Source organism: Artemia franciscana, chromosome 11 (genome assembly GCF_032884065.1).
Source record: "Artemia franciscana chromosome 11, ASM3288406v1, whole genome shotgun sequence".
NCBI lineage: Eukaryota > Metazoa > Arthropoda > Branchiopoda > Anostraca > Artemiidae > Artemia > Artemia franciscana.
Genome location: NC_088873.1, coordinates 11399848 through 11688205, shown reverse-complemented (window position 1 = coordinate 11688205; position 288358 = coordinate 11399848). Strand labels below are relative to the sequence as shown.

The window sequence follows — 288358 nt, the reverse complement described above, 5'->3', positions numbered from 1 at the left end:
TATGCCAACCAACACCTACACAATGACAAACCACCCTTCTTTCATTATAGCTGACGCGCAATTATACATCGCTGAAAATAATTTCAAGAAAAAAAATTGAACCCGCTTATCTAAATCAAGGATTAAGATAAATATAAGGTAGGTAGGTAGATTTTTATTTGAAACCTTTATATCACATACAAACCAATTAGTCGCATGAATATTAACCATTTGGGCATGGACTAAGTGACATTACAGAGCCGGATGCGCCACCATACGGTATTATGCCCTCTGCAACTGGGAAGCTCAATAGATCATTTTGATATTTTAAATTGATTGTATATATCAGGATTTCCAACTGATAGCAACTTGATCCTCCAATCAAAATCGTAGTTTGATGCCACAAAATGCCACTTTCCCGTGGCATTATAGCAGTGACTTGTCTATGGATTCTACAGCCCCCATAGGGATGTACCTGAAGTTACTAATCCCTCAAGGCGTTAGTATTGTTGATTATTGATCTATTATGTACATCTAGTTGTTACGTAATACTCCAGGGAGTGTTTTTTCGCCTAGATTTGTTTTCTTCAAGATTGTTACGTAAAAGTTAATAGTTTACTTATCCAAATGTTTGAAAACTATTCAAGATTTCTTCAAAACCTATTTTTTTAGGGCCCGCTAATCAAGTGAGGATCCCCCGAATGTAAAAAAAATGATCTTAGTCCAATATTTACTTATGTAGATAACGTTAGTTTTTGGTGAGACTTTCACAATCCTTTGTTTGGATTCTCAATTTTATTTTCATTATTGCTAGCATACAAAGGCGTCCCATTGTGTGATCTTGTACTGATTTTCAATGTTTCCAACAGCAACGGCAAAGGAGCCCTGTTACACTGTTTTTGTTCATTTTCATGCCGGGTAATGGACCTGGTAGTTCCTTTTGTTCCTCCTGGCTATAAAATGCGTATGCAAACATGCAAATTCATCAGTCTAGCTTTCAAGATGAATATGAAAGATATTATCCGAGCCTACGAAAACAGGTAAGATTCTAAGTACACTATGGATGGCCATCTCCCCCCCCCAAAAAAAAAATAAGGTAAGCATGCTCAAATTAGAGCTGATATAATTCTCTATGTAGAATCAACCAGTAAAAACCTGACACCCGCTATTGTCTTTTAATTTGACGCATTCAAATCCAAAATACATTAAGTTATTTGGTACTATTAAGCACTGCAAACGATTCACGATAAAGAAACATGTTTCTGATCAAATTGACTAGTTATATTTACATTACATCTTTGATTTGTGAGAGGAGCGGAGGAGGCTATGATTACTATTTTCATATGGAAAATGTAGCTACCTATAATTGGAGCAGTCAATACTTATTTTGGGGAGGGAAGGTGGAGACCGAACGTAAGTTATAAGGAAAACTAAAACATTTGATTTTTTATAAAGCGCCTGGGGTATTAAAAGCGAATTTAATGGGGGTACACATTGAAACTATGATTTTTGAGGGCAATTATTTGGAAAAATAAAACAGTAATTCGAGTTAAATTTGAGGGGAACACAATACATATTGAAACTATGATTTTGAAGAGAATTATTTAGAAAGCTAAAACAGTTCTTTGAGTTCAATTCAAGGGTACATATTGAAACTATTGGCTTTGCGTAGGTTATTAAAGGCAAATTCAAGGGGGAGTATAATTCATATTGAAACTATAACCTCTAAGGGCAATGATTTGGAAAACTAAAACTGTTATTCGAGTTAAATTTAAGGAGAACATTATACATATTGAAACTATGATTCTGTCCTACAAAGCCTGGTGACAATGCATTTCGCCCTTCCTCTGCAAGACGGTGAAGTCACGAGAGTTTCACTGTCAACCGTATAAGGCCACATCAGTATTGGCAATCCGTCGGTACGTGCAATTATTTGACAATCATAGATAAGGAAACGATATTTTTTTGAAAAGCTTGACGGTTGATTAGATGTTTTATCAAGTGAAAGGAGCAAGAAAAAGTAAAGAATTTGTCAAGGTAATAGGATATCGAGAGAGCCCTGGTTGGCTGCCTCTGGGGGAGGGGTTTTTGGGCATTGCCCGTCCTAAAATGGGTTTAGCGGTTATCTATAACTTTTTGAAATGAGATTATTTTCGCTGAAGGATGTATTTCAACTCAAGGATGAGAGCCCTAAGCCCTCGGCTTATTAATAATATTCTTTTTAAGGATGAGAGCCCTAAGCCCTCGGCTTATTAATAATATTCTTTTTAAGGATGAAATCATCAGTGTTTCAAGGGAAAATAAGTTGTTATTCTTATTCCAAGTTCTCAAAAATAGTTTTGGCTGGATTGAGAATTTGCAGACCAGTTTCTTTGGGGAAGAAGCGACGAATACCTCACCGATGGACACTGGCAATCTTTATCTCTAGTAGCCCTCCTGTAAGTGAAATTATTTAAGACTTATAACGAAATTTCAAGGGGAAAATGGGCAAAACACAATTGCCTTTTAAGCACAATTCTTTATCACAGTTTCTTTATCCTTGACAATTGACCGTTGTAAAATTTTCAGCACTAGACAGATATAAATTGAACTAGCCATGTACATAATATAATATCTTCTCCCAAAAGTTGACGCGATGCGCAGTCAATAATCATAGTCCATACAACACAAAAGTTCGTTAGTAAGCACACAGGTAAGCGGTAGATCAAGTTTGTCCAAAAACAAGGGAAGTGTAGGGACCCAATCTCTTCTGCTTGTTGCCTGAGATACCTGCAAAGCACTGAAAATGCACCTAAATTGTTCTTTCACTGACGAGTCACCTTAAGTATTTGGAATATGGATGGCATTGTAGAATTGTAATTTGAATAGTGTTAGTGAGTAAAGAAGTGGAAATATCACTGCAATTCCTCGCACCACAGCACCTTGTTTGAGTGAGCAAAACTATCAAATGGTAGTTCAGTCCATAAATACCAATTAGTTATTTCACTTACTACGAAACTTTTATCGTTACTGAGGGTCACTGTACTCCACTGTAATGTATTTCAAAGTTAATCCAGCTTAAACTCATGCAAAATGTACACAGGTCAAATGCCAAACCAGAAATGAGAACATTTAAGCAGAAAATCCTCAATCGAACAACTTCATAGTGGAAAATAACCTTTTCCACCTGTATAATACTGATTGCAGTGCCCTTTTTAGGACTGTTTGTGAATTTGTTTATTAATAAAACATATATAAGTAAAATAGAAGTTTTCATCCTTTAGATTTCTTCTTCCACGTATAGGTAACCATCAACAACAATTAGTGGCGGCAGCTCATCATGATTCAACTTGTACTCATCTTGGCATGCAAAGTCAGCATCACATTTTCTACAATACAATGTAGTTCAACTTTTATTATATACTAGCTGTTGGGGTGGCGCTTCGCGCCACCCCAACACCTAGTTGGTGGGGGCGCTTCGCGCCCCCCCCCAAGCCCCCCCGCGCGCGTAAGTCGTTACGCGCCATAATAGTTACGCGCCATTGTAGTTGTGTCCCTATGTCCCACCTGTGAATATAGATATATATCTATATATATAAAAATAAGTTGTCTGTGTGTGGATCTGTGGATGGATAAGGTGACGTCACCTGAAAAAACTGGATCAGGTGACGTCAAAACTGAAAAAACTAAAAAAAAAGGCAAAAACTACAAAAAAAACTAAAAACTAATAAAAAAAATAAAAAAGCTAAAAAACTAAAAAAACTAAAAAAAGGCAAAAACTACAAAAAAAACTAAAAACTAATAAAAAAGCTAAAAAACTAAAAAAAAACTAAAAAAGGCAAAAACTACAAAAAAAACTAAAAACTAATAAAAAAAATAAAAAAGCTAAAAAACTAAAAAAACTAAAAAAAGGTAAAAAACTAAAAAAACTAAAAGCTAAAAAAAAACTAAAAAAAGGAAAAAACTGAAAAATAAGCTAAAATAAAGGTAAAAACCAATAAAAAACTAAAAAAAAAACTGAAAAAACTAAAAAAGGCAAAAACTACAAAAAAACTAAAAACTAATAAAAAAAGTAAAAAAGCTAAGAAACTAAAAAAAAACTAAAAAAACTAAAAAAAGGTAAAAAACTAAAAAAAATAAAAAATAAAAAAAACTAAAAAAAAGGAAAAAACTGAAAAATAAGCTAAAATAAAGGTAAAAACCAATAAAAAACTAAAAAGAAAAAAAGGAAAAAACTAAAAAAAATTTTCATCTAAAAAACTAAAAAAAACTAAAAAAGGTAAAAACTAAAAGAACTAAAAAAGAAAAAAATAAATGACGACACTCAAAGAGAAAGCGACCAGGACAAAAGGAATGTTCGATTAGCAATCAACAAAGCACCGGGACACAGGGAGTATAAATGACGACCAGGACATAAGTAAAAAAAAAAACTAACAAAACTAAAAAGAAGGTAAAAACTACAAAAAAACTAAAAAGAAAAAAACTAAAAAAAGGCAAAAACTACAAAAAAAACTAAAAACTAATAAAAAAGCTAAAAAACTAAAAAACTAAAAAAAGGCAAAAACTACAAAAAAAACTAAAAACTAATAAAAAAAATAAAAAAGCTAAAAAACTAAAAAAACTAAAAAAAACTAAAAAAAGGTAAAAAACTAAAAAAACTAAAAACTAAAAAAAACTAAAAAAAAAGGAAAAAAACTGAAAAATAAGCTAAAATAAAGGTAAAAACCAATAAAAAACTAAAAAAAAAACTGAAAAAACTAAAAAAAGGCAAAAACTACAAAAAAAACTAAAAACTAATAAAAAAAGTAAAAAAGCTAAAAAACTAAAAAAACTAAAAAAAACTAAAAAAAGGTAAAAAACTAAAAAAAAATAAAAAATAAAAAAAAACTAAAAAAAAGGAAAAAACTGAAAAATAAGCTAAAATAAAGGTAAAAACCAATAAAAAACTAAAAAGAAAAAAAGGAAAAAACTAAAAAAAATTTTCATCTAAAAAACTAAAAAAAACTAAAAAAGGTAAAAACTAAAAGAACTAAAAAAGAAAAAAATAAATGACGACACTCAAAGAGAAAGCGACCAGGACAAAAGGAATGTTCGATTAGCAATCAACAAAGCACCGGGACACAGGGAGTATAAATGACGACCAGGACATAAGTAAAAAAAAAAACTAACAAAACTAAAAAGAAGGTAAAAACTACAAAAAAACTAAAAAGAAAAAAAAACTAAAAACTAATAAAAAAACTAAAAAATCTAAAAATCTAAATAAACTAAAAAAGAAAAAAAAAGGAAAAAAATAAAGGAGAAAAACAAAACTAAAAAACGAATGTATATACAGACCGGGACACAGGGAATATAAATGACGACCGGGACACAGGGACACAACTACAACGGGGACACCGGGGGAAACAGGGGGATATAAATGACGACCGGGACACCGGGACAGGGAATGGTCGATTAGCAATCACCATCAACAAAGCTCAAGGGCAATCATTAGAATCATGAGGTATAGATCTGAATACAGATTGTTTTCCCATGGACCATTATATGTTGCATGTTCAAGAGTCGGTAAACCTGACAATCTATTTATATGCAAAGACAATGGGACAGCAAAGAATGTTGTATATTCGCAAGTTTTACGTAGTTAAAACCATATATATATATATACTAGCTGTTGGGGTGGCGCTTCGCGCCACCCCAACACCTAGTTGGTGGGGGCGCTTCGCGCCCCCCCCAAGCCCCCCCCGCGCGCCTAAGTCGTTACGCGCCATATTAGTTACGCGCCATTGTAGTTGTGTCCCTATGTCCCACCTGTGAATATAGATATATATATATATATATATATATATATATATATATATATATATATATATATATATATATATATATATATATATATATATATATATATATATATATATATATATATATATATATATATATATATATATATATATATATATATATGTTTTTAACTACGTAAAACTTGCGAATATACAACATTCTTTGCTGTCCCATTGTCTGTGCATATAAATAGATTGTCAGGTTTACCGACTCTTGAACATGCAACATATAATGGTCCATGGGAAAACAATCCGTATTCAGATCTATACCTCATGATTCTAATGATTGCCCTTGAGCTTTGTTGATGGTGATTGCTAATCGACCATTCCCTGAGTCGCCATCGTCATTTATATATCCCCCTGTGCACCCCGGCGTCCCCTTTGTAGTTATGTCCCTGTGTCCCGGTCGTCATTTATATTCCCTGTGTCCCGGTGTTCCAGTCTGTGATTTCTCTTTGAGTGTCCCGGGCGTCATTTATATTCCTTGTGTCCCGGTGTCCCGGTCGTCATTTATATCCCCCTGTGCCCCCCGGCGTCCCCATTGTAGTTGTGTCCCTGTGTCCCGGTCGTCATTTATATTCCCTGTGTCCCGGTCGTCATTTGTATCCCGGTGTCCCGGTCTGTATATACATTCGTTTTTTAGTTTTGTTTTTCTCCTTTATTCTTTTCCTTTTTTCTTTTTTTTCTTTTTTTTTTACTTATGTCCTGGTCGTCATTTGTGTCTCGGTGCTTTGTTGATTGCTAATTTATATTATATTTATATTTATATTTTTTATATTTATTAATATTTTTTTAGTTTTCTTTTTCTCTTATTTTTCAGTTTTTTCTTTTTTTTAGTTTTTTCTTTTTTAGTTTTTAGTTTTTTTTTTGTTTTTTACCTTTTTTTTAGTTTTTTTAGTTTTTTTAGTTTTTTTAGTTTTTTAGCTTTTTTAGTTTTTTTTATTAGTTTTTAGTTTTTTTTTAGTTTTTGCCTTTTTTTAGTTTTTTCAGTTTTTTTTAGTTTTTAGTTTTTTACCTTTTTTAGTTTTTTTTAGTTTTTTAGCTTTTTTGGGTTTTTTTCTTTTTAGTTTTTTTGTAGTTTTTACCTTTTTTAGTTTTTTTTCTTCTTTTGTATTAGTGTGAAATAATTCAGACGTCATATGCGGACAAACACGACGTCACTCGACAGACAGACAGACAGACATAACCCACAAACAACTTATTTTTATATATATTTATTCATATTTTTTTAGTTTTCTTTTTCTCTTTTATTTTTCAGTTTTTTCCTTTTTTTTAGTTTTTTTCTTTTTTAGTTTTTAGTTTTTTTTAGTTTTTTACCTTTTTTTAGTTTTTTTTAGTTTTTTTAGTTTTTTAGCTTTTTTAGTTTTTTTATTAGTTTTTATTTTTTTGTAGTTTTTGCCTTTTTTTATTTTTTTCAGTTTTTTTTAGTTATTAGATTTTTACCTTTTTTTAGTTTTTTTTAGTTTTTTAGCTTTTTTAGTTTTTTTTCTTTTTAGTTTTTTTTTGTAGTTTTTACCTTTTTTAGTTTTTTTCTTCTTTTGTATTAGTGTGAAATAATTCAGACGTCATATGCGAACAAACATGACGTCACCTGATCCACCCACAGATCCACACACAGACAACTTATTTTTATATATATAGATATACTAGCTGTTGGGGTGGCGCTTCGCGCCACCCCAACACCTAGCTGGTGGGGCGCTTCGCGCCCCCCCAAGCCCCCCCGCGCGCGTAAGTCGTTACGCGCCATATTAGTTACGCGCCATTGTAGTTGTGTCCCTGTGTCCCACCTGTGAATATAGATAGATTTATATATGTGTTTCAAACTACGTAAAAATTGCGAATATACAACATTCTTGGCTTTCCCATTGTCTGTCCATATACAAAGCCGTATGTACTAATAATGACATCATATGCAAACGCTCTTTTTACAAACAAACAAACATGCATACACACAACTCGTTTTTATATAGATAGATAGATAGATAGATAGATACAATACAAATTAACTACGTAAAACTTGTGAATATACAACAGTCTTCGCTGTCCCATTGTCTGTGCGTATAAATAGATTGTCAGGTTTACCGACCCTCAAAGATGCAACATACAATTGTACATTGGTAAAGCAATCTGTATTAAGATCTATACCGCATTTTTCTAGTGATTGCCCTTGAGCTTTGTTGATGGTGGTTGCAAATGCTAATCGAATTGGGAATTGCAATCTTTTAAATTGAAAAAGCAGATCCGTTGGAATCATGGGAATGCGAGGAATAAGAACAGCCTCACCCTCATAAGGCCCTGTCAAGATTGTGGCCTCTATTAGGTTTTCCATTGTTTTTTTTACGGCAAGTCGCGTGCCATTGCAAAGCTTTGGTGGGTTGATATTTCTTAAAAGTATTATTGGTACGCCTATTTTTAGTTGTAGCACGTGTGGTGGAAACCCTGAAGGATCTATGGAATTTAAAAATTCAGATGGATAATTAACCGCTTCATTTGGTTCCAAAACTGTGTCGACTGACTTGTAAAAGACTGCCTGGTCTTGAATCTTGGTCAAAACAATATTGTTGATTTCGTGGACGTCTATATTTTTGGGTGCGAGAATCGCTCTTTCACTTATCCATTTATTATTTTTATAATTTTTTAGAATATTCGGAAATACTTTTTCAATCAATTCATTTTTGGACGTCACTAAATTACAGAAATCAGCAGGTAGTTGTATACGTCCTGAAATTGAGTCTACTGGGAGCTTTCCGTTTCCCATTGCCAGCAATTGATCTGAAAATGTTTGACCAGAGTCATCGTTTTGCAATCGGACACGCATATTTGTAGTTAATTTTAATGTTTTTACGTGTGCCCATAAATTAGAATTTTTCAGGCAAGCATTCATTTCGTCTGCAGGAGTTGATCTAGGTATTATAGGTAATGTTTGCCTGAAATCTCCCGCAAGCAATATTAAGGTGCTGCCAAAGGGTTTCGACTTCCCTCGCAAATCTTTCAAGCATTGATCCAGAGCCTCGAGCGATTTTTTGTGTGCCATTGTGCACTCATCCCAAATAATAAGTTTGCATTGCTGCAATACTTTACCCATCCCAGATGATTTGGAAATATTGCACGTGGGAGTTTCTGTAGAATGCAAGTTCAGAGGCAATTTCAAAGCGGAATGAGCAGTTCTTCCACCAGTCAGCAATGTTGCGGCTATTCCGGACGACGCAATTGCCAACGCTATATCATTTTTTGATCGAATTGATGCCAGAATCAGTTTTATCACAAACGTTTTACCAGCACCTCCTGGCGCATCCAAAAAGAAAATTTCTCCAACGTTGTTATCGACACAATGCATTATCGTATCATAAATGTCTTTTTGTTCCAACGTTAACTTGGAAATGTTATTTTGTACATACGACAATAGATCACTCGTACTGTAACTTTGTTCACGATCCAATTCTACACATGTCGAAACAGCAGCGATACGGTTAGGTGAAGGCATTCCCAAATCCTGAAGAGGTTTGTTTGCCATACTTACGCACAAATCTTCTATAACAACTAAAGTGTAGTTATAAATTTCTGATGTAAAATCAGAAGTCATATCTGACGTCTCTAACTGTTTTCGATGAAGTATATCTTCGGACATTTTTGACTTATATTTTTCCCATAACTCTGTAGGAGCTGATGGAGAGCAAGTTGTTAAAATGATGCCAAACAATGCACGAATTTGACTTGGGGTTGACGTTTCGCACGCGTCATTGATGCAGTTATCCCAGTGTTGGTCATTCTCCAATAAATTCAGAGCTTGGCATGCACTACGGTAAGTGTCATGTATAGTACCGTTTACAGTTCTCAAATACTCAAAGGATGTCGGACCGGGTACATTCACCAAAAGCAGGCGTAGAAAGAAGCATTCATGTTGATTGGGGTGAACGGTGTAGAGTCTTCCTATCGTGGTATCTTTGAAGATGGTAGGTTGGCCGTCGACTGACTTACCCTGTTTTCGACGTTCAAATACTTTATTTTTAGTATTCCACGTGTAATACGAAGGCACTTCAGTATACAGCAGTTTTTTTGCAAAAGAATCATTTTTGCAAAGCGAAAAAAAAGCTGTTAATGTTGTATCCGGTGGATTCAGGACTCTTTGTTGCACGTTGGTTTCCGTGAAATAAACACGTTGACCATTCTGTAAATGTACCGCTAAGTGAACAACAGCTGGCACAGAAACATGACGTCACCTGACAACTAATTTCATGACGTCAGCCGACACAGAAACATGACGTCACCTGATCCACAGATCCACAGACAGACAACTAATTTTTATATATATAGATAGATAGATAGTTTCTGTTTCAGTTTTTCTTTTTTTTTTAGTTTTGCAGCTTTTTTAGTTTTTTTAGCTTTTTCTCTTTTTTGCTTTTTTCTTTTTAGTTTTTTACATTTTTATGGCACTTGGTATTAACCAAGTGACATATAGCAATCGCAAATTCTGTCGGTCTGTCGGTCAATGTTTATTCTAACATCGATAGTTGGAAAAATCTTCACGTGCCAAGTATACTAAAGCTCAACAATTTATAATAAACCTCAAATTTTAAGTATCTGTTTTAAGGTTTTCGAATTACTTTAATCTATTGTCAAAATATTTTAAAATATTTATGCAATTCCCAGTTTTTACATTTTTAGTTTCAGTTTTCTTTTTCTTCTTTATTTTTCAGACGTAAATACACATCGCCGAACCTTTGTTTTTTTAAGTAAAATCTGGTAGGCATTGATAACCTTATCCAAGTCAAAATCCCAAACCCAATCATCATCGCTATCATTTTCAGTTTTGATACGTTTTGACTCTCGCTGTCCAGGTTGATCTTCTTCTAATTGGGCGGTTTTGCGTTCTTTAGCCGCAAGCCTTTTGGCATTAACTCTCTGAGCAGGTTCCTCGACTGTTTCTTCTGTTGTAGGATTTGGTAACATTCTATCTTTTTCAATGTTTTTCAATTTGTCAGTGTTCATTCTAACATTGACTGTTAGAAAAAATTTTACGTGCCAAGCATGCTAATACTCAACAATTTATAATAAACCTCAAAATTATAAATATCTGTTATAAGGTTTTCGAATTAATTTAATCTATTGTCAAAATATATAGAAATATTTATGCAATTCCCAGTTTCTACATTTTTAGTTTCAGTTTGCTTTTCAGTTTAGTTTCATTTTTATATATAGATAAGATATAATCTGGCGTAACGGACAGACAACTTATTTTTATATATATAGATTTATGTAAAGTCAACAATACTATTCCGAACCATATTATAAAATTTACGCGTTTCAATTTGCTTATTTGAAACAACGTAGTACACACTGTTCTCATTTGAAGTATAGTAGCCATTGTCTTCAAAGTGATGTCATAAAAACCAGACTATCTTATTATTCCAACAATTGAAGTGTAGACGAGGTTCTTCCCCAAAAAACAATTTAAAACCAAGACGATATCAGCCTCGTAAAAATAAGCTAAAATCACAATTAGGGTTCCTTCCAATCATACCAGGGTAAGTATTTTCCCACTGATCACATTTCTCATAGAGACAATTGGAGCATAGGAAGCCTCTAGTTTGACAGTCGCAAACATCTTCAAGATAGGAATTACAGTCTTTAATTTGCACTGCATATCCTCTATGAAATTTACATGGATTGCACAATCAACAGTTTTGTCATTGTCATCAACAATAGAGCAATCCTCACAGGATAACCAGCTACCCAATGTATATAACCTACTGGACATGTGTATAACATTTTTTCCCTGTTGACTATCTTACTTCCAAAAAGAAACTGACTTGTGATGATTAAAGTGAATGTTCTTTTTACTTCTAGAGAGAGGAGTAGTCGAGTGACATCACAAAACCTTTTTGGCTATGATTTTATTTGGTCAGAACTTATTTGTTCTTGCCATGTAAAAAGAGTTGTTCGTCTTGAAGAATTTTTAAGTAGTGTTCAAAAGCAAATCCACATTATTATTTTGTTTTGTTTCAATTAATATGACAATAAATTGAGTAAATGAATCTGGACCGCGACAGGTAAATTTCATACAGCAGCCCAAAGATGGAAATGTATCTTTCATTATGTTGTCAAGCATTCTTTGAGATAATATTTTTTTGAAGTGATAACTCTTGGAAATGGTAATTTAGAATCAAACTTTTTTCCACAGTCACAAGATTCCACATGATTTTTTGTTTCTCAAATCCATCCATGTACAATCCTGACACTCTCACTACTGATTATAGACTAGCAAAGCCAAAGAATAAAAATTCTTTCTACCTTCTCGTCAACAGTAAAATATCCAACAAGAAAACATTTTCAAAAATGGAATAGTAACAATGTCTCTCTATTTTTACATACTGAATCAAATCGTTGTCTTCAATATATTTCATTAATGCACTAAATCCATCTTTTAGTCTCTGTATATGCATTTTATTCACTTTTCCTGCAAAACATAAATGTTCTTCCAACTTGGATTTGGTTAATTATGCCACAAATCTTGCAAACATCTCATCTCATTTAAGGGTTAGCCAACAAACCCTTGTAATTTCTACTGCATCATTGGGTACTTTTGGTTTCGTTTTACTTCTGCCACCACCTTCAACTTTCAATTGAGTAAAACCATCAATTACTAAAATATACGCAAAACAAATACCATAATGTTGACGCTCTGAACTCTTTTCCAATACTGAGGCAAGTGGACCAAATCTTGCATGAGCTCTAAGAAAAACAAGTCACGCGAAATTACATCATCCTCAACAAACTTGCACATATAACCAATAACATCTCCTAGGTAACAATCAGGTATACATAATAGATTAATAATCAATAATACTGGCATCTTGAAGGATTAGCAACTTCAGGTATACACCCTATGGGCATTATAGAACCCATAGATAGATCACTATCCATAACATTTTTGGTGACTTCAAACAGCAATATGTCTTTAATTACCACTCGAACTCGATCTTCTAGGACCATCGATTTGATAACATCACCTCTGGGGAAAAAACATGAATACATCATCTTTCCTCTGTGGAAAATGCGAAATCCTGCATTTTTTAGAAAAGAGCTTGAAACATCTGTTGTGTTGTCATGCTATCACAATAGCATATATGTAAAATCTTGAAAACTAAATTTGGGGTTACATTGAGCTTTCAGAGGGCGTTGGAGGGGAGAGAGGGGGCAAAAACACTTCAATGTTTGATGCGTGGAGGAGGCAGAGGAAGAAGGAGGCTGAACATTTTTGCCACCAGTTCACATACAAGTTTTGACACTATAAATCATCATGAGAATAAATATATTCCTGGTGAAATATTGGTGCAAATCGAAGACACTATGTGTACCTTGATCATTAAAATGACGTATCTGCATTATCTCCAGAGCATCTTTTGGAAAACAAGGTGAAACTTGGCAGGGGTGTTGGGGCCAAGTAGACAGAAAATTTCGACTTGGGGAGAGGCCAGCAGTAAATCTAAAGAAACTACTTTATCCAGGTTATCAAAATACTATATCTTCAATATTTCTGAAACAGTTTCGAGATTTGAGTTCAAGCTTTAAGAATGATGGAAGGAGGGCCACAAAAGTGGACATTTCTTATCCATCTACTAGCTTGTGCACCATTAAAATCCTGTACTTAAAACTTATTCGCATTTATTCAAGATGCAATAATAAGGTAACCCATAAAGTCAGTATATGAACCCAGGCTATAAAAATAGCATATCAGCAATGTCTTGGAAACGTCTTTCGCATTTGATTCAGAACTTTCAGAGAGCGTTAAGAAACCAAGAAGAAATTGAATTTTAACAAGGGTAAGGGATTTGATGCCAATCAAAAAATATTATAGGAATCCAGGTCATTGAAACACCATACCTGCAATATCTTGAGGGTGGCTCATGGGATGAAGTTGAAACTTTCACAGTATTGCATAAGGATAGGGCAAGATGACTTAAAATTTGATGTTTAAGATAGGGAATGAGAGAGAGAGAAACATTTTTGTCCCCAAAATACTGATTTGAACAAAAAGGTCCCTATGTTGAAAGCTCGAAACAGACAATCCATAAGTTACAGGGTTAAGGGGACTCCTAGACACAGCAAAAGTAAATCAAAGTTTGTCTGACCTCCAAATGGGTCAACAACTTGTTCTCAAATTGGCCAGGACATTTTTGTACAGTCGTTACCAAAAAGATGCTCAAAAATGGGACAATAGATTTTTTGGCGGCATTTGGCTTTAACATTTTATATAATATTTTCCAAGTCTGTTGATTTTGAATTGAAGCAACTTGGTGGAAGTGAATAAGAACTTGAGAGCTAATACAGCAAAACCAAGACAAATGGTCTCTGTGAGAGGCAAAGCTGGCATAATTTTTCAGAATTGTATAAAATGATTCATTTCCCTTGTTGATAGATAGTCTATCATCCATCCTAATGCAGAACTAAGGTAGATAGACATAGTGTAAGTATAATTCAAATAGTATATGAGTTATGTGAGCCATTTGAAGCTTGGACCATTTACATTGCTGGACCAGGTGAACTCCTATGCCGAAACCATTTTAAAACTAATTTTGGTTTCATTGGGCAATGACACCAAACAATGGACCCAATTTTTTCTCGTCTCTGATAGATTTTAAATTTGAGGAGTTGCACACAGGGGCAGATAGACTTCAAATGAAAAAAAAGCGTTTAAAGTTTGGTTTTAATAGACACAAAATGTATTTAAACATTTTCTCTTTTATTACTTTTTTGAATTTCTTTTAGATTTGGAAAATGTTCTTTTGTAAACCAGGGGGAAAATTTTGTTGCTTTTCAATTTTTTCAATGAAAATACTGAAAAAAAGTACAGTATATAATGAAAAAAAAATAAATATACTTAAAATGAAATCAAAACATGTAAAGTTTGGCTTTAGTAGATACAAAATGTATTTCAACAATTTCTTTTTAATTACTTTTTTGAATTCCTTTTAGATTTGGAAAATGTTCTTTCCTAAACTAGCGGGGAAAATTTGCTCCTTTTCAATTGTTTTCAGTTGAAATACAGAGAAAAAGTACAGTATAATAGTGAAAAAAAAGACTTAATATGAAAACAAAACATGTAAAAAAAAGTTTTAACAGATACAAAATATAGTTCAACATTTCCTTTTTTATTAGTTTTTAATTTCTTTTAGTCTTGAAAAAAGGACATATTATTCATAATCTATGGGGCAGGTAGTAATTTTGTTTCCTTTCAATTTTTTCAACAAAAACACCAAAAAAAAGCAAGGTATAACACTGAAAAAAATATATAGATTTAAATGAAAATAAAACATGCAAAGTTTGGTTTCAACAGAAATATATTTAAACATTTTCTGTTTTGTTAGTTTTTAATTTCTTTTAGACTTAAATAATATATTATTCATAATCTAGTGACAGAGAGTAATTTTGCTGCTTTTCAATTTTTTCAATGAAAATATTAAAAAAAAGGTATGCCACTGAAAATTAAAATTGCTGAAACTTCCAGGAAATAATATTATTAGTTTAAAAAAAGCTTTTCCAAGGGAAGTAAAGAGCAAAGTTTAACTCAAAACAAAACAAAGTTATTACTCCACTGTCTGTGTAAAATATGTCAACAAAATTAGTACAAATAAATAAACTGGTGATATTTTCCTATGTTTGTAGGACTAAAGGAAACTAGCGCTTTACTGAAAACACAAAACAATGTAGGAGTTTTGCTACAGTAAATGAGATATGAAATATATATTTATTAAAAAAAGAAAACAAACACTATTTGCCATTTGCCTGCCAAGAAAGGCAATAAGCTTGGAAGGACAAGCAAGGTTATCACCCTCAGCTAATTAAAATCATGCTACTCAATACAAAAGAAACTCAATTCATGAAGGAAGAAAGAAAAAAAAACATAAAGAAGAAAAGACAAGAAAAAGACTGAAAACAAAAAAAATTAACAGCAAAATAAATCAGGGAAATGCCTTGAATAGAATGACAACCTAGAACAGGTTGTGCTTACTTTGTTGGATGTAAATAAATCTGCAGGGCCAGATGGCCTCCACCCCTGTCTCTTGCATGAGTGCAGAACAGAAATAGTATACCCACTCTCAAAACTCTTTAGACTATCTCTGGATAGCTCAATGCTTCCTGCTGAGTGGAAAGTGGCATATATTACCCCCATTCACAAAAAGGGAAGGAAAGATTCTGTGGAAAATTACCGGCCTATTAGTATTACCTCTGTTGTTGTTAAGCTTCTTGAACGTATTGTCAATAAAGCAGTTATTGAGCATCTTGATCAGAATCATCTTCTTAACAGCTCTCAACATGGTTTCTGATGCAACAGATCAGTTGACACTAATCTGCTTGAGTCATATGACTATATTACAAAACTACTGGAGTTGGGAATCCCTGTTGACATGATCCTCCTTGATTTTTCAAAAGCATTTGACAAAGTTTGTCATAGGAGACTTGAGCTTAAGCTACAATCTATTCGTTTGGAGGAAAAAATTCTTCAATGGATTCTAGATTTCTTGAGGAATCATGTTCAGTGTGTAAGACTGTTTGATGCAGATGGCAATCTTATTCTATCCTCCTCTCAGAATGTTATCAGTGGGGTTCCACAGGGTAGTGTTCTTGGCCTCACCATGTTCAATCTATATATATATAAATAAGTTGTCTGTCTGCGTGTCTGTCTGTCAGGTGACGTCATGTTTCTGTGTCAACTGACGTCATGAAGTTAGTTGTCATCATTTTTGCTATGACGGTGACGTCATTAACGGTATTTAAGACATTTGTTCACAGAAAAATGTTTAATTGTAAAATGACTGAAGAACCTACAATGGCAACAGCCGAGGAAGCTGCTCAAAGAGCTTATGCCAAAAAACTTGCTGCTGATAGAGAAAGTAAGAAAAGAAAGCGTTCTGAGGAATCACAAGAACAGCAAGAAAACAGGCCTGCAGCTGATAGAGAGAGTAAGAAAAGAAAGTGTGCCGGGGAATCACAAGAACAGCAAGAAAACAGGCTTGCAGCTAAAGAACGCAAAACCACGCAGTTAGATGAAAATCCACCTGGACAGCAAGAGTCAAAACATATCAAAACTGAAAATGATAGCAATGATGATTGGGTTTGGGATTTTGACTTGGATAAGGTCATCAATGCCTACCAGATTTAAGTTAAAAAAACAAAGGTTCATCGATATGTACTTCATAGTGATGCTGAAAAATAAAGAAGAAAAAGAAAACTGAAAAAAGGTAAAAAACTAAAAAGAAAAAACACTCAAAGAGAAATTACAGACCAGGACACAAATGATGACCGGGACAGAGGGAATATAAGTGACGACCGGGAACCTCAAAGAGAAATTACAGACTGGGACACCTGGACACAAATCACAACCAGGACACAGGGAATATAAATGACGACTGGGACACAGGGACACAACTACAACAGGGACGCCGGGGGCACAGGTGGGATATATAAATGACGACCGGGACACAGGGATTGTTTGAATAGAAATTACAGACCGGGACACTGGGACACAAATGACGACTGGGACACCGGGACACAGGAAATATAAATGACGACTGGGACACTCAAAGAGAAATTACAAACTGGGACACCAGGACACAAAGGACGACTGGGACACAATGGGACAGCAAAGAATGTTGTATATTCGCATGTTTTATGTAGTTAAAAACATATATTTATATCTATCTCTATTCACAGGTGGGACACAGGGACACAACTACAATGGTGCATAACTAATATGGCGTGTAACAACTTACGCGCGCGGGGGGGCTTGGGGGGGCGCGAAGCGCCCCACCAACTAGGTGTTGGGGTGGCGTGAAGTGCCACCCCAACAGCTAGTATTTTCATAAATGATGCTCCTCTAGCGCTTAAAAGCAGGATGACGTTATATGCTGATGATTCCAAGGTAATTGGTCCAGCTAGCACTCTTGAAGATACTTCCCAACTTCAAAATGACCTTGATCTCCTTAGCGTGTGGGCAAAATCTTGGCTGCTCACTTTCAATGTGTCAAAATGTCATGTTTTACACTTTGGGCACAAGAATATCAACACAACTTACTCTCTTTATGGTCAGCTCCTTTCTCCAGTATTTGAGGAACGTGACCTAGGAGTAATTGTTGACAGTGATTTTAAATTTAGCACTCACACAAAGAAGGCAGCAGCATCAGCTAGCTCATTACTAGGGCTCATAAAAAGAACAATTTCCTCCTGTTCTCCTAAAATTCTGAGCCTTTTGTATAAAGGACTTGTTCAGCTGAGGCTTGAGACAGGCATGGTCCTTGCATCCCCCTTTTTCAAGAAAGATGCTAAAATTCTTGAAGATGTCCAGAGAAGAGCTACTAAGATGGTGAGTGGACTGCATGAGCTCCTTTACCCTACAAGGCTCTGCAAGCTGAAACTCCCAACTCTTGTTTATAGAAGAAGATGGGGTGATGCCATTCTGGTTCATAAACTTATTAATACAAAGGCAGTTCCTGGTCTTCTTCTTTTGCCTCTCAGGATTCTCATACAAGGGGATATAACTTCAAGTTATCCAGGCATTTCTCCTCAAAGTGGCAATGCACCCATTTTCTTACCAACTGTGTTGCCAACCTCTGGAACAAATTACTGCCAGATACCATTGCTCCCCAAACCACAGACAGCTTTAAGAACCATCTTGACAATGAATGGTCAAAACAAGAATGGAAGTATAACTGGGAAGCACTTGATTTGGAATCAGCAACATCAAACCACTAGTCAATGTGTATTTATTCAACTATGTGTCATGTGTTATCAAATCTGGAGTTTCTACAAGGAAAAATCCTTATATTGCTCTAAGCTGCAATTTTAAGGTAATTTTTAAGGTAATTACAACCAAAGTGATGTATTTTGTACCTTGGACCCAACAACCCAATGGCAATCTACTCAGTTTTCAGTTATGTCACTAAAACAAGGAAATATCTAGAAAATAGAGAAGAAGAAGGAGACCTTGCTGTCATTGTCAAAAACAAGTTGAGGTTCAACAGCTATATTCAGCATGTTGTTTCCAAAGCAGATTCCATCCTTGGCCTATTGGAACAGACTATCAGTAGCAAAGATGGATAATCCTTATATTGCTCCAAGCTACAATTTAAGGTAAAGAGGCAACAATATTCACAAAACTTTTTCAAGCTCTTATTAGACCCTATCCAGATTTTGGTATGAGCCTTGGTGGTCCCTCTTATTTGCAAGATGTAAGGCTTGTCAAAAATGTTAAAGATAAGCAACAAACTGCATGAAAAGCCTAAAATCAGCTTCACATAAGGACCACCTTAAGCAGACCAAGCTACCTACCCTCATTTACAGATATACATGATATTACATTTACAGATATGCATGTACAGCAATATGATGCTGACTTACAAACTTCAGAAGAAAATTTCAGTAAAATTCTAGTTGATTGACTTCTTACTATCTCAGAAAGGGGTTAGGTTAGGAAAAGAAAACTTTCAGGGATGGGTCTACAGGCTAAAGTACATCCCAGGAAGGTATTTTGAAGTACCTACCTCTATTCCTTCTCTCTCTAGAGGGCTTTGACCTTTGATGACCTTCAAAAATATGTGTGTTATAAAAGTGAAACCTTGCAAAATAGATCTTCTGCTTGAATGAAGTACAACAAAACTGTTTTCAGCTTCACAACTTTGCTCAATCCCAACTTATAAGGTTTTAAAGATATGTAAATACATTTCCTAAATTTTGGAAAAGAAAAACATTGATATGGCTCAGAATTCTACTCAAATAACAGGAATTACATTTTCAGAACTAAAGGCAGAGAAAAAGCAACTGGTAACTGAAAATTAAGGTAAAATGTTGCTTTGCCAAAATTTCAATAGGTATAGACCTGTCATGTAGGCAAATCTCTGGGTTCACTAGAGGGAGAAGGAGTGGATGTGGATACTTTGAAATACCTTCCTAAGATATACTTTAGCATGTAAACCCATCCTTGAAAGTCTCATTTTCCTAGCTTAACCCCTTTCTGAGATAGCAATAAGTCACTCAACTAGGCTTTTACTGAAATTTCTACTAGCCTATCTTCATTGGCAGCCATAGCACCAGCAATCATCAAACAAGAGGAAATGCAAAGAAGCTGCCAAATTTTAGCTCCCAATTAGAAATTTGGCAAATTCTCATCAAGAGTCATAAACCACAGGAATGAATTGAAGAACTCAGCTGCCTGCACTTTTTCTATCCAGTCTTTCAAATAGTGGAGGTTTGACTGGGACTTATTGATTCAAGAGCAATACATGCCTGGAGGACCTTAAAACTCTCAAATGGATTAGGCTAGTGTAAGGTTATAACATATAGGCTAAATGCCATACACAACTGATGAGCTAATTACAATACCTATGCTCTATTATAGAAATAGATAAATAGGCCTGTATTAGGCTACTAAAAGGTTAACAAGATGGTTGACTTCTTTTTTTCACCTATTTAAAAGAAAATGTTGCCTTAGTCTAACAGCATTGGCCCTTACCCTACAACGAATTGTACCTGAACAGCTTTACCAGACTTCAGGAGCAATTAGAAAGATACTGCACGTGATTACTACACGTGTCACTACTTGAACTGATACAATTTAGTTTCAATTCTTCCCATTAGCTTTTTCGGAGCATGTTTCAGGGAGATTTGATTTCATTGCGTTTTACTGATTAAAATCAGTAAATTTCCTTTGTTCTTCTGATTATTACAAATGAGCCAAAATGCCTTGACTTAATCCTCATGCCTCGTTGAGAGCGTCTTCAGCCTTCTCCACGAGGGGCGGTCTGCTGAAAAGGCCTCTGCGTCTGAAAAGGAAATTTCAGATTGGTCCAGGAAATTCCGAAGACTATCACTGTACCGGAACTTGGGCCTTCCTTTCGGACGCTTCCAGTCACTACTGGTTGGTTCAAATTTGTAAAGAACCCGAGCCAAAGTGTCGGCACGTAATCACTAAAGATGTACAAACCAATGAAGTGTCCAACCATCAACCAGGTGTGAAAACGGTGACTGGGAAGTCATACTTCATAGGCGGTCATTGCTGACAAAGTCTATCCATCGAATTCCCTTGATTGTCTGATGTCATTTATATTGAAGAGTGTAGAGACAGCGTTGGCCAGCTCAAGTTGCAAGCCATATTCCAGTTCCATATCGCAGGATCGAATAGACTGACATTCAGAGGATCTTGGTTTTGGTTGCTCTTTGATCATTGGCTTCTTCCAAACATGCTTCAGTCAACCCAAAGACGGCAGAGACCTTGATTGCACGGGCAGTAACTTCAGGGTCGACGTAGCCACCTGATGATATAATAGAACCAAGTCAAGTGTTTTTTTCCAGTCAAGTGAATTCCCTTGATTGTCTGATGCCATTTAAATTGAAGAGTGTAGAGACAGCGTTGGCCAGCTCAAGTTGCAAGCCATATTCCAGTTCCATATCGCAGCATCGAATAGACTGACATTCAGAGGATCTTGGTTTTGGTTACTCTTTGATCATTGGCTTCTTCCAAACATGGCTCAGTCAACCAAAAGACGGCAGAGACCTTGATTGCACGGGCAGTAACTTCAGGGTCGATGTAGCCACCCGATGATATAATAGAACCAATTCAAGTGTTTTTTTCCAGTTAATAAGTAGTCTTATCCTGACTTTTGGTATTTTAAACGTAGGAAAAATTAGAGATTGCCAGATTGGAACGTGTGTATATCAGTGTTTGAATAATATTGTCCCAAAGGTGTTTTCTGACTTATTTAAAAGGAATACTTTTTATCACGAGTATGATACAAGAAATGCGGAAATGTTGGCAAGCCAAGAGCGAAATACTGCACGTTCAGGTTTTACAATAAAGCATATGGGTCCTAGTGTTTGGAATTCGATTCCTGGGGGATTCAAAGTGCGATAAGTCTAACCCAATTTAAAGCACGCCTGGAGAAACATTTCTTGACAGACCAGCGTTGAAAAAAAATGTGTTTGTTATAGTAGTTGGAAGTTGTGAGGCGACAGCATGTTTTGTTTTTCCCTCTTTCCGTGTTTTTTTCTCTCTCTCTCTCTTTTTTTTTTAGTAGTATAGATGAAGTTGATTTGAAGTAAGAAATCACTTTGACTGCCTTTACAAGCCCATTTGGGCTTTCCTGCAGTCGAAGGTAATGTGGGATTTATAGCCTTGTTTTTTTAATAAATTATTTTTAATCAAACAGCTCGTGGTATTCATTCGTGGCCATTTTAGATTCATTACGTTTAAATACAGTAGAATTGAACATTAAAGAATTTTGCTGAACGTTTTCAAGCTTTGTCTGCCTGAGCAGGATTCAAGGGGTTGTTTACCATCCCTCAATGTTGACAATTATGTTGAAATATCTTAAATTTTGAACGCGAATTCTTCGTCAGCCGTAGTTTGTTTGATTGTTTAGTATTCCCGGAAGTGAAAAAAATATTTGGAAAACGTCATGAGTGATAAGAGTGAGTTTAAAAAAATAGCACTTAGGACGCCCTAGAAATGAAATTAAAATACCTTTTTTTTTCACATAGTTCGTGGTAACGAACTGTAGTAAGGAGCGACCCGGCTCAATAGTAACCAAAACTCTAAAAAATTTAATTTTGGTATCAATAGCTACATCAAAAGAATTGCATTTGCTGATTTTAAATATATAAGTTTCATCAAGTTTAGTCTTACCCATCAAAAGTTACGAGCCTGAGAAAATTTGCCTTATTTAGGAAAATAGGGGGAAACACCCCCTAAAAGTCGTAGGATCTTAACGAAAATGACACCATCAGATTCAGCGTATCAGAGAACCCTACTGTAGAAGTTTCAAGCTCCTATCTACAAAAATGTGGAATTTTGTATTTTTTGCCAGAAGATAAATCACGGGTGCGTGTTTATTTGTTTGTTTTTTTCCCCAGGGTCATCGTATTGACCAAGTGGTCCTAGAATGTCGCAAGAGGGCTCATTCTAACGGAAATGAAAAGTTCTAGTGCCCTTTTTAAGTGACCAAAAAAATTGGAGGCCATCTAGGCCCCCTCCCACGCTCATTTTTTCCCAAAGTCAACGGATCAAAATTTTGAGATAGCCATTTTATTCAGCATAGTCGAAAACCATAATAACTATGTCTTTGGGGATGACTTACTCCCCCACAACCCCTGGGGGAGGGGCTGCAAGTTACAAACTTTGACCAGTGTTTACACATAGTAATGGTTATTGGGAAGTGTACAGACGTTTTCAGGGGGATTTTATTTTCTTTTGGGGTGGGGCTGAGGAGAGGGGGCTATGTTGGAGGATATTTCCTTGGAGGAATCTGTCATGGGGGAAGAAAAATTCAATGACAAGGGCGCAGGATTCTCTAGCATTACTATAAGAAAACAATGAAAAATAAACATGAAAACGTTTTTTCAAATGAAAGGAAGAAGTAGCATTGAAACTTAAAACGAACAGAGATTATTGCGCATATGAGGGGTTCTAAAAATACTTTAGCATAAAGAGCGAGGTATTTAGGAGGAGATAAATACCTTGCTCTTTATGCTTAAGTGTTTTTAGTAATTTCAACTATTTATTCTACGGCATTTCTGATTCAGGGGTCATTCTTAAAGAATTGGGACAAAACTTAGGATTTAGTGTAAAGAGCGAGGTATTAACGAGGGTACAAACCCCCTCGTATACATAATAAAAATATAAGGTTATGAAAGTTTGTTACGTAAGTTAATTCTTAAGTTACGTATATTTTTTACGAATAAAAACGTTCGTTAAAAATTAAAAGTTCTAGTTGCCTTTTTAAGTAACCGAAAAATTGGAGGGCAACTAGGCCTCCTTCTCCACCCTCCATTTCTCAATTTCGTCTGATCAAAACTAAGAGAAAACCAAACATGCATTAATTCAAAAACGTTCAGAAATTAAATAAAAAAAAACTAATTTTTTTAGCTGAAAGTAAGGAGCGACATTAAAACGAACAGAAATTAATCCGTATATGAAATGAGTTGTCCCCTCAGCAATCCCTCGCTCTTTACGCTAAAGTTTGACTCTTTGCCACAATTCTACTTTTTAAAACAATTAAAAGCTTTAGCGTAAAGAGCGAGGGATTGCGGAGGGGACAACTCATTTCATATACGGATTAATTTCTGTTCGTTTTAAGTTTTAATGTCGCTCCTTACTTTCGGCTAAAAAAATTAGTCTTTTTTTATTTAATTAAACTTGAATAGCTCAGGAGCAACTGAACAACCTTGCCTGATTTCTGTTTTTACTGGAAAGAGCACACTAAGTCTACCATTTATTGTAAACACTTTTAGTCTCTTGATACATGACCCTGAGTAGGCGGACATACTTTGACATGAGGCCGGTATTAGAAATGGCCTTGAGGAATCATCAATTCCTAACGCAACAAGAAACTAGCCCCTTGTCCAAAAGTGCATGCTGCATTAATTATTTGTTATTTTGGGTTTTGATAAGCAATTTAGATTTTTAGATTTATGTCGCAGAGCACTGACTGCAACTTATTTCAGGTACTATTTTCCCCATTGTGCTTCAGAACTCAATAAGCAGTAATTCCGCCTCTTTACAGGTGATGGTACCTATACAGCAGGTGCTTTCAAGAAATTCACGGCTATCAAACTTATTCTAAACGATACTAATATCAAATTTGAAGGATTTAATTGAGATGTTAAAGTCTATAGTCGTGAAGTCAGCACATCACTTAAACAAGCCAGATTATAAATTACTCTTCTACAATTAACTTATACCTCAAACCATTCTGCTGTAGAAATACGAATGGTGTTTTGTGACATACCAGTCAATTATAATTTATATCCCGATTCTACTGAGATCAGGAACGGCCAAACGATCAATTTAATCAAAATGCACAGATCCCTTTTCATTTTTGAGATATTCTCAATTTTATGATCCTCTCAAAACGCATTATGGAAAAAATTCCGACCAGTTTTGCAGACCAAAAGTGGACACTTCTTCCACAGTCACGAATATTGTGACATAATCGGCTAATCGTGAAGAGCTTGAGTCGCGTATTATTCAATAAAGCACCGCATCACCTAAAATATTCTGGAAATGTATAAATAGGAATAAGCCTAACCTTGCATCATCTACATCTACGTTCACACATCAGGATACACACCAAAAGATTGATAGTGATTCTGAGAAGGCTCTTATTTTTAACCAAATTTTTTCTTCAGTTTTTGTTAAAATACAGCCAATTCATTCAAATGAAGCTAATTTTGCATCTCAAGTAGAGTCGATTGCGTCGTCGGACATTCTTGTTCCATTTGATGATTCAGATTTCTCATTGACTGAAGTTTATACTATTCTTATAAAATTGGATACGTCTAAAGCGCCGGATTTAGACGGTTTCCCGAACATAATAATAAGACAAATTGCTCATGATATGCAGAACCACTTACCTATATATTTAATTTATCTTCGGCGCATGGACTGTGTCCGTCAAGGTGGAAGAAGGCCTTGGTAGAGCCACTTCACAAAAGTGGCTCCAGGTCGGATTTTAAAAACTATCGGCCAATTTTAATTACGTCTATTTTTTGCCGACTGATGGAAAAGTTGATCGTTTCACGCGTTCAAAAGTATTTTGACGGAAATCATCTTTGGAATCCTGCTCAGCATGGTTTTCAAAAAAATAGGTCTTGTAATACTCAGCTTCTTGAGGTTATTTTGGACTTTCAACGTTTGCCGATTTAGCTATACCCTTTGACTGCATTTACATCGACTTCTCGAAGGCATTCGACAAAGTCTCAATACCCACCCTTCTTAAAAAAGTGCAGCTTATAAATTGGGTAAAAAAACAATTGCATTTACTGCTGATTATCTAAATGGACGAACTCAGCATGTTGTTATTGGTGAAGCTATGTCATCCTCAATTGATGTGTTAAGCGGAGTCTCCCAGGGTAGCTGCCTGGGTCCAATTTTATTTTGTTTATTTATTAATGATCTGCCTTCCTTTGTTCAGCATTCTACTGTCAAGATGTTCGCGGATGATGTAAAACTTTATCTACCAGTACGGGACCAAAATGATGTGCAACTTCTACAGGAGGATCTTGACTCTCTAACTTATTGGTGCGAATCTAATTCCATGTTCATAAACCCTTCTAAGTGTGTTGTTCTACACTATGCTCGTAAACTCCCACCTGTGCATACTTACCAGCTGTCTGGCATACGAATCCCTTATAACGAAATAGTGCGTGACCTTGGCGTTTACTTTGATACCCAATTGAAATTTGATAAGCATGTTTCGGGAATTGTGAAGAATGCAAATTATTGTTTATCGTCTATAAGGAGAAGCTTTAGTAGGTTTAACCTTCGTAATTTCTTACTACTATACAAATCAATGGTCCGCCCTCTTCTTGAGTATAATACTTCTGTTTGATTTCCATTAAGTATAACGGATGAGCATAGGATAGAAAAGGTTCAGAGAAGGGCCACTAGATTGGTCCTTTACCTTCAGCGCCTTTCCTATCCGCAGAGACTTTCTAGGCTTCAACTCCCGTCGTTGAAATTTCGTAGACGTCGCAATGACGTTGTAAATGTGTTTCGTATAATTAAAGGAGTGGTTGATGTTGATCCAAACTAATTTTTTAAATTTAGCCATTATCACTCTACTCGTCAGCATGATTATAAATTATATCCCCTAAAACCACTGAAAAAATTGGTCAATTATCTTTCGTTAGTAGAGTTGCCAGACCATGGAGTGCTTTGCCTTTGGAGGTTGTCGAGGCAGAGAGTGTTCGAATTTTTAAGCGCGAATTAGTAGATACGCCTTTTTATTTAGACAATTTTGTTGTGTAGTGTCGTGTTATTTAGAAGTTTTTGCTGTTTAGTTTGTCGTTGCCAATTTACTTTAGATTAGTATTATGATTTTGTGTTTTTGCGACAAGCATTGATGCTTATCACTATTCATAATAATAAATAAATAAATAAATAAAACCCACTATCTAAGGCTAATATAAGCTAGTCCTTTGAAATTTTTAATGGTGTCGTCGCATGTCCTATCAAAAAAGGAATTGGAGCTTCTCTGTAGCCTGATGTGTAAGGAAGGACGTACCAAAATGAGGAATCATTTCAAGTTTGAAAATGCTGTTACAGAACGCAATAAATTCAAAATTTGAACACATTGTTTTGTAGCCTAGCTAGTCTTTTACAATTGTTGTAATATCCATTTGAGCTTTCGACTACATTTTTGATGCCTTAAAATTATGTGACTAGTTAACTGATAAGAGCAAAGAGTTGATAACATGTGTGGCATTGGTTTCATATTGAGTCCCAAAAATATCTCCAAAAATCCTCAAAAGGTAAGATGGATTCCAGCCTAAATCTTTAGATAAGGTGGTAAATAATGTAGATTTATTGGTTTTAGCCTCCCCATTTTTTTAATATCCTACATGACCTACCTCGTCCCTCTAAGTGCATCACTTTGTGATACCCTCACTTCCAAATGGTCAAATATAAAGCTTAAATGTAGATTGTCCATGGATTTTTCCAATATACATGCTTTATATGCAAGCCAGGTTATAGGCTACCTAGGCTATAATTTAAGGATAGGCTATAGGCTATTTGTGGAATACTTGTTGACCCATTTTTCTGTGCTTGGCCTCAAGATATTGGGTAAAATTCTAGACAAGTTACTTTTTTCTACCTTGGAAAGCAGTTGAGTTTGAAATACAGAACTTTCAGGGAACAATCTACAGACTAAAGTAGGGATAGGCTTAATAGGTTAGGAAGGTATTTTGAAGTCCCTACCTCTACTCCTTCTCCCTCCAGATGGCACTGACTTTTAATAATCTTTGTGTTAAGCTATAAAAGTGAAACCTTTGAAAATAGATATTCTGCTTAAGTAAAGTATGCTACAAGGAAAGTATTTTTAGCTTCATTGAATCCCAATTTATAGGACATCCACCATATGGCTAATATGGGGGTAAAGCTTTTGTGATGAAAAAGAATGTTATAATTTAGATTCAGGATTCAATTCTAGGTATATATTTGCACATTAGGGATGTGGGAGTATATACTCCCACATCCCTACTGTAAATATATTGGTTCCAAGAAATTCATGAATTTATTAGAGAAACTAGAAAAAAGCAAGGAAAGAAGTGAAGATAAATGTACTCAACCTGCAAAATGTGTTAACTGTGATTATTCTACATATTGTAGAGTAAGAATTGTTTTCTTAACATGTTTCCTTATGTCCAGCTAGGCTCCTAGACTTATAATACTGGTTGGCTTGTTGGCTAATTTAAAGATTTGTATATGTAGACACTGTCAAATCAGCCATCTGGTGGTATCTCAATCTGTGAGGTTTCAAAGATCTGCAAATACATTTCCTAAATTAAAAAAAAGGCAAAACAACAATCTGGCCTAAAATTGTACTCCAATAACAAGAATTGCATTTCTAAAACAAAAACCAGAAAATGAAACTGAAAACTGAATAATATTGTTTTATCAAAATCCAATAGGTAATAGACCTGTCAAGAAGACAAATTTCTAAGACTTAGAAATAAGAAGAAGGTTAACATAGTAACTTGGTAATACCTTCTGAGAGCATGTTTTTGGCCCTGGATTCATTATTGAGAGTTTAATTTTCCTTACCTAACCCCTTTCCACAGCATGTCTAGAATTTTACCAAATGTTTAGTTTGTATAGTGCTTGGGGCACTGAGGCTTTCCCAGTTATGGTTGATAAGGCACTCACATGAAAAACTATCTAGATATCTTAGTATCCAAAATGGGCTTTTAGAAAATAGAGACATGCTGATTAAAAACATAAAAACTGTTTGTCTCTATCACCTACCCTTTTTGAAATATCTGACATTAACAGTTTATATATTTAAACACTGTATTAAGGCAAACAACTTGCAGTCAAGTTACAGTAGATCACAAGTTGCTCAGTATAATTCTAATTAACACTTATCTATAGGCCCTATAAAATCATCTAGTTTTAAGCATAATTATGAATATAAAATGTGTATATATAATGTAAAGTTCTGTAATTTAAAGTTAGTTTAGTTTGAATTTCTTGGCTGTAGAGTTGTGTTGAGCATTTACCATGTTGCATGAAGCATCCAGCAGTAGTCAGCCAACATTGTAGCACTCTCACCAAGATGCCCTGTGGAAAATGTTACACCATGTTCATTACTAACAGAACCTAGGTTCTTACAGAAAAAAGTCAAGATACAGATTGATAGGATAGATCTTGCAGGACATGTTACATCAAGCTGTATGTACTAATGCCTTTCTGCAAAATATTTATATAGTTAGGAATTTCTTATATCCAAGGAAGTCAGCTACAACAGAAAATCAGGTAACATAATCAATCAAATATGGCATTATACCTTAGAGAAGAAACTTTTCAAAAATATGTTTGCTATATGATCTTATACATAAAGATACAGTTTTGTCACTGTATCATGTACATTTATTTAATATTACCTTTGAAATGCTGTCCTTTGTTACCTTTTGAAGGCATATATCATTGATGTCAAATGGAAACCACATATCTCCCTTTTTCAAAATTTTTCAGGAGGTGAAAAAAACATAATAAATTTTTCTTGCTAGTAGTTGGGCTGTTGGAATGGTTACATTAGATAGCCAACTTTTTATGGTGGATCTCATGGGAAGAATTAAAACAACCTCAACTAAAGCAGTTCTGACAGAAACACTGACACATGGTTTCTGCTTGACAAAATTTCTAATAGCCTTATCACAGAGTGTCAAGCAGAAAATGCATATCTCAGGAAACCATGCAATTCTGCTAAACTGTTTTTATCCTTAACTCAAATACAAAAAGTATAGATTGTAAATCACTCAGAAATTGGCTATTATTCCAACAATTTTTCTTCTTCTCCTGCTTCTTCATCTTCATCAGTCTCAAGAAGGACCTCTTTCACACCCTTCAAAGTTTTCAAACTTTTGTATTCACGATGGAATGGCTGTGGGATCACCTTCTGCCAAGGGCCACAAGGTCTCTCTTTTTCACTTCTGAAACAAGGATTTCCTTAGTGTAAGCTGCCTTTAGCACTTGCTTCTTACAGCCAAATTCAGCTTGCCTTTCATCTATTTCTTTGAAGCTAATGTGAAACTTTATAACTGATGAGTTTCTTGTGAACTTTACTGACCTTAGTTTACTCCACAGAATTTTACATTTGTTTGTTTCTCACATGGTAGATGGGATGATGGCATCTTGACCTGCCTTCCAGTCTACAAAGTTTTTGAACATCAATACCTCAACAATATAGGGAGCTGGATTTTTCCTTGGAGTTTGAAGCAGAGTCATCCATTGACTCGTTGTGTACACTATGATTCCTCTTGCATTGTTTTCAATCAGAGAATGCATGCTGTCTACAGTCATTAGCGATTGACCTGAAAGAAGGAAATTCAGCTCAATTATCTGTATGCTTTTACACTACTGAAGAGTTGAAAAGAGCATTGCAAGTATTTGGCAGTTTCTGTTTTGACCACCACAGCAGTCACAGGACAGGCTTACTGTCTTGTCAGTACCTCTACTATCAACTTCTCTAATCCACCACAAAAGACAAGTTGCGTTTCTGTGGTTAGCTCAAGTTGTGTGAATTTCCACTTTTTATCAACATTTTATTAGTAAATGTTTGAAAAAAAGATTGATGCCATTCCACCAATTCAAACTGAGAATGCAGAGACCCATCTATACCAGCTAGATAAAAAAAATAAAAACATAATTATTTGCCTTCTTTTATAAACAATTTTTCGAAAATTTATTTTTCTTAAATGAATATTCCAACCTTGGAAGGAGTATTTCGACTCGTATGCTTAGTTTTAAGTATATACTTATACAAACTTTTATCAAAGTTATAAAGAGTTTGGCCTTTATTTTAGTGTTTTAGAATGAACAGAGGAGGTCATATGTCAAATAATGCAGAGCTTTAATTAGACAGAAATAGGCAGTAAAGTGGCCACCACCAAATCCAAAACTTAAAATAATAATTTTTTGCACTTCTCATACATTTACTTTCTATCATACAAATCCCCTAAAAAACAACAATTTTGTAATAGCCACCCTGCTTTGCAAAAAACAAAAACAAAAAACCCAAACAGACAGCCATAAAAAGTAATAATATCAATTTCTTCACCTCAGTGCCATAGCAAGACTAGAAAGCAAATTTTTGATAGTAAAAATAGTAAACATTTTGCTTTTCAGCCCTGTTGAGACAGCACAATCATGAAGTATCGTTTTGACATTGCCATTTACCTTGTACCTCCAAAACTATTTGTGTTTTTTGGGGGGATTTGATAACCTCATTCTGGATAAAATTTCAACATAGTTAATTTTTTTTAAATATTTGAATCAGTGCAGCAATGGTTTCTTGCAAAGTTATCCAAAGAGGCACAGGAAGTATATAATTAGGGGGGCTTCACTGACCTATCACCAGCATCTACAGTGTCTCAGTCACTGCTAAATATGTTGATGCCAAGAGGATGGCAGCTGTTTTCAACATAACTTTTTCATATTTTTTTGTAAATCTTGCTTCCTATATGAAATCTAATTCCTTGCTGGTACCTTCTTTACTGCAAAATGAGTCTCAGCATAGCAACTCACATGTAAATCCTGAGCATGTAAAAAAAACATTTGTTTTTATTGAACACATTTTTTAGTTTTCACTTACTAAGCCAAGAGGGAGGGAGAATTCAAGACAGGGAGGAATTTTATACACCCAGTTAAGAGTTTTTGGCCATGAATATTTTTAATCATACACATCTTATGTTTTCCAGATTTTCCAACCCAATATTTCGCCAAAAAGTACCATTTGTGGTGCTGTATTGATTTGCTGATGGCTGATAGAGACAAATCTATAAGAATCGATTAGATATCAATACAAGCCTCCAAATGAGCCCTCAAACAGCTCTACAATGTTCCAATGCCCTGCTAGTGCTGGCCAAAAAAAAGAAGGGAAGAAGACACATTGGTGATGTGTAGGCTAAAATATGACCTTCTCAGGTTTTAAAAGGGGAGGGGCTGAAAGCTTCGAAACAAGGATTTTATCTTCTATGGATTTTATCACTATGGTGATTCCAAAGGCACAATCTTCATTTTGATCTTTCACCAGTTTTGAGGGATTTATAGCTCTCTCGGAATGCCAGAAAGTTTCTTTAGAATAAATTTCTGCTATTTAAATGGACCCAAATAATAGTCGCCTTTCTTCGATCAGCATTAAACGATAACGTTCTGTCACTGGTTAGATTTTTAAAACGTGTTATTAAACTTATGATCTGCAGCTTGCCCTTTACTAGGCTGCAGCTGTTGCTACAACCATGCTTTTTTTCTACATTTATAATCAACTAAATTTGATTTGAGTTTATTGTGATTTTAGACTCCACTTTCAATAGACCTACTTGAAAGAAGAGGCCCAAACTGGTCAAAAACAGTTGTAGTCAAGGACGAAAATTGGTCAATGGAATTTTTTGGATCTGTTCTCTGGCTCCAAGGGAGTAAAATCACCCTACAACCAGTTCAAGGGGACAATGGTGATGTCTTTTTATGGAATGGTGATGCATACAATATTGGGGAGCTATCAAGTGAGGTATGATGCTTTAGTGTTGTAGCTACTGGGATTTCTGACAAAATGCACACACATATATATATATATATATATACTTGCTGTTGGGGTGGCGCTTCGCGCCACCCCAACAGCTTCGCGCCCCCCCCAAGCCCCCCCGCGCGCGTAAGTCGTTACGCGCCATAATAGTTACGCGCCATTGTAGTTGTGTCCCTATGTCCCACCTGTGAATATAGATATATATATATATATATTATATATATATATAGTATATATATATATATATATATATATATATGGTTTTAACTACGTAAAACTTGCGAATATACAACATTCTTTGCTGTCCCATTGTCTTTGCATATAAATAGATTGTCAGGTTTACCGACTCTTGAACATGCAACATATAATGGTCCATGGGAAAACAATCTGTATTCAGATCTATACCTCATGATTCTAATGATTGCCCTTGAGCTTTGTTGATGGTGATTGCTAATCGACCATTCCCTGTCCGGTGTCCCGGTCGTCATTTACATCCCCCTGTTTCCCCCGGTGTCCCCGTTGTAGTTGTGTCCCTGTGTCCCCGGTCGTCATTTATATTCCCTGTGTCCCGGTCGTCATTTGTATCCCGGTGTCCCCGGTCTGTATATACATACGTTTTTTAGTTTTGTTTTTCTCCTTTATTTTTTTCCTTTTTTTTCTTTTTTAGCTTATTTAGATTTTTAGGTTTTTTAGTTTTTTATAAAGTTTTTAGTTTTTTTTTTCTTTTTAGTTTTTTTGTCCCGGTCGTCATTTATATCCCCCTGTTTCCCCCGTTGTCCCCGTTGTAGTTGTGTCCCTGTGTCCCGGTCGTCATTTATATTCCCTGTGTCCCGGTCGTCATTTGTATCCCCGGTGTACCGGTCTGTATATACATTCGTTTTTTAGTTTTGTTTTTCTCCTTTATTTTTTTCCTTTTTTTTCTTTTTTAGTTTATTTAGATTTTTAGATTTTTTAGTTTTTTTTATTAGTTTTTAGTTTTTTTCTTTTTAGTTTTTTTGTAGTTTTTACCTTCTTTTTAGTTTTCTTAATTTTTTTTTTTACTTATGTCCTGGTCGTCATTTATACTCCCTGTGTCCCGGTGCTTTGTTGATTGCTAATCGAACATTCCTTTTGTCCTGGTCGCTTTCTCTTTGAGTGTCGTCATTTATTTTTTTCTTTTTTAGTTCTTTTAGTTTTTACCTTTTTTTAGTTTTTTTTTAGTTTTTTAGATGAAAATTTTTTTTAGTTTTTTCCTTTTTTTCTTTTTAGTTTTTTATTGGTTTTTACCTTTATGTTAGCTTATTTTTCAGTTTTTTCCTTTTTTTTTAGTTTTTTTTTTATTTATTTATTTTTTTAGTTTTTTACCTTTTTTTAGTTTTTTTAGTTTTTTAGTTTTTTTAGTTTTTTAGCTTTTTTACTTTTTTTATTAGTTTTTAGTTTTTTTGTAGTTTTTTGCCTTTTTTTAGTTTTTCAGTTTTTTTTTTTAGTTTTTTATTGGTTTTTACCTTTATTTTAGCTTATTTTTCAGTTTTTTCCTTTTTTTTAGTTTTTTTTAGTTTTTAGTTTTTTTAGTTTTTTACCTTTTTTTAGTTTTTTTAGTTTTTTTAGTTTTTTAGCTTTTTTATTTTTTTTATTAGTTTTTAGTTTTTTTGTAGTTTTTGCCTTTTTTTTAGTTTTTTAGTTTTTTAGCTTTTTTATTAGTTTTTAGTTTTTTTTGTAGTTTTTGCCTTTTTTTAGTTTTTTTAGTTTTTTAGCTTTTTTATTTTTTTTATTAGTTTTTAGTTTTTTTTTTGTAGTTTTGCCTTTTTTTAGTTTTTTCAGTTTTGACGTCACCTGATCCAGTTTTTTTCAGGTGACGTCACCTGATCCACGCTCCACAGATCCACAGACAACTTATTTTTATATATATAGATAGTTTTTTTTTTTACTTATGTCCTGGTCGTCATTTATACTCCCTGTGTCCCGGTGCTTTGTTGATTGCTAATCGAACATTCCTTTTGTCCTGGTCGCTTTCTCTTTGATTTTCGTCATTTATTTTTTTCTTTTTTAGTTCTTTTAGTTTTTACCTTTTTTAGTTTTTTTTAGTTTTTTAGATGAAAATTTTTTTAGTTTTTTCCTTTTTTTCTTTTTAGTTTTTTATTGGTTTTTACCTTTATTTTAGCTTATTTTTCAGTTTTTTCCTTTTTTTTAGTTTTTTTTTATTTTTTATTTTTTTTAAGTTTTTTACCTTTTTTTAGTTTTTTTAGTTTTTTTAGTTTTTTAGCTTTTTTACTTTTTTTATTAGTTTTTAGTTTTTTTTTGTAGTTTTTGCCTTTTTTTAGTTTTTTCAGTTTTGACGTCACCTGATCCAGTTTTTTCAGGTGACGTCACCTGATCCACGATCCACAGATCCACAGACAACTTATTTTTATATATATAGATAGTTTTTTTTTTACTTATGTCCTGGTCGTCATTTATACTCCCTGTGTCCCGGTGCTTTGTTGATTGCTAATCGAACATTCCTTTTGTCCTGGTCGCTTTCTCTTTGAGTTTCGTCATTTATTTTTTTCTTTTTTAGTTCTTTTAGTTTTTACCTTTTTTAGTTTTTTTTAGTTTTTTAGATGAAAATTTTTTTTAGTTTTTTCCTTTTTTTCTTTTTAGTTTTTTATTGGTTTTTACCTTTATTTTAGCTTATTTTTCAGTTTTTTCTTTTTTTTTAGTTTTTTTTTATTTTTTATTTTTTTTAAGTTTTTTACCTTTTTTTAGTTTTTTTAGTTTTTTTAGTTTTTTAGCTTTTTTACTTTTTTTATTAGTTTTTAGTTTTTTTTGTAGTTTTTGCCTTTTTTTAGTTTTTTCAGTTTTGACGTCACCTGATCCAGTTTTTTCAGGTGACGTCACCTGATCCATCCACAGACAGACAGACAACTTATTTTTATATAGATAGATATATCTATATATATAAAAATAAGTTGTCTGTGTGTGGATCTGTGGATCAGGTGATGTCACCTGAAAAAACTGGATCAGGTGACAAAACTGAAAACTGAAAAAACTAAAAAAAGGCAAAAACTACAAAAAACACTAAAAACTAATAAAAAAAATAAAAAAGCTAAAAAACTAAAAAAACTAAAAAAAGGCAAAAACTACAAAAAAAAAAACTAAAAACTAATAAAAAAAATAAAAAAGCTAAAAAACTAAAAAAACTAAAAAAACTAAAAAAGGTAAAAAACTAAAAAAACTAAAAACTAAAAAAAACAAAAAAAAAAGGAAAAAACTGAAAAATAAGCTAAAATAAAGGTAAAAACCAATAAAAAACTAAAAAAAAACTGAAAAAACTAAAAAAAGGCAAAAACTACAAAAAAACTAAAAACTAATAAAAAAAGTAAAAAAGCTAAAAAACTAAAAAAACTAAAAAAACTAAAAAAAGGTAAAAAACTAAAAAAATAAAAAATAAAAAAAACTAAAAAAAAGGAAAAAACTGAAAAATAAGCTAAAATAAAGGTAAAAACCAATAAAAAACTAAAAAGAAAAAAAGGAAAAAACTAAAAAAAATTTTCATCTAAAAAACTAAAAAAAACTAAAAAAGGTAAAAACTAAAAGAACTAAAAAAGAAAAAAATAAATGACGACACTCAAAGAGAAAGCGACCAGGACAAAAGGAATGTTCGATTAGCAATCAATAAAGCACCGGGACACAGGGAGTATAAATGACGACCAGGACATAAGTAAAAAAAAAAACTAACAAAACTAAAAAGAAGGTAAAAACTACAAAAAAACTAAAAAAAAAAACTAAAAAAAGGCAAAAACTACAAAAAAAACTAAAAACTAATAAAAAAGCTAAAAAACTAAAAAACTAAAAAAAAGGCAAAAACTACAAAAAAAACTAAAAACTAATAAAAAAAATAAAAAAGCTAAAAAACTAAAAAAACTAAAAAACTAAAAAAAGGTAAAAAACTAAAAAAAAACTAACAACTAAAAAAAAACTAAAAAAAGGAAAAAACTGAAAAATAAGCTAAAATAAAGGTAAAAAACGAATAAAAAACTAAAAAAAAACTGAAAAAAACTAAAAAAAGGCAAAAACTACAAAAAAACTAAAAACTAAAAAAAAGGAAAAAACTGAAAAATAAGCTAAAATAAAGGTAAAAACCAATAAAAAACTAAAAAGGAAAAAAGGAAAAAACTAAAAAAAATTTTCATCTAAAAAACTAAAAAAAAACTAAAAGAACTAAAAAAGAAAAAAATAAATGACGACACTCAAAGAGAAAGCGACCAGGACAAAAGGAATGTTCGATTAGCAATCAACAAAGCACCGGGACACAGGGAGTATAAATGACGACCAGGACATAAGTAAAAAAAAAAACTAACAAAACTAAAAAGAAGGTAAAAACTACAAAAAAAAATAAAAAGAAAAAAAAACTAAAAACTAATAAAAAAACTAAAAAATCTAAAAATCTAAATAAACTAAAAAGAAAAAAAAAAGGAAAAAAATAAAGGAGAAAAATAAAACTAAAAAACGAATGTATATACAGACCGGGACACCGGGATACAAATGACGACCGGGACACAGGGAATATAAATGACGACCGGGACACAGGGACACAACTACAACGGGGACTCCGGGGGAAACAGGGGGATATAAATGACGACCGGGACACCGGGACAGGGAATGGTCGATTAGCAATCACCATCAACAAAGCTCAAGGGCAATCATTAGAATCATGAGGTATAGATCTGAATACAGATTGTTTTCCCATGGACCATTATATGTTGCATGTTCAAGAGTCGGTAAACCTGACAATCTATTTATATGCAAAGACAATGGGACAGCAAAGAATGTTGTATATTCGCAAGTTTTACGTAGTTAAAACCATATATATATATATATATATATATATATATATATATATATATATATATATATATATATATATATATATATAAATATATATATATATATATATATATATATATATATATATATATATATATATCTATATTCACAGGTGGGACATAGGGACACAACTACAATGGCGCGTAACTATTATGGCGCGTAACGACTTACGCGCGCGGGGGGGCTTGGGGGGGGGCGCGAAGCGTCCCCACCAACTAGGTGTTGGGGTGGCGCGAAGCGCCACCCCAACAGCTAGTATATATATATATATATATATATATATATATATATATATATATATATATATATATACGTATATGTATATATAGGGTGAGGCATTTTTATGTATTATAATGTGTCTTAAAATATGTTTCAGTTGCTCGGTCTTTTTAAGAAGCGGCAGAACTGTTGTCCAGCCTTGCGGTAGCAGAAATTGAACCCTAAGCTTAATTTTACCAATCAGAGTTTCAGTCCAATTTGATACCAAATGTTACGATTTGTCTTTATTAGATCAAAACATCTTCTCTGATTTTACTGTGTATGAAACACTAACTTTACCATCCTTCCTCTATAGACTTTTGAGAAGCATATGCTACAAGATTGTGGACTCTCATGGGATTTCCTTTTTATAAGTAATGCAAAAATGTTTTTTTTGTATAGATATGCAGGTTTTGGCTATGGGTTATGCCCGAGCCATATCATAGTCACATCTGTCGAAAAAAGCCAAATTTCATGAAATGCATAGCGTTTTTCTTGATTTTAGCGTCACACTTGTATATAAAAAGCGAATAATTAAAATTGAAAGAAATTAATTTAAAGAGTTTGCACCAACACTAAAACCTTGAGTCTGATTGGTCAGTCAAGGATATTATGCTTGAAAGTTATACAATGTTCGACTTGAGAAATTACAAATGGTAATCATAATTGGCGCTTTAGTCGTGCGTAACTTTGATTTTATTGACAGATGTGACTATGATGCGGCTCGGCCATCGACCATTCTGAACATAGAGTGCTCTGATCAGGTAGGGATATGGGCATGTATGCAGAAGATAGAATAGAAGTGGAAGACAGAAGAAGGAACTGCTTGATTTGGTAGGCTGAATGACTCCAGCAATACTATTAATGTCAATATTGGTAACTTAATTAAACATTTTATTACGCGATTACACAGTAAGTGTAAACTGTTTTCAAAAGTATAAAACTGTTTTCAGCCAAACCTATGAAGGTTAGACTGTCGTTTTTTACGGCACTTGGTATCTACCAAGTGATATATAGCGATCGCAAATTCTGTCGGCCTGTGGGTCTGTCTGTCTGTCCCGGTTTTGCTACTTAAGGCACTTCCAGGTAAGCTAGGACGGTGAAATTTGGCAGGCGTATCAGGAACCAGACCAGATTAAATTAAAAGTTGTCGTTTCGCCGATTCGACCATCTGAGGGGAAGTGGAGGGGCGGTTAAATCGGAAAAATTAGAAAAATTGAGGTATTTTTGCTTACGAACGGGTGATCAGATCTTAGTGAAATTTGATATTTAGAAGGATTTTGTGCTTCAGAACTCTCATTTTAAATCCCGACCAGATACGGTGACATTAGGGGAAGTTGGAGGGGGAAACCCGAATTCTTGGAAAACGTGGAAATTGGGGTATTCTTATCTTACGATTAGGAGATCGGATCTTAATGAAACTTGATATATATAGAAGGATCTTATGTCTCTGATGCTTCATTTTCAATTCAAATCGGATCCGGGGACATAGAGGGTTGGGGGGGGGGAGAACCAGAAATCTTGGAAGCCGGAAATCTTAGAAAACTCTTAGAGTAGAGAGATTGGGATGAAAATTGATGGTAAGAATAAGCACAAATTATAGATACGAAATTGACATAATCAGAACGGATCTGTTCTCTTTGGGGGAGTTTGGGGTTGTTAATTTGGAAAAATTAGAAAATTTGAGGTATTTTAACTTAAGAACGCGTGACCGAATCTTAGTGAAATTTGATATTTAGAAGGAACTCATGTCTCAGAGCTCTTATTTCAAATCCCGACCAGATCTGTTGACATTGGGGAGAGTTGGAGGGGGGAACTAGAAATCTTGGAGAACGCTTATAAATGTCGTAGATACGTGATTGAAATAACCGGACTGGATCCGCTCTCTTTGGTGGAGTTAGGGGGCGGGGTTCAGTGCTTTGGCGAGTTTGGTGCTTCTGGATAAGCTAGGACGATGAAAATTGGTAGGCGTGTCAGGGAGCTGCACAAATTGACTTGATAAAGTCGTTCTCCTCGGTTCGACCACCTGAGTGGCTGAAGGGAGATTCAGGGGGCGGGGTTCAGTGCTTTGGCGAGTTTGGTGCTTCTGGATGTGCTAGGGCGATGAAAATTGGTAGGCGTGTCAGGGAGCTGCACAAATTGACTTGATAAAGTCGTTCTCCTCGGTTCGACCACCTGAGTGGCTGAAGGGAGATTTGGGGGGTGGGGTTCAGTGCTTTGGCGAGTTTGGTGCTTCTGGATGTGCTAGGACAATGAAAATTGGTAGGCGTGTCAGGGAGCTGCACAAATTGGCTTGATAAAGTCGTTCTCCTCGATTCGACCACCTGAGTGGCTGAAGGGAGAGGAAAAATTATTAAAATTGAGGTATTTTTAACTTAGGAGTGGGTGATCGGATCTTAATGAATTTTGATATTTAGAAGGACCTCGTGACTCAGAGTTCTTATTTTAAATCCCGCCCGGCATTAAGCTTCTGATTTTCCTTTTAAAGCAATCTATTTATTCTTAGAATTTTGCTAGAGCTCATACCATATGAGCTCTTAGCTCTTGGCTCTTCCGACCTCGTCACAAGTACCATATGAGCTCTTAGGTCTTGTTGTTAATATTAAAGAAGAAAGCCCTGATCTAGGTGAATAAGAATTTCCGAGGTATTCAGTAACTGATTTTTGCGCTGATTTCTGCAAGAACATTTTGCATAACTTGGCTGCTTTCTTTAAAATGTTAAAGAAATTCCAGAAAGCAATTGTTTATGCAATTGTATGTTACAATTTCGAATTAACTCACTATATCTATGTATTCAATATTCAAAACTGAAAAAAATGTATGTAATTATTTAGAAGAGTATGGTAAAGAATTTCAGTGCCAACTTTCCTGTATTTAAAGCGTAGTTGAGCTATGTAAATGTCGTTCTGTCTAAAAGGGGTCTCCGTTGAAAACTCTTAAGAACTGGCAGGAAAGTAACAAAGTTTATGTTTATCCACCCCCAAAAGTCTAAATCTAAATTTGTTCTGAATTTCAAATTTGCTGGTCCAGTTTCTCAAACTAGTGGTCCCAGTCCCTTTGTTTGGGGGGGGGGGCGAAACTGGTATGTTATACTTTGAAAATTGCCGATTGTATAGTGGAGCATATTCGTCACCCTCATTTATGTCTTTGGTGCTGTCATTATAGTCTGTTAATGAATTTCATCGGAAATATTTGTTCATCTAGTATTTAAGTTTCCAACTAACTTTTTATTCAATAGATATTTTGGTAAATTACTTTTTGACTCTCTAATTTCAAGAATAATCTTTGTCTGCATACACTGTGAAAGAAGCATTGCTCGCGTGCTTTGATTCAGAACTTTTTGTATTTTAGGATTTAAATGTGAAAAATTAGATAATTTGTAGCAAACTAGATAATTATAAATTATATCAAAGAAAAAGTTACGAAAAATATTGATATGGTCAAAAGCTCCTGTTTTATAAAGTATTAGAGGATGCTGTCCCCCAGCAGGACGGTGTCAACTATGAATTTTCCAATACCATCCAATGAAATATTAAATACGTGGAATTGTATTGTAATACATGAATTGTATAAAAAAAATTATATATAATGATTATGCTGATGTTGACGGCAAAAAAAGAGCCCTTTTGTTTATATGATGGCTGTATTGATTTTCGATGCAATAATTGTGTATTTACAAGAAACCTCCTAGAAGCCGAAAGGAGTCTATTATAGATTTCAGATGTTGTTTTTCGGAAGAAGAAGAAGGAACCTGAAAGGAAGAAGAAGAAGAACGGAACCTTGAAGGCGAGTACTGACAAAAATGACGAAAAGAAGAGTTCTGAACATATAGATAGATTATAGTGGAAATTGAAACTTCGTCCCATTGTTGCCTGGAGGGGAGGGCATTGTGCCCCTTATCCACTGAAAATCAGAAAGATTTTTGGTACTTTTCCATTATTCAGAAAACACCCAAGTTGATTCAATTTACAGATACATTGGTTGAAGCGACTTACATACTTGGGAGATAGAAAGGATATATATAATTTGGGTTGCATGTTTGCACATTAGGGGGGACGGGCCTGTATGCAAAGTGTAACCTAGCCTAACCAAAATACCAACTAAAAATTTAATTAAAATATAACTACAGTGTAATTTTTGATTCGGGCACCTGCATCGAATGCCACCAGATCTACCCGCAAAGACGATCTACGACTTCGACCCTATCAAAGTCGGTTGGAAGCGACCTCGCGGCCGACCGAAGAAACGTTGGTCCGACAGCCTGTCCGAGTTCTTGACGATGGCAAACATCAGACAGGGCGAAGAGGAAATTCTCGCCATGGACCGATGTGGATGGAGGAGGCCGACGTCACTCTCTACGCCGAGCAGTGCCCAGCAGGAGACTTAAGTCAAAGTAAGTAAGCACAGTGTAATTTTCCACTGAACCGAAGCAAATTCTCTCTGAGTACAGACTGCAATAAACCGGTTATTGTCTGATATTGCAGATCCAAATTTGTGGTGTTTTATGAATAATTGACAAGTAACATTGTTTTTATTATGTAAAACGTTTTAAGTAGCAATATATTAGTGAATGAATGTTTAACCTACTTGCTCTTGTTTCATCCCCAAGTCCTAATTTGAATACAAATAATCTTTGATTGGTCATTTTACAACGAAGAAACATTATATTGAAGTTGTTAAATGACATTTTAGCATTTTCCCCCAATGTCTCCTTAAAGGTGGTATGAATCCCTAACAAAAAGTGTCACTCTCTTTTCCTTAAACAAATATCAATTGTAAGTTTGAAGTCCCTCTTAGGATGGCTGAGGCGCCCTGAATCCGTGACATTTTTGGATTATATACTAAGTTTCAGAGATGATTTTTTATTTAATGGATATTTAACCTTCTTTTGACTTCTAAAACCTTTAGCTTTTGTTCCTTTTCTTGAAGTATACAAAATTGTGTTTTATACTAAGTGGATTTGTGGAAATTTCTATGCCATTCTCATTTCTATATTAAAAGGAAATTTTTCTGTCAAATTCAGTGTCACATTTCTTTTCAAAAGTTTAGGGGACAACCGGGTTTGAACCGGTGACCTCTCGATCTGCAGTCGAATGCTCTACCACTGAGCTATGTCCCCTTGTAATAGTTAAAGAATAAAATACATATTATTGAATATTGTACAACTCATGTAGGATAAAAGCCCAGTGACGACTTCTCTTATGCTAATCGACAAAGCAAGAGAGTAAATTCGCGGTTTACAACATGGTAAAATTTTAGTTTAGCTGCTTTTGGCAATCTTGTAATGGGGATAGGTTAGGAAAATAGAACTTTCAGGGATGGATCTACACGCTAAAGTATATCCCGGGAAGGTATTTGAAGTACCTATCTCCACCCCTTCTCCCTCTAGAGGGTCCTGACCTAGAGGGCTCATCCCGAGAAGATTTTTTTGCGAAAAATCAGATTTGACAAATTATACCCCAAACACTACCAAAAAAAAATCCTAGAATGGTTTTTAAAAATATCCCTAGGACAAATGAAAAAGAACACCTACGAGAATCCCTTTTGAATCACAATTTAGATGTGTCAAAATTAGCAGTTAAAGGAGAAGCATTCAAAATAGTGACAATTATTCACAAAGGAGAAAATAAAACTCATACTGTTGTTGAAGTCTCCCCAAAGATGCGTAAATGTATTATTGACCACCGTGGTCTGAAATTAGGGCTCATGTTGCACAAATGTGAAGATTTTATCTACCTATTAAGATGCAACAAATGCTTTTTGTACGGACACAAAAGCAGTGATTGCAGAGGAGTTACCCTTTGTCCGTATTGCTCTGGAGAACATGAATAATATGTCTTGCACATCTTCTCGACCCTCCTGCCGACCATGTCAGTCAAAAGGACTTACAGGAACTGGACATACCTCGTACGACATAAATAAATGCCCTACCGCAAGAAAAATAAAGGATTTAATGCAAAATCGTATTGAATATTCTTATGAATAATTTTATTCAAAGAGTGGTTTAAAGTTCCTTCAAGTCAACTTGCAACATTCTTATAGTGCAATGGCAACATTAGAAAAGACCCTAGATGATTATATACCTGATGTAGTACTTCTACAAGAACCCTATGTGAGTAAATCCGCAAGTATTTAAAGCTATCAAAGTAGCTTTTCTAAATTTGATCCTGACAAGAGGTTTTATAGTGCAGCAATAAAAAAAGCTGATATTCATCATGAAGATTCTAGAAATGAGTTGGTTATTGTGTCTCTGTACCTCAAGAGTAGAACAATTACAGTGTCCTCTTTATATTGCCCTCCGTCAGTGAGTTCCTTAGCTTACCAGTTGAATATCCTAGACAATGTGAAAAATATATCTCGCTTAGTTATAGGTGGTGATTTTAATGCTAGAAGCCCATTATGGTCCCAAAGAACAGTTACAGACATGCGTGGTAAAGAATTAGTGGATTTTTTAGCTAGTAAAAACCTAGTAGTGTTAAATAACCCCAGTAAAAGTACATGTGGCATAAGTGGCAACCCTAGCCCCGACGTTACCGCAGGCAGTGCTTCCTTATTATCATTCGTTGAAGATTGGGACGTCCTTTCTGATCATCTATCAATGTCTGATCACTTATATGTTTTGTTTAAACTAAAGTTTGAAATAGGTTGTGATACTTGTTATAACCATAATGATTGTAAATTTGACTACAGGAAGGCAAATTGGGATAAATTTAGTTCATTCTCTTGAATAGAATAGTGTATATACTATGCCGCTTTTTGCTAAAAATGAAATTGATTTAGCTTTAGATAATTTTGCGGATTTAATAACACAAGCAATGTTAGAATCAATACCAACACGAAAACATGGTCTTAATTCCAAAAAATATGCAAGATGGTGGAATCCAGATTTATCTGCAAAAAGGAAAGTCTATAGACATGCCTTACGAATTCATAAAATATTGAGAACACGGGGAAGTGACCAAAACATGAAGTACACAAGGAATCGTTATAAAAAAATCAATTTTAAAAGCGAAACCTTGGTGACTGGAGGAAATTTTGTGAGAATAGAGGAACATTGGACCCTTGGAATACTATTCATAAAATAATAAAATCAAATAAACCTCCGATTAGGCCTATTCATGTCACTAAAGATGATGACTCAATAACAACGTCGACTAAAGAGGCAGCCGAAGTACTTTTCTATAAGTGGTTTAGAAAAGATGATGTAAGTATTGATACCGAATATCACACAAAATTAAGAAGCGTAGTTACAGACGTCTTGACAATGATGAAATTACCATCACGGAAGAAGAATTAAGCGAAGTGATTAATCGCATGCGTCCTTTAAAAGTCCCCAGTCCAGATTTTATTGTTAGCCTAATTTTAAAATGAATATAAATGTTATAACACCATCACTATTAAAAATTTTAAACGCATTTCCCGTCAGCCCGGAAAAGGGCGAATGTCATATTAATTCTAAAGACCGGTAAAAATAATAATGGCAATCCCCAGTCGTACCGTCCAATTAGCTTGTTATCAAATGTAGGGAAAGTCTTAGAACGTTTGATCATGTATAAACTTGATGACTTGGGCTTCAAGAACTGGATCTCGAGAAATCAGTTTGGGTTCATGAAAGGCCGTAGTATTTTGGATGCTATAGATAATCTTGTTACAAATATTGAAAAAAAAAACAAGCAACGTGAACAACGCTTGGCACTGTGAATAAATTAAAGGATCTCGGATGCCCAATTTGGATGATTAAGCTGTTGCATAGCTATCTATCAGACAGAATTGTATCATATAATAATGAGTTTTCTTTGAATATTGAGAAATCCTGTCCACAAGTTGGAATATTACCACCATTTTTATGGAATATTAATATTAATGACTTATTAGATTTAAATTTGCCCAATAGTTCTCACGTACAAGCTTATGCTGATGATCTATGTGTTATTATTGCGGACAAGACTAAAATTGATTTAGAGTTTACAACATCTAAGGTTTTTCGAATCTTTGATCGTTGGGCGAGTAATAATAAATTAGTTTTTGATTCAAAGAAAACAGAAGCAGGTATTTTCACTAGTAAACGAATATTTCCTAAACCTGACCACGTTTTCAATGGTAATTAAATAAAAAAAGAAGTTTTTTTTAATGAAAGTAAGGAGCGACATTAAAACTTTAAACGAACAGAAATTACTCCGTATATGAAAGGGGCTTTTCCTCCTCAATGCCTCGCTCTTTGCGCTAAAGTTTGACTCTTTCTCTTAACTCTACTTTTTAAAACAGTAAAAAACTTTAGCGTAAAGAGCGGGGCGTTCACTTCCCAGTAACCATTACTATATGTAAATACATAAACACAGGTCAAAGTTTGTGACTTGCAGCCCCTCCCACGGGGACTGCGGGAGAGTAAGTAGTCTCCAAAGACATAGTTTTAGGTTTTTCGACTATGGTGAATAAAATGGCTATCTCAGAATTTTGATCCGGTGAATTTGGGGGAAAATGAGCGTGGGAAGGGGCCTAGGTGACCTCCAGTTTTTTGTGTCACTTAAAAAGGGCACTAGAACTTTTAATTTCCGTTAGAATGAGCCCTCTTGAGACATTCTAGGATCACTGAGTCGATACGATCACCCCTGAAAAAAAAAAACAAATAAATACGCATCCGTGAATTGTCTTCTGGCAAAAAAAATGCGAAATTCTACATTTTTGTAGAAAGGAGCTTGAAACTTCTCCAATAAGGTTCTCTGATACGCAGAATCTGATGGTGTGATTTTCGTTAAGATTGCATGACTTTTACTTTTGATGGGTAAGACTAATCTGGATGAAATTTATATATTTAAAATCAGCATTAAAATTCAATTCTTTTGATTTATCTATTGGTATCAAAATTCCATTTTTTAGAGTTTCGATTACTATTGAGCCGGGTCGCTCCTTATTACAGTTCGTTACCACGAACTGTTTGATGGAATGGAAATAAAAGAAAAAGCTAAATATTTGGGAGTTACCTTAGACAGGAAGTTATTAAGGACGGAACATATTAGAAACCGAATAAATTCTGCAAATCAATATTCTAAAAAATTGATGTGTGCAGCTAAATGTACTTGGGGGCTAAAACCTCGTGCTCTTAAATTACCTCTCGGTTATAGAAAGAATGATTTTATATGCAGTCCCGGTATGGATTGCAGCATTAAACAAACAAGAGCTAAGAGCTCATATGGTATGAGCTCTAGAAAATTCCAAGAATCAATAGATTGATTTAAAAGGAAAATCAGAGGCTTAATGCCGGTCAGGATTTAAAATAAGAGCTCTAAGTCACGATGTCCTTCTAAATATCAAAATTCATTAAGATCCGATCACGCACTCGTAAGTTATAAATACCTTATTTTTTCTAATTTTTCCTCTCCCTTTAGCCCCCCAGATGGTCGAATTTGGGAAAACGACTTTATCAAGTCAATTTGTGCAGCTCCCTGACACGCCTACCAATTTTCATCGTCCTAGCACGTCCAGAAGTACCAAACTCGCCAAATCACTGAACCCCTCCCCCCAACTCCCCCAAAGAGAGCGAATCCAGTACGGTTACGTCAATCACGTGTCAAGGACATTTGCTTATTCCATCCACCTAACTTCATCCCGATTCCTCCACTCCAAGCGTTTTCCAAGAATTCCGCCTCTAAATCCCCCCCCAATGTCAACAGATCTGGTCGGGATTTGAAATAAGAGCTCTGAGATATGAATTCCTTCTAAATATCAAATTTCAATAAGATCCGGTCTCCCGTTCTTAAGTTAAAAATACCTCAGTTTTTCTAATTTTTTCAAATTAACACCCCCCAGCTCCTCCAAAGAGAACGGATCCGTTCCAATTATGTCAGTCACGTACCTAGAACTTCTGTTTATTCTTCCCATCAAGTTTCATCCCGATCTCTCCACTCTAAGCGTTTTCCAAGATTTCTGTTTCCCTCCTCCAGCCCCCTATGTCCCCGGATCCAATTCGAGTCGAAAATGGAGTATCAGAGACATAAGATCCTTCTATATATATCAAGTTTCATTAAGATCCGATCACCTAATCGTAAGATAAGAATACCCCAATTTCCACGTTTTCCAAGAATTCGGGTTTCCCCCTCCAACTCCTCCCAATGTCACAGGATCTGGTCGGAATCTAAAATTAGAGCTTTAAAGCACAAGATCCTTCTAAATATCAAATTTCATTAAGATCTGATTACCCTTTTGTAAGTTACAAATACCTTATTTTTCCAAATTACCCCCCCCCCCCAGCTCCACCAAAGAGAGCAGATCCGGTCCGGTTATGTCAGTCACGTATCTTAGACAGGTTTTTATTCTTCCCATCCAGTTTCATCCTGATCTCTCCTCTCTAAGTATTTTCTAAGATTTCCAGTCCCCCAACTGCCCCCCCCCCCCAATAACGCTGGATCCAGTTGAGATTTGAAAAAAGAGATCTGAGTTACGAGATCCTTCTAAATATGAAGTTTCATGAAGATCCGATCACTCCTTCGTAAGTTAAAAATACGTCATTTTTTTACCCGATCCCTCCAATATAAGCGTTTTCATGATTTTAGGTTCCTCTCCCCAAACTCCCCCAATGTCACCAGATCCGGTCGGGATTTTAAATAAGAGCTTTGAGACACAATAACCTTCTAAATATCAAATTTCATTGAGATCCGATCACCCGTTCGTAAGTTAAAAATACCTCATTTTTTCTAATTTTTCAGAATTACCCCCCCCCCCCCCTAACTACCCCAAAGAGAGCGGATCTGTTCCGGTTAGGTCAATCATGTATCTAGGGCTTGTGCTTATTTTTCCCACCAAGTTTCATCCTGATCCCTTCACTCTAAGTGTTTTCCAAGATTTTAGGTTTCCCCTCTCCAACTCCCCCCCAATGTCACTAAATCTGGTCAGGATTAAAATAATAGCTCTGAGACACGGTATCCTGCCAAACATCAAATTTCATTAAGGTCTGATCTGCCGTTCGTAAGTTAGAAATTATTCATTTTTTCTATTTTTTCCGAATTAACTGACCCCCCACTCCCCCCTAGATGGTCAAATCGGGAAAACGACTATTTCTAATTTAATATGGTCCAGTCCCTGATACGCCTGCCAAAATTTTGGATGTTCAATCAGATGATAGCTCACCTCTTTTTCCCTTAGATAGATGTAAACTGAGAATTTCTCTTTTGTGAAAAGTGGTATCAAGGTTTCACTATTAGAGTGAGTTTATGGTCAATGCAATTCTTTCCATCAAAAGACCATTTAATAGCTGCTTCTAAAATGAATATTACACACCAGCTAACGCAAATTATAACAGGACATTGTCGGTTAAATTATTTCTTAAATAAAATCCGAAAAGCTAGAAGCGGAGAGTGCATTTGTGGTGAAAGTAAAACTTATAGCCACTTCCTGTTTGCTTGTCCTGTTTATTTCTTACACGTTTTGGTATGGAACTAGAACTCCTTTCTTTAGGGATTAATTTCTTATTTTGTCCTAGTTCAGTAATTTCTGATATAGTATTAAGGAAATGTTTGAACAGGTTTTTTTATTCAACTATAAGACTGGTTTGATAATATTTGATATTTATACCTGATTGTAGCATTTTTTTAGTGTCATTTATTCTAGTTTTTTCTCCTTTTCTTTCTTTGTAGTGTTAGTTTGTAGACATTTAGCTGTGAAATAGTTGTAAGGTTTAATCACTTAATAAAAATTATCAATCATCATCATGGTCTGAAAAACCGGTTATTTCATAAGCATTAACCAAGCATCAATTCTCGACAGAACTTGAGTGTGGTGGCTATAAGACACACGTGCCAGTGAATGTATCATTTGTGAATGTATCATTTGTTCACCAACAAGAGATTGGTTTTCAAGCCGTCCCTATTTCACAATAAATCTTGGTAAATTTGGAGACGGTTCGGTATAGATTATTAGAAAATAATTCCTAATACCACAAATTGTCAGAATCTGAAAAATGGAATCGCGATTTATTTTTTTTTTCAAACAACTATCCTGTTTCACGTAACCCAAATTTCGGATTTTTGTGATTAATGACAGTTTAATCCAAACTGAGTGCTAAATGTTTTGTCAACTATTATTGAATTCAACTGTGTTTTAGTTCGGTAAAATTGTAGGATATGAACATTAGGACCCTTTAGTCGCCACTAGAGGCAATAGTGTTGAGAGGTATTGGTACTCTTTATGAATATAATAATCGCTTCTACCGGAAATTCAGATTTAAGCACTTTTTAACCTAACCTAACCTAAACTAACCGTGTTATAAATAATTTTAGCACTGAGAAAATGTAGCATTATTTTTTCGATGGAGAAGATGGCGCTGAGAAAACGTAGTATTATTTTAAGGAAAGTGAGCGATAAGCGATAAGAAAATGAGCTAAAAAAGTGTTTAAATCTGAATTTCTGGTAGAAGCGATTATTATATTTGTAAAGAGCATAAAAAAAGGCGTCGAGTGGTGTATTCACTTTATACGAAAGCCAGTTATACTGTTTGCTGTAAATTTACCCAGGACCCTCTAGAGGGAGAAGGTAGGTGCTTCAAAATACCTTCCCAGGATATACTTTAGGATGTAGACCCATCCCTGAAAGTTCCATTTTCCTAGCCTATCCCTACTACAAGATTGCCAAAAGTAGCTAAAGTAAAATTTTACCATGTTTTCAACTGCAATTTTACTCTCTTGTTTTGTTTTTTAGAATAAGAGAAGTCGTCATTTCTAGTCACTGGGCTTTTATTCTACACGAGTTGTATATACAATAACACGTGTATTTTTCTTTAATTATAACATGGGGACATAGCTCAGTGGTAGAGCATTCGACTGCAGATCGAGAGGTCACCGGTTCAAACCCGGTTGTCCCCTAAAATTTTTAAAAGAAGTTTGATGCTGAATTCTATCATGGAAGAACTCAGATTTCTATTTAATTTTTTTCGTAATTATGGTAATTATGTAATTATGTTTTTTTGTAATTATGAGCTTTGACCCAAATCGGCTCCACTTTTGTTATCTATAGCCTTTGCCCTTCTCTATCCCTTGAAATCCATAGGAACTAAACGATTATTAGCTTATCCTTTTGAAATTAAATGAAAAAAACAAGTTTCTTAAATGAAAGTAAGGAGCGACATTAAAACTTAAAACGAACAGAAATTACTCCGTATATGAAAGGGGCTTTTCCTCCTCAACGCCTCGCTCTTTACGCTAAAACTTTTTACTGTTTTAAGAAGAGAAAGAGTCAAACTTTGGCGTAAAGAGCGAGGCGTTGAGGAGGAAAAGCCCCTTTCATATACGGAGTAATTTCTGTTCGTTTTAAGTTTTAATGTCGCTCCTTACTTTCATTTAAAATACTTATTTTTTTATTTAATTTATGGACGTTTTTAATTAGTGCATGTTTTGATCTTGGCTCTCTGCACATAAATAATTAAAACGAGATTTGTATATTATTTTTTTTTTGGCTAAATGGCTTTCTCGTAGTTTTAATCGGAATATTTTGAGAAAAAAGGAGCGAGGGAGGAAGCCTAGTTGCCCTCCAATTTTCTGATTACTTAAAAAGGCAACTAGAACTTTTAATTTTTTTACGAACATTTTCATTAGTAAAAAATATACGTAATTTGCGAATCAACTTACGTAACGAACTTCTATATTCGTATGTTTTTATTGTGTATATGAGAAGATTCACCCCTCGTCAATACCTCACTCTTTACACTAAAGCTTAAATTCTGTCCCAATTCCTTAAGAATGACCCTTGAATCACAAAGGCCGTAGAATAAATAGTTGAAATTACTAAAAATACTTTAGTGTAAAGATCGAGATATTATGAGGAGGTAAACCCCTCATATGGGTAATAATTTCTACTCGTTTTAAGTTTTAATGCTGCTCCTCATTTTCAGTAGAAAAAAACTTTTCATATTTATTTTTTCATTTTTTTAAATAATGCTAAAAAATCCTGCGTCCCCTTCACTGAAAGTCTCTTCGCCCATGAAAATTGTTTCCATGAAAAGATCCTCCCACGTAACCCCCCCCCCCAACCTCAACTCTACCTCTCAAACAAACAAACAAAAATCCGCCTGAAAACGTCCGTACACATCCCAGTAACCATTACTATATGTAAACACAGGTCAAAGTTTGTAAATTGCAACCCCTCCCACGGGGACTGCGGGGGAGTAAGTTGTCCCCAAAGACATAGTTATTAGGTTTTTCGACTATGGTGAATAAAATGGCTTTCTCAGAATTTTGATCCTATGACTTTGGGGAAAAAATAAGCGTGAGAGGGGGTCTAGGTGCCCTCCAATTTTTTTGGTCACTTAAAAAGGGCACTAGAACTTTTAATTTCCGTTAGAATGAGCCCTCTCGCGACATTCTAGTACCACTGGGTCGATACGATCACCCCAGGGGAAAAAAACAAAAAAACAAATAAACACGCTTCCGTGATTTGTGTTCTGGCAAAAATGCGAAATTCCACATTTTTGGGTTGTTTTTCCCTTTTTTTCTAAAATGAGGCAAATTTTCTCAGGCTCGTAGCTAATATTGATGAAAGTTATATATTTAAAATCAGCATTAAAATGCAATTTTTTTGATGTAACTATTGGTATCAAAATTCTATTTTTTAGAGTTTCGGTTACTAGTGAGCCGGGTTGCTCCTTACTACAGTTTGTTACCACAAACCGTTTGATTTATTTTGAATCTCTTTTTAGGAAGGTATCAGTGATACAAAATGGATCTCAGATAACATTTTTGAAAATGATAGTGATTTTCTATTGGATCTAATTAGTAAAGTAAAAGGCCCCTGGTGCTTTGTTTACTACAAGAAATCCGCCCAGAAGGTTTATTTTGGTAAAGATCATTTTGGACGTCACAGTCTACTGTGGACCTTAGATGAGGTTTCTATTGAAAAAGGGTGTACAATCTGTTCCTGCGGAGCTGAGCGTTATTTGACAGAAGTACCATCTTTTGGAGTATTTGAACTGGACTTGCTAAAGTTCGAAGTATCCCTACATCCATGGAGCACCTTGAATACTGAAGCATTAGGTAAATTGAAAATATGTGATCAAATTCACTTTTCTTTAAATCAGTTGAACATGACCTTGCCAATCCATATTCAGTCTATTAACTCTATAGAAGACTATGTCAAATTGAATTACGGGATAATTGATGACCTTGAAACCCTTTTGTTGAAATCTGTAAAAAGGCGTGTGACAAATCTACCTCGGTTCTGCCGTACATGTGTCGCACAAGCAGTGGAAGTAAATTGCAACCATGCAAAGATTGCCATTTTATTTTCTGGAGGTTTAGATTCCACTATTCTGGCTGCTTTAGTCCATAGGTGCTTACCTCAAGACGAATCAGTTGATTTGATAAATGTGGCATTTGAGCTGGAGGGAAAAAACAAGAGATTTGGATTTGAATACAATGTTCCGGATAGAATAAGCGGAATTGATGCATATGAGGAAATCAGAACTTTGTATCACAGAGAATGGAATCTAGTCAATGTAAGTTTTTTTTCATTGCAGTTACTCTAATTTTGAAAATGACTTACTGTTGATAGGAAAAATAGGAATAAACTAATGACCCAAAATGAGATTAATAATAGTGAAAACTTACCGAATAAACGTGTACCTAGTCGTGTCCGGCATAAGAAGAAAATGGAATAACAAACGGAAAACCAACAGCTACCCTCTGTAACAGATCAGAGACGGTTTTTGGGGGAGGGCAAAGGAGGCACTTGCCCCGGGCAGAGAGAATTTAGGGTGCAAAATCTCAAATAATACATCTAACATTTATAGCCAATTTGTAATTTTGAAATTTTTTGTTACTAAAGTAAAGTAGAGAGCGGAGATGTCAGTAAGTATAAGCAAATTGTATCCGAAATTTTCATTTTTCCTATATATTTTTCCAAATAAAATATAAAACATCAGAATTAAATTAATAAATTTTTTTAACGAATACATTTTTGTTTAATAATTGAAATTTTGTTAAGATGCGGCCTGAAAATTTTCGAGAGACAGGGGGGTGCTAATAAAGATTTTGCCCCGGGCGCAAGAGAGACCAGAACTGCCACTATACGAGATACCTGCGGGCCCACCTCTGTTTCCGCTATGAGTGCTACAATACAGTTTACCATATATTTAAACCTACTATATTTAAGTTTGGTTAAAGCTCTAAGAACAAATGTAATCCCCTTGATGTTTTAGTCCTGATCGACCTTCTTTTGTTTGGTATGGATGGGGGAATGATCCTGGGGTACTTCTTTGAATATTGCAGGCCCATTGATAACCCTGTATACTTGACTGTGTGTCCAAAAGTCTATTAACCAAATTTCATTTGCAATTTGTCTGATGAGAATGAAGACCATCTTGACTAATATGTTGCATAAATATGAACCCGGATCGTTAAAATAATTTAAAAAAAGAAAGATTCTTGTGGCACCTGGGACATGTCAAATATCTATTAGCTAATGTATGTAATAGTATGTAATTTAATGTTAAAAAATTAATCTTTTCATCATATTTTGTGTTTAATATCTAAATAGTGACATTTTCCTTTTTTTTTTTTGGGGGGGGGGAGGGTATCACTCAGAAATATACTGTTGAAGAACAATGAGTTGTTACCGAGGTACTTAATTTTTAAATAAAATTCATGTTTTGCTGTTCTGAAGAACTATAAATGTTTTCAATTTAAGTGTTATATTTGTATTTCTGTATTAAAGTGATTAATGCTATGTAAGAGAATAATACTGCTGCTGTTAAGGTAGGAAATGAGGTTAGCAGCTGGTTTTGTATTAAATCAGGAGTTAAGCAGGGCTGTGTTCTATCCCCCTTTATATGGATTATTTTGATGGACTTTGTCTTAAGGAGCACAGGAAAGGCAATGGGAGACCACAGAATCAAATGGAGAGGAAAAACTCCCTGGTCTTAGACTATGCTAACGACTTAAGCATATTAGAAGAAAGTGTGAGCAAAATGAATGAACTTTTAGAGGTTTTGTGAGTTCAGGGTGCTAGAATAGGTTTGAAAATTAATGTTAGGAAGACTAAGTCACTAAGGCTAGGAATAAGTGAAGACGAAAAGATGACGTTGGGAAACGAAAAGATTGATCAGATGGGCAGCTTCACTTGACTTGATAGAATTATTATTAAAGACGGTGGGAGCAGTGAAGATGTTAAAAGTAGAATAGCCATGGCTAAGGGTGCTTTTTCACAGTTAAAAAAAAGTTCGGAAGAATAGGAAGATAAGTCTGCAAACCAAGATTAGAATATTGGAAGGTACAGTGATGATAGTGGCCAAATATGGCTCTGAAGCATGACTCCTCCGAAAAGTGGATGAAAATTTACTAGATTCTTGCCAGACAAACTGCCTACGGATTGTTCTGGGTACCCGGCTGACTGACTGTATTTCAAACAGTAGGCTGTACGAAAAATGTAGTTCAATCCCACTTTCTAGGGCTATAATGAAAGAAAGGTTGAGATGGCTAGGCCACGTTCTGCGGATCAAGGATAACAGATTGCCGAAGATTGTCTTTTTCGGTCAATCATCTAGGGCTAAATGGAAAGCAGGTCGTTCTCGTCAGGGGTGGGAGAGTGTCATAAATAAAGATTTAAAGGAAATAGGAACTTCCTCGGAGGATGCAAAGAGGGAGGCTTTGAATAGATCGGGTTCGAGGAGGAGCGTGCGTAGCTGTGTTGGCCTCAGGTGGCTTTATGCTGCAGTGAGTTATCCGTAGTATTAGTAGTATTACCGCCGTTTTTTTCTTTAGGTTGAAGCTGGTATTTCGATCAATTTTCACACACCTTCCACAGACCAGCTGTTCCACCGTTTAAGGGAAGGATCGGACAATTTTGCAAAAAATGGCATATTTTCTGTAGGTTAAGCCACTACATTTCTTACTGTTTTTTTTTTTTTTTTGTGTTTACATGCTGCGTTATCTTATCGTATTGACTTTAGCTACATATTTATGTAGGTCAGGTAGCTCAGTATTTGGCTTTTATGTTTTAGTATAAATAATGTTTTAATATGTTAATATGTTTTAGTATAAATATTTTAATTTAAGAACATTATTTAGTATTTTATTCTTTGACATGTTTTTTTGACATGTTTATTCATTTTATTCTTTATTGTTTTATATCTCATCGTATTGGCTTTGGTTGTGTATTTATGTAGGTCATTATTTGGCTTCTATGTTTCACATAAGTATATTGTCTTTTTATCAATTTGGAAAAAAATGGAATCAATTAGATGCTAAAGTAAAAAAAAAAAAAATGTCATTTGTTTACGTGAGATAGGGAGAGTGCGAAAAATGAAAAGAAAACGCAAATAAAATAATATTTTGAAAGTTCTTCAGGCCGACATCACAAGAGAAAAGTTCGCTCAAAGACTTTACTTCTAATATTTAAAGAACATTTTTGGATAGTTTGGGAGTATTGAATAGTTTAAGATACCATTTGACTTCTGATAGTTTTGGGTACCTGTTTGACTGACTGTATTTCAAACACTAAGCTGTATAAACAAGAGCTGAGAGCTCAGCTCATATGGCACTTGTGCCGAGGCCGGAAGAGCCAAGAGCTCATATGGTATGAGCTCTAGCAAAATTCTAGGAATCAATAGATTGATTTAATAGGAAAACCAGAGGCTTAATGCCGATCGGGATTTAAAATAAGAGCTCTGAGTCACGAGGTCCTTCAAAATATAAAAATTCATTAAGATCCGATCACCCACTCGTAAGTTATAAATACCTCATTTTTTCTAATTTTTTCTTTCCCTTCAGCCCCCCATACGGTCGAATCGGGGAAAACGACTTTATCAAGTCAATTTGTGCAGCTCCCTTACACGCCTACCAATTTCATCGTCCTAGCACTTCCAGAAGCACTAAACTCGCCAAAGCACTGAACCCCACCCCCTAACTCCCCCAAAGAGAGCGGATCCAGTACGGTTACGTCAGTCACGTATCTATGACATTTGCTTATTCTACCCACCAAGTTCCATCCCGATTTCTACCCTCTAAACGTTTTCCAAGATTTCCGGTTTCCCCCTCCAATTCCCCCCAGTGTCAACAGATCTGGTCGGGATTTGAAATAAGAGCTCTGAAACATGAGTTTCCTTTAAATATCAAATTTCATTAAGATCCGGTCACCCGTTCTTAAGTTAAAAATACCTCAATTTTTCTATTTTTTCCAAATGAACACCCCGCCAGCTCCCCCAAAGAGAACGGGTCCGTTCCAATTATGTCAAGCACGTATCTATAACTTGTGCTTATTCTTTCCATAAGTTTCATCCCGACCTCTCCACTCTAAGAGTTTTCCAAGATTTCCGGTTTCCAAGATTTCTTGTTCCCTCCCCAGCCCCTTATGTCCCTGAATCCGATTCGAATTGAGAATTGAGCGTCTGAGATATAAGATCCTTCCATATATCAAGTTTCATTAAGATCTGATTACCCATTCGTAATATAACGATACGACAATTTTCACGTTTTCCAAGAATTCCGGTTTCCCCTTCCTACTCCCCCCAATGTCACCGGATCTAGTCGGGCTTTAAAATGAGAGCTCTAAAGCACAAGACCCCTCTAAATATAAAATTTCATTAAGATCTGATCACCCGTTCGTAAGTTACAAATACCTTATTTTTTCTAATTTTTCCGAATTACTCCCCCCCCCCCAACTCCACCAAAGAGAGTGGAACCGGTCTGGCTATGTCACTCACGTATCTTGGACTTGTGCTTATTTTTCCCACCAAGTTTCATCCTGATCTCTCCGCTTTAAACGTTTTCCAAGATTTCCGGCTCCCCGGTTCCCCGTTTTCCAAGATTTTAAATCCCCCCCGTAACTCCCCCAATGTCACCAGATCCGTTCGAGGTTTAAAAAGAGAGCTCTGAGACACGATATCCTTCTAAATATCAAATTTCATTAAGATCCGATCACCCGTTCGTAAGTTAAAAATACCTCATTTTTTCTAATATTTCCGATTCGATCGTCCCCCCACTCCCTCCCAGAAGGTCGAATCAGGGAAACAACAATTTCTAATTTAATCTGGTCTGGTTCCTGATACGCCTGCCAAATTTCATCGTCCTAGCTTACCTGGAAGTGCCTTAACTAGCAAACCCGGGACAGACAGACAGACCGACCGACAGAATTTGTGATCGCTATATGTCACTTGGTAGATAACAAGTGCCATAAAAACTGGTTCTGTTTATATTTATGGTGCGTTCTGGCTCTATCTGGCACTTTCTAAGGCTGTAGTTAGAGAAGGGTTGATATAGTTAGAAAACGTTTGGCTGATGAAGGATGAAAGATTGCCGAAGATCTTTCTTATTGGCCATCTATCTAGAGCCCAACGAAATGCAGGTCGACCCCAAAATTGATGGGAAAAGGTAGCAAGAAAGGATTTCAAGGAAATTGGAACTTTTTGGGAGGGGGTAAATAGGGAAACTTTGAATCGATTGGGTTGGAGGAGGAGTATGCGCTTCTCTTGTTGGCCTCAGGTGGCTTGACACTCTATTGAGGTGTCAATTTTGCTTTAGAGAAAGCTAAAAACATTACTTAAATGTAAGTTTGTTTACGCAAAAAATTTTCATATATAATTGTAATAAATAAAACAGTAACTGAAATAAGGTCATTTTAAAACAGAAATCAAGTTAATCATCGTAATTTTTTTGCATCGAGAAAATGTGATCCATCGCGTCGATGTGAAAATGTAATTTTCCATATAATAAAAAAACGACAATAATATTTTTCGGAAGTCTTCCAGGTTAACATAACAAGAGAAGAGTTAACCAAGTACCGGTCTTCTCATATTTCAAGATTAGTGTACCCTCTCTGCTCCATTCTTGACGAAAGCCTTGGATGTGTTATATGGTTTGCTGCCAGAGGAAAGGGTGTGTTGGAATCGCAAAACCATGCTGTGTATACCAGTGAAGCAAGGGTAAGCGTTATCTCATATAGTAATGAAAATGACGGCAGGTTTGACCAGCGGCGTCAATTCGCAGAAACGTAAGGGGGGTTATGTCTTTCAAGATCTAGCGGAAGGGGGGGGGGGGTAATTTGCTGCTTTTTGATTAGAATACAAAAAAGGAATTTTTTAATGAAAATACCCCCAAAAGATGTTTTAAAATTTATGTGGGGAAAGAACCCCCCTCCCCCATCGACGCTCCTTAGTTTTACTAAGATGTTTCACTTCGTATAGTAAAAACAGAACCATTTTAGCTTCAATTGTCTTTGTCTAAAAAATGAGTAGAGTGCGTTTTTTTCTCATTGTTTATTGTTATTATTCATGCATATGGAGTTATATATATTTACTAATCCTGTGACTGCGAAAAAAAAAATTGGTTTTGGAAGCAATTTACTGGTCAAAGCACCTTGGAAACTGTTCCCGACTCATCGTATTTTTGATTGTATTTCTTATGATTGATTGTACAGGCGTCTTTTTTCACTTTCTTATTTTCAGTTGATTACTCGTCAGTATTGTCATTTTTATTTGTGATGGGCATCAATTCTATGCTGTTACTACTACTAACAACTCACTGCAACAACATGCCGCCCAAGGCCAACACAGCTAGGCACGATCCTTTTTCACTACAATCTATTCAAAGCCTCTCTCTTTACATCCTCCCAAGAAGTTTGCACTTCCCTTAAATCTTTCGTTATAAAGTCCTCCCACCCCATTTGGGGGCGACCTACTTTTAGTTTGACCCTAGACGGTTGCCCGACAAAGACGATCTTGGGCAATTTGTCATCCTTCATCCTCAAAACGTGTGGCGTCTTAACCTTTCTCTCATTATAGCCCTAGAAAGTGGGATTGACCCACATTTTTCGTATAGCTTTATGTTTGAGATACTCTCAGTCAGTCAGGTACCCAAACCAATTCTCTGGAAAACATGTAGCAAATCTTCCTCTGTTTTCGTTGCGCTCACGCTTCAAAACCATGTTTGACCACTCTCACCACAGTAGCTTTCAATGTTTTAATCTTGGTGCGCAGGGCTATCTTCCTAATCTTTCAAACTTTTTTCAACTGTGAAAAAATCCCTGGACTCTGGCTATTCTACTTTAAAAATCTTTACTGCACTCACCGTCTTTACTATACAACCGAGGTAAATTATATTGTCCACCTGATCGATCTTCTCCTTACCCAATATTACCTCTCCACCTTCACTTATTCCTAATCTTGGTGACTGAGTCTTCTTAACATTAATCTCCAATCCTAGTCTTGCACCCTGAATTCGCGAAACTTCTAAAAGTTTGCTCGTTTGGTAATATTTTCATCTAGGATGCTTCAATTATCAGCATAATCTATGTTTAGTAGAGAATTGCTTCCCATTTTATTCCGTGTTCCCCCATTGCCTTTGCTGTGCTCAATTGGACAAAGTCTATCAAGATGATCATATAAAAGGGGATAGGACGCAATCCTGCTTAATTCCTGATTTAATACGAAACAAGCTACTTACCTCATTTCCTACCTCTCTTATAGAGGGGTTTAATTAGAGCTTTCTAAAACCGCTAGGTACTTCCCCTTTTTCAAAAATTTTTTCGTGGTCTTCAGTAACTTATCTCTAACTTCATAACCACCATATAAAAGAAAAAAAAAATCATTTACCCCACTATCAGCACCTGGAACCTTATCATTTTCTATTCCTTTTAGTATTGTCACTGATTCTCCCTCGCAAAAACAAATCTTTCTTCGCATCCAGAGTTTCACAAACTCTTTCATTCTTCTCTATATCTTTTCCTATAACTGTATCACGGTTTAGCTCATTATCCAAATGTTCAGCCCCCTTTAACTCGTTCCTTAGTAATAATTGTAGTCCCATTCCTGTATTTAACTGGTGCAAGTCAAGACTGACTGATCCCTCTGGGTTTATTACTATACCAGTAGAATAGTTTACTATTATGACGCCTTGCTGCATCTTCCAAATTTGCAGCAATTTTTTCCATGGAGTCCACTTCACACCTCATCACTCACACCTCTTCACACCACTTCATCCACTCCACATCATGTTATATTCTCAAAAAATGTTTTAAAACTGAAAAATGAACAACTTCGCTCAATTTCGAAAAAAAATTATTTTTAAATAAAATCGTTGATTGTAATGAGGGACCAGTATCTACGGGAAAAATAGGCTGGTTGTTTGATATATAATGAATAATAAAAAAAAAACAGATTCTGTCGCTGCTTGTCTAACTTGTTCAATTCCCTAACTTTAAAATAATCATCTGTGTAATTTCTCAGTGACTCAGAAGCTCTAAATTGGTCCAATTACCAGAAGGCAAGGGCATCACATATAAAAATGATGCACAACTAAACCTATGGTTAGAAGACAACCGATAAAGATGCTAGGGCTGTTATAAATTTTTTTTTTTTTTAAACATTATCAGTTTTAATTCTCACATTTTAATGTAAGTTTATTATATATATATATATATATATATATATATATATATATATATATATATATATATATATATACATACCTAATAATATATTAGGTTTTAAAATGTATAATAAAACGGATGATTTCGGTTTTGAAATGATTAATTTCCCGTTCCCTGAGTCCCTGACTTCCGTTCCGCGTTCCCGTTCTCGTCCCCATTTCCTCCCTTCAGGCTAACGCGATTACGGTTCAAGCTTTTCAGACAAAGACTGAAGTTCTTGTTAAGGCCTTTGCCGAGTATTCAAGTCTTGATGACCATGGCAAGGAAGTCCCTGACTTTTCTTATCAAACAGATACCGCCCTAGATCGCGTCAACTACTCTTCAAGGAAATTCCAGCAGGCTTTTCAGTGCCGTAATGTAACCGAATCATCCGGTCAAGATAATATAGCAAACGTTCTCAAGCACTGTTGTACTGAACTAGCTAGTTCTCGTTCATCATTCCTACGGCTCTTTTTGGCTCCGGATCCTTCCCAAGGGTGTGGAAGTCTAGCATGTCATCCCGTTTCCCAAGACAGATCATCTTAGCACCCTACCCCTTTCGGCTAGTACGAGCTGAGAAGCCTGCTCTCTTGTATTGGTAAGGTCTCTGAGGGTATTTTCAACTAAACCCTTTACTTTTGCCTAGAGTCAAATAACCTCTGTAAAGGTAAGCAGTATGGGTTCCACCGGAAATGCACGACACTTTACTTGCCGATTATCCAGCATCAGGAGTGGGCTGAACTCCGGACCTGGGGTACAATATTGGGTCACAGACTCTTAGGTACATGACTGCCTAGTAGCATATTATACCCAAAGTCTTTAGTAGGCTGGTGCCATCTATTCCGTCAAAAAAAAGGTTTTTGAACAAAAAATTACAGGCTTCTTCAGCATATCCATTGTTGAATCCTTCTGAAGTATCATCTTTTTGTTGTTTTTTTCAGGGAAAAGATTTTGAGACAGACTTGATCCTTCTTGGTAATTGTAAGATAATTTTTTAAACTTTGCGATGCTATTTATCACCCAGGTTTTTCTTCTTTAGTAAGTTTTACAGGTTTTTACAAATTTTTATAGGTTATAATTGTGGGCAGTGGTGCAGATGAACAGCTTGGAGGATATAGCCGTCATGCAGCCAAATTTCGTACTGATGGCTGGCCTGGACTTATCAATGAAATTGCCTTGGATATATCAAGAATATCAAGTAGAAATTTGGGGAGAGACGATCGAGTTATCAGTGACCATGGTCGTTCTGGGCGCATACCGTTTTTGGATGAAGACGTGGTTAATTTATTAAATTCTGTGCCTATAGAAAAGAAAATGGATTTGAGGCTTCCAAGAGGAATTGGTGATAAAATTTTGTTGCGTGGTCTGGCGTGGAAGCTTGGTCTGATAAAAACGGCAAGTCGACCAAAGAGAGCTATGCAGTTTGGGACGAGGATAGCCAATCCTAAAGAAAAGGGATCTGATGTATCTAAAAGATTAATGGTTTCAGAATGATGATCAAGTTTTTAAATAAACTTTAAAAAAATGATTTTTAACAAAGTTTAAGTTCTTTTTTTATTTAGTCGCAAATAAAGAAAAAAAATACTTTCGTGCTGGAGAAAAACCTACGAGGGTTTGCGGTGCCGCGAAAATCTACATGACTAATTTCCTAACTAATCGAATAAATAGATAAATCTTACGAAAAAAATTATAACAAATCCAGTGTCCATCACTCATTCATAACTTCCCACGCCTGCGACTTAACCCAACTTAACCTCTCTTAGCCTCCCTTCTTCACCTATCCACCATACCAACCATAAAAAGATTTAATAATCATACCCCTCCCCCAAAAAAAAATATTCTTTCAATTTCTTTTTAAATTGAGGTACGTGTTCCGCCGCTCTAATGCTCACTAGTAGAGCATTTTATACTGATGAACCCTAGTGTTTCATTGAAAATGAAACACTAGGTAACCATGAAATAAAATAGGTACCATGAGATAAAAACAAATATGTTAGCGCTATGCCTAGTTCCATATTTATGCAGGTCACTAATAATTTTAAAAAACTTAAAAACATCAGAAGGTAAACTACTAATACACGAAAATACAAATACTATATCTTGTGCTTTCGCTGCTAATGAAATTAAATAGCAGTATTAAGTGCTGTCAAAATCCGGATGAGGAATAATAAATCGCGTTTCAAACGATCTCACAAATAGCAATTGCAAAAAAAGCAAAATTTACCCAAGTATGAAAAAAGAAAGTTCGTAACCATCTATTGATAATATGAGTTAAAAAAAAGGAGATTAAGTTAATTCTAAAGTTTGTGTTCAAATGACAAGAAATAAAAACGTTCATAACAGTAGTTTGACTTATGTCCAAAATGATTTTAAAAAGGCAGACTATTTTAATGGAAGTGGAGAGGGAAATTGAATCTGAAAAAAAGCAAAATTATGGCTTTGCAGCCAATGCAACACGATGGTGATTGCTAATCGAACATTCCCTGTGTCCCCGTCGTCATTTATATATCCCCCTGTGCCCCCCGGCGTCCCCCTTGTAGTTATGTCCCTGTGTCCCGGTCGTCATTTATGTGTCCGGGTCGTGATTTGTGTCCCGGTGTCCCAGTCTGTAATTTCTCTTTGAGCGTCCCGGTCGTCATTTATATTCACTGTGCCCCGGTTTCCCGGTCGTCATTTGTGTCCCGGTCTGTAATTTCATCAGTTGACAAACATGACGTTAGTCGACAAACAACTTCATGACGACATACAGCTCAATCCTTTTAATGACATCAGTCGACAAACATGACGTCAGTTGACACACAAACATGACGTCAGTCGACAGACACACAAACAAACAACTATATATATATATATATATATATATATATATATATATATATATATATATATATATATATATATATATATATATATACTAGCTGTTGGGGTGGCGCTCCGCGCCACCCCAACACCTAGTTGGTGGGGGCGCTTCGTGCCCCCCAAGCCCCACCGCGCGCGTAAGTCGTTACGCACCATATTAGTTACGCGCCATTGTAGTTGTGTCCCTATGTCCCACCTGTGAATATAGATATATATATATATATATATATATATATATATATATATATATATATATATATATATATATATATATATATATATGTGTTTTTAACTACGTAAAACTTGCGAATATACAACATTCTTTGCTGTCCCATTGTCTGTGCATATAAATAGATTGTCAGGTTTACCGACTCTTGAACATGCAACATATAATGGTCCATGGGAAAACAATCCGTATTCAGATCTATACCTCATGATTCTAATGATTGCCCTTGAGCTTTGTTGATGGTGATTGCTAATCGACGATTCCCTGTGTCACCGTCGTCATTTATATATCCCCCTGTGCCCCCCCCCGGCGTCCCCGTTGTAGTTGTGTCCCTGTGTCCCGGTCGTCATTTATATTCCCTGTGTCCCGGTCGTCATTTGTGTCCCGGTGTCCCAGTCTGTGATTTCTCTTTGAGGGTCCTGGGCGTCATTTATATTCCTTGTGTCCCGGTCGTCATTTGTGTCCAGGTGTCCCGGTCTGTATATACATTTGTTTTTGAATTGGTCTTTTTTTTAGGTTTTAGTTTTTTACCTTTTTTTAGTTTTTTTAGTTATACCTCATGATTCTAATGATTGCCCTTGAGCTTTGTTGATGGTGATTGCTAATTGAACATTCCCTGTGTCCCCGTCGTCATTTATATATCCCCCTGTGCCCCCGGCGTCCCCGTTGTAGTTGTGTCCCTGTGTCCCGGTCGTCATTTATATTCCCTGTGTCCCGGTCGTCATTTGTATCCCGATGTCCCGGTCTGTATATACATTCGTTTTTGAAATGGTATATCTATCTATATATATAAAAATAAGTTGTCTGTCTGTGTGTCTGTCTGTGGATCAGGTGACGTCATGTTTCTGTGTCGGCTGAGGTCATGAAGTTAGTTGTCGTCATTTTTGCTATGACGGTGACGTCATTAAAGATATTTAAGACATATATGTTCACGTAGAAATCTATTAATGTTTAAGTTTAAAATGACTGATGAACTTACAATGGCAAAAGCCGATGAAGATGCTCAAAGAGTCTATGCCAAAAAACTTGCTGCTGATAGAGAAAGTCAGAAAAGAAAGCGTGCCGAGGAATCAAAAGAACAGCAAGGAAACAGGCTTGAGGCTAAAGAACGCAAAACCGCGCAGTTAGATGAAGATCCACCTGGACAGCGAGAGTCAAAACATATCAAAACTGAAAATGATAGCGATGATGATTGGGTTTGGGATTTTGACTTGGATAAGGTCATCAATGCCTACCAGATTTTAGTTAAAAAAACAAAGGTTCGGCGATATGTATTTCATAGTGAAGCTGAAAAATAAAGAAGAAAAAGAAAACTGAAAAAAGAAAAAATGTAAAAAACTAAAAAATACTAAAAAGAAAAAACACTCAAAGAGAAATTACAGACCGGGACACAAATGACGACCGGGATAGAGGGAATATAAATAACGACCGGGACACTCAAAGAGAAATTACAGACTGGGATACCGGGACACAAATGACGACCGGGACACAGGGAATATAAATGACGACCAGGACACAGGTATTTAAGAATATCGTTCAAAGACAAATTTTTAATTGTAAGAAGACCGTTGAAAGAGAAATTTCTAATTGTAAAATGACTGAAGAACCTACAATGGCAACGGTACCACCATCGAAGTAGATAACCAGTGGGTTGTTCCATATTCCCCATTAGTGCGAAACGTCAACCCCAAGTCAAATTCGTGCATTGTTTGGCATCATTTTAACAACTTGCTCTCCATCAGCTCCTACAGAGTTATGGGAAAAATATAAGTCAAAAATGTCCGAAGATATACTCCATCGAAAACAGTTAGAGACGTCAGATATGACTTGATTTTACATCAGAAATTTATAACTACACTTTAGTTATTATAGAAGATTTGTGCGTACGTATGGCAAACAAACCTCTTCAGGATTTGGGAATGCCTTCACCTAACCGTATCGCTGCTGTTTCGACATGTGTAGAATTGGATCGTGAAAAAAGTTACAGTACGAATGATCTATTGTCGTATGTACAAAATAACATTTCCAAGTTAACGTCGGAACAAAAAGACATTTATGATACGATAGACTCAATTTCAGGACGTATACAACTACCTGCTGATTTCTGTAATTTAGTGACGTCCAAAAATGAATTGATTGAAAAAGTATTTCCGAATATTCTAAAAAATTATAATAATATATCAACCCACCAAAGCGCCCCACCAACTAGGTGTTGGGCGCTTCGCGCCACCCCAACAGCTAGTGATGAAATAAATTTTTGTATTTTTCCCCTTTTTTTCTTTTTAGTTTTTTTTTGGTTTTTACCTTTTTTTTAGTTTTTTTAGTTTTTTTTCTTTTTTCTTTTTAGTTTTTTTTTTATTTTTATTTATTTTAGTTTTGTTTTTCTCCTTTATTTTTCATTTTTTTCCTTTTTTTCTTTTTTTTTCTTTTTTAGTTTTTTTAGTTTTTTAGCTTTTTTAGTTTTTTTTATTATTTTTTAGTTTTTTTTTTCTTTTTAGTTGTTTTGTAGTTTTTACCTTTTTTTATTTTTTTTAGTTTTTTTTACTTATGTCCTGGTCGTCATTTATACTCCCTGTGTTCCGGTCGTCATTTGTGTCCCGGTGCTTTGTTGATGGTGATTGCTAATCGAACATTCCTTGTGTCCCGGTCGCTTTCTCTTTGAGTGACCCGGTCGTCATTTATATTCTCTATGTGCCGGTGTCCCGGTCGTCATTTGTGTCCCGATGTCCCGGTCTGTAATTTCGTCAGTCGAAAACATGACGTCAGTCGACACACAAACATGACTTCACTCGACAGACACACACACACACACAGACAACTTATTTTTATATATATAGATTAGCCGATAGAAAATAGATGAAACAGAAAACAGATAGATAGTTGATATGAAACTTCTTGTAGTTTTTCAGAAGCTAGGCCGGGAATTCTTTGCCCGAGGGGTATGGGTGCGATTCCTGGCGTGGCTAGTTATTTGGTTTGAGACGCGGGTCAGTGGCGTGACTCTGTAAGCTCGGCCATAGTCGTTCCAGCTCTAAATGGGTACTTGGAAAAATATGGGGAAGGGTAGCAGGAAGGGTGTGCGAAAGCACAGGATGGCTAGCCCACAACCCCTAATTGCAAAATAGCTGAAAGGCTTCGAAATGGAGATTATAACCACCGGTTTGGACCTTAAGGGTCTAGTGCCGTCATGCTTACTTAGTTAGCCATTTTGTCGATAACTTGGTATGTAAGTTAAATTCTCTTAAAAACCAGATTTAAAAAATAATATTTTAGCATTTTGGAAATCATAAAAGAGCATAAAAAATAACAAACTGATTTATAAGGTAATTCGTTTGTCTTACTAGCTATTATATCAATAGAGGGTAATATAAGATTTAAATTTTAGAAATACAATTTAGTATCACTTGAAATAGAAACTAATTAATCATGATGTAAACCCCAGAAATACATTTATTACTTTTTGTTGAACAGAGATTGTCAGCCTACGATGCGAATTCTAAAGTTAATTCTACAGTCCTAACACCACCGAGACATCTTTGCTTTGGACTTGCAAAGGAAATAACCATGAAATATTTATTTCAGAACTGAAAAGAGAGCTTTAGACTGGCTTTTTTTTATTGAACTGGCCTTATTTGTAGAAGTTGCACCAAAATAAGCAAATTCAAATCATATAGAAACATCCTAAAATTATTTGCTTAATACCCTAAAAACATCCTAGTAGGCCATATATTTCTACTGTACAAAAATTCCTGTATTGCATTTTCAATAAAGCGCTAATTTAGTATAATCCCGCTGCAATATATATTGTATAGGCTGTGAATCAATAATTATTTTGAGTTTCAACTTCGTCTTTACATCTATCTGAAACAAATTGTTTTTAATTAGTTTTTCCTTATTTTACCTTTAAAAAATTATATAAAACTTGAATACAAAATTTGGATATAGCAAATTTCAATAGCTTTACTAAAATGAGAACGGACAACTCAAAACTTGTCTCCATGCTGAAGGTCGGGGATGTTATATACTATTGTTAGATAAACATAAGATGTCCTGTGAATATCGCCAACTAATGATTTTCTTTTGTTCTCTTGAAATAAGTGTTAGCTCAAAATTTCCAGAAACGCATTAATTGGCCAGGAGATACAAAATTTTATACACAGCTTTTGAACAATCTGCATTTAGTTGGCTGTCTTAGAATTTTCACTAGCAGTATTTCGGCAATCCCAAAATCTTTTTTTTATTAGTCTCGTGTATGACTTTAAAAGGATGCTAGATCTTCTAATTTTTGTTTAAAGCAACCGTATCGTGATATTCCACTGTCTCTGGTTTGATACGAACATTCCTGAAAAAAAAATAAAAAAAAATACAGGCATGTACAACCGTGATGCCATCTATGTTAAAATGCGATTTTCGTCAGTTTCTAAGACAGAGACAGAGAATGCAAACATCTGTATTGGTTTTCCGATCATGCTATTTCAATTGGCTATAGCTGATATATATCAGGGTGTTTCCATCCGTTTTCTATTCTTATTTTGGCGAGAATATTCTACCAATATTCTACGACCCCTAAATGAATACGATCACCTCAGTTAAAAAAGAGATAATCACTGTTGCCCCTGAAAAAATATCATTTTCCTTTTTTCAAGATGAAGGACTGTAAGTCTGTAGTTGGAAGTTTTTGACGTTGGCTATTTGCATAATCTACTTCTTATTCCAGTTTGGGAGTTTCAGGCCTGTTTTGAAGTTCTGGCAAATTTATTTTAATAATTAATAGTCAATGTTTTACTAAATCCATATAATAGTTGCTATTTATGAGAAAGTGTCAATTTGGAAATTACTTTCACCCGCCAGTTTCTTTGGAAATGTAATTTTTAAGACTTAGGCTAGTTTTGGCCGTGAATCTCTTGTTCCTAGGCTACAGCTACCGCTGCAACCATGATGGGAGACTGTAAATCTGCAGCTGAAGTTTTCAGAGATGGTGACCTCAAGCTCAAGACTTTCGGTGTTTTCTTATAAAATACCTGCTAACTTATGGAAATCTTTTCAGCATTCGTTTCAGTTCAATTGCACCGGTAACCCTGAATCCACACGTTAAAATTCTGTTGACGTAAAATCAATTTGACTTTTCCGAAGTCAATAAATTTTTATGAAGTTTTTGGATTTCACGTCATGACTAAAAGATGAAACACTGTGGCCCTGAAAAGCATGCTCCATGTAATCAAACAGTTCGTGGTAACGAACTGTAATAAGGAGCGACCCGGCTCAATAGTAACCAAAACTCTAAAAAATTGAATTTTGATATCAATAGCTACATCAAAAGAATCGCATTTTAATGCTGATTTTAAATATATAAGTTTCATCAAGTTTAGTCTTACCCATCAAAAGTTACGAGCCTGAGAAAATTTACCTTATTTAGGAAAATAGGGGGAAACACCCCTAAAAGTCGTAGGATCTTAACGAAAATGACACCATCCGATTCAGCGTATCAGAGAACCCTACTGTAGAAGTTTCAAGCTCCTATCTACAAAAATGTGGAATTTTGTATTTTTTGCCAGAAGACAAATCACGGGTGCGTGTTTATTTGTTTGTTTTTTTGTTGTTTTTTTTCCAGGGGTCATCGTATCGAGCAAGTGGTCCTAGAATGTCGCAAGAGGGCTCATTCTAACGGAAATGAAAAGTTCTAGTGCCCTTTTTAAGTGACCAAAAAAATTGGAGGGCATCTAGGCCCCCTCCCACGCTCATTTTTTTCCCAAAGTCAACGGATCAAAATTTTGAGATAGCCATTTTGTTCAGCATAGTCGAAAACCATAATAACTATGTCTTTGGGGATGACTTACTCCCCCACAATCCCTGGGGGAGGGGCTGCAAGTTACAAACTTTGACCAGTGTTTACATATAGTAATGGTTATTGGGAAGTGTACAGACGTTTTCAGGGGGATTTTATCTTGTTTGGGGGTGGGGCTGAGGAGAGGGGGCTATGTTGGAGGATCTTTCCTTGGAAGAATCTGTCATGAGGGAAGAAAAATTCAATGAAAAGGGCGCAGGATTCTCTAGCATTACTATAAGAAAACAATTAAAAATAAACATGAAAACGTTTTTTCAAATGAAAGGAAGAAGTAGCATTGAAACTTAAAACGAACAGAGATTATTACGCATATGAGGGGTTCTAAAAATACTTTAGCATAAAGAGCGAGGTATTTAGGAGGAGATAAATACCTTGCTCTTTATGCTAAAGTATTTTTAGTAATTTCAACTATTTATTCTACGGCCTTTCTGATTCAGGGGTCATTCTTAAAGAATTGGGACAAAACTTACGATTTAGTGTAAAGAGCGAGGTATTAACGAGGGTACAAACCCCCTCGTATACATAATAAAAATATAAGGTTATGAAAGTTTGTTACGTAAGTTAATTCTTAAGTTACGCATATTTTTTACTAATAAAAACGTTCGTTAAAATTAAAAGTTCTAGTTACCTTTTTAAGTAACCGAAAAATTACAGGGCAACTAGGCCTCCTTCCTCACCCCTTATTTCTCAAAATCGTCTGATCAAAACTAAGAGAAAGCCATTTAGCCAAAAAAGGAATTAATATGCAAATTTCATTTTAATAATTTATGTGCAGAGAGCCAAAACCAAACATGCATTAATTCAAAAACGTTCAGAAATTAAATAAAAAAAACTAATTTTTTTAGCTGAAAGTAAGGAGCGACATTAAAACTTAAAACGAACAGAAATTACTCCGTATATGAAATGGGTCGTCCCCTCCGCAATACCTCGCTCTTTACGGTAAAGTTTGACTCTTTGCCACAATTCTGCTTTTTAAAACAATTAAAAGCTTTAGCGTAAAGAGCGAGGGATTGCAGAGGGGACAACCCATTTCATATACGGAGTAATTTCTGTTCGTTTTAAGTTTTAATGTCGCTCCTTACTTTCAGCTAAAAAAAATTAGTTTTTTTTTATTTAATTTTACAAAGACTTGATCTGCGCGAAATTAAACCTTCTTAACATGAGTTTTTAGGAGGTTATAGTGCTTGTGAATAATGGGGTTGTCATCTAGACGCTTTATATCATGAAAAGAGAAATCACAACTGCAACAGCACAAACACATAAAAAAAAAAAAAAAAAAAAAAAAAAAAAAAAAAAAAAAAAAAAAAAAAAAAAAAAAAAAAAACATGGAAGAGACAGAAGGAGAAAAGGAAGACTGTTTTCCTAAATTAGTGACTAATATAGACACTAATATAGTGACTAATATATTATTTTTTGACGTATCCAAGCTTGCCTTTAAACATATATACCTCAACAATAAGGCCAAGACATCTAAATAACAAAAACTGTGACCAAAGAAGCAGGGCCGAATCCACTAAGTGCGGGGCCCGATTGGAATTTTTTGCGGGGCCCCCTCTATATATTAAATATTTAAGCAAAATTCAAATCCAGGTCATTCTCTGGATCTTGTCTCATTTGATGGTCCAGTTTGTTCATTTTGATCTTCTGGTTTTGTCCTCTTTTCTCCTTTTAAGGCTCATTTTGTGCTTAGTTTATCCTAGTTGTGTTGCGAGAGCAACACTTTGATTTTGTCGTTTTTTTGTGTTTTTTTTAGCACCTTGATTTAGCTTATTCCTAGGAAGTGGTAAGGGTCTAACCTCTGTAGTTTTTATGAAAAGTGTGGACCTTAGGCCGGATTGCTGAACATGACTTTGCATTTTGGAAAACTTCGTAGAACTCTTGCCTTGGGCCAAAAATCTATTGTTTCTACCCATTTCTGTCCGTGATTTCAGCTGAGTTTATCATTCGGTTTTTATGGCACTTGGTATTAACCAAGTGACATGTAGCAATCGCAAATTCTGTCGGTCTGTCTGTCGGTCCCGGTTTTGCTACTTTAGGCACTCCCAGGTAAGCTAGGACGATGAAATTTGGCAGGCGTATCAGGGACCAGAACAGATTAAATTAGAAATAGTCGTTTTCCCGATTTGACCATCTGAGGGGGAGTGGGAGGCCCGTTAATTTGGAAAAAATAGAAAAAAGTGAAGTATTTTTAACTTACGAACGGTTGATCAGATCTTAATGAAATTTAATGTTTGGAAGGATATCGTGTCTCAGAGCTATTATTTTAAATCCCGACCGGATCTGGTGACATGGGGGGGGGGGAGTTGGGAGGGGCAAACCTAAAATCTTGGAAAACACTTAGAGTGGAGGGATCGGGATGAAACTTGGTGGGAAAAATAAGCACAAGTCCTAGATACATGATTGACATAGCTGGAACGGATCCGCTCTCTTTGGGGTATTTGGGGGGGGCCTGGTTAATTCCAAAAATTAGAAAAAATGAGGTATTTTTAACTTACGAACGGGTGATCGGATCTCAATGAAATTTGATATTTAGAAGGATATCGTGTCTCAAAGCTCTTATTTTAAATCCCAACCGGATCTGGTGACATTGGGGGGAGGGACCTGAAATCATGGAAAACGCTTAGATTGGAGGGATCAGGATGAAACTTGGTGGGAAAAATAAGCAGAAGTCTTAGATACGTGATTTGCATAATTGAAATGGATCTGCTCTATTGGGGGGGGGGGGGGTTAATTCCGAAAAATTAGAAAAAAATACGTATTTTTAACTTACGAAGGAGTGATCGGATCTTCATGAAACTTCATATTTAGAAAGATCTCGTAACTTAGATCTCTTATTTTAAATCTCAACCGGATCCAGCGTCATTGGGGGGGGGAGTTGGGGGGGACCGGAAATCTTAGAAAATACTTAAAGCGGAGAGATCAGGATGAAACTGGATGGGAAGAATAAAAACCTGTCTAAGATACGTGGCTGACATAATCGGACCGGATCTGCTCTCTTTGGTGGAGTTGGGGGGGGGGGTAATTTGGGAAAATAAGGCATTTGTAACTAACGAAAGGGTGACCAGATATTAATGAAATTTGATATTTAGAAGGATCTTGTGCTTTAAAGCTCTAATTTTAAATTCCGACCAAATCTTTTGACATTGGGGGGAGTTGGAGGGGGAAATCTTGGAAAACACTTGGAGTGGAGGAATCGGGATGAAGCTTGTTGGTAGAATAAGCAAATATCCTTGAAACGTGATTGACGTAACCGTACTGGATTCGCTCTCTTTGGGGGTCGTTGGGGGGAGGAGTTTAGTGATTTGGCGAGTTTGGTGCTTCTGGACGTGCTAGGACGATGAAAATTGGTAGGCGTGTCAGGGAGCTGCACAAATTGACTTGATAAAGTCGTTTTCCCAGATTAGACCGTCTGGGGGGCTAAAGGGAGAGGAAAATTAAGAAAAAATGAGGTATTTTTAACTTACGAGTGGGTGATCGGATCTTAATGAATTTTGATATTTAGAAGGACATCGTGACTCCGAGCTCTTATTTTAAATCCTGACCGTCATTAAGCCTCTGATTTTCCTTTTAAATCAATCTATTGATTCTTAGAATTTTGTTAGAGCTCATACCATTTGAGCTCTTGGCTCTTAGCTCTTCTTGCCTCGTCACAAGTGCCATATGAGCTCTTACCTCTTCTTTGCACTTGGGATTGCGGTTGAGACATTGGTATTAGATGTGCCTCTTAAACTTTAAAAGTTCTCTCATTGCTAAAGAAATTAGAGTTTATCCTTTGTTTCTTTCTAAGTGATGACGTTAGAAACTTGGCCTACGGCAAAAAAGTTAACTTTTGAAGTAAGACATAATTTTTCTTTGACGGAAGCTGATAGCTCTTAATGAGAACTTTTATCATCCCAGATATTTTAGAAGCAGAGAACTGATATAAAGAAGGAAGAACTGATATTTATGAAACGAAATAATAAAATTATCCATACTGAAACACAGAAGCAAAGACCGAAATCCTATTATGTATTTCCACTGTACGGTCTGCTCCCTTTTTGTTAATCCACTATCTCTCCTTTCAGTATAAAAATCCTTTCCTATGATTCGTGCAGTTTTAATCAGTAATCTTCTTTTCGGGTTTCTCTTGTTGTTTCTTTTGTGAGGTTGCTTAAAAATCTAGTACAACAATTAGAAACAAAACTTAATAGATTAGCTGTGAGTCATAATTTTTTGTCTTATTCAGGGTGGATCTTCTTCTTTTTCAGGGTGCAAGAATGTTGAGAGAGCTTTTTGAGATGGCAAGAACAGAGAAGCATGTTTGATTTTCTTTGATGAAATTGATGCCATTGGTGGAGCCAGAAGTGCTGATGATGGCGCCGGCAGAGATAATGAAGTCCAGACAACAATGTTAGAGCTTATTAATCAATTCGATGGGTTTGATCCCAGAGGCAACATTAAGGTATGTTAACCTATTAAGATTTAGTCTTCAAATTAGTTGAAACGAAACTTGGTGCATAAATTTTCAGACCCAAACTATTTTTTCCTCTATTTTTTTATCTTTTTCTTTGTATGTCTTTTTTCTTTCACTGTCTCTATATTTTTTAAGTATTGGTTTATCTGAGATGATTCCATGGATTTTAATTTATTAGCATGCTATTAGTAGTCACTTGCTTACTCCTTATACCAGGACCTCGGGGTCCTGCCTCGCGTTTTCCACCTGGTCAGATCCCCTCAAATTCAAATGTCTCATGGGAATTAGTGTGATCGTAAGCTTCCCAGAACGGGGGGCTGGTCTCCCTAACCCCCACTCCAAGCCAAAAAATTGGCAACGCCGTAGGATTGCAACTCCAGCGTGCCATCAACTCGGCTATGATGGCTCCTATAAACGGTATTATATTTTTCTTATGTTTTAATTCAAACTTAGCAGACTTATTTTAGGTCATTCGCTTATGATATTAGAGCTGATCAAAGTATATGTCATCCAGTTTTTGGTAGAAAAATTCCTTCATGAGATATATCAGTTTGAAAGTTTAAAGGGTTTGACAACTTCAGTAGTAAGGTACGCACTGAAACTAAAAATTGGTCGATATAGAAATGGTATCAGATTTGCCTATTAAACTTTAAAAGTTCACTCGTTGCTAAAGAAATTAAAGTTTATCCTTTGCTCCTTTCTAAGTGATGACGTTAGAAACTTGGCCTACGGCAAAAAAGTCAACTTTTGAACTAAGACATATAGATTTTTTTCGACGGAAGTCGATAGCTCTTAATGAGCTGATCAAAGTACATGCCATCTATTTTTTGGTAGAAAAATTCCTTCATGAGATATACCAGTATGAAAGTCTAAAGGGGTTGACAACTTCAATAGTAAGGTACACACTGAATCCAAAAATAGGTCGATACCAATTGTGACACATATAGGAGAGTTTTAAGCAACAGTCGGCTGTTAGCTCATAATCACCACATTTTAATTCTGATTTTAAATATACAATTTTCATCAAGATCAGTTATACCCATCAAAAGTTACAAGCCTGAGAAAATTTGCCTCATTTTAGAATCTAGGGGGATTCACCTCCTAAAAGTCTTACAATCTTAACGAAAATCACACAATCAGATTCAGCATATCAGAGAACCTTATTGTAGAAGTTTCAAGCTCCTGTCTACAAAAATGTTGAATTTCGCATTTTTTGCCAGAAGACAGATCACGGATACGTGTTTATTTGTTTGTTTTTTTGTTTGTTTTTTCCCTCAGGGGTGATCGTATCGACTTATTGGTCCTAGAATCTTGCAAAAGGGCTCATTCTAACGGAAATTAAAAGTTCTAATGCCCTTTTTAAGTGACCCAAAAAATTGGAGGGCACCTAGGCCCCCTAGTACGCTCATTTTTCCCCCTAAGTCGCCAGATCAAAATTCTGAGATAGCCATTTTATTCATCATAGTCGAAAAACCTAATAACTATGTCTTTAGGGACGACTTACTCCCCCACAGTCTCCGTGGGAGGGGCTGCAAGTTGAAACCTTTGACCTGTGATTACATATAGTAATGGTTAGTGGGAAGTGTACAGACGTTTTCAGGAGGATTTTTTTGGTTTATGGGGGAGATTTAAGGGGGGGGTATTACGTGGGAGGATATTTCCACGGAGAGACTTCTCATGGGGGAAGAGAATTTCAATGAAGGGGGCGCAGGATTTTCTAGCTTTATTTGAAAAAACAATGAAAAATAAATATGAAAAGTTTTTTCTACTGAAAGTAAGGAGCAGCATTAAATCTTAAAACGAACAAAAAGTATTACGCATATGAGGGGTTTACCTCCTCGTTATACCTCACTCTTTACGCTAAAGTATTTTTAGTAATTTCAACTATTTATTCTACGGCCTTTGTGATTCAGAGGTCATTCTTAAGGAAATGGGACACAATCTAAGCTTTAGTGTAAAGAGCGAGGTATCGACGAGGGTTGAACCCCCTCATATACGCAATAAAAACATACGAATATAGAAGTTCGTTACGTAAGTTAATTCGTAAGTTACGATATTTTTTGCCAATGAAAACATTTGTAAAAAATTAAAAGTTCTAGTTGCTTTTTCTTGGAGGGCAGCTAGACCTCCTCCTTCGCTTGTTTTTTCTCAAAATCTTCCGATTAATTGTAATTAATTAATATGCAAAATTCGTTTTAATTATTTATGTGCGGAGGGATCAAAACATGCATTAATTCAAAAACATCCAGAAATTAAATAAAAAAAATAAGTTTTTGTAACGGAAAGTAAGGAGCGATATTAAAACTTAAAACGAACAGAAATTACTCCGTATATGAAAGGGGCTTTTCCTCCTCAACGCCTCGCTCTTTACGCTAAAGTTTGACCCTTTCTCTTAACTCTACTTTTTAAAACAGTAAGAAACTTTAGCGTAAAGAGCGGGACGTTGAGAAGGAAAAGCCCCTTTCATATACGGAGTAATTTCTGTTCGTTTTAAGTTTTAATGTCGCTCCTTACTTTCCGTTACAAAAACTTGTTTTTTTATTTAATTTGATGGTAAGACCAATTTGGTTCCAGTGTTAAGACATGTAGGGGACATGCAAGTAATAATCGGCTGTTAGGCTACAATCATCATCAGCAATGAGGGGTTTGCAACTTTTACTAGTTGCAATGAGGGGTTTGCAACTTTTGCGAGTTGGTGTACCTAATATTTATTTTAAGATCCTTACAGATTAACAACTTCAGCGTTTAATCGAAGCGAGGAAATAAAACCGAAGTGTTGCTCACGCAACACTTTACTCGGTGAAGCTGAACAAAGGTTGCCGCAACACGTCACGTTGCCCATGCAATGTAGATCTAATTATTGTTGATATCAGGTAGTTTTTTCATTGGTTTGAGCCTGGAAAATTATCTCTAGGGGCGGTCCTACTCATGAAGGCACGCATTCCTTGGTGACCGTTTTTAACATTACTTGGCCAACTTTCTTTCAAAAAGATGAAAGAATACATGGCTTTAGAACTTAAACTTATCTTCCAACCCTAGCTTTGGTGGAATTTTGAAAACACCTCGAAACCTTTTGGTAGACTTTTGGATGCATGGCTGAATAGTTCCAAATATCCTCTTTGGCTGTGTTTAATTAAAAATATTATGTAAATGTGACATGCTTGTGTTTGTAAAATTGTCAGCTTATTGAATATCCTAAATTTTATGAAGCGTGTGTGGTAGTTTAATTTTGGATAAATGGATTTAGTGGTTGCTTCTTTAGGAAATTAAATAGAAAAAGTTTTTCATCTGCATGTAAGCATTAACATCACAACTTAAATGAACAGAACTTATTATGTATATGAGGGTGTTCGTACCCTTGTCAATACCTCACTCTTTACGCTAAAGTTCGAATTTTGTTCTAATTCTTTAAGAATGACCCTTGACTCACAAAGGCCGTTTAATTAGAACAAACAGCTCTTTTGAAAGTACTAATAGTTCTTTATAGTACTAATAGTTCTTTAATAGTACTAATAGTACTAAGTTCTTTAGCATAAAGAGCGAGGTATTGACGAAGGGGAAAACCCCCTCATATCCGTGATAATTTCTTAAACCACATTGACTTGTCATAACATAAAGAAAGAAAACGATTTTCTTAGTTTTCTTCAGTATTTTCGTTTGGCCTTAAAAACCCCGTTTTGACCTTTTTCTTTCCTCATGCAATAGTTTCTGTTCGTTTTAAGTTTTAATTTTGCTCCTTACTTTTAGCTGAAAAAACTTGTTTTCTTTTTATTTAATCTCTGATCGTTTTTTTAAATAATGCTGGGAATCTGGCGCCCCTTCATGGAAAATTTTCTTCCCCCATGAAAAATTCTAATTCCACCTGAAAACGTCTGCATACTTCCAAATAACCAATATTATATGTAAACAATAAGCAAAGCTCATAAATTTCAGTCCCTCGACCGGGGACTGGGGGGGGGGATTAAGTCGTCCTAAAAAATATAGTTGTTAGATTTGTCGACTATGCTGAACAAAATCGCTATCTCAAAATTTTAATCCGGTGACTTCGGAAAAATTAGCGTGGGAGGGAGCCTATTTGCCCTCCTGTAATTTGGTGACCGATAGAACTTTTAATTTCCGTTCGAATGAGGCTTCTCACGACATTCTAGGACCACTGGGTTGATACGCTAACTTCTGGAAAAAAACAACAAATTAAAATGCATCCGTGATTTTTCTTCCGGCAAAAATATAAAATTCCACGTTTTTGCATATAGGAGCTTGAAACCTCTAGAGTAGGGTTCTCCGATACGCTGAATCTGATGGCATGATTTTGATTAATATTATGACTTTTAAGGGGCGCTTCCCCTTTTTATCGAAAATAAGGCAAATTTTCTGAGGCTCGTAGCTTTTGAAGGGTATAACTAAACTTGGTGAAACTTGTATATTTAAAATCAGCATAAAAATCCAATTCTTTTGGTGTATCTATTGGTATCAAAATTTCATTTTATACAGTTTTGGTTACTATTGAGCCTGGCCACTCCTTACTTACAGTTCGTTACCATAAACTGTTTGATTGAAGTATACAAAACTTTAAGGGGAGAAAAATTTATTTTCGAAATCAAGGGAGAGAGGTAATCCTGTGGCTTTTTATCTATTGTTTTGAAACGAAATGACCTAAAAATGATATTCTCTAAATCAAGGGGAGAGGGATTATAAATTGGCCCCTTCTCCCCCCCCCTAAGTGACGCACCTGTTATAGAGCAAAATTATCCTCCTTAGAATCAAAATAATAACAGCAGAATGTTGCAAGATGCAAAATTATAATATAGCAAATAGAGCAAAATATAATATAGAGCAAATAGAGCAAAATATAATATAGCAAAATAGAGCAAAATTATCCTCCTTTAGAATCAAAATAATAACAGCAGAATGTTGCAAGATGCAAAATTATAATATAGCAAATAGAGCAAAATATAATATAGAGCAAATAGAGCAAAATATAATATAATATAATATAGCAAAATAGAGCAAAATTATCCTCCTTTAGAATCAAAATAATAACAGCAGAATGTTGCAAGATGCAAAATTATAATATAGCAAATAGAGCAAAATATAATATAGAGCAAATAGAGCAAAATATAATATAATATAATATAGCAAAATAGAGCAAAATTATCCTCCTTTAGAATCAAAATAATAACAGCAGAATGTTGCAAGATGACCAGCGAATTAAGGTCCTTTATGCATCAGAAGACTTTCTAGTTACAGAAATACCTGAACAGTTTTGTGAAACGCTACTTATCGTCTCCCCGTGTTCCATTCATGCTGTTTTTATGCATTTCTTTGCCTTTTAGATAGCAATTTTGCACCTTTTAAGTACAAATTGAATACCTGTTGTATTTATAGTAATTTGACAAATAATAGCAACAAAAACTAAGCTGCCCACTGCTACAAAATTAATCAAATCAGCAAGCATAACAGAAAGAAAGTAACACAGTCGCGAATTCTTACAATTAAACTAAAAATGAGTCGTGATTAATGATTGCACGCTTCTTTTATAACTAAATCAGCGCAATTAAAGGCGAATAAAAACAACACAAACATGCTCTGACTTCTCACACGTTTCTGCTAATTACACATTAAGAACTTTTAGCCTTGATTTTGACAGGATGTATTGTCTAAGGTTAAGCTATTTCAACTTTGTTATTTCACTTTCAAACCTCAAAGCTCCCGTGTCTTTGAAAAGGAAAGTAATATATTTATAAACTATGTATTAGTTTTATGTGGTATATACGTGATTTTCAGATTTATAGCTTTTTGATTTGGGAATAGGTGTAATCGGTGTCAATTATCGCCTCCTGTACTAGGTAAGTCGAAAAAAAAATCTTGAAAATTATTTGGTGAGGCTGTATCCGAAGGCTTCATCAGTGTCTGTCCTTTTTTTCTAGAAAAAAAGAATATATATAGAAACCACCTTAAAATACCTTGGAAGGGCGTTTTGGGAATGAAAAATGGTATCATAAAACAGAAAATTGTTTAGCTGCAGGTAGAACTGAAAAACTGTAGATAAAAAACAAAAACAGATCCACTTTTTTTTTGGGGGGGGGGGGGTCATACCCCTATATTTTGAAAAAACATTTTCTGGAATTCTCATTCAAAAAATTGCTACGGGAAAACATTGAATCACATGGGAAGGCAAAACTCTCCCAGATATAGAATAAACCGATGGTTTAAGCTCCCTACATGAAAATGTTAGCAAATGAATGAGCTTTTGGAAGTTTTGCGAGTTATTGGTGCAAGAATAGGTTTGAAAATTAATGATAAGAAGACTAAGTCGCTTAGACTGGGAATAAATGAAGCTAAAGAGGTGATGTTGGGTAAGGAAAAGATTGATCAAGTGGATAGCTTCTCTTACCATAGTAGTATTATTAGTAAAGATCGTGGGCGCAGTGAAGAAGTTAGAAGTAGAATAGCCAAGGAATAGGGTATGTTTCACAGTTTAAAAAAGTTCGAAAGAATAGAAAGATAAGACTGCGAACCAAGATTAGAATATTAGAAGCTACAGTAATGGCAATAGCCAAGTATGGTTCTGAAACGTGGGTGTTTTGGAAGACGAAAGAGGATTTACTAGATATTTTCCAGAGGTTGGGTATCCATTGACTCACTGTATTACGAACACTAAGCTGTACGAAAAATGTGGTCCTATCCTGTATTCTAGGGCTGTAATAAAAATTTGAGATGGTTAGGAGACGGTTTGTGAATGAGGGAGAAGAGATTGCAAAAGATTGTTCTTTTCGGCCATCCATTTAAGGCCCAACGAAAAGAAGATCTTCCCCAAATAGGGCGGGACGACGTCATTAGGAACGGATTCAAAGGAACTGGGAATATTTTGGGGCAGTGAAACAAGGGAAATTTTGAACAGATTGGGGTGGAGGAGGGCCGTGCAAAGCTGTGTTGGCCTCAGGCGGTTTAGTGCCACAGTGAGTTGTTAGTATCAGCAGAAGTTAATCCTGTGAATATATCTCGGATTTTTTTTTTTTTCAATTTCAGAATATTTTCCCCAGGCTGTTGCGAGACTGAGAACCCTGTTACAGATGTTTTTTGGGGTAAGCTGAAGAAAACTTGAGTAGGCTACACAGGATGAAATCAATAGATTTTTCCGAATTTTCCATAATTCTCTCGTATTTTTGGCTGCTCTTTTGCCCTCGCAAAACGCTCCCCAAAATAAATGCTCACTTACCGGCCTGTAAAAATTATGAATGAATAACAACAAATTTTCTATTTGTTTATTTATTTGATAGATTGTAATCAATCTTCGAACAGGAATAAAGGTAGGGAACAAGTTTGAATAAGATTATCTAAGTAAATGTTCATTTTATATACATCACAACAACGTTCTTGACACAAGTAGTCAAAGGCTAGTTAAAAAAAAGGTGGCTTCTATTTCCATAAAATGTTCTTTCCAGATTTTATAAGCCTACATAAAATCTCGGATTCTATGAGAAGAATTATAAGATCTGGATATATCAGGGGACGTCAGACCCGAAGGATTTCCTTGCGCTTGAGCCTTGTTATACTGTGCTGTGTATCCTTTCAGTATTTAAATCTTTGAGAAATTCGACTGGGAGACAATCAGTATAAAACCACAAGCATTTTTTTGCTGTTTTAGCTAAGTGCATTAAAGTAGATCTCTTACGGAGTCAATAAAGCTACTAAACCGTTACCCTCCCATGAACTTGTCCATTTTCTCATGTTTTGAAAGAAGTGAGACCTTCGTTCAACTTTTCCAAAAAAGTCAGCTAAGTTTAGCCAATAACAAAACAATTCTAAGACGTCAGTCGAGGAATGAATGAAAGGTGATAATTTGGTAAAGATTAAAACAAAAAAAATCACAGGAGGATTCTTTATAGCAAAGTAATTTTTTTTTAACTTAGCTACTTCATAGCTCCACGTCTCAACAATTCAAATTATTTGCTTGAAAAAATATTTGAAAAGAGCTAATTGTTTTGTGAGCGGGATGAACATTGCGGTAGGAAATGTTTATTAGCTTTACTGACACCGTAAAAGGCCATCATTACTGTTTTATTTAATTCTTTTATGGTTCTACTTTTAGTCGCAGACAAATATTTTTTTTTCTAATACCAGGCGGATTCGAACTATGTAAAAGTAAAATGCCATAAAAATGTCGGATCTTTGGCTAAAATTACAATTATTTTTTTCGCTAAAATTAATGCTCTTGAAGGAATTAATTATTATTTGTAGTTTTTTTGCGGAAATTACATCAAGTAAAATTATAAAAAAGAGTCCTAATTGGTTTAGTTTTCTCCATATGACTGAAAAAAAGGAACTGTTTCAATAAAATTAGTGTTAGGCATCTATAGGTTTTCTTTTTAGTTGAAAATTGGAAATAGTAGCGCTCTGGCGAATAAAAATGAGGCGTTCAAAATCTACAAAAATATTGGAAAAAATGGCTATCTTCGAGGATGTTCAATGTAAGTAATGCTTTCATTCAACGATGGATGGGATTCTCCCCTTGTTGAAAACATGGCGGAAATATTGTTTTAAAAGAAAAATTCATCGTTTGTCGACAAGGGTTTCTTTTAAAATCGAACACGGTTAAGATACACTATATTAAAATTTAAACAAAATATATATTTAATTCACATGAATTGAACCCACTTCCCAGTGTCCAAGCCAATTTCAGTTTGAGCACACTAGCTCAAGTTAAATAACAACCATGACTACCCATAGAAGGGGATTGGAAGTGGAAAAGAAATTCTCCCCCCCCCCAATATGCAAAAAAAAACGTAAATACTCAGACAATACCATGATATGTTCTTTGGCAGAGGAAATCCTTCTTAAAATTATTTTTCTGCCCTCTGGAAAACATTTCGCAAGTTTGTTTTTTTTTGAAAAATTGTGCCCATGAATTTTTAAAATTTGAAAAAAAATCTATTGAAATGGGCTTTGCTGACAATCAAACCCTTAAAAGGAAGCAACTCAAAATTTAAACTCGCGTCATGCTCGCAAGGATTGAAAAAACTAAGTTCTACAGGTATACGTTAAAAGAAACGATAATACGGCTGATGCCATATTTAACTCCATAGTAAGGCAAGATACATTTTTCATTCCCTGGATAATAACGGTAAAGCTTGATTGAATAGTAAAAAGCAAAACTTAAAATAATTTGATTATCCTTTTTGCTGAAATCTGCCTTGAAACAAATTCCACGGTTTTCCCTTTTGAACATAGTCATGGTTGCAACGGTAGCTGAAATTTAGTAATATAATAACGTCCACGGCCCATAATAACTGGATTCATTTAATAGCACTGGATTAGAGTTTCATCGTAGGGCGGATTTAAAGCTTTGACGCTTCTAGGCCCATGTATTTTCGCCGCTCCGTTTTTGAGAGATTTTCGAGGAAACCCCCGAAAATTCAGGAATAGCTGAAGCACTGAACAGAACGCAATTCATGAACCAAAAGTAATGAAAGAGAGGTGATACCAAACGCTCAGCTGCAATTTTCGATGACATCTGACAATTTATAAGTGGCCATGGAATTTCTGTATTGTTTTAAAATAAATTTTCTGTGAGTAGGCAGCGCGGCGGTTTAGTGCATCTGGCACTCCGCCGATTTTTTTGGGAAATTCCTGAAAATTCAAGAATAGCTGAAGCACTAAACAGAACGCAATTCATGAACCAGAAGTAATAAAAGAGAGGTGATACCGGACGCTCAACTGCAATTTTCGGGTGGCATCTGACAGTTTATAAGTGGCCATGGAATTTCTGTATTGTTTTAAAATAAATTTTCTGTGAGTAGGCAGCGCGGCGGTGGAGTGCATCTGGCACTCCGCCGATTTTTTTGGGAAATTCCTGAAAATTCAAGAATAGCTGAAGCACTAAACAGAACGCAATTCATGAACCAGAAGTAATAAAAGAGAGGTGATACCGGACGCTCAACTGCAATTTTCGGGTGGCATCTGACAGTTTATAAGTGGCCATGGAATTTCTGTATTGTTTTAAAATAAATTTTCTGTGAGTAGGCAGCGCGGCGGTGGAGTGCATCTGGCACTCCGCCGATTTTTTTGGGAAATTCCTGAAAATTCAAGAATAGCTGAAGCACTGAACAGAACGCAATTCATGAACCAGAAGTAATAAAAGAGAGGTGATACCGGACGCTCAACTGCAATTTTCGGGTGGCATCTGACAGTTTATAAGTGGCCATGGAATTTCTGTATTGTTTTAAAATAAATTTTCTGTGAGTAGGCAGCGCGGCGGTTTAGTGCATCTGGCACTCCGCCGATTTTTTTGGGAAATTCCTGAAAATTCAAGAATAGCTGAAGCACTGAACAGAACGCAATTCATGAACCAGAAGTAATAAAAGAGAGGTGATACCGGACGCTCAACTGCAATTTTCGGGTGGCATCTGACAGTTTATAAGTGGCCATGGAATTTCTGTATTGTTTTAAAATAAATTTTCTGTGAGTAGGCAGCGCGGCGGTTTAGTGCATCTGGCACTCCGCCGATTTTTTTGGGAAATTCCTGAAAATTCAAGAATAGCTGAAGCACTGAACAGAACGCAATTCATGAACCAGAAGTAATAAAAGAGAGGTGATACCGGACGCTCAACTGCAATTTTCGGGTGGCATCTGACAGTTATAAGTGGCCATGGAATTTCTGTATTGTTTTAAAATAAATTTTCTGTGAGTAGGCAGCACGGCGGCTGACTGCATCTGGCACTTTGACGATAAATCACAGCAGTCCAGTTTCTGTTAAGTGATAATTTATTGTGCCTCTAGGCCCAGGCCAAGTGAGCCAGTTGGTAAGTCCTCGCCTGGTCAGAGGGTACATAAGCTGATACTGAAATGCGTTGCCACGGTTGAAAGTTTACTCTGTTAGTTCGGTGGTAAGACCAATGAATTCCTTTGTAAAATTTGTGTCTTGTTGTTGAATGATATAAAATAAGATTTATTCATGATTTAATAGACATACAATAAAACACTATACTATTCCCATAAAGGCTCCTTAGCTTGTAAAAAGGGGGAAGACATACGAGTCCCTTAATCAATGAAAAAAATCTTTTACTAATTTACAGAGAGAGAAAAAAATGTAGAATGCAAAAGTTAAACAGATTAGGTAGATTATATAGTATCTAATAAATCCTGCGCAAAAGTTAATATAGAAAAAAAACTTCTAAGAAGCCAAAAACTTCAAACAAAAAAGTTGGGATAACCTGTAAGAGTGACACATTCGAGCTTATTCAGGCATCTTATTTCCTACAATATGACTTGCCATTACAGGATGAATTTTGACCTTGCAGAAGGAAAAAAAGGAATTTGAATATGATTTTTCCGTATCAGAGGTAAAAGAAGACAGAAAACTTTTGGGCCGGGGGAGGTCACAAGGAAGCTGAGAAAAAGTAAAATATACACACGAAAAAATATACAATGATTCAAAATTGAGTAAAGTGGTAACTCATGAACGATTAGTTTCCTCAATGAGGCTCCTAGCTTAATTGTAAACCTTAGAAAATGGTTTTAAAAGCGAATGAAAAGTTAACATCCACACAATAGGACAACAAAAAGCATATGATTGGACCAAGCAGTGAAAAAAGACTTTCAAAATTGATCCAGTAAAACTATGGGATGCTTTGAATTGCTTAGAGTAAAAGATGATCCCGAGTGTTTGTGTTGGCCTCGCGCGGCTTGGTGCTTCAGTGAGTTGTTAGTAGTAGTAGTAGTAGTAGTAGTAGTCGGCGTATTGCCGTACGCAAGCAGGGAAATAGCCATCACGGGTCTAATTCCTTATGGCTTTCAAACCTTGTTGAAAAACCGATAATGATTTGCTAGGATTCATTTTTAAATACTCAAGTCAACTCTAGCAATTTTCATGGCTCTGACTTCTCGCCTCTCCTCATATCGAGTTAATTTTTTGCCTTCTATTAAAGATTACAGTGGGTAGGGGCCATAAATACCGATGGCGGAGGAAATAGGCCCCTCAAATGTACCCAGTGTATTCATACGTCCGTGAGTTACAAACCTTCTCCCAGTAATGGGTTAAACTGCATGGTGATGCCGAACACCATCGCGGGGGGATCCTCTATAGGAGGAAAAGTGCGACTGGGCGTAAGATTTATATCCATGGACAACGGCCTCTTCAAAGGGCTTCCTCGACCCCTTCAGGGTACCTGCGAGACTGAGGACCTTGCGGTCAACTCTGTTCCCCCTTGAGGAGTGGTGCCCCTGAGGTAAATTATAGCCTAGTATACAACACAGCATTCGCACGGAATCCTGATTAATGGATGATTCTTCTGGACTTGGTCTGTTTTAACGGGTGTTTTCGGGCTAAGAAATCTCTTCCTAGCTTATTTATCTACTCTGGGTTGCCTCCCCGTATTAGCGTAACATTTGTAGGCATGGATATATAATGAGTCGGATGTAATACGCTTGAGACTGTCTGTGCAGGATTTTGACTCCTGTTGATAGAAGAGCATCGCCAAGTGATAAAAATCATGTTCTGACCTCAACGAGCCCAGGATTGCACAAAGCTTCCATTCATACTGGAGGTTCCAAGGACTTCTTGCTGTCCAGTTCTAAGCGCTTCGGTGTAGACTTGAGAAGATATGATGATCTCCGTCCTACCTTGGTATCCAGGATCATTGCTTTTTCTCAGGCCAAAATAATATAAATGATTTAAAGAACATGAAAATTGGAATTTGGAATGACGTTAAAAAATGACTATCGTATCGACATTTTACCTGACGCATTCTGACGATTCGAGCCGGACTTATTAGGAGTTTCAGAAACTTATATTCCAGGGGTAGGAAGCATGAAATTAAATGATATAGAATTTATTGCTCAAGTAGGAAGGATGGGGTACATAGACATGGAGTGGAGCTCATGATGAATGAGGAAACTGCAAAGTCTTGTTTAGGTTGGTAAGGTATTAATAATAGAATAGTAATTGCTCATTTTATGACTAAAGAGCTCAGGATATCAGTTATAGTAGTATATGGCCCTGTAGAACCGACTGACGGAGATACTAGTGACTCAGATGAATTTTAATTACAGTTACTGGAGCAAATAGACAGGGTTAGTCAAATAGATCAGCTCGGGAAAACACATGCTAGGTGCGGTCTGTTACCAATTAGTACGTCCATATTTTTCACTCCAGTGTGCGAAGGAAACTTTCGCTGGTGACATGAAAAAAAGGCACGAGCAGCTCGGGAAAACACATGCTAGGTGCGGTCTGTTACCAATTAGTACGTCCATATTTTTCACTCCAGTGTGCGAAGGAAACTTTTGCTGGTGACATGAAAAAAAGGCACGAGCAGCTCGGGAAAACACATGCTAGGTGGAGTCTGTTACCAATTAGTACGTCCATAGTGTTCACTCCAGTGTGCGAAGGAAACCTTCGCTGGTGGCATGAAAAAAAAAGGCACGAGCAGCTCGGGAAAACACATGCTAGGTGGAGTCTGTTACCAATTAGTACGTCCATAGTGTTCACTCCAGTGTGCGAAGGAAACCTTCGCTGGTGGCATGAAAAAAAAAGGCACGAGCAGCTCGGGAAAACACATGCTAGGTGGAGTCTGTTACCAATTAGTACGTCCATAGTGTTCACTCCAGTGTGCGAAGGAAACCTTCGCTGGTGGCATGAAAAAAAAAGGCACGAGCAGCTCGGGAAAACACATGCTATGTGCAGTTTATTCCTAATTAGTGCGCCCATAGTGTTCACTTCAGTATGCAAAGGAAGCCTTTGGTGGTGGCATAAAGAAAAGGCACGAGGAGCTCGCGAAAAAAAAAGAAATGCTATCTGCAGTCTTCTGCCAAGTAATTTGTCCATAGTCTTCGCTTCATATGTGATATCAGCATAGCTAAACTCATCCCACTTTTCCCTATTAGTAAACACAGAAACCATTGAAACGCAATGGATTTTCAGTGTGAATGTCATAAATATATCCTAAATTCATCAATGAATTAGATTTTCATGCTACGATCTCCTTCAATGCCAATTGCGAAACTCTAGGAAAGTAGCTTAAAAAAAATCCAAAAAGATATTTGATATTTCAAACTTCGGATTATGTAATAAAAAGTGAGAAAAAAGATCGATTAATGAAGCCGTTGTTGTGTCAGACCAATAAGTCACGAATAAGTGAATTTGTGGTTTATACTCGTTTTAAGTTCACTTATCTGGAGGTTATATGAAACAGACAAATCTTTGAAAAATAGGCGCTTTAACCTTGAAAATAGATACCTATTCATTTGTGTCTCTAAAGCTGTGTATAGGTGAAGCCGGCTGAGTGATGTTAAATCCGGTTTTGCCTAACTACGACGGCTTTTGGAAGTGTCAAATGGCACCAAAAGTCAGTGCTTCAACTTAAACTCTCCTTTTCAAGAAACTGAATGTTGCTCTGCGGAATCCTCTAGTTCCTTGTTAAGAAAAAAGTATTTGAGATAAAAATAGGTCTAATCACGGTTGTTGTAGCGGCTGTAATATAGTAAATGGTGGACCAGGGCCCATAGTAACCGAAATTTAAATATAAGTTGTAGTGAAAAATTTTCTCAATTAACGCTAATCCAGAAACAATAATTGTTATTCGGATATAACACAAAAATACATTGTTGTTACAGAATAAATTTTTGAAGAATTTCGAAGAAGAGCTTTCGAATTGAAGCTACTATCGTCAAAAACCCTGAACTGTATGCTTACTTTCCTGCATCTTGAAAAACAACCAAATCTTGTTTTGCATGGTTAGCACTGATGTTTCCCCTTTTTGAAATTTCTACGAGAGACATTTAGATTGTGGGTACAGTTATTCCTTATCTCGGCGTTACCTTCACTTGCGCATGATAGATATTCCATTTTTGCTTAATCTGCAAATCTATACGTTGCATCTCACTATTACTGCTACTACTACTATCAGCTCGCTGCAGAACCAACGCGTCTGAGACCAACACAGTCCGCATGCTCCTTCTCCACTCTATTCTATCCAAAGCTTCACTTATTTCCCTTCCCATGGAGTCCCAATCTCCTTAGATCCTTTTGTGTGACCTCTTACTACCCCGTTAGGAGGCGACCTGCTTTTCCTTTGGCCGAAGATGGGTTGTCAAAAACATAATGTTTGACAATCCTTCATCCATAAGACATGGCCTAGCTACACTTAGATTTTAGCATAAAACGAACAGAAATTATTCTAAATTTGAATTCCTCCCCCCTTTCTCACGACGTCTAATAGATGTGAAGTTCAGTAACTAGACCTCCTAAGATTTATTTCTTTTGGGAATAATTTTGTTAAGTATTTAGGTCGTTTTATTGAAGTAGGCTATCTAGGACTAAAAAAAGCTTTTTGTCACGACCCATCTTACGTCTATTCATGCCTGAAACCATAAATTTCTAAGAATTTTCTCACTGTGTTTTAGAAATTAGGAATTTTTTAGTGCACTACTACATTTTCTTCGGTTTTACCACTTTGACCCGTAAAAATAAATAAGTAAATTTAATTAGTTAAAATTGGCAAGGCTTTCCACTTGTAGAAAGTAAACGTTAACAATCTGTTGATTTACAAAGATAACTACACCTTCAAAGGAAATATGCACCCTATTTTGTGCCATTAGCTTATTTTTCACCCTTTTTTCTTCTTTTTTCTTATTTGGTGCCTGCTACTACCAAAAACTGTGTTTCCGTATTGCGAGGTATTATTCATTAAAGATTGAATTTTCTATTTTTCTCATTTTTTTAAGATTCATCGATCCATCTATTCAAAAAATCAGATTTCATTTCCACTGTCCTTGGTACTTTAAAAAACATAGCCAATCAAGACTTGGGGTAATTGTTGAGGTAAATCATCATTAAACGGAAGGGGCAGATATCAATTTTTTTGTATTATTTAATAAAACTTTTTTCACACAACAAGTTTTTTGAAGAAAAGTAAAGAGCTCCGTTAAGCCAAGAATGAGCAAAAATAAAGTCAAGTAATCTTCCAAGCGTAACACTATCACAAACCACTACCAATAAATAAATGAATCTCAAAACGAACAGAAATTGCAATAAATAGCCAAGTCCAACCAAAACGAGCAAAAATTAACATGACTAAGGCTGACAACCCCTATGCCTTCTCAAGACCAGAAAACAATTTGCGATTTTCTGAAAACAGAATACGTTTGAAATTTTTTCAATTTTCTCACTTTCATAAATAGAAAATTATCTTTTAAAGAATAAATATCAGTATATGTCTATTAAACTAAAATAAAACAATTCACGGTCATTTGTTTTGTTGTTTTTTTTTTCAGTAAAGCGCAAATTGTGTTTTGGTCCTGAGAAGGCATGGGGGTTATCAGCCCTACTCATGTTAATTTTTGCTCATTTGAGCATGCATATCGTTCCTTCTGGCTTGGTCAAAATCCCCCACAACTTACCTTAAAGGTCTAAACTAGTAATGTAATTTGTTCTTCAGATATTGCTTTGTCACCTTTTTGAAAGTTCAAAGTCCACATGCTCATATATTTTTTTTTATTTAATTCTACATCCACCTAAACATTCCTCAAAAGATGCACCTTAATACCCTTAGTTTGTGCAGTAGCAAAAGTTGTAGCAGCGTTAGTAGCAGTATGGGCATAGCACCTTTGGTTTCTTCAACATCCCTTCAGCACACACTGAAAGTTTCAGCTTAATGCATACCATCAACCATTCCTGAAGCATTTCTGATGCGTTTACTTGACAGCCTGTGTGGGCATAGTGTGTTTCGATTTAGGTCCATACAGCTTCCATATATCCCAAATTTATCGTCTTAATGTCCTTAGTTTTAATAGCAGCAGTAGTAGTAGTAGTAGTAGCTGTAGAATTAATTGTTGTAGCCAAAGCTTTGGTGGCAGTAGCAGTAATAGAGGGAATAATAATAGTAACGGTAATAACAGTATGAGTAGAAGCAGAAGCATTAGGATGCGAATATTTTCTTTTGGTTAGTTCAACATCCATCCCAACAAGCCCTGTTAATTTCAATTTCACGCACCTAAGTGTTCTTAAGATATTGCTGTTACACCCTTTTGACAACCTGCATACATAGCGCCTATTCTAATTCAGTTCATCTTTCCCCCTCAAAATTTCCTGAAAAGTTCCCCTTCATGCCCTTAGGCATAGTTGTAATAGTTGTCACAGTAGTAGTATTGATGTTGCTGAATTGTATTGAATAGCGGTAGTACTACTAGCAGCAGTAGTATTAACCTTTTGTTTTTTGGTCAGTTGAACATCCCTCTCACCAAGTCCTGGAAGTTGCAACTTAATACAATTAGCCATTGCTATGACATTGCTTATATGTCATTTTGATAACCTGCATGTTTATATACTTCTTGATCGTTTCATCTCATTCCTCTTAGCCCTACAATTCGTTGCAATAGAAGTAATAGTAGTAGTAGTAAATGTAGCAGTAACAGTCAAATATGCTACAGTTGTGTGCACATATTGCCTTTTGGTGACATGATCTTCCCGTTTCAGTATTATCTGAAAGCTTCAACTTTATACCTAAGCCAACTCTTGAGATACGCTATTTTGACAATGTGCATACACATAGCGTCTTTTGATTTAGTTTAAGTTTCCCCTTTATACTGTAAATGGAGTAGTGGGGCAGTAGTAAGGGTGGTATTTGTAGTAGTATTGATAGCTTAAAAATTTTGCCTTTTTGATTACCTCCGTTATGATTACCTTAATTTTGCAAATTAACATACTCAGTTATTCCTGTGTTATACCCTTTTGACAATCAGTATACACATATCGTGTTTCGATTTAGTTCAACACTCCCCTCAACATCTCTGAAAGGCTCACCTGAATACCCTTCATCTTCTTGGAAAGTAAAGTTAATGCATACCTTTCTCAATAACATATACTATGTATAAACCATGAACGAATTACCTAACTTACAGCCCTTGTCCTGAGGACTGTGGAGAGGTTGACATTCCCAATACTGGGCATTTCAACAATGCTGAACAAAATAGCTCTCTTAAAATTTCAATCGGATATGTTTTGGGGAATGGTCTGCTTGGGGCGGACGCTGACGTCTCTCGATTCACTTTTGACTCTTGAAAGTTGACTCTTAATTACGTTTAAAATGTTTTAACTTTAATAAATAAAAGAATTATTTAAATTTTAAGGAATAAATATCAGTGTGTGTATACTAAACTGAGAATCCACAGCCATTTTTTTCAGTAAAGTGCAAATTATGTTCATGTCTTGAGATGGTATGGGGGTTGTCAAAGACATAATTTCTTAACCTTTTAACTACACTGAACGAAATGGCTATTTCAAAATTTTGATGGGTGTGTTTAGGGAAATTGTGGGCATGGGAGGGGGATTATTTGCCCTCCAATCACTTCCGACTATTAAAAAAGGCATAAGCCCTTCCAATTTCCAATCAAATGAGTCCTTTTCGAAGTTTCTACGACGACTCCTTTGATACGAAGTGCCCTGGTCTATAGGCAGCGCTATTGCGCTGTCTATGATTGTTCCCGTGCCATGGATTAGTAATCAGGGGGGGGGGGGCTGGTGATCAAAATTTCTTATTTGCCAATATATTTATCAACACAAGTAGTAAAGAAAAAAGTAGACGTATTATGGAATCTAGAAAAATAAAAGGAAGACTTAATCAATAAGAACTAAAACATTCCAATGACAGCAAAGAAGAAAATAAGGTAAGAACGAAGAAAGAAAATTCACCACAAAGCAGGAAAGTTTATCTCAATAGTTTATCTTAATAATAAAAATTCAGTTTATCTTAATAATAAAAGTTTACTTCGAAAATAAATGTATGAGAATTTTAAAAGAGCCTTAAAACCCCTTGAAAACGACGGGGAATCGAATCAAAAGTGCACCACTGGACACTGGAATCGACATGGTTGAATACATTTTTTTTTCCTTCGGAGGATAATGACTTTTTCTTTTATCACTGATGGGAAACACTGATATGCTTTCTCTTTTTTCCTTTTCTTTTTTACAAAGCCTAGCAGGCTACTGCAACATTATAGAGAAATGCATAATGGCTCACTTAAAAGCTCCTATTCATATCTACATGTTGTTTTCTTTATAAATTCAGCTTGATATTGCCATCTATGTGTGCCTTATGACACTAAAATGTCACTTTTTCGGTGCCTTCTTTCGAGTGGAGATGCTGGTAAGCATAAAATTGGTACCATTAGATCCTTCATATCCTGTTGATGCTCTGATTGGTAATACGAGGCCTTGGTAATGATCCCTGCTGCGGCAAGGTTGTGTGCCTGTAATTAGGAGCCAGCATCTGAAACATCGATAAGACGTCCTTCGCACCAAAAATGGCTCTTGGGTTTCTTTTTTTTATATAACCTTCATGGTCGAATATGCTAAACTGGGATTTACAATGAACCCTCGTATATACTCAGTCTACTCACCCTCCCCAGATCCTTTTATAAGTTTTATGAATCGTCTGCTGCATAGCGGAACTAGCAGGCTACTGCAACATCTTAGAGATCTGCTTAATGGCTTATTTTGAAACTCTTGATCTTATTTGATCTCCATTATTGGAGTGGATACGGTCAGAGTCCTAAACAACAGACCATTGAAACCTTCATGGCAAAACTCCTTAGCCGGAAGCTTAAAATCTCCCTCTCAAATACTCTCCTTCCCGGTCTTTTAATAATTGAAAAAAATTACTCAGTGAACAAATGTTTCCACTCAAATTTAAAGCTCATTATGGAATAACATTAAACCTTCTTATGCTTACCCAAACAGTAAAAGTGAGGTCGTATCGAGGAAGGGGAGGTTCCTGGGTTTGACCCCTCTCGTAATTTTTGTCGGATTTGCATAAAAGTAACAAAAATGAATATAAACAAATTTTTGTATGTTTTGTATTTTCTTTTGTACCCCTCCCCCAAGAAAAAAAAAACAACAAAAATTCTGGATATGCCCTCGAGGTAGAGGAAACTCTGAAATCCTATTTTTGGGAATCTCCAAAAGAGCTTGAAACTCTTTATGTGTCTTTTTTTTTCATTTCTATTCTCGAGTGCTAGCAGGGGATTGAGCAATTATAGGAGCGTCGAAATGTGTAACCAAGCTACCTTTTCACAGCTTGGGTTTTATTTCCCCCATCCATCCAAGACATGCAAGAATTGATCACTGGTTTTGACATCACACGCAGGTCCCTCATTTGGGGTAGGAGGAAGGTACTGCCTCCCCCCTGAACTTGTTTCCAGTTTTAACCTTATATTATTCATACTAATATGATTTTGATGACCAGTTCTGAAATATTGAAGTCCAAGAAGTAAAGGAATCTTTACATCGCTACGAAGAAAAATTGCGACAATGATGGATCAAATTTTTTTAAATTATATTAACTATAGATCTAACATTCTTTAAATGTCCTTCAATTTTCTTTATCCATTTATATGTATATATATATATATATTACATAAGTCTTTATATATTTCATATAGGACAATATTTCATAAGTGTTTGATTTTTTTTATTTGCAACTCCTTAACGATCACGGCGATAACATACCCCTTGGACTCAATATGATTAAATGTAACAAAAACCAGTTTTTTTTTTAACTGACAGTGAAGATCAACATTGAAACTTAAAACGATCTCCGTATATGAGGGAGGTTGCCCTTTCCTCAATCCCTCGCTATTCATGCTAAAGTTTTTTAGTACCTTAAAAAAATCTTATTCTAATGCGGCCTTTTTGTTTCAGAAATCGTTCCTAAAGGATTGGGACAAAAAATTAAGCTTTAGCGTAAAGAGAAAGTTAATGAGGAGGGGACAACCCCCTCATTTACAGAATAATTTTCTGTTTGTTTTAAGTCTTAATGTTGCTACTTAGCTCCAAATTTTCCTTTCAATTTTTGATAGTCTTTCAAATAATAGTGGGAAATCCAGCATCTATTCCATGGAAAATTCCCTTCCCCCACGGATGATTTCTCCATGGGAAGTTATTCCCAAATAAAATACCCTCCTCCCCTGAAAAATTCCCATGCTCACTGAAAATTCCCTCTGGAAAATGTCTTGCGAACAGTTCCACTTGAAACATTCTCCTTAGCATACTTTCATTTCTAAAAGACTTTAATATATGATTAGTTTTTAAATCAATCTGGAAAGCCTCCCCCTCCCTCCATGGAAAATTTTTCACGGAGCCCCCCTTAGAGTTGCTCCTGTGGAAAACTCCCACAAGGAAAATTTCTCCAGCGGGAAATTTCCTCCAACGAAAAAATATTCCAGACAATTGCAACCCCCGACAAAAATTTCTCCTGGACAATCCCCCCAGATCGTCTCAACATGTAAAGTTGAGTCGGCAAAGAGAAAGTAAAACAAGTAAAAATAAATTCGTACAGGAATTCTGGCCAATTCCCCCAGTGTAGAATTTTCTCTAAAAATTTGCGACCAGAAACTTCCTTCCCCACAGAAAATTCTTCCCGAAGAAAGTCCTCTCAGCAGAAAAATCCCCCCAAAATTGTCTGTATACTTCACCATAACAAATACCATACACAAACTATTGCAAGTTTCAGAACTTACAGCCCCTTTCCCTTGGCTGTGGGGGGGATGTCATGTTATTCCCAAAGACATAGCTATCGGACCTTTCAACTACGATGAACCAAAGGAATATCTCAAAATTTTGATCAAACGCTTTTGGAAAAGAAGGGGCTTGGGAGGGGGGCAAGTTTTCCTCCAATCGTTTTTGATCATTTGAAAAGAACACTAGAACTTTTAATTTTCGCTAGAATGAGCCCCCTCCTAATATTCCAGGACCGTTGGTTTGGTACGATAACGCATAGAAGAAAAAATAACCAACGAAACAAATAAAGACGTATCCGTGATCTTTCTTCTAGCAAAAAATTTACAAAATTCCACATTTTTGCAGATGGAACTTGAAACCTCTACAGTAGGGTTCTCTGATATACTGAATCTAATGGTACAACTGCTATTCAGTTTTTTGATTTTTTGGGGATGTTCCCCCTCCCCTTTTTCAAAAATAAGGCAAATTTTCTCAGGCTCGTACCTCTTAATGGGTAGCCTAACACTATCATGTTATCGACATTTTGACTGACGAATTCAGAAGATTTGAATTGGACTTATTAGGACTTACAGAAACTAATATCATTGGGGTAGGAAGCATGAAATTAGGCGTCTAGAAGTAATTTACTCAGGCAGGAAGGGTGGGGTACATAGACATAGAGCAGGGCTCATGATGAGTAAGGAAGCTGCTAAATCTTGTTTAGGCTGGGAAGGTATTAATGTAAGAAATACCAACTGCACATTTTATAACTAAAAAGCTCAGGGCATCAGCTATAGTAGTATATGCCCCTGTTGAGCCGACTGAGGGAGATACTAGAGACTCTTTACGAGTGATATTAGCGAATTTTCCTTACAGTTACAAGAGTAAACAGACTGACTCCTAGGTAGAAATATAGTGTTTTTATTAGGAGATTTTAGCGCCCATGTCGGTAAAAATAGGGATAGATGATATCTTAGCCTAGGTAAATTTGGTGTAGGAAGAGAAAACGGTAATGGATACAGACCGCTGCAATTTTGTTTGTATAACAATATAGTTATAACCAATACGGTGTTGGGTCATAGAATTCCCCGTAAGTTAACATGGTATTCACGGGAAGGTAAGATAGCAAACATTATTGATTATGTTATTGTAAACCGAAGACTGGAAGGATCAATGCAAGTTACTAGGGTACATAGGAGTGTTTTTATTGATATTAAGAGTAAAGATCACCATCTAGTAGTGTCAATGGTTAATTTAAAGCTGAAATTTTGGAAGCGTAACTACCTCCCAGGAAGTTATGATGTTGAAATCCATTGGTGTTCAATCCCGCTTTCTAGAGCTATTATGAGAGAAAGATTGAGATGGCTAGGGCATGTTCTGTGGATGAAGGATGACAGATTGCCGAAGATTATCCTTTTCGGCCAACCGTGTAGAACTAAACGGAAAGCAGGTCGTCCACTGTTGGGGTGGGAGGATGTAATGATTTGAAGATTTAGGAGGATGGATGTAAAGATTTAAAGGAAGTGGGACTTCCTGGGAGGGTGTAAAGAGGGAGGCTTTGAATAGATTGGGATGGAGGAAGGGTGTGAGTGGCTGTGTTAGCCTCAGGTGACTTGGTGCTGTGGTGAGTTGTTGGTAGTAGTATTAGTAATATAAATCTTAGATATTAGTATTCAACATAAAAAGCATATTCTTTGATGTATCGATTGACATTAAAATTCAGAGTTTAGAGTTTTGTTTACTATTGAGCCGAGTTGCTCCTTACTTATAGTTTTTACGGCAAAGTTCAAGAGAGGTGTGAATCAAAACATGTATTTAATACCCTATTTTAACAAAAATTCACGTCAACTTCTTTAGTGTCTTCGCCTAAAAAGATTATTTGTAAATTTTATTGTATCTATCTAAAAACTAAAAAAAAAAATTAATAAAAACAAGTTTTCCTGATGGAAGTACAGAGAGCACCACAAAGCTAGTTAAAAAAAGTTTGTATTTTTTTCAGGGGGAAGCAAAGAGCAAAGTTGAAACGTTGACTGTGCACAAATTTTTGTCTCGAAGTATAACCTACATATATCTGCAAAACTGTTTCGTACAAATTGACTTATGAAGTTTCCCTATGTTTGTAGAATTCTGTAAAAACTAGCCCTTTACTGAAGCACAGCATAAATTATTTTTCTAAACCGGAAATACTGACACGCTTAAACCCCCCTAAAAATGAATTTCTCATTGTGATCACAGTTCTTATTCCAAAATAATTACGTCAAAATGGGCTCAGTCTCTTATTGCAACCACAGTTCAACTGTGCCGAATTACTCTTAAATAAAATATTTTTGGTTCAAAGAATCCGAAAATAACAAGCCAAAACTAGCGCTTTGTAATCAGTATGAGTAACTCACTTATTTATAACTTGATTTTTCTTAAACTGCTGTCTGAATAAATGTAACGGCGTTTCATGGTGGGTAGCTTTATACAATAAAAAAAAATCAATTTGATAGATTTTTCGTACTTGCAGTTATAAGTACAATGCACCGAGGTTAGGTACAAGGGGGGGGAGGGCTTTTCAGGTCCAGTTCATGATAAAAGCTCCTAAATATTTAAGCTTTCTCCTATTATTATCTTCCAGTACAAGCTAGGAAAATAGTTTCCGAGTTTATTGAAAAACATTATTTTGCTAAAAAAAAAAAAATGAACAATAAAAAAATACATTAGGCTATTTGCTAAAAAAAATTATTCAAAATATTCGCCAAGGACATCATTTAGGGGAGAATCATAAGGTTCAGTGACAGGTGGTGCTGCAATGAAAGGGACAAAATGGAATTTCTGACGACGAAATGTCCAGTTAATATAATCTTAAACATATTCATCCAAATCAGGCACGTGCACAATAAGAAGGATTTCATATATAGATCTTCTTTTTCTTCCCAAAAGCTCAAAATTGTTCTTTTAGTTTGCCCAATTTTTTTGGTACCCTCTTTATGGGGAGGGGGATGTTGGTGGGTACATTTGTCAAAATTTTTATAAATGGTACGCAATTGAGAAACTATTTAAAAAGTCATCAACTTTGGGGAGGCTTAGCCTAGAGCAGGTATGTACACAAAGTGGGAGCTTGAGACCCCCCTAATCCTCCTAAGGTCTACATTGTCTCATCACTTTCGTTGTATTTGCGGTGGATCTAATTTAATGATTTTGATCAACATGGCCCCACCTCCAAAAGAAATTCCTAGGTATGCATTTGTCTTGGAGAAATTCATTTGGGTACATCTATGACTCGAGCCTGTACTTTCTTAGGATCTTGATTGGAATCAGTCTGTTTGATTAGGTTCTGATAATAAATAACTTAGGCCAACTGTTATAAAAATTCCCTCTGCCTTAGCCAAATCAAACTTAATTGAACCCCTATTCCTTGTTATCCTTCTTAATCACTGTCGGTCATAACCAGTTTTTTCATTAAGAATAAAAGTCAATAATTAATTGATCCTATTGGGTCTATTTCATAATCATTTCCTCCAGCTTAAGGCTGACATCAGCCATATGTTGCGTTAATTTTAGTCAGAATCTTCAAGCTCAACGACCGAGTTCAAAGTGATTTAACAAGTGTTTAGATTGAGCAGAGTACGCTCCAGATTTCGAAAAAAGTAGTTATTTTGCTAGCAGAATTGCATATTCCGCCGTATTTTAACCAGGTGAATAGATCTGGATTAGCTGTCAAGATAGCCCTATTCGTGTGTGCTTCAGGTAGCTTATACTCCTAAATGGTTGTATATGGTTCAGAAGACAAATTAAGTAAGTCTATGTTTTAAATTTCAGGGATTTTATTGTGAAACAGGGGCGGATATAAAAATAGCGTTTGATTGGTATTGGTAAAAATTTGGCTTCCTTATGAGTATTTTTGCCCCCTCCGACCCTTTAATTACTGTAATCTTCAACCTTGTGGGGGGGCGGTGCCCCTGAAAACCAACTGCTGGATCCGCCCCTGTTTTCAAAAGGATCATTTGAATCTTTTCTTAGGTCAAAAAGTAATCAGCATTAAAACTGAAAAACAGAAAAAGCGCCGATTATCAAATGATAATAATAATCAGAAACAAAATATGGTAGATTCAAATTTGGTTAATTCCATGTCCAAACGTGTACATTCTTCGACCTCACATTAGCAATCATAATAAAGGGCTAAAGATAGTCTGGTGATGTAGTGATGGTGATTTTTCCTCTGTTCCTATCCCTAAGAGTAGGAGCGTAATTTGCGATTGGTTAGGGGGGAGGGTAACTGCCGGTAAAATTCTATTTTAGCTACTTTTGACTACCTTGGAAAGGGGTTAGGTTAGGAAAAATGAATCTTTCAGGGGTGGGTCTACATGCTAAATTATGTTCCGGGAAGGTATTTTGAAGTACCTACTTCAACACCTTTTCCCTCTAGAGGGTTCTGAAATTTGGTGACCTTTAAAAATCTGTGTGTTATAAAAGTGACAGTTTCATTTCCCTAACCCAACCCCTTTCCAAGATAGCCAAAAATAGCTAAAGTAGAATTTTAACCAACTGCCCCCTCCATACCTCAGTCTGTTCCCCTCCCCAGACCTCAGTTTGGTCCCCAACTGAAATTTATTTTCTGAAAAAAAAAAAATCTTGTCAAAACGATGATAAGCCTGCATAATTCAAGCATCCAGAGAAACAGATCAGTTTTCTTTAGTAGATTTAATAAAAGTTTGTTTTAACTGAAAGTAAGGAATTACATTAAAACTTAAAACGAACAGAAATTATTCCGTATATGAAAGGGGTTATCCCCTCCTCAACGCCCCGCTCTTTAAGCTAAAGCTTGACTCTTTCTCACAACTCTACTTTTTAAAACAATAAAATCTTTAGCGTTAAGAGCAGGTATTGAGGAGGGGACAGTCCCTTTCACATACGGATTAATTTCTGTTCGTTTTAAGTTTTAATGTCGCTCCTTACTTTCAGTTAAAAAAAACTTTTTTTGTTTAATTTCTGAAAGTTTTTGAATTAATGTAGTTTTGATTTTTGCTCACCGCACATGAATAATTAAAACGGAATTTACATATTAATGCTAATTTTTTTTGGCTAAATGGCCTTCTCTAAATTTTGATCGGACTATTTTGAGAAGAAAGGGGTGGGGTTTGTTGCCCTTCAAGTGTTTGGCTACTTAAAAAGGGCACTAGAACTTTTAATTTTATTAACGAACGTTTTTATTATTAATAAATATACGTAACTTAAGAATTAACTTGGGTAACGAACTTCTATATTTGTATATTTTTATAACATATATGAGGGGTTCGCCCCCTCGTCAATACCTCGTCCTTTACGTTAAAGCTGATTTTTTTTTTTTCCAATTCTTCAAGAATGACCCCTGAATCACAAAGGGTTTAATTAGAGTGAATAGCTCTAATGAAAGTATTAAGGAAATTTTAGCGTAAAGAGTAAGGTATTGACGAGGGGGCAAACCCCCTCGTATACGTAACAAGCTCTGTTCTTTTTTAGTGTTAATGTTGCTCCTTATTTTCAGTTGAAAATACTTTTTTTTTAATTTCTGATCGTTTCTTAAATAATGCTGAGAAATCCGGTACCCCCTTCATGGAAAATTCCCTTCCCCCATAAAAAAATTATCCATGGAAAGATCCTTCCACGTAACCTTCGTAACCTGATCGGTTGACTTTGGGAAAAAATTAGTGTGAAGGGGGCCTAGTTGCCCTTCATTTTTTTAAATTGTCTTTTTTCACAATTCTTTAATAAAGATAGCTCAAATCCAAGGGCTGTTGAATTTGAATGAAACGTAATTTTAAAGAACTTCAAGATGTTAGTGTAAAGAACAAGGGTTGAGGAAAGGGCAGCCCTCCTAATATTCCAAAGAAAGTCCTTCCTTTAGGTTTTAATTTTGCTTATTGCTTTCAGTTGAAAAACTTTTTTATTTAATGTTTAATATTAGTCTTACACTCGGTTTTGAGGTAATTCAAGTGAGTGATAATTTGTATCATTTACCCGTTTAAAAAGATGATTAAGTAGTGGCTGATCGGGTATTATGTAATCGATATGACTTGCTGGAAGCGTAACACAGTGAGTAGTAACCGATATTACATACCCAACTACCCAGCCCATGCACCATTGTGGTGTGATGACCAAAGTTGTCAAATGATGATTTGTAAAAAACATTATGGGTCACAATTGGAAATGGTGGTTTCGAATGGCTGTTCCCATGTGTTTCGGGAATTGCGATGGCCTGAGAATGCTTCCTAGCTTAATATAGGATCAAAGTAAAGTAGTTGTGGTCGAACGAACGCTGTGGTCAAAATCTTACTTAAATAAAACTAAAAGGAAAACTTAAATAAATGAATATGCTCCCTAAGGGTACTTCAGACGGGAAAACATTCTAATATGTACCTAGTCGACTTATTCCCGATCCCAAGGGGTGAACTGGTATCATTTACCGTAGTTGTGGGTACCAGACCAAGTCCATGTGAAGTTAAAAAATGAAAATTAGACAAATCTGCTTAAGGGTACTTGGGGCAGAAAAACTTTCGGACCTACCCCTAGTGGACAATACCCATGTTTTTTTTTGTTTTTTTTTTTATAGGGTTTAATGGCTTTTTGAAAAATTTCTTTTCTTATTTGAGATAAGGAGTTTGGTCAACTTTAAATTTGGCTGGTTTTGACTCAGAGTTTGACTCCATATTATTTTAATTAAAATTTAGAGTAAGGAGTTCTTTCGATTTTAAATTTGTTTTTACTGTGGCTTAGAGTTTGACACCATGTTATATGATGTGAAATATTATAAGATCACAACACTAGTCAAGTTTTACAAGTAAGAGGGATTCTACCCTTGTTATTGTGATGACTGGATACGCGTAGGGTCATTTGATTTACCTCTGCCCCCTCCCTTAATACATAATTTGATTTCTAATTGATATCAAACACCCCTTAGAAATTTCAACTTAATCTTCCCAGCAGCTTATGGGAAGTGGCGGTTGGTTTCTACACCTACGTGTGTCGTTAGAATACCTTAGGCAAAATTGTAATATTTTAGCATAGCAACTGATTCCCAGAAGCTTCTGGCTGATGAAACACCAACATTAATACCCTAAAACGAGCGAAGTTTATTCCATATACCAAAGGTGCTGCCTGCTCCTTAGTCCCCTCCCCGTCATTGTCGTAGAAACCTCGAAGGATGCTCATTCAATCAGAAATTGTTAGTTCTAGTGCCTTTTTTAAAACTCAAAGTGATTGTAGTGCAAACAACCCTCGTTCTAGAACTTCTTTTGATATCCGGTCCTTCTATTATCCCTTTGGACATATTTTGAGGTAGCGTTTTTCGTACTTATCGGTTATATAGTAAAAAATCGGGAAGTGAAGTTCGATCAATGCGAATGAAATCAAACAAAATGTGATGAAAATATATTAGTTTAGAAACAAATTTGGGCTGTATGTTTGAACATTAGGGAGGGGGTAAAGCATAGCATATATTATATTAACCTAGCTAAACCAAATATTTAAATAAGATATAGCTACAATTTATTTTCCAACCAAGCCAAAGCTAGTTGTGTGCTATAAAAGTGGCTTGACCAGTTTCTTGCGTCATGTTCGCATCATCCGCGATCGAAATTATATAGTGTTTATTATATAACCGATAAGTACAGCGTTTTGTTCAGAATTGTTGAATATTTCAATTAGTATTAACCAAAGGATGACATAACTCCAAGAGCCCTGGGATGAGAGCCCTAAATTATGCGAACTGTCGATAATTTATAAATAGATTTTATAGTGGAAAAAAGGGGTTTATGTTTGATCTTGGGAGTCCAGTGGTGTGGAGCTTTTAGGAATTATATTCTCAGTCAAAAAGATCATCATCGATTTGCTGTGAGAGGGGGAGGGGTTAGGGGCCCGGAAATGAGTCTAAAAACTTTTTTCCACCTACTTCAAATGACAAGAGGCTATTTTATTGTGCAGAAAAGATTAGAGAAGCTCCAAAAGAATTTAACGGGAAATGGTCAGCGGAATACTCTGCAATATTATTGTCTATTGGTTTTTTGTTTGTATATGCCTGTTCGGTTGTTTTATATTCGATTATTCTGCTAGTAACCCCATGTCTTTTAGCGGGAAATTAAATAAAAAAACAAGCTTTTTTAACTGAAAGTAAGGAGCGACATTAAAACTTAAAACGAACTACTCCATATATGAAAAAGGCTTTTCCCTCCTCAGCGCCCTGCTCTTTGCGCTAAAGTTTTTTACTGTTTTAAAAAGTAGAGTTGTGAGAAGAAGGCAAGCTATAGCGTAAAGAGCGAGGCGTTGAGGAGGGAAAAGCCCCTTTCATATACAGAGTAATTTCTGTTCGTTTTAAGTTTTAATATCGCTCCTTACTTTAAGTTGAAAAAACTTGTTTTTTTTTATTCAATTTCTGAACGTTTTTGAATTAATACATATTTTGATTGTGGCTCACCGCACAAGAATAATTAAGACGAAATACGCATATTAATTTATGTAATTTGGCTAAATGGCTTTCTCGTATTTTTGATCGGACGGTCTGAAAAAAAGGGTGGGGGAGGAGGCGTGGTTGTCCTCCAATTTTCGGCTGTTTAAAAATGCAACTAGAACCTTTTTTTACGAACGTTTTTATTAGTCATTAATATACGTAACTTACGAATTAATTAACGTAACAAACTTCTATATTTGTATTTTTATCATGTATATGAGAGGGTTCGCCCCCTCGTCAATACCTCACTCTTTACACTAAAGCTTTAATTTTGTCAAAATTCTTTAACAATGACCCCTGAATCACTAGAATAAATAGTTGAAATTAATAAAAATACTTTAGTGTAAAGAGCGAAGTATTGTGGAGGAGACGAACCCCCTTATATACGTAATATTTTATGTTCGTTTTAAGTGTTAATGCTGCTCGTTACTTCCAGATGCAAAAAAAAAATATTTATTTTCTCATTGTTTTTTTTCTAAATAATGCTAGAAAATCCTGCGTCCCTTTATGGAAATTCTCTTCCCTCATGATAAATTCCCCCCTAGGAAGATCCTCCCACGTAACCTTCTCCCCCCGACCCACCCCCAGCCCAAACGCGGAAAAGTCCCCCTGAAAACGATTGTGCAGTTCCCAATAACTATTACTATATGTAAACAATGGTGAAAGTTTGTAACTTGCAGAGCCTCCCTTGGGACTGTGGGGGATTAAGTCGTCTCCAAAGAAATAGTTGTTAGGTTTTTCAACTATGCTGAACAAAATGGCTATCTCAAAATTTTGGCCCAGTGACTTTGGGAAAAAATAAACGTGGGAAGGGGCCTAGATGCCCTCCGATTCTTTTGGTCACTTAAAAGGGCACTAGAACTTTTAATTTCCTTTAAAATGAGCCCTCTCGCGACATTCTAGGACCATTGGGTCAATGTGGTCACCTCTGAAAAAAAATATGCATCCGTGATCTGTCTTCTGGCAAAAAATATAAAATTCCAAACTTGTGTTGATAGGAGCTTGAAACTTCTACATCAGGGTTCTCTTATGCACTGAATCTGATGGTGTGGTTTTGTTAAGATTCTATGACTGATAGGGGGTGTTTTCCCCTGTTTTCTAAAATTAGGCAAATTTTCTCAGGCTCGTGACTTTTGATGGGTAAGACTAAACTTGATGAAACCCATATATTTAAAATCAGCATAAAAATGCAATTCTTTTGATGTAACTCATTCGTTACCACGAACTGTTTGATAAAGTTCATTCAATTCACTCTCCAGATGAGGAACTGGCTCAGATATTTTTTATTTCGCCTTATTCTGAAAAAAGACGAAACAAATCAGTTTCATTACTGTCTTCAAGTGAGCTGTGCGTAATTTAAGACCGGACATTTTTGAATTAGCCAATTTTGGCAACTGTTCCTGAAATATGAATGGATTGTGTCATAACTGTATCTGATTCTAATAATTGCACCTCTGTTGCAAACATTGCTGGATATATAAAAAAAATAGGCGCTTGAAAATATAGTAAGTATTTGTACATAGGTTTTTCTGTAATTTTTTCATAATATCATAGGAATTATTTCTGGGAGCCCAAATTCATGGAGGCTAACTTTATAAAAAGAACAAATGTCGGCACATTATACGAGTCCCAAGCAAAAAGAAGGTGAGCTAAAAAGTTTCCTGCTTACCTTCTCAGTTTTTACTGTATTTACTATATATAAAAATAGTTTAGAATAATGTAACACAATTATATATATATATATATATATATATATATATATATATATATATATATATATATTATATATATATATATATATATATATATATATTATATATATATATATATATATATATATATATATATATATATATATATATATATATATATATATATATATATATATATATATATATATATATATATATATATATATATATATATATATATAGTATTCGTAAGATATACTCCCTGCAGCTCAAGAAGTGAAGTTTTGTTAATCCTAATAAAATATACCTAAGTATGATAAAAATATAGTACTTTAGAAACAAATTTAGGCTATATATTTTCACATTAGGGGGGGGGAGGGTTTAAAGTACAGAGGGTCTGGATGTAAATAATGTTAGTTACAATTATTCTGATATTATGAAGTAAGAATTGTTTTCTGACTTCACACTGTCCAAATATTTTACCCACCCCTCATTAATGTGCATATATATATTGCTGAAATTATGTATTTTTCATCTATTTTGTCAATTCTTTTTGGTGAGAGAAGTTAGTTGGGATTTCCTGGTGTTGGTGTAATAATCCTTCTGCCCTCAGGTAAAATTAGAGCTCTATAAGAAATGCCCTGTTATTATTATATTTTACACATTATTGAGATTCAATGGGTTTCATCCAGGCATATGCGTGAGGAGAGGGATAGATTTTCGTCCACAGTCTCAGGATTTTTAAGATTTTCCCCATAAATTCCAATATTTCTTATATTATATACTATTTTTGGTTTGTTAAATTCTCATCTCCCTTAAATGCTACCCCCTTCTCATACAGGTTCTAACAGATTTGTCAGCATCCATTTGAAGTAACAAAATCAATATATCATCGCAAAAAGACAAGTAATGCAACTTCCCTACAGGACTTTTAGATTGTGCCCTAATATAGAAAAAGGCAAGAGAGCACTGTGGCATTGGAATGAGTGTAGGGATCAGTAGCTTCAGTTGAAAGATATTTCGTTCTCCCCTGTATTTTGGAAAGTATTTAGGGAGGGGGGCATTATTTTCATAGAAAAAGCCTGTTTTGGTGTTTTTATTCCTCCGCATAGATTTTTACCCTCCTAATTTTTTGTGAATTGGCATACCACAGGATGGCTGGCCCCCAATGCCCGTTACTCTTCCTGACTGAAGAGCTATGAAATGGAGTTCAGAACCGCTGGTTTGGGCTATTTAGTCGAGTGCCGTTTACTTTACGTTTTTACTTTCAGGATATGAATATCCAATTCTGCTGTCTTTTTGGGTACGAACAAGCTCCCTGTGAGTTTACCCCCTTCCCTGCAAAAGAATTTCGAATAACCTCTGTTTAACTTCTGCTTTTTGACTTTTCATTCGCACGATGTTCATCTGGAAATGCCGAATAGTTTTTGCGTTTCAAAATCTACTTCCTTGAGGATAAGTAGGTTCCCGTATCATTATGTGAATGACGAAGATAAAGTGCCTCTTTGATCGAAGCACAAAACTTTTATTAAGATAAGAAGTGTTTTCCGATTTCCGCTCTGTAAAAAATAATACCTTAAATGGAACTTGAAATCATCCTCTTCTAATCAGTTCACAATCTGAAAAGTTGCAACTAAGACACATTTTTTCGTTTTTTGGATAGGCAAGTCTTTTTTAATATATATATGCACAAACACGCACACACATATATATATATATATATATATATATATATATATATATATATATATATATATATATATATATATCTATATATATAAAAATAAGTTGTCTGTCTGTGGATGTGTGGATGGATGTGTGGATGGATGTGTCAGGTGACGTCACCTGAAAAAACTGGATTAGGTGACGTCAAAACTGAAAAAACTAAAAAAAGGCAAAAACTACAAAAAAAACTAAAAACTAATAAAAAAAATAAAAAAGCTAAAAAACTAAAAAAACTATAAAGGTAAAAACCAATAAAAAACTAAAAAAAAAACTGAAAAAACTAAAAAAAGGCAAAAACTACAAAAAAAAACTAAAAACTAATAAAAAAAGTAAAAAAGCTAAAAAACTAAAAAAACTAAAAAAACTAAAAAAAGGTAAAAAACTAAAAAAAATAAAAAATAAAAAAAAACTAAAAAAAAGGAAAAAACTGAAAAATAAGCTAAAATAAAGGTAAAAACCAATAAAAAACTAAAAAAAAAAAGGAAAAAACTAATAAATGACGACACTCAAAGAGAAAGCGACCAGGACAAAAAACTAAAAAAAAAGGCAAAAACTACAAAAAAACTAAAAACTAATAAAAAAAATAAAAAAGCTAAAAAACTAAAAAAACTAAAAAAAGGTAAAAAACTAAAAAAACTAAAAACTAAAAAAAAACTAAAAAAGGTAAAAACTAAAAGAACTAAAAAAGAAAAAAATAAATGACGACACTCAAAGAGAAAGCGACCAGGACAAAAGGAATGTTCGATTAGCAATCAACAAAGCACCGGGACACAGGGAGTATAAATGACGACCAGGACACAAGTAAAAAAAAAAATTAACAAAACTAAAAAGAAGGTAAAAACTACAAAAAAACTAAAAAGAAAAAAAAACTAAAAACTAATAAAAAAACTAAAAAATCTAAAAATCTAAATAAACTAAAAAAGAAAAAAAAGGAAAAAAATAAAGGAGAAAAACAAAACTAAAAAACGAATGTATATACAGACCGGTACACCGGGATACAAATGACGACCGGGACACAGGGAATATAAATAACGACCGGGACACAGGGACACAACTACAACGGGGACACCGGGGGAAACAGGGGGATATAAATGACGACCGAGACAAAAAAACTAAAAAGAAATAAAAACTAAAAACTAATAAAACTAGCCTTAGTGACTTAGTCTTCTTAACATTAATTTTCAAGCCTATTTTAGCACCCTGAACTCGTAAAACCTCTAAAAATTCATTCATTTTGCTCACACTTTCATCTAATATGCTTAAATCATCAGCATAATCTAAGTCCAGGAGCGTTCTTCCTCCCCATTTGATTCTATGGTCTCCAATTGCCTTTCCTTTGCTCCTTAAGACGAAGTCCATCAAAATGATCCATATAAAGGGGGATAGAACACAACCCTGCTTAACTCCTGATTTAATACAAAACTAGTTGCTAACCTCATTTCCTACCTTAACCGCAGCAGTATTATCAAACAGTTCGTGGTAACGAACTGTAGTAAGGAGCGACCCGGCTCAATAGTAAACGAAACTCTAAAAAACGGAATTTCGATGCTAAAAAATATATCAAAAGAATCGGATTTTTATGCTGATTTTAAATATATAAGTTTTATCAAATTTAGTCTTTGTCATCAAAAGTTACGAGCCTGAGAAAATTTGCCTTATTTTAGAAAATAGGAGGTAACACCCCCTAAGAGTCATAGGATCTTAACGAAAATCACACCATCGCATTCAGCGTATCAGAGAACCCTATTGTAGAAGTTTCGAGCTCCTATCTACAAAAATGTGGAATTTTGTATTTTTTGCCAGAAGACAAATCACGGGTGCGTGTTTATTTGTTTTTTTGTTTGTTTTTTTTCCCAGGGGTCATCGTATCGACCAAGTGGTCCTAGAGTGTTGCAAGAGGGCTCATTCTAACGGAAATGAAAAGTTCTAGTGCCCTTTTTAAGTGACCAAAAAAATTGGAGGGCACCTAGGCCCCCTCCCACGCTCATTTTTTTTCCAAATTCAACGGATCAAAATTTTGAGATAGCCATTTTGTTCCGCATAGTCGAAAACCATAATAACTATGTTTTTGGGGATGACTTACCCCCCACAGTCCCTGGGGGAGGGGCTGCAAGTTACAAACTTTGACCAATGTTTACATACAGTAATGGTTACTGGGAAGTGTACCGACGTTATCAGGAGGATTTTTTTGGTTTGGGTGTGGGGTTCAGGGGAGGGGGCTATATGGGAGGATCTTTCCTTGGAGGAATATTTCATGGGGGAAGAGAAATTCAATGAAAAGGGCGCAGGACTTTCTAGCATTACTATTTAAAAAAACAATGAAAATATAAACATGAAAAAGTTTTTCAATTGAAAGTAAGGAGAAGCATTAAAACTTAAAACGAACAGAGATTATTACGCATATGAGGGGTTCTAAAAATACTTTAGCATAAAGAGCGAGGTATTTAGGAGGAGATAAATACTTCGCTCTTTATGCTAAAATTTTTTTAAATAATTTCAACTATTTATTCTACGGCCTTTCTGATTCAGGGGTCATTCTTAAAGAATTGAGATAAAACAAGATTTAGTGTGAAGAGCGAGGTATTAACGAGGGGACCAACCCCCTCATGTATATAATCAAAAATATAAGAATATAAAAGTTTGTTACGTAAGTTAATTCTTAAGTTACGTATTTTTTTTTACTAATAAAAACGTTCGTTAAAAATTAAAAGATCTAGTTGCCTTTTTAAGTAACCGAAAAATTGCATGGCAACTAGGCCTCCTTCCCCACCCCTTATTTCTCAAAATCGTCTGATCAAAACTAAGAGAAAGCCATTTAGCCAAAAAAAGAATTAATATGCAAATTTCATTTTAATAATTTATGTACGGAGAGCCAAAATCAGACATGCATTAATTCAAAAACTTTCAGAAATTAAATAAAAAAAACAAGTTTTTTTAAATGAAAGTAAGGAGCGACATTAAAACTTAAAACGAACAGAGATTACTCCGTATATGAAAGGGGCTTTTCCTCCTCGACACCCCGCTCCTTGCGCTAAAGTTTGATTCTTTCTCGCAACTCTACTTTTTAAAACAATAAAAAACTTTAGCGTAAGGAGCGGGGTGTCGAGGAGGAAAAGCCCCTTTCATATACGGAGTAATCTCTGTTCGTTTTAAGTTTTAATGTCGCTCCTTACTTTCATTTAAAAAAACTTGTTTTTTTATTTAATTCTCGTACATAGCGCAGATCACTTTAATGTATTTTTCTGGTATACCATATAACGATAAAACCTTTGTTAACGCTGTTCTATCAACAGAATCGAAAGCTTGTTCATAATCGATAAAACTAAGGACCAAAGGTGTTTGACATCGAAGGGACTTCTCAATTATTAACCTAAGACTGAAAACATGGTCGACACATCCTCTACCTTTTCTAAAACCGCATTGTTCTTCCCTTAAAATTTTGTCTACAGCATGTCTCAGTCTAAAAGGTATCACATTACTCAGTAATTTGCTACCTACAGAGACCAGACTAATGCCTCGATAATTACGACACTCACTCTTGTCACCTTTCTTATACAGTGGTTTAATTAAGGTTTTCCTAAAATCATTGGGTACTTCCCCTTTTTCAAAAATCATGTTCATAATCTTCAGTAGCTTATTCCTAACCTCAGAGCCACCATATTTAAGAAACTCATTAATCATACTATCAGCACCTGGGGCCTTATTATTTTGTAATCCTTTTAGTATTGTCGCTAATTCTTCCTCACTAAACAAATCTTCCTTCACATCCAAGGTATCACGAACTTTTTCATTTTCATCTATATCTTTTCCTGCAACTGTATCTCGGTCTAGCACATTCTCAAAATGTTCCACCCATCTTTCTTTAACTTTTTCCTTATCACTAATTGTGGCCCCATTTCTATCTTTAACTGGGACTAGTCCGGATTGGCTACTCCCTTTCAATTTATTAACATGCCAGTACAATGCCGTCTAGCCGCATCTTCCAGATCCTCAGCAATTTTATCCATCGCCTCCACTTCACATCTCCTTAGTTCATATTTTAATGTTTTCTCCACTTTCTTTACATTCCTTTTGTTTTCATACGACCTATCACTCAGATAATTCTTATACAAACCCCTTCTACTCTCTACTAAACCTAAAGCTTTTTCGCTAATATTCCTAGTTGCAGTCTTAGCACTCTTCCCTAGGACACCATCAGCAACTTCACAAATTGTTTTTCTGAAATTATTCCATCCATCTTCCACATTGTCAAATTTTAAACCCTCAAGTTTAGTACTCAACTGTTCCTGGAATTTTTTTCTCAAATTTTTCTCCTGAAGTCTACCAACATCATAACTTTCCGGGAGGGAGTTACCCTTCCGAAATTTCAGCTTTAAATTAACCTTAGACACTACTAGATGATGATCTTTACTTTTAACATCAATAACGGCACTCCTATACACCCTAGTATCTTGTATTGATCCTGCTAGTCTTCTGTTTACAATAACATAATCAATAAGGTTTGCTGTCTTACCATCACGTGAATACCATGTCAACTTATGGGCCATTTTGTGACCAAACACCGTATTGGTATACTATTGGTATACTAGGTTGTTATACCTACAAAATTGCAAAAGCCTATAGCCATTACTGTTTTCTTCTCCTACATCAAATTTACCTAGGCTAGGATACCATCTATCCCTATTTCTACCAACCTGGGCATTAAAATCTCCTAGCAAAAACACCATATTTCTACCTGGTACCCTGTCTATTTGCTCCTGTAACTGTAAGTAAAATTCATCTGAGTCATTAGTATCTCCATCAGTTGGTTCAATGGGGGCATATACTACTATAACTGATACCCTAAACTTTTTAGTCATAAAATGAGCAATTAGTATTCTATTATTAATACCTTCCCAGCCTAAACAAGACTTAGCAGCTTCCTTATTCATCATGAGCCCTACTCCCTGTCTATGTACCCCATCCTTCCTGCCTGAGTAAACAAATTTTATGTCACCTAATTTCATGCTTCCTACCCCTGGGATATGAGTTTCTGAAACTCCTAGTAAATCCAGTTCAAACCGTCTGAATTCGTCAGTCAAAATGTCGATGCGATAGTCATTTTTTAACGTCGTAACATTCCAAGTTCCAATATATATATATATATATATATATATATATATATATATATATATATATATATATATATATATATATATATATATATATATATATATATAGGGGTGCACCGACCCTGTCGGGGTACTCGAAAGACTGGGGATATTGGGGGCAACTATTCCCATTTGAGGAATGGCATCCCTCGGGGAAATTATTGCCTAGTAAATGACACAGCATTTACACTGGATTCTGATCAATGAATATTTCTTCTGGGCTTGGTCTGTTTGGTGGACGTTTTCGGGCTAAGAAACCTCATACTAACTTTTTGTCTATTACGGGTTGTCTCCCCGTTGTAACATAATATTTGTTGGATGAATATATGAGTCGGAGGTTTTAGACTTGGGATTGTCTGTGCAGGATTTTGACTCTTGTTGATTTGAAAGAAGAGAATGCTGAAAACCGTCAAATGCCGAAAACCATGTTTTGACCAACATGGGTATATATATATATATATATATATATATATATATATATATATATATATATATATATATATATATGTATATATATATATTTATATATTTTAGACTTGGGATTGTCTGTGCAGGATTTTGACTCTTGTTGATTTGAAAGAAGAGAATGCTGAAAACCGTCAAATGCCGAAAACCATGTTTTGACCAACATGGGTATATATATATATATATATATATATATATATATATATATATATATATATATATATATATTACGGGATTCGAGGTTAAAGTACTTGGACAGCGTTAGAAAACAATTCTTACTTCATAATATAAAGAATAGTTGTAGCTAACACATCTTGCATGCAGGCCCGCTATACTTTACCCCCACCTCCCTTATGTGCAAATATACAGCCCAAATTATGTAAGTCCAGTGCATTTTGTCACCCGTCACTTGTCTTTGTGGCTATGATACTAATTTTCTCAGATCTTACAAAGCGGAACTCTTGAGTGTGTTCCGTTTAATTAACAAGTACCAACGATAGTATTGCAAGCAGAGTAAAATACTGTTCAGATAAAAACTATTTTGCCCTTAAAAGATAAAGGAAAGCAAGTTCTTTAGACCTCCTGCCTGCGACTTTATTTTTCTATTCACCCTATTGGGTTCTTTGTTATTATTACCATCAGTAATTTATTGATAATTACCATCAATTTTTAAGAAAACTAACAATTCGGGCTCTTGAAAAGGCCAACAATCTTCTGATGACTTTTAGTGAATTTTTTGTCTTTTTTTAGTCGAAAAGTCGATCAATATAAAATCAAACCGGATGCATTACTAGGAAAAGCCTCAGAAGTAGAAAGTACTCAAGAATCTTTAATAGTGCAGCTTACCTCTGAGAATCCTTATCAAGCACAAAGAGAGTTAACCTAAAAAAGACTTGCCCCAAATTATACAATCATTTTAAAATTCGTGTGCGAGTCGGTTGGAAAAAATAGAGGAGATATAAAAATGTAATATATATATATATATATATATATATATATATATATATATATATATATATATATATATATTACTATGAAGACCACACTGCCTTTCCTTGACGAAAGTATAACAGCAAAATAGGGATGAAACCTTTTAATCGACAGTGAACAGATACAAAATTTTTAACTGGATATTTCGAACACATATACAGTGTTCATCATCAGCAGTAGAACTAAAAGACATCAACAAAATTTATACCTAGTATAAATTTTAAAATACCCAAAGTTTTTCACTCAGCCCTGGAACATATGGTAAAGATAAAAAAACATCTTTCTTGTCTGTTGTTTCCAGAATGTCGTTAGAAAAATCTAAAAAAAAATTCCTTTTTTCGAAAAAGTCTGGTCAATTAACCAACCTGGATAATGGTTACTTATTAAAATTTCTTTTAACTATAATAATTCCTACTCAACGTATTGGGAGAACAAGTTCTAAAAATGCGACCAGTTAAGGATATGATTAAACCAATTTTTACGTAGCGATTATGACCGGATTATGGCAAAGAAAAAAGAAAGATGTTTTTTGTTCTTTACCATATGTTCCAGGACTGAGTGAAAAACTTAAAAACAATTTACAAAATATTGCTTTAAAGGTAGCTTTAAGAGGTCGTAATACTTTGACTAGTTTTTTTTTTTTTTTTTTTTAATTCTGTAAAGGATCGAACTTCCGTAGAGCAACAAAGTGGGGCTTATAAAATCCCATGTACTTGTGGGACGTATGTGGCTATAGCTCTTATATGGGACGTACTAACCAAAATTTAAAAACGAGGTTACTACAACATCACATTTCTATTTCATCAAACAGTTCGTGGTAATGAACTGTAGTAAGGAGCAACCCGGCTCAATAGTAAACGAAACTAAAAACGGAATTTTGATACTAAAAGAACGTTAAGAGAATCATAATTTTATACTGATTTTAAATATATAAGTTTCATCAAATTTAGTCTTACCCATCAAAAGTTACGAGTCTCAGAAAATTTGGAAAGTAGGGGGAACACCCCCTGAAAGTCATAGAATCATAACGAAAATCACGCCATCGCATTTAGCGTATCAGAGAACCCTATTGTATAAGTTTAAAATTCCTACCTACAAAAATGTGGAACTTCGTATTTTTTGGCAGTGTAAACTTTAAAAGTAGGTTAGATACATAATTAAATTCTCAAGTTCTGTCAAATACCCATTTCCTAAATGATTATATTATAAATTCTGAATATTTGTAGTAATTCCTCTAAGTTGACAGATTAAAAAAGGTCAGTTCCTGTCAAATGTTTCGATGTTTTATGTCCTTGTTTTAGTGAATATAAGCCACCGTTTTAGATTACTCGAGTCATTTCTTATTCTGTTTCTGTCCTCTGTTATACGGTATTATATGTATAAATAAACATTTTTATACTCGACACATAAACCTTATGAAGGTTAGAGACGCTTGACATCCTCTACCGGTCGAACCCCAAATTGTAGGCCAACGCTGCCATAAGACTCTAAAGAAGAGACCACAGAGAAAGGCACCCTTTATAGTGAAAAGTAGAAAACCTTACACCAGAAGAGCGATCACGGGTGCGTGTGTATTTATTTTTGTTTTTTTTCCAAGGGTCATTGTATCGACCAAGTGGCTAGGATGTCACAAGAGGGCTCATAATAACGGAAATGAAAGTTCTAGTGCCCTTTTAAAGTGACCAAAAAATTGGAGGGCACCTAGGCCCCCTCCCACGCTCATTTTACCCCAAAGTCAACGAGATCAGAATTTTTAGATAGCCATTTTGTTCAGCATAATCTGAAAACATAATAACTAAGTCTGTGGGGATGATTTACTCCCCCACAGTCCCCGGGGGAGGGACTGCAAGTTACAAATTTTGACCAGTGTTTACATACAGTAATGGTTATTGGGAAGTGTACATACGTTTTCGGGGAATTTTTTGGTTTGGGGGGAGGGGGCTATGTGGGAGAATCTTTCCTAGGAGTAATATGTCATGGGGGAAGAGAAATTCAATGAAGGGGGCGCAGGATTTTGAAATAGTGCAGAAAGCCAGCGATTCAGTCTGTGGCGAAGAAACACATGTCATGAGACTCTTTAGACTACTCACGTTTTCATATGTATGTATATATTTATTTCCCATCAAAAGAGACAGATGGAGTAGCCTATAAGATAAAAAAGCAAAGAACACACTGCAAAAGAATACACAAACACAGAAAAATAAAGAACAAATGGATATCTAAATAGATCCCCTCTTCGTGTTCATATAGAAACAAGACTAAAAGATCTCCTACCTTAGTCGTAATTATGAACTACACCAACGTTACTCACATAGGGGTGAATTGATAAAGAGGGTGTGAACTTTGATTCTACCAAACCGATATTAAATTGTTAAATAAGTATCTTGTAAAATTTGGGTTTATAATTAGCTTCTTAGCTCCCCTTGGGGAGCATTGGTCACTCAATAACGTGAACGGTTGATTAAATACAATAAATAAATAAATATGAATCTTGCTGGATAGAACCATCCGTCTAAAGAGTTAAAACGAAGTGGAGTTATCCTAATTACGAGGGTAGATGCTGAACGCATCAGTTTCCTGCTATTTGCAAAGAAGTTTAACTTTATGTGAAATTGAGGGGTTGATATGGGGGGATAGCTCAACAACAATTTAGATAGTTTTCGTAACAATTAATAGTTTTGTATGAAAAACTTCTTTTCCTACTTAATTCCATCGGGGAAGGGGGGAGGTAGTATTACTGTCGTTTTCGTATCGCATATTCACGACATCATCCTTTCCCGAACATATTGATTCAACTACACTCCCCTGATGGATTTCTACAATACATTCTCTTAATAATTCCCCTTAAAAATTGTTCATCAAATCATTGTTTTTGATTTGCTTTCTCGTTGAATTGTCATCTATTTTCGATGTCAGAACAGCCGTATCCCGGATTTTGTTACGGGGTGGGGCTAAAAAAAACTTTAAAAACTAGTCAAAATGTGTTTTAATGAATTTTTATTACATTTTTACAACTTGGACAATCATTTCTGAGGGGGGAGGTAACCCCCCCTCGTGAATACGGCCTTGGCTGTCAGTAGGAGCTAATTTTGCTTAGAATTTTAAAAAATTTAGGAGTTTTGCCTGTATAGTCGCCATTTTAAAATAAAGCAAGTGATTTTGTGTCCACGCAAACCAAGATTACCTATTCCAAGAATTCCTTGAATTTCAACCATTTGGTGTACATCGCGCATGTGCTACAAATGCCACAAAGTTTCACCACGCGCGATACAGCTCCACCACACATGTCACAGTTCCCACACTGCTTACCGTATTTCTACCATATTTGGCACACTTTTGTCAAGCCTGGCATGCGCCAAATGGAACATACGCTTAGACGGGTAAGCTGGATAAGGGCTGCTCGAATGCAGTCTAATAAAGTGATTTTAGAGATTTAACCCTAAAAGATTCAATAAATGCTCAACTTCCCATCTGCATTTAATGTTATTAATATCGGAGGCTCTTAACCAGATGCTTCACCCGTCCATGTATTTCACACTGAGGTATTGCAATGTTTATTGGTTCATTTTTATTCCGTCTGAAGCGACGGAAAACTTATATTTTGAGAAAGTGTCATCGGCTTTTTCTCACTGGCAATTAAATATAGTCTTTGTTATAAGCCTATGAATCCAGAATTAGCTTTTTTTCATTACTTTTGTACTTTGGCTTTTATTTTGTATGACATGACTTTTCTTGTTATTTGAAAGATGACAGTTATGTTTATCTTGAAAATGCGAGTTTATCCCTGTCCTAGTGATAAGAGAATCATCAATTCTTAGACACCATAGATATTCTTCAATTTTATAGGATTCGACGTAGTTTCTCATATAAATTATTGCTGCTGTTCTAAGAGGCTTTCCATATGTTCTCTATTTCTTGTCTTTCTTTTTTTTTAACTATCTGATTAGAAACCTAGATATAAAGATTATACCCCTGGAAAATAAAACGCCCCCAGGGGCATAATTTGCTATGGAACAGGGGTGCAACTGCTGCTCCCAGATTTCGGTTTGCCCCCCCCCCAGAAGCGAGTTTAACCGCCTCCCCCGTATGAAATTTAGTGTCATCAAAAATATTGTCAAAACTAACATAAGTCTGCATAATTTAAGCATCAACAGAAACGGATCAGTTCTCTTTAGTATATATTTACCTTTATGATCCTATAAAATATCTTTATAGTACTATATAGCACTTTCATGGTACCAAATGACTCAGATTTCAGTTTTTTACTGTCATTTTCACTCGATTCGGTAAAATTGGCTCAAGCTTTGCCCCCCCCAGGATTTTGACGAAATCATGCCACTGCCCCCCCCCATAAAGAAATAAGTTGTCAAAACTATGCATAGTATCGTTTTTCCTATCATATTAAGAGGGCTACGTAAAATTCATTTAACTTTCTTTCTCCTATCCAACAGTCCTTAGAAAGCAATCGGACTGTGAAGCCGAAAATATTTTATGTTGTATAATCTAAATTTTAGAGGAGAAGGTGGGTGATGAAAATGTTTTTTAATGCTATTATTTGTTTGAAAAACAAGCGCTTTATTTGATGGACCCATTATTTATTTGAAAAAACAAATGCTTTATTTGATGGACCCATTATTTATTTGAAAAAACAAATGCTTTATTTGATAGACTCATTATTTATTTAAAAAAACGAATGATTTATTTGATGGTCCCATTGTTTATTTGAAAACCAAATGCTTTTTAGGCTTCCGGCAAACAGAAAACATATTTTGATATCAAAAGTTCCATCTTCAACTATTTCTTTGATCAAAGAAGAAGTCCCCTTGCCTTGCAAAAAACGGGATATAAAGCATTGTGAATATCTGGAGAATCAAATAAGATTGGGGATAAGAAATTTGGCCAATCAATAGAAACTGCTTTATTTCTGAAAGAAATTACTAAGAGGCTCGGGTATAGAACTAATCATTACAAAACTGTCACATAATGTTTTCTGAATTATATAGCCAAACTTTGGATACAGGTATATAAAAAAGTCGAAGGGTCCCTCAATTTCTGCCATCTGGAGAACATCTGGAATTGACAATTGGGCGGCCATGCGTGGTATATTTCCACCACGCTGGACCTCTTCGGACCACGCATAGAAAACTTTGTGTCATGTATGATATGCGTTTGTCACTCGCGGGGTGTGCCGAAAGTTGTTCATGATTTTAAGTGGGTGAATCCTCGACACTGGTAATCCAACACGATTCAAAGAAAGTTATAACTTTATCGGAATGGGCAAAGAGAAAAGCTTAGAATGCAGTGGGTTGGAGGAAGAGCATACGTAGTTGTGTTAATCTCATTTTGCATTGTTTAGTGACAGATTGCTAGTAGTATCAGACTTATGAATACATTTTATTTAGATTTTCAAATTAATATGGAAGAGAATACCAAACGTCCCCAGTTCGATGAGAATGGTTTAATTTTGCCAAGACGGGCGATGCTTCCAAATTTTGATACTCGACGGGATCTACACAGAGAACTTATGTTCAATTGCAAAACGTGAGCTTTTGTTATTTTCATTTTTTCTATTTTTAGAAATACGGAAGTAACAAATTTTGGCATTTTTTTAAATGACAAAACACAAAATCGAAAAGAAAAGAAGAACGAGGACAATTAACAGCCATTGAAAAAATTGAAAATTATGCAAATATTTCGGTCAACACCTCCGCTTAACCGTCCTCGGTGCAGAATAAACTGATAAAAAAACAAAACAAAAAAAAACCTTAAAACAAAACACAAAACTAAAATATGATGACCCTTTCTCAGTAACGGTGAAAGGGTAACTCTTTTCTTTTCAATTTTGTGTTTTGTCATGATTAGCCAGTGTGGTCTCAGAATTTGTTTTTTTTTATGTTTGAAATTAGCAGCGCTATGAGACAAAATAGGTCATCAGGCCGTTCGGAGGCTCAATTCGTCTACCGTTCTCTAATAGTTTCATTGACTAGGTAGACAGATATGATTGGTAGTTTGAATTCGATGTGAATCATGTTAAATGAAAAAATAGATAAAAAGCAAGTCTTGAAGCCCATGCTCGCTTTTCTAAAAATTAAAGACATTGAAAAATACCTTACTAAAACTTGATTGTACAGTATCTATGTTCCATTTCATTGTGATTTACATCGATCTGAAGCAAAAAATGTAAGCTAACTTTATATTATATTACTTTACATTAAAAAAAAAACGACTTTATATTTACTTTACTTTATATTAAAAAAAACGAATAATCTTTAAAATTTTCCTGCGGTTTTTGCTTGGAAGTAATAGAAATTCATCGCAAAGGAACATTCATTGAAAAACATAAATTAGGTCAAGTACACATATATAGTTCAAGTACCTTTCACGGTTAAAAGTTTGAGCATGTAGGTGATTCGAAGAACGAACTGGTTACTTGACAAAGAGTGTGCTTGGACCCTTGCTGTAGATGACAATGGTTGACTGGAGCACAGTCATCACAATTTTGCTTCTTCTTCAGTAAAGCAATCGTCAGGTGGTCAAGCAAAAGTTTTAGAGAAATTTAAATGGGCTATTTTTTAAATATCTTAAGACCACCTCTGCCAAAAATTCTAAAATCCTTAAACGAAACTTAAATAGATTCTACTCAGTGACAGGAGACACGAAATGTCAACTAGAATTCAAGGGTTAAACGATTTAGTAACTATGACTATAGATGATAAAACGCTTGAAGTTGACTGTTGTCATTTGAAATCTCAGGTCCACATTCCAAGAGTAGCAAAACCAAATCAGTGTTTGGACAGCCATGTGCATAAGAGTACAGGAAAATGGGCTCCTTTCCCCCTAAGTCCTACTTTTTCGTCTCATAAGAAGAATTCAAAGGTTTGTGTCCTGTGCTAAATACTGTCCTATAATGTTGTTAGTTCGGTGTTGACCAGCCTGTCTCAACTACGAAGTGCAGTCTTCCAAAATAATTTCTCGTTTTTTGCCTGTCATCTTAAAAAATAGGGTAGAATCTGAAGTTGTTGAGTAGACCAGAATAAGCAAGTGTATTGATATTGGCACGACTTTCGCAATATTTGTCAAACTTTTCTTGGAAGTGCCTTTGTGTCTTTTAAACCTACCCTCCACCCCCCAAGTACAGACACAATGTTATAACGCTCCAGTTTCCGAAAATCTTCTGCATTTTGTAAAAAAAAAATATAGCCATAAATGTAAGGGAAAGATTGATGTAGGCCTTGAAAAAACTTCCCTGGGATCCTATTAAAATTTCAATATCCATGAGAAATCGGTCTTTTGGAGAAGGGAAAGGTTTTACTGCTGTCCCTATTTGGTACTCTTTATCCCTGAATCCACCATATAGCCTACACGTAAATAAAAAAAAAGTATGACTATATGACATTTGCGTTTAACGTACTGTCATTGCAATTTACTCATAGCTCTTTCAAAAGGATAAGTGTTGCCAGAGTTTCAAAATGAGCAGAAAAGGACACTTTAGTGTCCTTTCTGAAAACCAGCGGATTTTCTTGACTCAAAATCAAGTTTTCCAGCTCTGGTGCTAGCTGTTTAATTTCGTTTTATAGCAACCTAGTCACGTGCTTCTTCAAATTTAAAATTTTGGGCAAGGTTGCCATTTTACAGAAAGCAAAGGAAAGAAGGCAAAAAGAAGATTGCCATTTTACGGAAAGCAGAAAGCAATAGGAAAAAGGCGAACCAGAAATGTGTAAGAACAGTTTTGTGCAAGAAAAGAGCATAAAATCGAGACGAGCAAGGTTTTGATTTGAAATAAAAAAATACAAAGTTCCCAAATTTTCGAAAAATAGCCTTTTTAGATCCTAGAGTGTTCTGATGTCAGCAAAGGTGAAAACACTATAAGTGTCCCTTTGTCAATCTTGGACGGAATTATCACCAAGCTCGTTGATTGGTTTGCTTTTTTTTATAGAGGAAAAAGCCTTCTCTCAGAAAAGTCAGAACTTTCCAGGGCCTTGGAAAAGCATAAAGTAAATCAAACAAGAAAAATGGTTGAAGAAGAAAAAATCTCGTCTAGATCTGAAATTGAAAGGGCATTGGAGGAAAGAGCAAAGAAATTGGAAGAGGTAAGTTCAAGGGGATTCACCATTCTTTCACCCAGTGCCAGCCCAAAGGACCCTCCCCCCATCTTCTGGAAAATGTAGATCTAAAAGTGGGTATTGCTGTGTTCTGAATTATCCAATTTTTCTTCGAAGGGGTGCGATGGGGTCAAAATAGGAAAAAGTGCATTTCTATCTGTTTTTTTTTAATTATATTTAATTTAAAAAAATAATCAGTTAAATTATTTTTATATATCTTAGCGTATTCAGAACGTATTCAATTCTTTGAACGAAATTGCAAGTCATTTAAAAAATAATATATAGGTGTTAAAGTTTTTTTCTTGTTCTTAATTCATTCAGTTTAAAGACCGAGCTAGAATTCAGATGATTTCAGAAATCTTGCTTTCAATAAGCCTTTTTTAAAATTACCTCAATAACTTTTACTAGGAGCATGCGCTATTTTGAAAACTGCTCCAAGAAGGTTCCCAGTCGCTGACTATAGATTGGACATACGTACAAATGCTAAGTTAATTCTTGGAAGTTAGAAAAGAACGGCTCTAAATGGCAAAGAAATGTTTTGGTGCCTCAAGGTTGAAGGCTACCCCTCAAAACTATATGCACTGGTCCAAGTACCATAGTGAAACTAACATATATATCGCGAATAGGTGCATTGGACACATACGGATGACTTTTTTTCTGGAGAGTGGAGAGGGGCTACTGTTAAAAAGTGATCTTAGTTTCCTATTAAACTATAAAAATAGTTCAACATATAATCATCGTTGTGAAATTTATCGTTATGTTTTAGCAGGAGCTTCGCATGACAACTCTCTTCTTATTCTTTTGCATAGAGTACGCGCACATTATGTTAAAAAAGTATTCGTTTGAGACGATTTTATATTAATTTTATGTTTTATCTAAATTCAGCTTTGTCATGACAGTTGCTGACATGAAAACATAAATTAGGTCAAGTGCATATAAATAGTTCAAGTACTTTTCACGGTTAATGACAGTTTGTCATGACAGTTGATATAGCAGTTGCTATGCCAAAAACTGTATCGAGTTTAATTCCAAAGATTTCAGCAATATAATTGTCCTAAAATTTATAAGAGATAAGCTCTTGATATTAGCAATGAAATCAAATTTAGAAAACAAAAACGCAATTAAAGGGAAACAATATATTCTTCCAAAAGAGACTCTTGTACCCTTGGGTTGACAACCAATGGAGTGTTTAACCTGATAACGTTCTGAAACTGAAAATTGTTCAAACTCAGTAAGGTCATGAAAAACTGAAGTTTGAAAACAGTATATGTACTTGCCCTACAAGGAATTGTACCAGGATAAAGTTATCTCTGACTTACGTGTTCATTTCACCAATCTTATAATCCATAAGCCATTATTTTTGATACATAATGATTTTTAAAATAAAAATATAATTATAAAACTATACAGATTTCATACAGCGTAAAGCTATTGAATTCGGCTATCATTTTGAGATTTTTACTTAAAAGCAAAAGTTTAATGTAAAATTAACAAAAATCCCAGAAATTTAACAATTTCCACAGTCTAATATGGTTATTTGACCTCTATTTAACAAGAAGTTTTAGATGAGCGGTTGCATAACCAGATTTTACCACAAAGTTGGTAGTCCAATATTAAAGAGGGTAGGCTCAAGAGGGTCTCATTTCTTTAAATTTAACAAACTGCACATTGCTTGAAAGCCCTCTGCCCACAAAAAATAATTCTAGCATAAAGTTCCGGACTGAAATAGCTGAATATTCTCTCATCTTACTCACATCTTCAACCTCCTCTCAAACCTTCCTCATTACACCAAATATTAAAAAAAGGAGGCAGAGAGGTTTCAGGTACAAATCTCCATCCTAAGCTCTATCCTCGGACTGAATGAACCAAATAAACCCTATTTTCCCTCATACCTCCAGCCTCCTCTCAAAGTCCTTTTAAGCAGGGGGGAGGTGGGACCAAAAGGGACTCATTTCTTCGAATTTAACCTTACCGCACATTGCTGGAAAGCCCTGCCCCCTAAAAATATTTCTAACATAAAGTTCCGGACAGAAATAACTGAATATTTTCTCATTTTCCTCATATCTTCGACCTCCTCTCAAACCCTCCTCATTACACCAAAAATAAAAAGTTGGCAGAGAGATTCCAGGCACAAATCTCCATCCTAAGGTCTATTCTCGCACTCGAACTGAATGTACCAAATAAACCCTCTTTTCCCTCATACCTCTAGCCTGCTCTCAAAGTCTTGTCGTTAAACCAAGAGTAATGAAGACAAGCAAAAAGACCCCTGGCACTAAGATCTGTTGCAAGTGAAACAAGTTTACCATTCATAGAAAAACCAGGGCTGTCCAAACCATCATACCTCCCAATTAGATGGTTTCAGTTTAAGAATATTTTTGGAACCTGGAATAATATACTTATAATGACTATAGAAAGCTGTTTAAATTTTTGTTTTTTATATAGTTACATATCACCCTTAGGTGAATGATTGCTCTCTGGGCTACTTTCAGTATTATTTCCAAGAAAATAACTAACCTTTTTGAATGAAACTTTTAAGAATCAGCTCAAATATTAATCTTGAAATTAACTTAAAGCCTTGTTCTCCTAAATCAAGTACTTTCCACTTAAATATTAACGGAAATTTGTCCTTAAAGTGGTTGTCCACACAATGTGGCTGTTATCAAAGCCACATAAGCAAAAAAAGCCTTTTTTTTTCGAGATGTACAAACAGAAAAATTTCGGATGTTTCGAAAACGGTGACTAATGGATAGGTAGTTTATGTACATTTTTAATTACTGCCAGGATTTGCAATATTTACTGATACTTTTCTTTAAAACGTACGGATGTGAGTGAAATGACGAATGATGTTGGGCCCAAATAGGTTGCTGAGCATTTATTCAATTTGGAACAGAAATAAATTCTTCTAGAACTTTGTTACCAGCTAGGATCATGCTACATCTGCCAGCTTAGCTGTAGCTCCTGGCATTGGTACGAACGGAAAACCATTTATAGATGGCGAGCTTTTGAAGAAAAAAGTGTTAAGAAATCATTTTTAGCGTTAATGACGTATCCGATGGGGGGGATTATGGGGCTTACAACATAATGCAACTGTAACTTCACAACAGATATTGTTATCATACCACAAAGAAACGAATTTTACTAGTAAAAAGTGGAAGAATTTGAAAATTTTCATTCTCTTTACTGTTTTGTTTGTCTCATAAAAGAAAGGCGGAGTTTTTTGTCTCTTCTAAAATTACAATTCCTTGTCTATCGGGATTTGTTTCTCAGCATTAGATAATCCGATTTTAAGGCAGGACGGGCTCTCAAGGAATCTCCCTATACCTCCCATGTTAAACATTTGGAGTTTGCCTGACACTTGATTTGCTACACTTGATTTTCTACTGGAGTTTGCCTGAATTTGGAATTGCTACACTTGACACTGTTGTTGCAGGGTATAAAAAAATAGAGAAAAAAAATATTCTATTCAACAATCAGAAACTTATTTGTATTATTTATGCTTGCTGGCTGCAGTCCCTTCAAATACTTTACATATTTGTGTCCCGAAGTCAAACATTCCCCTCAAAAGACTAAATGCAGCTGTAATCGGAGCGCGTGACAATGCATAAATTAGACCAAGGGATTAACCACTCGGATTGTTCTCGAGCGATTCAGTGAAGTATTAGTTAGTTGTAACCGGTTTAAATAGAGTCTAAAGAATAAGTAGCGTGCAGACACCAAACTGCCGGCTAATAAATATATATATAAAAAAATTATATTGTATCAATAATTACAAGAAGAATTGCTAAGGATAACCTGCGTCTAATCGTAATTTTGAGTGAGATACCCCTTAAGTTCAACCTTCTCATGTTTGTGTTAGTTGAAGCGATGAAGAACACTGATAAATTTGTCTTTGACCAAGTTGCCGCCTCTGAAATAGAATTGACTATGGAGTAAAAACCTTGGACTTCCGCTCGGCCTTAAGGCACGACGGGCTCTCAAGGAATCTTACTATACCTCCCATGTTAAACATTCGGAGTTTGCCTGATATTCCTGAATTAGTGATTTCGGTGGTTTTTATTTTAACAGATATAAAAAAAAAATCTGGTGAATATTTTGATCTAATCAAATCTTAAACCTTACAAGGGTTTCAGCTTTAAGATTCGGGTTTGCATTCTAGATTGCTATACTTGACACTGTTGTTGTGGGGTATAAAAAAATAGAGCAAAAAATATTCTATTCAACAATCAGAAACTTATTTCTGTAATATATACCTGCTGGCTGATGTCCCTTCAAATACTTTACATATTTGTGTTCCGAAGTCAAAAATTCCCTCAAAAGACTAGATGCAGCTGTAATCGGAACGCGTGAGAATGCATAAATTAGACCAAGGGACTAATCACTCGGATTGTTCTTGAGCGATTCAGTGAAGTATTAGTTAGTTGCAACCGGTTTAAACAGAGTCTGGAGAATAAGTAGCGTGCAGACACCAAACTACCGGTTAATATATCTATATATATATAAAAATAAGTTGTCTTTGTGTCTGTGTGTCGAGTGAAGTCATGTTTTGGTGTCGACTGACGTCATGTTTGTCGACTGACGAAATTACAGACCGGGACATCGGGACACAAATGACGACCGGGACATCTATATATATAAAAATAAGTTGTCTGTGTGTTATGTCTGTAGAGTGACTTCATGTTTTTCTGTCGACTGACGTCATGTTTGTCGACTGACGAAATTACAGACCGGGATATCGGGACACATATGACGACCGGGACACCGGGACATAGGGAATATAAATGACGACCGGGACACTCAAAGAGAAAGCTACCGGGACACAAGGAATGTTCGATTAGCAATCACCATCAACAAAGCACCGGGACACAAATGACGACCGGGACAAAGGGAATATAAATGACGACCGGGACACTCAAAGAGAAATTACAGACCGGGACACCGGAACACAAATGACGACCGGGATAAAAATGACGACCGGGATACCGGGACACAGGGAATATAAATGACGACCGCGACACTCAAAGAAGAATTACAGACTGGGACAGGTTGAGTCTTCGGAAAATGCATGAGAAACATGCGAAAATTTAAGATTTTTCTTATTTCTAAGCAAGCTTAGACCAGTATTTAAGAAAAGGTATAAGTAATATCATAATTGGTTGATGGGTGCATCTGAAATTAATTAATCTAATAATGTGAGTTATTGTCCTTTTGAGGCAAATTATAAGCGTAAGCTTGTCACAAAATCAGCATATTTTACATAAACCTGAATTTACGACAAGTTATTTTAATCCACGCATAATGCACGGTTTGAATATCTCAAAGGTTATTTTTCTTAAAGAACTAAAAGCTTTCTCTTAAAAGTAGGCATATGGTGTATGTGGTACCTCAATAGTCATGCTAATTGCTACATTGATGCTCTAATTGTTTCGTTCTTAGTTTTCATGTGCTAATTAACTGAGATATATTCAAGCGATCTAAAATAAACACAAATATTTTATCCCACATTAGTTTTTCCAGTATTTTTATTACGACTATTTAATTTAAGTGAGATATCAAGGGATATTTGGTCAGAGACTATAATTCCCAAAAATTTAGAAGGGGATCAAGGATTTTTTCACTAAAAAAAAACAACTTGTTTTTCAAAGTCGAGGGTGGGAGATTGCAATTCTATGGTTTTTTCGATTTTTGTAGTGAAAATACCAAAAAAGTCGTAATTTTTAAAATCTACGGTGAGTCCCCTCCCAAAAAAATTGGCCCTCCTGTATATAGTACTAGCTTACAATAGCCACTGATAAATTAGCAATAGATTGGTTTGCTCCTATGTCTGCTGTTAGAAATTTGTCTTTGATAATAACTGGCTCTAATACATTTGGACTACCTCTAGAAACTCATTCCTGAAGACTTTATATGTTTATCAGGTTGTAATTAGCCAGAAAAACCCGCCTGGCTTTCCTCCATCACTCCAACTAATCAAATGGTTTAAAAAAAAGATGTTTTTTTTACGCTAGGTTTCAAACTATTAGTCAGGAGTCCAATCTTTGCTTGGATTATAAATGCAATGGCACACACATTTAAAGGGAAAAACACGAAGCAAGAGTCATCTGAACATGGTAAAATGAAATGAAAATATTTAAAACAGGTAAAACTTCTAATAAGAATGTGAACTTATAATGATTAGACCAAAAAAAAAAAACTCTTTTGTACCAATAAGTCCGAATGTTATCGCTTTGAATATGAAATTCTTAATTTACGGAAAAAAGAGAAAAAATATGTTTGTGTAAAGGCATTTTTTTTTTCTCTCTCTCTTTTCCCCAGTTGATAAAGGCTTCCAGAAGTTAAGTCCTGAATAACTGGACTTTTATTAAAACTTATGCAATTTTTTTTCCTTACAAGAAACATAAGTACAAAAATATTTGCGTCAATAATTGTCCTTATAGCACTATATACCGACAAAAACAAAAAAAAAATCTTTTTATATTCTGGAAATTCAGATGGCTTTATATTCCAGCAGGACTAAAGAAAATCTTCAAAAAATGTATTACTAACATTTTTTTTTGTTTCATTCAGATATTATCAGAAAAAAGATTAAGTTTAACATCCGTTGTATTGCGAACGTTTGTCACGTTTTTGACAAAGATGAATAGTGACATAGTAGATGGATAAATAACAATTTATTTTTGCACGTCCTAGACTTTCAAAAACAACTTTTTTGGTATTTTCCTTGATAAATACCTTTTTTAGTTTTTTCATCAGAAAAGTAGAAAAAATGGACAAAATATCCCTCCCAAAATTCCAAAATTATCTTTCCAAGATGGCAGAAAATTACAATTTATAGAAACTTCGAGATTTTTTTTTTAAATTTAGAGGTTTTTGGAAACTATTTCTCAAGTAAAATGAGTTTCTAGCATCCTTATATATTCTATCTATTTCCTTGCATTTTTACGTCATTTTTTTACATTTTCTTAAAAGGAAAAAAATCACTATCATTAGCCTTAGTCTACATTAGAATTAACCTACTCAAATTGGCAGGATTTAAATACTCAATTATTTAATTAACTTAAAAAAATTAATCAATGCTCGATGGATAAAAATTCTCTCGAATTGTTTTGTTTGTATACTTATTTCTAGAGAATGGCCTTTTGTTTGTATAAAGTAGATAAATCGAAATGAATTAATTATGTCTGCAGGATTAAATAACATTTCAAATTTTTTACCATCTAATCATCCATTTAAAAAAAAAACATTCGATGTTTAATTCATGAAGTTGATCAGCTTGTCCTTTGAACAGAACTGTAGTCACTTGTAGATAAAAAACTGAAACAGCAATATATCTTCTTTCGAATTGTTGTTGATCTTTCAAATAAAGCTAAAATTGTCAGAATTACTTTTCATTGTTTCTGTTTATTTTATAAGAAACACAGCTACCGTATGAAATATTTCATGTTTGTTCTGATTCCTTCATAATATTTGAAAGTATCTGCTCTGTAACTCTTTTTCTTGTTTTCTAAGGTCACTAAAAATATTAATCAATAAAACAAAAAGTAAATTTAATGTTTTGATAATTGCTAAGAAGATACATAATACAGTGTATGGCAATAAAGGTATCGTAGCATATCTCGATGTACACTGTATGAAAAAAAACTTGGGTATTTGGGTATTTAATGGCTCATTCGATTGGAAACCGGAAGCTCTAGTACCCTTTTTAACAGTCAAAAGTGATCAGAAGGCACAGACTACCCCCAGCTCTTTTTTCCTTAAATGTATCTAAGCAAAATTTTGAGATAGCCATTTTGTTCAAATTAGCCTAAAGGACAAATAACTATAATTCAGTGGTCCGCAACAGCCCCTCAAGCTCCTCCGGGAAGGGCTGTAAGTTTTGCAAGTTGACCATTGTTAACATATAAGGTTATTTATTGGAAAAGAGTGTATGATTGATCCTGGGTCTCTAAAAAGCCTTAGGAAATTAAGGTTGAAGAGAATCAAAACACACTAAGTGTTTGCTGATTGTGAAAACGAATATCAGTAACATCTAAGGAACGGCGGAGAGCAGTAAGTTGAAACTTTTGAGGTATTTTAAGGAGGTGTTGAAGAGAGACTATAGGGCAACCAGTGCTCCCCTTCTAGTCCTGTTAAGTGCTATATCTGCTCAAAACTTTTGAAATTGTCATTTTGTTCGAACTATTCAAAACGTCTAATACCTATACCTCTACGGATGCCATGATCCCACGACCCTGGGGCAGGGATTGTAAATCATGCAATTTGCCAATTGTTGACATGCAGGATTTATCATTAAGTATAGGGGAAGTGCTTAGGATGTATCAAAAAAGTGTAAGGGTATTAAGGTGAAACTTTGGAAAATGTTGGGTGTATATTATTCTAAATTAAGAGGCATTGTGCATGCAATTTATTAAAAAGGAGAATCTGCAATATCTTAGGAACAGCCAAGAGTACTAAGTCGAAACTTTCAGGACACGCTGAGGAAGATGTTAAAAAGTGGTTAGAGGGCTACAAATTCCCTCCCTTGCCCTTTTTAGTTGCCCGCCCTCCAAAAACATTCGATCAAAATTTTGAAATAGACATCTTGTTCAAAATAATATAAAGATCAAATAAATACGCGGAGGGGGTGACATACCCCCCACAGTTTTTTAGAGGGGTATCGAACACAATAAAACGCACTGTGTGCGTGCTGAGGGGCACATCAGCAATATCTAAGGAACAGCTGAGGGTATTAAGTTGAAAATTTCAGGGGGTGTTAAAGAGCTATTGGAGGGCAACCACTCCTCTTCCCTTTTTAGATGCTCTCTTCCCTCATCACTGATTGAAGACAATCAAAAGGTCTAGTAACCGTGCCTTCGAGGATGCAATGCACCCCACAGCCACCAGAAAAAGGATTGTAAATTATGAAATTTGCCCTTTTTTATGCAGGATTTATCATTAGGAAAAGAAGGAATATTTGATTCTGGGCGTTTTCGGAATGGCTAAGGGTATTAGGGTGAAACTTTTGGGAACGTTGAGGGGTATGATAAAGTAAATCAAAAGATGCTAAGTGTGTCCAGTTTATCAGAAAGGTGGATCTGCAATCTCTCAAGAACGGCTGAGGGTATTAAATTTGAACTTTCAGTGCATGTTGAGGAGGATGTTAAAAAGTAGTCGGAGGGCAGCCATTACCCCTCCCATTCCCTATTTAGCTGTCTGCCCTCCAAATATACCTTATTAAAATCTTGGAACTGCCATCTTGTTCAAAAAAGACAAAAAGTCAAATAACTATGCCTCCGGGGATGATATAACCAAAAGTCCCTGGATCTAAGTTTTGTAAGTTATTTGATTTGCCCATTGTTTATATTCAAGGTTGGCTATAGGGAAAAGGGGACATGTTTGATCCTGATTCTCGAGGACGGCTAAGGGTACTAAAGCAAAACTTTTATTAAATGTTGAGGGGGAATGTGAAACAAAATTAAAACATAGTGAAGGCAGGAGGGTTGTCAAAATAGCACAGCAGCCGCATCTAAGGAACGGCTAAGGAAGTTGAAACTTCAAAGGCGTGTTGCGAGGGATGCTAAAAAGCAACATAGGGAAACCAGCCCCCCCTCTCTTGCCCTTTCAGATGCCCCCCTTAACACTGATAGAAATATAAGAAAAAATATTTTATTCAATAGTCGCAAGGTCTAATAGCTATGCCTCTTGGGATGTCATGCCCCCACAGACATCGTATCTGCATCTAAGTTACCAAAAATGCTATTCTGCGGCATCTTAGGAACGGTTAAGGGTATTAATTTGGAACTTTCTAGGCTATTGCCACTACTTCTGCTACTATTGCAGCTGCAAAAGCGACTGTGACTGTGACTACTTCTGACTGCGACAACTTGCAACTGTGACTGCGACTGCTTACAACTGCTACTACATCTACTTGTGACTACTTTCAGGGAGTGGTGAGGGGGATGTTGATCGCAGAAAATATTTCATATTGATGTTTTGAAATTTGGATGTTGAATGAACAAATAAATCTTAAAACAGGTACAACCTAAATCGAATATTCTAGTCAAACTTAAAACAAGCAAAACAGGACTTTGGCCACTTCCCCCTTTCCTCTCCCCTAACCCTCAAAGCCTAAGGCCTGTTGCGCCATTTGTGTTTTGTTGAAAACGATTTATATGACGAATATTTTCTTTTATATTAACATTGAAAAATAGAAATAAAATTTCCATTGGCAGTTTACTGAAAACTATGTGTCTTGAACAGAAGTTGAAAAGAACTTATAAAAATAAACTAAATATCTAAGATGTTATTTAACTGTATTTTTTATTTTTATTTTCATTTTTTAAATATAAAAGAAAACATTTGTAGCATAATTCGTACCCTAATATTCGAGTCGGTTAGTTTAGACTATGTAATTCCAATGCTTGGTAGCAATATTCCTAGGCACAGGGAACACCAGAATATTGGGTTTTGATCATACAGAGATATTCCGGACATTAATAGATTATAGGTACTATATTATAGGTGCTAGACTAGAGATTGTAGACCTAGAGTCGTTTTTGGTTGTCGTAAGAAGTGTGGGCTACGTACCGCCATCCTGACACATAGAACGGTAATACTGGCGGCCTAACGCTTAGAACAGTAATGATAGACATCATTTCAACCTTAATGAAGCTTAATTAAAAACAAAAAGTATTATTCTTCTAAGTTTATAGTTGGCTTTTTCTCTCCAATAATTTTGTTACAAGTAAATCTGCAGCGTACAATATTCCTCTACAACTAAATAAGCCCTTGGTGACTGTACGAAAAAAAAATTCTAATGATAGTTTTTAAAAATTGGTAGAATGCAGGCATAATGGCATCTGCTTAAATACATAAGGAGAAGCTTCAACTATATGTCGGAAAGTAACTTTCACTGCTTAAGCCTCGTCTTGATTGATATCATTCATCCTGTCAGCAGCATTTTTTGGAGTTGGACCATTCTTAGACAGCCCGCCATGATTGGTCAGCCTCATAGAATTTCAATGTCTACGATTGGCTGTCCAATCTAAGTTGGCCCTGCTCCTGGAAAGAGGAATAATGTCAATCAAGACGAGGCTTTAGAGCTTGTGATTATAAAGAATACCTTTTGTGAGCGTGCATAAAATAAGATTTTCTCGTGCTATCTCGCAATAAAGATTGCAAAAAACCTCAGGGAACATGTAATACCCAATAAACATATCTGCTGGATTTCTTTTGGAGTAAAGGGGTTAAAGTTCAGAAGAAGCTCAAAACAAGTGAACTATGTGAAAAATACTGGACCCTATAGACAATGGATTTGAAGTAATCAAAATGGACAATCAAAATAATCTCGGGATATTGATAGGATGTTGTTCAAAAACCTTCTTTTTGCGTGCAATCCTGCCTAGGTGTATTCCTTATCTGTTCTAATGGTACTATATTTTCTTCAGTATACTCTCACAAGCCTTACTTCAAATTTTTATTTTAGTTGGAAAAATCGAACGAGCGAAACTGTGAAGCGACTACAGTTTGTAATCCAGAGTTTGTCAGACTTCATGCGAAAATGAAGAATAGAATTCAAGCCTCAAATTGAGCAGCAGCTTGTAAGCCATTCCAGATGAAAAGGAAACAAAAAAATTCTTGTGTTTGAGTGTACAGTGATTTAATTTACTCGGGTAACAATATGTAATGATCAGGGTTGCCGTCCAGTCAGAATTTTTGCCAAGTGCCATTTTTATAGGCTTCTACTTCTATTTTTATATTCATTCAAAGCATGAGTTTAGCGTAATGCCGGCTTTTAAGATAATCCAACTATTACGAATTAAATAACTTATCCATGTAATTCAATTTTAGTCTCGGGAGAAAACAAGATTTGTTTTAAGTATCATCAAGAAAAAATAGACACTTTCACAGTTGTTTCTTAAAATTATTTGGAAAAAAGGGTGGCAACTCTGCTAATGATATAAAAAAAAAACTTAAAATAAGGCAGCTATTTATTAAAAAAAGATGACGTTCCAGACTATAATCGTTCAAGTATAGGTGTATCTAAAAACATGTGCACCAATTTACGAAAATATTGGGGGGTGGGACTAAAAATAAAGATGCAACATATAGATTTTTCAGAACCTAGAGAGAGGGGGTTAAAAAGTAGTCTTCTGTATTTGTTTGGTACGAGTTTTGATAGAGTAATATAATGACCCGAAATCTCATTTCACTTATTTAAGAGTCGCTGGTGTATATATAGCTCCTTTGTAGAAATTATGTGTATTTATTTGTGCATTTCAAAGTATAATAAATAAAATTTTATGCGAAATAGGCTCTGTTCTTACCAAAATAGCTGAGTAGTAGCTAAGTCATTATGTTTATTTATTTACAACATATTGAACATTCACACAGTAATTACGCCAGTTTTCTTTTTTTCGCAAAGTTTAATTAGATTTTGTTATCATATTTGTTTTTGTTGAAAACACAAATTTTATCAAGGTTTACATTTTTCTGCTCTGTCATCAAACTCTGGACTTACAAAGGGCAAAATTATATTCATAGATACTTCATTGATAAGTTTATACGTATAACTAAATACATAAGTTCCAAGTTTAGGTGAGAATAATTAGAAAATCTTGCTCTGTAAGCAAATTCTGGACTTAGAAGGGGCAAAAAGATATTCATAGGTCGTTCAATGATGATTTTAAATATATAACTAAATGCATAAATGCCAAATTCGCTTAGAAAATTTAGGTGACCCACCCCAAATATGGAATGGTGGTGACTCAGCCCTTTCCTTTTAGAAAGTACATTAAAGTTGGCTTGAAAGGCTCTAAAATTTTTATTGTTTGTTTAAGGCCAGTCTGCGCTAAACCATTCACTTGCGTATAAAATCCTGACTTTTCTGAAAAGATTTTGAGCCGTTTTTTATATTTATCTTAGATGAAGCTGGTGATTAGGTCTAAATTCAAAATAAGAAGTCAAAATTCAAAAATAATAACAAATCAAAGCACTATTGAGAATTCTACTTTTACAGGCAAATTATATTCAAGTGTTTAGTAGGCCATGCCTCATTTTTCCTCGACGAAAATAAAAAAAAAAAAAAATTGAAGGAGGAGAAAAGCCCCACGTGCAAGAGTATAACAGTGAGTAGGAATAAGAAAATGTTGTAAAAAATACATAAATCAACGCAACTGTCGAATAATATGAATGTGAGGGGATAAGTCTGAGTATAGCCTCGTCTTAATTGACATCACTTACCCTCTAAGCTCCATTTTTGGGAGGTAGAGCTTTTTCGATAGCAAACTATGATTGGACAGCCAAAATGACCGGATAGCAATTGACAATTTGACAAATAATCTATTGCGGAATATTAAAATAAATAATCGGAATATACAAAACTATAAATTCAAATGAGCGGTGAAATATTTTCGGACTGATTTCCTGTATCGCTGTGTTGCTCCGGAGTTGTATGGCTGTAGCTTGTTGCGGTGCCGGGTGTCGTGCTTGTTTTATGTAATATTCGGTGGTAGGATATCGCGATGGTTCTGTGATGAGAGAAGGCCGTGTCCGAAGCCCATTAGAACTTCGTGCCTCCTTGTTTCAAGCGTTGTTAGACCTAACAGAACAAGATATTCTTCATAAAGTAACAGTTTGTCCCCCAAAATCACTCGCAATGCACGCTTTTTTATTCCCTCTAGTTTGTTAGTTTGATCTTATGTGACACCAGCGGGCCAGACTGGGCAGGCATATTCTAGAATTGGTCTCATGTGAGTTTTGTAAAGTAAGCAATGCATAATAATTAAGCATTAATCAGAGCCAGTTCTGCTGCTGACAGGGTGAATGATGTCGAAACTACTCACAAAATCAGTAATTTGTCAAGGTTGACGACAAATGTAAAACTAACTTTAAAATAACTTTCCATATTCTGTTTAAGGCACTGCTCTTAAGAATAAGGATAAGCTCTCAAGCATTAAGGTTGCAAGAGCAGTTGCAGAAAATGGAGTTAAGTTTAGTCAAACAACGTCTATTATATTTTACTCTATTTACTGTGATCTTTGCATATCCGATTCGTTTTTTTTTTCCTACTAATATAAGCAAGAGTCCGCCGACAGAAAGTCGGAATGATGTCACTATGAGAGGCATCAAGTCACCGGATGCAATCTGTAGGAGAAAAAAAAAGCACGGATGCCCTCCAAAAATATTGCATGGGAGGGCGCTAGATTAGCAAATGTAAGGGTAGGAGGAATAGTGGAATACATTTGAAGATAAAAGGTTATATGTAAAATAAAAATCCCAAGGAAAAAAGAAATGTACTTGATTTTTACACACCAAATGAAGTGAAACTCAACAAATTTTGAAATGGTGAAGCATCTTGGCAAAAAGATCAATTCTTTTAATCCATAATGATGTATTATACCACCACCACTCAAAAAGTGAGGTTAGGCTAATCGTAACAAAAAAATACCAAAACATGATGAAAATATAATACTTTGGAAACAAATTTGGGTATTCTTGTCTTATAGCCACCATACTCAAGATCTTGTATCACCAACATAAGACAATACCCAGTTTTCATGATCTTCATACCAATAAGTATTAGCTTTGGCTTGGTGAGAAAATTTTTTGTAGCTATATTTTAATTATGCTTAGTACAGACAGATAAAACGTGCTTGTTCTCGAGTTTTACACAGTGTAAACTTGAGTGTTGGTAATATAAAAGATAAGTACCCTTTAACCTATCACTGGTTCAATTATTATGTATTTAATATTAATATTATGCCCAAAACCTAGTAAAATGACGGCTGTATTTTGAAAGAACATAAAAAAGGGTAAATTTACAGTGGGCATCCGTTTGATGCTTGTTATCTGACCTTTGAACTATTTTTTACAAAATGGCTATCTTAAAAATTTATATTGGATGCATTTGGGGAAAATAATTTTGGTGGGGGGGGGCTAGTTGCCCTTTAATCTCTTTCGACTGTCAAAAACTGAACTAGAACTTTCAATGCTCTTTCAAAAATAAAACCAATTCACTTTCGTAAGGTAATTTAGGAACTGGTGCTTTTTATTTTTAGGCGAAACACAAAACAAAGAAGAAAAATTTTAACATAAAAATTGTTTTTTTTAATGCATGTACATTTTCTTTGGTGTTATCTTGATTCTTACTGGAATTTCAGTTTTTAATTATTACAGCTGTATATAATATTTAATTTAAAAATAGTGACCAGTATAAAAAGACTTGTTCATTGGTTTTTACTTTCTCACTCATTTTTATAGGATGAGTAATATTGTTTTCTTGAGTTTAATTATTACTAAATAAGATCAAGTTGAAAAAAAAATCCATGCATAACCAATAAATCATAAGTAATAACTTACCCACTTCTCTTTTTTAAGCTACTTTCCTCAACACTGGGGAGATACTTAATCCTCTCAGGATTTTGGACTTAAATTGCAGAAATGTCTTCGCAATCTATACATCAAAAGTGTAGGTTTCCTCTTCGAAAAAAGAACTATGATATATAAAAACCATGATTCTAAAAACTAATGATATAGAGGAATATCTAAAGCAGAAAAAGGCACCAAGTGTCAAATTGCTTACAACTGATATGATTTTATTACTATGGTTTTCCTTTTCTAAAAAAAACTCAATTATTGACAACTACTTCTATTGAACCCTAAGTAAGTGGAACGTTTGTAATGAATATAGTGAAGATCTATTTGGTAGTGAGGGTTATTGTGAGGGTTGGGAGACTTTTATCAAGGGCAGTACAAAGGAAGATAGGAGTGAAGCAAGGACAAACTTTGTCTCATAGGCTATTCTATTTATATATTAATGGTATACAGGAATATCTAAAGCAGACAAAGGCAGCAGGTGTCAAGCTGCTTACAGCTAATATGATTCTGTTACTATTTGCAGATGGAATAGCACTACTGGTGGATATAAAGAAAATTCTTTAAAAACTACTAGACTTAGCTTCGAAGTATTTTAAGGAAAAGCGGTTAGTTTTGAATATAGGTAAGTCGGTAGTTATGGTGTTTAGGAGTAGTGGGAAAATAGGGGGGCTAAGGGGATAAAATAAAATAGATGAAGAATTAAATTATTTAGGAAATAATTTAATGGAAAATGGAAGAAACATATAGAGGAAGGGATAATTAAAGGGAATAGGCTAATGGGAATGTCCCTTTGAAGTAGTATTGAAGAAATAGGTGTAAAAGGTACTAATCTGAGGAAGAGAACTTTTGAGGGAAAGCTGATTTCAGCAGTATATTACGGATCAGAATTGTGAGGGTGTGAGAAAGAAATCGAGTTAGAAAAGATTCAGCTTAGGTATTTCAAGAAGCTACCAGATTTAATAGTCTAGTAATAGGAGGAGATTTAGGTCTAGATACCCTTAAGAATAAGAGACTAGTAAAAATGCTAAGTCAACATCATTGCTTGATGATAGATTACTTAAGGTAGTATATAGAGAAATGATAAAAGATAATAGGAAAGAATCATGGCCAAATCAAATAAGGAAAATACTGAATAATTGTGGGACGTTACGAATTCGGAATCAGGGGGTAGGCATAGGAGGAGAACTAGGATCTATGGCAAGAGAGGTAAAGATTGTGTTGCAAGAGCGGGTGATCCAGTTATGACAGACTAGTCCAACCCCAGTAGCGTCTCTTGGTGTGTATGTGAAGGTCAATGAAGCATGTTGGGACAAGAAGACTTAGATTAGTATTATTTAAAGTGAAAATTCAGAAGGAGGATATTAGGTGGGCCGTTTCAATAAAGGGCAGTTTTATGCCTTTCGGTGAAAGAAGGAAGGATTTGGGGAGGCTTAGGTTGTGGAAGGGTCCCTGTTTTTTCCCGGTGTGTAGAGAAAATGATGAGTTATAGCACTTTGTGTGCAATTGTAAGGAACTGAATTATTTTTGAGATTGGGGTAAATGAGAAGGATTGAAGGTCGGACAAGATTCTAAACGAAACATAATTAATGATAATTATTGTTGCTCGAAAAGACACCCTCTTAATTATTATTGTTTAATAATGATAATTATTATTGCTCAAAAAGACATCCTCTTAATTACATATATCTGTAATACACTGTTAATTACTTTTATTAAGCGGTTTCGAATGTGTAAACACAGAAGCTATCCTGTACAATTGTTTGGGTCCCGAATGTCTATTGTGGCATTATTTTTCTCCATATGAGATATTACATTTAGGACAGACGATGACATCTACTTTTGATTGATGGTGATTTTGTTTCTTCATCGCGGCTTCGTACTAAAAAAATTGACACGTTTATAGAATAATCTATATATCATAGAATTCACAAAAATAACTTGAAAATAAATTGCAGCCAAACTACACGAAATATACCATTGAAAAGTGTCTTTGTAACAGCATTGTATAATCAACATTGTATAATCAGTTACAGCATTGTATAATCAAAATCAATTAAATTTATTTATAACCTGTTAAAACAACAAAGAGCGCAGAGCCCCTAAATGACAGAGTACAACATAAGAGAAAAGAGAAGAAAAATTGTATACTGAACAAAAAAGCTGTTTTTGCAGTCATAAGAATGTAATAATAAGATCCGTAACACAACACAATCACAAAACATACCAAAAAACACATAAGACTCAATTTCTTTTTTTACAAGTTTACGGGTTTACAAGTTTTTTTTTTTTTTTTTTTTGAAGCAGTAAATAGTTGCCAAATAGGAGACAAAGCCAGAAGATGAGACACAATTAGACTATTGAAAATTTAGGAAGATTGAAACAACTAAGAGTCCTTAAGCGTAGTTATACATCAGACCATAAGAACCCCTACACAAGTACACTTTTTGTATCTACCTGAAAATTCATCAGTAATTGCATATGTGCATCATAATAAATTTTAAATATAGATATACTTACGTTTGGGTATGACATTTTGGGTTATCAATATATCAATGTTAGCTGTCTATGAAATAAAAGTTGAGTGGAGATATTTCATTCTAGATCAATAAATCAAGTTTTATGACAGAACAAAATTATTTTTTTTTATTTGTTGTGAAAGATTTGTCTTTCAAACATTCTTCTGATCTTTTCGTTGTTGACACAAAAACTCAGGTCAAGGAACTAATTTAAAATTCTTGGCAGATTTAAGTATCGATTTTAATTAAGCACTATAAGTTTCAATTTGTCTCATTAATTTTTTCTCTTTTTTCTAAAAGAATAAAAACAGAATAGAAATTAATTTAATTTTTGTTTATAGAAGAGAACTTTTTTGTTTTAGATTTGATCGCACTAGAAAAATTCAGAAATAAATATTTTCATTATGATTGTAAAAACTACTTCTGTTTTGCTAATTGAAAATTCATAGCTAATTTAAATATCAGCTCTAATTAAAGAACTTTAAGTTTAAATTTATTTTGTATAATTTTGTTTTCTTATTTTTATTTTTTTCCTTTTTTACAAAAATAAATGAAAAATGAACAGAAATGAAATTAAAAACAAGATTTTGCTAACAAAAGTAAAGAGCGAAAATATGTCTTTAGCAGAGTAAAAGAACTAATTGACAATACAAGAATAATCAACTAAAAGTTAAAAGAAACAGTAAAAATGACCCCAATAATGAAGCTATTCAAGTATAATGAAGTACTGCAATCATATTTTTTTTTAAACAGTTATTACAAGAGTTAAAACAGTATAATAGATAAAACATTTCTAATACAAATTAAAACTGATTTCATTTTATATTTACTTTTAAATAAAAATATAAAAATTAAAAACTAAAATTCCAATAGCAAACAGGACCAAATCAAATAAAATTTTCTAGTTAAAAGGAACAGTGTTAGGTCAGTATTCTTATTTAGTTATATTTCTTTTGAAGATATAGAGCAATGGTGTCTCAAATACCTTTAGAAAATGAATAGTTCATTTTTTTGAAGAAATCTATTTTATTCTTTGCAGTGAAGTTTTGCAATAGTGAATCTATTCGGCCATTTTATGAATTTTAAAGAAATATGTTGGGAATGAAGGAATATTAACAGAACTTTGGTACACATCATTCTGATGAAACTAGATTGATATTAGAAAACTTTTTGCAACAAATTCAAGAGCTTTCTCTACTTTACTACTTTTCCGATGTTATAATAATAAAAGATAAATTACTTACAATACATATTGCTTTCAGTAAAGTGCGCATAACAATCGCGCTACGATTGGAGTGCAAGGGGGAAAATTTTTCACTTCATATATCTAATAATTTCTTTTCGTTTTGAGTTTGATTAGAATATCGATTTTATTTTGGGTATATCCTAAGTCCATAATTGGTTTCATTTTTTATTAAGTCTAATATTCATTTTATTTTAACTATTTTATCTCTTTTACTGTTTTAACTCTTATAATAACTGTTTAAAAAATTATAATTGGGGTTAAAGAGAGACAATTTCCTCGTTCAAATATTAGTAATTTCTGCTCGTTTTGAGTTCGAGTTGAACATTCGTTTTATTTTTTCTAACTTATAAGTTGATTATTGATTTTATTTTTATTAAGTTGTTTCTTTTAACTTTTAGTTGATTATTCATTATAATGTCAGATATTTTATTTTTTTAACCTGCTGAAGACCTATTTTTCCTCTTTATTTCTGTTAAGAAAAACTTGTTTTATTTAATTTAAAGTAAAAGGTCATTGCAGAGTAACAAAACTCCATCCTAGAGCCTTTCATAAATATATGGAGCTTTTTTAACCCCTTAAAAAAAGAAAGTAAAGGTACAGAACGCAGTAATAGACCCTTAAGGTCCGGCGGTGCTGATCTCCGTCTCAAAACCCTTTAGCCAGGAAGTGCAATGGGAGATGAGGGCCAGCCATCCTATGCTTTCACACACCCTTCCTGTTTACCTTCCCCAGATTTCTCCAGATATCCCTTCAGAGCTGGGTCGACTCCAGCTGAGTTACAGAGTCACGCCACTGACCTCCGTCTCAACCCCATCTTGTAACCCCTTAGGACATTGATCAACGTTTTGATTGACCCATTTTGTTCAGAATAGTTGAAATATCAATAAATTTGCATCCAAGGATAACAAAACCCAATAGTCCCTTGGACAAGGGCCGTAAATTCTACAAACTGTCAATTCTTTACACATAGATTTTAAAAATGGAAAATAGGTACATATTTGATCTTGGGAGTTCAGTGGTATGACACGTTCAAGGATATTTTTCACGGTAAAACAATCATCAACATTTTGTTTTGGGAGCAGGAAGGGACTAGGGACACTGGAATGAGCCGAAAACACTTTTTCCCTGATCAATTTAAAGCTTACACCCGCTAGTCTTTCGGCAAAGGGGACTAATGTGCAAAACATTATTCCAAGAGTGGGTCCTTTTAAAATTGGTGCATCCTATAACAAAAAGGACTGCAAAAAGGGCAAAATATTTTCAATCGGTCTGGGAATCATATGAAACTTTGTACTGAGAGGACCCCAATGGAGAAGAAAAGTAAAAAAAAAACACATCCGTCGAAAAGCAGCCAAAAAGGGTAAGATAAGTGCTTAAAATATTTTCCCCGTCAACTTCAAATGAAAGGGGATATCTTATATACTCGTAAGGGGACTCATTCAACAGGAAGTTAAAAGTTCTGGTACCCTTTTCAAAGACCGAAATTAATGAAGGGAATCAGCCTTCCTTTTTTTGCATTCCGCCTTTCCTTTAACCCCTATCACACTGAATTAAAATTTGAAATATCTTTTTTTCCAAAAACTCGAGATGTCTAATAAATTGGCATTTTGGGCTGATATCAGCCTAGCATCCCAATGTTAAAGTTTATCTTACCCTGCTATGATCGAGGAACATACATAAATACAAAAAAGAATAAAATATAAATTTAAGTAAACACAACAAGATATTCCACATTGCATATTCTGGTAATACATTGGAATGTTGGTAAAATATACCAAAGTTCACTGTTTTTTCATTATTTTTATTTGTAATACTTTCTCTTTGGCTGCTCTCTTATACATGTTGGGGGATTCTTTTTTGTGGATTTTTTTTCGAAAAGGTGTTAATCCAGGGGAGAGTTTTTGGGGATGATTCACATGAGGAATATTTCACGAGGGGAGATTTGTTAGAGGGCGATTTTAAGGGATGAACTTTCCAGGGGGGGATTTTTCGGGGGTATAGTTGAAAAAACGTTTTCGACGACAAAAATGTTTTTCAGACTTAATGCGCGAATGAAGAGCAGAATTCAAGCCTCAAATTGAGCAGCAGCTTATAAGCCATTCCAGATGAAAAGGAAGGATTTATGACGATGCACTAGCTTCTCTCAAGAGCTTCGTATCGTCTGCAAACAGGCCGAAGTCGATTTGGGAAATGGCATTTATGCAAATGTCTATGTACATGACGAACAAGACTGGGCCGAGAAACCTACCTTGTGGGACGCCACTGGTTGCATCTATCCATGTGGATAGTGTGTCTGCAACCTTGACTACTATTTTTCTATCATTCAAGTATGCTGAGAGCCAATTTTTTAGCTGTACCTTGATTTCATAGACTTCTAGGCAGTGGATAAGTTCTCGCAAGAATATTTGGTCGAAGGTCTTAAGTAGATCGATTAGGATAATATCTATTTGAATCACACGGTCCAGGGCAGACTGGATGTAGTCGTGTATCACTACTAGTTGGGAAACAGTAGAAAGATTTTTATAGAAGCCATGCTGATGATCTGAGATGAGGTTGTTCAATTCAAGGTGCGAGTTTAACTTTTCCACTATGACCCTTTCCATGATTTTCAGGAGGTAAAGTAAGGCTGATCGGGCGATAATTCTCCGGCTCACTCCGTTTCCCTTTTCCTTTGAAAATAGGTGTTACATCGGATAGCTTCCAGGAAGTAGGAAACTTGCATTGCTCGAATGAGATTTGGAAAAGTGCTGCCGGAGGTTGACATAGCTCTTCTCTCAGTTCTTTCAGGATGAAGGACAGAATGCCATCAGGATTGAGTACTTTTCACGCTTTCGTGCCCTTCATTGCTCTTAGAACACTTACTGGCGTGGAGCCAATGCTGTGGAGCTCGCTTCCTGGGCGTGAGTCTTGGAGTTAAGGTAAATAGTCATCATCAACAGTGAACGTGCTGGCAAAGAATTCTACAAGAGCATTCACCTTATCTAGGCTAGTGCTATGGACCACATCACTTCTATCTATAAGTGCTGATAGTTTCTGTTGCTCACCTAGCTTGCGTTTGCACAGGTTGTAGAAATCGCTTTTTGTTCTTATTTTCTGGAATTCTTCCCGTTCGCAATCTTTGTTGTAGTTTTTGATAGCTTTTCTACATTTTGAGCTGAGTTTTTGAAGCTTGGCGAGTCTACTTATGCTTCCATATGCTTTGTATATATGACTTCTACCGGTCCCTGATGAGCCTTCTTCCAACCTTCTAGACTGAAAAACCTTCTTCCATATTGCGCTCTTAAATCCCTTTATTTTTCCTTTGTGCAATCCCATTTTGATTATGCATCTATTATTTTTTTGAACACTTTTAAAAGTAATGCTACCTCTCTACAGATTATCCAAAATAAAGCAGTTCGTATTCTTAAACCTTTTCTGCCATCGCCATCAAACTTCCCCTTAAAATCCACAACAGAGACCCTTTTTTCACTTCATAATATTCTTCCTGTTCGGCAAAGTATCCAATTCTTAAGTGTTGTGTTTAAGATTAAGCTTGAACGAGAAAAGCTCCCCAGATATTTTGCATCGATGGGTCTTATACTTCTCCTTCATCTTCACAAGTTGAAACCCGTGGTAAATATAATCTGCGGACTCCTAAGGTAGTTACAGAGAGGTCGCGTTTTTGCCTGAGGTATTTTATTCCTCTACATTGGGAAAGATAGAAAAATGAGATTGATTTTAATGTAAGCATAGATGCTATAAAACGGAAGTTGAAAAAAGTGCTGATTGAAATTTATAAATCTAAATAAAAAAAAATTATTATTTTTTTTTATTATTTTTTTAAGTTAATGGGTTGGTCTCTGGGGTTCGCCCATGAGGCCTCCAGATGTCTTATGACTCACTTGGTTTTAAGTTGTAAATTTAATTGTGTCTCAAAATGGTGTGTGGAGGATGGAAATGGTATCTTACGGCACGGGATTTGTTTTTTTGTTGTTTGTTTTTTATTTATTTCTGCCAAGATTGGTTAGAGAACTATTTATTTTTAATTTTTGTGCAGATTTAGTGTTGCTTAAAGGTAGCTCAATTGCATTCGAGTTATACTCTCAGCCTTGAATTACCTAATATTTTGTATATATTGATTATATTAAAAGAACCTTGAACCTTGAACTGTTGGTAAATCAACTACTGTTCTAGAAGGTATAAGAGTCAGCAGCATTTCCAAAATATCCACTGCTGGCAAATTAGGCAATGGGCCTCCGGTACAATCAGCACCAGAGTAATATCCGCAAAAGAAGTTCTATGGAATACCCTTTTGCAAAATCCTTGCTTAAACTGTAGTAACTTCACCTTTGAAAACAGCATTAAGCTAAAATAGAATCGTGGAGCGGCCAGGATTAGAATACTTCGTTATTATACTTTGGACACGTGAATGTTTCTTCAGGATGTCTTGCATCTTGTAGCTCATTATTTGATTACGATTGTGAGGCACACATGAATCTGATTATGTGACCAACTGTTGTTCAGCAAATCAGTAGATTTTGGGAAAATGGACTATACTGTGATTTGGAAATACTGCTTTAAAGAAATTGAAAATATACAAGTCGGCAATGGAGAACTGCAAAATAAAGGCAATTACAAACGTTTCACGAATTATATTTATGCATTTGAAAAAAAAAATTTCCTTTGGACATGATAGCGTTTGTAACTCAATTTCAACAAAAATTGTTATTTTCGGAAAAACCACTTTCAGCCAACGTTTGTCTCTTAAAAATTACACAAGAACTCATAATCTTTGCTTGAACGAAGCTACTCAAGAATTTCTTGATCCTCGGAGAAAAATGGTCATTTACGATAAGAAAAAGGAATCCAACCGTGAGAAAGAATGCAAAACTTTCCATATTCTTAGTTAGGAGCTTAAAATTTCTGCTGGTGGTGATTGGGCATTCACAATGTAAGATGAATTTTTGATCAGGATCAATTCTTTTTTGGTGGCTGTTTCCCCTTTAAATGAAATTGCATAGTTTTACTCATACTGGGAACTGTTTATTAATACTATTCCAGTTGATAAGTTCTAAATTTTTGTGAAAAGCATAAACTTGAGATAGTTTTTCGTTTACTATGCTTATTAACTTCCATTTAATAGAAGGAAGTTGTTATTGATATTAATAGCTGTTTACTCACGGTGTTTTACGATGAATTGCTTGAAAGTTTTCTTTGAGAAAATTTTAGAAATATCAAGGAGGCACACTCGTGCCTCTATAAAGAGGCGACACACGACAATGTTAAGCGATCTTCGGTTCCAGTGGTCGCAGACGGATGGGGAGGGATGCATTTCGTAGCCCGAGCTCCAACTAAGAAACCTGCAAAATTTCATCCCCCTCCAACTTTTTCTTCATGGGGAAAATCTGGCCGAAAGTTTCGACCTGTCAACCCAAGCCCCCCTTTAACGTTGTCCGATCGGGCTAAAATTCACAAGTTAAGGTCCCCTAGGGCCCAGGAGCTTATCCGCGAAATTTCAGCTTGATCCGATAACTCCTTCCCTGTTTTCCAGGAACCACGCATAGCCACTTAAAATTCATTTACTTTTTTTTTCTAGACGCCTAGAGGTCACATCCGACATCGGATCTGGGTGTACGAAGACTCATTCGATGCGGAATTCTCCGAGTAAGTGCCCGTGAAAGTTTCGTAGGAAATTCTTAACCCCCCGAAAGTTTCGACCCTCCAACCCCCCCCCCCCCCACCCCTTTTAACGTTGTCCGATCGGGCTGAAATTCACAAGTTAAGGTCCCCTACGGCCCAGGAGCTTATCCGCGAAATTTCAGCTTGATCCGATAACTCCTTCTCTGTTTTCCAGAAACCACCCATTAGCTATTTAATTAACGGATTTCTCTCCATAAGAGCCCATGTTAATTTGAAATTTTTAAAAGCTATTGAGAAGTTATATTTACACACATGCAAGTTATTGGCTCAGTTGGTAGAGCGTGAGACTTTTAATCCTCGGGTCAAGGGTTCAAGTCCCTTATGGGCGGTTTTTTTTTCACAACATCAAAAAAATTTTGATAACACCTGGACAGCTTATCATTTGAGAGATAACAGAATATTAGCTTCTTATGAGCAAAAGAAACATTTCGGTCATTCTATCTATTTTTTTTCTATTTTATACAATGATTTAAAAGCGGGGGGGCGGCAGCCACCCAAGTTCCTCTCCTAATTCCTGTACGAGGAATACAGGAATTATTAAATTACATCCACCATGGATTGTAGAAAAACGTACAGAAATAATATGAAAAAAACTTCGTTTTCTTAAAGAGTTAAAGAGGCTGCGTCCCAAAGTCGAACCTTAAAACGTACAGGAATTAGAAGAGGCCAAACCCCCAGCTTTTAAAGACTCTTTTGTACAGGTTTTTTTTTTTTGGGGGGGGGGACTTCATTGTTACTAATTACTAGTTTCGGCGCAATGGTTCTCCTGTCCTCTTGTGTTTAACATTTTTCGAAGTTATTCCATTATTCATTCATTTCAATTTTTTGTTAATTAAAAGAGGGCCTTTCCGAAGCCAAGAGCTGGGGGTTAGCAAAAAAACAAAAAACCTGTACAAAAGAGTCTTTAAAAGCTGGGGGTTTGGGGGGCGGCAGCCCCCCCACTGCCTCTTCTAATTCCTGTACGTTTTAAGGTTCGACTTTGGGACGCAGCCTCTTTAACTCTTTAAGAAAACGAAGTTTTTTTCATATTATATACTTAAAGCAGCCAAAATTCGCTCGTTATAAATGTAGTACGACTTTGGCACAATGGTGTGCCATTTTTCTTGAAAAGCTTATATTTTGGAAACTTCTTGTTAAAACATACATTTTGTGTGAGCTAAAAAGTCCAACAATGTTACAATGTTTAGTCAGCATCTGAGACATTCTTCTTCTTTGTGTGTAACATACTTTTACGCCGCAAAAAATTTGAACCCTTTGTAAACGTGACGTTTTGAGGAATGTCTGTAATACACAGTACTAGACTATTTAAATGGGTACCAAAAGAAATAAAATGGATGAGCCTCAATCAAGATGCAACTAAACTGGCAGTATCACGGTACATTTTTCTAACTTTCTTACCTTATGGTATTTTAGCCTTGGGTAGCTGATTGAGCAGTTGTAGAAGTTGTACACACCTAGGCCAATGGTAGGCAGCCTAGGCTAATCTAAGCAAGATGTAACATGAAAAATGTTCTAATTCTTATAAAAAACTTAGTCTATAGGGTAAATATTGAGCAGTTAACTTAAATGGCCTGCAAATAAAGTTGATATACTATTGATGCCTTTTTATGCTCCTTGTGAATGTGGCAAATTTTTCACAGTTCATATAATCGAATTACAAATAAAGTGAAAATACCACTCAATGCTTTTTTCATGTTCTTTACAAATATTATAATCACTTCTACTACAAATTTTTGAGCTTGCACTTTTTGAGCTTTTAAAAATGACTAATTTTCAATTAAAGTATGAGTTATTGGTTGTTTTCAAAAAAATAAGGTCAAATTCTAGTTGACACTTTTGGCTGTCTTGAAAAGGGGTTAGGTTAGGAAAATGAAACTTTCAGGGATGGGTCTAAAGGCTAAAAAATTTCCCAGGAAGGTATTTTGAAGTACCCACCTTCACTCCTTCTCCCTCTAGAGGGCCCTGAAATTTGCCTACATGACAGGTCTGTACCTATTGAAATTTTGGCAAAACAACATTTTACCCTAATTTTCAGTTACCAATTGTCTTTTCTCTACATTTAGTTCTGAAAATGCAATTCCTGTTATTTGAGTAGAATTCTGAGCCATATCAGTGTTTTTTTTTAAATTTAGGAAATGTATTTCTATGTCTTTAAAAGCTCATAAATTGGGATTGAGCAAAGTTGTGTAGCTGAAAACAATTTTGTTGTACTTCATTCAAGCAGAAGATCTATTTTGCAAGGTTTCACTTTTATAACATACATATTTTTAAACATCATCAAAGGTCAGGGTCCTCTAGAGAGAGAAGGAGTGGAGGTGGGTACTTCAATATACCTTCCCAGGATGTACTTTAGCCTTTAGACTCATCCCTGAAAGTTCCTTTCCTAACCTAACCCCTTTCCAAGATAGCCAAAAGTCAATCAACTAGAATTTTAATGGTACATTTTCTCAAAATGCTGTTTTCTTGGTTGTTTTTGACAAAATAATATCCTATTACATTTTCTCAGTCCCAAAATTATTTGTAATAAGGTTAGGTCAAAAGTGCTTAAATTGGAATTTATGGTAGAAGCAAATTATATTTCTAAAGAACATAAAAAAGGCATCAAGTGGTATGTTCACTTAATTGGTAAGTCAATTGTATGAACTGCAAAAAATTTACCTAATCATTTTTATTGCAAATTTAATTTTAAACCCTTTATAGACACTCAAATATGATATGTTTTTCTTTTATTTTACATACAGCTTAAATAGATCTGTTAGCATCATTCTTTTTAAAACAAGTTTACCTGTAAATTGAATCAATAGTTACAAAATCAACAAGCAATAAATGCATAGGAAATCTATAATATGGGCAACATATTTTGGTAAGGTTAGAAAGGTTAGGTTAAAATTAAATTTGTGACAAAAACAATTATTGTATTTAGAAAGAGTATAAAAAAGTATTGAGTAGTATGTTCCCTTCATTTTTAGGCTAGGAAATTTATGTGAAATGCTCAATGTTTACTGTCTATAGAATTTTCTATAGGAAATGCTTTTATAACCAAAGATTAGGGTAAAATTTCAGGAGTTTGCTAAATAAAACTCCCAGAATTATCAATCCAGGTATTAGTTTCTAGAGAAGTAAGATTAGTAATTTGTTTATTGCAATTTTTGATCTCTAGGAATAAGGATACATGCCATGAGTGCTGGCAGAAGAGGGGAGACTGTGTCCCCTGGAAATTTGGGATTATAAAGTAATTATGAGGAAACCAAAGGAAAGAGAGCAAAATAGGGAAAACCCATTTAAAAAATGTTGATTGCCCCGTTGTTGGCTGCCTGCTAATAGATTTTGACCCTTAGTGAGGAAAATGTAAGTTCTAATTTGTGACTGAGTGACCCCTTTCCAGTTTTCCCTCAAAATTTTTCTATATGATTTTGTTGGAGTAATTATAAAGAAATCAAATTCTTCATAGCAATGAATAGTAAGTAAATAACAATCCTTGTCAATAGTGAAAGTATAAGAGCCTAAACTGTTGATAAAATTCTATCTAAGAATCAGCTTTTTATGGTGGTCCTAAATATCTATTTGTATATTAGTAATTAGTACAGTTATTAGTACACAAGAAAGTTTGTATAATTATAGAAAACACAAGGAAAACAAATAAGAAAACAACTTATTTATAGAAATTATAGAAAACAACTTAACAAGGAGCAGTTTTAGTAAAAATATGCTGTTAACTTTTGTTCATATTGCAAGAGTACCCATGAGCTGATATATGAAGCAACTATAATCAGAAATATTTCCCCTGAATGGAATGATGGGAATTTCTGTATTTTCCCCCTGAACAGATACATTTTTTTGTGTTTTTTACCATTTTTTCCCTGGAGTGATTAGATCTATCTTGCTGTCACTTCAAAAAAGATGTAATTTTTTCAGTTATGAGGTATAAAGGTGTGAAATATATTGGTTTTTGATATTCAAATAAACTAAAACCTTTTTTTAAATTTTTTTATTTGGTTTTCTTAATCTTAGTTCTAATGTTTTAGTTTGAACAAGCTTCTTTGATAATCCATTACTTTTTATAAACACTGAGTACAAAGGCATTAAATATTTTGGTGTTTGATAACCAAGTTCAAACTGTCAATATTGGTAAAAAATGTTGATCCAATGCTTTGGCATTGCCCAAAAGAGCTGAATGCTGGGAGTTAATATCATAGTTTTTTTTTTAAGTAGGCCATTGTTCTATGTATTTTTTATAATTATTTACTTTTTTTATTTTCATATACTTTTACCTTAATTGACATACTTTTCCCATTGTCTTTAGAAAAATGTTTGTCTCTAAGCTTCTTTACATAAAAAAGAAATTTTTTTTCCAACTGAAAGTAAGGAGCAACACAGAAACTAAAATGCATATGAGGGGTCTTGCCTCCTCTTCAACACCTTGCTCTTTATGCTATAGTGTTTCAGCACTTAAAGAAAAGTTACTTATTGTTCTAATTAAACAACCCTTGTGTTTCAAGAGTCGTTTTTAAAGAATTGGGACAAAATTTAATCTTTAGTGTAAGGAGCAAGGTGTATCCTCTGGACAATTCAATCCTGGCAAAAATTTACCCTGGACAATTACCCTTAACATCTCCATGTGTAAAATTGTATGAGTAAAGAAAAGGCAAGACATACAAAGAAATTTTGTCTAGGAATTCTGGCAAAAACACCCAGTGTAAGGTTTTCCTGAAAAGTTTACCTCCATGAAACTTTCCTCTCCATGGAAACTTCTCTCTATATGAAACCCTCCCAGCAGAAAATTTGTCCTCTTCTCCCAGCCAAAAATGTATGTATATTTCTTAATAACGAATACTATATGCAATCAATGGGCAAATTTTATAAGTTATAAACCCCAGGTGATATGGGGGGTCATTTTATCTCCAAAGACATAGTTATTGGGCCTTTCAACTATGCCGAACAAAAAAGCTGTCTCAAAATTTTGGTTGGATAATTTTGAGAAAAAAGTGGCATGGGAGGGGGCCTAGATGCTCTTCAACTTCATTGGTCACTTGAAAAGGGTACTATAACTTTTCATTTCCATTAGAATGAACCCTCTCCCAATATTCTAGCCCCACTGGGTCAATACAATCACCCCTAGGGAGAAAAGCAAGGCAAATAAAGACACATACCTGATCTATTCTGGCAAAAAATTACATAATTCCGCATTTTTGCAGATATGAGCTTCAAACCTCTACAGTAGGGTTCTTTAATACACCAGATCTGATGGTGTGCTTTTCATCAAAATTTTATTACTTCAAGGGGGTGTTTCTCCCTTTTTTTGAAACCAGACAAATTTGTGCAGGCTTGTAGCTTTTGATGGGTAAGATTAAACTTAATGAAACTAATAGCTTTGAAATCAACATACAAAGTAAATTCTTTTGATATACCTATTGGTACCAAAATTCCGTTTTCTAGAGTTTTGGTTACTATCGAGCCAGGTTGCTCCTTACTTACTGTTTATTATCACAAACTGTTTGATTATGCATCAGAATCCAAACAGAGATCATTGAAATATTGATTGTTTTTCTGTATTATCGAAAGTATTGTATTCAGAAAACGTTACTGTTTCATGAAATGTAATCAAACAAATAGAAAAGGCTTTTCAACTAAAGTAAGGAGCAAGTTTAAAACAAATATAAAGTACTCTGTATGCAAGGGGAACTGCCCCCTTCTCAACACCTTGCTCATTAAACAAAATTTTTTTAGTGCTTTGAAAAATCTTTTTTTTTCCAATTGAAAAATTTCTTCAAAAATTTGTCCTAAGCCAAGCTTCAATAAAGAGTAAGGAGCTAAGGAGGAGACAGTCCCTTCATATAAAGAATAATCAATTCAAATAGGTTTCAAATCCATTCCTTGCTTTCAGTTGAAAAGCTCTTTTTTTATTTAACTTCTGATTATTTTCCAAATCATACCCAAGCCTAACCAAGATATAAATCAAGGTACTGGTCTATTAAGTTCTTGGTTTATTGTTTTTAAAATTAGTAAATTCATAATTGAATGTTGATAAGAACCTTCCTACCTTTCAATTTGCAATTTAAATTTTGGATAAAATTTGAATATACATAAAAAATTGGTGATGAATAGTAATTTTGGTAAAAAAATCCTTGGTAATATTACTATTAAAAGAATTTTGGTTGGATGAAAGGGAGCACTATTGTTTTTATGGGTGGAAATTCTGTGAGACTTTTGATCTTCTGAAGCCATCACAACCTCTACAATAGGATTTCCTTATTGACAAATGCACTACTTACATTTACACACATTTTTTTTCAATACATTGAAGCACTTCATATAAATATAAAATCAAATATTTCTATTCAAAATTGCTGAAACTAAGTTTCTAGCAGTATTTGCCACCCCAAAGAAATATTCTGGCTGGGCTAATGATGGTCTACCTTGTCTTTTCCACCTCTGTGCTGGTACGGCGGACATTCTGTGTTGGGAGCGTAATATTTTAGCTGTATAGAAACAATTTAATTAATTCCTACTCCCCCCTACCCTTTCAACATTTACCTGAAGCCTCACGAAGAGTAAGCGGTTTGTCCATTAAAATACACTTTTATAGGAATCTACCTACCCCACATAAACAATGACTCACCCCACCCCCTCATGATAGTTGATATGTAATTAAAAATCATCAAATGTTGAACCTAGTACTTTTCCCTTGCCCAATCTGTATGGTCACTTAAAAAAGAGCTTTGAATTTACGTTTGAAAGAGCTCATTTGGTTTGATACAATCACCCTGGGAAAAAACAAAACAAATAAACATGCATCAACAATGTTTCTTCTAAAAAAAAAGGGAGAGAAATTCCACACTTTGAAGATTGAAGTTTGAAACCTCTATGGTAGGATTCTCTGATATGATGTATCTAATAAAGAGATTTTCAATAAGATTGTTTGCTTTCTTGGGGGTGTTTTCTTTTTCAAAAATCAGGCAAATTTTCTCAGATTTTTGGTTTTAGGTGAGTAAACATAAACTTAAGAATTTTATAGATCTAGAATCAGCACAAAAGCCGATACTGCTGGTGTAGCAGTTTCATTGAGAATTCCATTTTTATTTTTGGTGAGTATTGTCTCAATTCACTATTTACTTCCAGTTTTTTATCACAAAGTATTTGATAAGATTCTCCTGTGACGAAAATTCTTTTGAACCTGTTCATTTTATTTAATTGAACAGGACAATAAAAAGAAAGAGAGTCAATTTGGCAGCTAGATAGTAAGTTTATATCATGTTTTTCTTTCACTATTCTATTTTTTTTAATGTCTGAATATATAAGGGATTTAAGTTCGAGGAGGAGGATTGTTCTGTTAAGAAAATGGTACATTTTACATGGCCAGTATAAAATCAAAATGTCATATCTATGCAGGCAAGTTGATTTTTGAGTATGTCTAATCTTTCTGTAAACTATTCTAAGATGTAGGGAATTGCATAAAGGCAAGGTGTTTTGATAAATTGTCTGATTAACTCACTAATGATAGTTTGGAAATAGACATACAGCTAGGATCAGAATTTCATCATGAATCTAAATATAACACTCGTTTACTCTGGAACAAACTTAGCCCCCCTCTAATATTCAAATATATGTCCCAGAATTGTATATATGCATTGGATTTTCCATTATTCTGTCAAACTGTTAAATCAGTTTGAATGAAAGAGTGATTTATAGAAAATTCATTTAATCAATGGAAAATTCCATTTATTCAACTCAGGGTATATAATCGTGCATTTGAGGGGGGGGGGGTAAAGCTCATTTCGAATGTAAATGAAGTTATATTCTGATTCAAGATGAAATTCTGATCCTAAAGGTATGTTTTGTCAAAAATGTTTCACCTTAATTTCGGATTCTCAGTCTCTTTTCTTTGGCTTTAAGTTTTTAAGCACAATTTTTAAGTTTTTTAACAGGAGTTTAAGCTAGGTTAGGTTTAGGCTAGGCTAGTTTATATCAAGGCTTTAATTTTCTAAATTATATCTGACAGCAAATAACCCCCCCTACCAACACTAAGGCCATAAGGCTCCAATATTTTATTCCTAAGAGGCTTGAAAGTGATGGTCATACAAACTTAGGAGGGGGCTCATTTGAGTGAGAATCAGATATTATAGTGGCCTTTTTAGGAGTGAAAAGTGATAGGAGTAAAAGAGCCTAGGGGCAAGTATTGTAAGCTATGCAACAGGGATAGGGTAAAGGTACTGATGATTTGATAGCTCTGTAAAAAACACTTTTTCTACTCTAGAAGGCTTAATTTAGATACTTTTTTTGAAAAGGGTTTCAGTATATAGGGAAAACATCTACAAATCTAGCTGTTTGACAAAAAGTTTGAAGTTTTATCAGAAAAGGGTACAAAACTCTGATTTTCTGAAATTGGAGCGTTTTACCTACAAATTCGACAGAACAAAAAAGTACCAGTTTCAACCTAAGTCTGAACACAATTCAACACGTGTTGAAATACTCGGGGAATACTTGCGGGAGGATTCTGGTCCATTCGATATGCACATTCTTTTTACTTTATTTCTTTGTTGCTCTTCAACTTTTTATGACACTTGGTATTTACCAAGTAACATATAGCAATAGCTAATTCTGTTGGTCTGTTACTCCTTGTTTTGCTAGTTTGGGCACTTCCAGATAAGCTAGGACGATGAAATTTGGCAGGCGTATCAGGGACCAGACCAGATTAAATTAGAAATAGTCGTTTCCCCGATTCGACCATCTGGGGGGGGGGAGTGGTGGGACGGTTAATTTAGAAAAATTAGAAAAAAATGAGGTATTTTTAGCTTACGAACGGGTGATCGGATCTTAATGAAATTTGATTTTTAGAAGGATATTGTGTCTCAGAGCTCTCATTTTAAATCGCGACTGGATCCGGTGACATTGGGGGTGAGTTGGAGGGGGAAACCAAAAATCTCGGAAAACGCACAGAGAGGAGAGATCGTTATGAAACTTACTAGGAAGAAGCCTTTGGCTCTTCCGACCTTTGCACAAGTGCCATATGAGCTCTTGGCTCTTGTTTTTAATATGTAAATGTATAAAACACTATTCAGATATTGGAGGCAAAAAACTTGAAAAATTGCCTCAAGTGAGGGATGAAACTGGATAATCATACGGAATCTAATCATATGACCTAGGTCTCTGTAATATAATGTGTGATCTAATAGCGTGATATAGGTCTCTCTATAAAAGCAATCTGGAATGGCCCACTTCCTCTCAGCTTTAATAATCTAGCAAAGAGCTCTTTGTTGTTCAAAGTGAAAGTATTGCCGACATTGGCCATTTCAAAGTTAATCTACTATTTTAACCTATTTTAATTTTTTTTAGTTTTGACTATCCTTTGTCTGGAAAGTCCAGAATTCTTGAAATATGCATGTCCTACTTAAGATTACTAGAAGTCTCCGAAGAATTTAACATGTTTCATTAGCATTTTGGGTGGAATAGGTTCTAAGAAAACGGAAAGGGACTTCAAGAATTTGAAGAAGTTTATTGTCATTATATTTGACTAAGTGGAATTTACTTTCATATGTAAATTCTTAGCTTTGTCCAAAACATCGATAGGATTTGGTGGGGTCAATTTTTTTTGTAGTTCTATGACATATTTCGAGGATCAGCAGGTCATCAAACAGTTCGTGGTAACGAACTGTAGTAAGGAGTGACCCGGTTCAATAGTAACCAAAACTCTAAAAAATGGAATTTTGATACCAATAGGTACATCAAGAGATGATCGCATTTTAATGCTGATTTTCAATATATAAGTTTCATCAAGTTCAAAGTTACGAGCCTGAGAAAATTTGCGTTATTTTAGAAAATAGGGGGAACACCCCCTAAAAGTCATAGAATATTAACAAAAATCATACCATCAGATTCAGCGTATCAGAGAACCCTGTTGTAGAAGTTTCAAGCTCCTATCTACAAAAATGTTGAATTTTGTATTTTTTGCCAGAAGGCAGATCACGGATGCGTGTTTGTTTGTTTGTTTGTTGTTTTTTTTTCCCAGGGGTGATCGTGTCGACCCAGTGGTCCTAGATTCTTGCGAGACGGCTCATTCTAACGGAAATAAACAGTTCTAGTGCCCTTTTTAAGTGACCAAAAAAATTGGAGGGCACCTAGGCCCCCTCCCACGCTAATTGTTTTTCCAAAGTCAACGGATCAAAATTCTGAGATAGCAATTTTATTCAGCGTAGTCGAAAAACCTTATAAATATGTCTTTGGGGACGACTTACTCCCCCACAGTCCCAGTGGGAGGGGCTACAGGTTACAAACTTTACCAGTGCTTACATATAGTAATGTTTATTGGGAAGTGTACAGACGTTTTCAGGGGGATTTTTTGGTTGGGGGAGGGGTTGGCAAGAGGGGGATATGTTGGGGGAACTTTCCATCGAGGAATTGGTCATGGGGGAAGAAAATTTCCATGAAGGGAGCGAAGGATTTTCTAGTATTATTTAAAAAAACAATGAAAAAATAAATATGAAAGTTTTTTCAACCTCGCTCTTTACGCTAAAGTATTTTTAGTGATTTCAACTATTTATTCTACGGCTTTTGTGATTCAGGGGTCATTCTTAATGAATTGGGACAAAATTTAATCTTTAGTGCAAAGAGCGAGGTACTGACGAGGGGGTGAACCCCTCATATATGTAATAAGAAAAATGAGATTACAAAAGTTCGTTACATAAGCTAATTTATAAGTTACGTTTATCTTTTACTAATAAAAACATTCGAAAAAATTAAAAGTTCTAGTTGCCTTTTTAAGTAACCAAAAAATCGCAGGGCAACTAGGCTTCCTCCACCGCTCCTTTTTCCTCAAAATCGTTCGATCAAAACTATGAGAAAGCCATTTAGCCAAAAAAAAATAAACTTGCGAATTTCGTGTTAATTATTCCTCTGCGGATAGCCAAAATCAAAACATGCATTGATTCAAAAACGTTCAGAAATTAAATAACAAAGCAAGTTTTTTTTAGCTGAAAGTAAGGAGCGACATTAAAACTTAAAACGAACAGAAATTACTTCGTATATGAAAGGGGCTGCTTCCTCATCAACGCCCCGCTCTTTACGCTAAAGTTTTTTACTGTTTTAGAAAGAAGAGTTTAGAGAAAGAGTAAAACTTTAGCGTAAAGAGCGGGGCGTTGATCTTCGACACTTGGAACATAGTTTCGTCAATATAATATTAGCTGCCATTTTAACTTAATATTATCAAGAAAAAACCAATGCGGCTACATTTTAGAGAAGATCAGATGTATCTTAATGCATTGTTGCTGATCCCAATTTTTTTTTGCAAAAAAACACTTTTTTTGCAAAGTGATGTCATTTTGAACATTACATAGCTCAAAAACTGTCAAGAGCTCATTTTGTGTCGAAAACAGGAATCTGATTGAATTGAATATTCTTTTCTTATCTGGGTGTATTGGATATAGTGTCCACGTTTCGTATTATCAAAATGTAACGACGACTTTAAGAGTTCTTGGCTGTTCAAATCTAAAAATATAACAGAGTACAAAAAATACATTCTAGGGTATTCAAATCAAAACATAAAATGACTGAGCATAAAATAAAATGCTAGAAATTACTAATAAAATGCTAGAATCCTGCATGACTTTTCAATAAAATATTTCTTCTTTGATATTAGTAACCACATTCGTCGAAATCCCTAAACAAATCAAACAGTTTGGTGGTAACGAACTGTAGTAAGGACCTATGAACACCTTCAGGACCTATGAATTTAGACATCAATTGTTTCTCGTCTGTTTTACATGTTCAGTGAAGTTTCGACAGAGTCACATATATTTCGACAGGGCCTGTTGCTGTCGAAACTTCGACAAGGTTACTACAAGATATACTAAAAAGAAATGAATCTCATGATAGAAGCCAATATCTGCATTGAAATTTGACTGCAGGAACTTTTTTAGTCAGTGTGGTATTCAGCTACATCAGACAACAATTTTTGTTTCTTGGAACATAGTTTTGTCAATATAATATTGGCTGCCATTTTAACTTCATTTTATCAACAATAAGCCAATGTGGCCACATTCCATAAAAGTTCAGATATATATTGATGCATTGGTGCAGAGCCCAACTTTTTTTTTGCAAAAAAAATAACTAAGTAATGAGAGCTTGAACATTACATAGCTAAAAACTTTTCAGGAGCTCATTTTATGTCGAAAACAGGAAACTGATTGAATTGAATATTCTTTTCTTATCTGGGTGTATTGGATATAGTGTCCACGTTTCGTATTATCAAAATGTAATGACGACTTTAAGAGTTCTTGGCTGTTCAAATCTAAAAATATAACAGAGTACAAAAAATACATTCTAGGGTATTCAAATCAAAACATAAAATGACTGAGCATAAAATAAAATGCTAGAAATTACTAATAAAATGCTAGAATCCTGCATGACTTTTCAATAAAATATTTCTTCTTTGATATTAGTAACCACATTCGTCGAAATCCCTAAACAAATCAAACAGTTCGTGGTAACGAACTGTAGTAAGGACCTATGAACACCTTCAGGACCTATGAATTTAGACATCAATTGTTTCTCGTCTGTTTTACATGTTCAGTGAAGTTTCGACAGAGTCACCTATATTTCGACAGGGCCTGTTGCTGTCGAAACTTCGACAAGGTTACTACAAGATATACTAAAAAGAAATGAATCTCATGATAGAAGCCAATATCTGCATTGAAATTTGACTGCAGGAACTTTTTTAGTCAGTGTGGTATTCAGCTACATCAGACAACAATTTTTGTTTCTTGGAACATAGTTTTGTCAATATAATATTGGCTGCCATTTTAACTTCATTTTATCAACAATAAGCCAATGTGGCCACATTCCATAAAAGTTCAGATATATATTGATGCATTGGTGCAGAGCCCAACTTTTTTTTTGCAAAAAAAAAATAACCAAGTAATGAGAGCTTGAACATTACATAGCTAAAAACTTTTCAGGAGCTCATTTTATGTCGAAAACAGGAAACTGATTGAATTGAATATTCTTTTCTTATCTGGGTGTATTGGATATAGTGTCCACGTTTTGTATTATCAAAATGTAACAACGACTTTAAGAGATGGTGTTCCAAGTCACGACTAAGCTGAGTTATCCTGTTTTTAAGGAAAATTTCGACAGTGGTTCCAAAATTGCACTGTCGAATCATCGATGCCTGTACCCTATATAACGTTTTTATGTAAGGATTGGTCATATAAACTTCAGAGGTGGATCATTTGATTATAAATTGAAAATTCTAGTTACTCTTTCCAGAGTCAAAAGTGAACAGAGTGCATCTACTCCACTCTTTACAAATACCTTCTTTTCTCCAAGGGCGTTTAATCAAAATTTATAGATAGCAATTTCGTTTGAAATAGTCCAACGACCATGTAAAAAATTTACGGGTTAGCGGAGTCCTCTCCCCAGAGCCTGGGGGAAGGGTTGTAACTTATACCTGTGGGCAAATAGGGTTTTTATGGAGATGGAAATTTCAGAGGGGACTCTAATGGCTAGAAAGCGAAATATCTAATTCCCTTTTTGAGAGTCAAAAGTAATCTGATGACAACTAACCCCCCCCTTCCCCAACCAACCGCCTTTTCCCCAAATGCGTCCAATCGAATTTTGGAGCTTTTCATTTGGTCAAAAATAGAGCAAAGATCATATAATAAGAACTCAGAGGTTTGCACAACTCCCCAGAACCCAGGGGCAAGTGTTGTAAATTGTTCCCTGAGACATATATATTTGTGGAAGGAATGATCGTATAAACTTCATCAGGGGGTTCAATTTTCTATTGATAATTGAGAGTTCTAGTTCCTTTTTTAAGAGTCAAGAGGAAGTGGAGGGCAACTAGCCCTTTTTCCTTTTTTACCCAAAATCCTTCTGATCGAAATTTTAAGATAGCAATTTTGTTACAATAAGTCAAAGGTCAGAAAACGAAAAATCTAGGGACAACACAACCCTCCAGAGCCTGGGGGTGAGTGTTTTATGTGATTTCCTGGGGGTAAGGCTCTTATTTGAGCATTTTTAGAATAGATCAAAGATCAAATAATTCCAACCCCCACTCAAAAAACTTATAAATGCTATTTTATTCCAAGACTTGAGGGAGCTGACCCATGGCCTCCTCTGCATGGTACTTCCCCTCCCCCAAAAAAGTTGTTAACGATATTTTATTCCGAAATTTATGGAAACTTACCGCTTGTCCTCCATGGCTCGACCCTCACCCCCCCCTCCCAAAAAAACCCAACAATTTATTAACAAAATTTTATTCCAAAACTTATGGGAACTGACTTCTGGTCCTAAATGGCTTGATACCCCTCCTATCACCGAAAAAATTATGAATGACTGATATATCATGGGAGCTAGCCCCCTGGCCCTCCCTCCATGAACCAGATCCCGTCCCCATACCCAAAAAAACTTATTAACGATATTCTATTCCCAAAATTCCCAAGATAAAAGCATAAGGCCTACTGCGTATTTGGCGCTTTACTAAATTAAATTATAATACAAATATTTTCTTTTGTACTTATTACAACATCAAAAATAAATGAAAATTGTAGTGAAACCAGACCAGGATTCACCAATACGCCAGCTAAGCCCTGTGACTTTCGATATTCCCGAAGTTTTGGGGATTTCCCTGAAAATCTTGCAAAAACGAAGCAGCAAATTCGCTTGGGCCTAGAAGTGTCAAAGCTTTAAATCCATCCCTGAGTTAAACACAATGTTGAGCTAGCTTTCAGCAACTAATATCGTTATATATTGAATATTCAGTTTAATTGTATTAATTCTTTCCAAGACCGTTAATCTATTTTTGAATAAGAAGTTATTTTGAAATGGGCAATTTTGAAAAACTTGAAACTTTGGCAATGAAATGAACAGAAATTAATTAAAAAAAAATTTCCAAAAACGTATAAGTGAAAGCCATATTAAACTTAAGACTAAAAGAAATAAAAATCTACAATAACTCAAACTCGAAACAGCCGCAAATTACTACTAAAGAAAAAATGAAACCCAAAACGAACAGAAATTCAATAAACAATCATAGCAAAAACATAACATGTACTAATATAAATGAACAAATAAATATTAAAACGAGCAAAGTTTAAATTGAGTATGCAAATCAAGCTTATAACGAATAAAAATATTCTGCTATTGAAGTATAAATGAAGCCCAAAACGACTAGAAATTAAGTAAACAATCGTAGCAAACAAACATTTAATAGGTAATAATTTAAACGAATAAATAGATGTTAAAACGAGTGAGATTTAATTTGAGTGTGCAAATCAAGCTTGAAACGAACAAAAATCACTAGAAACAAGACTTTTGGATTTTTGCTCCTTCTCTCACTGTAAAAGTCTAAAATCTAATGCGTCCTCGGCACTTTAATGAAAAGTGAATTATATTAAAAATATTTTATTTTGTACTTATTACAATATTGAAAATAAACTTAAAAATTAGATTTAAATTAAATTTTGAACTGATGAGCTTTCAACAATTAAAAAAATTCAGTTTAATTTTATTAGGTATCTCCGAGACAGTTCAAGGCAATATAGATTCATTACAAACAAGAGTTGGATAATGCCCCCTTCCTTAACTGTAAAAGTCTAAAGCCTACTGCGTCATTTGTGCCTCACTGAAAACGAATTATATTACAAATATGTTCTTCTCCAATTATTACACCATTGAAAATGAAAACTAATGATCTCTCAATAATTAATAGCGTTATGTTATACATTCAGTTTGATTTTATTCGTACTTTTTAAGACTTTTCAAGACCCATTTATTCTTCAGTAAAGCGCCAATGACGTAAGTTGTGATTAATGACGCAGTGATTATTGTATTTGGAAAGAATGTTCAATGATAGATTATTTTTCTTCTATGTGTTATCTATCTTGTATTGTAAGTTTACTGAAGATTACATTGGGGTTGGTCTAAGCTTTGGTAAAAAGACTGTCCTGTAAAATCCTAGATGATTGACTTTTACTATCTTTGAAAGCTGGGTAAATTTGTCAGTTCCTTGGGTAGCTTGCTAGCTAAAACAGTTTGATGTACTTTTCAATCATTTATTCTACCATTTTGGTGTAGTAATCCTTCATTGCTACCATTGTGAATTTGAGTTTGAATTTTAGGGTTTCAAACTATATGATGATGGTTGTGAAAAATTTTCAAGACTGTAGAACTAAAATTAAAAATATACCACTTGATTTCAAAAATTAGTGCTTGGTTGGCATTTGATAGTCATTAATTCGAATTTTTCGAACTTTTTTTTAATTAAATACATTAAACTTCCTAATTTATCCTAAAAAATCTACCCTTGTTTCTTCTTCTTTTTCCGATTATTTTGAACTTTTTTGCAATGTTGGAAAACAGCTTATTAAAAGTTTGTTAATTAGCCTAATTTACTAACTGTACTTTAACAGAAGGCCACTATTCAATGGCAACACACGTTAATTTTTTTTAAACATTATAATTGCTCCTTTTTAAGTCTGCTTTTGGACACTCCATTTAACCCCAGAGAGACCAATGAAATTGATCTAATGGAATCAATCTGGAATTTATCAAGGATCACATAAGCTCTTTCTCTGGTTTTGAGTCCTATTATTCGAGGGCTCATACCTTCAGAAAGTATGTGTCTGTAAATTTTTATATTGCAATAATGTTTGACCTGTGCAAGGCAAAGAGTGAAGAAGAGAGTAGAAAAAGTATATTAATACCTTAATATTAGAAAGTATTTTACAAAAACTTTAATCTTGGATTCAAACCTCCAGCCAAAGGTCCCTGTCGACTATACAAAGCTTGAATATGACAATTCAGGATGATCCTGATCCTGGAAACCCCACGATCTTTCAAAAAGAAGAGTGCAAAAGCGTCTTTAACCTAGCTTGTGATAGAAAAAAGGAAGACAAAGAAAAAACACGGAAAACAGGAGGAACTTTGAAATTCTGAACATTTGACATGCAGTCATGCCTTTCAACCCCGGATGTTAAGGTGAAATTAGTCTTTTATAAGCACCAACTGAGAACACAATTTTTTATGGCATGATGGATAGTCAGAAAAGATAGCTAATGAGGTCACACTAGTTTCGTATTTGTTGCTTGGCTAGCTTTGGTCAAATTTGAAGCAGGTGGTGGTTGTCTCTGATCGTTTTTATGTTGATTTTTGCCTTCTTTTCATTTCTTTTTTCTTTATACTCCACATTGTTGATTTTGCTTTTTGTAGGTAATAAATTTATATGGCAGTGGTCAGAACAGAAATTCTGTTGTTACTGGAACATTGTCTTACTTCTTGTCTAAATCTGCTGTCATAGACCTAGAAGTAATCAAGCAGAAGTTTCTGGAACCAGGTCACACACATCGTGTTATTCAGACCATGCATGGATAGAGAAAGCAAAAAACAACTAACATTCAAGTCAATGTGTCTGCTGACTGAGCAAATCTCATTAGGTCTGCCAGAGGCAAGATACTTTGAATGCTCATCAGGTAAAAAAGGAAGAAATCTTTGATTTTGTTGAGTTCTTTAAGGAAATTTTATCAGAAGAAGCATTGACGGTAACAAAAAATTGTTCAAGTGAACTGAAATCCAATAGTTGTGGGTGCACAAAGGATTTAGGAATAGTGCAGTGTACAACTTCCCACAATGAAAACAAGCCACTTCACACCGTAAATCTACGGAAAAGGGAGCGAATTGCTATCATTCCTGTTTTTACCCTGAAGTTTCCAAATGGCCATGCAACCAGCAAAACAAAGTACGATGACCTCATCTCTCTTCTTCCCTTCATCTCAGATGATTTCCGTTCCCTTTAAAGCAACGTTCTGTATGACAAGGCACTACACGAGTATATGCTAGATGACGCTGAGCTGCTTGAAGAAGAATGTTAGTCTTTTGATTGATTTTAGCTAGTTATAATTTATCAGTGAAAAATAAAAGCTTAAAAGGATTTAAGCCTATTTCTTAAGCAAGAAAAAGTTGAAATTTTGAGCGCAAAAAAGGTGTAAGTCTCGAAAAGGTTGAAATTTTGAGATTATCATCCCGCAAAAAAGATTTAAGTCTCATATCTCCTAAGTAACAAACAATGCAGCGATTTGGAAATTTCAAGCGAATTCTAATCGGAAATGTAACTAGGAATCAGTTTTTCAAGTTTCTTAAATTCTGATTTGCGAGAAAGATTTTGTCATTTTGCGTTTCATTTTCATTTTGCTGTAAGACTAGGAAAAGTGGACTTAGGCCCTTTTTGCAAACGCCATGGAATAAGATCGTAAATTTACATTGCTTGCGTAAACTCAACATGTAATTTGGTACATGCTTTTAACAAATGTAACAACATTGTGTATTAGCTCTTGTCCTTGCCCTCATATAGGAACAACCTTGCATCAGAGCATTTACAAAGAACAAGTATTATTCTAGGAATATACCAAGTTCAAATATACTTCAAAGGGTAGTTATATTTGCTATTATTGTTTACAAATGATATTGAGAATATGGTTTTATTGCTGCATCCTGTTTTTTTTTTCGGTTATATAAAACATTAAATTTACAGGTCTGATAATTCAATTGAAATATGGAACATGATTAATGCCAGTTACATTGAAGGGGTAATACCAGCTAGCTTGAGTTTGGAAGATTCTGTTGAAGCTGTTGTATGGGGTTCTTCAGTGCTGAAGATAAATCAGCGTCTTTTTTCTGCTGGGCTACAAGGGACAGTAACTGAATACTGCTCTGTCAACTTAGTACCGAAGGTTTGTGGACAATAATTTAGTTTTTTCCATTATTTAACATTAATCTGTGAAAGAACTGTTTTAAGAATGTATGAATGGTTCTTTTGATAGCAACTCAAAGAGTGGAAATTTTATACTAGTTAATTAGTAGCAGTTGTTGTATAACAAGGTACAATGTGTTCAGTCAAAATTGACACTGCCAGTTGTTGATATTTCATTTGCTGAGTCTCTTTTACAGGGACAGGTAATAAGCTTGGTGCAGACCCTTGTAGCTGCAACCAAATCCCGAGCCCCATATTGCTAAGCAGAGCTGACAGCCCTTGACTGTGACAGCTCTTGACATTTTGAGTCTCTTTTACAGGAACAGGTAATAAGCCACGTGCAGACCCTTGTAGCTGCGACTAAATCCCGAGCCCCATATTGCCGAGTAGAGCTGACAGCTCTTGACACTGACAGCTTTTGACATTTCATATGCTGAGTCTCTTTTACAGGAACAGATAATAAGCCTGGTGGAGACCTGGTGTAGCTGCGACCAAACCCCGAGCCCCGTATTGCCAAGCAGAGATCAGCACATTAAAGTACCACAAGGGTAACTGTAGAGAATCAAACATACAGATATGGAAGTCACCACTTGTCTTCTAAGAAATCTGCTACATTATTATTGATTGATCTGATGTACTATGCTTTGCAGGGCTTGACAACTTTTACAGTGTATTACTATAAGATATTCTTTACAGTGCACAAAATTTAACCTACAAACATGAAAGTCAGTACTTCTCTCAAAAAAAAAAAAAAAAAAAATGCTTAAATAATTTTGTTCAGCATGATGTACTATGCTTTGCATGACTTGACCACTCTTACATGGTGTTATGATGTGAGTTTTCTTTGTTAAGCAGAAGCTAAAAATTGTCGGTATTGTATGTACACACCTCATGTTGAACAAATTTGTTTTTAATTTGTCAACTAACACATTTCATGAGTTTGTGTCATCAGTCCAAAGAAACAAGTGGCGGGCTTCCTTTCATGCTTCTTGTGCAGTAAAATCCATTCATCCTATTCTAAGGTATTATGTGGTTGACCACCTCTGCCCAGTCAAAACTGTTAGGTCTGGCTTCTGAAGGGTATATTTTAAATAAGAAACAGCTGTAGACAGTTCAAGACTTAAGGGAACTATGAGATAAATTAGGTGACATTAAATATGACTTCTTGTTGTCCAAATGTCTAGATTTACAACTTAGTTGTATTTGCAGTATGGCCAGGGATATTCTGCCTCATCTGGCATCTGAAATTCAGATGTTTTGTAGGAATGTGTTTAACTGTAAGCTCCCCCAACAAATAGTAACAAATAAAGATTTCTCTGTGTATTGCTCATCTAAACATCAAGTGCGCTTTCATTTGTAATATTAAACCATCTTGATGATTCAATAATATTCAAGGTCATTCATGAATCACCATTATTCAGATGACTCATGGGAATCAGCAGTATCAACAGAATTTTATAATTTGACTAGCAATATATCACATTTGTAATCTATCTATTTCATTTATTCTCTAAGTTATGTAATTCAGGTAGCAATGCTGTCATATGGATTTTTCAAAACTTTCTAGTAACCTAGTCTATAATTGTCTGTCTCCGTCTCTAGCATTTGTGTGTGATGTTGTCAAGGCCCAATCAAATAAGATTTTACTAGTATTGTGATTCAGATAGGACTAATTTGAGCCAATCAGATTTTTTGTGGAATTATCTGATTGGCTGAAAAATTCTATAAAAAAATACAGATTGGAACAAATTAGTGACAGCAAAATCTTGGTATTTGTTGAATATCATTGTAAATGGGTCTTTTCTAAGGTTAAAATGTGCACTTTGAATCTGTTTCAGCTCATTAATCTTGGTATTTGTAGAATATCATTGTAAATCGGTCTTTTCTAAGGGTAAAATGTGCACTTTGAATCTGTTTTAGCTCATTAATCACATTAACCCTTAACTGGTCGGGTGTTCATTTTTGTTACGTAGCTGGTCGGGTGCTGTAAATATTCACCCCATAACTAAAAACGCTTGTAAATAAAAACTTTTCAGATAGGAACTTGTAATTTAGCTTTAAAAAAATACAATCAAATACAATATTGTTAACATAAATTTGAATCATCTAGATACATTCTGGGCAAACGTCGTCGTCCTTGCAGCACCCGTTTTTGCAGATGCTGCAGACCCTAGTTGCCTTCCGGTCAGCTGAACGAGGACAGAGACTGCAGTGGTGATTTTTGCTGCCAAAATGTGGAATTTCAGCGTCTGAACTTCCTTTAGACTCGATTCCTACAATATTGGACTATAGCTTTCGAAGTTCTCAAGGAAGGGAATTGATGGATGCTCTAACCATCAAATGAGGCTTCGTAAGGGATAGTCTCAACTGTGTGAGGATTTGTCAGTTCCGGATCACCTTTTCTGAACTTCTTGTTGTGTTGACAAGTACTCCTGTGTTTAGGCCTGCAATATCAAGCATTGCAAAGAAGATTGCAAGTGGCCAGCGCTTTCTGCGACGGCTGGTAGTGTAGTTGGCATATTTTTGATCTAAACTCTCAACGCCATATTTATTTGTTTTGTAAAACTCGACTATCTCCGACTTGCCTGAATTTGAATCTATCGTGTTTGTGTTGCCCATTGTAGAGGTCGAAGCTACTACTTTGCTCTTCTTGGGCACATACGTTATAATAGTCTTCTATTGAGCAAAGCCGAAGATTGAGGAAACAGGCTCACGCCCCCTGTCTGGAAGAAACACTGCTGGGAGCTCACACTTGTTCTTCCTGAGAGTTCCAATGTAGGTAGAATTCTGAATGTTTAGCTCGTCAACCAACTCAATCGAGGAGTACCAGCTGTCCGCGGTTATGTTTCGGTTTGTATTCAAGACCGGTACAGCCATAGTCAAAGTGGTACGGGGGACTGGACATCGACTGTGCGCCCATCTCGGTGTTTTCGCCACAATATATTAAGGCATTGGGCAAGTAGTAAGTGCGGGCATTTGTCAGACACTGTATTTTCAGTCCGTACTTGGCTGGCTTCAAAAGGATGTACATTCAGAACACACATTGACCCCTGAAAGGAACGAGCATTTCATCGATTGTCAAATAGACGGGGACAAGTTCATGCTGCATTCTGTAATCAAAGCACTTCCTAGAAAAGTAAGGAAAAAGAAAAGTAAAAAAGTCTTCTTCAAAGACTTCCTATAAAAGTAAGGAAGGAAAGGGAAAGGCAAATGAGGGTAAAAATATTCAACTTTTTGGCAAGAAATACTTTGGAACAGCAGAAACGCTAAATTTACTACTAAAAAGGTTGCAAGACCTTCCTTATTCGTATAGATAAATGTAACTCTGGTCTCCTATCGAATGTTAGCCATTCAGACTCTCTAACAACTGTTTTAAAAAAAAAAAAATCTATACTAATGTAAGGTCTTTGGTACATTTACTTGGATGATTAATGTTATTGTTATTTTTGTTCCAGAAAAACTATCCAGTCACAGCTGGAAGTATTTGGTGCTTAGAAACAAGTAAACAGGGCAATCAAATTGCAGCTGGAACTGAACACGGAATAGTTAATATTTTCTCAGTCACAGAAGATGGTCTAGAAATGAGATCTACGCTAGATCGTCAAGAATCAAAAGTGTTGTCAGTTGCATGGAAGAGCGATGGGAATTTTATCGTTACTGGATCAATAGACACAATTAGGCTATTCAGTGTCTCAAATGGCAAGTGTTTAGTTCGAATGGCAACTGGAAGAAGTGAAAGGAAGCAGGAGACTTATGTTTGGACCCTAGCCATTACTGATGATTTTTCTATTGTCACTGGAGACTCAAGGTAAAAAGGGCATTCAATTTTCTTCAAGAGTCAGTCTAGGCAAGAAATTCAGTATTCATGGTTGTTTTACTATTGGCGGATGGTAAAAAAGAAATGGAATAAAAAAAGAAGGAAGCACAAAAAGGGAAAATATTTGTTTTCTGATTGGTAAATGCTAATTTTTTTGTTTTAAAGAATGTACCTGTTACTGGCTAGCTACTGTTTTACCAGGGCTATCTTGTTTTTGTTAATAAGTTTTTCTATAATCTCTATTTTTCTCTGCGATCTCTATTTCTAAGGTTTCATCTATAATGGGTATTATTCTAATATCTGGTATTGGTAAAGCTCTATCAGTCATCAGTGGTTTTAAGGTTTTGGTGGTTGCAGGCTGGTGGTCCACTGGAGACACCTACTTGGGGCAATAAAAGCTACTTGGCAGCATTGTTTATATCATACTGTTTAGTATCACAAGTAAGAAATGTGCCTATATGAATTCAAACTATAAAAAGGCAAAGAACAACATCATGAATTAACCCCACAATGTTTAAGAAAAAAAAAAATAAAGCGCAAGTTTCAGAGGCAATCCTATAGCGTTGCCTATGGTAAAGTCCTTACAGCTCCAATGTTTTATTATTTTTATCAGAGGCACTTCATGTGGAAGAGGTCGTTGTATAAACTTCGAAGGGGGCTCATTCGATTCAAAATTGGAAGTTCTAATGCCCTTTTTAAAACTCAAAAGTGATGGAAGGGAAACTAGCCTTCCCACGCCCTTTTTTCCCCGAACGCATCCGATAAAAATTTTGAGATAACTATTTTGTTAAAAATAGTTCAAAGATCATATAACATAAACTCCAGTGTCGACACAACCCCCCAGGGGCCGGGGGCAGGTGCTGTAAGTTGTGCCCTGGGGCATATGTGGTACTTATGGAAGGAGTGCTCGTATAAACTTCAGAGAAGGCTGATTTGATAGGAAATTGAGAGTTCTAGTTCACTATTTAAGAGTCAAAAGAGATTGGAGGGTAACTAGCCCCCCCCCCCTACGCTCTTTTTTCCCAAATGCATCTGATAAAAATTTTGAAATAGGCATTTCGTTAAAAATAGTTCAAAGATCATATAACAAAAACTCCGGTGTCAACATCCTCCCCAAGGGGCCCGGGGACAGGTGTTGTAAGTTATGCCCTGGGGGCATTCATGGTTCATATGGAAGGGATGCTTTTATAAACTTCAAAGTGGGCTCATTTGATTAGAAATTGCGAATTATAGTTCACTTTAAAAGAATCAAAAGAGATCGGAGGGCAATTGCCCCCCCCCCCCCTGCACGCCTTTTTTTCCTCAAACCCATCCGATAAGAACTTTGAGATAGCCATTTTTTTTTCAATAGTTCAAAGATCATATAATGAAAACTACGGGGCCGACAAAGCCCCAAGGCTCGAGGGCGGGCGTTGCAAGTTGTGCCCTGGGGGCATATATGGTTCTTATGGAAGGGATGCTCGTAAAAATTTCAGAGAGGGTTCATTTGATTGGAAATTGAAAGGTCTAGTTTAATTTTTGAAAGTCAAAAGAAATTGGAGGGCAACTAGTCCCCCCACACGCCCCTTTTCCCCAAATATATCCGCTGCAAATTTTGAGATAGCCATTTTATATAGTTGAAAGGTCAGATAATAAAAACTTAGGTGCTGACACAACACCCCAAGGGCCCGAGGGCAGTTGTTGTAAGTTATTCCCTGGGGGCATATTTGGTTCCTGGGAAAGGGATGCTCTTATAAAGAGGGTTCATATGAAGGGAAATTGAAACTTTGAGTTCATTTTTAAGAGTCAAAGAGATCTGAGGGTAACTAGCCCCCCCCACGCCTTTTTCCCCCGAACCCGTCCAATAAAATTTTGAGGTAACCACTTTTTTAAAATAGTTCAAAGGTCAGATAACAAAAACTCCGGTGTCGATGCAAACTCTCAGGGTCTGGGGGTTGGGGTTCTAAAGTTATGCCCTTTGGGCGTATATTATTCTTATGGAAGAGATGCTCTTATAAACTTCATAGAGGGCTCATTTGATTGGAAATTGAGAGCTCTAGTTTATTTTTAAGAGTAAAAAGGCATTTTAAGAGTTAAAAGCATTTAAGCATTTTAAGAGTTTCCCTCTCCACGTCTTTTTATTCTCCAAGCCCATCCAATACAAATTTTGAGATAGCCTTTTTTAAAGTAGTTTAAAAATTAAATAACAAACATTCCGGTGTCGATATACCCCCCCCCCCCGAAGGCCCGAAAGGCAGGTGCTGTAAGTTATGTCCTGGGGTGTATATGGTTCTTATGAAAGGGTTGCTCGTATGAACTTCGAAGAGGGCTTATTTGATTAGAAATTGAAAGTTCTAGTTCACTTTTTAAGAGTCAAAAGGGATTCGAGGACAACTAGCCCCACCCCTAGTCTTTTTTCCCCAAACCCATCCAATACAAATTTTGAGATAGCCATTTTTCAAAATAGTTCAAGGATCAGATAACAAAACTTTGGGGTCGACAGCACTCCCCAGAGCCCGGGTGCAAGTATTTTAAGTTATGCCCTGGATGGGTATAAGCTTTTATGTAAAAGATGGTCATATAAACTTCGAAGGTGGCTCATTTGATTGGAAATTGAAAGTTCTAGTTACCTTTTTATGAGTCAAAAGCTAACAGAGGACATCTAACCCCCCCCCCCCCCCGATACAAACACCCTCTTTTCCCCAAATGCATCAAATGAAAAGTTTGAGATAGTCATTTTTTGGAAATAGTCCAACGATAAGATAACAAAATCTTCGTTGTCAACCCCCCCCCCAGAACCACGGGAAGGGTTGTAAATTAGGCTGCGGGGGCATATAAGCTTTTTATAGAAGAGGTGGTCGTATAAACTTTGGAGGGGACTCAAATGATCAGAAATTCAAAGTTCTAATTCACCTTTTAAGAGTCAAAAGTGATCCGATGGCGACTAACCCCCCTCCCTCCCAACCTTCTTTTCCCGAAATGCGTCCAATCGAATTTTTTATATAGCAATTTTGTTCAAAATATACCAAAGATAATATAACAGATACTCCAGGGATAAAAAAGCCCCCTCCCCCCAGAACCCCGGGGGCAAATGTTGTAAAATGTGCTCTTGGGGATATATGGTTTTTAATGGAATGGATGGTCGTATAAATTTTGGAGGGTGCTTGTTCGATTTTAAATCAGAATTTCTAGTGCCTTTCTCAAGAGTCAAAAATGATCGTAGGGCAACTAGCCTCCTCCCAGGGCCCTTTTTCCCCAAATGTATCCAATCAAAATTTTGAGATATATATAATAGTTCAAAATAGTTTAAAGACCAAAAAATAAAATAGTTTAAAGATCAAATAACGAAAATTGCGGGTCTACACATCCCCCCAGAGTCCAGGGGCAAGTGGAGTAATCGATGTCCCAAGGGTACATAAAGTTTTATGCAAGGGGGGAAGGTGGTCGTATAAACTTCAGAGATGGCTCGTTTGATTGAAAATTGAAAGTTGTAGTTTCATTTTCAAGAGTCATCAAAACTGATCGGAGGGTATATACCCCACCATGCTTTTTTCCTCCAATACATCCGATAAAAATTTTGAGATTGCCATTTTGTTCAAAGTAGTCCAAAATTCAAATGACTCTAAATTAGGGGTTGAGAAACCATCCATAGCACCAGGGACAAGAATCGTAACTTATACAAGTTGTAAGTTCCTAAGAATCGAAAGTGATAAAAAAGTAACAAGCCCCCCCCCCTCCCCCGCATCTTGTGCCTTTTTTCTTCAAATCCATTTTATCGAAATTTTGAAATAGGCATTTTGTTTAAAATTGTCAAGAATTCAGATTAATATAACTTAGGGGTTGAGAAATCCTCCCTGGCCCCCGGAGCAAGGATTGTAGTTTATGAAAGTTGCCCATTTAGAATATAAAGTTCTGTGGAAGGGGTGGTCGTATTAACTTTGGAGAGGGCTGATCCAATCGGAAATTGAAAATCCAATCAAAAGTGATCACTGGCCAACAAGCCCACGTCCCACTTTCCCTAAGGGCATCCGGTCAAAATTTGGAGATAGCCATTTTGTTCAAACTAATTAAAAGGCCAAATAACTATGCTTTCGGGGCTGAGCTCCTCCCCTAACCCTGGGGAAATCGCTCTTAGTTACGAAATTTAATTTTTGTTACTTTGATACTTTCTTTACTTTGATGCTTGGATTTAGTGCTTTATGTGGTAACTTCGATTTACGGTGCAAGGGCTAAGTTGTGTAAGTTGCTTTTTGTTACTTCCATTCTGGGTTTACTTTGATACCTTGTTAATGCTAGTTTTGATACTTAAATGAAAGTTTGATGTTGAAAAAAAATCTTATTTCGAAATAAGGAGTTTTTTAAAAACTTAAAACTTTTTGCAATCAAAAAACGAAAAAAAAATTAATTAAAAAAAAACTTTCCGAAAGTTTTTTCCCCATTTCTTTCCGGAAGAATTTGGCTTTACTTCTAATGAATGGTGTTTTCACTACAAACAAGAGTATGGCTGTTGCCCGTTTCCTTAACGGTAAAAGTATCATTCTCTTACTTAAATAACCAAATCTCTTACTTGGAATTATCATTCTCTTACTTAAGTGGCTACAAAGTTCTGCAAAATAAGTTCAACTTTTTTTTATTATAATGATTGGGAGAACATAATTCATAGACAAGCGATAATTGGATTAAGGATTGGTTGTTAGGCCGAGGTCTTCTTCAGGGAGTAGAAGTCATGTACTTCTAATGAATGGTGTCTTCACTACAAACAAGAGTATGGCTATTGCCCGTTTCCCTAACGGTAAAAGTATCATTCTCTTACTTAAATAACCAAATCTCTTACTTGGAATTATCATCCTCTTACTTAAGTGGCTACAAAGTTCTGCAAAATTAGTTCAACTTTTTTTTATTATAATGATTGGGAGAACATAATTCATAGACAAGTGATAATTGGATTAAGGATTGGTTGTTAGGCCGAGGTCTTCTTCAGGGAGTAGAGGTTATGTATTTCTAATGAATGGTGTCTTCACTAAAAACAAGAGTATGACTACTGCCCGTTTCCCATACGGTTTTTTTTTATTATAATAATAGGGAGAACAGAATTCAAACACAAGGGAGAATCGGATTAAGGATTGGTTGTTAGACCGCGGTCGTTTTCAGGGAGTAGGGATTATGTACTTTTACTGAATCGTTTCTTCACTACAACCAAGAGTATATGGTTGCTGCCCGTTTTTCTAACAGTAAAAATATAAGGCCTACTGTGTATTTGATGCTTTACTGAAATGTATTATATTACAATTATATTTTTTCAATCTTGTTTTAACATTGAAAATAAGATGAAAATTGTAGTGAAACCAGACCAGGATTTACCAATAGGCCCACTAGGCCCTGCGGCTTTCACTATTCCCGAAGTTTTGGGGTTTTCCCCGAAAATATTGCAAAAACGGAGCCACAAAACTGCTTGGGCATAGAGGCGTCAAAGTTTTAAATCCGGCTTGGGTGAAATAAAAACTTCAGCGGATGATCTCTCAGCTATTAATATCATTATATATCCAATATTCAGTTTAATTTGTTAGTTCTTACCAAAAGTGTTAATTTATTTTGGAATAAAAAGAAATTTCTTACTTGTTCTTATTTCCTACTTTTGTAAGAATTCCTGTTCTTACTTTTTATCCACTTTTAAGGTAGAACCTGTTTCTTGGACAGCTGATGTGAAATTCTAGGAACAGTAGTTTTTTCTCAAAAAGCAGGTATCCTCTTGGTTGCATTCAGACAACTGTTTATGGTAATGATAGAGATCCTGTAGCTCTACAATTTGCTTTTGAGACTTAAAAAAAATCTCCTTTTGGGACTTAAGATTTTTTTGCCAACATCCTATTTGTCTCAATATCAAGAAACTTGGGTTTGGGGGAAAGGGGCAAATTTCTGGTCCTCACAGGAGAGTATTTTCTGTGGATTTTATTTTTTTTTTTCATAGGCTGGAAGTTCACTGCAAAACAAGACGACTTGTATAATAACCATTTATTGCATAAGTATCATTTTTTTTTATATCTGATTTTTTGGGGGTAAAACCTGTTTTTGGGACGTACGACATGGAACCTTAGAAACAGGAGTTGGTTCTTTTAGAGCAGACATTCTCTTGGTTGCATTGAGTGAAGATAAAATAACAGTTTATGCTAACAGTTTAGACCCATAGTTCTACACTTTATTGAATTACATTTTGTGACGTACAACTGGACAAAACCTACATTCTTTATCTGGAGGCAACACTCTAATAACAAAAGAGCACTACTCTTCGGTTCAACACTCTTTTCAAATGTATTAACCCCTACAGTGATAGTTTATTGTCTCAATATCTATAATTTTGTGTCTGAGGGAAAGGGGCAAAACATTTTTTTCCCTGGATCCCACAGAAGAGTATAATCTGCAGGTTTTACGTTTCTTATGAATATTGAGCAAAACAGGCTCTTTGGTCTATTTGTTATAGTAGTTATACAACTAACAGCAAAACAAGACGACTTGTATAAAAGCTATTTATTACATAAAAACTTGATTTTTTTATCTACTTCTAGGGGTAAAACCTGTTTCTGGGATGGTCGATCTGGAACGCTGGAAACGGCAGTTGATTCTCATAAAGCGGATGTTCTCTCGGTTGCATTGAGTGAAGATCAAACAACTGTTTATTCTAGTGGTGTAGATCCTGTAGTTCAACAATTTGTTCGTATCCCCGCCCGTAAAGGCTCACGAAGATCAACGTGGGTTCGGTCTGTAGAACGAAAGACTTTGCACACACATGATGTCAGGGCTATGGTGGTAGCTGGAACGCATTTATTCTCTGGAGGTAGTTTTTGTAGCCCGAAGCCGACTTTTTAAAATATTATTGATGAGCCTTGTTGTTAGTTTAGGCTAAGCCTGTGATTTGTTAAACACCAATACAGGCAGTAAAAGCAAAGGGCATTGCTAAACTGTCTAAAATAATCGGGGTCCAAAAATGTATCGAAAATCAAGAGCAAAGACACGGGCGCTTAGAAGATATGTGAAAACGACGATTAGAGCGTGTCAAAAACGAAAATGAAGACATACGCGGTTAGAACACATGCGACACCGAGCATGTGAGCGAGTCAATAAAGATCAACCTCGACAGCGAGAATCAATACGTGCCAAAACCGAAAATAATAGCGATGATGATTGGGTTTCAGATTTTGACATGGATAAGGTCTTCAATGCCTACCATACCTTTGTTTAAAAACAAAGGTTTTGCAATATATATTTCATAATGACGAAAGTCAAGCCGAGGTAAAACGAACCAAATAAATTGGAAATGATAGCGATGATGATTGGGTTTTGAATTTTGATGGATAAGGCTATCAATGTCTACCATATCTTTGAAAGTTTAATTTTGTTCCTGTTGATTATGCCGATGTATTCAAATTATTTGTATCTTTATATATTTTTTTTTCACTGCTGAAAAGTATTACCTTTTTTTATTGGAAGCGGAAAGAAATAAATTCAGATTTCTTTTGAAATAGGGACGTGGACTGAATAAGAGTCTTCTGAAGTTTTTAAGTTTCTGGTAGCTATAGATTAAAAGAGATAAATATTTCTAGCCTACTAAGTGGTGAAAAACTACTACCTGTGAAAGTAAACTTCTTAAGGATTGTGTGAAGTTTGACTTCATACAATCCTGAATTTTAAGTTTTTTGGGTAAAAAAGTCAGTTTTGATTGAATTTTCTTAAATTATGACTGCATATAAGGCTAAGCTCTGTAGAGGTGGGAAGAAGAGAGGGATATTTTTCAAATATTACGATATGTACTAGAGAAGCTGTTAGGCCTTAACCTGACTTGGTGGGAAGTAAGGGATATTGCCGTAGTTATGCTTTTCCGGATTAGGATTAGGTTGGGAGTAAGAGAGGGGTGTTATTCAGACGCTTTTCCTTGTATATCTACAAGAAGGGGCTATCTTAACGAAAATTGATGAAAATAGAAAAAATTGGCCATAGTCATACCTTTTGGTGGTCGAGACATGATCCAACTGGGGGGGGGGGGTCCAAAATTCCTTTCATCGTGACATGTACTAGAGAAGTTGTTGGGCCTTACCAAACTGTATAGAAAGTAAGGACTAGTGTCATAGAACTGCTTTTCCGAATTAGCACTTAGTTTGACCTCTTTTGGAGAAGAAGAGTGTCCTTAAATTTTTGTTATCGGGGCATATAACAGAAGAGACTGCCAGATGCCAACCGAAATTGATGGAAAGTAATAAGTTTTCTATTAGTATCCTTTGGGGTTTCGCGCCCAATCTGGCCTTCAAGGGAGGAGTGTGATCAAGAGACCTAAATTTGTCATCCGAATATCAACCAGAAGGTTTGTCATAATTATATCAAACTTGATGGGAGATAACACCTAATTCTCCGGTTATGTATTTCATAGGTTCAAACCTAATCTGGCCTACCTCGAGGGCAGGGGCTCACATCCCATCTGATCTTTCTGGGAGAGGTGAAAGGGATTTCTAAATCTTTGTCATCAAAACATTGTCTTTATCGTGATGATAGACCTCAAACAACATCAAGTTTGACCCAACTTCTTGTAAGGGGCAAAACAAAGTTGTTTATTAATTCTTGTCTTCAGACTATTTACAAAAAAGGGATTTGAGTTCCTAACCAAACTTCATAGTGTGCAAAAAAAAGCTCTTATTTTGAACGAGGCTCACTTTTCGATGAGCGGCATAAGCCTTAAAAGTGTGATCTGTTTAGCCTTTACTTTTCTAAAACCCTATTGTTGCTGTCTCAAGATCTTTATCTTATATCTGTTTTGATTGAAAAAGTCCTCATATATTTACGGAAACAAGTCCATACAGATTTTAGCCTTGAAGGGGGGGGGGGTAGGTTTTATCATTTAAGTGAAATTTGTAAAAAAGGAAAATTCAGTATTATTTGACCATTATTTTTTTATTTTCACTGGAAAACCTTCTAGCTAATCTCAGGGATCTCCTTTCTCCCCTCCGTGACTTTGTTTTAGATCTTTGGCATGTATCTTTCAAAGAGGAATTATTATGGCCATTTTGGAACCTTGGAAGCTTTAACTCAATCAGTCAATCAAATTATTCAAGCACTAAGTTTACAACAAAAACACTTCAACATAGACGTTCACCGCAAGGCTCTATGGCCGGGAAAAAAACAGGGGCAAAAACTGAACAATGTTCCCTAGACGCCGAGGAACGCCCCTTTAGGGTAACTATAACCATTAAATGTATATAGCATTCAGAAACTGCATAAAAAGTGTTTTTATTCTGATTGGACTCCCTTTTTTAGGAACAGATGCTAATCTAACGAGATCCTACTATCCCCCGAAAGTAGTTCTTAAATACCCGTCTCTACCAAGTCCTGACTCGGTGAAAGTTGCCAAAGAACCAAGGCTAATTCTTCTTAGGGGTGATGTCCATATTGACATTTGGCTTTTAGCCAAGCCAGAACCAGTTGATGCCATTGTGCCTGGAAGACCCATACCATTTATGAGAGAGCCAATCAAACTAGCGCAGATCGATAGCAAACATCAAGATACAATTGTGACTGCGGATATATCTGAAGATGGGAAATTTATTGCCTACTCTACCTGCAGGGAATTGAGGATCCTCTACTGCCGTTTTGTATGTTACCTTTTTTATTGTAGGATTTCTTTTTTTCTTTTGTGTGTTTTCTTTTTATTTACCTTTTTATTTCCTTGTATTAGACGACATTCACTGTTTGATACTGACCTAAATTATTTTTCGGTCATTTTATGATGTCCCGATGGAGACAAGATGAGGGGGGAGGGGGAGCTAATCAATGCCATTTCGGTGATAGTTCAGATGGTAGATTGTTTCATTGTATAGTTGAATGATAAACGCGTTTTTGGCATGGTAATTTTCTCTGAATTTTATGAAGAAAAGGAATTTTGCCGATACCTTGTGTAGAAGTATTTACGAAAAAGCACAGATTGGTATGAAGTATAAAAATGGTAATTGACAAATTCATTTTAACAGTGAGATAGCAAAACTATAGCATGATAACAAACCTGAGTAGTAGCGCAAGAACCTTTAGACATCTCGTATATTATTCTCAGTAAGGTATAACTAACGCTGGACTCATTGAAAGCAATATTTAGCTAACCTTCAGAGCTAACTAACTAAGGCCGGTCAGAGGACCACAAAAGTGAGTGTAGCGTAATTAATTTGCTCTCTTGAACGCTTTTGAATCTTATTATTCACAAAAAGGAATAACTAACGCCGTACGATTGACAGTAAGATTTAGCTAACCTTCAGAGCTAAATAGCTCCAGCATTTGGATAAATCTTAGTATGGATGGCCTGGTATTAGCTAAATATAATTAAAACCAGGTCTTAACCGTGTCCATCTAAAGTAATTTATTTTCAATTTTGCTTTCGCTTGTTTGTGATTCATGCATATTTATTAAGTGTTTTTCCCGCTAGTCCTCTTTGTTATGGTTATCTACATAGCGAAGCACAGGTGAATGTAGGACTACCTTCAGCTAACCACCATCACCTGTTTTCCGTAGATAAACAGAAAGATAGATTTATTGAACGATTCAAAACAAATTTAAACGATAAAACTAACATATATCACCACGAAGCTCCATGGTTGGGAATGGAGATGGAAAAAGACTTTTCTTTTTTAGTATTGCTGTTGACTCCAAGATTTTGCTCTAAGTATTTTCTACTTAATATTCTCACGCAAATTTGGGACTATTTGATCTTGGTTCATCAGTTGAATTTGACTAGGATAAAAACACCGTGAACAGATCGTAAAACACCGTAGTGACCGCAAAACACCGTGAACAGACCGTAAAACACCGTAGGAAAACACCATGACAGACCGTAAATCTGACAGGAGCGTTGCAAAACTGAAGCATATGCTTCGGGTTTTTTTTTTGCAAGAGAGGTATTTGTTGACATCGCAAATATGATAAAGTCAGATTTAACCGAAATCTCGCGTAGAAAAAGATTGAGTGAAACATTTTTCACTCAAGATTTTCTTCATTGATGCGATGTTCCTAATAATAAGGCTTTACTGTGGGCAAGGGCGTATCCAGGATTTTTTGTTCGGGGGAGGGACACACAACTTACACACAAATAGCTTTAGAAAATGCATAAAAAATCGTTTATTTGCATTTATATTATGTTTTTACGAGTCGGACAAAACATTCGGGGAGGATGGCATACATACACATATACACACACACACAAACACACACACACACACACGTATAAAGAGTGGTCACGATACATATTTTATATATTTTATAATTTTATATTTTACAAAGATTAGGATGCTTGGAAAGAATTCAATTTAAGTTTCTCTGACAATTTGTAGAATAGTTACTCAAATTATATCACGGTACCGGTAGATAATGATGGTAAATTCATTGGATATTTTTTTTTAATTAGTGAGAAGCCTCAATAAGCAATCTGTCCGAATGTAAACTGTCCAAGGGGGCTTGGACAGTTTAGATTCGGACAGTTGGAATGTAAAATATAACACATTTTATTGCTGCTTTTTTATTATGCAGCTACCCTTTCTGCTTCTCCACCCCTTTCTGCTTCTCCACCTTTCTGCTTCTAACCCTTTCTCCTTCTAACCCTTTCTCCTTCTCCACCCCTGGGTTCAAAGTTCCGCTCAACTCTTTACCTTGAAGTTTCGACTTTCCTTAAATCCTTTATTGCCACTTTTTAGCCCATACATGGATGAAGTGCTTTTGCCCCCAGATAGAGTGTCAAGAAGTATAATCATTGGCCATCTGTCATCTGCAATACGTATCCTCGCTGTCCTAATCCTTCTTTTATTACAGGCTTAGAAAGTGGGAGCAAATCATCCGCACAGCTTAGTATTTGATAAAGAGTCAGTCAAACGAGTACCTAAAAACGTCTGTTGGCAACTCTTAGTTATCAACAGATGTTGCCAACGTTGGCAAATCCGTTGACAACGCATAGTGTTTGATATACAGTCTGTCAAACGAGCACCTAAAAGTGCCCGTTGACCACGTTAGTGTTTATTATAAAGTCTGTCAAACGAGTATCAACAAGATTCTGTTGATAACTCTTAGTTACCAACTTTGACAACTCCGTTGACGACGCTTAGTATTTGATATGCAGTCTGCCAAACGAGTACCTAAAAGTGTCTGTTGACAACTTTTAGTTGTCAACAGATGTTGACAACTCTTTTGACAACACATGTTGTTTGATATACAGTCCGTCAAACGAGTACCAAAAAGTGCCTGTTGTTGACAACGCTTAGTTTTTGATATACTCTCCGTCAAACGAGTACCTGAAAGTGTCTATTGACAACTCTTAGTTGTCAACAGCTGTTGCCAACGTTGAGAGAATGAGAGATGAAGACTAAGTTTAAGATATCAACTTCCCGAGATTGCCAATAAATATAAACTGTTTGATTTAATAAGTGAGTCACCATCACTCTATACATATAAAAAGAAATTGAAAGAGATAGTAGCGGGGACTGAATGTAAAGTGATTTATTTATAAATTGGTTTATGATTTATTTATAAATTAGTTTATAAGTGCCATTCGTGTCTCCATGAGTCGATTTTTTCCCGCTTCTTCTCTCTCCCTCTCTATCTCTCTCTCTTTCTCTCTTTCTATTGACTCCGTGTGAGTTATTGAGGTGTAATTCCTTCTTCTTTTTTCTCTCTCTATTGTTAAAGGAGACAAAACGAGTTGCCTCCCTGTCTCCTTTGTATAAGATTTATGTATATCGTTTCTTGTTTAATAAAGTCAAATCAAGACAATTATGTTGACAACGCTTATTGTTTGAAATACGATCTATCTAACGAGTACCTGAAAGTGCCTATTGACAACTCATCGTTGCCGACGTTAATAACTCTGTTTACGACGCTTAACGTTTGATATACAGTCTGTCAAATGAGTACCTAAAAGCATCCATTGAGAACTCCTCTAGAAACTATCAAACATATATTCTTCAACCTTCTAAAGTGCCTTCGTCTCAAAGCCATTCTTAACCACTGTCATTAATGCCTCTGTGATTACTGTACTCAATCAGAAACTTTAAATATTTCGAATACCAAAAACGAGAAAAGAAAATTGATTGAGCAAATCAATAGAACTTGCTTAATTGAGGGCAGGGCTGTATTCAGTGTGAGGGGTTACCTGCTCTGCCCCCCCCCCTTGCTACTTATTTATTACCCACATGCATCCAAAAGATGAAAAAAGTGGGGAAAGACAAAAAAAAAATATACAAAAAAAAAATTAATAAAACCATTGGATCCAACCATAGTAAGCCGACAAGCGCTGAACGCCGTTTCTGACTGCTGGATGTACAGATCCAATAGCTTCTTAACAATTTCGGACAGATGAAACTTTGTCACTATTTTTGATTCACATACCAAAGAGGAATACGAAATAGAATTGCCATAAAAGAGAGATTGAATATCGATTATATCTTTTTTCTTAGGCATAGGTTTGAGACGTAAAAGAAGGATTAAAAAAGTAAAATAAAGCTTACCCAGGGCAATGATATAATATTTAGCCCTTTTGGCTGCAATTTTAGAGTGAACAATCTGAACCGCCGCTCTAGGTTCAGATTCAGCCGTTGCTAGGAATTTTGGTTAAAGGGAAATTTATATAACCATATATATCTAAAAATTTAGCAAAAACTGGAAATTCATTTTTAAGAAAAAAGATACCTATATGCAGGTGTTCAGTTTTTTATAGTTGTGGACACCAAATTAGAAAAGAAGAAAAAAGGATGAAAAGTATGCTTGTAGATGTAGTTGTATCTGGAAATTTACTGACTTAATTTAACGAAAAGTGTTTTAAAATTAAACAAAATAGTTTGCTTGTTAATTTCATTGTTCAGTGTTATGATAACGAAGAAAATTGCGGTTCTTTCTGAAACAGCAAAAAGAATAATCGTAAAGTTCGATCTTTTCAAGTATGGACAGAACTAATACGGGTCAAAAGGGGGGGGGGGTAAAGAAGATTCCATTTTCATGTCCTTTTAAGATTTTGTAAGTGTAGCACCCAACCAACGTGTCTAATCACTTCAATTCCATATGAGCTGAACTGATAAAGATATATTTTACTTAGTAAATCCGTTACATTTCATCCCAACGCCATCAAAATATAATTTAACCTAATGAATGGACTAAAATTTTGGCAAACATTCTTTTTTTAATCAAGTGAATAAAAATTGCTTCCTTTAAGAGTTGTTGATGCTATTAATTATATTGTTTAAGAGTAGGTCGCTATACCCATAATTGTGCCAAAGAGTTCATCTCAGTATAATGGTGCTTTCACACAACACCGTAGAAGCGTTCCTTGTAGAATTACTTAACAGTTTACATTATGTAATCTTGTGGAGCAAATATTGTCCATAATGTTGGCATTGCTAAGTAGACTCGAATTTTACTTTGATTTGACGTCACATAAGCTTTTGTACGGTATGGAATAGTCACCACAGCAGCAACAAAATGAAAATCCTTGATGAGCTACTATTAACTTCTGAAAATTGATTAGTTGAAGAAAGCAGTGACGTAATTTCGTCATAATCCTGGGGGGGGGGGGCAAAGTTGGAGCCAATTTTCCCAAATCAAGTGAAAATAATTTTGAAAACTCAAAATGATCTATATATTACCATAAAGGCAAAGAAATACTAAAGAAAACTGACATGTTTCTCTGTATACTTGAATTATGTAGGCTTATCTTAATTTTGTCAAAAATTCTTGCAGAAACTAAATTTCTGCTTAGAGGGGGTGGGACAAAATGAGGTCTGGGCCCAAGCTTGGGTATGGAGAAGGCAGTTGCCCCACCCCTGCCCGTAGCAAACTACGGCCCTGCTAGAAAGCATTTCGCGCTTCATCTGAGCTTGGATCTTCTACTTTTTTTTATTTTTAATTAGTTTTCTAATGATGATTGTTATTATTTTAGATGATAATTATGATTGCTTTGTGGATTTTAATGTTAGCCTAGAGCGACTTTTTTAAGTTTGAAAAGCTATATTACACCTAACGTAACTTAAACTGCTAAAGTAGAATATTGTGTGTGTAGTGTGAAAACCGCTCAACGGCTATGTTAACATGCGTCTTTTTTCTTTTATGACTGATGAGTAGATTAATTCGTGCTCTTTAGTGTTTCTTATATATTTTTTACAGGCTTTTTCGATTAGTTCGATTTTTTCGATTAATTCTTAATCTTTAGTGTTTATTGTATATTTTTACGGAAATTTTCGATTAATTCAATTTTTTAGATTAATTTGCCCTCTTTGGTGTTTTGTTTAAGTAATAAATAGTATTCTACGCTAAATTGACCGAACTATGTTTTACTTAATGTAAGCAATTTAAATTGTATTAAGAAAAGGATGTTATTTACGACACGACTTATGCTGTTTTTTTTTTTTTCAGAATCCAAAAGACCTACGAATAACGCGAATTAAAGACACATCAACGGAGTTAGTTGCTTCCCATCAATTACATTTAAGGAAGAACAAGCTTATATCCATTGGTTACAACAACACAATTCAAATTGCTTCGTGTTCAGAAAATCGAGTGACCCTAAGGGACACAATAGAATGTGATAATAGTATTTCCTGGTCGGGAGGTGTCATTTTATCAACTGTTAGTGAAGATGGAAAATATTTGGCCATCTGTGATTCCTGTGGCAATATCATCGTGGCAGATGTAGAAAAGATGGCGTTACTATGTAAAGTGCCTCGGTATAAAGCATTGCCAGTTGCAATGAATATTAATTCTAGGGCCAAAACTTTTCTAATTGTCTATTCGGACCATAGGGTAATTTTTTCTTGCTGATTTCTTTTCAAAATTTCATTATTTATAAAAAAGAATTGTCGGTGTGAAGTAAAGAGCATACAACCCGCTTCGGTGCACATAGCAATCAGAGGTGTATTTTTAGACAGATTTCTATTAAATAACCTTTTTAATAAAATTCATAAAAATAATAATTTTTAGTTTAAAAAAAATTGTCCTTGTGTTGAGATCTTGCTTCCGGTTGAATGCCCTCTGCTTGTCCAACGACAGTTTTAGCATGTGAATATAGGTAGTGAACAGACTTGTTTGACCGCAAGTTATTTTAACTAAAAAGATTACTGACCCAGGAAACTATCTGTCAAGAAACTTCCCGTTGTGTCATATCACGTTAACACACATAACTGATAATTTCGTGTAGGCAGATATTGAAGAGCCATATAAATTAGAAATTTAGAGTTATTTGTTGTAAATATCTCGTAGTCATAGGTAACAATCATAAATTAGATGGCGCTGTCTTTTAAAATCTTAGTTTTTGGCATTTTTTTCAAAGGCCAAGTAAAAAACGTCATGGATTAATTTTTAAACTGTTAAATTTTACATGGTCTGGCTTCTTCTTCCTGGTGTAAACTACTGAGTTGCACCACGGGGTAGAATATTATGCTTGACTAGGAGAAATTATCTGAGATACACTACAGCATTGTCATCTAGAATTATTAGAAAGTGATGAATATAGATGATTCTGTTAGGAATTGACACGAATAAATTTTGTAAAATGACAGATTTTACTATCTATTATAAAGCACAACTAAGCTACACTACTGAAGAACCAGCTCAACTAAGAAGGAACCACAATTAAGATTGCTAGCTCTGTAATATGCATTAAACACTAAAATTAATTTTTCTCAGTATTTAAATTAAGGCCAATTTCCTCAAAAACAGAGTAGAAACAAGCTCAGACGGTTTAACTGAGCCAACTTTTTAAAAGAAAAAGAAGACAGAGCTCCTCTGCTAAAATCTGTGCATCTCCTGATCCCCCCTCCTAATGTATCTCCCGACTTCAGTTGAATATACGAATTAGAATACAGAAACGTAGAACTCATATATAGATATATCCACTTTTTAAATGACTGATTAGCTCTTTTTTGTAGTCAAATTTATTTTACTTGTAATTATTACATCATATTCGATAAAATTTTAGAACTGATATTCAGCTGTGCATTAAACAGTAGCTCACTCTTTTATTTTATATGTTGTCATCAAATTAATTCTCCTTATAGATTGGGCTAATATATTGTTTTGGTTTTTTCCCTGTATTGAATGCTGACAATTAAGGCCTAAGCCACTGGGACAAGAATACTAACTCACAAACTAAATAATTTAATAAAATTTGCACCTTCTTTGTTGGAAATTCTATTTTCTTGAAAATCTGTAGTAGACCCTTCTCACCTCTTCCTTCCAACTTATATTCTTGGTTACGGTCCTTATCTCGGTTTATGCGTGTGTATACACATGCACATACATGGTATTTGCGAGAAGGGCAAATATCCGTAATATCCTTTCCCAATATTGTTCTGACCCCCCCCCCACAGGATTATTTTGAAAATGTTGGCCTAGATGCAGGTTTTTGTGGTTTTAGATGTATTGTGCTAGTATAATTTTCTTATATACTAATTAAGACTGTGTCTGTATATGTGCGTGTTTCACATATGTGGCTGTGTGTGCATGTTTCAGACCGTAATCGTTTGTAGATATGTGTATGTTTCAAACCGTGACCGTTTGTAGCTATGTGTGTGTTTCAAACCGTGACCATTTGTAGCTGTGTGTATGTTTCAAACCGTAACTGTTTGTAGCGGAATGTATGTTTCAGATCGTAATCGTTTGTAGCTATGTGTATGTTTCAGACCGTGACCGTTTATAGCTGAATGTATGTTTCAGACCGTAACCGTTTGTAGCTATATGTATGTTTCAAACCGTGACCGTTTATAGCTGAATGTATGTTTCAGACCGTGGCCGTTTGTAGCTATGTGTGTGTTTCAAACCGTGACCATTTGTAGCTGTGTGTATGTTTCAAACCGTAACTGTTTGTAGCGGAATGTATGTTTCAGATCGTAATCGTTTGTAGCTATGTGTATGTTTCAGACCGTGACCGTTTATAGCTGAATGTATGTTTCAGACCGTGACCGTTTGTAGCTATGTGTATGTTTCAAACCGTGACCGTTTGTAGCTATGTGTGTGTTTCAAACCGTGACCATTTGTAGCTGTGTGTATGTTTCAAACCGTAACTGTTTGTAGCGGAATGTATGTTTCAGATCGTAATCGTTTGTAGCTATGTGTATGTTTCAGACCGTGACCGTTTATAGCTGAATGTATGTTTCAGACCGTGACCGTTTGTAGCTATGTGTATGTTTCAAACCGTCACCGTTTATAGCTGAATATATGTTTCAGACCGTGACTGTTTGTAGCTATGTGTGTGTTTCAAACCGTGGCCATTGGTAGCTGTGTGTATGTTTCAAACCTTGACTGTTTGTAGCGGAATGTATGTTTCAGATCGTAATCGTTTGTAGCTATGTGTATGTTTCAGACCGTGACCGTTTATAGCTGAATGTATGTTTCAGACCGTGACCGTTTGTAGCTATGTGTGTGTTTCAAACCGTGACCATTTGTAGCTGTGTGTATGTTTCAAACCGTAACTGTTTGTAGCGGAATGTATGTTTCAGATCGTAATCGTTTGTAGCTATGTGTATGTTTCAGACCGTGACCGTTTATAGCTGAATGTATGTTTCAGACCGTGACCGTTTGTAGCTATGTGTATGTTTCAAACCGTGACCGTTTGTAGCTATGTGTGTGTTTCGAACCGTGACCATTTGTAGCTGTGTGTATGTTTCAAACCTTGACTGTTTGTAGCGGAATGTATGTTTCAGATCGTAATCGTTTGTAGCTATGTGTATGTTTCAAACCGTGACCGTTTGTAGCTATGTGTGTGTTTCAAACCGTGACCATTTGTAGCTGTGTGTATGTTTCAAACCTTGACTGTTTGTAGCGGAATGTATGTTTCAGATCGTAATCGTTTGTAGCTATGTGTATATTTCAGACCGTGACCGTTTATAGCTGAATGTATGTTTCAGACCGTGACCGTTTGTAGCTATGTGTGTGTTTCAAACCGTGACCATTTGTAGCTGTATGTTTCAAACCGTAACTGTTTGTAGCGGAATGTATGTTTCAGATCGTAACTGTTTGTAGCTATGTGCATGTTTCAGACCGTGACCGTTTATAGCTGAATGTATGTTTCAGACCGTGACCGTTTGTAGCTATGTGTATGTTTCAAACCGTGACCGTTTATAGCTGAATGTATGTTTCAGACCGTGACTGTTTGTAGCTATGTGTGTGTTTCAAACCGTGACCATTTGTAGCTGTGTGTATGTTTCAAACCTTGACTGTTTGTAGCGGAATGTATGTTTCAGATCGTAATCGTTTGTAGCTATGTGTATGTTTCAGACCGTGACCGTTTATAGCTGAATGTATGTTTCAGACCGTGACCGTTTGTAGCTATGTGTGTGTTTCAAACCGTGACCATTTGTAGCTGTGTGTATGTTTCAAACCGTAACTGTTTGTAGCGGAATGTGTGTTTCAATTCGTAACTGTTTGTAGCTATGTGTATGTTTCAGACCGTGACCTTTTATAGCTATGTGTGTGTTTCAAACCGTGACCATTTGTAGCTGTGTGTATGTTTCAAACCGTAACTGTTTGTAGCGGAATGTATGTTTCACATCGTAATCGTTTGTAGCTATGTGTATGTTTCAGACCGTAACCGTTTATAGCTGAATGTATGTTTCAGACCGTGACCGTATGTAGTTTCAAACCGTGACCGTTTGTAGCTATGTGTATGATTCAAACCGTGACCATTTGTAACTGTGTGTATGTTTCAAACCGCAACTGTTTGTAGCGGAATGTATGTTTCAGATCGTAATCGTTTGTAGCTGTGTGTATGTTTCAGACCGTGACCGTTTATAGCTGTGTGTATGTTTCAAACCGTGACCATTTGTAGCTGTGTGTATGTTTCAAACCGTGACCATTTGTAGCTGTGTGTATGTTTCAAACCGTGACCGTTTATAGCTGTGTGTATGTTTCAAACCGTGACCATTTGTAGCTGTGTGTATGTTTCAAACCGTGACCATTTGTAGCTATGTGTATGTTTCAAACCGTGACCATTTGTAGCTGTGTGTATGTTTCAAACCGTGACCATTCGTAGCTGTGTGTATGTTTCAAACCGTGACCGTTTGTAGCTATGTGTATGTTTCAAACCGTGACCATTTGTAGCTGTGTGTATGTTTCAAACCGTGACCGTTTGTAGCTATGTGTATGTTTCAAACCGTGACCATTCGTAGCTGTGTGTATGTTTCAAACCGTGACCGTTTGTAGCTATGTGTATGTTTCAAACCGTGACCGTTTGTAGCTGTATGTATGTTTAAAACCGTGACTGTTTATAGCGGAATGTATGTTTCAGATCGTAATCGTTTGTAGGTATGTGTATGTTTCAGACCGTGACCGTTTATAGCTGAATGTATGTTTCAGACCGTGGCCGTTTATAGGTTTGTGTGTTTTTCAGGCTATGGCCGTTCATAGGTATGTTTATGTTCTTGACTGTGGCCATTTATAGCCGTATGAATGTTTCAGACATGCTATTTTACAGATAGTCGAATTTAGCCTCGAAGAGCTTCGCTATACCCGTTTCTCTAGAGAATTATCCACACGACATCCTGTTGAATGGTTAAACAGACACACAGCAGCGAGGAGTATTTTCTATGACCCAAATAACGACGATATTGTTATTGTACATGATCAGAGTACAATATGTACTATCAACAAACAGAAGGTATCTTTTCGTAGATTTCTTCTTCTTTTTTTGCTTTTAGGCCAGTTTGTCATTTTACCTTTTTTCCTATCGGAGAAAAATACACTTCGTTTTAGTCTTTTAAACCTCGGCGTTTTAGTCTTTTTGACAAATTATTGTAGTAGCAATAAGGATGTACAAAAGGTGGAAGTTAAATTTAGCTACTCGTTTGAATGACCAGTAGGCCATAGTAGGCTAAGTCTACTATTCGGTAGGCTAAGCATAAAACAGTAAGCTATGTAAAAAATAAACGGTGTTTGATCCTATTTTCTTGGACTACCAAATTTGATCCTATTTTCTATAACCAAATTGGACTTTAATAATAACAATAATACGTATTGCTTAAATAAGGCCAATAGACCTTGTTTATATAATGACGAACAAATAACAATTCAAATAGATATAATCCTTATATTAGACAGTGAAAACAGTGCCAAAATCTCTGGATTTTCCGATAACATACACAGTGATTGTCATAAGATTATCTGCTGATGGTGATCACTGTCTGTGTTATTGATATATCCAGAGATTCTGCCTTTGTTTTCACTCTCCGATAATCAAGGCACATTTTATGCTCCATTACATACTTTGTGCATTTCGATTGAAACGTTACGTATGAATGTATAGGCAAGGACTGATAAGTTAAGGGGCCGGAGGTGTTCTTGATTGGGTTGCAGAGGCTCGGTGTTTATATCCTTGCAGTTGTAAATTTTTGTAAATCTTTAGTAGGTTGCAGCAACAGCTGCAACCTAGTAAAGAACGGGCCATGGCCCATACTAACTAAAACTTTAAAAACGTGTTAAAAAAAACGTGTGATGAAAAAAAAACATTGTTTGTAGCTGATTCCCCTTGGAATCTTCCAACGCAATGGAGATTCTTCCCGCAGAAAATCCATCTCAAGAACTTTTAATTTCCGTTCAAATAGGCCCTCTCCCAATCTTGTAGGATCATTGGTTCGATACAATTGCCCTTGGAAAGAACAAATAAAAATAAATAAACACGCATCCGTGGTCTATCTCCTAGCAAAAATACAAAATTCCACATTTTTAAAAATGGGAGCTTGAAAACTCTGCAGTAGGGTTCTTTGATGCGCTGAATCTCATTGTGCAATTTTCAATAAGATTTCTCGACTTTTGGGTGATGTCTCCCCCCTTTTTTGAAAATCAGCCAAATTTTCTTAGACTCGTAGCTTTTAATCGATAACGTTAAACTTAATGAATCTTATGTATTTGGGATCACCATAAAAATGTTTCAATGTACTTGTGTTTATCAAAATTCTTTTTTTTAGAGTTTCGGTTACTATTGGGCCGAGTCGCTACTTATAGTTCAATACCACGGACTGTTTGATAAGTTTAAAATTGCTTCCGAACAAGCTGTTGAATTTTTTTTATGTGGTCTATAAAGGACACTTGGATACTTGTGAGGTTGAGACTAGTGCATGATAAACAGGTTATCCGTCTGTGACTGGATGAATGCCAATAAAAGCTATTTTTGACTAGATCCTATCCTTAGATTCCCCTATGGTAACTTCGTCATTTCGTGTTTTTATAGAATTAGCTGTAAAGTACGGCCGTGACTTCTTTTTCGCTTTGCGACGATTCTATTTTCCTATTTTGACGTCTTCTTTCTTTTTTTAATGTCGCTTATACTAATTTTATCTTTGCCCTACCATTTATAATACACTTTATAAATTAAAAAGTATCTTCTATAAATTATAAGCTGAAGTTGACTAAAAACTATTGGCGGTGAACATCCTTGAATCCAGTAATCTATAGAAGATGCTCCTCCTTTTTTTTCTCTTCTTTTTTCTCCTTCTTGTTTTACAAAGAAATGTAATCTTCTCCTTGTTTGATTTGCTCCGCTTCTTTGCATTTTTCTTCTTTGCCCCTCCTTTCCCCTTCTTGTTTTGCAAAGAACTAAAATCGTCTTTTTTTTTATTTGCTCCTCTTCTTTGATTCTTCTTTGTCTTCTGTTTCTTTGCTCCTTATTTTTCCTTTGTTTTACAAAGAATTAAAATCTTCATCTTATTTTATTGTTATTTGGATACGCTAATGCATAATCTGCGTGTAATTCCAGACCCTGTAGCATCTGGGATGGAGCCCCGGGCCCCGCATTGGCAAGCAGAGATCTATCGACTGTACCACCAAAGGCAATACAAAAATATTGGACAAATAAATAAAAGTGCAGATGATGGGGGAGGGGGTACAAGATTTTTATCCACCTACGTATGAAAAATTAAACAACAGTAAAATTTTCTTACATGCCACGCCTAAAATTGATCCTTTTTTAGTGTGGTGAATCTCTTTTTGGATATGTTTCTGATGTTATTGGCTATTCAGCACTCAGTAACGGAAGTTTTTCCAATTTTCTTTTCTGGAAAACTTTTCCAAAATCAATAATGTTTTTCCAAGATTTTCCTTCTCAACATGTTTTTAATTTTCTGAACAGGACCTGCAAGAACCAGAAGCAAAAGTACAACGTGTTGAGTCATCAAACGCCATAATGCTGCCCAATGGTGACTTAGATTCTTCCGAGTCCAGCAGGAGTAGCTTTTGCCCAATGTCTCCAACTGGTCAAACAGAGCATCCGTTTGTTTTTATTAGGAAATATGAGGTATTCTTTCTCTTCTCATACTTACCAAAGCTTTTTTTTCACATGCTTACTTAGACTTACCAAAGTGCAATTTAGAGAGATGTTTGGTTTTTGAAGAAAATTTCCGTCTCCAGTTTTCTTATGTTTTTTTATTGGGTTTGGTAACGCAATAATCTTGAATATGTTCTCAGACATATAAACTGTTTCTGTTTTGTTTTTATCATAACAACGCATTCAATTAGACTTCCCTATGAATCGTAAGTCTGCATATCCTGTTAGAGCTAAATTCGATCTGGGTCGAGTGAAGTTAAAATAAGTTCGAACTGGTAAAATTATCTGTTTTGCCGTTATTTGTGAAAATCCCAAAGAACCTTACCTTAAAACTAAAGAGGGTTTTAGACGACACCCGTGAAAGAGATGTGAGAAAGGGGGAGAGGAGGCTCTCGGGCCCTAGGTTTTAATAGTCAAGAGGCTTAGAATCGACAATGTTTATTTTGTTTCTATCATAACAACGCAATCATCAAGTCGACTTTTTTATTATTCAGAAGTCTGCAAATTCTATTTGGATTAGATTTGATCGTAGTCAAGTAAGTTTAAATCAAATGAAGTATAACTGAAATTCAAAAGCCTTAATACTAAAGAGGCTTTTTCACGATGCTTGTGAGAGGTTTTCTTGTCGCTTCCGAAAAGCATTTCCTAAATGGACTCACGATGTAACAGTCATGGCCTTTTACTAGAAAGGCTGGAGTTTAGAAGGTACTTCACCCCCTTCACAAATGTTTGAAGATATTCATGGCATGGCTTATTAATTGGGTAATTCAGATTCAATTTATTTAACAACAGTAACAAATTTTAAAAACAGTCTCAGAATCTCATTTCCTTCATCACCTGAATCGAATTCCAAGCCTCTAGTGCGTCACTGCATCTGAGTCAATTTATGATCAATCCCACTATGCCACAACAGCACAAGATGTCACTAACAATTCTTTATTTGCGTGCAAAAACACGCACATAATCGATATTTTCAGTAGATGGTGCTGGTGAATTTACTTCAGGATTAAATTAAAAGTAATATCTGTTTCTCTAATTTTTTATTTTGTACTCCAAAAACTTGGCTGTAGGTTAGATGAATTTACATAAAACTTTATTCACTGTATATTTGATCATTTTTTTATTTTTTTTTTAGCATTTGGTGTATTTTGGCCCAATATCGTCATCAAATCTTAGTGAGTTCGTAGCTGTGGAAATCACGCCGGAATCACTGGAATTGCAGCTGCCACCTATGTTATATAAAAAGAAATATGGTGTCTAACATTTCAAATAAAAATGTTGCAATTCCTTTTTTTTTCATGGCTCTAGATTACCCTTATCTCGCATTAGTCATACCTCTATTCTTTTTTTATATCAATTTAAGAAAAAAATATTTATAAAGTAAAGGGTGAAATGTCCGCTTAACCTGAGGAATAGTAATGATAAGATGTATTATTGTCTTTCTTGAGGATTTTTAAAATCAATTTATCAGATATGTTGCAATTAAAAAAAAAAACGGGGAAAATATAAAGTAAAAAAAAAGAAAAAAAAAAGAAACGGTAGCTGATTTAATAGAAGAACAATATATCACGAATATTTTGCCTGTATAATCAATCAGGCGTGCTCTGCGCATGGGAAAAAAAGGGATGGAAAAAAATAAAAAAAATATGTGAATTGGCACCCCAGGACTCAGCACACGCCTTGGCAAATTTTGGAGTTTTGTAGGGGAAGGAGGCAATAATCATTGACATTATTTTCGATGTAAAAAGCTCGTGGAAATGGACACTTGATATTGAATCCTTAAAAAATCAGGACTGAACTAAACACAGGCCAATGACACCAATTGATAAGATTGAGGCATTTATCCCTTCGGTTTCTTTACCTCTCCCACCTCCGATTTAAAAAAATATCCTTATTGGTATTTTTGTTGGAAAAAACACAAGATTGCCTCCTCCCCCTCCCCTTCCGGAGATTTTCACGAACTGGTGCCACTAGCATTGTCGCTGTCTCCGATGCAATCGGGACAACTCATCTTCAGAGGTAGCAGAAGTGAACTACGAGGTATCACAATTATTTTCATTTTTCAAAGTGAAAAATAAGAAGAAGATTAAACTGGTACTTTTTTATCGGTTAAAAGAAGAGAAAATAATATTATAGAATATGCTTAAGAAAACTATATCACTTAACCCGTTTCCGTTTTATCTTTTTCTCGGAGGTCAGAAACAAGGTTAGTAAAACAGAAACAGTACCAAAGCTTAGATTGAACTCTAGTTTAGCATTATTATGGATAGAATCACTATCCCATCACTAACATGACTGGCTAAAGCTATTCAAGTTAAAATACTTTAATTTGAGAAAAACCAGATACAAATATAACAAAAAATTTCATTTAGTATTTACACACTGCCTATTTTCAGAAACAGACACCAGAATCACATAATAAAATCACATGGATAGTTACATGGTTAAATGTAAACTGAACTGCAGAAATCCAAAAGCGTAAAAGGCGAAACGAACGAATGCGGCCCTCCTGTGACTTAGTCAGTCCGCTACTTTGCAGTTAGTAGTCCTGCCTAGGTGGCATGAGTGTAGTAAGACGCCACTGAGTATTTACCGTTTCTCTGTGATTCTTAAAAGGTCACAAGTACACTTTCTGAGGATGAGTTCAAGGGGCATTGACCATTCTTCATCTCATGAAGCAGTGTTAACTTTCGGAGTTTATTCCCTTCGACAGGGCGTAAAGAATATTTTCCCAACAAAAGGTAGTTTCCAGGTCTTGTAGCAAATAACCGGTTTTGGGAGAACGAATTTTTCTCCAGGCTTTTAAGGTGAGGTAAATAAAATTTTAGTAGAAAAAATTTCATTTATTTAAATATTTCCAGAAGCTAGAGGGAAAAGCACAATTTTTAAAAGTCTAAATATATAAAGAATCAAGAATGTTCTCGAATCTATGCTGGTTAGAGGGAATGAAGCATAAAGTATACAAATGTTATGCAAAATATAGGGAATAGAAAAATTCGAGTATTTCTTTATCAGGGGAGGGTAGAAGCATTGGGTCAGAAGCTGCCTCTTGTGTTGTGTACATGCCTTCCTTCTACAGTTGTTCTCTTGCCACTTCCTCAATGCGTAACCTTAATGTAAATACTAATACTTATCAGTTTTATAAGAGGGACCAAGAGGGTAAATATTAACATGACAAGGAAATTGTCATAATGAGCAAGGTAGGAACGGCCTACTCGAAGAATAGAATAAGGCCACAATCTCATTTCCACAAAACGAATGTCCCATAACGCCCTTGGAAGTTACTGCAGCCGAATCACTCAAGATCCAATTACTTGGATGCATAAATTAGACACAGTTATTCTGTCAGATTGGACATAAAACAGTAGCACTTACTCTGAAACATCGAAAGCATGGTTAAAAATAAATACCATTTACAAAAATGGTAACACGCGCAATCCCTATTTGCCACCGGGATAGCTCATCTCTCAACTTGCCAAAATCTCTTGTCGTTCTCCAGTGTATACAGCATACAGAATAAGTATATAGAATATACGGAATTCCCACTTCATGTGCAACGGGAAAAAAATAATCGTTTAACAAATACAATAAAAATAACTAATGACAAAGAAAGTCTAAATAAGCAAAAGCCAGCCAATAACCAAAAATCACAAAAAATCTTAAGTATGATAGCATTTCGTTTTGAGGTCCGGCATAACATAGCATTTTACACGGATCGGGATATTTTGCTGTCTGCTATGCTAAGCTGTAATGTTAATTAATTACAGATTACGCTGTTAATTGAAAGTCACCGTAAACGTGAACAGCAATGATGCCGCCGCGGTGTACCCTCTGTCTTGGTATTTTTTTTTTTTTACTTTTTCAAAATGACAAATATTTTGAGATATGAAGGTGGTTTTCGAAATGCTGTTTATTTGCTTTAAATTTTTTTTTCAGATAAATATGGAAAATGAAAAAATAACATAAATTATAAAAACATATTTTGCTAGATTTTTGAACTTAGAAGATTAAATACCATTTCTGAAGCTACGTTAGGTTATCTTCGCCATATTGAAAAGCTGTTTTTTTTTTAAAAGAAAGGGGTAACATTTTCCTATAGAGATAAAGAGTACTGAATTGAAAGTCATTTAATGCATAATACTTCACCGCATTACTGAAAGTAACAATGCCTTTGGTATATCCCTTTTCTTTGTGCTGTGTACATTAATACATTTTTAGAAGTATTAGGGTGGTTTTTCAAATACTGTTTACTTTATTCGTCTAACGTTATTATTTCCAAGTAGATACGACGTAAAATTGACTGTCTGGGTTTTTTACTTTAAAGTTAAAATAATCTTCTGAAGCAAACGTTTGGTTTTCTATGTCATAATAGGAAAAAAAAATATGTATAAAGAGCATGTTTTCGATTATATTAGTCTTTTTTAATTCATTTAGGACAAATAAAGAGTCTTTGATAGTATTTGAAACAAAGCCATTTTTAAACGTAATTTTAAAGCTAGTGACATCAATTTGAAGCTTACGATACATTACGATACAAATTGAATCAACGAGTCTTGTTAGCGCAAACTACCTGTTTCGTCTATTCTTAAGGCATATTGCAATTACGAAAATAGTATGGTAATGATTCGCAACAGTCCATCCCATAAAATACTTGTAAGGCCAGCGTTTTCAAGATGAAGACAAGAAGGAGTAAAAAATTAAAGATTTTTGCGAGGTTTGGCGGAAACTTAAGCTGTTTAGGCGAATGCTCACCAAAACAATATTATTCCACGAGCATTTATATTTTGGAATTTCATATCACTGGTTCTGGATTGTTTGTTCTTAGTAATATCTCGTGATATTCTTTCTAATATCTTGTTCTAGCATTGATCCGAAAATACGTATTTTGTCTTGCCACTCTCGAAAAATATTGATATTTGCAACATTAAAAGAAAGAAAAGAAAAACACACACTGAAACAACAATTTCATCTTTATGGTAGAGATATCCTTCAAAACACAAGCTGAATTAGTGTACAGACTCTATGGGACCTTGTTGGCAGAGTTGCTGGACCTTGTTTACCAGACACTGAAAAAAAATAATAAATAAGACGTTTGACAGAAAATTCAAACAATTCAGGGATTAATGAACTGAGGAATTCCTCGAATTTATTATGTGTCTGGTGGAAGCCCTCGCAGTAAACTTCACTTTTTCAATTATAAAACCAAACAGTTTTGTTCAATACTTTAAACAGCCATTGGTAAATAAACATTTACAACTACCAACTGACTGTGTTTCCTGCACTTACAATGCTTTCAGGAAAGCACAAGTCACGGACAGAGGGGAGTTGGAGGGTGGTAGCTCACTTCATATACAGGATAATTTGACATAACAAATAAAAAAAAAGAAAGTTCAGTAACTAGTAGCTGTGTTGGCCTCAGGTGGCTTGGTGCAGCGGTGAGTTGTTAGTAGTAGTGGTAGTACGGTAAGACAGTGTGGTCTTAGAATTCAATTGCAAATTAGAATTGCGTTCTCTTTTCGGACTAAATCGGCACTGATAAAAAGAGGCAGACCATTAACAGTTCTAAAAGGAAGGCTTCGAAGAAGGAAAGGAAAGTCTGTTTGGAGTCACTAATAAATTAATCAAATATATTTTTGCAGTACCAAGAACGATGAGAATGGAATCTGACAGTTTGAACTGGTTAAGCAAAAACTTACACAACCACATAAATCTTAAAACAAGAGCTAAGAGCTCATATGGTTTGAGCTCTAGCAAAATTCTGAGAATCAATAGATTGCTTTAAAAGGAAAATCAGAGACTTAATGCCAGTCGGGATTTAAAATAAGAGTTCTTCCAAACATAAAATTTCATTAAGATCCGATCACTCCTTTGTTAGTTAAAAATACCTCATTTTTTCTAATTTTTCAGAACTAACCCTCCTACCCCCCCAAAGAGAGCGGATCCGTTCCGGTTATGTCAATCACGTATCTAGGACTTGTGATTATTTTTCCCACCAAGTTTCATCCCGATCTCTCCACTCTAAGCGTTTCCCAAGGTCTTAGGCCGCCCCCCTCCAATGTCAACGAATCCGGTCGATATTTAAAATAAGAGGTTTAAGACACGGTATCCTTTCAAACATCAAATTTCATTGAGATCCGGTCACTCCTTCGTAAGTTAAAAATACCTCATTTTTCCGATTTAACCGTCCCCCCACTCTCCCCCACATGATCGAATTGGAGAAACGACAATTTCTAATTTAATATGGTCTGGTTCCTGATACGCCTGCCAAATTTCATTGTCCTAGCTTACCTGGAAGTGCCTAAAGTAGCAAAATCGAGACAGACAGACCGACCGACCGACCGACAGAATTTGCAATCGCTATATGTCACTTGATAGATACCAAGTGCCCTAAAAACGAAGGAAAATGGGAAATTCAACTTTTAACGAAGCTTTTGGTGGTAACAGGAGACACATAGAACAAGAGCCAAGAGCTCATATTGCATTTGTGACGAGGTCAGAACCTAAAATTAGACTCGGTACTAGAGTTATTGATTTCATCGTACTAGCATGTCAAGAAGCACCGAACTCGCCGAAGCACTAGACACCCCTCAACTCTCCCAACTCCCCCAAAGAGATCGGATCCAGCCCGCTTACGTCAATCACGTATCTACAACTTGTGCTTATTCTCGAACTCGCCAAAGCACTTGAAATCCCCCAACTCCCCCAAAGAGAGCGAATCCAGTCTGGTTAAGCCAATCACGTACCTAAAACTTGTACTTATTCTTCCCATCAAGTTTCGTCCCGATCTCTCCACTCTAAGGGTTTTCTAGGATTTCCGATTTACGTTTCCCCCCGCCACCCCTCTATGTCACCGGATCCGATCCGAATTAAAAATAGAGAATCTGATACATGAGATCTTTCTATATATCAAGTTTCATCAAGATCCGATCACCCATTCGTATGGTAAACATACCTCAATTTTCATGATTTCCTCTCCCTCGAGCCCCCCCCCCCCCCCAGATAGTCGAATCGGAGAAACGAATATTATCAAGTCAATTTGTGCAAGTCCCAGACACGCCTACCAATTTTCATCGTCCTAGCACGACCAGAAGCACCAAACTCGCCAAAGTACTAGATATCCCTCCAACATGCCCAAAGAGATCGGATCCGGTCCGCTTATGTCAATCACGTATCTATAACTTGTGCTTATTCTCGAACTCACCAAAGCGAGTTCGAGAATCCCCGACTCCCCCACAGAGAGCAAATCTGGTCCGGATATGTCAATCACGAATCTAAAACTTGTGCTTATTCTTCCCATCAAGTTTCGTCCCGACCTCTTCACTCTAAGGGTTTTCTAGGATTTCCGATCTACGTTTCCCCCCACCACCCCTCTATGTCCCCGGATCCGATCCGAAATGAAAATGGAGAATCTAAGACATGAGATCTTTCCATATATTAAGTTTCATCAAGATCCGATCACCCATTCGTAAGATAAACATACCTCAATTTTTATGATTTCCTCTCCCTCCAGCCCCCCAGATAGTCCAATCAGAGAAACGAATTTTATCAAGTCAATTTGTGCAGGTCCCAGAGACGCCTACCAATTCTCATCGTCCTAGCACGTCCAGAAGCACTTAAGTCGCCAAAGCACTGGAAATACCTCCCTCCAATCCCCCAAAGAGAGCAGATCCGGTCCGATTATGTCAGTCACGTATCTAGGACTTGCGCTTATTCTTCCCACCAAGTTTCATCCCGATCTCTCCACTCTAAGCGTTTTCCAAGATTTCCGGTTTCCCCCTCCAAACTCCCCTCAATGTCATTGGATCCGGTCGGGATTCGAAATAAGAGCTCTGAAACACAAGGTTCTTCTAAATATCAAATTCATTCAGATCCAATCATCCGTTCGTAAGCTAAAAATACCTATTTTTTTTTAATTTATCTGAATTAACCGAATTACCCACCCCCAACTTCCCAAAGAGAGCGGATCCGGTCCGGTTATGTCAATCACGTATCAAGGGCTTGTGCTTATTCTTCCCACCAAGTTTCATCCCGATCTCTCCTCTCTAGTAAGCGCTTTCCAAGATTTCCGGTTTCCCCCTCCAACTACCCCCAATCTCACCGGATCCGATCGGGATTTAAACTATGAGCGCTGAAATACGAACTCCTTCTAAATATCAAATTTCATTGAGATCCGATCATTTGTTGGTAAGTTAAAAATACCTCATTTTTCCTAATTTTTCCGAATTACCGAACTATGTTATTTTCACCGCGTTTTTCATGTGCCAAAATAACTGAAGTACGGAGTACTCAATTAATGCATGGAAATGAAATGATTGAGGAAAATGTATTTGAGGTACAGGTATTTTTGACGTATAGAAGCAGTATTACAATAAAAAAGACTTACCGAAAACAGTCTTCTTATTTTCGGTTCTCTCACTGCACAATCATTTAGAATTATGTTAATCTTTTCAACTGTGTACATATGAAAATATCCATTTTTCACGTCTCTCCGCTCCAAGACTTTATGCCTAAAAAAAAACATTCTGATGAATAGCTATTACCCTAAAGATACAGAAGAAAACTTCATGTATTTGAACGTGAAAACAATGTTAACGTCAAAACTTTTGAATGTTCACATAACCAGTCTATGCAGAAAAGAAGATTTTGACGAATAGCAATCGTTTTAAATGTACAGAAAATTAAATTCTGATCTATTTTTAAATAAGAAAAGAAATAATTTGATGAAAAGCAATCATAGTGCGCTTGGTGTCCGCTGACGTATGTTAGAAGTGATCAAGAGCTTTCTTTCAGATCATTCACATCGGGTTGTTCTTGACGCATATACTTCGCAAGAACATCCAATAAAGACAGGCACGCTCCAGGGTAAAATCTTGAGCCCGACGCTTTTCCTTACCGACATAAACGCTATAGGAGACAACCTTGTAACTCCTCTGCATCACTTCGCTAACGACACCACGACACACGTATCAGTCCAAAACACGAAGACCCAGCCCAAACCTCCCTACCCTATGTCAGATCTCTTGAAAAATTGAAGAGCATTCTGAAGGATGCATGGATGAATGGTCAATTACAATACGCCAAAAGCAAAGGAGCTACTGATCTTCAGGTCAAAAGTGCCAGGCATGCCTCCCAACTTCATCTTCACAAATGAAAGTATATAGATTCGACCAGCTTAATCTCCTAGAAATCCAGGTCTCTGTGAATCTCTATTGGAAAACTTACCTCGGTTGCTTAAGAACCTCCAGCGCAAAAAAAGGTGAGGATCACTCTTCACTGCAAAATATTTTAACACCTAGCTTAGTTATCCCACTTTACAAGTCTTGCATCAAATCCATCACCCAATGTTGATGCTCGCTGCATGCTGATACTCTTAAAACATTGTTGGCACCACTTCAGAAGATCCACAATAGGGCTAAGAAGGCAGGTTCAGTCGTTAACCACAAATCTCACCAGCCCGTTAGTTAAAGGTTTGATGCAGCGTCAATGAATAATGCAGTCGTACAAGTACATAATTCACCTCTATTTGAAGAGTTTTCTCGTATTTCCCGTCTCTCTTGGAAAGCTTACCTCGATCGCACGAGAACATATAGCACAAAAAAGCTGAGGATCACTACAAAATATTTTAACACCTAGCTTAATTATTCAACTATACAAGTTCTGTATCAAATCCATCGCCCAGTGTTGATGCTCACTGTACACTGATGCTCCAAAAACGTTGCTAGAACCGCCTCGAAAGATCCAGAATAGGGCTAATAGGGCAAGTGACCCCAACTCTCTCCAGCCCGTTAGTTAAAGGTTTGATTCAGCGTCAATGAATGATGCAGTCGTACAAGTACATAATTCACCTCCTTCTGTAGGGCGTTCTCGTATTTTAAAACCCCACCCACCCCACACTGTCAAGCCAATAAGATAGATGCGAAGGAAGAGCTCGGACCAGTAATCTCTAGGTTAATACTTAAATAACAGCTTTGTTCGACGTTGCACCTTGATTTGGAACTCCCATTTTTCCCTAAAATTTTCTTTCGACTTCATCAAAACAAGACTAAAAAGTAACTTAAGACCTAATGATGGAGTAATGTAGTATATTAGGGGTAAATGAGATGCTGAAAAGTACCTAGCGCAATGAGTTAAGGTATGAAAAAACACAAAAATTCAGGCCAAAGTGCCCCGTTGTAAATATACCAGTAACGTTAATAACATTTAATGTGCCGAAACCCTATAGGCAAGTGTATTCTCCTGATGAGCCCTTGTGTTGGGTTGTTGCCTCTGAATTATTTGTCTTTACTGTTTTTATTGTTTGGTAAATGACGACTTATACTTATTGACGACATGACTGCCTGTCCATGGATTATTCTTTATGGTTGATTGTGTATGGCTATGCTGTTTGACCTATGTGGTTGTATGGATGAGTAGGGTTAAGGCCTCGTTCAAGTGCTGGTCTATATTAGTCACTAATTTAGGAAAACAGTTTTCCCTTTCTCCTTCTATCTCCTTCTTTTTTTTTCTTTTTTCTGTTTTTTTAATGTGTTTGTGCTGTTGCATTGATGATTTCTCTTTTCGTTATTTAATTCTTACTAATAAAACATAAAGTTTTACTAATTTTTTTATGAAAGCATTTTTGGCGCAATGAATTTGGCGCCTGTTGGTAATTGCAATCTTTTTTACTGATCGGGCTCATTTTAAAACATTTGAGCCAAAAGTTTCACCTTAGAAGCAAATCGAACCAGAAAAGCTCTTCCATTCAAACTTCTCTTACTCAGAAGCATAATATTGTCATTGTGATATTTTTAAACACAACTTAAAGTTTTTTTTGCACTCGGTTGCTCACGAAAATAAAAAAAAATTAAATTTATTTTAAATTTGGTAAATTCATTTGGCATATGCCCTCTTGGACCAGTCGCTCTTTTTTGTCCCAAAAATTTAAACTCATCTTTTCAGCTACACTTATTGACAAAAAATTAAAGATTTCAAATCTTCTGCCAGTATACTTACTCACGATTAGTCTTCTCTATTCTTATGATAGTAAAAAATGCTTATTTTTGTTCAATGTATAATTTTTTGTTTTTTTTTCCTTTTTCTCCCTTATGTTGTACATTTTGGGGCCTTGCGCCCTTTTTCCTTTTGACAGGTTATGACTAAATTGAACCAAATTGGAAAGAAACAACACACGGAATTGATTTGGGCGATGGAGGGGGGGGGGTAAAATAACATTGAAGAAAGCCCAAAAAAGGATAATTATACACAAAATACAATAAAACAGAGTATAAACAATACCAAGATTGGGGGAAGGAGGTATGAGTTGGAAGCATTAAAGAGCATTGATGGCATTTTTCATTGACATACGATTTTGCAAGGGCCTACAGCTTTATAGCTGAGCCTAAAGGACGAGATACTTAGATTACTGGGTTCGTTAATTTCAGATCTAATCATTCATCGAGCCAGAAATATGGTGTAACTCGTACTTTTCTTAGGGAATGTTTTAAATCTGCTTAAATCTAAGAAATCTTTCCCTCAAACTTCTCATGTTTTTAATGTATTTTTACCACATTTTCCAATCTATAATATGGAAAGAAAATTTCTAAATTTGAATCAGTAGATAGATATAAGCTAAATCTCAGCTTCCAAACAAGTTTTAAACCTTAAGTATACTTAGCACGCATAGAATATAAAGTAAAGTAAATATAGTGTAACGCAAACCTTAACTATACTCAGCGCGCATAGTATACCACTTAAGTTCAGTATTCTGTAACATTAACCCTAAGTATACTTATCATGCATAGTATACCAAGTAAGTTAAGTATACTACAAGGTAAACCTTAAGTATACTTCACCAAAAGAAATCATTGATACCAACTTTAAAAGACTGAGGCTTTACTAACCTGATGAGTTTCATAAAAAACTGGCCAAAATATTTGTCATAAAGTTTCAGAACGACAGGCTCGACTTCTGAATTGGCAGCAAGAAGCAAAACTTGCAAAGCCGATTCGTTACGCGCAAGAACTGGAATATTATCAACAAGATAACGGGCTGGTATGAAATAACCGTCCTTTGTGCGAAGAAGTGTTATTACATCGAATCCCTCGTACTCTAAAAAGAAATAATAAAAAACTGTTAAACTACGAAATGTAGCTCAAGTTATAATAAATCTAATTTTCTTGGCTTTACAATTGTAAAATCATAATCACCATAGTGAAACAAACACTTTTCTGTATTTTACACATACAACCAAGGCAGTGAACCTGCTTTATACATTTTTTAAACACTTTAAAAAATAACACTTTTTTTACTCTGTACACATACAATTAAAACATTGCATCTGCTTTTAAACACCTATTGCTCAAGGCAGCACATCTGCTTTTAATCAATTTTTTAAATAAAGCTATTTTGTCTGGTAGATATAAAATTAAGTCAGCGCCTCAACTTTTTTAACACTTCCTTACATAAATATTTTTTATTCTGTAGACATGCAATCATGGTCGCACATTTGCTTAAAAAAATTTTTAAACACTTTAAAAAACAACAACACTTTGATCTGTACGGATATGATTTAGGTAGTGCATCGGCTTTTAAATATTTTTTCAAATAAACACTTTTTTCTGTAAATACACAGTTGTCGCAGCATATCTGGCTTTAAGAACTTTTTTAAAGGAACACATTTTTGTTTTGTAGCCATACAGTCATGGCAGCACAAAAGCTTTGAAACTATTTCGTTAATAAACAATTTTTTGGTCTGTAAAAAATACCATGAAGGCAGCGCATCTGCTTTTAAACCGTTTTTCAAGTAAACATTATTTTGTCCTGTAAATGTATAATCAAGTCACCCAATCTGTATAATTTTTAGCTCTTTGGTACACATACAATAAATGCAGTGCATTTGTTTTTAAACACTTTTATAAAAGAACGCTTTTGTTCTGTGATTTAATAAAATAAAAAGAACAGTTTTTTTGAACTGCAAGTAAGGAGCGAAATTATTCCGTATATTAAAGGGGCTGTCTCCTCCTCAACTCCCCGCTATTTACGCTAAAGTTTGACTCTTTCACAACTCTACTTCTTAAAACAATTAAAAAACTATAGCGTAAAGAGGGAAGCGTTGAGGAGACAACCCCTTCCATATACAGAATAATTTCTGTTCGTTTTAAGTTTTAATGTCGCTCCTTACTTGCAGTTAAAAAAACTTTTTTTATTTAATTTCTGAACGTTTTTGAGTTAATGCATGTTTTGATTTTGGCTCATCACAAATGAGTAAATAAACGGAATTTGTATATTAAATTTTTTTTTCTGCTAAATGATTTCCTCATAGTTTTGATCGGAAGATTTTGATAAAAAAGGGGGTTGGGGAGAAGGCCTATTTGCCCTTCAATTTTGGTCACTTAAAAATGCAACTAGATTTTTTTATTTTTTTTACGAACATTTTTGTTAGTAATAAACATACGTACTTTACGAATTAACCTTGGTAACGAACTTCTATATATTTTTTTTTTTTTAATACCTATATGAGTGGATTCGGCCCCTCGTCAATGCCTCGCTCTTTACACTAAAGCTAGAATTTTATCTCAAATCCTTAAGGATGGCTCCTGAATCACAAAGGTCGTAGAATAAATAGTCGGAATTACAAAAGTTACTTTAGCGTAAGGAGCAAGGTATAGTGGAGGGGATGAACCCCCTTATATACGCAATATTTTATCTTCGCTTTAAGTATTAATGCTGTTCATTACTTCCAGCTGAAAAAAAATTATTTTCTCTTTTTTTAAATAATGCTAGAAAATCCTGCGCCCCCCTCATGGATATTCTCTTCCCTCATGAAAAATTCCTCCATGGAAAGATCCTCCCACGTAAACTCCTCCCCCACCCCAACGCCAAAAAGTCTTTCTGAAAACGTCTGTACACTTCATAACAACCATTACTATATGTAAACAATGTTCAAAGTTTGTAACTTGCAGCCCCTCCCCCGGGGGCTGTGGGGTATTAAGTCGTCCCCAATGACATATTTATTAGGTTTTTGATTAAGTTGAACAGAATGGCTATCTCAAAATTCTGATCCAGTGACTTTGGGGGAAAATGTGAGGGGGAGGGGCCTAGGCACCCCAATTTTTTTGGTCACTTAAAAAGGGCATTAGAACTTTTACATTCCGTTAGATTGAGCCCTCTTGCGAGATTCTAGGACCACTGGGTCGACACGATCACCCCTGAAAAAAAAACACAAAAAAAAACAAATAAACACGCATCCGTTATCTGTCTTACAAAAATACAAAATTCGACATTTTTGTAGATAGGAGCTTGAAACTTCTACAGTAGGGTTCACTGATACGCTGAGTTTGATGGTGTGATTTTTGGACTTTTAGGGGGTGTTCCCCTATTTTCTAAAATAAGGGAAATTTTCTCAGGCTCGTAACTTTTGATGGATTGGACTATATTTGATGAAATTTATATATTTAAAATCAGCATGAAAATGCAATCCTTTTGATGTAACTATTGGTATCAAAATTCCGTTTTTTAGAGTTTTGGTTACTAATGAGCCGGGTCGCTCCTTACTACAGTTCGTTACCATGAACTGTTTGAAAACATGCAATGAAGGTAGCACGTCTGCCTTTAAACACACTCTCTCTCTCTCTCTCTCTATATATATATATATATATATATATATATATATATATATATATATATATATATATATATATATATATATATATATATATATATATATATATATATAAAAATAAGTTGTCTGTCTGTGGATGTGTGGATGGATGTGTGGATGGATGTGTCAGGTGACGTCACCTGAAAAAACTGGATTAGGTGACGTCAAAACTGAAAAAACTAAAAAAAGGCAAAAACTACAAAAAAAACTAAAAACTAATAAAAAAAATAAAAAAGCTAAAAAACTAAAAAAACTATAAAGGTAAAAACCAATAAAAAACTAAAAAAAAAACTGAAAAAACTAAAAAAAGGCAAAAACTACAAAAAAAAACTAAAAACTAATAAAAAAAGTAAAAAAGCTAAAAAAAGGTAAAAAACTAAAAAAACTAAAAACTAAAAAAAAAACTAAAAAAGGTAAAAACTAAAAGAACTAAAAAAGAAAAAAATAAATGACGACACTCAAAGAGAAAGCGACCAGGACAAAAGGAATGTTCGATTAGCAATCAACAAAGCACCGGGACACAGGGAGTATAAATGACGACCAGGACACAAGTAAAAAAAAAAATTAACAAAACTAAAAAGAAGGTAAAAACTACAAAAAAACTAAAAAGAAAAAAAAACTAAAAACTAATAAAAAAACTAAAAAATCTAAAAATCTAAATAAACTAAAAAAGAAAAAAAAAGGAAAAAAATAAAGGAGAAAAACAAAACTAAAAAACGAATGTATATACAGACCGGTACACCGGGATACAAATGACGACCGGGACACAGGGAATATAAATAACGACCGGGACACAGGGACACAACTACAACGGGGACACCGGGGGAAACAGGGGGATATAAATGACGACCGGGACAAAAAAACTAAAAAGAAATAAAAACTAAAAACTAATAAAAAAAACTAAAAAATCTAAAAATCTAAATAAGCTAAAAAAGAAAAAAAAAGGAAAAAAATAAAGGAGAAAAACAAAACTAAAAAACGAATGTATATACAGACCGGGACACCGGGATACAAATGATGACCGGGACCCGGGACACAGGGAATATAAATGACGACCGGGACACAGGGACACAACTACAACGGGGACACCGGGGGAAACAGGGGGATAACCTGACAATCTATTTATATGCAAAGACAATGGGACAGCAAAGAATGTTGTATATTCGCAAGTTTTACGTAGTTAAAACCATATATATATATATATATCTATATTCACAGGTGGGACATAGGGACACAACTACAATGGCGCGTAACTATTATGGCGCGTAACGACTTACGCGCGCGGGGGGGCTTGGGGGGGGCGCGAAGCGCCCCCACCAACTAGGTGTTGGGGTGGCGCGAAGCGCCACCCCAACAGCTAGTATATATATATATATATATATATATATATATATATATATATATATATATATATATATATATATATATATATATATATATATATATATATATATATATATATATATATATATATATATATATATATATATATATATATATATATATATATATATATATATATATATACTAGCTGTTGGGGTGGCGCTTCGCGCCACCCCAACACCTAGTTGGTGGGGGCGCTTCGCGCCCCCCCCAAGCCCCCCCGCGCGCGTAAGTCGTTACGCGCCATAATAGTTACGCGCCATTGTAGTTGTGTCCCTATGTCCCACCTGTGAATATAGATATATATATATATATATATGGTTTTAACTACGTAAAACTTGCGAATATACAACATTCTTTGCTGTCCCATTGTCTTTGCATATAAATAGATTGTCAGGTTATCCCCCTGTTTCCCCCGGTGTCCCCGTTGTAGTTGTGTCCCTGTGTCCCGGTCGTCATTTATATTCCCTGTGTCCCGGGTCCCGGTCATCATTTGTATCCCGGTGTCCCGGTCTGTATATACATTCGTTTTTTAGTTTTGTTTTTCTCCTTTATTTTTTTCCTTTTTTTTTCTTTTTTAGCTTATTTAGATTTTTAGATTTTTTAGTTTTTTTTATTAGTTTTTAGTTTTTATTTCTTTTTAGTTTTTTTGTCCCGGTCGTCATTTATATCCCCCTGTTTCCCCCGGTGTCCCCGTTGTAGTTGTGTCCCTGTGTCCCGGTCGTTATTTATATTCCCTGTGTCCCGGTCGTCATTTGTATCCCGGTGTACCGGTCTGTATATACATTCGTTTTTTAGTTTTGTTTTTCTCCTTTATTTTTTTCCTTTTTTTTTCTTTTTTAGTTTATTTAGATTTTTAGATTTTTTAGTTTTTTTATTAGTTTTTAGTTTTTTTTTCTTTTTAGTTTTTTTGTAGTTTTTACCTTCTTTTTAGTTTTGTTAATTTTTTTTTTTACTTGTGTCCTGGTCGTCATTTATACTCCCTGTGTCCCGGTGCTTTGTTGATTGCTAATCGAACATTCCTTTTGTCCTGGTCGCTTTCTCTTTGAGTGTCGTCATTTATTTTTTTCTTTTTTAGTTCTTTTAGTTTTTACCTTTTTTAGTTTTTTTTTAGTTTTTAGTTTTTTTAGTTTTTTACCTTTTTTTAGTTTTTTTAGTTTTTTAGCTTTTTTATTTTTTTTATTAGTTTTTAGTTTTTTTGTAGTTTTTGCCTTTTTTTTTAGTTTTTTGTCCTGGTCGCTTTCTCTTTGAGTGTCGTCATTTATTAGTTTTTTCCTTTTTTTTTTTAGTTTTTTATTGGTTTTTACCTTTATTTTAGCTTATTTTTCAGTTTTTTCCTTTTTTTAGTTTTTTTTTATTTTTTATTTTTTTTAGTTTTTTACCTTTTTTTAGTTTTTTTAGTTTTTTTAGTTTTTTAGCTTTTTTACTTTTTTTATTAGTTTTTAGTTTTTTTTTTGTAGTTTTTGCCTTTTTTTAGTTTTTTCAGTTTTTTTTTTAGTTTTTTATTGGTTTTTACCTTTATAGTTTTTTTAGTTTTTTAGCTTTTTTATTTTTTTTATTAGTTTTTAGTTTTTTTTGTAGTTTTTGCCTTTTTTTAGTTTTTTCAGTTTTGACGTCACCTAATCCAGTTTTTTCAGGTGACGTCACCTGACACATCCATCCACACATCCATCCATCCATCCATCCACAGACAACTTATTTTTATATATATAGATATATATGTATATATATATATATATATATATATATATATATATATATATATATATATATATATATATATATATATATATATATATATATATATATATATATATATATATATATATATATATATATATATATATATATATATATACTAGCTGTTGGGGTGGCGCTTCGCGCCACCCCAACACCTAGTTGGTGGGGCGCTTCGCGCCTCCCCAAGCCTCCCCGCGCGCGTAAGTCGTTACGCGCCATATTAGTTACGCGCCATTGTAGTTGTGTCCCTGTGTCTCACCTGTGAATATAGATAGATTTATATATGTGTTTCAAACTACGTAAAAATTGCTAGTATGTACTAATAATGACGTCATATGCAAACGCTCTTTTTACAAACAAACAAACATGCATACACACAACTCGTTTTTATATAGATAGATAGATAGATAGATACAATACAAATTAACTACATAAAACTTGTGAATATACAACAGTCTTCGCTGTCCCATTGTCTGTGCGTATAAATAGATTGTCAGGTTTACCGACCCTCAAAGATGCAACATACAATTGTACATTGGTAAAGCAATCTGTATTAAGATCTATACCGCATTTTTCTAGTGATTGCCCTTGAGCTTTGTTGATGGTGGTTGCAAATGCTAATCGAATTGGGAATTGCAATCTTTTAAATTGAAAAAGCAGATCCGTTGGAATCATGGGAATGCGAGGAATAAGAACAGCCTCACCCTCATAAGGCCCTGTCAAGATTGTGGCCTCTATTAGGTTTTCCATTGTTTTTTTTACGGCAAGTCGCGTGCCATTGCAAAGCTTTGGTGGGTTGATATTTCTTAAAGGTATTATTGGTACGCCTATTTTTAGTTGTAGCACGTGTGGTGGAAACCCTGAAGGATCTATGGAATTTAAAAATTCAGATGGATAATTAACCGCTTCATTTGGTTCCAAAATACAAATTAACTGCGTAAAACTTGCGAATATACAACATTCTTCGCTGTCCAATTGTCGCTGCATATAAATAGATTGTCAGGTTTACCGACCCTCGAACATGCAACGTACAATTGTCCATGGGAAAAACAATCAGTATTAAGATCTATACCACATTTTTCTAATGATTGACCTTGAGCTTTGTTAATGGTGATTGCAAATGCTAATCGAATTGGGAATTGCAATCTTTTAAATTGAAAAGGCAGATCCGTTGGAATCATGGGAATGCGAGGAATAAGAACAGCCTCACCCTCAAAAGGCCCTGTCAAGATTGTGGCCTCTATTAGGTTTTCCATTGTTTTTTTTTACGGCAAGTCGAGTGCCATTGCAAAGCTTTGGTGGGTTTATATTTCTTAAAAGTATTATTGGTACGCCTATTTTTAGTTGTAGCACGTGTAGTGGAAACCCTGAAAAATCTATGGAATTTAAAAATTCAGATGGATAATTAACCGCTTCATTTGGTTCCAAAACTATGTCGACTGACTTGTAAAGGACTGCCTGGTCTCGAATCTTGGTCAAAACAATATTGTTGATTTCGTGGACGTCTATATTTTTGGGTGCGAGAATCGCTCTTTCACTTAGCCATTTACTATTTTTATAATTTTTTAGAATATTCGGAAATACTTTTTCAATCAATTCATTTTTGGACGTCACTAAATTACAGAAATCAGCAGGTAGTTGTATACGTCCTGAAATTGAGTCTACTGGGAGCTTTCCGTTTCCCATTGCCAGCAATTGATCTGAAAATGTTTGACCAGAGTCATCGTTTTGCAATCGGACACGCATATTTGTAGTTAATTTTTATGTTTTTACGTGTGCCCATAAATTAGAATTTTTCAGGCAAGCATTCATTTCGTCTGCAGGAGTTGATCTAGGTATTATAGGTAATGTTTGCCTGAAATCTCCCGCAAGCAATATTAATGTGCTGCCAAAGGGTTTCGACTTCCCTCGCAAATCTTTCAAGCATTGATCCAGAGCCTCGAGCGATTTTTTGTGTGCCATTGTGCACTCATCCCAAATAATAAGTTTGCATTGCTGCAATACTTTACCCATCCCAGATGATTTGGAAATATTGCACGTGGGAGTTTCTGTAGAATGCAAGATCAGAGGCAATTTCAAAGCGGAATGAGCAGTTCTTCCACCAGGCAGCAATGTTGCAGCTATTCCGGACGACGCAATTGCCAACGCTATATCATTTTTTGATCGAATTGATGCCAGAATCAGTTTTATCACAGACGTTTTACCAGTACCTCCTGGCGCATCCAAAAAGAAAATTTCTCCAACGTTGTTATCGACACAATGCATTATCGTATCATAAATGTCTTTTTGTTCCGACGTTAACTTGGAAATGTTATTTTGTACATACGACAATAGATCACTCGTACTGTAACTTTGTTCACGATCCAATTCTACACATGTCGAAACAGCAGCGATACGGTTAGGTGAAGGCATTCCCAAATCCTGAAGAGGTTTGTTTGCCAAACGTACGCACAAATCTTCTATAACAACTAAAGTGTAGTTATAAATTTCTGATGTAAAATCAAAAGTCATATCTGACGTCTCTAACTGTTTTCGATGGAGTATATCTTCGGACATTTTTGACTTATATTTTTCCCATAACTCTGTAGGAGCTGATGGAGAGCAAGTTGATAAAATGATGCCAAACAATGCACGAATTTTACTTGGGGTTGACGTTTCGCACGCGTCATTGATGCAGTTATCCCAGTGTTGGTCATTCTCCAATAAATTCAGAGCTTGGCATGCACTACGGTAAGTGTCATGTATAGTACCATTTACAGTCCTCAAATACTCAAAGGATGTCGGACCGGGTACATTCACCAAAAGCAGGCGTAGAAAGAAGCATTCATGTTGATTGGGGTGAACGGTGTAGAGTCTTCCTATCGTGGTATCTTTGAAGATGGTAGGTTGGCCGTCGACTGACTTACCCTGTTTTCGACGTTCAAATACTTTATTTTTAGTATTCCACGTGTAATACGAAGGCACTTCAGTATACAGCAGTTTTTTTGCAAAAGAATCATTTTTGCAAAGCGAAAAAAAAGCTGTTAATGTTGTATCCGGTGGATTCAGGACTCTTTGTTGCACGTTGGTTTCCGTGAAATAAACACGTTGACCATTCTGTAAATGTACCGCTAAGTGAACAACAGCTGGACTACGTTCATGTATCGGAAATGAAAGAATTCGCCAAACAGCTTCATTACTGCTTATGTATCTTCCAGCCTGATATTGTACGATTTCATCGAAATCTTTGATTTCGGGCTGCAAGCCAAAAACTGCCATGTCACTGCCTTTGTTGACGTATTTACATATGTATTTGATTGCCTTTACGGAGTTACAGTATTCAACGTTTATGTGTGCATTAAATGTTTTTGATAATAATGGGGAATATGGAACAACCCATTGGTTTTCTACTTCGATGGTGGTACCGTTACGCTTCTTTATTATTGCTGTTTTACCGCCATCTTCAGTAGATCTTCTTCTATATTGTGGGTAACCATCATTGCCAGTAATTGTGTTTGATACTAAAAGTCGAGGATATTGCTTTGTGCACCTTCCTTTGGCCATGCATGGTGAATTTTCGTTCAGTTTACCGCAAGGTCCATGTATCATATTTTCTACAATAATATCATGTAACCCCTTATCGACATTTTTATCAGGTATTTCAGCGGAAATCACATCATCAATTTCGTTCGAAGTAATTTTTTTATGTAGCCAGATTAGTATATGTGCGTGTGGCAAACCTCGTTTTTGCCATTCCACTGAGTACATCCAGCATCGCACTGACCCAAATACTTCAAGTTTTACAATGTAGTTTATCAGTGATTTCAACTTTTGCCGGAAGACACGGGCCGTAATGTAATGCCTATGAACCGCCGATTGTCCTTGAAGTAAAAGCTGCAGTATCTCGTCCCAAGATTGATTACATGTAAATGTAATAAATAAATCTGGACGACCATAGAGACGAACATACGCAATAGCATCTTGAGCATATTCATGCATATGACGGGGACTGCCAGCATATGACGAAGGTAAAATTGTTAATCTTCCAACGTTTGTGGTATTACCGTCATTTATAACTGCATCTCGCAAATGAATGTATTGTTCAGAGCGGAGCTTGGTCTAATTCAGGCGGATATATAGCAAACGTTCTGATTCAATTTTAGCATACTTATCAACGACGAATTGGTGAAACAATTCACGGCATTTTAAAATATAATTTTCTTCATCCTGCCGAATCATTAGTCTATAGGAATAATAATGCATTGCACTGCATTTCTTATTCATTTCTTTGTTAGTGGCTGGATTCATCAATTTAATATTAAAGTGATAGCCGTCGGCTCCATCCCAAAAAATGATAGGATATTGTAGGGCATCGTAGCATCGATGAGTTTCAGCAATTCTTAACAACTGAGCGTTTCGCTTATGAAGAATAATATCTCGAGGTAAAAACTGATCACCGACCATAACGATTTCCACTTCGTCGATAGTTGGAGCATTGTATCTACGCACATGTTGGCCAGGAGGCGTTTTGTCAGCGGAAATAACAATTTTATGCGTATCAGTAGGCATCAAATCGATGGCTGTTTTGAACAGACGCACTAAATTATTATTTTCGTGGAAAAGATGTTGCAATTGGGAAACGATTGTCCTTTCAACGTTGGGAGAAATTTCGCAACGTGCATTCAATTCAGAATTTCTATCACTGATGAAGTACAATTGTAAAAATTTATGATTCTCGCCTGAGAATGGTAGAAGGGACCCTGCTCTATGATAAATTTGCCCTTTTACTTTGAAAGTAGACATAAATTGATCTGGATTTTCGATTTGGGCTCCAAACGACGTCATTTGGAAACATGAGTTGTATTTTCTGATTTTTGACAAAAAACGCTTAGATTCTGACGTAGTTCCAGTAAGGAAAGTCTTCAATGGCTTTGGTGGTGCAGCCAATAGAGGAAGTTTAACTTTTCCTGAGGCGCAACACATTCCCATTGTTTCACCATTGAATTTCAAGGCCTTGCAATAGGGACAAATTTTAGACATTGTCCCGATTTGAACATATCTACTCAAGCTATAATCATCGACTGGGTTGTACCTGAATGCCAGGCGATAACTTTCAGGTTGCTCTGATTCCTCGGCACGCTTTCTTTTCTTACTTTCTCTATCAGCAGCAAGCCTGATTTCTTGCTGTTCTTGTGATTCCTCGGCACGCTTTCTTTTCTTACTTTCTCTATCAGCAGCAAGCCTGATTTCTTGCTGTTCTTGTAATTCCTCGGCACGCCTTCTTTTTTCACTTTCTCTTTTAGCAGCAAGTCTGCTTCCGCGTTGCTCTGGTAGTTCCTCGGCACGCTTTCTGTTCTTTCTTTCTCTATCAGCCTCAAGCCTGTTTCCTTGCTGTTCTTTTGATTCCTCGGCACACTTTCTGTTCTTTCTTTCTCTATCAGCCTCAAGCCGGTTTCCTTGCTGTTCTTTTGATTCCTCGGCACGCCTTCTTTTTTCACTTTCTCTTTTAGCAGCAAGTCTGCTTTCGCGTTGCTCTGGTAGTTCCTCGGCACGCTTTCTTTTCTGACTTTCTCTATCAGCAGCAAGTTTTTTGGCATAGACTCTTTGAGCATCTTCATCGGCTTTTGCCATGGTAAGTTCATCAGTCATTGTAAACTTAAACATTAATAGATTTCTACGTGAACATATGTCTTAAATATCTTGAATGACGTCACCGTCAAAGCAAAAATGACGACAACTAATTTCATGACGTCAGTCAACACAGAAACATGACGTCACCTGATCCACAGACAGACACACAGACAGACAACTTATTTTTTTATATATAGATATATATATATATATATATATATATATATATATATATATATATATATATATATATATATATATATATATATATACAAATAAAAAAAAGTCGCCACATCTGCTTTTAAACACTTTTTAAACAATTTCTTAAATAGACACCTTTTTGTTCTATAAACATACAATCAAGACAGCGCATCTGCTTTTAAACTCTTTTAAATAAACAATTTTTTGTTCTCAACACATTCAGTCAAGGTAATGCAACTCTTTTTTTTCCTCATTCTCTTGAAATATGGAGATTGATTTCAGGAAATAAAAGAAGGGGAAAAAAGAAAAGAATATTGCAAAAAGATGGAGTCATTAGAATTGTAAAAGTTGTCAGATTATAAAGATCATCCAGGCCTGGAGGCTAACATTGAACCTGCAGAATCCCTGATATTCTAAGAGAAAATTTTAGAAATAAAACTAAAAGAAATATTAAAACATTTCTACTTCGAGTTTAAAAAAAAATCTTGATCAGTTCTTGAAAATGTCTGTGAAAGTTGGCTACGAAAAGCTTTCTGCACAAGCATTTGTATATCTTCTAAAGCGTTGTTTCTCGTGTCAAAAAACCGGGCATCTGGCCTCGCGGTGCTCCAATCAGGCCCTCTGCTCTTGCTGTCGATCATGCGATCACACCTCTAACAATGCCTCTCTGTGTTGGGAAAATTTTTTCTGCCTAGAATGTAAAGTTGCCGGCCATACTTGTTACAGTGTAAAGTGTCCCAATAACAACAGTCAACTAGCAAAGCCCACGGTATGATATGGATCTTTCTACTACTGTGCAAGCTATACTTTTGTGGGATATTAATGGTGGCTTCTAGTCGAACTTCTTGTGATAAAAGGTTTGCTTTCGAGCTGTGAAAGCAAAGACGTCCCCGCAAGATTCTCTGTCCCAACCTTCTGGAGAAATGTATCAAGAGATCGTACTAGCGCCCGCCTATCTGCTCAAGCTATTCCTGATTCCGAGTGGAATTCGTTCTTCTCTGCTGAATTCTCCCCGCCATATGCCGCCCTACAGCCCGAATATGAAGATAAGCTTGATAGATTTCTGTCTAGCTGTCTTACCGATAATTGTCTTGTTTCGGCTGATTCTGTACTGCGAGCAATCCAGCGCCTACAACCCTAAGAAATCTTCTGGCATCGATAAAGTGGGCGCTCTTCACATTCTGCACAGAAGCGAGCTGCTGGTAAACTCTACTGCTCTTTTTATGCAGATGATTGTTACCCAAGGAGTTGTACCTTTTTCTTTTTCGATTAGAGATCTCACTCCAATTCCAAAGAAAGGTAAACTCGCCACCCATTGCCCGTCTTCCCGCCCTATAACGGTGGCTACTACATTCTATAAGCTTCTCGAACTTCTGTTCATAGACCATCCGAGCCCGAAATGCTATGTTCCACCTTACATATTCGGATTCGAGCCACGTCTCGGTTGTGCCCACGCTTTGTCGGTTATCGCGAACGTATTGATCGATGCTGATGCATCAGATGGAACTCTCCTGTTAGCCGAGCACGATGTTTGTAAAGCGTTCGATTCCCTCATTCGTGCCGCTATGCTACCCAATGCAGCAAAACGTGGAATGAGCCCTTCATATATCAGAGCCCTTCGGGACACGTATTTTCGTCTTAAAGTTCACCTAATAGTTCATATTATCTAAAGCTGACGGCTCTCAAGTCTACGCACCAGCTCCTGATATTTTTATTAAAGTCGAAAAAGGTACCCGTCAAGGTGCTGTTTCTTCCCCTTCAATCTTCAAAAACGGAGTTCTTGATACACAGTCAGCTGTTCCCACATCTTTCATGTGCTGGTCTTGATTTATCTCTCGTATCTTATGCTGACAACTTTCTGAATTTGAGCCACACCATCCAGCGCATTAGTGAGATTTTCGCAATGCTTCAATCTGAGTATGCAAAACTAGGTCTTCACTTCAAAGCTGAAAATTCTGAAGTTGCATTCTTCAACTGGAAGCAAGCATTGCCTGGGGATACTCCTCTCGAAAATAGCAGGATTAAGCCAGTAGATCATATCACCTACGACGGTCTTCCCATTGGTTCGCCAATAATGCACACGCGACAACTATTAATTGCTCACAATTGAAGGTAGAGTTGGGTTATCATATGCTTCTTTTGTAACGAATAAGTTACACTTCAACCATTGTCTTCTTTCAAAGCTTTTCAACTCTACCGCTCTACCACATTATCTGTACATATCGCAGTTTTCGAAAATAATCACAAAATCTAACAAGTAAAAATTGGTTCAGTTTTCTTCCGGTTCGCAAAATATATTTAACATTATCCCCCTTGGACCCGCAACTCTTAGCTAATTAAAAAATTGAGCATTGCTGACCCCATTATAGCTGTGGAAAAGCGAATTCGTGCATATAATTCTCGTTCGACAAAGTTGACCCATCCTTAGTCGTCGGTACTGGCCCAGTACTTGAGATTTATTTGTTTTTGTTTTTTTTTTAATTGTTTGTTTTGGCACTTACTGTGTATTTCTTCTTTCTTTTTCTTTCGTTTATTGCTCCGTCTTTTCCTTTCTTTGTATGACGGTTTTCCAGTAAATAATAATGATAATAAATTAATAAGCTAATAATAAGAAATAGCCCGAAATTGAATGGTTTTATGAGTGTAGAATCACAAGAAAGGGTAATTTAACTGAGTTGACGATTACAGAGTAATACACAGCATTTCGGATCCATATTCTTTTTTTTTAAAGTGCAATTAAGGCAGTTTTTTGCATATTATCATATCAAATGTACAATAAAATCGAGTTTACTTTTTAAATTAAAAATTAACAATAATTCAACCATGAAAAATGTACGAATCAAAGAATAATCTTTTTAAGATCCATTAACAATTATAGCCTAAATTTTACCAAAAATTGACAAATTCTTAGGAGATCCGACGAAGGCCGGGGGGGGGGAGGGGTAGGGAAAAAAATAAGCGAATTATCTTTGTTTGTTTAAGATCCACAGACGTACCAGGGACATTACTATGTTGAACCTGAGAATAAACAAGCAAAACTATCTAGTTAAATGCGCTTACGCTTTTCAAACGTAAGCTTTAAAACATAAACAATTTGTTGATCCCCAAATACAAGTGTTCCATCAAGAGCAAGATACACCTCAAGTTGTGCACCTTCGTACACAAAACTTTATCTTTAGATTTCATTTTGACTGCCATTGGTACTTCAACTCTTCTAATTCCATTAACCATTGACAGGTCATTAAAGTACCAAGGACAGTAAAAAAAGAAATATGATTGTTTGAATTAGTCAAGTTGAAAATTCAACAACAACACATATTTTAATGAATCAGAAAAAACGGGTAGCCTACTGAATTTTTATCAAAAGGACCTCTATTTGTAGTTATGCAGCTTTTGTTAGTAGCGGGCTCTAAATAATAGCAATAATTAAACATGAGTATGAGTACAGAATTGGCAAAAATAAACTAAAAAACATACTGCGCAATAGGTTAAGAAGCACAGCTGTCTTTGGACCAGGCTATTAAGGTTTGGAATTTACAGACGAAAAGAGATGTCTAATTTACCGAATCAGTTTTACTTAATTATTTTCACGATTACACGTGGCAGCACTGGAGAAAATATGGTGCCGTCAAAAAAATTTCCATAATTTTCACAGACCCAATGAAAAAAGTCTTCTCACGGTTTTGAAGTATGAATAGACCTAAGATAGGTAAGGGAAAAAAATGTTTTTATTTTAATGTCCTTCGTATCTAAACGGAAAATACTTTCATGTCACCTCATCAATAAAGAAATCACGTGAAAGTATACGATATGAAAAAAACGCACATACAAAACAAAAACAAGATACTTACTACCTACATTTAATGACAAAGTGAATTGAAACGGATAAGTGATTTCAAAACGGATACAAGAATTCAAAACAGGTACAAAAACACCATGAGTAAAGAAATTACATACAAATGCAGAGATACGGGCAAGGGCGGTTCAAGGTTACGACCAATTTGTAGCTGTAACAAAAAGACTAGATAAGACAAACATTTTTTGAGAATTCTAATTTAGGGTGTCTGAAAAAATAAACATATCTTTTGGAAATTTGATCCGAACCACGTTATTTACCATTCCTTTGATCCAAAGTAAAAAATAAAAGATAAAATAATAGGTTTCAATACATCGAGCTTTTGAAGGGTTTGTCTCTAAGGGCAATTTCACTTTTTTTTTTTTTTTACTTTTTTAGTTTTCACTGGAAAGATATTCATTTGTGGCAATGACTCAAAATATAATATTTTTTTTTACCCAAAGAAATTCACATTGCCTATCAGATTTCTTGGGGGAATCCTAGTTTCAAAGACACTTTCAAACGCAAATTTCTTCTAATTGACAACTCCATAAGTAAAAATGGTTCCATTTTCAAATTAAGCTGAAAAACTATGTCTATTGCACTGATCAACCTTCAACACAAATCTTAAAGCATTAAATTTACAATAATTCACAGTTTTGAAGTCATTTGTAGGAAGCTTTTCTGTCAAACCTACAGAATCTAAACTGAGTTGTTTGAGGCCAGGAGTAATGTATTGCAATGCAGCAGGATAAAATCACGCCTGGAAACCCAGAGAACTGGAAACCCAGGGTTCAACCCTGCTTATCACAAGGCCACAAATAAGTTGCGACCTTCGAAGAACCAAGAAACTGACATGGTTTAGTGCAGCTATTCGCCTGAGGTGGCTCTGTGCTCCAGTGAGTTGTTGATAGTAAAAAAAATAAGGGCCAAGACAAACACCCCCTATAGTGTTCCTCCCCTACATCAAACCTAGATCTTTCAAACTTCAACTTTTTGTAGGCCAATAAGAATGCGAAAACTCCCAGACAGAAAAAAACTGTTTTTGTTTATGCGAAATAACATCAGCAAAATAACAGCCATATTTACAATTTGAATTTCAAATTAGATACTTTTCCAATATATCTTGTGAATTAAAAGATGTTAGTAGTTATTAAGCATGCGGTTAACTGAAATATTGGGCACTAATATTTTCTCGTCTGAACCACTAAGAAACTTAATTGTACAATATTATTAGGCGACAATATCGACCCTGTAGGCTCAACTTTAGATTTCTTTTATCTTTGGAAAAAGAGCAATTTCCAAAAAGAATCATCTAAAAATAACAAGTTTTTCAATGCGAATAAACCTTTCCAAGAATTGAAGTTTGAATTGATACTAATGAAAACCTTCAATAAGAAGCGGAACAAGATTGGAAAAATTGTATAAAAGATTCAAAACTATGCAAAAAACAAAATGTATAAATTCGTAAAAATTCGATAAAACAGATATCAGACGGATAAGATAAAATCAGCTCATTCTTTATTATTTTTCATTTGAATGTTCAATTTCGCGTTTCAACATTATTTCCTTAGTCTAAAAAAAAGAGAATGAACTGACAATTTATTGAATATTTGAGAATTTAGATTATGGAATATTATCGACTTTTGTTTCAAAGCAACATCAAAAAAGATATAAGAGAAAGAGCGACTTACCAAATTTAAAAATTTCCGGTGGAGGAGCCTGATTTGACAATATCCCGCTATTCCTGAAAGGGGAAACTTACTACAAGTCTTATTAGAAACACTTCAAAAACACTCGTTTTTCATGTATACAGATTAAATTGTAGTAACTACTTTATCTATTGTTATTCTAGTAGCTACTATTATTTTTAACCAGACACACTTAATTTTAATGTATAGGCGGAACGGTGGAGGAACTGTTGGACTTTTGCATTATAGGAGGTTAGACTCAGCTACCCGTATTCCAATTCGGTCTTAGCCCTGCCCTCGGGTTGAATGCCTACAATATTTTTCTCTGGAAACAAACTCTTATTTTTTTTTAAACTAATGTTTCATGGTTCATTTTGAAAATTAATAAAATTTCAAACTTTATCTTTACTGAAAAATCATTTGGCAGTTAACATTAGGGGAGAGCTAAAAATCAAAATGGAATAGGCCTTGTTACCCAGAGTTTCGGAAATTATGCTATTATGCCTAGTTTTATTTGGCGAAAAATGAGCATATCAACGAGTACAAAAAAAAGTTCCAAAAAGTTCCAGAGAATTCTTCAGGCATATAAGATACCTTTTGGTAATATGATCGAAATAGAGACTTGGATGAATTGAATCATTGCTTATCTGCGACTTGAGCATTCAACCATTCTTACTAATGCAAGAAATGGAGGAAAATGAGCCTATTCATGACTAAGTCAGTGACTTATATATGACTAATATTACGTATGACTAATATTATATATGACTAATACTTATATTTGGCTAATATTATATCATGACTAAGTCATTGGCCTATATAGGTATAGGTAGATAAGATAGATAAGATATTTATTTCAAAAAGATCACTATCACAAGCCCTCAAAGGGCCGAATTCGGACTTCGGAGTCGACTAACAAAGCAAACAAAGCAAAATACACTAATAATGATGAATAATCAAATTATGAGTCGAAAAAAAAGAAGAAAATCTGCTATCTGCAAGTAAACTCAAAAGATCAGCTCAAAGGAACTATCGTTTGTGCAGTTCGGTCGCTTTTGGAGTTCCACGCGGCACTAACCTCTTTGATTGACAAACTTGCCGACCAAAGGGATTAAAATCTCACATAATAGCGTTAAAATTTCATTGTGGCGGTCAGGCGAGGCAGAGGCTCGGAAAATGATTTCAATATGCCATATTTTCTTAAGTTCATGAGAACAATTAATATTAATAAAAAAATAATGATAAGAATAACAATAAGCGTGTTTTTCCCTTCATAAGCTAAAAAAAACAGATAGTGTAACGAGATGGTGAAAGCATCGCTTACAACACACATGTAGCACGTCTAAGGAATAGAACGTCTAGTAGAACGTCATGTAGAACGTCTAGTGCTCTTCACAAGAACACTAACTCATTGGCACTCTAGGCAGTCCTGTCCAGTGACGTCAATTGGAGGAGGGGGAAATTTTCATTGAAAAATGCCTTTTTTTGTATTTTCACTGAAAAAATTGAAAAAAACGTGCCCCATAACCCTTCTAGTTTTGAAGAATACATTTTGTTCCTAAAATATTCGCGAATTTATGCCACAGGTCCTGGTGAAGTAGCCTACAATCTATGCGAATAAGATGCCATGATTAAAAACTAGGATCTTTGTTATATTTGCATTGGACGCAAGGATAATACTGTTATACTCTTGTGATAAGGCATGAGAATTTTCTTCAATTCCATCCTACTTTCAATCTATAATCTGGCATAGTTCACTTAGTACAAATCAATGCCCTGAACACGGAGGTCATATTAAACTTTCTGCATGGGTTCAACAACAGTATTACTAAACCAATATGGAAAAGTCAAGCCACTGCATCTTTAAAAATTCAGATTGCTGGTGCTAGGCGTATTTCCCCAGAAATCCCCCCCCCTCGGAAAATTCCCACCATATGCAAATTTAGCGGTCAAAGATATAAGTTTGATAATGAGAATAAACACATTCCAAAAGATAGGCAAATGTAGCATGGAATCTATAAGGACTACTATCCGCACCGTCGGCAAAAATTACTACCAAATTCAGTAATGCACAATCTGGTATTGAGGCATCGGCAGGCTTCGTCAAAAAGGAGGCCAAAAGTAATATTACAACAGGCTGTCGGCAGATATACTGGCTGAACTAAATATTTATGAATCTTAACTATAATAAAATAGTCATTCTCGAAACCGAAAAGGTGCAGACATTAGAATTTTCAGCACGAGAACAAGAGTGCAATTACTTTCTCGACTCATACTGCTGCGTTTTGCTGCACAACTATAGCACCAGGATCAACGTTTATGTGTAAGAGGTGTAAGCTATCTGAGGTGGACATGCGCTCCTGAAAGCAAAGTATTTGGAAACATCTTTTGAATAATTGATAACTTCATCTGTTCACTATTTTTATTATTTCAAGATGTGATTCGCAACCTTAAGACAGATTAACACTTACCGTGGCGAATCGGTCAAAATTGAGTCCCCTCCGTCTGGACTCATTCGATCTGCCCAAATTGAGGCCACTTCACCCTGGTACGTATGGTCTTTTTCTTTCTCTTCAAATTTCTGGATATTCTTAAAAACGGAAAAGAAACTATAACTTCAGTAAATGCATATGCATATATGCAATAAATACCTATGAAAAATTTTGCCTTCGATAGAATTCTGAGTGTTAAGGCGGTCAAAAGAAAGATATATTATAATATTGTCCAAAAAAGGCTGATAGAAAGTAAGACCCAAAGAGGGTGACAGAAGAGGCAGAAAAGAAGAGGCTGGAGGGCAACCAAAGATGAAGGCCAAAGAAGAAGAAGGAGGAGGGAAAGAAGACCAAAAAAGGGCGAGCGAGAATAAAGACAAACAGATCGTGCAAGCCGAAGGGGCAATATACGCACCATATAGAGTGAGCCTAGTGGAGGTAGGGGACACTAGGCTAGAAACTTGGCTGATTTTAATGCTGGCCAATCAATGTAAAAAATGAAACTTCAGAGAAAAAATAACGAAAAGGAACAAAACTGACTGATAAGATGAGATAGATATAGGCTCCTTTTGATTCTGACTCATCTAAGTAAATAATAATAGTCTAAATAAACAATAGTAAAGAGTAAGAAAATAACTGGTAAGAAGAGATAGAGGAATAAACACGATGTTAATTTTGATACCAACCTTTCTTCGTATATAATAACATAGATAGATAGATAGATACATGTTTATTTACAACAAGGATTAAACCATATAAACAAACAGCACGAATGCCTAATGGCATACTTAAGCTCGTGGTATATCACAAAAAAAAACACAAACAAAAGAAATAACCGTCATTACTTCGGCTTAAACTGATTTGCACTTCTTATGGAAATCCAACTTCAACACTCAAAACGGAAAATATTATGGGAGACTAGCAACATGATTTCTTAATAACTTCAGGAATCTGTTTCGATCATTACAATTTCTCACAGCTATTGGGATTAAATTCCAAACTTTTGGGCCAATATGATATTTAAAGAAACAATAGTAAACAGGAGATAGAGGAATACAGACTTGGTTCGTTATAATTTTGATACTAGTAACATATTTTGAACACTAGTAACAGGAGATAGAGGAATACAGACTTGGTTCGTTATAATTTTGATACTAGTAACATATTTTGAATACTAGTAACAGGAGATAGAGGAATACAGACTTGGTTCGTTATAATTTTGATACTAGTAACATATTTTGAACACTAGTAACAGGAGATAGAGGAATACAGACTTGGTTCGTTATAATTTTGATACTAGTAACATATTTTGAACACTAGTAACAGGAGATAGAGGAATACAGACTTGGTTTGTTATAATTTTGATACTAGTAACATATTTTGAACACTAGTAACAGGAGATAGAGGAATACAGACTTGGTTCGTTATAATTTTGATACTAGTAACATATTTTGAACACTAGTAACAGGAGATAGAGGAATACAGACTTGGTTCGTTATAATTTTGATACTAGTAACATATTTTGAACACTAGTAACAGGAGATAGAGGAATACAGACTTGGTTTGTTATAATTTTGATACTAGTAACATATTTTGAACACTAGTAACAGGAGATAGAGGAATACAGACTTGGTTTGTTATAATTTTGATACTAGTAACATATTTTGAATATTAGTAACAGGAGATAGAGGAATACAGACTTGGTTTGTTATAATTTTGATACTAGTAACATATTTTGAATACTAGTAACAGAAAATAGAGGAATACAGACTTGGTTCGTTATAATTTTGATACTAGTAACATATTTTGAACACTAGTAACAGGAGATAGAGGAATACAGACTTGGTTTGTTATAATTTTGATACTAGTAACATATTTTGAATATTAGTAACAGGAGATAGAGGAATACAGACTTGGTTTGTTATAATTTTGATACTAGTAACATATTTTGAACACTAGTAACAGGAGATAGAGGAATACAGACTTGGTTCGTTATAATTTTGATACTAGTAACATATTTTGAACACTAGTAACAGGAGATAGAGGAATACAGACTTGGTTCGTTATAATTTTGATACTAGTAACATATTTTGAACACTAGTAACAGGAGATAGAGGAATACAGACTTGGTTTGTTATAATTTTGATACTAGTAACATATTTTGAATACTAGTAACAGGAGATAGAGGAATACAGACTTGGTTTGTTATAATTTTGATACTAGTAACATATTTTGAATACTAGTAACAGGAGACAGAGGACTACAGACTTGGTTTGTTATAATTTTGATACTAGTAACATATTTTGAACACTAGTAACAGGAGATACCTCTTCCTCTTCCTAGCTAATTTATCTACTATGGGCTGCCTCCCCGTAGTAGCATAATATTTGTAGGCATGAATATATAATGAGTCGGAGGTAATAGGCTTGGGACTGTCTGTGCAGGATTTCGACTCTTGTTGATAGAAGAGCATCGCCAAGTGCTGAAAACCATGTTGTGACCAAGATGGGCCCAGGATTGCACAAAGCCTCCAACTTACTGGAGGTCCCAGGGACTTCTTGCTGTCCGGTTCTAAGCCGGCTTAAGCGCTTCGGTGTAGACTTGAGAAGATATGTTGGTCCCCATCCTGCACTGGTATCCGGGATCACTGCTTTTCTTGAGGCCAAAATAATTTCAAAGATTTAAAGAACATGAAAATTGGAACTTGGAATGTTACGACGCTAAAAAATGACTATCGCATCGACATTTTGACTGACGAATTCAGACGGTTTGAACTGGATTTATTAGGAGTTTCAGAAACTCATATCCCAGGGGTAGGAAGCATGAAATTAGGTGACATAGAATTTGTTTACTCAGGAAGGAAGGATGGGGTACATAGACAGGGAGTAGGGCTCATGATGAATATGGAAGCTGCTAAGTCTTGTTTAGGCTGGGAAGGTATTAATAATAGAATACTAATTGCTCATTTTATGACTAAAAAGTTTAGGGTATCAGTTATAGTAGTATATGCCCCCATTGAACCAACTGATGGAGATACTAGTGACTCATATGAATTTTACTTACAGTTACAGGAGCAAATAGACAGGGTACCAGGTAGAAATATGGTGTTTTTGCTAGGAGATTTTAATGCCCAGGTTGGTAGAAATAGGGATAGATGGTATCCTAGCCTAGGTAATTTTGGTGTAGGAAAAGAAAACATTAATGGCTATAGGCTTTTGCAATTTTGTAGGTATAACAACCTAGTTATAACCAATACGGTGTTTGGTCACAAAATGGCCCATAAGTTGACATGGTATTCACGTGATGGTAAGACAGCAAACCTTATTGATTATGTTATTGTAAACAGAAGACTAGCAGGATCAATACAAGATACTAGGGTGTATAGGAGTGCCGTTATTGATGTTAAAAGTAAAGATCACCATCTAGTAGTGTCTAAGGTTAATTTAAAGCTGAAATTTCGGAAGAGTAACTCCCTCCCGGAAAGTTATGATGTTGGTAGACTTCAGGATGAAAATTTGAGAAAAAAATTCCAGGAACAGTTGAGTACTAAACTTGAGGGTTTAAAATTTGACAATGTGGAAGATGGATGGAATAATTTCAGAAAAACAATTTGTGAAGTTGCTGATGGTGTCCTAGGGAAGAGTGCTAAGACAGCAACTAGGAATATTAGTGAAAAAGCTTTAGATTTAATAGAGAGTAGAAGGGGTTTGTATAAGAATTATCTGAGCGATAGGTCGTATAAAAACAAAAGGAATGTAAAGAAAGTGGAGAAAGCATTAAAATATGAACTAAGGAGATGTGAAATGGAGGCGATGGATAAAATTGCTGAGGATCTGGAAGATGCGGCTAGACGGCATAATAGTAAAATATTATACTGGCATGTTAATAAATTGAAAGGGAGTAGCCGATCCGGACTAGTCCCAGTTAAAGATAGAAATGGGGCCACAATTAGTGATAAGGAAAAAGTTAAAGAAAGATGGGTGGAACATTTTGAGAATGTGCTAAACCGAGATACAGTTGCAGGAAAAGATATAGATGAAAATGAAAAAGTTTGTGATACCTTGGATGTGAAGGAAGATTTGTTTAGTGAGGAAGAATTAGCGACAGTACTAGAAGGATTAAAAAATAATAAGGCCCCAGGTGCTGATAGTATGATTAATGAGTTCCTTAAATATGGTGGCTCTGAGGTTAGGAATAAGCTACTGAAGATTATGAACATGATTTTTGAAAAAGGGGAAGTACCCAATGATTTTAGGAAAACCTTAATTAAACCACTGTATAAGAAAGGTGACAAGAGTGAATGTCGGAATTATCGAGGCATTAGTCTGGTCTCTGTAGGTAGCAAATTACTGAGTAATATGATACTTTTTAGACTGAGACATGCTGTAGACAAAGTTTTAAGGGAAGAACAATGCGGTTTTAGAAAAGGTAGAGGATGTGTCGACCATGTTTTCACTCTTAGGTTAATAATTGAGAAGTCCCTTCGTTGTCAAACACCTTTGGTCCTTAGTTTTATCGATTATGAGCAAGCTTTCGATTCTGTTGATAGAACAGCGTTAACAAAGGTCTTATCGTTATATGGTATACCAGAAAAATACATTAAAGTGATTTGCGCTATGTACGAGAATAATACTGCTGCGGTTAAGGTAGGAAATGAGGTTAGCAACTGGTTTTGTATTAAATCAGGAGTTAAGCAGGGTTGTGTTCTATCCCCCTTTATATGGATCATTTTGATGGACTTCGTCTTAAGGAGCACAGGAAAGGCAATTGGAGACCATGGAATCAAATGGGGAGGAAGAACGCTCCTGGACTTAGATTATGCTGATGATTTAAGCATATTAGATGAAAGTGTGAGCAAAATGAATGAATTTTTAGAGGTTTTACGAGTTCAGGGTGCTAAAATAGGCTTGAAAATTAATGTTAAGAAGACTAAGTCACTAAGGTTAGGAATAAGTGAAGATGAACAGGTGACCTTAGGTAACGAAAAGATTGATCAGGTTGGGAGCTTCAGTTACCTTGGTAGTATTATTAGTAAAGATGGTGGGAGCAGTGAAGATGTTAAAAGTAGAATAGCTAAAGCTCAGGGTGTTTTTTCACAGTTAAAAAAAGTTTGGAAGAATAGAAAGATAAGCCTACAAACCAAGATTAGAATATTGGAAGCTACAGTGATGACAGTGGTCAAATATGGCTCTGAAGCATGGACACTCCGAAAAGCAGATGAAAATTTACTAGATGTTTTCCAGAGAAATTGCCTACGGATTGTTCTGGGTACCCGGCTGACTGACCGTATTTCAAACAGTAGGTTGTACGAAAAGTGTGGTTCAATCCCGCTTTCTGGGGCTATAATGAAAGAAAGGTTGAGATGGCTAGGCCACGTTCTACGGATGAAGGATGACAGATTACCGAAGATTGTCCTTTTTGGCCAACCGTCTGGGGCTACACGGAAAGCAGGTCGTCCTTGTCTGGGTTGGGAGAATGTCATAAATAAGGATTTAAAGGAAATGGGAACTTCCTGGGAGGGTGTAAAGAGGGAGGCTTTAAATAGATTAGGTTGGAGGAGGAGCGTGCGTAGCTGTGTTGGCCTCAGGCGGCTTGGTGCTGCAGTGAGTTATTAGTAGTAGTAGTAGTAGTAGATAGAGGAATACAGACTTGGTTTGTTATAATTTTGATACTAGTAACATATTTTGAATACTAGTAACAGGAAATAGAGGAATACAGACTTGGTTTGTTATAATTTTGATACTAGTAACATATTTTGAATACTAGTAACAGGAGACAGAGGACTACAGACTTGGTTTGTTATAATTTTGATACTAGTAACATATTTTGAACACTAGTAACAGGAGATAGAGGAATTCAGACTTGGTTCGTTATAATTTTGATACTAGTAACATATTTTGAACACTAGTAACAGGAGATAGAGGAATTCAGACTTGGTTCGTTATAATTTTGATACTAGTAACATATTTTGAACACCAGTAACAGGAGATAGAGGAATACAGACTTGGTTCGATATAATTTTGATACTAGTAACATATTTTGAACACTAGTAACAGGATATAGAGGAATACAGACTTGGTTTGTTATAATTTTGATACTAGTAACATATTTTGAACACTAGTAACAGGAGATAGAGGAATTCAGACTTGGTTCGTTATAATTTTGATACTAGTAACATATTTTGAACACCAGTAACAGGAGATAGAGGAATACAGACTTGGTTCGATATAATTTTGATACTAGTAACATATTTTGAACACTAGTAACAGGAGATAGAGGAATACAGACTTGGTTCGTTATAATTTTGATACTAGTAACATATTTTGAACACTAGTAACAGGAGATAGAGGAATACAGACTTGGTTCGTTATAATTTTGATACTAGTAACATATTTTGAACACTAGTAACAGGAGATAGAGGAATACAGACTTGGTTTGTTATAATTTTGATACTAGTAACATATTTTGAACACTAGTAACAGGAGATAGAGGAATACAGACTTGGTTTGTTATAATTTTGATACTAGTAACATATTTTGAATACTAGTAACAGGAGATAGAGGAATACAGACTTGGTTTGTTATAATTTTGATACTAGTAACATATTTTGAATACTAGTAACAGGAAATAGAGGAATACAGACTTGGTTTGTTATAATTTTGATACTAGTAACATATTTTGAACACTAGTAACAGGAGATAGAGGAATACAGACTTGGTTCGTTATAATTTTGATACTAGTAACATATTTTGAACACTAGTAACAGGAGATAGAGGAATACAGACTTAGTTCGTTATAATTTTGATACTAGTAACATATTTTGAACACTAGTAACAGGAGATAGAGGAATACAGACTTGGTTTGTTATAATTTTGATACTAGTAACATATTTTGAATATTAGTAACAGGAGATAGAGGAATACAGACTTGGTTTGTTATAATTTTGATACTAGTAACATAATTTGAACACTAGTAACAGGAGATAGAGGAATACAGACTTGGTTCGTCATAATTTTGATACTAGTAACATATTTTGAACACTAGTAACAGGAGATAGAGGAATACAGACTTGGTTCATTATAATTTTGATACTAGTAACATATTTTGAACACTAGTAACAGGAGATAGAGGAATACAGACTTGGTTTGTTATAATTTTGATACTAGTAACATATTTTGAATATTAGTAACAGGAGATGGAGGAATACAGACTTGGTTTGTTATAATTTTGATACTAGTAACATATTTTGAATACTAGTAACAGGAAATAGAGTAATACAGACTTGGTTTGTTATAATTTTGATACTAGTAACATATTTTGAATACTAGTAACAGGAGACAGAGGACTACAGACTTGGTTTGTTATAATTTTGATACTAGTAACATATTTTGAACACTAGTAACAGGAGATAGAGGAATTCAGACTTGGTTCGTTATAATTTTGATACTAGTAACATATTTTGAATATTAGTAACAGGAGATAGAGGAATACAGACTTGGTTTGTTATAATTTTGATACTAGTAACATATTTTGAATACTAGTAACAGGAAATAGAGGAATACAGACTTGGTTTGTTATAATTTTGATACTAGTAACATATTTTGAATACTAGTAACAGGAGACAGAGGACTACAGACTTGGTTTGTTATAATTTTGATACTAGTAACATATTTTGAACACTAGTAACAGGAGATAGAGGAATTCAGACTTGGTTCGTTATAATTTTGATACTAGTAACATATTTTGAACACTAGTAACAGGAGATAGAGGAATTCAGACTTGGTTCGTTATAATTTTGATACTAGTAACATATTTTGAACACCAGTAACAGGAGATAGAGGAATACAGACTTGGTTCGATATAATTTTGATACTAGTAACATATTTTGAACACTAGTAACAGGAGATAGAGGAATACAGACTTGGTTTGTTATAATTTTGATACTAGTAACATATTTTGAATATTAGTAACAGGAGATAGAGGAATACAGACTTGGTTTGTTATAATTTTGATACTAGTAACATATTTTGAATACTAGTAACAGGAAATAGAGGAATACAGACTTGGTTTGTTATAATTTTGATACTAGTAACATATTTTGAATACTAGTAACAGGAGACAGAGGACTACAGACTTGGTTTGTTATAATTTTGATACTAGTAACATATTTTGAACACTAGTAACAGGAGATAGAGGAATTCAGACTTGGTTCGTTATAATTTTGATACTAGTAACATATTTTGAACACTAGTAACAGGAGATAGAGGAATTCAGACTTGGTTCGTTATAATTTTGATACTAGTAACATATTTTGAACACCAGTAACAGGAGATAGAGGAATACAGACTTGGTTCGATATAATTTTGATACTGGTAACATATTTTGAATACTAGTAACATGAGATAGAGGAATTCAGACTTGGTTCGTTACAATTTTGATCCATCTCCGTAAATAATAAAGTTAAAAAAAATTATAAGAGCAAGAAAATAACTGGTAAGAGGAGATAGGGATAGAGACGAGGTTAATATCCTCGTTTTAATAACGAGGATAACTCACTATAATTTTAAGAATTTTTTTTTTTTTGCTGAAGATATCTACACGATTATAAAATAATAAGATAATAAAAAAAAGAAAGCTAGAGGATAGAAGAGCTTAAACAAACTTATTTGTTTTAATATTAGCTCAGTTATTTTAAATTTAAGTTATCCTTGGTACATCTATCTTTCATGTTATATATCTAGTTTAGTTTCTTTAGCTACTTAATTTTTTTATTTTGTTAAGTTAAATAATTCCTCATAACATAAATAAAATGTACCTCGGTATGGCCATATACAATCTGTTTTTCAAATGTGGCAGATCTTGAGAATCCAGGCGGTGATAGCATACTTGAAGATGTAGAACCAGCCACAGGCGAAAGTGTAAGTTCCACATTCTGAAAATATACGTTATTATTATTGTAAGAATTCACCGAGAAATTTTATTTGGAAAATCAGGGATTAATTTTTAAAAGGACTAGTTTTATACATGAAAAGTCCCCATCCCCCAAAAAAAGAAGAAAAATATACTTTTTGAGTGAGTTGAAAAACAATGAGTTTTAGGCTGAAGGTCAGGATTTATCTAAAAATTTTTTTTTAGGTATTATCCCAGATTACCTGGTTTATACCCGTAGTTTATTTACTTGTTGAAGGATTAATTAAGTGACAAGATTACCTGTCCATATGGTTTCTTAGCCAAAAAGGTCGATTCGGGGTATGGTTTTTGGTGGTGATGGTAATTTAGGAGTATCTCTTGAGAATGAAATTTCAATGAGAATGAGAATGAATTTGAGAATGAGAATTCCCATGAATAAATTTACCATCAGTCTTTGGGAAATGTTAATCTTTGTTCGCATTTTTTCCAATATATACTATACATGCAACTATATTATTCATTGAAAACTCTGCAATTTATCAATATTTTATTTCACAGTCTGCATTTGACCAAATGGACAAGATATTCTGTCTAGTAGTTTAAGCAGCATCTATCCTAGCTATCCTAGGCTGGGCAACCACCTGACATGTTCATTTTGTTTAATTGATTAATTTATTTTGCTGAGAATGAAAAAATATCGAACCACTAACAAGGGTGTTTCGTTTATGTACCAGCTTTTAGAGTATGAAATATTAATAAGCAGATATATGTTTAAAAGAAGTGGTCGACTATAAGGCGAGACTCACTGGACAGACATGGCACAGGCATTGGCACAATGCTCGAGGGATGGGGGCAGTAGGGTTAGGGGGTAATAGTCCACTCTCTTAGTGCCAGTGAAGCCCCCCCCCCCCTCAATACAAACAAGTATTTGTACATGAGTTCAAAAAAATTGAGTCATCAAAAGTTTCTATTTAACAGTCCCAAATCAATATTCAGATCACGGGTTGAAAGTGCTATATGTAGAACAAATTATACTATCTGTACGTACAAACAAATACGCACTTAATTCGTATTAAATTAAAATAAATACGTATTACATTAAAATTTACACCTTGACATGCCCTGAGAGACAACATGAGAGCAACCTGTTAGGCCATTTCAGGCCCTGTTTTCTTTTTTTTTAAGAAACTATATAATACACCACAGAGTTAAATGTCAAGCCATATTCATAAGGAAATAAAAAGGAAGATGGATCTTGTGTCCTCACCAAATTGCCAAGCAGCAATTGAATCTATTCACCATTTATAATTTGACTGCATATTATCACTTGAAGTCTCTACTAAACTAAAAGAAGATATCGAAGAATACCATCCTCATCCTAACATCCAAGAAGATCTACCTAACGATGCAGAAAAGAAGATATTCTGCCACACTATCGTATTACTTGTAAAGCTCAGCACATACCCAATTTGGTTAATTGATAGAAAGATACCAAGAAGGGAACAAATAATTCGTAAGTGACAATGGTTTTTGAAGAAGAAGTCAATAAAAATCGTTAATTTTCGTTAACTTTAATTTTTGGAAAGGTTTTGTTGACCCAATTTCTTGTTTAGGAAAATTCAAAGAAACTCTGACTAATTCAGTGATTTGGTAGCACTAATATAGACCCAAAATACCTTCAAAGAGCCTTTTAAGATTTTCAAATTTTTCCAACCATGTATAAATCATACCTCTTTCAGCTCAAATACGGCATGAAAATAAACAGCATGGATCAGTCATAAACCTCGTTTTTCATCAACATGTTTCAAGTATGAATGAGCGACTCGAGTCTAGCTTGAGTCATACATGACTCAAGACTCAATTAAGTATGGCTAAAGCTGAGCCAAACTTCAACAAAACCGATTTTAACCCATAAATTTCTCCTAGATCGGTTGAATAACTAAAATCAGCTAAAGTCTTATATTAGTCCGTATAAATACTATATGAGATAGTGTGGCGAAGGGCTACTTAGGTTGAGAATATTAGAAAAGAGAAACACTTAGTTGAATACCTATATGCAATAGGACAAAAAAAAAAAAAAAAAAAAAAAAAAACGAATCGAAGATGAGAAGTATTCTTTGACCAATCAATTGACAATTTCAATTTGACAATTTCTTATTTATGAAAATTCAAAGAAACTCTGACTAATTCAGTGATTTGGTAGCACTAATATAGACCCAAAATACCTTCAAAGAGCCTTTTAAGATTTTCAAATTTTCCAAACCATGTATAAATCATACCTCTTTCAGCTCAAATACGGCATGAAAATAAAAAAACAGCCTGGATCAGTCATGAACCTCGTTTTTCATCAACATGTTTCAAGTATGAATCTGCGACTCGAGTCTAGCTTGAGTCATACATGACTCAAGACTCAATTAAGTATGGCTAAAGTTGAGCCAAACTTCAACAAAACCGATTTTATCCATAAATTTCCCCTACATCGGTTGAATAACTAAAATCAGCGAAAGTCTTATATTAGTCCGTATAAATACTATATGAGATAGTGTGGCGAAGGGCTACTTAGGTTGAGAATATCAGAAAAGAGAAACACTTAGTTGAATACCTATATGCAATAGGACAAAAAAAAAAAAAAAAAAAAAAAAAAAAAAAAAAAAAAAAAAAAAAAAAAAAAAAAAACGAATCGAAGATGAGAAGTATTCTTTGACCAATCACCTTATTAATACAATACTTTTTATAAATTAATTTGAATATCTTTACTAAAGTATGACATTAATTATTTGTAAATATCAACAACAGGAATTAGTTTAGACTTGGTTTAATTACAGCGTGGACGACGCATAAGTTTTTATATATTTAAATTATATTATAAGTATACTTACCTTCAATGTATCTTGATGAAATTGATAGTCATATGTCGGTACGGGAGCAGTTGCACTGCTTGATATTTGGTCAATGGACTTCAGAGAAACTGATTCGATTGTCAAATCCTAGAAACCATAATACTTAGAGAGAAAATAATGAAGAATAAAAGAAAATCCAATAGGTTAAAATAGAGAGTGAAAGGCTGAAAAAAGAGTTCCATTACAATAGATAAAGAAAAAGATCATAAAATTATGGAGGGGAAAGAAAAGAAATGACGTAGAGTGGAAGACTAATAAAAATTAATAAACCGTAATAAGATATATAGAAAATAGCATAAACGATATTGGTAATCAAATATCTGACGAACCAGAGAGTAGGATGAAGTACAGTGTAAGACTAAAGAAATTTAAAATCAATAAAGTCATATTAAGAAAAATTACAAGGAACAATGCTGGTTATGCGAAGTTAAAAAGGCTGAAAGTGGAATATTTGATAAAGTTGATAAGTTGGACGTGAAATGGCATACTTGATAAATTAAAGCCCTGTTCAAGACTTCTGTTTTGGTTTAATACTAACTCTCTTGCCATAGATGTTTTCAAACCTTTTTTTTGTATATCCACGGTTTATCCTCAACTATTTGAATTATATCTTTTTAAAGGCTCTTATAGTAGACCAAAGGATACCCACACCCGATACTTAAGCATGGTTCTTGAAGATAATTTATCTCTGAAGCATTACCTATTTGATTAAAATAAAGGAATTCAGAAACCTTGGTGTTCGAAAAAGCTCAATCATATTTTTTCATGACCAATTTTAAAATTCCTTTTTCGCAGTTTAATTTAGTCGTATATTTCTTATTATCCAGTTAAATGGATGACTACTTTTCCCTCTTTTCTGAAACTACTTTCTAACATTTATATTAAATCGATAAATCTGATCTAACGAAATAAATCGTTCAGCAACTAGAACGTTACTTGATATTGAAAAGCTTTATATTCTTTCCTGTGCCTCCTTCACTTTTCTTCAGCTCCTTGGTGATATTCCATGGTCCTTTGGATTTACTACCTCCTTTGCGTCTGATTCTATCTGATTATATTGAATACCCTTCCGCATTCGGCTCGAGAATACCACTCCCCCCCCCCGTCTCTCTCTCTCTCTCTCTCTCTCTCTCTCTCTCTCTCTCTCTCTCTCTCTCTCTCTCTCTCTCTCTCTCTCTCTCTCTCTCTCTCTCTCTCTCTCTCTCTCTCTCTCTCTCGATCAAAAAATTAAAGGATAAAGGAGAGACTGGAGAACTAAATAAATTGAAATTCATAAAAAGAATGAAGGGAAAGAATATGAAATAATATTAGTAATACAATATTTAATTGGCAGTCACATCCATAACAATCGGTGATCATATTGCTTTATCAATTGTGTCTTAATAAATTGCAAAAAACTCCTTATCAAAGAATATATTTTATTAAATTGTATGAATAGCAAAAGTTACATTCGCTTTCATTTTATATAGATTATTTCTTTTTAACAAAGATTTCTTTGTTTGTTTCAAATCTATGGGTGGTTATTAAGTTACTTCTTATAATTGAATAAGTTGCTCAATAAAACTGTTTCACAACATCGAAACCACGATATTAAAACTTCAAACCAGCCTAACTTCTATAATAATTCATAACTAAATCGGACTAAAATTTCAACTACTAATCACTGATGAACATATTTTATTACTAATAAGAGTGCCCCCCCCCCTCGCCTGCTACAAGATGTACTCACATTAAACAAGTCTTGATGAAACTGACTATCTAGAACGGTCACCGGGCCAGCTGGATTACTTGATACTGGGTCAATCGGTTCTGAATGGACTGCTTCAGGTGCCAAATCCTAGAGAAAATACTTGTATAGTAGAATCAAGACAGCTTTTGGTAAATAATTCTATATTAAATAAAATATACATAGAAAATATAATATTAAATCAATTAAAATAAATACAAATAAATTAATAATATGATTGATTAATTAAATGTAACAAGTTAATAACATTAAAAAAAAATACAAATATTGAAATAAACAAATAGGACAATAAAATTGAAATAAAAGAGTATTAAAAAAAGAAGTATATTAAATTAAATCTAAAATTTAATACACGGAGGTGTGACTACAGGCTTGGATAAACTGTCAATCTTTTTTTCTTTCTTTTTTTAACCTTCGGAGAAAAAAAAGACCCATCCAGAAGATAAGTGGTTCTTTCCTTTTTTGTAAGCAAATTAAGAACGTTCATTTAAAATCCTGTTCAAGTGTCAAGAGTTTCCTATCTTCTTTCCGTCCACATACTTTTTTCTGTCTTAAGTTCGACGTCACTAAGGTATATAGTCACCTTTGATAATAAAAAATCTAAAATTGGATCTGACCAGCCAGATCTACTACTTCGGATATTACACTTGACTCAACAGTTTAAAGAATGATCTTAACAATGTTAAACTCAACTTAAGCATACCCAAAAGCAGTTTCATGCTATTCTCCTTTTTCAAAAATATACCCCTATCAATAATGACCTTTACCAATACGGTTAAACTGCTTGGTGGGCAGTTGGACAATGACCTTAAATGGACGTCCCACGCTTCCCACTTATTTAAATCGGGTAGTTTTCCCCTTAAATCTTTCTCTCTTCTCAAACGGTTCTCCTTATCAATCCACAACCTTAAAATAATTTATTGTTCTTAGAAAAGTCCTTGCCTTGAATATGCTTGCCCTATCTAGCACCCTGGGTTGACCCACAACCAATGTCCTAAAACTGAAAGTATTCAACAAAGAGCAATAAAAACTATAATGGGGATGTTCTATACTATATACGATGAAAGTTTATCTAGACTTGAACTTTCTACATTGGAATCACGACGTCGCATCCTTACCATGAATTTTGGTCATAAAAGCCTTAGTTCTGACTATTATCAACGTTTTCTTCCTCCCTTGAAAGAAAACCCCCCAATCCTTCCGAATAAAATACCCAATCAATGCTCGTAGAGCTCCGAATACCCAACTTGACTTGCGTCCCCAAATGTTGACCATGAGGTATAAAAACTCTTGTGTACCATATTTTGTTTCCCATTTTAAAAACTGATTTAACTTAGTGTTTTATGTATATCCCCTAACATCTGTTCTATCATTGTAATTGTTCTGACGTGCTTATGCTGGCTTTTGTGTTATTTTAACCAATAAATCTTATTCTATTGCAAACGACAAATATATACCCTCTATTAAACTAGGCGTCTAAAACAAAAAAAGAAAAAAATAATATCTACATACACAATTAATATTACTGTGATTGAACACCACACAGTATTTCTATAGGCAATTACGAGTTGCTTCAGTGAACACACAAAAGCAACTGGATGAAAATTAAGAATATTAATATGAAACTTATTATTTTGTGGTGAAATAATCTTTCTGTTGGTATTCAATGCTGCAATTCTTCTTGGTCTTGCAATCCCTTGGTGATTTTGCAAGACCATAGTACATTTATTAACTACAGGTTCATTTTTAAGAATAAAATCATAAATATTAATAAGTAATTAATTCAAATTCATTTTCTTAATATGTTCCATACGTAAAACAAAAAGCCATTCGTAAATACGTAAAGCCATACGTAAAACAAAATAATAACAAGAATTGAATGGAAGAGTTTTTTTTAGCTTTCTTGATTATATATGTTTTTTAAGCTTTCTTGATTATATATGTTTTTCTAATAGCTTTATTTTTGTTTTTAGGTGCATGCAAATTTTTATTTTCTTCTACTGGTATAATCGTATAAGTAATCTAATAAAGTTTATCTCAACAGAACATTTATATTAAAACTGGATTCGCATACAACCTAAAATGAACAGAAATTAAACCGAGTAGACAGAAATTAAATTCAACTTAAAAATACGGCAAGACCGTAATAAGAGTTGGGAGGGGGGGTTGAACCCCCCTTGAAATGTTTTTCCGACTCGTAAAAACATGACAAAAGGGAATACAGACTCAGTTTTTATGTTTTTTGTGCAACCCACCCCCCGGAAAAAACTCTTTTATAAAACCCCTCCGTTAAAAAATCCTGGATACGGCCTTGGCGTAGGGTTTTGATTTTAATAGATAAATCGTGATAAATGACACTTTGTTGTTCTTTTCCTTTTTTACTGTGTGATTTATAAGTCATTTTCTTCTCTCTTTCCCTGTTTTTCGAACCATGAAGCCCTCTGAGATGGGATGTCTATTGTTGTGTTTTTTTTCTTTTTGTTCTATCAACTACTATGTGATTAAACAAGAGCCATTAAACGTACCAAAGTTAGAAAGCATATTTGAGTAAACTTTGAGTAAAATTTACGTGTTTCCAGGCAAATCCAAATTCAAAGTCCCCCGCCATTAAACTTTTTAACTCGATACCCCAGCCATGAGACAAAATGGATAGGCTTGCCAAAACTAAATATAAAATTAGTCACCATTTTAATTAACCCTTCTGACTGTACATATATATACATTATGGATACTTTCTTGGCTTCAGATATCGGTTATATAATGTTGTACGATTATTTTCAGGGGGGTAATTAATGACTGGGTGTTAGGGGTACTTAACAATTATACAGGTAGATATCTCCCCTAAAGGAGGTTCAAGATTACCAAAGAAATTTATTAGAAATACAATTCAAAGCCATTAGAATCTTCAAAAAGTTTGGCATTCCAAAACCACGTTTTTTAGTGATTAAATCGGTTATCAGAATATCATTTCGCAACTGAACAAGCCCCCTCACAATATCGATTCATATTTATGCACAGACAATAATATATATCAAATTTTCTGTAAATGTAATAAGACAGGAAAAGGAAAAAGTGAAACCCGGCTTTTCTACCCCAGGTTTATCATCTTTTTCAGAATTTCCAACGATTTTTCACATAGTTCACCTATTTCCCATTTTACTGTTTTATAGTTCACCTATCTTCAATTTTACGTTCATTTTATTTTATTTTATTGTTTTAAATAGTATTTTTCAAACAGAAGCTCTTTTTTCACATAAAAGATAAGTCACTCTGAAAAATTACTTTGCACCGCAACAGGTTACGTCGTAAAATCAGTTCATAAACTGAAGCAAAAATATTACCATTTTCTTGCTATAGAATGCTATAGCACCTCACCATCGTGCTTGCAGCGAAAGCAGCAACCTAGTAAAAATTAATTTATGAATTGAAGCAAAAATATCAGTTTTACCATTTTCTTGCTATAGAATGCTATAGCACCTCACCATCGTGCTTGCAGCGAAAGCAGCAACCTAGTAAAAATTAATTTATGAATTGAAGCAAAAATATCAGTTTTACCATTTTCTTGCTATAGAATGCTATAGCACCTCACCATCGTGCTTGCAGCGAAAGCAGCAACCTAGTAAAAATTAATTTATAAATTGAAGCAAAAATATCAGTTTTACCATTTTCTTGCTATAGAATGCTATAGCACCTCACCATCGTGCTTGCAGCAAAAGCAGCAACCTAGTAAAAATCAATTTATGAATTGAAGCAAAAATATCAGTTTTACCATTTTCTTGCTATAGAATGCTATAGCACCTCACCATCGTGCTTGCAGCGAAAGCAGCAACCTAGTAAAAAATTAATTTATGAATTGAAGCAAAAATATCAGTTTTACCATTTTCTTGCTATAGAATGCTATAGCACCTCACCATCGTGCTTGCAGCGAAAGCAGCAACCTAGTAAAAAATTAATTTATGAATTGAAGCAAAAATATCAGTTTTACCATTTTCTTGCTATAGAATGCTATAGCACCTCACCATCGTGCTTGCAGCGAAAGCAGCAACCTAGTAAAAAATTAATTTATGAATTCAAGCAAAAATATCAGTTTTACCATTTTCTTGCTATAGAATGCTATAGCACCTCACCATCGTGCTTGCAGCGAAAGCAGCAACCTAGTAAAAATCAATTTATGAATTGAAGCAAAAATAAGAGTTTTACCATTTTCTTGCTATAGAATGCTATAGCACCTCACCATCGTGCTTGCAGCGAAAGCAGCAACCTAGTAAAAAATTAATTTATGAATTGAAGCAAAAATATCAGTTTTACCATTTTCTTGCTATAGAATGCTATAGCACCTCACCATCGTGCTTACAGCGAAAGCAGCAACCTAGTAAAAATTAATTTATGAATTGAAGCAAAAATATCAGTTTTTTCCTCGCAACAGAAAATTATCTTGCCTCATTATTTCTACAAAGTGAGCATGATCAGAAAATACACATGTACTAGTTTGTTCTCTGACATAGTCATTACACAAGCATTAATTATAATTTGAATTAATAATAGTTTGATAATAATAGTTTAATAAATAATAGTTTGATAATAATAGTTGATAATAATAGTTAAGTAATTTGCTTGAACATTTATTACTACCAGAAATTGAGTCGAAATGTGATTTTCGCCTTTTCGGTTTAGTTTTTGGAAAAGTTTCGGTTGCTCCCATTCATATCATGTTTTAAGCTGGCTCATGAAAGATGCCGTAAAAACTAAAATGTCTTTATACTGTCTTACTGTTGACATTTCTGGGGCTTTCGACAATATTGTGCACTCTCAGGCTCTATTTTCCCTTGCGTCTTCAGGTGTTAATCCTTCTGTACTATGTTTATTGTCTTCTTTGTATTCAAAGTCTGAAATTCAAGTTACCTGGAATGGCCAAATATCTGACCCAGTAAAAATTAATAAGGGAGTTCGGCAAGGTGCCGTGTTGTCTCCTAGTATATTTAAATGTGTGCTCGCATCGTTCCTGTGCCCCCTTAAAAGTTCTGTTTTTTACTGTAATATTGGTTTGTCTTCTGTTGCATATGCAGACGACGTTCTTCTTGTTGCCCGGACTCACCCTGGACTGCTTTCCAATTTTACTATATTAACCAATGAACTATATATGATTGTTCTGTCAGTTAATGCGTCTAAATGCGAGCTTATTTGTTTTAATAGCCCTTATGCGGTCACTCCATTCGTTGCTGGGACTGCAGTTCTACCATGTTCTTCTTTAGTTAGTTGGCTTGTTCTGTGTTTCGGTCCAACACTTTCCACTACCTGTTCATCCCTAGCGAATCAAGTCGTGAAAAACCTACGCGTCACTTAGGGGAAAATATCCCCAAACGAAAGCCGTTACAACCGCAACGGTTTGTGCATGATTTATAACGCTTATTGCGCCTCTGTGCTTTTGTTTAATCAGGCATGGCTCATCCGTTTCGTAAAAAAGATCGCCACACTCTACATGCGACTTATTTCAGATATTGCAAATTCCTCCCCCGGCTTCCTAGATGGCACCGAAACAGAAAAGTCATGGATCGATTTTAGTTTAATAGATATGCCTTCTCGAAAAAGACTATCTTTATGTAAAAAGACTATCTATATTTATGTAAAAACTAATTTATGTAAAACTTTATTCACGTTTATGATACTCTGCAGCGTTTTTTCCATATTGATACTGGTTAATTAGTTCATGTTGTCTTTTGTTTCTTTATAATGCTCCGTACTTTGTGTTTTTTATACTTTTAAGGATAATAAAGCTCATTCATTCATTCATACACTAGCATTAATTATAATTTGAATTAATAATAGTTTGAATCATTATAAAAATTATAATCATTATAATAATCATTAACAATAATTTGAATTCAGACAGGGTACTTGGGTCTCCATCTGAAACTTACAAAAAAACTAAAAATTTTAAAAAAAACTATTTGATTAGCTGAAGCCTACAGAGTAAAAACCTGGATGATAATCAATGGTGACTAAGTGCGGTCCCAATGTAAGATGCAACAGTCCACAGAAGAGGCAGAAGCTGCCCTATCTTTGTCTTATTTATCAATGTTAGCAGTATAATATTACATAAAAAAAACACAACAAATACCAAAACATACCTTATTGGGGAAGCGTTCGCAAGCATAATTCTTCTCGACCTTAAAAAAAAAAAAAAAAATGAAGACAATCTGTCGAAAACCATGGCAAAATATTTTCAATATAAGTTGTATCAGTAGATGAGACTAGCTGGAGTATGTAGCTTGAGACTAGACATATTATGTAAAAAAAAAATAATAACAGAAGAATCGAAAAATTCTCAGATTTTGGAGGTCTTTGGCTCAAAGACCCCTTCCGACTTCACATAGGTGCTTTAGCCAATTTTTTTTTTGAAAACTTTTCAACAAGAGCAGAGAGAATGCTTGTTTTACAAATTACTTTGAGAAGAACATTTTCAAAAACAACACTTCACGATTGGCTAAAGCACACCATGCTAGGATACTTACAGATTTACACTAGTTGAGGTATCTTTACTTATATCGGAAAAATTATCCCTCTCAACCCCTAAAAAATCTTCAAGGGACTGTAAAAAGTAAGACGAAGTCACATTAGTTTCACATTGCCTCTCACTCAGCCTTAAGTACTTTGCGTGGACTTTCATATCGAGTTAACATACTACATACCTTACCTTGTATTGCTTAACTCAACAAACTTAGAAAAAAAGACTCGACCCATTCCCAGTCTTTTCGATGAAAATCATAAGGTTAGGAATAACGAACAGATAACTATTATGGTTTGTTTTCCGATCGCCATGAAACCAACCGTTTTTTTTTTAGCTAACGTGGGAAGTCTTTCCTCTTTTTTCTCTAAATATGGCATTACGGCTTATATATATTATTTGCAAACTTTGGTTTATTAATTATGGGATTATATTATTTGCAAACTTTGGTTTATAGAATAGTAGAATAGTTTTGTTTATACAAGCAATCGTAGTTTAGAATAAAATACCAACTAATGGCACTAGTACTTACGACGAAACAAGAAAACGAAAAAAAAAACACGAGACTATAACTTATTAAACGCTGACATGTAAAAAGGAACGAACGAATTGCCGAAACGGTTTGTTCTTGTAGTAGGCAATTGCAGTCTCACTTTGTTAGCTGACTTCGTGTTTATTATATTCCTCAGAACTGGTGGTAGAATCTCTCTGTGTTTTTCATGGCTGAGAAACAATTGGTCAAATTTGCAGATCAAACCCAAACATCGTTCGTGAAGGGACGGTAGTTGTAGGACAAATAATGCCGATTCATAACTTACATATGCGTCAGAAAGAATAACTTTAAAGACTCTTTTGTAGTGACTCAAGTTGATCGCTTAGGTAACTTGCGTCGTTGACTTGAGGGCCCCATACAGGGCAAGCATGCTCAAGAATTGGTCAGATGTATATAAGATAAGCCGTCTTAAGTTGGGACACAGAAAAAACGAAAACGACGTAGTAAGATAAGGGCATGCATTGCACCATTTACCTTTTTAGTGATTGTGTGAACGTGAGTACTAAACGAGCAGTCAACGCTAAATGTGACACCGAGAATTGCAGCCGAAGATACACTAGGATACGGTGGATAAGGTATGACAAAGTCTCTCTTAAGAGGATTAAGCGAACGATCTTGGTTTTTCCTTCGTTGATTTGAAGGCTGTTGATAGTACATTGGTCTTTAAAGTTGCTCATTACTGCATCACTGAATTGGGGAACTGCCTCGGAGTTTTCAATGAGATATTTCAGAAGAACTGAGTCGTCTGCGTACTTAAACCTGTCCTCAAAATCAAAAAGGACAAAGTTTATAACTGCTAAAAACTTCAGCGCTACAAGTTTCGTGCCTTGTCGAGCGCCAAATGTGAGTTCAGCCCATTCGGAGTTGGTGTTTCCAGGGAAAAGGCTGTAGACGCACTGGAAACGGTCTTGTAAAAAATCCATCACTAGAAGGAAAATATCCTTGCGTGCCCCCATTGCACAAAAATTTGTCAGAGCTATGAAATGGGGAATAATGTCAAAGGCTTTTCGGTAATCCACTAGGAGAAGATTGACAATTGAACTTCCTCGGTCAAGCCACTCGACAATAAGGTGATACATTCTCACTAAGTAAACAGTTGAGCTGCTTCCTTCCAAGCATCCGTATTGATATGGGTCAAAAGAAGGAGAAACCAGTGACATCAGCTGCGGTATATACATGTTTCTGCCACCTTAGACAGGTTCGGGGTTATTGAGATAGGTCGGAGTTGGTCGCAAGATTTGAGACACTTCATTTTCGGTATGACGCGAACGTACGCTCCCTTCCAAGCACTAGGGAACACTTGATCTTGGAAACACTGGTTAATAATGGAAGAGAGTGGCTTGGCAAGGAAAATAGCGAATCCACGTAACAACTTTAAAGGAAGCTCACCAGGGTAGGACGCGCAGTTCATATTCATCCTCTGAAGTTCCTTGTTAACGGCAAACTCGAAAACTTCCCTTACATCATCAATCACAGCTTTATTTATGAGAGACTCGATTATTACTGAACTGGTGATTGACGGAAAGGTGGTACAGATGCCAACAAAAAAGCAGTTTCAATACCCTTCAGTCACCAGGTGTCATTTTATCAGCAAGTCTTTTTACTGACGAATGCCCTTTGTGTGGATCTGTTGTAAGTAAGGGCATAATTTACCTCTTAAAGACACAAAATACTGTCCATAAGTTACCCCCAGAGGATTTAGACACAACCACGACCTGAATGAATAATCTCCGTAATTTTCCATGAAATACTTTAAAATCGATGCAACCATTCCAACCCGAGGAGTCTATAAGGCAAGTATCTATGGGGAGAGGGAGCATACTGCCACTAACAGCTATGTGTAATAATATAAAACTACAGAAAAAACATTAGGTAACACGAATCCACCTATTTTAATCAAAGAGGAAATACTCCTCCTTCTATGATCCTAAGCTTCACTCTTTACTTTCTCCCGTGAACTTCCTACTACCTTAAACTATTTCCTTAAAGCCACTTCCAACACTATTCGGGGCTAGGGTTGCCACCTGTAGCACAAAGATGCTATCTTAGCACTATTACAGTCAATTTTTTGACTGTAGCACCTAAAATCGCAAAGTAGCACTCAAATTTGGGTAACTGCAGCACTTTAGGAACTGACCTTGGTTGCAGCCCCGTTCAAGGCGTCTGGCTCACCTTTCGTCGTTCGCCCGTAAAATTTGACCTAACCCTGTAAATTTCTCCTTCAGGATGCCATGGATCACTAAGATCGAGCCGTATTTGTCGTATATCTTAGTTTTTATATAAGAGTGCTAAAAATATAACCAAAAAACCACCATAAACCATTTCATCTGTAATGATTTTGTCAAGCAGTTGTGCGCCATATCTTGACTTAGAATACTTAAAAAGATACTAATGGAAAAAAAATTCATTTGTATTTATTTTTGGCACATAATTTTGTGCCAAGCTTTCCATTTAGACTAATTAATTAATTTTGAGTTTAAAAAAACTGTTTTCAGCTTCAATTATATCAATTCTAAAACCCTCCAGCACCCTCTTTAACTTCTCAAGCCAACCACGCATCAGAACTACCTGCGACGCTGTCATTATCGTGATTGCAAGTATCCTAACTCATAAATGACCCATAAACCGAAAGATAAAACTCCATAAAATACAAAAAAGATAATTTTACAAAAAAGATAAAAAAGATAAAATCGTTACAAAAAAGATAAATTACTATTCTTTTTCTTTTTCTCTTCGACCTTGTGGGTTTTCCAGTCAAGATCTAATTTATTCTTGAGGTATTTCTATTTTATTCTGGTATTTCTATTTGGTATTTCTATTTTATATTTTATTTGATTCTAGATGCATTCCTGAGAGTTTAAATCAGTTTCAACAACTATTTTCTAAGGTAGACAAAAGTCATCACGTATATTACCCGAAAATTCACTTATGAGAAGCCAAAAGTTTGAAACAAACCCACAAGGAAATAAGTAAAAATTTAATAATGCTCTTTGGAGGAAATCTTTCTACAAGAATCTAAAATTAGAGGATCAATCTCAAGATCTTGGGAGAAACTTTAAGAAGTGACATCCCAGGTAAAACTTACTGCTGGGTAAACTATTCCTAAGAAAATGGTGAATACTTTTGTACTTTCAGACACAAATCGCATTCTTTTTTTTCTCTTATTTTTGAAATTTTCTAATGAACATAAGAATGCAAGACCCAACTAGCTGCCTTGGCACTAAATATCGAAAGTAAAATCCAAAATTTTATGAAAAGATATTTTAATCAATTTGGCTCAAATAAAGTATGCAATAATTTAATGACCATAAATTATTATAAATTATAAACCATTATAATTATTATAAAAATATATAATAACATTAAATTATACATTTTTATAAATATAAATAAATATATAATATGTATTATATAAAATATATAATAAAAATTATAAATTATTATAAGTATGCAATAATTTAAGACATAAACAAGAGGGGTAAAATAATACGAGCGACTGAAAATGCTACTTCAGTACCACAAAAAACTACAATAGCAACAAAGCATTACACGTAATAATTAGACATAAAAAAAGAAACTTACGAGGTATTCGTTAACGCAGAAATCTAGGTTATCATGAGTATAGTGCACTTCTAAATGAACCACCGGGTATTTGCCAGTTTCTTCAATTTTTTTAACATACGCAAATAGAACTTTTTCCTTGAACCAATCTAGGAAGAGGTTAGTAGCATTGCGGTCCCATTGTCCACCAACAGGTTCTATAGACGCAAGACATCCGATATGACCTTGGGCAGGGTAAGTGTAAAATCTTTCCTAGATACGTATGAGAAAAGAAAAAAAAAGTTTACTAAACTATATGAGTTTGAGCGCGAAAAGGATAAGTACAATCATTTATTGTTTTCCAATGCTTTAGCGACAGATTGCAAAACAACCACAGCAATGGTGCTTACTTAATAAAGAGCAATGTGTCCAAGGTATTTTTTTTTTTCATTTACAACATATAAAGCGGGTAGACTTTGGCCAGAGCTTATTGGATTTTTGGAGACTTCTTGAGAATTTAAGAAGACTTAAAGAGACTTCGATGAACTTATACTGAGTTCTGGGACCATTTTTCAATCACGAAATCGAAAAAGGACACCAAACGTAGCAAGGCAACTTCATCCTCACTCGAAGAGAATTTAAAGGTATATTATTTAAACGTTGAATCATGCAAACAGCAAATTAAAATATAGGGTCTTCATAGGTACGTTTTAGTAGAGAGAAAGTACGTATACGAGCTGACTTAGTATAAAAGCTAGACCTTATTAAAATCAGAATAATATAGGTGTTTAAATTCTGAATAATTGGATGACCCCAAATGGGGGTATGGAATCCAATCCCCTTCCCTCCATACCCCTTATCTTGTGCATATAGATCTATTACAACTTTTTCAACTCTTAATCTTTCAGGAATTATTTAGGGAATGACCCTAAATAACTAAATATTAAGCTATTTCGACTGTATAACTATACTTACAAGCTTTGTCACAATTTGAGGAAACTTAGCTTTTCAGGAAGAATCAACTTTTTCAAAATAAAATTGTAACTTCACAGAAAGTGTTCAGCTCTACCTCTATTATTGCTGCTGTAGTTGACACCAAAAGTCGCAAGTCTTACCATGAGTAACTTAATCCATAATACTCCAACGAAATTTCTTCCATGAGTAACCCTCCTACAACTACCTCAACCAAGTAGTACTGCTTCAAAGGAGCACCAAGGCTTATACAACCTCTAAACCCACTAGGATAATCCCAATACGACTGCCCCTTCCCAAGCTACTGATATAGCAGCTACTACTTCTACAACTACCCCAATAACAACTATCAATGCCATGCTTCTGCTAATGAGCAACAATGATTACTGATATTAATAGAGCTCAATAATCAAGATTACTACTATTAATTGAAAATCCACAAAAATCACATTTTTTCTATAAAAAAAATAAAGAAAAAATCTAGAGTTTAAAACCAGTAAATATAGATTATAGTATCGCTTCTTATCATATAGCTTATAGCATATATTATAGTATAAGCTTATTTACTAGATAGTATAAGCTTATAGCTCCATATAGCTTATAGTATAAGCTCCTATAAGCAATATATAGCTTAATGAAGCAATTAAAAAAGGTATTAATTATACAGATCAAAAGGGGTAAAAACACCGATTATACTAAATATTTCCCGTGGATGAACTCCCCATATTGCATCATTTGTAGGTATTTTGTTGGTATTCAGCGTACTTTAATATAAACCTAGTTAATAGTAAAACGACTAAAATCATAAAAACGATTAAAAAAGTTAAAGCATTGACACACCTCAGTAACAAAATTTCGACACGATGAAAAATCTTAATTTCTGATTAAACAAATTATTGACTAAACAAATAGAAAGAATTGGTTGACTAAAAGAATCAAAGGAATCAAACAAATTGGTTAAAACAAGGTCAGTTTCGATATCAAAAACTAAATTGATACTATCTGACAAAAGCCATTTCTCTCTTTGGCTTCATTATAATACAATTCGAATCAATTTATTTCAAATAATTCAACTAATTGAATGTATCAAATTAAATTTAATTATTTAAGTCACTTCAATTTAATTCAAAATAATTTAATTTTTGTAAACCGAAAGATAAATTTTCCAAATAATTCACTAATAAGATAGCTAAGAAATACACATACCTTTAGAATCAAAATTTCATCCTGAATCGAAATATAAGGTTCATTCGCGTCGCAATGAACTTTACCTTCCCCATTAATGTGCAAATACACACCCTGAATTGTATATATGCAAAGAATTTTCATTATTTTGACAAACTCGTAGTCAATTTGAAGAAAAGAGGGATTTACGAAGAATTCAGTGAATATGCATGACTCAGGATTTATCTTTGCATATTGGAACGGGGGTGGGGTAAAGTTCATTTCCAACGCAAATAAATACCATATTTGGATTCGGTATGAAATTCTTATTCTAAAGGTATGTGTATTTCTTAGCTATCTCACTAGTGAGTTATTCGGAAAATTTGTCAACTTAAAAATTAGTCCTTAGTCTTTGGTTAGACATTTTGGAATAGTCCATGGTTAAGATAACATCTACATAACTTAAGATTTTAAGCGAAACAGATAACAATAAATCAGCATAGTTAGATAGATATCAAACCCGAGTATAAAACCCACAAATATAATAATCTTTGACAACCAAACCACAAATAACTTGTTGAACTTGACCACAAATACTAACCTCTAAATAACAAATCTGAGTAAGGCAGGCATCAAAATAGGTACCGTAATCGAAGCAAAAGAGCCTTATCTTCTGGAAGTCATTTGGATCGACAACTCTGGCTCTGTGCCAGAAATTTTCGTAAGGCACTGCAACAACCATACCTTTGATGATGTTGTCTTTAAAAAGAGGAAAGATTGAAAAAAAAAATTATCCATAAAATTGATGTAGGAGCTAAAACTATAATAGAAGATCATATTAAAACAAAATGCATATAATATAAATAATTAAAGAGACAACATAAGTTATCTATAAAATTATTTAAAATTAAAATTATTGAATATTTCTCACATTTATGTCCTTTCAAATATTGAAATTTGTTAGTTGTTTCAAGGTCGTTATCATGTCAATAATAAATTTTATTGTTCAGTTTCGAATATAATCTGGTTTCTATTTGAAGCACTAGTTGGAGGTAGGCGTCAGTCCCTTCCCTCTATATTTTGAGGAATACTTTTTATAGAATATTTACACTGAAAACCCCCTTTTTGGTATTTTCAATGAAAAACAATAAAATTGGACACACACATTTCGAAAAATTTCTTCTGCCCTCCCCCCACCTTCTTCCTACATTTTCATGAACTGACGCTACTGTTCTACCAACAGATGACATACAACTACAACGATAAACAGAGGACCACATCCAGGATAGTAGTCTGAGGGAAAAAGCTAATATAAGACATACCGTTCTGTGGGGTAGGGGATCGTTTATTGTGGATGTTTTTGTTTCTTAAGAGAATTGTGATTTGTTGATTTGGAAAACTAACCATTAAGGCAATAGGATCACTCTTGCCCGATACCATGATTACAACATAGTATTATTAATGAAGTGTATTGGGGTAAAGTGATAGTACATATTTACCACACAATAAGATTGCTTCGATATGAACGAGATCAGACGCATGCGCAGGCGAGGGGCTCTAGGACTCTCTGTCACCGAAAGCTCTATGATGGTTGAGGATTTGTGTCCTTATGTCTTGTAATGTTTGTATATTTTACTGTTTATACAGACACGGCCTCTCCCAGGAATAAATTCCTGCTTACAGGCCTGAACAGGATGAAGAATAATAAGAATACTTTTTCATGGTGGCATCAATTCATGAAAATTTAACGGAGAGAGGGCTAGGGGTTATTCTTCAAAATCTCGGGGGCGTATATTTGGTTTTTAATTTTTTAACGAAAATATCATCAATGCATTTTTAAATGAAAATATCCCTAAAAAATATATTTTTCAAAATCTAGGGGGAAGGGGGAGGGGGTCAAAAAGTTGGGGAAGGGGCATTCTAACCCCTGCCAAACCACAGTAATAATAAGTAGTTAGGGCTCAGTTAGCATGCAGAACATGCGATAGCTTAAAAAATGAATACATTGAGAATGGTTCTAGAGGTTACAAAATGGAAACAAATATATACCTATTATGGCTTTCTGAAAAATGTGGTCTTTTCATTTTATGCTCAATCAAAGCAAAACTAAAATCAGATAGAAAAAACTAAATACAACCAATAGGCTATTTGTATTCTGGTTACTGTTAACTTTACAACTTTGCTGAGAAACGCTAGATGACATTTTTTCAGACAAAAAAAAAAACATGCGTTAAATGAAGAAGAAGATAATTAATTTCAGTGACAGTAAATAGTGCGATCGGAACTCAAAATAAACCATAATTGTCTCGTATTAGAAGGGGGCTACAGCCAAAACAAATATTGCTCTTACAAGAATTGTGCCACATTTTGACCTGTGCTTAAAATACCAAGCATTTGGAAGTCGCTTAACATCCCCTTAAAATTAATATTAGTGTCCCAAAATGTTGCTTTAACCCTTTAGTGTTAAGATCAAATCCTGCATGAAATAATTTTCCAATGACGACAGGGGATCTCTCTATTTAATATTGTGTTTAAGATTGTTTGAGCTTCATAATCAAACTTTAGGTTCCCACTTTCAGGACCATTCAATGAGAAGGTGAAACCTGAATTCCCTCCCCCTCGCCCCAAACAAATATATCGGAGAATTTAATGCTGCTTTTGCTCTTAGTACTGTAGATGCCTCACCATGAAAGGCATCATCTCACCGGGGAATGGGTTGGAAAACAGAACCCATATGTTCAAGAATTTATTAGTCACTACGGCTTAAAGTTTGCTTGACGCAAATTAAGCTTTAGAGTAAAATTTTCTGAACTCACTCCAATTAAAACCAATCTTGATGATAAGTGCATACACACGATTCTGAGGCGGGGGAGGGAAGGGGTTAGAATTTGAAAAGAATGCAAAATCAGAGAAATTAGAAAAGAGAAATATATACACATAAAACTGGAACAGCCTATCAGGGAACTGAGCTTCGCTCATTGAAGCCAATTTTAGACATAACAACGGTGATGGCGTTTTTAAAGGATCTCAGATTTTTAGCTATTCAGTGTTATGTACACTACTTTTAAATTTTTTCTTGTTAACAAGATATTATGGTAAATATTTTTTTACATTACACTGCCTTTCCGTTACATAATTTAATAAATGAAAATATAGAGAGAAAACGAGTATAATATTTTAACAAAGCAGCGAAAAAAACTGGATTATAAGTTTTTATTGTTAGTTTATTTTTAAAGTTTTTTTTGTTGCACTGCTTTGTTTAAATATCATACCTGTTTTTCTTTCTATTTTATGATTGATTAAATTTAAGATGTTATGGTTATATTCTTGCATAATTTTACTCATTCAATCACTGTTTTTTTTCGCCCAGTTTACTCTCAATTAATAGCAATGTTCATATTTTGAAACAGCAATCAGAAAAGTTACACTTTCTGGAGCTCCATGATATGGTTGATTAAGTGTTCACTAAACCAGTTTAAAGAATCAAATTTCATTTTTACTGTCCTTCGTATTTTTACATAATCCCGATACAGGCTTATTTCAACAAAATTATGTCCATATTGAGCTCAACTTGGAAATCAAGATTCGAAATATGACCATTATTCACATCGAAGGCGGACATGGGCTTAGTTTCTAAAAGAAACAAGTCATAAAAAGATACTATTTTTTAAATTAGATGCATCAGAACGGCATAAGTTTAACGTAAAAAATTACTTCTGCTTTCGTCACCTCTATTTTAAATTCTGTATTTATTTTATGTTTACATCTTTATATTACATTTACTTCTTTATATTATTATATTTTATTGTGTTTTTATTTAATCCTTGAGAAAATCCTCAAAAAAGACTATAAAATTTTATCACAAGGCCATCGTTTCTTTTGTTCATCTTTTTGTCATCAAATTTTTGTTCGTCAATAAAAGTGTCACGATTCTTTCTGTCATTTGGCAGAACGTAACTTCTTTACTCTGACATTAAGGAGAGTAACATTGTTATTATTTTCTTATATAATTGCATCAAATGTGATGAAACAAGTTTTCTGTCATGAGATGAAATGCTGTTCTTTTCATGCATCACAGGAAAAAATATTATGATTGTTAGCTTTTATTGATGATTAAAAAGTATTGTCGCTGTTGCTTTTAATTGTTTCACCCGTTGAAAAATTTGTACATGGGCGCAATATTCTATCCTTCTGTTTTCCATGACTGTAATCTTCCATGGATGTAATCTTCTATGGATCCATTTTTCCCGGGATCACAAAACCTCTCCCTGGGTGAGAATCGTGGCGGAACAAATCTTCGTTATTGCTGGTAGAAGGGGGAAGGGAGGGATAATGCCAATTCACGAAAATTTAGAGAAAATAATAGGAGAACTGGGATACGAGAGAACTGGAGGGGGATAAATCTAAAAAGGCATTTTTCACTGAAAATGCCCGAAAAACGATTTTTCTAAGCAAATTTAGATCACTCTCAAAAAAATATAATTAGAATTATAATTCTAGCTCGGTGAACGGAGCTCGGTTCATATGCGTATCGTATTCTTTCGCTGAAATCTACAACTGTATCCTTGCTATGAAATTACACGTTCCAGAGGGAACATAAACGTTAAGACAAATATATAGTCATTCTATAAGGCCCAAATTTTAAGCTTCAGCCCATTGTAACCGAAAAATTACCGAAACAGACTTTAAAGAATATTCCTCAGGGGATTCCTCATGCTGGAAGATAGTTACGGGCCAAACGACAACAACTGTATTAATATTTGACAAATATTAATATTACACTAATATTAACGTTGATCTACATTGACAAATATTCCCAGCTAAAGTTCCCGTTGCTAAGTTAATTGGCGTAAGCGAGGTTAGAATTGTTACCTAATCTTTATTAGAAAACGCACTTTCCTCAGAAAGACCTCAGAATAACCGAAAACCAGGGGGAAAATTAACACAGCTACGACGTCAAAACGCTTCTGAAGTGAGTGGGGGATAGGGATTCACATGAACAAAATCAGAAAATAGATCTCTGCATCAAGGTTGCAGCGATTATTGCAACCTAGTAGTGAACGAAGTTCCTCCCACAGTAACAGAAACTTTGAAAAACACTTTTTGAAAAAACTGTCGAGACAAAAAATTGAAGTTGATCCAGATAACTACGAATTCGTTAATCTTAATAGTAAAAGTTTATTGCAAAAACAAGCTCATGGGAACTTAAAAGGACCAGAAAACCATAGTGTCAAATCGGAATGAAGAGTACACCACCAGAATCATCATTGTCAAAACTCCACACAGGAAAGTTAAGAGTCCCAACATTGAACAATGAGGAAAATACCCTTTTTCTATTGGTAGCATTGACCTATCCTCCTTTTTTCTTGGTCTTTGTGAAAAAAAAAAAAATGCTAGACTTTGTCAAATAAGGTAACTCTCCTTCAAAACCATGGAAGGGTTCATCAAGGAAAAGAAAATATAAGAAAATACACACTTGAAATGGCATGTGCATATTCGAGCCAGAAGTCTATATGTTTTTTTTACTGGATCCCTCGGAAACACGAAACGCAAAAAGAAACACGGTGTAAATCATAGGCAGCGTGGTAATAGCACTGCGTAAGTAAACAACAATGTCGCCACAATGTTTTATTTATTTTATTTTATTAGACCAGGGCAGTTTGTATAGAAGGAATTGTTGCATAAACTTCGAAAGGAAATCATTTGATTGGAGATTGAGGGGGCTAGTGCCCTTTTTAATAGTCGGGAGAAATTGGAGGGCAGATAGCTCCCCCACACAAACACAGACACACACCCATCATTTCCCCAAACACATCCAATTAAAACTTGAGACAGCCATTTTGTTCAGCGGAGTTGAAAGATCCAGAAACTATTTCTTTGATGATGACAAACCCCCTATAGACCTTATGGCACAGGGTTACAAGCTATGTCCTGGGGGCATGTAAGATTTTTATAGTAAGGGTGGTCGTATGAACTTCGAAAGGGGCTTATTGGATTGAAAACTAGAAGCTCTAGTGTCCTTCTTAAGAGTCAAAGTGATCGGATGGTAGCTATCCCACACACACACACACACATACACACGCTATATTTTCCAAAAATTCATTTTAATATAAATTGTAAGATCTTATTCAAAATAGTCCAATCATCATATAAGAAGACTTTTGGGGATGAAACAAACCACCGAGACCCAGGGGGCAAGTGTTGTAAGTTATGTCCAAGGGGCATTTAAGGTTTAGACGGAATGGATGGTTGTTTCGAATTTCTAGTTCCCTTTAAAGAGTCAAAAGTGAAAGAGGGCAAGTGCCCCCCCAACTACCTCTTTTTTCACCAAAAGCATCTAATTGAAATTGTGAGATAGCTATTTTCTTCAAAATAGTCCAAAGAATATATAACAATGCCTCCAGGATAGCCCCCCACAAAGCCATGGTGCAAGGGTTAGAAGTAACACCATGGGGGCATATCAGGTTTTTATGGAATGATTGGTCATACAAACTTTAGATGGGATTATTTCATTTTAAATTGGAGCTTATACTGCCCTTTTTAAGAGTCAAATGTGAATATAGAGAAACCATTTCCCTCCCCGTCCATCATTTCCCCAAACACATCCAATCAAAATTGTTCAGCGTAGTTGAAGGGTCCAAAAATGTCTTTGAGGATTACAACCCCCTACAGCCCTCAGGGCAAAGGTTGTAAGGTATACCCTGGGGGCATATAAGGTTTTTATAGAAAATATTGTCATATATACTTTGGAGGCGGCTCATTGAATTGGTAGTAATCAGAAGTTCTAGTGCCCATTTTAAGATTAAAAGTGATCAGAGGGTAGCTGCCCCCCCACATGCCGTGTTTTCTTGAAATGCATCCAATAAAAATTTTGAGATAGCTATTTCATTAAAAGTTGTCCATAGATCAAACAACAAGGCTTTGGGGTTTGACAAAAACCATCAGAGCCTGTATGTAAGGGTTTTAAGTAACGCCCTGGGGCATATGAAATTATAATAAAATGAATGGTTATATAAACCTCAGATAGGGATCATTTGATTTGAAACTGGAAGTTATAGTGCCCTTTTTGAGAGCCAAAAGTGATTTAAGAGCAACCAGCTCCCTCCATCCACCCTCAACGCCCATCTTTTCCCAAAACAAACATCCAAGCTAAGTTTTAACACGTCTATTTTTTCAGCATTGTTGAAAGGTTCAACAATGCGTTTGGGGTTGTTAACCCCCCCCCCCCCCCGAGGCCTCATAAGTTACGAAATTTGTTCATTGTTAATACATAGTATATGTTATTGAGAAAAGGTATACATGTTTGACTTCTACTTTTCCAAAATATGAAAGGCATTAAGATGAGTTTTCAGTGAATTTAAAGGAGAGTGTTGAACTAAATCATAACATGTTATATGTATATGGGTTATATGTATATGTATATGGGTTATGTGTATATGTATATGGGTTATATGTATATGTATATGGGTTATATGTATATGTATATGGGTTATATGTATATGTATATGGGTTATATGTATATGTATATGTATATGGGTTATATGTATGTGTATATGGGTTATGTGTATATGTATATGTATATGGGTTGTCAAAAAGACGTCGACTCAGGAATGACTGAGTATACTAATTTGGAATTTTCAGGAAATGATAAGGGAGAGGGTCAATTGACCAAAAAAGCAATATTTGCACGCTACTGCTACTGCAACAACTACTATAACTGAAACTACTACTTCTGTAGCAAGTGCTAATAAGGCTGAGGATATTGAAAATAAACATCTGAGGAAGCGTTGTGGGGAAAGTTGAACTAAATCAAAGCATACTATGTGCATACAGATTGTTGATGCGGGCTTATAAGCAACATTTTCGGAACGGCTTATCGCATCAAGAGGAAACTTCAGGGGCATCATGAATTCGCTTTGGGCTTCTTTTATTTATTGGAGCTGATTTTCCGCTTAGTAAATGATTTGATTCTATTTTTACTTATTTTTGATATAATAGAGTTCTTTACTTTTCTTTGAAACACTTATTTAGCGGAATTTTTTTTTTTTTAGAAATACATAAAAGTCGGATGACTTCCCGAACCTTTCCTTTTCAGTTACTGTAAATTGAGCAAAACCAATACACATCTAACCTTTATAAGTATTAAACATAAAATAAAAACAAATATAAAATAAATAATAGAAATATAAGAATAATAGTAATGGTAAATATAAAATATACAGCTAACCTTTGGGAAGAAGATACTGTTGGTAGTTATTAAGATAAAAATCGTTCATTTTATATTCCGTGTCTTCGAATTCTGTTTTCTGATTTTCATCAGCAAATTGAAAATAAAATTTTCCTGGGCTAATGATTTCACCGGCAGCCAAAAACACTTCTGAGTTTATATTAATATCTTTAGGCAGCTTCGAACGCTAAAACGAGAAAATAAAGATAAAAGAAAAATATTAAAACTTAAAATTGTTTCCATACAGCATCTTAGAACAGAGGTGTTACCAGGGGATGCAGAGATGTTCTAGTCTCTGAATCCACCCCGGGGTCTCACAAATTAAAACATTGTACTTTTAGTTTTGCTTTCAAGAGTACAGTAACTTAACTTGAGGCAAAAGAGGCTGTTACGTGCAAAAGCTGTTTGTTTTGAAGTGAGCATGTAAAATATTTTAATATATCAGATTTCTAATCAAACATTCCCATCTTTCTAATACTTCTACTGGTATACAGGATCTACCTTGACAGTTCTTTCGGTTGGTGTATATTCAAAACTATCTCCTCTAACAGATATTATAGAATTAGCTGTTCTACTTGACCTCTACCCCGCAGCTGATGGAGTGCATTCGAGGACACAAGAGTGTCCAACTAGAAGGAACAGAAGGACTCTTACTCTTACTTTTTACTAACCCCTTTAATTAGGTATTCTGATGACAAGAGTCTGGAGACACCCTTCCTCTCCATCTTAACTAAAGTCAAATGAGACATAGGCTCTCAAAAGCACAACTGGAACACTTACTCTTGTCTTCAACTAGTCCAGTTCGATCCAGTTCAACTGGATCTGACAATCTCTTCTGTTACGTGTCCTGATTACAAGGGTTTAATCTCCATCCCCTTTCCACACCCCTCCTCCATATACATCAGATCGGATTCGTGGATCGCGTTCTGATCCACGAAAGGCAGTTCTTCCTTTTCACCACGTTTGGTCGAAATTAAATGTTCTATTGAGTAGGTGTTCTAATGAAAAGAGTTTGGGGTATCCCGCTTACTTCACAGGCACGCCAGACTTGAAATCCTTTATCCGTGAGGATAGGAGTTCGAGTCCCGGTGTCGCTGGTATTTGATTTAGAATGAGGTCAGTGGAGTGACTCTCTAATCTCAGCCTCAGCCAGAGTCAACCCTAATCTAAATGGGTACCTGATGAAACCCGAGGAAAGTAAATACAAAGGGTGTACGAAAGAACAGGTTGGCTGGGTCTCAGCCCCCCTCCATTGCACTTTCTGGCTAAACGGCTATGAAACGGAGATCAGCACTGTGGGTAGGGACTGTAAAGTCCAATGCCGTATTCTTTACCTTACCTCACCATCGAAAGAGTGTGTCAGGACACTCCAAAGTACAGCTAGGACACTAGCCTCGATCTACTATCAGGGCACCTTCTCTTGTTTTCCATCGGGTTCAGCTGAATCCAACAGCCTCTTTGTTAGTTGTACTGACAACAAAAATTTTGAACCCTTGTCTATCCATACCCACTCTTGCATATAGGACATGTCGGTCATATCCGGTTATGGTTTGGACAGATACAAGATATAGAGCAACCGGACAAGAGTCAATTCGTCTTATCTTCGTAAAACTTTTTTCTCCCAAAAAAATTGTTTTGGATAGCACAACAAGTGGACTATATGGCCAGGAAGTAATTAATGTATTAAATATCAACTATTGACAAAAAACGTAACATAAAGACATCCCCCCCCCAAATGCCACAGCATGATAAGTGCCTCCAAATATAGAACTAATTTATTTATATAATATCAACTATAAACAAAAAACATAACAAAAAGACATCCCCTCCGAATACCACAGCATGATAAATGCCTCAAATTATGGAACTAATTTTTTTTTTATCTAATATCAACTATTAAGAAAAAAGTAACATAAAGACATCCCCATGACATGGAGGAGGGAAAGTCAAACAAATCCACAATAATAGGAATAATTAACATTAACCTCAGAAGAGATTTAGAAAACAAAACGTAACTACAACATAATGTACCCTGCTCTCATTAACTTAACACTCAACTCCTTCCTTAACATACATCAAACAAAATAAAATACTAACTTCAATGATTTAATACTGTTTTATTCTATCAATTCTGTATCCTATTAAACTAATCACTAAAATTATTTATTGAAAACAATCCATTCTTCAACAGCCTTTTAAATTAACTTAAATCACTACTTTTAATATCCTCATTCAACAAATTGCTGCGAGTCAACTCACTTAACCAATTAATGAGAGAAGCTAGACAAAAAAGCTACCTTAGATTTCAACCCTTGAATATGGTTACTCTATACTAGCTACAAAAAAAAAAAGATGATTTACCTTAAAAAGAGATAGTGGATGGACAACATTTTCAGGAATTGGCACCGCCCAATCACTAATAATCGAACAATCAAAAGAAATCGGCAATGAATGTGGATCTCTTTCTGCCATTGGCAAATAATGAAGCAATAATCGGTCATTTGCATATTTGTCAATTCTAAGGATTTTGCCTTCCAAATAGTTGACAAGGTCTTCCAGAGATTCATAGCCCCATTCAGATAACACAAAGTTCATTTTGAAATGATGCTGATAGCCAAATTCCAGCTTATCCATGAATATTCCTCCTTTTTGGTAAATCTAGAGAATTTAAATTGTCAGCAATATGTCAAATGACCATAGTCATTGCTAATTGCCTTTCTTGGCGGACAAATGGCGAATAGTGTTTGTTTTCTTTTTTTTTAATAATTGTATGTCTCAAAAAGAGTTAGCATCTGCTAGGTAGTAATGGTCTTTACGCAAAGAAAAAAATTCTACAGCAAGTTAGAGCAATTTTCTGTTATTTGGAGATAACACTTCTAGCCAGGGTTGCCACCAGATCAAAAATAACATCAATAGGATCTTGAGGAAATAACCAATAAATGAGTGATAAATTATCAAATTGATTATATGCCTACTTACTTTTCGATGTATTAGAAAGGGTGTAGTTTCTTATTGTCTTGCCGGCCTTTAGAAAAAGTTTAAAACGATATTGCCTAACAATTTATTAGGTACGGTATTTTATACAGTGGCAGATCCAGGGGGGCGCACGCCCTCCCTTAACGTAGTGATGGATTCGGGTTGGGACTCCTTGCTCTGGTTAGCGGTTGGATGAAAGTTATTGTTTTATAGGTTTTTAATAGTTGAGTTATTTGTAAGTTTTTAATTGTTAAAACTGTTTCTTTTTGTAAACAAGTTTGAAACGAAGCTTCAGTTGCTTTGGGTGGTCTCTATTAGAGTTTACTAATGACGAATAATGCCTAAAAAGTATTTAATTAAATTTAGATTTACCAATTTAGATTATCAAATACCACAAAAGCCAACTGGGAGGCGAAAATCTTTATTTCGTAACAAGAAGGAGGGAAAATTTCAAATTCAAACTTCTTTAGGTATCGAAATGATATTTCAGGATTGTGCTGTCACAACGAGGCGGAAAAATTTAATATTTAAACTACTTTTTACTCTAAAAAATTTGTTTTCGAGTCTTTTTATGGCACATAGGCGAAGAAATTGATATCTTTACTTTTTTTGGCTTTCATAAAATTTGGGTGTGCTTGTTTTTACGAAGCAAGGTGGTTTTTAGAACATTATCGTTTTTTAGAGAATTTGTATAATAGAAAGTAAATGTATGGCTTTGACTTTTTTTAGTTGACTGACTTTTACGAACATAATACACAAAAATATAAACTATTACAAATATAAATCATTACGCTAGGGAAAAGTGGAAATTCACACCATTTGAGTTAACCACGGAAACGGAATGGAACAAGAATATTACTTCAAAATTTCTCACCTTCTCAATACCAATCAGTCATAAAATATAGTTATGTTTATGTATAGGGTGTGCATATATTTGTCCATAAAATCGTACATACTGCTATACATACAGCTCATGACATTTATATTTATTTTGATACATGCCATCCAATCATGTTTCCACGAATAGTTGTTAGTAAATCAAATTTTTACAGGACTTACTCTTATAAAAGGATTACTTAATGCTTAATGCTAAAAGAATTCCAAATTTGCATTTTTGTGTTCAACAGACATATCGAGGTTTAAACGTTTGAATCGTATACCTGAAAATCTCAAGATTAAAACAAAATTAATTAATAATCTACCACAGCTTGAAACCCTGAGAATTTAAATTACTAATCTATACCTATAAAATACAAAATTAACAAACACATAATCATTTGTTTTTTTTAAGGATATTTCGACTCATATATATAGTTTGAAGCACATACCTACATGCATCTTTATTAGAGTCCATAGTTTTCTGACAATTTTTGTCTTTATTCGAATGTTTTAGGATGAATAGAAGAGGAAATAGCAACGAAGAGCTCTAAACTAACAGGACTGTAGACTTACAGGATTAGACATTATTAACGTGCACCGATAATTTGAGGTAGACATCGACCGTGCAATAAATAGATATGGCAGGAGTGGAAATAAAAGAATAGATATTTTCTTTTAAAATATAGAATTCAATTATTTAAGTAAAATATATCAAACTTTTAAAAGTGGAAGAATACGCTACATTGCTATTAAAAGTGAAAATTCGACTAGTAAATTTTTGAGATTTCGTCCAAGTTTACACTGTTTATTAAAACTCTATTATCTATCTCTTTTTTCTATTTTTCTTGCTACACGCCTAAACGAATAAGTATTTAATGCTTAATACATCTTTTACGAATGTGCAAGTTGTACCTTAACCCTCATTTCCGTCTCTACATTACTATCACAATTACTAAACTATGCGATAAGGTTAGGCAAAATACTAAATTTTAGTTAGGTTAGGCCTACACAAATAGTCACAATGGATAAATGACCCCAAAAGATGGTTCAACACCAATTTTTTTTGACAATACAAAGTTTTTGACAATACAACTCACTCGCTATAGTCGTCAGAAGTGCAAAGGCGAAAAATTATGCAGACCATATTAAATGTTTTTTTTTTACAGATGATGAAGAGCTTTTTATTTTCTTATAGCGAGGTGATTTTTATAATCCAGAACAGATTTTAGATTAAATATATGACCATACTACCTACGTAAGACGCATAATTGTCAAGATTCCTTTTAAATTGCTTGTATTTATTTATTCGCAAGTTTATCGAAGCAGCCTATTATGCATCCCCCGCTAATCAAAATCCTGGATCCGCCCCTAATTCTATATGGTATCCGACAATCCCCCCCTCAGAAAATTCTATCTCCATTTAAAACTGATCTGCCCGAAGGGAATGTAAAACAAATAAAAGAATGAAGAAAAGAACGGATTCTGGAGCGTCCTACCTATACTCCGAAATACAGATAGAATAGATGGCGTAGAGCATACTATAGGATTCATTTGTATATTTTTACTTCTTTTAATCCGTTTTTTTTTTTTTTTTGGGGGGGGGGGCTGGTGATTGAGCTATTCTTAGTCCTGGCATGTCTCTCTGTGCACTTCCATCAAAAGGCAACCCTTCTACAGTGACCACTAACTTCATATTTTCAAATTATTTTCTTTTACCTTCATCTTACCCTGCAATGACAACTCAACCCGCAAAAAATAAAAAAATTATTAAAAGAAATAAAAATAAATTCTATGGGATACCCTAAACTATATATTCCACTTGTACTTTGGAATGTAGGCCTAGAATAATTCTATATAGCTACCAAAAGAACACATGCTTGTTGCAAATACCGCTGAAAACATGGCCTCTTCTAAACTAAGCACTATAACAACAAAAGGGTTCGATTTCTTACTGAAGAGGTTTCTGACTAAATTGTTGCTTTCATGTCAAAGAAGTCCCGACCCCCAATAATCTGACCAAATATAACCCTAAGTTATATAGAAAAATTTGTTGGTTCTGTTGAGTTGCTTTTATGTACTTATTTCTCATCAACGTTTGTACATAATGTGAAATAATATCAATTTGAAAAAAAAATATTCAGCAAGTATTGATATTAATAAAACAGCTTATCTGTGCTTTAACAAAAGCAATGCCCATTTATATCCAATGCCCATTACGAAGCAATACTCAGCACGCCCAAACATTTTACCTAATTCCCAATTAAAAAGCAATACCCATAAATCACAGAGCTCCAAAACTGAATACCCTCGTTGTTACACCTAAAAGGTTGTATCTGACATTTTCGAACTTCTAGAATTATTCCCAGATACCGTTTCCCGACCTTTCCTTTGAGAACAGCTTAGCAAACGGGTTTTAGCAATAACCTCAAAAGTATCATTGATATTGTTCGTTGATAAAGTTCATTGATATTGAAATAATATCAATTTGAAAAAAAAAATATTCAGCAAAGTATTGATATTAATAAAACAGCTGTGCAAATGGATTCTAATATGAAACTTAGACAAATCAACTCGAACAATTAGTCCATGAATTATTTTTTTTCTTCCCAGCAGTTAAGACAATGGAAGTTCGATGTGAGCATCCTTCATATCTATTTGCACAATATGTGGGAGGTCAGGGGAAAGAAATCTCACTCCGTTTTTCAAAAAAAAACAATCTTCGCAATTTACTTGCTAGGAAGTTTCCATGATTTCTCCGGTATAGTGCAAGTGGGCTTTCTTTTTCCTGTACTCAAACCATAATAGCACGAAACTTCCAGCCTAAAGCTCCCATGTGTCTTCCATGTCATTTTCACTAAGTTGAAGAGAATCGTCTGAGAGATTTTGGTAAAATTATATCATCAGTATAATTTTATACTGACTGTCCTCAGTGCAGAACAAAACTGATAAAAATATAAAAAACCAAACCTTTTATAACACCAAAACCATAAACACCAAAAATATAAAAACCAAAACCAAAATTTTATTATACTGATTATTTTTTCAAAACAGCACGCATTCAAGCAATAAATAAGGCGAGAGATTTACTTAAAATTCTCTTATATTTGCGGCTACAATTAATATCTGAATTGGCTTGTATTTCCCGAAGAATGGACTGAAAAAAACACCCTTCTCCCGCAGAGCCATCTTTTAACATATAATTCAAGGAAAGGAATCTTAATTTCTTAAAGCACTCTTAAAGCTTAATCACTTTCCAATTGTGAAATACAATTTAGACTTGTGTTTTTTATTCAGTTACCCTTTCGCCGTTACTCAGAAAGGGTCATCCTGTTTTAGTTTTGTGCTTTTTTCTAAGGTTTGGTTTTTTATATTTTTATCAGTTTTGTTCTGCGCTGAGGATAGTCAAGCGGAGGCCTTGACCAAAATATTTGTATAATTTTTCAATTTTTTCACAGACTGTTTATTGTCCTCGTTTTCTTCCTTTCTTCGCGATTTTATGTTTGATTATTTGAAAACGTAATTTTTACAATGAAAAAAAGAGAAGATAAACTGCAAACAGGAACTACTTGTAAAGTCCTGTGACTTGCAATCTTTTCTTCTTTTCATTAGCTTAAAATTTTACAGAGCTGAACCAATTAGGTGGGGTTTAACTTTTTCGTTTTACAGGCTCGTGGCTTCAAACTCCCGACAGATATTTTTAAAGTGGGACCATTTTAAGAGGAATTGTGACTCACAAAGTTTTTGTTTATTTTATTGGCTTAATATTTCTTACAAAAGAAACAAAAAGGTTATTAAAAAAGGTAGATTTGTTTTCCTCTTCAGAAATTGTATTTTCTTGCAAGTCGGGATTTGTTGCTGAGCATTATTATCGACAACTTCACAAACTTGGGTTACTTAGCTTTTCTTTCTGATATACGCTTAAGAAATAAATTTACAATTTCAAATAAAATCGTCATAAAAATAAACCAATTGAATCTAGACGAAATTTTTAACATGGGAGCAGGGACAGTAAACTTTACTTCAGTCTTCTTACCTATTTGATTTCAAGCTCAATTTTGATCACTCTGACCGAGTGTTCTAGATCAAACTAGATGAAGATGGAGACCCTGAACCAAAAATCAATTAAAATCACTAAAGATAAGAACTTTAGACTCAAAAAGACTTTTGCACAATTATGCCACTGCCAATATACACAGTGGTGTTAATTGGAGGGAGGAGGTCTTGCCCCATTGATTTCGAAAATGTAATTGACAAAATTCAAAAAAAAAAAAACGGCCAATTCCCCCCCCCCCCCCCTCAGTTGCTGAAAAGTGAAGATAAATAAAAGTTCAAATAGGCGTAAATCCTTCTATTAGACGGTGATAATTCACAAAAATTACTGGATATTTCGGTCACTTGTGCATTGAAATGTATTTCTGCTGATGATGGTCACTGCATATCTGACTATAATATCCAGTATTTTGGTGAATTATCAATGTCTAATAAAAGGATTTATCCCTATTTGAACTGTTATTTATCGTCATAGAAAGACAGCGTTCGTAATTACCAACTGAAAAGCGCATCCCCTCCCTCCAAAAAAAATGTCACAAATTCACTCCACTGAACGAGCACATACGTGTTTATTCTCTTAATGCTAGGAATCGTAATTATTCTTACCTTGAGAACAGTTTCAATACGATTTTGAACTGAAGCCGGTAAATTCGGTACTAATATCCTTTTCATCCATTTGGGTCTATAACCAGATTCGTAAATAACCAAGCCTTTTTCTGAATCTTCTAGTTTAACTTCACCTCTGAATTCCAATAATATTTGAGAAAGATTAGAAAAACCAAAATCACTTGGTTTAATCCTGGTATCATAGATTTCTTTATGAATATCAGATAACTGAGTGAGGAGAACACCCTTTTCTCGATATTTTTCACAAATGGAGAGTATGCGTTTTTTTAACGCTTTCAGCTTTTGACGATGGGCTATTTTCAGCTTTTCTTCAACGTCTTCTTCGCAGGTTAAAATCACATTTTCGTCTTGAACTTTTATAAAAGGGCTAAAATTAATGAGTAGCCCTTTAAGGTTCGTCATTCCATAAAAACATGGATTAATTGTATGACAAAACAGTTCTTGATAACATTCACTAAACGAATGAAGTTGTATACCTTCAGGATGACGAGACATTAATAATTTGATATTGGTTTTTAACTCATCTAGTGTTTTCGGAACATTATCATCTAGAGACTCTTCAATTATATTATATTTTTGACTGCTTGCACTAGGTGTAAGTTCTACCATTTGTCTTTTTGGCGGACCATCGACTTTTGGAACGTAAAATCGACTTTCTTCCTCATTCGATTTAATGGGTTTTTCTTCTTCCATTTTTCTCCTTGGTTCAAAATTGGTCTTCAAAATTCCTTGTGCATTTCTCCGCTTTTCAAGATTATGATAAACACTTTTGATTATCTTGGACTGTTTTGACACAGATTTCTGTTGTGCGACAAGTTTCTACAAAAAAAAATTGTTAGATTTACGCTGAATAAGAAACGTGGTACTGACAAACCTTTGCGCATCGCCAACAAAGGTAATGTAAGAACAACAATTTGGCTTCGTTCCTTCGCCATCGGTTAAACTCTGTCGTTGCCCCCTCTAGGTCTAAGAAGAAAAAAAACTCTTAAGGAAGACGATAAATGTTTTCTTTATTTATTTATTAAACAAAATATTCACAACATACAAAACAGCTTAATACTCTTCTGGGATGACCATGAGTCTGGTTCTAGACCGCTTGGTGCATAATGTCGGAACACCAGCAGCTCTCTCTCTCTCTCTCTCTCTCTCTCTCTCTCTCTCTCTCTCTCTCTCTCTCTCTCTCTCTCTCTCTCTCTCTCTCTCTCTCTCTCTCTCTCTCTCTCTCTCTCTCTCTCTCTCTCTCTTCTCGCAGCAATGTAGCAGTAGTAAATTCTTCTGCAATGCAATCAGCAACAGTTCCTGCACTTGGTATACTTGTTATCCTTATAAGATCTAAGAATACTGCCCCTTCTCAAGCAGTAGTATATCTAGTAACCCTGGCGAATTCTCTCAGTTCAGAGCAAAACCACTAGCAAAAAACTGAAGGTAGCAAAGCAGTATAAGCGGAAAAAACAGAGCCCGAAATTCGAAATATCACATGGAAGGAACTTATGTCATACTACGAAGAGGTAAAAACGCCCCTTGATCTCTTTCAAATACTTGTCACGGAAAGATTCTTTCCAAAATTGTGGACAAGACGAACCTGAATGCTATGAGAAATAAGAATCTGGTTTTAGAACTTTCCCTTGAAAAGCTGCAGAGATTTCTTGGAGTTCAGAGGCTTATGAGCATTGTCAGACTGCTGGATATGAAAATGTACTGGAGAAATGGGATACTATATTCCCCAATGGCTGATACCATGAGCAGAGACAGGTTCACCAGCTTGGGATCTTGTTTCCATATTTGCGGTGACACCTTGATAATACAAAAGGGGAGCTTGGTCATATTAAGATATTTAGGATAAGAAGACTATGGTACAACGTATTCAGGGAAAATCTGTTCCAGCTGTTCATGCTGTTATAGATAATAACGCCAAGACGAAGAAAAAAGACCAATGTTATTTGAATTCTGTATTGAAAGACATTCAGAAGCATCGAGAGGAAAATGCTAAGACAACAAACCAGTCTTATTGGCTTCGTCCTACAGTGCAGTCACCCCCATTGACAAGTGTTGGAGATGTGATGGTACAACAAGGAAATATATCGAAGTTGATCGCCCCCGAAGCGTCCGTGACAACAACAAATCGATGTGTGGGGTAGATCTTGTTAAAAAGCTCCTTGAACTTTATGGGACTAACATTCGCTGTAAGAAATGATATATGAGAATTGGGTCCTTTTTTCTATATGACTGTGAACAACACTGGCTGATACACCGTCGACAGTGTAAGCAGATGAATGTTCAGCATATGTCTCTTCTGTACTTCAAAAGGGACACTGCTCGGGAGTTGATTCTCACTGGTATAGGTCAAAGTCCTGTATTTGGGGAACCATCCTTGCTAGTGCTTAAGCGGGATACGTTTTCTTCGTGAGAAAGAATGCCTTTAGAATCAATGAGGTTCGACTAAGCCTCGCATTTTCCTGATACGGCTGAAAAGGGAAGATCTCACTATGAGAAGTGTGCTTGAATTGGATCCAGTCGAAAAATGTGTTCGAAGTGCAAAATTCGACTGTGCTTGAATTAAGATCAAAATTGTTTTACAAATTTTCACCAAAAATATCATTCACATATACTTAACGTGTTCACTCATTCGCGTTTTATGGAAAACTATTTGTATTTTGACGAGTTTGCTATAGGTTATCAAAATGTCGATGACAAATAAAAAGTTGATCCAGGTTGCAGCAATAGCTAGCAACCTAGTAAGAGACAATGACGCCATATTAAGAAATACAATAACCCATAACTCCTAGAAATAGTGTCAGATCGAAACACAAAGTACACTATTATAGCCGCCTTGTCCGAAACTATTATATAGGAAACTTTCAGTCTCTTGGCTTGGACAACAAAGAAAATATGTTGGCTTGAAAAACAAGAAAAGTGGCTTGATCTACGATATTCTGCATCGATGCTTCTTTTTTCCCGTTTATTTTTTTCACTCAGCTAGGTGGGCACTTGAAGATCATAAAGAGCTCTTTAATGGCTCATCTTGAAGGAAATTGTTACATTTAGTTCCTTTTGCAAATCAAAGCATATAGTATTTAAAATAGAATCACTTTTTACAAAAAAATTGCATTTTCATGTACTAGCTTCATCACTGACGTTATAATAGTAGGTTATAACCATAAATGACGTATTAAGTGAATGCAATATTTATACACGTTTATCTTTCGACTAGATAATATTAGAAATACATAATGGATTGATATAGTTCATTATGAATGGGGACTATGTAAGTTTCATTGGATATAGCTGAAACCTAGTAAAGAACAAACCACGGCATATAGTAACTAAAAGTTAAGGTAATATAAAAATCTTTTAAAAAGTTGCTTATCTTGTTTATAGTGCCATACGGAAGATCGTCTCTCACTATTCCAACTAAGAAAAAGCCATAGATTTTTTCCTGTTTGTAAGAACTATAAAGAGCAACTTCAGAGATTGGTGAAATATTTTATAAGAACTATTAAGTTCACTATAAATGTGGATTTAGTTATTTTCATCATTATTATCACTGTAAAATTAAGATATAAACGTTAACGGAGCCTTAACATGAATTTACTAAACCATTGAATGCAGCTCTTTTAAGTATTATTATGACTTTTCATTACATCGTGTTCTCTGCCGCAGGTGGTGAAGCCGTGTACATTAAACAACAAAATTTTCACGGGAATCATAATTTTTTCTTATACCAAACGATTTTTAAGACAGCTTTAATGAACATTTTAAGTAAATCAGGATTAGCCTCAGGATTTGAGCCTATCAGCCTCAGTCAATCAGGATTTGAGTCAATCAGTATTTTCTCTGCAAGTCAAATCGTTAGAACTCCCAACGACAAACGTGAAATGTAACACACAAGTTTGTTTCTTATGAGACTTAATTGCATTCGTTGCTCAGGTTACAATTGCTACAACTACTCACTGGGCCTTCTAATTTTAGGTGTATGTCTGGGCTAGAAAAGGGGTATTAAAAAGGACCCAAATCTAAAATCGTCGATACTTGCTCGTGAAGATGAGACACAAGAATAGCACACAGCCGGTTCAGTCCTAGACTTGAAGAACTTTCTAGTTTTCACTGTTATCCTCTGGGAATCCTGAACCAGTATCTAGAAACTAACATTTTAATATTGACGTTTTTAAGTATGTTAGAAAGGTTCATTACCCTTTCTTCCTTTTTTTTTAACTTCACTTTTGTAAATTATACTTGTCTTGTATTTACTTTATCTTCGTAGTATTTACATCTAGTTATTATTTCTTCTAGTATTTTGATACTCCAATGCTCTTTGTCTAGAATAGACAGTGAAATAGTCTGCATGGATTTACTAGTGAAAAATCCCTCATCCGCTCATACACCCAACAACTTGAATATCACCGCAACACCAATTCCTTTATCCAAAAGCATTCTATTTAATATCCATTTACATTCTGCCACCATTTATTGACATTTTACGTCACAAAAGAAACATCTTAGTCCTAAAATGCCAAAATGACGTATTTAAAAAATTATGAGACGACCAATTTGCCATTCAGTGTTCTTGCATGTAAAAAAAACATAGAGATGCTAGGAATAGTGATATCATGTACCAATTCATATATAATGTAAAAAATTGAAAAACAGATCCCTTAGCCCCCGCAGGAAGCCTACCTTCTAAATTAAATAATTACCAGGCTGCTCAACATTTTTATTATCGGTATGTAAAAAACTAAGTTGATTTTGTCACATACAAAGAACTACTCACCCTCATATGTATAACTTTATTTTCAGGGATAGCCACCAAAAGAGGATCATTTCCACGAGGATTGTTTATGACATTTAGCACATTTTTGAAGGACCTAAGGCAATCTAATGGGGTCTTATATCCAAGCTCTCGGTAAGGGAATGTTTCTGATATAGTTTCTGAATACTCCTTCAGAAATCTTGGCAACGGAAGGCCATCTGGACTAACAGTTAAAATACACATTGTATTATTCCTCACTTTCTCGTAATCGCAGTCCATATTTTGCTCCTGAAAAAAAAAACTGTATTTATAAGAAAAGAGAAACAGAAAAAGACTGGGTAAACCTGTTCTCAATAAGCCTTTGCTACCGAATTTGTCATTTTTGGCGTTCAATAGACAATTAAGACTATTGAATTGCGTTCAAAAGCACTTATTGATACAGAATAATTTATCATTTATTCACTGTGCTTCAGAGGTCAATAAGCTGTGGTTCCCTCTTATTTAAATAAAAAATCTTAATTGTTAAAAAAATTCTTAAAAGGCTCCGTGGTGCTGATAATAACGGAAATCAATTATCATAGGCAGCGCAATAGCGCTGCCTAAGTAAACAGCAATGTGGGCACAATGTATTTGGGAGGGGGAGTTGGTTTTAGACCAGGGTAGTTCGTATCGAAGGACTTGTCGTAAAAACTTCGAAAAGGGTTCACTCGATTGGAAACTGAAAGCCCTAGTGCCCTTTTTAATGGTCGAAAGTGATTGGAGGATAACTACCCCCTCCCACGCCCACCATTTCAAAATTTTGAGATAGCAATATTGTCCAACATAGTTGAAAGGTCTGGAAATTATGTATTTGAGGACAGCAAGCCCCACAGTCCTTAGGACTTGTTCAACCCATTGAAATGTCTAGAAATTATATCTTTAAGGATGAGAACCCCCCTCATAGCCCCCAGGGGGAAGAGTTGTAAATTGTGCCCTGGTGGTACATACAGTATATAAATACATTCTAAGACCGCACTGGCTATACATGACACATGAAACAAAGAAAAGATACAAGAAATGAAAAATAAATAAAATCAAATAGGTGAGAAAAACAAGGATTTTGTGTCAGCCACTAGCAAAACATGACGACGAAAAACAAGCAAATATTTCAACAAGGACCTCCGCCAAGTCGTCTTTATGGCTCATAAAAAAAGCTAACCTTTTGAAGTAAACTCTACTAGTAGAAAAAAGATACTGAATCAAAATACCAGCCAGAAATAAATAAAAGACAATTCACTAACTGGATTGGATAAGTATTATTTGCTTTGCAATAGATTTTGTCTGTCTTCAACCTCTATTTTCATTAGGTATGCGGACAGATTGTCTTAAATTAGACTAGACATTTTAAGGCCAAACGAGAATACTGATAAAAAAAAAAACAGAGCAAATATTTCCAATGTGGCCAATGTGTTTAAGAAATTATTTTAAATACTTTTGTTTTGAGGGCCATGATTGTCTCTTTTTCTTTTTCTTTGTCTCTGGCTCAATGCAAACAATAAAATTATTTATGGTAAATATTTTGAATTAATTTTATAGTGCAAAGATAATAAAATTTTATACTGAACTGCACTTTTCAGCCTGATAATAAAGACCCTAAGCTGTAGATTACAACTATTAAATCTTGAATTTTTTTTTGGATCACTTCTGTTTTCATTTTTTATGCTTTTGTGCCAAACGATGAGTTCTTCTAGAATGTTGGGGCCCAAAAAGCAAAAACAAAGAAAGTATACTTTCTTATGGGAAGCTAAAAACTTTTGTCTTTCAGTTAAAAGTTCTTGTTATGTTCCTTGGTTTTCTAAAATCATCATACTGTTCATATCAGACAGTATTTTATAAATTATGGTATTTTTATCCTCAACTTTTTAAAGATAAACAGGATAATGAACCTCCTTCAACTCTTTACTTGAAAGAATTCCAAATTGTTTATGGGAAAGTTTAAGACAGGTGCGACATAAAACCTATATAGGCTACATCTAATACCTTATTTTAACACAAACTTATTTGACTTCTTTAGTTTAACCCTATTAACAAAATCTTCAACAAAAATTAACAAAAATATTTGTTAGAAATTGAATTTCTAAAACCTTAAAACAAGCTAAAAGAAATTAAAAAAGCTAAGTTTTTCTGATAGGATTAAAAAGCTAAAGTGAAACTTAAAACCAATGAAAATTATTGCTTCACAGTTTATGGAACAAATGTGTGCAATATTGATTCAAATAAACTGCCTCAAGGTATTAGCCTAAATTTGTAGAGTTCTGGAAAAACTAGTGCTTTACTGAAAATGGACAAAAAACTTATTAAAAATGTACTGACAAAAAAAAATTAGACAAAAATTCACTGACTTCATGGCTGGTGAAAGACTACTGAGAGCCTTATAAGTTGGTCTTTTATTTTCTGAAGAATACAAAAGGACTTTCCTGCTCCTAAGTTTGTTTTGTTGTGTAGATCTGCTACTTTCATTAAAACACTAGTTTTCAGAATTCTACAAATATAGGGAATTATTCTGAGTTAGTTTGTTCAAATCATTTTTGCAGGCATATGTTGTATAAACTAAAAGCCATAATTTTTGATTGTTTTACATTTCATCTTTGCTCTTTACTTCCATTGGAAAAACTTTTTTCCTTTTTCTATCAATTTTGGTACAAGTTTACCTTTCTTTGGATCTAAGCTATATAACTGAATGCCTACGATTTGAATAGAATTCAAAATCAAAACTGTGTATTTTTTCAATCTAACCCGTATTTTTCTGAATTCTTTAAAATCACATAAATTGGGATTTGACAAAAGTTTGAGGCTTGAAGTATTTTCCCTTGAGTCCAATTGAGCTTTACATCTATTTCTGAAAGCTTCATTGTCATAGCATATAATCCATCAAAGTTCATGAAAGAGCAGCAACCTTGTAAGAGAGAAGAAGTAGAGTTATTTACTTCAAAAGATTCTCTGCTAGGTTCCAACTGATGTTGGGAACATAATTCTGAGGTATAATTTAGGCTATGGATCCATTCCTGAAAGTTTTTACACACAACTTTACTAAGTCGCGATGGGTTAAAAATCTAGTTGAGGAGCTTTCTACTAACTTGGAAGATGGTTTGGAAGGATGAAACATTTAGGAATGAATTCATAGTCTAAATTATACCCTAACAAAGGTTTCCTAGATAAGAAAAATATATATACAATAAATAAAACACACCTCTTTTACAAAAAATTACATTCAATGCTATTTCCAAATATACACTAACGAAAGCAACAAAAAATCACATCACAGCATCCCTAACTGGGCAAAATATAATCCCAAGCTATTGGCGAAATGTTGCTGTTTTCCTTTTCAAATTGGCTATATTCAGCATTATTTTTTTCATTACAATCTTAACGGCTCCATCAACAATGATAATCAGGAGATAGTCCTGGTAGTTTCTTCATTTTGTTCTGAGGACTAATACACTAGTTGTCCCTATGCTGAAAGGTCTCAAGCAATAGGTTTTCAGTGATAACCTCTGTTGAGAGGTTATTCTAAGTAGCAACAGATCATCAGGCAAAACTCACTTTTAAGTATCCATGCTAGTTAAGTTGTCAATATTTATCAAGTTTTGTCAGTGTTTTTTTCATACTCCTCTTAGTTCATCTTTGTATGTACACAGGGTAAGAATAAATTATTATTAATAAAAGAAGACTGGTATCATATTAATTTCCCAATCAAACTCTTAGCAATATAATAGTTTTATTACGATAATACCCACCCCCACCCCATTTTCTAAGGGGCTTGATATGGCCATAAATAACATATTTATTTGATTTTCTTTGTTTCATGAATTGTTGTACCTCTTGATAACTGGTTATTCCAAAATACCTCCAAGTACATGAGTTTTGTCTATTGTAACTAGTCCCTTAATATTTCTCATTCAAAATTTTATGACTTCTAGCCATACAAGAACATAGCCACTACTAGAAGGTCAAATAACCTGTGTGTAGTGACTCAATTAATTAATTAATTCACTTAATCAATAACATATAAATAAATGCACAAAAAAGGAAAAAAATAATAAGAAGAAGAAAGAAAAAAAGACTAAAGCCCTCACAAGGGACCTGCTCTCATCCTGTATCTTGACCAAGTAGGAATTTTTTTATCTCTGATTTAAAGGAAGAAACCATATCAGAGCTCCTAATGCAGTCTGGGAGGTTGTTCTGGAGGGTTACACTTATGTGATGAGACAAATGAGCTAATCTTGCTGTATTTTTCTTTTCTCATTTCTAAACTTTACTCTCTTTTCTCACAATTCATGACGTCCCCCCTCCCCTGATGGTCAAAGACATAGTTCTACAATACACAAAAACTAAAAGAGAACACTTAAATAATGCAATTGTTATTTTATCAGAAGCACATTTCTATTAATCAGATTATCATGTTTCCCTCAATAATTAGTCATACATTAAATTGCTTCAAGCAATATATTTTATCCAACAATTGTACTGAGATCTCTGGGAAAACTGTTTTTACCAGGTCAGGAATATGAGCTAACTAATCAATAAATATAGAAAACATGACATATCACAAAACAACAAATAATAAAGAAACATAGTAGTAGAGCTATATCTAGGACCATCAGGAGGTGGGGCACATGGACAGAAAAGCAACTCTGATGAAAAGAGCATAGATAAGCAAACTAATTGTACTTCTTTTATACTATTTGGTCTATGCAATTCTAATGGTGCCCTTTATGTTTAGATTGAACACCATTTTTACAGTTGTTTTGCTATTTTTTGGTTACTATGGGCTGTGTTTGTCTTTTACAAGATTGAAGCTATTGCTGCAACTAGGATTAGCATGTTTTCTTTAGAAGAGGTCAACCAATAAAACAGTAACTTTAGAATTTCTAGTGTTGTACAGTGGTTGAAATATTCAAACTAATCTCATGCTTAGTAGGAAAATTTAGAAAAATACAATGATGAATCTATCCACTTTCTAAGTGGTCTATCCTAAAATAGATTTTAAAATAATTTAACATTTGAAACTGTGACTATCTGTCCAACAACAGGGTGTATTAAATAACTTTCCAAGATAGCAAGGAGCTGCTCAACTTAAGTCCCTTTATACAACTTGTAATCCCCAAGGGAATGTGAAGTTTGTTAAGAAATCTGGTATGCCTAAATTATACTGATGAGATGAAGTGCTAGAACAGAGATACTCAACCCAACAAATTTTTACTTTCAAACAAGGAAATTCCATGCCTTATTTATTTATATTTGTTCTATGTATGAACATGTATGTTAAGAAATCTATCCACTTTCTAAGTGGTCTACCCTGAAACAGATTATAAAATAATTTACCAAAATAATGTAATCTATAGCCATCAATTCATCATGATCTAATTGAATAAACAATTTATAAATTTTTAAAAAAATGTACCTGTGTACCTTAAACCAGTGTACCTGTAAATTGAATCAGCTGTGACAAAATCAAGAACCAGAAGCACATGGATAATTTATGCTATATATTTCCACATTATGGAGGTTGGAGGTAAAGTAAACTCAGACTGTAACTGAAATGTGTTAGCTATAGTTATTCTATATATCAAACAGTTTATGGTAACAAACTGTAGTCAGGTGCAACCTGGATCAATAGTAACTAAAATCTAAAAAATAGAATTTTGATACTAATAGTTACATCAAAAAAATTGCATTTTCATGCTGATTTTAAATATATAAGTTTCATCCAGTTTTGTCTTTCCCATCAAACATTATGAGCCTGAGAAAATTTGCCATATTTTATAAAATAGGTGAAACCCCTTAAAAGTAATAGAATCTTAACCAAAATCACACCATCAAATTCAGCATATAAGAGGACAATACTGTAGAAGTTTCAAGCTCCTCTCTACAAAAATGTATAATTTCATATTGTTTGCCAGAAGACAGATCACAGATGCACATTTATTTTTTTTTCAGGGGTGATTGTATTGACCCAGTGGTCCTAGGATGTCATAAGAGGGCTTATTCTAATGGAGATTAAAAGTTCTAGTGCCATTTTTAATAGACCAAAAAATGGAGAGCCCCTAGGCCCTCTCCCATGCTCATTTTTTCCCAAAGTCACTGGATCAAATTCTGAGATAGCCATTTTATTCAATATAGTCAAAAAACCAAATAACTATGTCTTTGGAGATGACTTACTCCCCCCCCCAGTCCCCATGGGAGAGGCTGCAAGTTACAAACTTTGACCAGCATTTACATATAGTAATAGTTATTGGAAAGTGTATAGACATTTTCATGTTTTTTTTTGCTGGGAGGGTTGAGGGGAGGGGGCTACATGGGAGGATCTTTCCATGGAGGAATTTTTCATTGGGGAAGAGAATTTCCATGAAGGGGGTGCAGGATTTTCTAGCATTATTTAAAAGCAATGAAAAAATGAATATGAAAAGTTTTTTCAACTGAAAGTAAGGAGCAGCAATAAAACTTAAAACAAACAGAAATTGTTATGCCTGAGGGGTTCACCTCCTCCTAATACCTTGCTCTTTACACTAAAGTACTTTTAGTAATTTTAACTATTTATTCTATGGCCTTTGTGATTCAGGGGTCATTCTTGAGGAATTGGGACAAAATTTAAGCTTTAGTGCAAAGAGCAAGGTATTGGTGAGGGGGCAAACCCCCTCATATACATAATAAAAACACAAAAATTTGACAGAAAAATTGGAAATACAAGGAAAATAGGGTAAAATTCTAGTTAAGTGACTTCTTGTTATCTTTGAAACGGGTTAGGTTAGGAAAATGAAACTTTTGGAGATGGATCCACAGGCTAAAGTATATCCTGGGAAGGTATTTTGAAGTATCCACCTCCACTCCTTCTCCCTCTAGAGAGCCCTGAAATTTGCCTACATAACAGGTCTATACCTATTCAAATTTTGTCAAAACAACATTTTACCTTAATATTCAGTTACTAGTTGCTTTTTCTCTGCCTTTAGTTTTGAAAATGCAATTCCTGTTATTTGAGCAGAATTTTGAGCCATATTAATTTTTTTCTGAAATTTAGGAAATGTATTTGCATATCTTTAAAACCTTATAAAATGGGATTGAGCAAAGTTGTGAAGCTGAAAACAATTTTTTTGAACTTCGATTAAGCAGAAGATCTATTTTGCAAGGTTTCATTTTTATAACACACATATTTTTAAAGGTCATCAAAGGTCAGGGCCCTCTAGAGGGAGAAGGAGTGGAGGTAGCTACTTCAAAATACCTTCCCAGGACACACTTTTGTCAATGTTGGTATTACTGGAACAATTTCTTGGGTCATGAAACTATTGTTAATAGATGCATTTTGACTTTTTGAACATCTTTTCTCTCTTGCAAAACTACTGTAAACTCACTGTTATGAAGTTATTCTGGCACAAATATTCTTGTAGGCCTATTTATACATATAGAATTGCATTCATTTCTGTTTTTGTTGATCAGAACTTTGAAATTGCTAATGTTTTAAGACTGAAAATTGCTCTGTAGCTTTTAGAGACAATTATTTGTTAGGTTAGGTTGAGTTTGCAGTAGTTTTGCAAGAGAATAAAGATGTTCAAAAAAGTCAAAATGCATCTATTAACAATAGTTTCATAACCAAAAAACAATGTTCTGGTAATGCCAACATTGACCCATACTTTAGCATGTAGACCCATCCTGGAAAGTTTCATTTTCCTAACCTAACCCCTTTCCAAGATAGCAAGAAGTCAATTAACTAGAATTTTACCAAAAATAGTGAAGATAAATGTTCTCCCATGCAAAATATGTTATCTAGGATTATTCTGCATACTATGAAGTAGGAATTATTTTTATTAACATGGTTCCTTAAATAGCTTACTCAACTAACTCAATAGGCCTACTTATGCTTCTCTTTCACCCATTCAAAGACTCAAAATTGCATTTTCCTTAATGATTTAGGAAATGTGAGAGCATTATTAAAGTCATCAAGTGATGCGTTCATTTTCATCTTAGCCAAATTATGTTTTAAACAGCAAATTTACCAAAGAAATAAATAGGCCTAGGCCCATAATTCATCAGACTTGAAGATCTCAAATTGGGCTGATGTAAAAATGGATGTTTGGATAATATTTGTTTTGAATGCCTCAGAAATTTGTCAGCACTTATTACCTAGCTTGTATTAGACTAGCCTAGGCCTCCTTAACACCTCACGTGTCTGAGAAAAGCATGCTTTAAAAATGCGGACATTTACATTGTTGCCATTTGACAGACACTTGATCATAGTAGTATAGTGCAAGCATCGAATTTAGCCAACTACAAATCCCGATTTCCTGAGCTGTGTTGCATATGTTGTTGCATATGCATATGTTCATTGTTTCACATAAGTTCTGTTTCCTTTTACTGCTCAATCAAAGAACATGGGAAACTATAAGAGTTGAAATTTCGGCAATTTAACATGTAAAGATAAGAGTAGAAAAATACTAGTGCCATACGCAGCGGAGTGGCTGGCGAAATCATTAAAATATCTTTAAATGAGTAGAAAAAAATTCAAGTCGAACTGGATAATTAGTAAAGGCATAACCAAATAATATTGAAAACTCATAGTTTCCCATACTCTTTGGGCCTTGTCTATATATTTATATCCCTTATAGGCGAAATCTTTGTGTTAGTCCTTAAAACCAAGTATTTGGCTGTTTAGGGTAGGGTAACCTACTGTTTAAAAGACATATAAGGCCTAGCCTATTTGTTCGTGATGGCAAAGGGCTATGCCTAGTAGCTCCTTTTGTCTTTGATTTGAGTGGTTAGTGAGAGTGCTTGCGGATGAATGTCTTATGGGTTTAAGAAATTTAGCATGATTCCTTTATCTCATGATAGATCATAAGCATAAGTTTTTGTATGATTATGTTAGGATTTTTGTAATTTCTGTGTAATTGTTATCTTTTCTTATATATTTTGGCAGGGCCTATGGGCTTTAACCAAAAATACATTCTATTCTATTCTGCTAAGATCCAATGATCAAGAGTAAACTTCAGTTTTTTACAGAGTTAAGTGAATTAGAGTTTGTGAAGTGAAGCAAGGGCGTATGGAGGGGGAAACAGGGTCAAACCCTGAACCCTCCACCTAAAAAAGCTGAACCCTTCCGAATTTTTGGGAACTTTTTATTCAAGTTGTTATTTAGTCTTTACTAACCCCCCATAAAAAAATCTTACGTACGTGGAAGAGTTGAAGTGAATCAGAATCTAAATAATGAAATTTGTCTACAGCATTATAGTTGTTAGGTCTAAATACAAGCAACTAGAATAAGCTTTTGGAATTTTAGTCAGTTGAAATGGAAGTTGTCTTTGACATGGTAAATCAATTTGACCCGGTAAATCAAGTTCACACAATGAAAGAGAAAAAGAAGAAACGTTAGACTTGATAATGGGTGTTGCCAAGTAACAGAGGCAAAAAAAAGTAACAACTCATTTCATTTAGGGGAGCCAATTAGCTGCAAGCTGGGTCAGTTTAGATGTGTAAATGTTTCTCATAATTCAGCTGAGCAGGGTTGCCACCCCTAATGATTTATTAATGTTTCCAGCGATGTTTCATATTGCCGAGGAAAATCATTATATCAGCACATAAATGAACCCAAAAATCACTAAATATAGTGATTTGTTTACCGGGTGGTAACCCTACAGCTGAGGACTTTGTATCAAATAAGTGCGATGAACAGTAAAAAAAAAAAGAATAAAAAATCGTGAGTTTAGAACTACGATGACAAAATATACAAATATACAGTTAACCTCTGCCAGCACGAAAGAGAACGCAACTGAATAGAAACTACTTCAACAAGAATTGACAAAAATACGGGGGATGCACCAGCATTTATTAAGGTTTATTATCAAGACAAGTTAAAAAATAATAACAATGTTTTAATAATACGCATATTTAGCAAATGCTTCCATTTTATTTATACATAACATAAATATTTTTTGGTCCGAGTGGCCCCATGCATAAATTTGAGGATAATATTCTAGCTCAGAACCACCATTAGAATTAGCATTTTTGTCTAGCATAAATTTTTAGTGAGATTCTGATGATGATAAGGAATAGGAGGAACTCGTCTGGACTTCCCCAAAAGTAACCAAACTCTCGTCTAAGACTTAAAAACGTCATCAGTTGCCCTCAAGGTGTATTCTACAAGTAAACACAGAAAAAAGTTACTTTCACAAACATGTAATAAAATAAATTACAAATTATGACAGTTTTTGTGGATTTTCACAGCACCATGACCTTAAAATAGCACGAAAGAAAGGTTTCGTAAGAAATTTGAAAGCAGAATAGTAAAGGTGCATGGTGTTTTTTCACAACTGAAAATACTTTAGATAAAATATAAAAAATATTTTTCAACTGAAATTAAGAAGCAACATTAAAACCTAAAATGAACAAAAATTATCTTGTATGTAAGGTGGCATGTCCCTTCCTCTAACCTTGCTATTTACACTAAAGTCAAAGTTTTTTTTTTTTAATACTTCTCGTTCAAAATCAATGCCCCTTTCGTTTGAGTAGTCTTTCCTAAATAATCAGAACAAAAAGTCAAACTTTGGCGAAAAGAGCGAGGGTTTTCAAAAGGGGTATCTCCCCTTATATACAGAATACTTTCTGTTAGTTTTAGGTTTCAATTTTGCTCCTTACTTTCAGGTGAAAAAAAAAGCTTTTTTATATATTTCATATCTGACCGTTTTTTAAATAATCCCAGGAAATTCCCCCCCCCCCCTGTGCAAAATTTCCCCTGAAAAATTACCCTGGATACTTTACTCCTGATAGAAAATTTCCTAGTAAAAAAACCCTCTCCCCCAAATTTTTTTCGTTTCCCGAGAAAAATGCTACATGTGAGTAATGGGTGCATAACTTAGTACTTGCAGCCCTCTTTCCAGGGACTGTGGAACACCATATTATCCCCAGCAATATAGTTATCAAAACTTTCAACTAGGTTGAATCAGATGGCTATCTCAAAATTTTGACCAGATGACTTTTGGAGAAAAGAGGGGTAGGGATCTTTATGGTTACTTAAAAAGGGCACTATGACTTTTGATTTCTGATAAAATGAACCCTCTCCTTATCTTCTTGGATAAATTGTTTGGTACGATTAGCCGTGGGGAAAAAACAAGCAAGTAAACACACATCCGTGATTTTTCTTCTGGCCCAAGGTTCCAAGTTCCACATTTTTGTTTATAAGAGCTTGATATCTCAACAATAGGATATACTGACCTGATGGTGTGATTAATAATATTTTTTACAATACTAAACAACTTTAGTGTGAAGAGTGAGGGGCAGAGGAGGAAGGTCCCCTAAAATGGAGAATAGTTACTGTTCGGATTAATTTGTAATGTTGTTCCTTACTTTCTGCTGAAAAAACTTGTTTTTGTTTTTTTACTTATTCACTTTTAAGAAATATCTCGCGTCATTAGTCGTACTTTGTCCCTCCCTCTTTCGTTCCATCCCTGTGTTTTAATTTCCAGCGTACTTAATTACAAAATCTTTGTTTTTTTATATTTTTAATTTTGGATTAAAATAATCAGTTTCTATCTCTCAAGTGACTCAGTATGTCACAAAGCGGCAATTTATTTGGAATTCAGAGAATCAAAAAGTGTCCTTCTCCGTAAAATTTATTTTCATTTTTAAAACGACCTTACAATGTCATGCATCAACTAAAGATTTGAATTGCTTTAATCTATGACAATATTTAAAAGCTACAACAGTTTTTAATTTATTTCGAATTTAACATGCTATAACTGTAAGTAAGGAGCAACCCGGCTCAATAGTAGCCTAAACTCTAAAAAACAGAATTTCAATACCAATAGAATCATCAAAAAAATCGGTTTTTTATGGTGATTAAATAAAAAAAAATAAGTTTTTTTAAATGAAAGTAAGGAGCGACATTAAAACTTAAAACGAACAGAAATTACTCCGTATATGAAAGAGGCTTTTCCTTCTCAACGCCCCGCTCTTTACTCTAAAGTTTGATTCTTTCTCTTAGCTCTACATTTTAAAACAGTAAAACACTTTAGCGTAAAGAGCGGGGCGTTGAGAAGGAAAAGCCTCTTTCATATACGGGGTAATTTCTGTTCGTTTTAAGTTTTAATGTCGCTCCTTACTTTACTGGTACTTTTTTAGTACAAGTAAACCTTACTTGTTTTTTTTTATTTAATTTCTGAACGTTTTTGAATCAATGCATGTTTTGATTTTGGCTCTCCGCAGAGGAATAATTAAAACGAAATTTGTATATTTTTTTCGGCTAAATGGCTTTCTCATAATTTTGATCGAATGATTTTGAGAAAAAAGAGCGGGGGAGGAAGCCTAGTTGCCCTCCGATTTTCGGTTAATTAAAAAGGCAACTGGAACTTTTAATTTTTTACGAATCTTTTTATAAGTAAAAGATATACTTAACTTATAAATTAGCTTACGTAAAGAACTTTTGTATTCTCATGTTTTTATTACATATATGAGGGGGTTCGCCCCCTCGTCAGTCCCTCGCTCTTTACACTAAAGCTTAAATTTTGTCCCAATTCATTAAGAATGACCCCTGAATAACAAAAGCCGCAGAATAAATAGTCGAAATTACTAAAAATACTTTAGCGTAAAGAGCGAGGTATTAGGAGGAGGTGAGCCCCTTATATGGATAATAATTTATTTTCTTTTTAAGTTTTAATGCTGCTGCTTACTTCCAGCTGAAAAAAAAACTTTTTCGTATTTATTTTTTCATTGTTTTTTTTTAAGTAATGCTAGTAAATCCTGGGCTCCCTTCATGGAAATTTTCTTCCCCCATGACAAATTCCTCGATGGCCTCTTCTCAACCCCTGCCTCCAACCAAAAAAATCCTCCTGAAAACGCCTGTACACTTCCCAATAACCATTACTATATGTAAGCACAGGTCAAAGTTTTGAACTTGTAACCCCTCCCACGGGGACTGTGGGGGAGTAAGTCTTCCCCAAAGACATAGTTATAATGTTTTTCGACTACGATCAATAAAATGGCTATCTCAGAATTTTGATCCGTTGACTTTGGGAAAATAATCAGCGTGGGAGGGGGCCTAGGTGCCCTCCAATTTTTTGGTCACTTAAGAAGGGCACTTTTTATTTCCGTTAGAATGAGCCCTCTCGCAACATTCTAGGACAACTGGGTCGATACGATCACCCCTGGAAAAAAAAACAACAAAAAAACAAACAAACAAATAAACACGCATCCGTGATCTGCCTTCTGGCAAAATATATAAAATTCTACATTTTTGTAGATAGGAGCTTGAAACTTCAACAGTAGGGTTCTCTGATACGCTGAATCTGATGATGTGATTTTCGTTAAGGTTCTATGACTTTTAGGGGGTGTTTCCCCCTATTTTCTAGAATAATGCAAATTTTCTCAGGCTCGTAACTTTTGATGGGTAAGACTAAACTTGATGAAACTTATATATTTAAAATCAGCATTAAAATGCGATTCTTTTGATGTAGCTATTGGTACCAAAATTCCATTTTTTAGAGTTTCGGTTACTATTAGAGTTTAATACTTAAACTATTTAAATATATAAGTTTCCTCAAGTTTAATCCTACTCATCAATAGTTACGAGCCTGAAAAAAATTTGCCTTATTTTCAAAAAAGGGGGAACCTCCCCCAAAAAGTCATAGAATCTCAATGGAAGTCTTACTATCAGATTCAGTGCATCAGATAACCCTATTTCAGCTGTTTCAAGCAGCTATCTGCAAAAATGTGGAATTTTGTATTTTTTGCCAGAAGAAAGATTATGGATGCGTGTTTATTTGTTTATTTGTTTTTCTTCCCAGGGGTGATCGTATCGACCCAGTGGTCCTAGAATTTCGCGAGAGGACTCATTCGAACAGAAATTAGACGTTCTAATGCCCTTTTTAAGTGACCAAATAATTGGAGGGCAACTAGGCCCCACACACTCTTGTTTTTCCCAAAGTCAATGAATCAAAATTTTGAGATAGCAATTTTGTTTAGCATAGTCAAAATATCTGATAAATATGTCTTTGAGGACAACTTAATCCCCCACAGTCACCGGGAGAAAGGCTGTAAGTTATGAAATTTGCTCATTGTCTACATATAGCATTGGTTATTGGTTCCAGGGAGGATATTTTCTGGTGGGGGAGGGTTCGGGAGGTTTGGTTACGTGGAAGGATCTTTTCATGGAGGAATTTATCAGGGGGGAAGAGGATTTCCCTGACAAATATTTTTTTTCAACTGAGAGTAAGGAGTAACATAGGAACTTAAAACGAACAGAAATTATTGCGTATATGAGGGGGTTAGTGCCCTCAGACATACCTCGCTCTTAAGTATCCAAAGTATTCTTTTAATTTCAAGAGAACCATTTATTCTAATTAAACGGCCTTTGTGATTCAGGGGTCTGTCTTAAAGAATTGGAACAAAATTTGAACTTTAGCGTAAAGAGCGAGGTATTGACGAGGGGCGAACCCCCTCATAACGTATATGAGGAAGTTAAGCCCCTCGTCAATACCTCGCTCTTTATGTTAAAGTTCGAATTTTTTTAAATAATGGCTGATCTAAGTAATAATCTGTTTGTGTCATTTTCTGGCCAATTTTACATTTAATTTTATATAAACAGCTTCATAACTATGATTTTTATGTGATAATAAACCAAACATATTGTATGTCTTCGGCTTGTGTTTGTTATTAAATAGTAAAAAAAACAAGTTTTTTCCAACTGAATGTAAGGAATAACATTAAAACTTAAACGAACATAAGTTATTGCGTACATCTTTTAAAGATCTTTTCTCTTATTTATTTCAGTCATTTGAGAATTACTCAACATGTGACTTGCATTTTCATAAAAATAGCTTCGACCTCTTTGGCCGTTCTGTTACTATGCGTTACAAAATTAGTTCCCCAAATATCGCTAATTTACGTTATGTGGGAGAATCTTTCCATGGAGAAATTTCTGATGGGGAAGAGAATTTTCCATAGAAGGGGAGCTGGATTTCCCGAAATTAATTAAAAATGATCAGCAATTAAATTAAAACCTTTTTTAATTAAAAAGTTTTTTCACCTGAAAGTAAGAAGCAACATTAAAAATTAAACGAACAGAAAATAATACGTATATGAGGGGGGTTGTCTCTTCTCAATAGCTCGCTCTTACGCTAAACATTCTTTTTTTAACTTTTGAAAGATGTTATTTTTCTAATCGAACAGCCTCTGTGATTCAGGAGTCATTCTTAAACAACTGGAACAAAAATCAAGCTTGGGTTATTACAAGGTTATTATAAGTTTAAAAAAAGTAAAGTTAATATGCAAATTTTGTATTAATTATTCATATACGTTGAGCCAAATTCAAAACCTGCATTATTAATTCAAAACCGTTCACAAATTTAATAAAAAAGAACAATTTTTTTTTAAACTGAAAGTAAGGAGAGACATTAAAACTTAAAACGAACAGAAATTGCTCCTTATATGAAAAGGGCTGTCCGCTCCTCAACGCCCCGCTCTTTAAGCTAAAGTTTTTTTTTAATTAAAAAAAAAAGTTGTGAGGAAGATTTAAACTTTAGCGTAAAAAGGGGGGCATTGAGGAGCAGACAGCCCTTTTCATATAAGGAGTAATTTCTGTTTGTTTTAAGTTATAATGTCGCTCCTTACTTTCAGTTAAAAAACTTGCTTTTTCTTATTTAATTTCTTTTAAACGCAGATGAAGACCAGCTCAGATGAACGATTCTAAATTAAAAATAATTCTAAGAAGCCATGAGATGAGAGTATATTCTTGAATTCTTGCAACCAAGGCCATAGTTTGCTTATTTTAATGCTCAATGTTCAACTTTGGCAGAAATGAATAACAAAGATAGGTTAAATCACTGCAAAAGATGTAAATTCAGTAAGCGAATAACTTGTTTAAGATCAGAAACAGATTTTAATTTATTAATTTAAATTTGACTTATTTGGCAAAACTACGAAAAATCAAAGTTAACAAGTTTTGTATTTTAACATATCCGTTCCAGAACCTCCACTTGGATTTCGAAA

At 35.1% G+C, this 288358-nt stretch overlaps 5 protein-coding genes, 2 non-coding genes and 1 pseudogene across 16 annotated transcripts in view; 5 read left to right on the top strand and 3 right to left on the bottom strand.

Annotated features, from left to right (window-relative positions):
* Window positions 1-20520, bottom strand: part of LOC136032809 (hydroxymethylglutaryl-CoA synthase 1-like) — a 50430-nt gene extending 29910 nt beyond the window's left edge. Inside the window, exon 1 of one of the 3 annotated variants that reach the window (XM_065713204.1) lies at window positions 20305-20520. The gene's annotated coding sequence lies outside the window, so the exon portion shown is untranslated. The remainder of the gene's footprint in view (window positions 1-20304) is intronic. The other 2 variants (XM_065713207.1, XM_065713205.1) reach the window with 2 other exon arrangements.
* Window positions 20521-26894: 6374 nt separating this feature from the next.
* LOC136032808 (asparagine synthetase domain-containing protein 1-like) lies at window positions 26895-62395 on the top strand. The gene is made up of 5 exons (XM_065713203.1): window positions 26895-27098; window positions 32147-32356; window positions 52158-52952; window positions 58200-58373; window positions 61928-62395. Exons 1-5 carry the CDS (start codon window positions 27042-27044, stop codon window positions 62348-62350), a joined length of 1659 nt encoding a protein of 552 aa, XP_065569275.1. The 5' UTR covers window positions 26895-27041; the 3' UTR covers window positions 62351-62395.
* Trnac-gca (transfer RNA cysteine (anticodon GCA)) lies at window positions 42522-42593 on the bottom strand. Its single transcript has one exon. It is a non-coding gene; the product is annotated as a tRNA-Cys (tRNA).
* On the top strand, window positions 50257-50328 carry Trnac-gca (transfer RNA cysteine (anticodon GCA)). The gene has a single exon. It is a non-coding gene; the product is annotated as a tRNA-Cys (tRNA).
* An 11686-nt stretch (window positions 62396-74081) lies between the features above and the next one.
* Window positions 74082-134605, top strand: LOC136032806 (uncharacterized). 6 transcript variants are annotated; one of them, XM_065713202.1, is made up of 4 exons: window positions 74082-74227; window positions 119620-119758; window positions 122154-122307; window positions 133781-134605. In XM_065713202.1, exons 2-4 carry the CDS (start codon window positions 119634-119636, stop codon window positions 133883-133885), a joined length of 384 nt encoding a protein of 127 aa, XP_065569274.1. In that variant the 5' UTR covers window positions 74082-74227; window positions 119620-119633; the 3' UTR covers window positions 133886-134605. The 6 variants fall into 6 exon arrangements, with proteins under 6 accessions (XP_065569274.1, XP_065569273.1, XP_065569269.1 ...); XM_065713201.1 differs by lacking the exon at window positions 74082-74227 and adding an exon at window positions 79948-80085; XM_065713197.1 differs by lacking the exon at window positions 74082-74227 and adding an exon at window positions 82591-82710.
* On the top strand, window positions 86125-86190 carry LOC136033402 (U5 spliceosomal RNA; annotated as a pseudogene).
* Window positions 134606-148333: 13728 nt separating the features above from the next.
* On the top strand, window positions 148334-194250 carry LOC136032805 (U3 small nucleolar RNA-associated protein 4 homolog). Its single transcript, XM_065713196.1, has 9 exons — window positions 148334-148489; window positions 165635-165833; window positions 169309-169661; window positions 176213-176481; window positions 178950-179284; window positions 185067-185453; window positions 190120-190302; window positions 192769-192933; window positions 194099-194250. Exons 1-9 carry the CDS (start codon window positions 148392-148394, stop codon window positions 194222-194224), a joined length of 2115 nt encoding a protein of 704 aa, XP_065569268.1. The 5' UTR covers window positions 148334-148391; the 3' UTR covers window positions 194225-194250.
* Window positions 194251-197182: 2932 nt separating this feature from the next.
* On the bottom strand, window positions 197183-280603 carry LOC136032804 (uncharacterized). Of its 3 annotated transcripts, none has more exons than XM_065713194.1 (16): window positions 280508-280603; window positions 272372-272638; window positions 267583-268422; window positions 261433-261729; window positions 259072-259258; window positions 251446-251603; window positions 248751-248981; window positions 244239-244277; window positions 238093-238200; window positions 236343-236450; window positions 233369-233485; window positions 224533-224651; window positions 222065-222117; window positions 204843-205050; window positions 201347-201470; window positions 197183-198029 (listed from the first exon to the last, which is right to left on the bottom strand). In XM_065713194.1, the coding sequence occupies exons 2-16, from the start codon at window positions 272627-272629 to the stop codon at window positions 197970-197972; spliced, it is 2907 nt and encodes a 968-aa protein (XP_065569266.1). In that variant the 5' UTR covers window positions 272630-272638; window positions 280508-280603; the 3' UTR covers window positions 197183-197969. The 3 variants fall into 3 exon arrangements, with proteins under 3 accessions (XP_065569266.1, XP_065569265.1, XP_065569267.1); XM_065713193.1 differs by lacking the exon at window positions 280508-280603 and adding an exon at window positions 280381-280422; XM_065713195.1 differs by lacking the exon at window positions 272372-272638 and having other exon boundaries at window positions 280508-280573.
* Between the last annotated feature and the right edge of the window lie 7755 nt (window positions 280604-288358).

Excerpts from the sequence above, each read along its gene's own strand:
- LOC136032808 (XM_065713203.1), top strand. The coding sequence starts at position 27,042 with ATGTGTGGCATTGGTTTCATATTGAGTCCCAAAAATATCTCCAAAAAT. Across the intron at positions 27,099-32,146 it reads TCTCCAAAAATCCTCAAAAG|ACTCCACTTTCAATAGACCT; the intron begins GTAAGATGGATT and ends TTGTGATTTTAG. Across the intron at positions 52,953-58,199 it reads GAGAATGGAATCTAGTCAAT|GTTAACATAACAAGAGAAGA; the intron begins GTAAGTTTTTTT and ends GAAGTCTTCCAG.
- LOC136032806 (XM_065713197.1), top strand. The coding sequence starts at position 82,650 with ATGAGGCGTTCAAAATCTACAAAAATATTGGAAAAAATGGCTATCTTC. Across the intron at positions 119,759-122,153 it reads CTTATGTTCAATTGCAAAAC|AGGAAAAAGCCTTCTCTCAG; the intron begins GTGAGCTTTTGT and ends TTTTTTTTATAG. Across the intron at positions 122,308-133,780 it reads GAGCAAAGAAATTGGAAGAG|TTGGAAAAATCGAACGAGCG; the intron begins GTAAGTTCAAGG and ends TTTTTATTTTAG.
- LOC136032805 (XM_065713196.1), top strand. The coding sequence starts at position 148,392 with ATGTCTGTAATACACAGTACTAGACTATTTAAATGGGTACCAAAAGAA. Across the intron at positions 165,834-169,308 it reads CTGTCAACTTAGTACCGAAG|AAAAACTATCCAGTCACAGC; the intron begins GTTTGTGGACAA and ends TTTTTGTTCCAG. Across the intron at positions 185,454-190,119 it reads TTGTCTATTCGGACCATAGG|ATAGTCGAATTTAGCCTCGA; the intron begins GTAATTTTTTCT and ends GCTATTTTACAG.
- LOC136032804 (XM_065713193.1), bottom strand. The coding sequence starts at position 280,407 with ATGGGCCTAGGCCTATTTATTTCTTTG. Across the intron at positions 261,730-267,582 it reads GTATTGAAACTGTTCTCAAG|ATTTACCAAAAAGGAGGAAT; the intron begins GTAAGAATAATT and ends TAAATTCTCTAG. Across the intron at positions 233,486-236,342 it reads TTCATCAAGATACATTGAAG|AATGTGGAACTTACACTTTC; the intron begins GTAAGTATACTT and ends GTATATTTTCAG.